We start from the raw sequence: 288358 nt of genomic DNA, 5'->3' as shown, positions 1-288358 counted from the left end.
TGAAATCACTATCGTGGAGTCCTTCTTTTGCTATTTGAGCAAATGGGAATGCAAAAATCTCTATATATTTCCATTCACGGATCTTCAAGTTTGTTTGTCAAGATTGTTAATGTATGATTTTCTGCTCTTGTGTACTTGTTTGGTTGATTATTTAGTCAACTTGGTATTCGTTAACGTGACATTTTTCATTTAAGAAAAAAAATAATAAAAAATAAAAATAAAATAAAGGGCGTTTCATGCCACATGTGATCGAATATTAAGGCTATAAATCCAATGTCTACCCTGAACCTAAAAAAGAAAAATATCAAAACTGTTTTACGTTTAAACACGAAACAACAAAATTCACTAGTGCGCCACGCACTGCATCCGGGTGCTACACACATCTTTCCCTACCAACAGTCAAATCATGCAGTGAGTGTGAGCAGCGAATCAAAATGCGCCTGCAACCAACTCAAGACCGGTTACAACCGGATTGTTACCAGGCAGTGACTCAGATCTCCCTTCAGTTGCACTACGAATGGTAACTTCGCAGTTTAAGGTAAGTATAAACTTTTACCATCTGAGATATTGGATCTGTGTTAGCTTCTTTAGCATACAAGATAAATATTGATTGATAATAAAAATATCATCTAGGTTAATAATAAAAATATGAGGCAGGCCAAAGTTAAACTATTTTATTTTCATACAAAGAACAACAAATTGGCATTATGTTAGAAGAAAAGGGATTAAATCTTGAGAATGAATACATTTTGGTTGTTTAGGATTGATTCTGGTAAAACAGTGAGTCAGTGTAAGCTGTAATATTTTTATGATCGTTTTGACAAATATTTTGTCTTCCCTAAGGATCTCTGAGTAACTTTATGTATTTATTTATTTAAAAAGGATTTAGAAACCGTATACAATATAGAATATCAGTTTGATAAGTTATGAAAATGCTCACAGGAATATCATAACCAGGAAAACCTGATAAACAGTGCAATTATTTTTGTATATCTTAACACAAACTGCTCAAAGACAGAAGTCGGTTGGTGTGAGCAATTCCGCAATAAAGGCATTTCCGTCTTCTACAAGAGTCTGGCATCAGATATATACAGGCTGTGGTTTTGCTTTAACTCGCACGTACTGCGCATGCGCCGGAAATACTATAAATACTATAATTTAGTGAGATAAATAACATACAGTCATACGACCATACAATAACTTTACACTCAAAAAAATTTTTGTTTCTATGGATGTTTTTAAAGGTTTTTTTTTATTGTAGGAGATACTGTGAAGTGGTGAGTGAAGGAAAGGTAAATCAGAAGTGAATATTTTACAATAAGGTTTAAAGTTAAGGCATAATGCTTTGTGTATATGTGTTGTTTTCCCATCATGCAAATAAAGATCAGGGCATCCTCTAAGCTATTGCCAGAAACTACTGAATGAGAGAAAACCTTAACTACAGAAATGTTACATAGACGAAAGAATACAATCAAGATACTGAAATTTGAATCCAGAATTATTTAGTATAAGGACAGAAATAGAATAAAAATTTGAGAGAGATTCTTCCTCTTCTTGGCAAAAAGAGCAGAATGGAGAAAGATTTTGGATTAATTTACTTAAATTCTTGTTGCGTGGACAATAATGATGAATTATTTAAAAAATGAATTTGATCACATTTTTATTATTTTTATCTGACAAGAATTTGTTTGCACTGTCCATACCTTCTGAAAATTAACATTTGGGTAAAGTGCAACCACTTTCCAGAAGCTTTATGGAAAGACAGTGTTGCCAGGTCCTCCGTTTTGTCCAGATTTAGGCTACTTTATACACTGTTGGAGCGGGTTATTTTTCATGTCCGCCGGTTGAAACGATCCCAATAACGAGATATTTCGTCCCTGGAAAACGCATTTTACCGGGGAAACCCCGCGTATTTTACCCATAGGCTGTATTAAAACAGATTTTACCCCAGGAACCCGGTTAGTTTAGTTTGGAGAAGAATTGTGTGTTTTGTTGGCGAAACCTGGCGACCCTCCTAAAGGGGGTGTGGCTTGATACCAGAACTTACTTGCATATCTCCAGGTCAGTCAGACTTAACAGTTACCTCGGCTGCTCGGTTTTCTGCTTCTGAGTTAATATTGTTACAGTAGTAAAGTTATATATTGTAGGTTTTCTATATAGTTATACAGTGTAGCAGAACGCGAATAAGATGAGGTTCTTAAGCCTCCTCTTAGTGTCAGCGGTGTCAGGTAAGTGAGTGTTTTCTCGGGAAGTGGCGCATCCCGAACGGCAAACTGTGCTCGTTTTTCACGACAAGCAATGATCATAATTAATGCTAGAGATTTCTTCTAACCGGCGCTGTTTTTACGTGCTGCCAGTGCTTACATTATCTTTTTAAACACGCAGATACCTTACACGATAGCCAACATTTCAGCACGGCGAGCAATGCAGCAGTCACTGAACGTGTGTTGATTTGTGAGAAATGGCGTTAATGATAACTGTGATGATTCCACAGCGTGACACGAGGATCATTGATGCTCGTACAGTCGTATAGAACAATGTCGAGTGTATTTGAATTCTTTTACATGCTGTGCTGTCATTCTTTTGAGTATTTCCATATGTCAAACAAACAGTAATCCTTACACCTTCAATTTGAAGGCTATGTATGTAATATGTAATAACCATAGTAACTAGATTAATAGCTAAAAAGTGCTCTAAAATATATATTTCTCCTAGTATTTTTAATTAAATAGTAATATCACAAATGTAAACCTCAAACTTGTAAATGTAAAAAACACACAATGGTTTATATAAATTAGTTTGCGAGATACTCATTTTTATAAAAAGTGCATTGTGAAAAGTCAAACAGATAACATTACTTTTGAGAACAATGTTGATTGAACAACTAAAATACACCATGTAAGATATTTAATTTCACTACACTAAAATCTGTACCTTACTATAACTAAAATGCAGAAAGGTAATTCCGGACCACAGTTGCACACACATCCTGTATTTCCTGTTTTCTCTTCAAGCTATCTGTACCAGAATGCAGAAGTGGAAAGAGTACTAAGACATGTTCTTAAGGAAAAGTATTGCTATTTAAGGAATCATTTACTTGAGTACAAGTAAAAGTACTGAAAAATAAAATGACTCAAGTAAATTTGAAAAACTAAGTTACAAAGCTACTAAGCTACAAAGTAGCGCTGCAAAGAAGTTTGTATTATTTTTCTATTTTTACCCAAAATGCGATGATGTGACCTTTATGGAGCAGGATCTAACCCTAACACTCGTGTACTGTAATGTTTGTTTCACAAGTGAGACGCAGGAAGTCCCTTATATCTACAAATGCATCAGATTTCACTACAGCTGAATAACATGCAGACAGAGACGCTTTGACTGATGAAACTCGGAAGACAATAAAAACACAGTTACAATACAACACTAACTGACATAGCATCACTATAAAGATTATTAAAAATAATATTTTCTGTCTCACTGTGATTAGAAGCAACACAAAACCACAGAAGCGAACGGTTTCAGACACGACTGATGTTAATGTAGTGATATTGATATTAGTCATCATGTTTGGGGTGGTGTTAGCGCAGTGGATAAGACACATGCCTTTGGTGTGAGAGACCCGGGTTCGAATCCACTGTGAGACACCAATGTGTCCCTGAGCAAGACACTTAACCCCTAGTTGCTCCAGAGGTGTGCGACCTCTGACATATATAATAGTAAAAATAATGTGGGGTATGTGTAAGGTTCGGCATCATTTAAACTTTTATGATTCCGATTCTTGTTGATTCCTAATTTTGATTCCAGTAAGGTTAAAAAAGAATAATAATACATAATACAAAAATCTTAGATATCATCTTAACAAGTCAAAATATATTTTGAAAGCTCAATGGGTGTTGGGTTGTCCACAGAGATGGCTGCACACCTGGCTTTCTTTTGGGCAGGATAGAATGGGTGGATTGTGGTTACTCTTGTCCTCGTTCAATTTCAAATACTCCCACAGAGATTGTCTTCACTACCAGAACTGAATCATGACTTTCACTCATGGGTGATTCATATTCAAGCGCAACTGTGAACTGTATGGCCAAGTGTTCAAAAAATAATAATATTGAGAATCGAAAGCCAATCCACCGAACGAATATTCAAATAATCTACAATTCTGGTCCTGCCCTACATTAAATATTACAGAATAAGGATATGTTTTAATTATGAATCAATCATTATACATGATCTGCGCTGAGGAAGCTAAGAACTGATGCTGGAAAACTATCTTCAAGCTAATAAAATGTGTGCAAACTCCTTTTTTTTTTCTTCCTTATAGCTGAATTGATAAAGTGATAATTGTTATGTGCTTTACTGGGCATTTGATACTGTTGTGATATTTGTTGTATTTTAGGAGACAAAACCATAATAAATTATTTTTTTTCTGTACCAAACAGTCGTTTTTTGTGTTGCTGAGCTGAAGTTGGAGGCAACTGCTGGAGATAATGTCACTATATCCTTCAGAACTGCTGAACTGGAAGGAGCCGATAAAGTGAGGATAATTTTTACAAGAGACGATCAGAAAAAGTTGATTGCGCACTACTTCTGTTTCCATCACGGAGACTGTCATGTCGAGGAAAGAGCAGGAGTCTCACTGAGAATTGAAGAAGGGGTCTTTACTCTTCTTAATGTCAGCTCTGAAAGCTCAGGTCTCTATGAAGCACAAGTGTTCAACGGAAAAGATGTTCCTAAGAAGACTGTTACTCTTGTCGTCAGTAAGTGTCTTACTGTAATGTGTCTGTTTGTCGGTCAAGATCCAGAATCAGGATTGAGAAACAATGATAAAAAATGAAGTTGATGTTCTTCCTACTTGAGCCGTAATGACTTGTTCAGACCTGCTCTGCTTTTACGATCTGTCACTCTAAACTACTCAAATCCAGACGCCTCTGTCCACGCGCAGTATTCAGAACAAGCAACAGAAAAAGATGAACAGTTCAACCAATCTTAGCGTTTTTGTTGCTGTTTGTTTGTTTTACTTTGAAATAATTTCTGTCTTTTATTTCTCCTAGTAGCCTATAGTTTATCGTTTCAGACTGAACTCAATCAGATTTCTTTTTTTTTTTCATTTTTAGTTTAGTAACTTTAACTTCTGCTTTAAAAATATATTTTCTGCTTTTAGATTGCAATGATACAATGTAATATGATTTGAACCCTTTTTTGCACATAATATATGTCTACATACATTCACTTTATTTGTTTAATCCAAATACATAATAACAAGATATATAGGCTGCTAAATACCACAAATCAGCCCAAAAATACAGAGATATGAGTTTTTGCTCCAATTGCCCAGGCCTATACAGAAGTGTCCTGGAGTTATAATGATAGTGTTCTGGGTTTTTTTTTTTTTTTTTTAATAGCATAAAAAAAACTAAATGGCAAAAATGAACTAAACCGTATAAAACAGTAAAAAGTAAAACTGTAAACGGTTTACCCCCACTTCACGCTGATGGCACTGAACAGTATTTCCAAGGTTGGCAGGTCTGCTTGCGGCATTGCAAAGCTTTTTATCTGCGGTCTACAAAATGAATATTAATATAAAATACAGTGTTGTGAATGTTGTGAAGACAAATGGTTTGTGCAAAATCCTCAGTTGAAAAGAATTGAGTGATAACATGTCTGTGATCTTCATGTAAAGACTGTTTGATCCAGTAATGTTTTAAGCTGCTTAGTGAAGGTCTGCTGATTTATGGTTTATAATCCTCTAAATATTTATCTTGTTGTATCTCACAGAACCACAAATATCCTCCAGTAGATCACCTCCACAAACCTCCACCTCACAACCTCCACAAACCTCCACCTCACAACCTCCACAAACCTCCATCTCTGAACGCAGAAGGATATATGCATTGATCGCTCTAGTTCTGTTCTTGGGGGTCTTGGGAGTTTTAGGAGTTTGTTTCTTCTATAAAAACATGAGGGTAATTATTAATTACATTCCTTCTTACATTGATGAATGAGTTGTCTAATGTTTTAATGATCGGGGGCATATAAGCCCAAAATCACAAGGCTAAGAGTTGCTCCTGATGCAGAAAAATGAGGGGCTTTTAACTGAGAGTAAAGTCAAAGATCTTCATTTCTATAGACAGGGTTAGTTTTGTTAGATGTGTTCAGTTCTGAAGTATTTCTCTATAACTGAACATGACTCTGATCAGATCAGCTGAAACAAATCTGAACAGTTTGGGTCAAAGAGCAAATCCCTGTTCAGCTCAACATTTAGATTTTCATTTGATCAGAACTGAAACGTTTAGCTTTAATTCACCTTTTGTGAAAAGTTGAAAATCAAGAAATATATTCAGTGTTTGGAGAAAGTGGATGAAAGTTAATCCAAGTTTATCATAAAAAGCTTCTCACTGATCTGTGAATTTCCTCAGGTCTTTTCATAAAGGATATTTGTCATGTTAGGCTTCACTAAAGTCAGTTTTCTGTTCTTTTCTTTACAGACTGCGCATCTGCAAAAAACGAACGGGAAAGAAATTGTAGTGACCGTGTAGCAGAAGAGACTGAAGCTCGTGACTTGATTTTGAGTGTCTTTAACACAAGCGATGTTTCACTTCCTCCTGAACTGAACCAGAAAACTAGAAAACCACATTTAGTTTTTTGATCTTGGAGAATAGACAAGTCAAAAAATTAGACTTTGTTTCATATCAGAAGTAAGAAAGAACCTGGCAACCCTTGCTTGAACTTTATAAATTACTGTCTGTTTTGTTTATTATTAGTGTTTTATTTCCTTAAATTAGATGCATGTCTGTTCTGAAAGCTCCTGACACCGAGATGAATTCCTTGTGTGTGTAAACACTTACCAATGAAGCTCTTTCTGATTCTGAGAGTGAGAATGAAGCCTTCGAGGACAAACTATCAGATGCACTTATTTATTCTGCATCAGAAGATCCCATAATATTATCAGGGTATGATTTAGTTTCTGGTCAGATTGCTGAAACTGATGCAGACTGTAGCTTTAGATTCACAAGTGCTTTCTAGTTTTGTGTGCAATATAAATCAAATGGCATATAAAAATTATACTATTTATTCACTCAAAAGTAAAAAGATTTATCTGTATTCCCTTGTGCACATATTTATTTTTATAAATGTATTGTCATTTTTCAGTATCTTGTCAATGTGGATTTGTCAAAGTCTATCTCTGCATTATAATGTTGTCTTTGTGTGCCACATCTTTCTTACAACTTTAACTGGTGTTTTTTCATCTGTTTTGTTAAATAATAATAAACTAATTTAACTCTGCCATATTATCATAAATATTTCATGAAAATAACTTTCATAGATTCATCTCACGTTATAATCATTAATAGATAGTTATAATTTATAATAATTTAAATGTACTTAAATATTTTTAGAATTAAAAAAATAGTCATAAATACCTCTAATTTAGTGCAGCTTTAAAGAATTAAAAAACAACTTGTGACACTGAACCTGAACTGAGTGTGAAGAACAGTGCTCAAACATTACATTAAACAGTATTTTGAATGTGTTAGACCTGTTTCCTGTTTGATAATGAGAATATCACTATAATGTTGAAATACTTCACGATCATGAACCTGTTACTCATTCTAAGATCACTCTCAACAAAACTGAGTAATTGTGAATTCATATATTAGTGATAAGCATCTTAAAGAGATAACGTACAAAATGTGTCATATCTTTGTGTTAACATATTTTAGTAGCCTTTTTGTTTTGTATCTTTCATGCATCGATCATCATCATATTATGCAAACAGAAACTAACAATGTGACACTGCACATATTTAACGGAGACCCTTTATTTTTCCATATAAAACACGAGTCAGTAACATTTTTAGAGCTTTATAAATGAAAACCATCTTTAAGGTCACTATTGTGGGATTAAACTGGTTAAGGCTGTTCGTCTACTGTATACCCCGAACCTTAAAAACAGAAAACCAAACGCTAGATCAAATGTTTTAACGCGGAACAACAAAACCGCTGAAACGCATAAGAACTGCTCGACTTGAAGGAAATAATTTTACCATATGAGAGTGTTGAATCTGTGGCTACTTTAGTATACGCAATACATATTTACATCTATAATAGCAGTTAGATTAGCACAAATATGACGTAGATAAAGACTGTACATTGCCAATCGCATGCTTAAGAAATAGTATACAATATGGAATAAAGCTAACATCGGCAGTCTAAACGAAGTAGGCTAAATATTATTTTCTTCTTCTGAGTATCAGTTTGGTTAGTTATGAAACAGTCCCCATAACACATACAGGACTGTCTGATAATAGAAAAGGTCTCATATTCCTAACTAACAGCAGATTCAGCAGCGCGAATTGTCATAGGAGGTGGCATAGGAGCTCAAGGAAGGCACAAAAAACCAACTGCGCGTGCGCGTGTGTGCCTTATATTGGGATATCCCTCACGAGCGCCGATTATCTCCGCCGTCACTTCGCGAGTCAAGTGTCCGGATTAGTTAGCGGAAAGTATAACACGGGCTTTATAGTTATCTGATGTTTCTTAATAATTTTAGAGACATTATTTTAAGGTCGAAAAACTAAATAGAGTTGTTTTATCGAGGGGGAGGATAAGAATCTTCACTTTTTCTGCGTCTTTTTGATCGTCTGTTCCTGAGACTCGGATGTTGATAAAGGCGTTAGATGTTAAGTGTTTTAAACTTATCTTGGAGATTTCGCAGTGCTGTACTGAAGATGGGAGTCGTTTTCCTCTTCGTCTTGATAATCTCAGGTGGGTAGAGTTGAGGTTAATAGAAGGATGGGTTTGTTTTTGGACCTGGATTTGCGTATTTGGGTTTATAGTTGGGACCGGTAATGTATCGCTATTTAGCGTGTGTGTGTGTGTGTTCTTGTTTTTGTATCATATCAGGACTCAACTCTGTATAATGACATGGGTATGACACCGGTATTACAAGGAGAGGGTGACTTATGAGGACATAACCCATGTCCCCATTTTTCAAAACACTTATAAATCATACAGAATGAGTTTTTTTGAGAAAGTAAAAATGCACAAAGTTTCCTGTGAGGGTTAGGTTTAGGGGTAGGGTTGGTGAAGGGCGATAAAATATACAGTTTCTACAGTATAAAAACCATTACGCCTATGGATGTCCCCACTTTTCACAAAAACAAACGTGTGTGTGTGTGTGTGTGTGTTCAGGCTGCGCTGCTGAGTCCACATAACAGTTATTACACACAAGCTGCTCTGCTCGAGTTCATGTTCAGTTTTGTCTTCAAAGTTAAGAGATATTGGGAACGCAGTCGTTCAACAGTTCTGGGGGACAGAAATACTTTGATAGAATTTGGAATGAAAAAAAAGTCAAAAAAGTTTGATGGAAAAAAACACCTCAAGCTAGTGTAAAAACTTTTTTTTTGTGAATTTAAGGGCGTTTTTATTCTAAATCCAGCGTCTTCATCTCTCGAGTCTGATGCGATGTTTCAAAATGTGAATAAAATCAGGGTGATCGAAACCTGTCTAGAGTTACCCTCCTTCCCTATTTTCGTCCTCCGTGTTCAGTTCTCTCTCTCTAATTCTCTTTTCTCTTAGCTACCTCTCTCTATCCCGGGGGGGGGGGGGGGGATGGGGGGGTAGAATAGATGATTTGCTGAGATCCTTTCACCCGTTCTCAAAGGGAAGTTTTGTGACTGCAATATATAGTCCATAAGACATTGAGCCATGAGATGTTCAGTTTGAAGTTTAATTCAGTTTTCTTTTTATTTCATTTATCTTGAGATGTTTTAAGATTAATTTTCAGCTCAGTGAAACACTTTAACGCCTTTTCAGTAAGTAACCTTTTCTGTAGAATTGTGCTTCAAATAAAGAACTTTGTTGACCAGATTGTTAGTTAATCAGTTAGGCTACAAGTCAATATTGCCTGTATGGACAGTGATTTAAAAAAATAAAATAAATGAAATTGTAAAAATGGAGTGTTAAATGCGATGTGGTCCAAAGTTAGGCACACACTATAGTGCAACCAGTGCAGGAAGTTGATAGAGCCCTGCTGTGTAGAAGCAGAAGCAGTCGCTATTGAAGGGGAATTTACAGTTACAACCCAAGGACCAGATATGTCACAATGAACCAGGAGTCAGAGATGAGTTTAATTAATAATAATAATTTTACTTGAAGAAAATAGTTTGCAATTTCATCAGCAGAAGTCAGCTTCAATACTCTCGATGGAGTTCCAAAACCTAGATAAACTCTCCAAAGACGTATATCTGATACGCTGGACACTGGCAGTTGATGGTTTGTCCTGGGACTGTCCGAGCTTCTCCCTGTACAGACAGATACTAACACACATACACAGAGAACTTATCTAAAATTCAAGGCTTTCTAGCACTGGCGAGTGTCTTATTACGGTTGGATACACAAACATCATATGTGGACATTAATCTTGAGGAAAAGAAATACAGGGTAGAACAGGATTCTTTAATATCTCATAAGCGCACATAAGGTTAAACATTTCACTCTTGCAATAACTTGATTAATAGTCAAATAAGAAATCATGTAATAATATAATTAATATCAGTATGAAGGATATGGCAAATCGGCATCCACTCCTTCAGTCTTCACTATCACAGACTCAAACGGCAAATATATTACCTCTGTGTTACTGATGGGGCTGTTGAAATACATTAGATAAAAACTTGAGAAACACTGTTCAAATCTAAACCATAATGTTTTCTTTCTGTCCCAAACAGTCTCTGTGTGTGATGCTGAGCTGAAGTTGGAGGCAACTGATGGAGAAAGTGTCACTATATCCTTCAAAACTGCTGAACTGGAGAGAGCCGATCAAGTGAGGATAACTTTTAAAGGAGAAAATGGTAAAAAGTTGGTTGCACGCTACTGTCGCTGTGCTGATTGTGGAGACTGTATTCCTGTGGGAACACCTGGAGTCTTACTGAGAATTGAAGAAGGAACCGCGTCCTTGATTCTTCTGGACGTCAGCTCCAGTAACTCAGGTCTCTATGAAGCACAAGTCTTCAACGGAAACAATGTGTCTGAGATACAAGCTACACTTGTTGTCAAAGGTATGTGATCAAGATCTACAGTATCTGTTTACCTGTATCAGGAGTATGAGAAGAATAATGTAAGGAATCAGATGTGACGTAATGTTTGATTCACAGAATGAACTCCTCAAGAGAAGAAACGGTTTCTTTCACAACTCTTTAGATGATTGGTGTAAAAACCTGAGTAAACCTGCAGATCCTTCACTGACATTGATTCAAAAAGAGTAAAAGCTTGTGATTAGTTTTGATTTGTCAGATGATAGCAGTGGATTGGTCAGTTAGGTCTGTCAGGATCGCTGTTTCTGGTTAGTTTGTCTACATGATGATGATAATAATGTAAGTGTGCACCATTTGTTGTGTGTGACAGAACCAGTATTGTCCTCCACCAAAGAGTCACCACAGACCTCCTCCCCAAAACCTCCTGACTCCTCTGGACACCTGTGGCTGTGGCTGTGTGCTTTACTGATTCTTCCAGTGTTGACTGTGATCGGTTTCCTCTTGTTTAAGAAACTCAGGAAGGCAAGTATTGCTTATGTTTATTCTCTTACGGATGGAAATGATCTGGGACTGCATTCATCAAAAATGACGAGGCTAAAAGTTGCTCCTAATGTGGAAATGTTGTTCTTAATTCTAGGACTCATATATTTTATTTTTAAGAGTGATTCCCCCAGTATAAAAAAAAAAAAAAAGTCTAAGACAAAGTACATTTTTCAAATTCTAAAGAATTTCTGTGGCTAGTAGAAATTAATTTGCCGTTTATTCATAAATCAGTGTTTGATTATGATGTTCATGTTTGGAGAAAGATGATGAAAGTTAATCCAAGTTTATTGTAAAACTCAAACCAGGAGCAGAATGATCGTCTGTTTATAAACCAGTTTAAGAATAATGTGGTACATCTAATGATAATTAATAAATTATTTGCTTGTTTTGTTGTTTCAAATAATGTTAAAATAGTCTGGTTTAAATGTTTAAGCATGAAATGTATACTTTTATATTCTTCTTTAGTACCTTTTTATATTTGATTTCATTTGCATCTTGTAATTGATTTGTGTGTTGACTGTCAGGAACATGAAGCATTACCTGATGCTGAAGAAGCCAGAGAAACCTCCTGATGTCTCCAGGTATGAAGCTCCTCACTGATCTGTGGATTTCCTCGGGTCTTTTTATGTTTCACTTGACTTTTTCATAAAGGATATTTGTCAGGTTGGGTGTCACTGAAGTCAGTTTACTGTTTATTTCTTTACAGCACAGCATCTACAAAAAATAGGTGTAAAACAAATGGCAGTGACTGTGTAGCAGTGTCCTTCAAGACTTGAAGAGAAGAGACTGAAGATCATCAATCATGACTGGAGAGCCAGAGTCGACCGATCTTCAGCGGTTTCTAAACTAAGATAAATGCTTTTATTTACCAAAGCCTGTTACTGTCCGTTACTTACTAAACATCATCCAGACCCTTCAGCATTAATCAGACTCTCGGTCTAAATCTGATTCTTGTGCGTTTGTCTTATTGGAGTCCAGTCGTATTTAGTAAAACACACACACACACACATCTAGAATCAGTTTACTCTCGACAACTCATCATCACTGACACAGAAACCAACGCAGATATTGCAGAAAATAAGATATGACACGCAGCACTCTCTGTCTTTGACCTGTTGACCCCCCAAAACAAGAACGGCTTTTCCCCGCTCCATATCCCACCTGAACAACACCGAACACAGCTCAGTCTATCAGATGCACTTATTTATTCTTCATCAGAAGATCCCATAATATTATCAGGGTATGATTTAGTTTCTGGTCAGATTGCTGAAACTGATGCAGACTGTAGCTTTAGATTCACAAGTGCTTTCAGGTTTAGTGTGCAATATAAATCAGATCTCATATAAAAATTATAAAATATATCAGATGTTTTCAGTTAGAAGCCCTTGCTACTTGTACTATGTTTAAGCTAACTGAGACTTATTTTAGCACATCTTTATCATTGCTCTTTTGTTTTTGATTGCTTCTATTGTCCTCATTTTTAAGTTGCTTTGGGATAAAAACATCTGCTAAAAGTAAAAGTGAAAAGTAAGATTTCTCTGTACTCCTTTGTGCACATTTTTATTTTTATAAATGTATTGTCATTTTTTAGTATCTTGTCAATGTTGATTTCTTGTCAAAGTCTATCTCTAAATGATAAAGTTGTATTTGTGTGCCACATATCTTATAACTTTGGTCAACTGGTGTTTTCTGATTGGTTAAATAATGTAAAAGTAATAATAAAATAAACTGATTTCACTCTGCCATAGTATCATAAATGTTAAATAATCAACATTACTTTAAAAGTTTGTTTTGTTGTACAGTTGAAAGAGAGAGATAGATAGATATATATATTATTGTCATACCCGCAGCTTTCGAAGAATTCAAAAATAAAATAAGTGACACTCAGCTTAATGCATTTTTATGTTGGCATTTCTTTTGCACATAAAATATTATTCCTCACAGAAAATGACGTTTATTAAAAATTATAATTTAAACATAGAAAATGAATTAACCTGCCATCACCTTAGCAGTAACATCTCATTACCTTCAAATCACTGAATACTGAAGAACATTATTATTATCTATCGTCAGGTTACAGAAGACAAATATAAAAACACATGGTTTTATAATAGTTTAGAGACAGACAACAGCACAACCATTACACAAATTAATAATCGATAATTAATGTGAGGGGGAAAATCATTATATAATCATAATGCAACAACATGTTCAGTATTAGGATTTTACTATGAAGTTGTAATCAGGTAATGTTTATTGTAATAATCATGTTCTTATTAAGTGGTTTCTATTCATTAAACATGAGAAGAGAGCCCTCTGACATCACCAGAACACACGCAGACCGGATGTTACAACTACTTCTTACCAACAACTGTATATTGTACAACTGTAAATATTATTCAACTTTAACACATGAACTATTAACGAGAAAATTACCTGGGGAAAAAAAAAAACAATAGGCCATTGTCAAGAGTGGTAATATTGAAATGTATTGCACAGATGAGCCACTCACAGGAGGATCTGAAGAGATCACTCTGTGAAAATCTTCTAATAAAACATTCTAAGTAATCAAAAGCTTATTTGTAAATATATATATATATATATATATATATATATATATATATATATATATATATATATATATATATATATATATAATAAATGCAAGCATTCTTATTTAACTTTTGATTAGCATTATGCATTTTAAATTTTCCACTAGCATGGCAAATTTTACATGAATAAAAAAAAGTTTGAGTCTTTAAGTGATTTTACATGTTCCCATTTTATACACACTAAAAAACACACGTTTATGTATGTATGTATGTATATATATGTATGGACTTTGCATCCCTCCAAGCACAAGCTATCAAGCTTTTGGCTTCTTGAAAAACTTATTAACAACATATTCTTTAACCCACTAGACAATATATCTAATACACTGATCCATGTTTCTTCTGTTCACTTAAAGCTGCGGTAGGGAACTTTTGATGCTCTAGCGGTTAATACACATAACTGCTTGCGTCTTGCGGAAGAACATCGTAGCCGGAACTACTTCTCTCTGTTTATGTCTATGAAGAATCACAAAGGTACTGGGTTACTCCGCCGCGGTATCCCCGAAGCAATCTAAAATAGTCCGAATATAAACACTTATTATAGGTGCACCCTAGTGATTCAGGACAAGCCAAAAACAAAATGGATTCATGGTGTACTCACTTATTATATACATTTTTCTACATTTTGAACACAAACAAAGTTACGGACCGCAGCTCTGATTGGTTGTTTCTTACCGGGAGCGTGTCAATAATGAAGCAGTCCTGTGAAACGGTATTGTTGTTCTGTCCTCCTCAGGAGGATGACTCACTGACAACAGTAAAGGTCACTTCCTGAGAATGCTGATACAAATGCTGTTAAACCCATAGACAGTAAAAAAAACCACTTACTTCACATCCCTGTGAAAAACTGTTAGAGTGAAAATGTAGGACCCAGTGCCAGTTCTCCTAAATCCGCAAGTTAAGAGCTACTTTTAGCCTTACGAGGTTTCATGAATACAGCCCCTGTGGACGTATGAATAAAGCCTCTCAGAGTAAAATAAGTGTGTCAAAATTCTAATGATTACATCATTTTACTTTTATTCCTAAACTTAGGTCTCAGCTCCTATATTATTTAAGAGAGATTTTTTTTTTTTTTTTTTTTACTCACAAGGTAAGAAATTTAATAACCTCTTCCACTCAACAAATCGATGCTATCATTGCAGAAATATAGTAATTTATTTTTTATTTTTGGCTGGAATATTGGAAAAATGAATAAAATGCACCGGTGATTACACATGTGCTGACACAGTAAGCAGGGTGTTATATATTGTGGCACTAACCCCAGTAAAAACACAACAGTGGCCAAAAGCACTTGTAAGGCAGTTTCAGAAGAATGGTCTTCATACTGGAAGCAACATTCAACTCCTCCATATAGGTGAGCTGTTCCATTGCATTGCAACAACCTCTCATGAATAATGAAAAAGCTTGCAATGCTTTCACATCCTCTGGCTTGATCGCTGGCCAGGCAAATGCTTTGTCCATGTATGCTGTGGCAATCTTATGTTCATTACCAAAATGTTCTTTAAGCAGATCTTTTGCTCTTTTATAGCCCTCAGCTGAAGGCAAATGTTGACAGCTGTGGACTAAATCTTTTGGATACCCTCTGGTGTATTGCTCTAGAATATGCAGACAGTCACTCTAGTCATCTGTCTTTCTTTCCACTCCTTTCTCAAATGCCCTGATGAAAACTCCATATTGCAATGGATCACCATCATAAACAGGAATGTCTCTTGGTGGTAAAGTAGAAGAGAGATTTTGTTGAGTGAGAAGAGCTGTGATGTCACTTTGCCTTTGAATTATGTGATATATATCACCTTGATTATCATCAGCATATACAGGTTGTCGTGTTAGAGGAGTCATATCCTGAGCTCTAGCAGATGGTCCATCGGCTCTTTCCTTTGGTCGAACAACCGGTTGCTAGGAAGAAGATTCAGTTCCCATCCACACATTCGGTCTTTGTTGCTCTTGATTAGGTAAATAGGTCTTTGCATGTGGATTTAATTTGACTGACGTTTTCTTTTGAGCAGTTCCTTTTCTCAAATAAGAGTCCATCCCATCAGATACTCTTGAGCTGTTTCTTGATTCCATTGATTCAAGTACATACATTTTTGCATTGGTTGCTGCCAGTTCAGTCTCTAATTCCAATTGTTCTTTCTTCCTTTTCAGTTGTTCTTCCTGTGCCTCAAGGTCATGCCTTGTCTGCAGAGCAGCAACCCGTTCCATGAGAGCAGCCTTTTCTGCCTGAGCTTTAATGCGAGCAGAGGATGTCGAAGATGCACGTGTTGAAGAACTTGATTTGTGGTTTGATTTAGGTTTTGACACATTAGAAACACTGTCATCTGGTCCAATGTCATCTGTGTTTACGGTTTCAGCAATGGTGTGTTTTTTATGCCACCCAACCTCTGAAAACCACACATTTACATCTTGTATAAAACCATCAAAAGTTTCCTTTTTTTGGTTGAAACCAGTGATTTTGCTTTTCAAGTTCATTTTCAGGCAGTGGTAACTTCACCAATGACTCATGGTTTCTTTTGGCTTCATCACAGATGTCGATTAATTTAACCAAGTTAGATTGCACTTCATTTGCATTCTCCTTTGATTTCATGAGCTCTTTCATCAATTCCATTAACTTCCTAGCTTGTTTACATTTCAAGTTTCTTATTTTCTGACAGTTTTCAATGAACATTTCCAAACCTTTAGCAGCATGTTTAATAACCCTTTTTTTCTTTTTCAGAATCCAGTGCAACATCGCCATCTAGTGGCTGAACATCAGACATGACAATGGACATATTTGTTTCACTTTTAACGTGATCCAGTAAACCACATGGGAATTACAGAATGTTGCAGACAGCTGATATTGTGAGGACAGTATGTGCTTCAGTCAACGAAATCCATTAATGTAACTGTTTCTGGCTTATCCAATAAAGCTTAATGTTGCACATACCTCTCTGTACCTTGTCTTTCGGAGTTTCCAATCTCCGTCAATCAGCTTCGCACAGGTGGCGTCAATGTTCGGTTAATTGGGAATGACTATAGCTATAGCTTTGCCATCATGCACACAGGTAGGGGTGAAGTTTGATACGCAGACACACAAAGAATTTCCAGAGATTATTGCAGTTGAGGTTTGTGGTTTATTGTAATACGTTGTACAAACAGATGAACATACCTTTTGGTTTCTTATCTTGTTTTCAGTTGTTTGCGTGTAGGCCTATGCTGTTTGATCTGTAATCCGTGCTCTGTAGCTTTGTTTGTGGCTCTGTTGTCTGTGGTCTGGTGAGAACTGTTTGTGCTCCCCCTACCTGTGGCTATCACTTCCTGTCACCTATGCACCCTTATATACAACCATGTGCATCTAATCACTGTTACCTGGTGTCCAAAATACTGCTATAAATATATCCAAACAAAATAAAATATTATGCAAACATAAATGGCTCCAACATCATCACTATAGCTCTTTCTTGACTGAAGAAATTAGCAATGATGCAACCATCGTCTGTTTTTACTGTTTTTGTAAGTCTCTTATGTGAGTCTCTTATGCTCACTTGTTATTTTCCTTTTAAAATAGGCTAAGTGGTTTTGGTTTTAAAGAATAAAATTTATTGTTTTTATTTCTTGTTTAAAATGCTTCCCAAATGCATTCCTCAAGTCCAACTCCGTTGCTGCCGGTAAGTTGGTTATCACAGCATCTGCAAAAAGGAAAGCTTTTTTTTTTTTTTTTTTTTTTTGCTTGGATGCCTACTTAAAGACAAGTTAATTTCACGTTTGTACTTTATTCCCCGCATCAATCTACCATAGCCCACCATACAGATCATGCAAAAACACACAAGAGTCTATGGGATTGCAGCCAAAAATGCCCAACTTTACAGCAGAAAAATAATTTACAGCCTGGTTCAAAAAATTATTTTGGTCTATACAGCTGATTTTGCCCTTCATGAGAACTGTGAGGGAGTGATTAAAAAACAAATAACTCATTCATTTAAATTATATTAAGTCTTAAAGTGCTGCAAAATTAAGGGCGTGGCCACTAAAGTGACAAGGTGATTGCCACTGTTGTCACCGCAGTCGAGCTAGGTGGGCGTGGCTTCAGCAACCAGCTCCCGCCTTTTTGCCCATTTTCGATTCGGTGTTTGTAAACACGTACAAATGCTCAAACTTTTACTCTATTACATTTTACAGTTATTCCTCTGAACACATGCGTGCTGAACCGTGGCCTTGACACTGATCACTGTCAACAAAACCTACCTTAACTAAAGTGTCACGGTTTCTAAACATGATAACAAATAATATAGATAAATAATGAACACATATCAAAAAGGCAACACAGATACTTACAAGACCAAGTAGAAATGTCCTTTATTGTTTGCCTGCTGCTATCAACAAAACTCAAAACATAACTCTCTAACTGTCATGTCTCAGTAAGACTACTATTGCCATCTAGCGGTTGGGAATTGTAATGGGATTCTACTTGGTCTAAAAAAAGAATCTGCAAATAAAAACATTATAGAAGACTCTAGCCAAATAAATGAGGAAGTTTAACTCTTTTACTCTGACTTGTATAGCTCAAATTTCCACAAAGAGGACTGTGAATCCTTTTTTTACTCTGATTAAGAGCAATATTTAAAGGATTGGAGAGAATGACAAAAAAGGCAAAATACATTAGCAAAAAATTAAAAATGCCCTGAAAAAAAATTAAAAAATGGGAAGTCACCTGGAATTGATGGGTTGAACTCTGAATCTTTTTTTTTTTTTTTTTTTGAGAAGATATCAAATAATTGTTATTGAATGTATTTATCGAATGTATACAAGAAGGATGTCTTACTCCAACAATGAAAACTGGTATAATAACTCTACTCCCCAAAACGAAAAAGATATAACAAATTTAGACAATTGGAGGCCTATTACGTTACTCTGCGATTATAAATTATTAGCGTTAATTAATATATGCAGAGAGATTGAACACAGTAATGGATCTGAATGTCAGTACTAGGACTAATATTGCCATCTAGCGGTTGGGAATTGTAATGGCATTCTTTTGTTATTTTATATAATATCAATAACATAGTATAATGTGTATGAATTTAACATTTCAACAGCTTGTGTGATGCATGACATCATATTATCAAATGCACGTAAACTTTTAATTGAAACATTTAAATTAACATCATTTTTGGCATAATAAATAATGCTAATTTAAATGATGTTGTAAAATAATTTAATAAAATTTCAGATAATGCTAATTTAAATGTTTCAAAGGATTTTTTTTTTTAATTTATTTACTTGCATTTGATAAGAAGCTGCATGGGTGTTAGGGCTATAGCCAAGCTGAAAAGCCATTAAAGCTGCATTAAAACTGTGCGTGCAAGTATATGTTATACGAGTTACATTTAAGAACATGTCTCTGAAATGCATTGGTTTTCCAAACTGTCCCGCAGCAGCAGAACTTCCCTCATCTAACACACCAGAATCAGCTCCTCACTTCATCATAGGGACCAGATCTGAAGAGGGTCAGAAAAGGTGAAGAGTAAATTAATAACCAGCTCCACCCATCGTTAGTTATCTTACTTAGATCTTGCATCCCACCTTCATTTTTGGGATTTTCTCGTTTGTTGTAAATCCCCTGCTAAACACCTCCATGAAGATTATATGTGACATTTATGTGATGAAAAACATTCTCCTGTAGTGTATTGTTTATGCTGGGCTCTGGACGTTATATACCCCTAAATCCAGAGAAGGGAATTAACTTCTCAATTCAAATCGAGCATGCAGAACTCCAATGCAACATGTGGTATCAGTTTATTGGCACAACTTTGTTTCAGAATGAATATAATACACTGTGTTTAAACTGTATCCTAATTTTCATCTTTTCCTAAAAAGTATTTGTTTTTCATTTAATCATTAAATCGATTTAAAAATCATCAAAACGTCAGAAAACGCTGAACATGTTGTTAAATTATTGAAATATAAACGTGAAATCGCAAGGGGGGAAAATAGATCAAACAGTCTCTGACTAACAACAACAACAAAAAAGTTTCACTTTGTACTATAATGGTTTATTTTAAACCAAATAACGACTAAGAGCAAGTCAATGCAAAAAAATAATGTATGGGTGCTTTATGTATTTTATGAGTTATGCATTTCCATACGGTGTGCGCTCTGATATCAGTCATTACGGTGTGTTTAATATTCATAAGCCTTTGCTTATGAATATTAATTACAATTGTTGATGATTCTAAAGTGATTGATATTTAAACGCCTCAGTAGTTAATATTCATGAGCGTAGCATGGTTATATATGGAACCTCAAATCTCAGATGCTGTAAGCGAGTAGCTTCCTAACACAGGGGGCGGGGCCTTTAGCTGAACCGTATTAATATTCATGAAGCTCTACTAGTAGTAGTACGTTCGTGTTGTCACAAAGCGCGTGCGCGCTGACTCCGGTCGTTACGGTATCGCAGATGTGTCCGGAAGAGAGCAGCTCGACGGGTCGGTTTTGGATGCTTTGGTCGGTTTGAGGGGCGATGGGTCTGATCGCTCGCGCCCGTAAAGAATGGTTTATCATCGGTATAGTGCTCGTCATCACGTGCGCCAAGCTCGCGCCGTCCGTGGGAGTGAAAGGAGGTGAGAATCAGCGGATACATTTCTGGACAGCTAAAGTCTATAAAAACTTTAAAATCAGTCAATGCACAGGCAGTAAACATTATGGTCTGATTAACATTCGGAAATGTTCAGGATGTGCACGAATATGACAGAACAATGGAGTGATCAATGATTATTACATGTGCACTGATATAAAGTGTTAGTAGTTGTTATGCGAGATGGTGTGAGATGTCTCAATCTAAATGCATGTGTTCATGATAAGAGTTTAAACGTAGTCGGTGTTTAATCGCTGTGATTGGTGTGACAGGAGGTTGATGGGTGTTTTAACTGTAGCTGTCATTTTTGTGACACGTTGCAACACCCGGATCTGAATAATCCTGTTCGGAGAGACTCTAAAACCTTTTTTTTTTTTTAGAGTCAGTTTTTCCTTTTTATATATACGGGAAAACATTAAGTATTGTCTCATTGAAAAATAGTTTGATAGTTTAAAACGCCTTGAAGTTTGAAGGTTATTTAGTCATAACTAGATAGATTTATAAAACATTATTTTGAGGGTACCATGATGTAAATGTGTATAATATGATACTGAATAACTACTGTGTTTATATACTATCGTATTTATATTATATACCTATGAGAAATTGAAGAAAATCACACTTAACTGGCCAAATTGCAATGCTATTGCGCTAGTGCCATTATCTTAGTGTCCCACATTTTATGTTTGTAATACCTCATGCTATTATTTGGCCATGATTAATAAAGTATGTTTTCTTTAAGGTCCTCTTCGGCCGGAGATCACCATCACCTATATTGCAGTATCTGTTATTTTCTTTAACAGTGGCTTGTCTTTGAAAACAGAGGTATGATGGCGCCTGTTTGGTTTTTGATTTTATAGATTTTTAAAAGATAAATAAAAAAGGATGTCTGTTTTGCTCTGTTTTCAGGAACTTGCAAGTGCATTAATGCATGTAAAGTTGCATTTCTTCGTCCAGACATTCACGCTAGTATTTTTTCCCATCGCTGTTTGGCTCCTTCTCAAAGTTCTGGTCCTAACGGCGATCAACGAATGGCTTCTCAGAGGGTGAGTGCATGTATTTCAGTCATTTTCTTGTACACAGTCACCCTCTCTACGTGTTCGCCGCTCTGCTGAATGGAGTCTCTGTCGGTAGGTTTGCGCTGAGTGTAACTGGATCTCAGAGGTCTTCGGTGTTGGCGCTTTTGGTTATTTTCCTGCAAGAGAGTCATTGTGTTCACCTGCAACCTCCACACGTCCTTTCACAAGCAGAAAAAACTTTCATGTTTTTATAACATTTCAGATTTTGAGTCACTACAGCCACGACCATTAGCTGAAATATCCTGAAATAACTCAGGTTAATTATAGTAGAGCGTTGATTGCTCTTCACTGGAAATACAGTGGGAAACAGTGAAACAAATGCAATTTAAATGCAAAGTTATATATTATTATTTATAACTTTTCTCTCTCTCTCTTTCTCAGGTTGCAGACGGTTGCTTGTATGCCTCCTCCTGTTTCCTCTGCTGTCATCCTAACTAAAGCTGTAGGAGGAAATGAGGTAAATAATGATACATCATAAAACCTTTACAAGCAGACCTCATTATAAAATCATGATAATTTGTATAAACTATCGGAAAAAGAATAACTTTCCAGCAGAACAATAACACAATTTAGTGTATTGTATAATAAATAAAACATCCAGCACAACAACATTACAAACACATTAGTCTCAGTTTTACAATTACATTCCATCACAACAAACATGACTTTACAAACAATCACATTCTAATGCAGCAATCACATCTTTACAAACAATCACTTTCCAGTACAGCAATCAAAACTTTACAAACAATCACATTCCATTACAGAAACCACAACTTTACAGTCACATTCCATTACAGTCACATTCCAATACAGCAATCACAACTTTACAATCACATTCCATTACAGCAATCATATCTTTACAATCCCATTCCAATACAACAATCACAACTTTACAATCACACTTCATTACAGCAACCACAACTTTACAAACAATCACATTCCATTACAGCAATCACATCTTTACAATCACATTTCATTAAATCAATCACAACTTTACAAACACATTAATCTCAAAATTCCAATCAAATTCCATCACAACAATAACTTTACAAATAATCATTCCACCACAACTTTACAATCACATTCATCACAACAATCACAACTTTACAAACACATTCATCTCAATTTTACCATCATTATTCCATCACAGCTTTACAAACAATCACATTCCATCACAAGAGTCACAATTTTACAAACACATTCATAAAAAAAATCACAAAACACATTTCATGAAAACAATCACAACTTTACAAATATATTCCCCTTTATGGGTAACTACTTTACAAAAGCACTCAATCACAATTACCACAACTTTGCAAATGCATTTCATCACAATGATCATATGTTTACAAGTTTGCACCTACTGTAACATTACAAAACACTCAATCAGAACAATCAAAACTTTAAAAACACATCACAATTTTACAAACACAATTCACCACAACAGTTAAAACTTTACAAATACATTCCTCCATATGGTTAACGAAAACACTCGATCACAACTTTACAAATGCATTTCATCACAATGATCATACTTGCATGTTTCCACCTACTGCAACTTATAAAAAACACACTCCATCACAATAATCACAGCTTTACAAATACATTCCTCCATGTAAGTAACAACAAAAATTGATGTCATCAAAACTTTACAAACAGATCTCACTACAAAATCATGATAACTATTATTATCACACTTTGTTATAGAAATAATTACTTTACAACAGCACAATCACAACACTTGGTGTATAATAAGAAGTGAAACCCTAGAATTTACACAATCAACCCAGCTTTCTTCCATCACAACTTAAAAAAATTCTTAATCATAACAATCATAACTTTACAAATACATTCCACCGTAAGGATAACATGTTTCAAAAACACTCAATCACAACGATCACATCATTACATATGTATTTCAATCACACTTTGTTACACAAATCATAACTTTACAACCATTATAATATACAGTATATTTTTATGTATTCAATGTATATATGTATATAATTTTTTTTCAGGCTGCAGCCATTTTCAATTCTGCATTTGGGAGCTTTCTGGTAAGTCTGATAATACCGAGAGATAAAAAAGTGGGGGAAACAAAAAATCTAAGAAATTAAATCATAATGTGAGACCCATTTCTTCTGTCCGGTCTACAGGGGATTGTGTTCACTCCTCTTCTGCTGCTGGTGTTTGTGAGTATAATTCCTCTTTTATTTGTTATATGTCTCTTCATTGTGAATGTGCTGAACAATACGAACAGTTGTATGGGTGTGTATTTTTGTTCTGCAGTTGACTGTATAATTTTTCTCACTGTATTGTTTGTGTGTTTATAGCTGGGCTCCTCTTCTTCTGTCCCGTTTACATCCATTTTCTCGCAGCTGTTCATGACGGTGGTCGTCCCGCTCATAGTTGGACAGGTGAGTGTGTTAGTTGTTGGAGTAAATTAAAGCAATAAGCCCCAATAATCGTGCCTAAAACTCCCTTAGCTGTTATCAATTCACTGTAAACCACGGCTTCACAGGGGTTATTGCTTTTATAAAACGGTTAATCCATATACGTATATATAAAACAGAGCAAATAAAGTGTAACGATATTAATAAAAACAGTATTCTTCCACCAAACAATGAAATTCCTCATTATCAGGTGTGGTTCCAACAAAGTGGTTGCCGAGCAACACATAAATGTAAACAAAGGTGTGTGTTTGTAGAGTAATTTACAACAGCTTCGAACGTGGCTCAACCAATCAGAATCAAGGAGCGGAACTCTCCGTTTTATAATATGCTCTAAATGTGTTTTGATGTTCAAATTATTTCACACAACCTACCAAATGTCAACAGACAGTAGTAAAATCACTTCTAATCCTCAATTAAGATAAGATGATTTTGACTAATCTATGACACAGATTGACGGCTTCCCAGAAACAATAAATAAAGTGCAATAGGAAATCTAGAATTTGAGAAAAATCTATTCATGGATGAATAAAAATCTAAAAAAGGCATATAGTGCCTGTAAGGGGAAGGATTAGGAGTTTCTGTCTTGAAATGATTCAACAGCAGGAGTTAATATGAAGATGTTTTGTGCATGTAGGTGTGCAGGAGGTTCCTGAGGGAGTTTCTGGACCGCCGAAAGCCTCCGTTCGGGACGGTGAGCAGCGTCGTTCTGCTCATGATCATCTACACCACCTTCTGCGACACCTTCTCTAACACCAACATAGAGCTGGACCATCTGAGTCTGCTCATCGTCGTCTTCATCAGTGAGTGTGTTGTGTTCGGTGCAAGAGACATTTGACTGCATTTGCTGTAAGACTGTGAAGATATCTGTGACCCTGGAGCACAAAACCAGTCTTGAGTCTCTGGGGTATATTTGTAGCAATAGCTAAAAATACTTTGCATGGGTCAAAATGATCGATTTATGCCAGAAATCATTAGGATATTAAGTAAAGATCATGTTCTATGAAGATATTTTGTAAATTTCCTGTTGTAAATAAATCAAAACTTGATTTTTGATTAGTAATATGCATTGCTAAGAATTCATTTGCTGATTTTCTCCGTATTTAGATTTTTTTGCACCCTCAGAAATAGTTGCATTTCGGCCAAATATTTTCCGATCCTAACAAACCAGACATCAATGGAAAGATTATTTATTCAGCTAGTTTAAGACCCTCAATCTTTTATAACTGGTTTTATGCTTCTGGGTCATGTATCGCTAACATTAATTTTTTCCATTTTCAGTATTTTCCATTCAGTTGAGCTTCATGGCCCTGATATTTTTCTTGTCTACAAGGTGAGAAACATATGTTCGCAAAAACACGTTTGTTTTCTGTCATAGCGGGTCTTTCCTTGACATCTGCTAATTTAGACATTATTAGTTAGTTTTTAAGGTTTTCCTTTAATTTTGTCCATGTTTGATCCTCACAATGTTGACGAAGCCTGATCCAGTAACTCTTTGATGTGTGACACCACATAACGTGTTCATCTGTCTCAATGCATGTGTGATGTTTGCAGGAAATCCTCTGGTTTCACTGCGGCCGATTCGGTAGCCATCATGTTTTGTGCTACTCATAAATCCCTCACTTTAGGTAAAACACACGCATCTGTCTGGATAAAGCAAATATGAAGCATTGCTCAAAAACTCATGTTTGCTGTGTGTTTGTGTAGGTATTCCCATGCTGAAGATCGTGTTTGAAGGTTACGAGCATCTGTCTCTGATATCAGTGCCTCTGTTGATCTATCATCCCGCTCAGATCCTGCTGGGAAGCATCTTACTGCCCTCCATTAAAACATGGATGAGCGGCAGACAGAAGGTAGTGCACGCAGCGATTTGACCAAAACCAATGAAAGTGTATAGTAAAAGCATGTACGTGCTATGAAATATAAAGTTTGAAGTAGGATATAAAGATGCAAAGTTGTTTTTGTGAATGAAGTAAATTTTTTTTACTATATCTGAACTCAAGGCCTAAAGAAAATATGATGCATTGATATACATATAGGGAATTTTTATTAAATAGGTCTCTTACAGGAAATATTTTTCAGATTTAAATTCTATGCACAATTTTTTGCACTTTATTCTTTCACTGAGCTCAGTTTGGGTCAATGCATTTCATACAGTTTTCCTTTTCTCTAATTTAAATCACTAAAATGTTTTCGTCTGCTTGCCCCTAACATAATTACTAGAAGTTCACCTGAGATTTATAAATTAATATTTAACAACACATTTGCCTGTTTTTAGTTCTCTAATGTTTATTAATAGTCACATAACATACAGGTAAACTATTAAAACTGTTGAAAATGCATGTGTACATATTTTTATATTTATATATGATGCATATTATATATAAAAAATAATATAAATTATATATATGATTTACAAGTGTGTAAAATGTGTGTGTGTGTGTGTGTGTCTGTGTTCATATATACATAAATACACAGTACACACACAAACTTATTTTGGATGCAATTTCGATTTGATAGCATATATATATATATATATATATATATATATATATATATATATATATGTATATATGTGTGTTTGTATGTGTGTGTATATGTATATATGTGCATGTATATGTATGTAACATTTTAGTTTTACAGATTTAATCAATTAATTACAGTTTTTAATAAATGTATTCCTATTCTCTATTTTTATTATTTAAGAGAAATCCTCTTTTATCCTCTTTTTTTGTTGTTGTTGTTGGATCCTGATCATATTTTCAGCCTAAATGATGATAATTTTGTGAATTTACTAAAAAAATACATTAAGACAGTGTGAATGAGGTTGAAAGCGTCATATCTAGAATCAAAGAAATTGGTCAAATGGGCAAAAAAAGGGGCTCAAAGTTAATCTGGTTCTGTTTTAACTCTATATTTACTCCCTTCAGACTCTAACACCTGTATGAACTACACTGTCGACTGGAAGCTGTGAAACACTTGGCTGAGCCAGAATCAACGAGACCAAACCAGACGAGACAAACGCCGATCAGGTGGAGATCAAGTGCCTTAACACGACCCCGGGACCTCAGACGATTCCATGAGCTTTTTTAAACCCAGACATGAATGTATATTTTTATTTTTATATGAAGTGTAAAATCTTTTCTTACTTCAATGGCACTCAGACTTTGTCAGATGGATTTATTTTTGTTTTTTTTAGATGAACTCCACAGGCTTTGTTCATGTTGCTTCTGGGATTTTTACAGCGGTGAAAACTGATATGTGTGATTGCACTGCTAATATCAACGATGAGAGAGTTTTTGACTCGATGTTTGTTCATTTTGATGCAGTAAAAGGTCACCATTTGACGTGTTATGTTACTGAAGACAATAAAGATTGTCAGAAATTCTGTCTAAATGAGGTTTCGTGTGCAAACTCTTTCTTATCACGTGTTTAGTCATGCTGAAAAATGACAAAACAATTGTGACTTTGACCACAAACACAACACTTTTGAATAAAATATTTTTCATTAAATAGTTTTTTTAATTAAATACAGATTGAATATTTAGTTAAACCCTGATTTATCATGTTCAACATTTTCTGTTGTATCTTATTTGTGGTTTAATCTGAGCTTTCAAACTAGTATTCAGACTGAAACGTATCATCTGTAGTTATTAAACACAATCTAAGGCAAAAGCTTTCTGCTTTTTGTCGTCAAATCTAAGCAGGTTTAATACAGTGCTGTGTTTAGATTTACTTCCATTCGGTTGTTTTATTGCATGTGAAGAATACACATAACGGTTGAACAGTATTATGGTAAAGCTTAAAATGCGGTTTTACAGATTGTAGTATGAGCTTCATGATATCTTTTTCGGTTAGATTTCATGATTTAAAAAAAATATATATATTAAATGGCAGAAACGGGCTTCCATTTCCATTTGCTAGGATGTTCTGGGTGGTTACTAGGATGTTTTATGTTGTTAGCTTGTCCTAACCAGAAAGTTTGCAAGTGCGTGACTGTTTCGTCACCTAACGTCCAAATAATTTCAAAAATAATATATGCATTCGTGTATTCAAATTTGACATTTATTGCAATACTCTTACTATTTTTAAAGTTATATATAATATAACTATTACTAATTTATATATAATATAAATTCTATTCTAAAATCAGACAGTTACTTGCAGAAAGAAATATTATGTCCTTAAAACCAATAAAACAAGAAAATATTTTTTTTATATAAAAATGATTTTACTCAGTGTATAAACATAAGCAATTTATAAACAATGTTACATTACCAATCTAATTTTAGTTTCTAGAATTGTTGCAGTTATTGTTGTATTAGCTAAAATTTGTAAAAAATAAAAATAAAAAAAACACTGCCAAAAGTGTATATGTTTTGAATTTATATTATTGAATAACTATTAAATTGTATGAATAGATATGAATTATATTCATACGATGTCTTCAGGTGAACACTGACCACTCTCTGGTCCAGGATGTGCAGAAGCTGCTGATCCAGGAGCCACCACATCCTCCTCCAAACACACACACACACACACACACACACACACACACACACTTGTTTTTCTCCCATAATGTGGTCCACTGTTTTTTGCCAAATTGTGGGGTCCACCCTTTCTAGTGGATCTATGCACTTATAAAAAAAAAAATCAAGTAAGATAATGAATACTTCTTAATAACAAATGTCACTTCAAATGCTGCAGAATCCAAACAAAACTTGTGGGGTTCTGGTTTAAACATTTAGCACTTTGTGAGGTCCGCTTTCACAGATACACATACATTTCTAGTTTTTACTTTTATCTTAGCAGGGACAAAATTACTTTTAATATAATATGAAACATTTAGGGATGCACCGATATCGGTATCGGGCCGATACTGAGCTCCTGTACTCGCTAAATGCTCCGATACCAAACACTGAGATCACACAGCATGTGATAAGAGCCATATTCAGACAAAGAAACACTGAAAACAGAACAACAGACAGCAGAATGGAGTTATTAGAGATTAAAGTTGTCTACGTGGGATATTTAAACAATTAATAGAACAAAAAAATTCAGTATTAATGCCTGTATAACATTGTCAAGTCTCTCAAGTTCTGGTCAGATTTTATTACACTCTTCTAAACTGCAGAGAATAAACTGTTATTCGCTTGTTAAGTCTGACGTCACGTAGCAGTGCTTCCGTGTCCAAACGCTCTATCAGTTACCACGAGAAAACAACAAAAGGTGCGAATATAAACTCACAGTGTGATAGAATTGAAGGTATTCGAATGAATTTTGGTTTGACTGTACATATTTAATCAAGTTAACCAGCCAAATTTATATATACTCTTTTGGTTTCTGTACATAATATTTAAAAATTGTATTAATGCAATTAAAAAAATATATATCATTATCGGTAACTGGTATCGGCAAGTACCAGAAATAAAAGTATCGGTATCGGGAGAGTACTGGAAAAAGTGGTATCAGTGCATCCCTAAAAATAATAAAAATATAAACCTGTATATTTCATAATTCATATCCTCTAAATGAATCGGTTCACAAACCTATTAGGTTAGCTAGAATTAAAATAAAAAATAATGATCTGAACAAAATATCATGAAGTAGAAGACATGGCAATGACATCTAAAAATACCTCTAGCTCAACAGTTCTTGAACCCCAGAGTCTTTTCTAAATCAATGGCCCCCCCAAAATACGGTCTCACCTGAACTACTTCAGCCTACACGACACTTACTGAACTTTGCCTGCACTGTACTGATAATGGAGTGGACTCCACTAATGTTCCTGCAGGGATCTGGCGTGTCCCTGGTTAGTTTTCTCCATTTCTACTCCAGTGTTGTGTTCTTAGCCAAACAGATATTACTTGTTTAAGAGGGCCTAAAATATCATTAATTCCTTCAAAATAGCACTGCAGAAATAATTACTTTGTTTCAACATTTTTCTTTCTGGTGGATGATGTGAGTAATATTTTACACACACACACTAAAAACAACAACAACAAATAATTTCCTCAATGAGCATGTATTTGGTAATACACAATGAGCAGTTCCATACAAAAAGACATTTGCATGGGTCTACAATGTTTTCTCTTTTAAATTGTAAGGTAGCAGAGAGAATTTTAAAAGGTTAGTTCACCTAAAAATGAACATTGTCAGTTACTCACACTCAACACATTCTAAAACCATAAGAAATGTCTTTATCTTCAGAATACAAATGATGATATTTAAATGAAACCTGACAGTGTTCAGTCTTTCCGTTGAAAAACTGTTCATTCTAATCTTTAAAGCTTCAAAACATGCATAAAGTAGAAGATATCCACATGACTCCAGAGGTTTAATCCCAATGTTATGGAATATTGTGAATTCTCTTGTTGTGGTCCTGCAATAAAAGCTTATTTAAATGAAGTAAAGATATTTTGTCATATACCTTTTTAGCACATACAAAGCATTCACATCACTTTATAATATTGGGATTAAACCACAGTAATTACTTCAATGTTGAATAATTGTGAAAGTTTAGGATGGACTGATTTTGAGCAGAGGGACAGAAATCTCTAAGGTTTCACTTAAAATATCTTCATTTGTGTTTTGACGATGTACAAATTTCTTATGGGTTTGAATGACTAAAGAAAGTTTATTAAAAATAAAAAATAAAACATTTTTGGGTGAACTAAACCTTGAAGAGGAGTTATTCAACTTAAATTTGGAAACTAGTGTATTAAAAAAAATTAAATGCGCACAGACTGAAGTAGTTTAAGTCTTTGGTTCTTTTATGATGATTTTGGCTCACATTTAACAATATGGTGACATGCCTATCAGCAAATCAACTCAAATCACCAGGAAAGGTTTCCTGAGCCTACAAAATGGTCTCTCAGTTTGGTTCACTAGGCTACACAATCATGGGGAAGACTGCTGATCTGACAGATGTCCAGAAGACAATCATTGACACCCTTCACAAGGAGGGTAAACCACAAACATTCATTGCCAAAGAAGCTGGCTGTTCACAGAGTGCTGTATCTAAGCATGTTAACAGAAAGTTGAGTGGAAGGAAACAGTGTAGAAGAAAAAGATGCTCAACCAACTGAGAAAACCACAGCCTTATGAGGATTGTCAAGCAAAATCGATTCAAGAATTTGAATGAAGGAATGGACTGAGGCTGGGGTCAAGGCATACAGAGGTGTCAAGGAATTTGGCTACAGTTGTCGTTTTCCTCTTGTTAATCCACTTCTGAACCACAGACAACATCAGAGGTGTCTTACCTGGGTTAAGGAGAAGAACTGGACTGTTGCCCAGTGGTCCAAAGCCCTTTTTTCAGATGAGAGCAAGTTTGTGTTTCATTTGGAAACCAAGGTCCTAGAGTCTGGAGGAATGGTGGAGAAGCTCATAGCCCAAGTTGCTTGAAGTCCAGTGTTAAGTTTCCACAGTCTGTGATGATTTGGGGTTCAATGTCATCTGCTGGTGTTGGTCCATTGTGTTTTTTGGAAACCAAAGTCACTGCAACCGTTTACATTTTTGGTTGAATTGGTGGGTTTTTGTTAAATATGAACCAAAATCACCACAATTAAAAGAACCAAAGACTTAAACTACTTCCACAACATTCTAATTTATTGAGAACCTGTAAGTCTTGATAAGAGTCTAATGTGAAATACATTAAGAATTTCAAAGACAATTAAGAATCATTAAGAACCTGTATTTGAACTACTGACTTTTGTATGGTACTTTAAATCTTCCACAAACATGTAAAGTACTGTATCTGAGTGACACCCAATTGTTTCCACTCCTCGTCTTCTTCCGAACAGCACTGCAGTGTGGAGTGGGAGGGTTGTCTTTAACACAGTCCTCTTCTGCCTCTTCACTGTCAGAATAATACACTAAGGAAAACTATTTTTCAGCAAATACCTACATTTAATTTAACAAAAGGAACAGATGAGGAGCTTATCATAGTAGGGCTGGAACTACACAAAGAGCTCAGTATGAACAGACTGTGATGAAGGGTCTACATTCAATCCTTACTTGTGTGATGGCAGCGTTGCCCTCCGCTCTGCCCTCATTGGACGAGTGAGGTACCCCTGGCGCTGTTCATTGGACGAGTGAGGTACCCCTGGCGCTGTTCATTGGACGAGTGAGGTACTCCTGGCTGTTCATTGGACGAGTGAGGTACTCCTGGCTGTTCATTGGACGAGTGAGGTACTCCTGGCTGTTCATTGGACGAGTGAGGTACTCCTGGCGCTGTTCATTGGACGAGTGAGGTACTCCTTTGGCTCCTGGAAATCAGAGCAGAAAGTTTTAAGCCATAGATCATAAATAAAATCAATCAGACAGAGAACCATACAAAAAAGCACAATTGTGGTTTGTTGTTTACTATTATTTTTTTCATTGTACAATTTGGAGACTTGTTGCTGTCGTTACACAGTCCAAGCATCCCATCTTTGGATGCATCAATACTAAACGGTATAAGAAAACTGCTCTTAAAACTTTACACTACAAATATATATATATATATATATATATATAAAAAAAAAAAAAAGTCAGCACCATTGTTGAGTTTTTCTCCTTAAAACTGTAGAGTATCACAGCACAATCACAAAAACATGATTTAAAACCTTCGATAAATTAATTGGCAACAGGAAGACATGTCACATAATAAATAAATAAATTTGTCTACACTGTAAATGCAGACAAACAGATAACGTGCATAGCAATAATCTTAGAATTCAAATGATGATATTTAAATCAAACCTGACAGAGTTCAGTCTTTCCATTGAAAAACTGTTCATTCTAATCTTTAAAGCTTCAAAACATGCATAAAGTAGAAGATATCCACATGACTCCAGAGGTTTAATCCCAATGTTAAGGAATATTGTGAATTCTCTTGTTATGGTCCTGGAATAAAAGCTTATTTAAATGAAGTAAAGATATTTTGTCATAGACCTTTTTAGCACATACAAAGCATTCACATCACTTTATAATATTGGGATTAAACCACATTAATTACTTCAATGTTGAATAATTGTGAAAGTTTAGGATGGACTGATTTTGAGCAGAGGGACAGAAATTTCTAAGGTTTCACTTAAAATATCTTCATTTGTGTTTTGACGATGTACAAATTTCCTATGGGTTTGAATGACTAAAGAAAGTTTATTAAAAATAAAAAATAAAACATTTTTGGGTGAACTAAACCTTGAAGAGGAGTTATTCAACTTAAATTGGGAAACTAGTGTATTAAAAAAAATTAAATGCGCACAGACTGAAGTAGTTTAAGTCTTTGGTTCTTTTATGATGATTTTGGCTCACATTTAACAATATGGTGACATGCCTATCAGCAAATCAACTCAAATCACCAGCAAAGGTTTCCTGAGCCTACAAAATGGTCTCTCAGTTTGGTTCACTAGGCTACACAATCATGGGGAAGACTGCTGATCTGACAGATGTCCAGAAGACAATCATTGACACCCTTCACAAGGAGGGTAAACCACAAACATTCATTGCCAAAGAAGCTGGCTGTTCACAGAGTGCTGTATCTAAGCATGTTAACAGAAAGTTGAGTGGAAGGAAACAGTGTAGAAGAAAAAGATGCTCAACCAACTGAGAAAACCACAGCCTTATGAGGATTGTCAAGCAAAATCGATTCAAGAATTTGAATGAAGGAATGGACTGAGGCTGGGGTCAAGGCATACAGAGGTGTCAAGGAATTTGGCTACAGTTGTCGTTTTCCTCTTGTTAATCCACTTCTGAACCACAGACAACATCAGAGGTATCTTACCTGGGTTAAGGAGAAGAACTGGACTGTTGCCCAGTGGTCCAAAGTCCTTTTTTCAGATGAGAGCAAGTTTGTGTTTCATTTGGAAACCAAGGTCCTAGAGTCTGGAGGAAGGGTGGAGAAGCTCACAGCCCAAGTTGCTTGAAGTCCAGTGTTAAGTTTCCACAGTCTGTGATGATTTGGGGTTCAATGTCATCTGCTGATGTTGGTCCATTGTGTTTTTTGGAAACCAAAGTCACTGCAACCGTTTACATTTTTGGTTGAATTGGTGGGTTTTTGTTAAATATGAACCAAAATCACCACAATTAAAAGAACCAAAGACTTAAACTACTTCCACAACATTCTAATTTATTGAGAACCTGTAAGTCTTGATAAGAGTCTAATGTGAAATACATTAAGAATTTCAAAGACAATTAAGAATCATTAAGAACCTGTATTTGAACTACTGACTTTTGTATGGTACTTTAAATCTTCCACAAACATGTAAAGTACTGTATCTGAGTGACACCCAATTGTTTCCACTCCTCGTCTTCTTCCGAACAGCACTGCAGTGTGGAGTGGGAGGGTTGTCTTTAACACGGTCCTCTTCTGCCTCTTCACTGTCAGAATAATACACCAAGAAAAACTCTTTTTAAGCAAATACCTACATTTAATTTAACAAAAGGAACAGATGAGGAGCTTATCATAGTAGGGCTGGAACTACACAAAGAGCTCAGTATGAACAGACTGTGATGAAGGGTCTAAATTCAATTCTTACTTGTGTGATGGCAGCGTTGCCCTCCGCTCTGCCCTCATTGGACGAGTGAGGTACTCCTGGCGCTGTTCATTGGACGAGTGAGGTACCCCTGGCGCTGTTCATTGGACGAGTGAGGTACCCCTGGCGCTGTTCATTGGACGAGTGAGGTACCCCTGGCGCTGTTCATTGGACGAGTGAGGTACCCCTGGCGCTGTTCATTGGACGAGTGAGGTACCCCTGGCGCTGTTCATTGGACGAGTGAGGTACCATTGGCGCGGTTCATTGGACGAGTGAGGTACCCCTGGCGCGGTTCATTGGACGAGTGAGGTACTCCTGGCGCTGTTCGTTGGACGAGTGAGGTACCCCTGGCGCTGTTCATTGGATGAGTGAGGTACCCCTGGCGCTGTTCGTTGGACGAGTGAGGTACCCCTGGCGCTGTTCATTGGACGAGTGAGGTACCCCTGGCGCTGTTCATTGGACGAGTGAGGTACCCCTGGCGCTGTTCGTTGGACGAGTGAGGTACTCCTGGCTGTTCATTGGACGAGTGAGGTACCCCTGACGCTGTTCGTTGGACGAGTGAGGTACCCCTGACGCTGTTCGTTGGACGAGTGAGGTACCCCTGGCGCTGTTCATTGGACGAGTGAGGTACTCCTGACGCTGTTCGTTGGACGAGTGAGGTACCCCTGGCGCTGTTCATTGGACGAGTGAGGTACTCCTGGCTGTTCATTGGATGAGTGAGGTACTATCTTGGCTTCTGGAAATCAGAGCAGAAAGTTTTAAGCCATAGATCATAAAATCAATCAGACAGAGAACCATAGAAAAAGGCACAATTGTGGTTTGTTGTTTAATATTATTTTTTTCATTGTACAATTTGGAGACTTGTTGCTGTCGTTACACAGTCCAAGCATCCCATCTTTGGATGCATCAATACTAAACGGTATAAGAAAACTGCTCTTAAAACTTTATACTACAATATATATATATTAAAAAAAAAAGTCAGCACCATTGTTGAGTTTTTCTCCTTAAAACTGTAGAGTATCACAGCACAATCACAAAAACATGATTTAAAACCTTCGATAAATTAATTGGCAACAGGAAGACATGTCACATAATAAATAAATTTGTCTACACTCTAAATGCAGACAAACAGATAACGTGCATAGCAATAATCTTAGAATTTAAAAAAAAAAATGAACTCAAAGGAAACCGTATAAGTTAAACAATCGTTGATAAATCATTACATCATTAGCGAAAGTCGGTAAAAGTCTACACAAGCACTAAACAATTATCATTCCTTGCGATAAAAAAACGCTTCTTATGCGATCAGGCACATTATCAATCAGCAATCAACAGCCGACGTCATCAGTATCAGCTGAAGTTAATGTTCTGTGACTAACATTAGCAAGTTAGCGATCAGGAAATATGTCATATAGTAACCATCATGTTGCTGCGCTACAAAACATTAAGAACTTAAACGAAGCTACATCATGTAAAAAGTTTGAACAAAATTAAATAAACAAATCCATAAACGCACACTTACCTGTTGCTCACGTGACATTCCGTTTGTTCTTCCGGTCAAACACATGGAACTTCCGGTTTGAAACGCCGCACCACGGTCCTTGATAAAAAATAAATGCCCTAAAGGTTCCGGATGTTAGCAACTAATGCAATCTGATTTAAAATATGCTTCATTAAGCACCATTATGTTGATATGGGTAGGTACTGGCACGAAAATATAGCAAATGTACAGGCAAATAATAGAAACATAACTTTTGCTCAAATTAAGAGTTTATTTTCTTGATTCAGACCTTCAAACAAGTGAAATGATGGTCCCGTCAGCATCCAGAGACTGTTAAAGAATCGGGGATTAATATCAATATTAATGATATAATATGAAAATACATAATATATTAAATTAAAAATGTTATTTCAACATATTTAATTGATCAATTATTTAATAAACGAATATTTTATAAATATATGCATGACTTCATGACCTTTTGATTGTTTGACTACTTGAAAGAGAATATAGCAAAATATAACAATTTGTGTTTCATGCTAATTAAATTTCACATGCAAAAACACAAATACTCCACTTTTAATGTATGAAACCATGGTTAATTTTCTTAACGCATCTATAATTTATTTTTCTTTTCATTTGTTTGTTCATTTGACTGTACTGCCTTAATGGTTTGATGTTTTCTAGTGTTAATAAAAAAAAATTAGAAAAAAAATTAGCAAATCTGCTCCATAGCTCCGATCCAAGTTAAGTGATTCGCGGATCAGCTCCGAAGTCTCGATCCAAATGAGTCGCGAATCCGCTCCGAAGTCCCGATCCAAATGAGTCGCGAATCCGCTCCGAAGTCCCGATCCAAATGAGTCGCGAATCCGCTCCGAAGTCCCGATCCAAATGAGTCGCGAATCCGCTCCGAAGTCCCGATCCAAATGAGTCGCGAATCCGCTCCGAAGTCCCGAAACGAATCAAATGATTCTTTTAACTAGTGAATCATTTTGCGTCGCAATAGTTTAACCGAATCAGAGTTTCATGTTTTTTTTTTTTTATTAATTACAAATGAAATTTGAAAACGCATGGCTCTTTTGATCTGGTTTTTGCCAGTGAATCAAGTTCGAGTTTGAATCAATCGGTTCCAGGGTAAATGACTCACTAAGTTAAATCGGTTCTTTCTCGTCTTCAGTCATGTTTACACGACACTCTCAGCTCAACCACTGGCTCACCTTATTAAATAATAAGATTATGTAATCTTTTAATTTCTCTATTTTGTTTAGTTTAATTTGAAGTAGCTACTAAAATAACTAAATATAAAACATAATATAGACATTAATAAAATAAAATGAATAAAAACAACTAAATGAATTGAAATTAATATATTAAAGTGAAAATATACAAATAAAACTAATTTAAAATATTACTAAACACATACACACTATAAATATATATATTTTTATATGACCCTTAAAAATTATTATTATGGCTTATAGATGATCATAAATGATTATACACCAAAGATTTACCAAGGTGCATGTTTGAGCTACAAAACACTTATTAAGGTATATGGTGTTGGCAAAGTAATTATATTATATAAATAATACACACACACACACACACACACATATATATATAAACAGAGACTAAGAAAGGGACTTTATCCATTTGAGAAACTACAAATGAAGTGAAGTGAAGTGAAGTTGAAGTGAAGTGACATTCAGCCAAGTATGGTGACCCATACTCAGAATTTGTGCTCTGCTATGCTTGGATGCAGCTACACGTCTACAGTTGATGACACACTTACAATGACGTCCAAAACACAAACACATCATCCTAAACCCTCTCCCTCTACATGGACGTGATTTTAGAGTAATAAATGTAAAATATCCCCGGAGTCGTGATGCCCTTCATGTCAGCATCCAGAGATGTTAAAGAATCAGGGATTAATATCAACATTAATAATATAATATGAAAATACATGATATATTAAATAACAAATGTTATGTCAACATATATATTTAATTGATTCATTATTTAATAAACTAATATTTTATAAATATATGCATGACTTCAGAATTTGAAAATAAATATTTTATAAAAAAATAATGCTAACAACATATTTTGATTGTCTACTTGAAAGAGAATATAGCAAAATATAACAATTTGTGTTTCATGCTAATTTAATTTCACATGCAGAATCACAAATACTACACTTTTAATACATGAAACCATGGTTTATTTTCTTAAGGCATCTATAATTTATTTTTCTTTTCATTTCTTTGTTTAATTAACTGTACTGCCTTAATGGTTTGATGTTTTCTAGTGTTTATTAAAAAAAATCAGAAAAGAAATTCGCAAATCTGCTCCAAAGCTCCTATTAAAGTCAAATGATTCGCGGATCAGCTCCGAAGTCCCGATCCGAATCAAATGATTCGTGAATCTACTCCGAAGTCCCAATCCGAATGAGTCGCGAATCCGCTCCGAAGTCCCGATCCGAATGAGTCGCGAATCCGCTCCGAAGTCCCGATCCAAATAAGTCGCGAATCCGCTCCGAAGTGCCGATCCAAATGAGTCGCGAATCCGCTCCGAAGTCCCGAATCAAATGAGTCGCGGATCCGATCTGAGCGCTTCAAACTTGTGAATCATTTTGCGACGCAATAGTTTAACTAAATCAGAGTTTCGTGTTTGTTTTTTTAATTCATTAAAACTAAAATTTGAAAACGAATGGCTCTTTTGATCTGTTTTCTGCCAGTGAATCGAGTTCGAGTTTGAATCAATCGGTTCCAGGGTAAATGACTCACTAAGTTAAATCGGTTCTTTCTCGTCTTCAGTCATGTTTACACGACACTCTCAGCTCAACCGCTGGCTCACCTTATTACATAATAAAATTATGTAATCTTTTCATTTCTCTATTTTGTTTAGTTTAATTTGAAGTACTAAAATAACTAAATATAAAACATAATATAGACATTAAAAAAATAAAATGAATAAAAACAACTAAATGAATTGAAATTAATATATTAAAGTGAAAATATAAAATATATAAATAAAACTAATTTAAAATATTACTAAACACATACACACTATAAATATATATATTTTTATATGACCCTTAAAAACTATAATATGGCTTATAGATGATCATAAATGATTATACACCAAAGATTTACCAAGGTGCATGTTTGAGCTACAAAACACTTATTAAGGTATATGGTGTTGGCAAAGTAAATATTATATAAATAATACACACGCACACACATATATATATAAATGAGAGATACAAACAGAGACTCAGAGAAAGGGACTTTATCCATTTGAGAAACTACAAATGAAGTGAAGTGAAGTGACATTCAGCCAAGTATGGTGACCCATACTCAGAATTTGTGCTCTGCATTTAACCCATCCAAAATGCACACACACAGAGCAGTGAACACACACACACACACTGTGAGCACATACCCGGAGCAGTGGGCAGCCATTTATGCTGCGGCGCCCAGGGAGCAGTTGGGGGTTCGATGCCTTGCTCAAGGGCACCTAAGTCGTGGTATTGAAGGTCATTGAAATCATTGGAAACTTACAAGAAACATCATAACCAATGGATGCTTGGATGCAGCTACACATTTACAGTTGAAGACATACTTACAATGACGTCCAAAACACAAACACATCATCCTAAACCCTCTCCCTCTACATGGACGTGATTTTAGAGTAATAAATGTAAAATATCCCCGGAGTCGTGATGCCCTTCCCGTCAGCATCCAGAGATGTTAAAGAATCAGGGATTAATATCAACATTAATAATATAATATGAAAATACATGATATATTAAATAACAAATGTTATGTCAACATATATATTTAATTGATTCATTATTTAATAAACTAATATTTTATAAATATATGCATGACTTCAGAATTTGAAAATAAATATTTTATAAAAAAAATAATGCTAACAACATATTTTGATTGTCTACTTGAAAGAGAATATAGCAAAATATAACAATTTGTGTTTCATGCTAATTAAATTTCACATGCAGAATCACAAATAATACACTTTTAATACATGAAACCATGATTTATTTTCTTAAGGCATCTATAATTTATTTTTCTTTTCATTTGTTTGTTTAATTAACTGTACTGCCATAATGGTTTGATGTTTTCTAGTGTTTATTAAAAAAAAATCAGAAAAGAAATTCGCAAATCTGCTCCAAAGCTCCTATTAAAGTCAAATGATTCGCGGATCAGCTCCGAAGTCCCGATCCGAATCAAATGATTCGTGAATCTACTCCGAAGTCCCGATCCGAATGAGTCGCGAATCCGCTCCGAAGTCCCGATCCAAATAAGTCGCGAATCCGCTCCGAAGTCCCGATCCAAATGAGTCGTGAATCCGCTCCGAAGTCCCGATTGAAATGATTCGCGAATCCGCTCCGAAGTCCCGAAACGAATCAAATGAGTCGCGGATCCGATCTGAGCGCTTCAAACTTGTGAATCATTTTGCGACGCAATAGTTTAACTAAATCAGAGTTTCGTGTTTGTTTTTTTAATTCATTAAAAATAAAATTTGAAAACGAATGGCTCTTTTGATCTGTTTTCTGCCAGTGAATCGAGTTCGAGTTTGAATCAATCGGTTCCAGGGTAAATGACTCACTAAGTTAAATCGGTTCGTTCTAGTCTTCAGTCATGTTTACACGACACTCTCAGCTCAACCGCTGGCTCACCTTATTACATAATAAAATTATGTAATCTTTTCATTTCTCTATTTTGTTTAGTTTAATTTGAAGTACTAAAATAACTAAATAGAAAACATAATATAGACATTAAAAAACTAAAATGAATAAAAACAACTAAATTAATTGAAATTAATATATTAAAGTGAAAACATAAAATATACAAATAAAACTAATTTAAAATGTTACTAAACACATAAACACTATACATATATTTTTGCATATGATCCTTAAAAATTATTATTATGGCTTATAGATGATCATAGAAGATTATACACCAAAGATTTACCAAGGTGCATGTTTGAGCTACAAAACACTTATTAAGGTATATGGTGTTGGCAAAGTAAATATTATATAAATAATACTCACACACCTAGTGACAGTACAACATCAGTACAAACACACAGACACGCGCGTGCACACACACACCACCACCTAGTGATATCATTACTTACCTATAAGGCCCTAAATGGTTTAGCTCCTGCGTACCTAACTAGCCTTCTACCATCCATTACAACCCATCACGCACCCTAAGGTCACAAAACGCTGGACTTTTGGTAGTTCCTGGGATAGCAAAGTCCACTAAAGGAGGTAGAGCTTTCTCACATTTGTCTCCCAAACTCTGGAATAGCCTTCCTGATAATGTTCTGGGTTCAGACACACTCTCTCTGTTTAAATCTAGATTAAAAACGCATCTCTTTCGCCAAGCATTCGAATAATGTATCTCTTAAATTGTGAGTGTAGTTGCATCTGATCAAATGTGCATTCTTATTCATTAGCTTGGGTTAAACTGATTTTACTTTGTTGGATCAGCAGCTATGCTAATGATGTCTGTATTTTGTTTCTATGTTTTTCCACGGGATACTAGGATTTACACAAGCTCCAGTCTGGATCCAGAACACCTGAGAAGAGATGATGCTGACCATCAGAGGACCTCAGATGATGCTAACCCTGAATCAACAACAGAACTAACAAATATTGCTACAAGTGTGACTGCATCATATAATAATAATTAATGAATAATATTAATAATGTTCATCGTCTGGCTGACTACGTCTTGTATTAATTTTTCTAAAAATCCTTTCAAACGTGCACAAACTGACAGTCACCACTTATAAGCTACTACTAAATATAGTAGAAACATAATTTTCTGTAAAGTTGCTTTGTAAGGATTTGTATTGTAAAAAGCGCTATACAAATACACTTGAATTGAATAGAATAGTGACAGTACAACATCAGTACACAAACACACACACACACAGACCGACACGCATAAAGACAGAGACACACACAAAGACATCTAGTGACAATACAACATCAGTACAAACACACACACATGTACACAAAGACACAAACACACAGATACAGACACAGACAGACACACACACACACAGAGACAGACGGACACCCCCCCCCCCCCCACACACACACACAGACTCTCTCTCTCTCTCTCTCTCTCTCTCTCTCTCTCTCACACACACACACACACGCACATATAAATGGGAGATACAAACAGAGACTCCGAGAAAAGGGCTTTATCCATTTGAGAAACTACAAATCATTGGAAACTTACAAGAAACATCATAACCAATGGATGCGTGGATGCAGCTACACATTTACAGTTGAAGTCATACTTACAATGACGTCCAAAACACAAACACATCATCCTAAACCCTCTCCCTCTACATGGACGTGATTTTAGAGTAATAAATGTAAAATATCCCCGGAGTCGTGATGCCCTTCCCGTCAGCATCCAGAGATGTTAAAGAATCAGGGATTAATATCAACATTAATAATATAATATGAAAATACATGATATATCAAATTAAAAATGTTATTTCAACATATATATTTAATTGATTCATTATTTAATAAACTAATATTTTATAAGCATGACTTCAGAATTTTAAAATAAATATTTTATTAAAAAAATAATACTTACAACACATTTTGATTGTTTGTCTACTTGAAAGAGAATATAGCAAAATATAACAATTTGTGTTTCATGCTAATTAAATTTCACATGCAGAAACACAAATACTACACTTTTAATACATAAAAACATGGTTAATTTTCTTAAGGCATCTATAATTTATTTTTCTTTTCATTTGTTTGTTTATTTAACTGTACTGCCTTAATGGTTTGATGTTTTCTAGTGTTTATAAAAAGAAAAATCAGAAAAGAAATTTGCAAATCTGCTCCAAAGCTCCTGTTAAAGTCAAATGATTCGCGGATCAGCTCCGAAGTGCCGATCCAAATGAGTCGCGAATCCGCTCCGAAGCCCAGATCCAAATGAGTCGCGAATCCGCTCCAAAGTCCCGATCCGAATGAGTCGCGAATCCGCTCCGAAGTCCCGATCCAAATGAGTCGCGAATCCGCTCCGAAGTCCCGATCCAAATGAGTCGCGAATCCGCTCCGAAGTCCCGATCCGAATGAGTCGCGAATCCGCTCCGAAGTCCCGATCCAAATGAGTCGCGAATCCGCTCCAAAGTCCCGATCCGAATGATTCGCGAATCCGCTCCGAAGTCCCGAAACGAATCAAATGAGTCGCGGATCCGATCGGAGCGCTTCAAACTAGTGAATCATTTTGCGATGCAATAGTTTAAATGAATCAGAGTTTCGTGTTTTTTTTTTCATTCATTACAAATGAAATTTGAAAACGAATGGCTCTTTTGATCTGGTTTTCGAGTTTGAGTTTGAATCAATCGGTTCCAGGGTAAATGACTCACTGTTCGTTCTCGTCTTCAGTCATGTTTACACGACACTCTCAGCACAACCACTGGCTCACCTTATTACATAATAAGATTATGTAATCTTTTCATTTCTCTATTTAGTTTAGTTTAATTTGAAGTACTAAAATAACTAAATATAAAACATAATATAGACATTAAAAAACTAAAATGAATAAAAACAACTAAATGAATTGAAATTAATATATTAAAGTGAAAACATAAAATATACAAATAAAACTAATTTAAAATATTACTAAACACATACACACTATACATATATTTTTTCATATGACCCTTAGAATTATTATTATGGCTTATAGATGATCATAAATACACTAACCAAGGTGCATGTTTGTGCTACAAAACACTTATTAAGGTATATGGTGTTGGCAAAGTAAATATTTGAGAATATTTTTTAAAAACCTGTAGTTAGTAATGAAATTTCTGCATTTTTTTTAAATTGCCGTTTAATTCAGGTTTTCCATGAGCTTTCAAAGCCGCTATGGATCAAATCTTATTCAGTCTCACCACCTAGTGACAGTATAACATCAATACAAGCACACACACACACACACAGACACAGACACACACTCACACACACACACACACACACACACACACAAAGCCACCTAGTGACAGTACAACATCAGTACAAACACACACACACAGCCACCTAGTGACAGTACAACATCAGTACAAACAAAGACACACACGCACACACGCACACACACACACACACAGACGCAGACACACACACCAAGCTAAACAGTGAAAATGTATTCTCAGATTTTCATTACAGACAGTTAATCTCTTATCATAGAGACAGTTCATGTGAACACAAGGCCTGTCAATCAAATTCAGAAGGCTACTTATTAATAAAAACAATAATTCTGAATTGTATAGTTAAGTTCAAACAGCATTACAGAGCAACCAAATAAACAGATTGAGTCATATGACCAAAATTAAAATAATAATAATAATAATCAATAATTAATTAAATTTAATTTAGTAGTTAATACAAAAAATATAAAGTTATATTTAAAAAAAATACAATAATTATTAAAATTGTAAATTAAAAAGTATTTTATGGCATATATATAATCATATTTTATATCTATCTATCTATCTATCTATCTATCTATCTATCTATATAAAAAACATTTTATGATATATATACAATGAAATATATGATGTAGGTTAAGATTATCTATTTTTGTCAGTGTGATAATGAAGATAATAAACTATAAAATGGAAGGCAAGATATATTCTCAAAAGGACCTTTTTTATTGTTCCTCATCTTTTATGTTATTGTGTGTTAATCAAGTCAAGTCACCTTTATTTGTATAGCTTATACAACACTGATACAGTCAAAGCAGCATTACAGTGTCAAGATAAATAAATGCAAGTATTTATTGACTTGTTTCCTTGCTTGTATATCACTTTCTCTTTAAGTTCTACTCCTGTACGTATACACAAATACATACATAAATAATTAAATAAATGCAAGTATTTATTGACTTGTTTCCTTGCTTGTATATCACTTTCTCTTTAAGTTCTACTCCTGTACGTATACACAAATACATACATAAATAATTAAATAAATGCTAGTATTTATTGATTTGTTTCCTTGCATACATACCACTTTCTCTTTCGGTTCTGCTCCAGTACTTATAGATGCAGCATGGGGTGTGTAGTTTCACTTTCCTTCTCGCCTACATCTCCCAGCGACTTCCAGCTTTCACCCAGCTCCTTTATTTTATAAATTGCATCCTAATGCCTTCCTAAATCTACACATTTACCTGCTTCGCTCTCCGGTGATCTCTTGGAAGAAAGTATTGCAGCATTGGATGCGCATGTGAAGCGCCTGACTGTGCAACTTTCCTTTGTACTAAATAAAAAGCGAGTAAATCCAGTCCCCCAGGATCCTTTATGAGAGACCGAATTGCAGGGATGGTAAGCAAACCCTGTCTTCAGATATAGTGTGATTTGTGTGGGGCTTGTGTCGTTGGGAGCGGATCATGGAGCTCCGGGAGTCACCGGCGGACGCGCAGCAGCAGCTGACCGCTGACGGGACGCATGAGAGCCGCATGGACGAGTACCTGCGCTCGCAGGGCTTCTACCGCAAAAAGATCGCCAAGGATGGGTCATGTCTGTTCAGGGCCGTGGCAGAACAGGTCAGACTGATCCTGGTCTTCATAATCACAAACAAATGTCATGATTGTAATGTTTTTAAAAACACAGACACCGGCAACAAACCATGAATATTTTAATTAATCTAAAACTTCCTTAACCGCTTTCCGCGTCACATAGTGAGATTAACTAAATTATCTAAAATCTCACACAATATCACCGCACTAAAATTAGCCCCTTTTTTACCCCTTGTGATCTAAATGTTAACGTTTGTAACATTATACGCTAGGTTAAAATCACTTTTTAGTTTCTCTGAAGCTGATTACGTTAGCTTTAGCAAATTAGCAGCTAATGCTAACTCGCACTAATCAACAGTTCTCGCTTTATTTCTCTAGATAGAAAACACTATTTAATCTGTATTTATCTCTCTTAAAACTGTATGTATATATATATATATATATATATATATATATATATATATATATATATATATATATATATATATATATATATATATAACCATTATAATTAAGTTTCCTGATCTATTGTCCTCTTTGATTTTACTTATTTCATATAACGCCTTATGAAGTTTATTATTAAAGTTTAAATTTTTATGAAGTTATTATGCAGGTTCGTAAATTATTTAATGATCGTTAATATGATGCCTCCCAATAATTACTAATTTCTTTGTTTTTAAAAAAAATATATTTTTATGTCGTTCATATCATAATATGATATGAGATGAATGTAATAAACATTAATCATATATTCATTAATATATTGGGTTACGTCTGCATTTAAATAGTCTGCATTTAAACCGTAAATGACTTGAGTTGTTTATGTTTTGATAAACCTGTTTTCCCAGACTCAGGCCGACGTCTCATGTTTTATGTTTATAAATCGTTTCATAACATATCAAGTGCACAGATTGACAGGTGTGTGATTGATTGACAGGTGTTGCACTGTCAGGGTTCACACACACAAGTGCGAGCGGCCTGTGTGAATTATCTCAGACAGAACCGATCGACCTACGAGCTGGTGAGACATCATAGAAATGCATTTTGCATTCATGTTTTCATATTTATACAGTTATGTTGTTTGCATATGTTAAAGAATGTTTCTCTGTTTCTGGTAGTTCATTGAAGGCAATTTTGAGAAATACCTGGAGAACTTACAGGACCCTCAGGTAACAAATGAAATAAACAAAACATTGTACATTCATACAGACGCGGTCATCCACGGACGAACTTCAGTTTTTCATAAAAGCAGCATTTACAGTTATGACGTTGTTGATTGCACGCACTATTAGTATTAAGATGTGAACATTTTCTTAACACTGTCCTCTGTCCGTTTAGAGCTGGGTTGGACAGGTGGAGATCACAGCTTTGGCTGAGCTCTACAAGTAAGAATATTACATTTATTTACGTATTTTAACTGCGTATTTTGAGGCATGAACTGTGATGACGTTTGCTGTCTTGTCTACCATTATACTTCAATCTCCCGGACAGGGATTTTTATGGCTGGCATTCATGAAGTAGCTTTATTGTCGGACCTCTGCTAAATGTTATTGATATTTGAAAAGCTGTGACCAGTTGTGCATTATTCTCACTTGAGTTAATTAGATCACAAATGGGATGTTAGTTAGTTTTTTCTTGCTCCTATAAATGAGGATCTTGAGGGGAAAGAGATGACAGTGCAAATTGCAAAATACATCATATCATCAACAAGATTATCAAATCATGAGTTATTTAGAATGCAAGTGTTTTCTGCAAAGTGTCATGATAATAGCATGACATGCATTAGTTTTAATAATAATAAAAAAACAATAATCCTATAAAGCCATCAAAACTTTGGTGAAAAACACATTGCACACAGTCTACTACATGCGTTCTGTCTTCTGATTCTGGATTGCATTGCATTATATGTTTGGATCATTTTAATCTCATTTTATTAAAGTTTTTCCTCCATATTCTCATCATATCAGAATATATGAGCCATAAAGGCCTGATTGATCAAATATGACACTCAACAAAAAAATGTTTTGTCTACAAGTTTCATTAAAATATCCTTTTGGCTTCACATTGTTAGAGTGTATTGTTTTATTATTGACAGATCTGATGTTTGTTATGTCTGATGGTATAATAATAATGTTTTATTTTTTTCCCCAGGCATGATTTTGTTATTTTCCAGGAGCCTGGTCAACCCCCAGTTAACATCACAGAGAATGGCTTCACTAAAAAGGTGCAGACATGCTTTCATGCAAGATTATTAGTCTTTATGTTTAAGAAAATGCAAATCGTTAATTTCCGTAACACTGTTTCTCTGTCAGGTGCGATTGTGCTTCCTCAACGGAAACCATTATGACAGCGTTTACCCACAATCTTTTGAGAAAAGTGCTGCTGTGTGTCAATGTGAGTGCTGAATCATTATTTAACCATATAAAGCTGCTTTATGATTTCAGCATTACATTAAACTGTGTCTCCATCTCTAGCGATCCTGTATGAGCTGCTGTATGATCGAGTGTGTGGCGTCGAACGCAGTGCTTTAGGTCCGTGTATGAGAGGAGGGAAAGGACGAGAGAAGGATTCAGAGGAATGCAAGAGCAGTGAGGAGTCTGACCTGGAGGAAGATGAATTCTGGTACGGGTTTGCATGCTTGCTTATTAATTCTTGCAATGTTATATCATGTTTTATGATCCAGTCAAACCAATGGATAAAAATAGGGAAAAAAAGGAATAGTTTACCCAAGTATAAAGAATTTGGTGAAAATGTCCTCACCCTCAGGTCACCCCAGATGTAGAGGAGTTTGTTTCTTCGTCAGATTTGGAGAAATGTAGCATTGCATCACTTGCTCAGCAATGGATGTGAATGGGTGCCGTCAGAATGAGAGCTGATTAAAAGCATCAGAATAATCCACACCTCTCCAGTCCACCAGTTAACATCTTGTGAAGCGAAAGCTGCATGTTTGTAAGACAAAAGTCCATAATTAAGACTTTTTAAACATAAAACTGTTACTTTTTGGCCAAAATACGAGGCCTCTATCCATAATAATGTTTCCTCCAGTGAAAAAGTCCATTTATTTTTGTCCTCTCACATCAAAATCCACCCACATATTTGTCTAGTGCTGTTTTGGACCGTTTTGAATTCTCTCCTGATTCGGACGATTTCACTGGAAATTGTACTATAATGGATATTTTCGCAAAAACCAACATTTAAAAATCATCTTGATGGATTTGTTTCTAACAAACATGCAGCTTTTGGCTTCACAAGATACAAAGATGTTAACTGATGGACTGGAGTGCTGTGGATTATTGTGATGTTTTTATCAGCTGTTTGGACTCTCATTCTGACGGCACCCATTCACTGCAGAGCATCCATTGATGAGCAAGTGATGCAATGCTACATTTCTCCAAATCTGTTGAACAAACAAACTCATCTACACCTCGGGGCAGTACATTTTCAGCAAATGTTAAATTTTTCGTTCAATCAGAAATGTGCACCACAATGTAATATGTTGGTGTATTTGGTCTTACTAGGTCCAGTGAACCCAGAGAAAAGCCAGCCAATGGGATGAACCCCAGACCGCCGCAGAGGGTGGTTTTCCATCTCTTTTTCCATCTTTACATTTCTCCTAAAGACTGAAATCCCTATATTTCAATATTTTTGATGGTCCTCTATATCTGCGCTTTAGGGTCGTGGGAGGGGCCACACTCGAGGAAGGGGGCGTGACCTTCTCTCCGCTAAGGCTCAAAAGTCCCTAAACCCCGCCCTCTACAGGAACGTGGAGTATGACGTGTGGCTCCGTTCTAAACGAAGTACTTCATCTACTTTCTTGCAACTGTTTTGAAATCTAGTTAGTATTTTCTTTGAAAAAAATATAACTGTGTGTATTTAGTTCAGCAGCAGCGGGATTTCTGCATGGCCGCAGGAATGCAGTACTCTGTCGGAGATAAGTGCAAGGTTAGATATTTTTAATAAGCATTCAAATAATTTGTTTAATACAGGTACACTACATTCAAAAACTTTATCTTTTTCAACCACAAACTTTTAAAATGTAGTGTATGTTGTATATTATTCATTATATACTGCCACTTTCCATTTAATTTTGTCAATAATTTTCCACTTTTTTTGTTCACTTTGAGCTACTGAAAAGTGCTATCCAAATTAAATGTATTATTATCTAAAAAGGAAGTGTCTTGATTTTGTTCTCTTCTCTTTCTTTCTCAGGTGCAGCTGAATAATCGCTTCTATAATGCTTACGTACAGGAAGTCAGTCCTGACAATGGCCCAGTCACTGTGTTTATTGGGGAACTCAACAAACAGTATGTGTTTTTATGTTTGTACATACGTGTAGGTGTTTTCATAGACTCCAACTACTATTTTTGAAAAAATAGTATATGTACTAAGCATAGTATGTGTATTTTCTGTATGCAAAGAATGGCAGTACGACTTAATTCATTCTCTCTTGCTTGTGTGTTTAGAGAAACTGTGCCATTGTTGAGTTTGCGTCTTCCATCTGAAGAGACTCAGTTATGGGAGACGGCAGAAAAGGGCAAAAGACATGGTGCACCAAACAACAGCACACAGGCATCCTCCGGTACGTTCTTGCCAAATTAAATACGCTCTTGAATAACATCAAATCGCACGCCATCAGTGTTCGCATCGGGCTCTTTATGCAGATTGGGAGAGCAGAGGAAGTCGGAGATCAAACAAAATGCAATCTCAGTCGGCTCCCAGCGGTCGTGTGCATAAGCAACACTCCTGGCCTCCGCAGGCCACCTCAGATGACGCAAAAACCAAATTCAGACGGTCCGATCAGCGCAGCAGTCCTGTGTGTGCGCTTCCAGAAGAGGATAGCGCCATTTTGGAGCTTCTGCATAAAGACGAGCACAACTTCCCCTCACTGGGAACAAGTCCTCAAACGGTGAAGCCAATGCAAAACGCGTTTATATATGGAAGTGCACGAGTACTTCACTTTTGTTTACAAACCTACAAATGCATTTTCACTTTTGAATTCAGGCCACTGCTAGTGAAGTCATAAAGAAAGGAGGGGACAAGAGAGGCTCCCGGAAGAAGGACCAAAAAGAGCATATCTCAGAGACGGGTGAGTTGTGAAGTTCTGCCTTCTTTATTTCCAGATGCACCAACATGATAGACCAAAGCTCTGGGAGGTATTCCAAAAAGCAGGATATGTGACACATGTTTGAGGATACACGAGCGGATAACCTCAGCTATTTGGTTACTTTCAGGGTTTGTAAGCAATTATAGTGACTGGTTATGTTCCAGGGTTAGTTAGCTAGTTAACCCCAATTCTAAATCAAAATACGCATCTGATATGACTTAATATATAATTGGCATAAAACTAACAATATTATTCAAATTCTCAAGGACCAAAGATTAAATGGAAGAAAAAAATTAAATGACTTCACAACAATCAATTAGGTGGCGTTATTTTATTGCGTCTGTGTTCATTTTGAATGTCTCGAGTCTTAACCAGACATACACGGAGTTAAATTAACTTACTTTAGGACAGATTTTTGGAACCACATACCTCGAGAAAACATGTTTTGGGGTTAATCGCCTGAAATTCAGGGTATAGCTTAACCGTGCTTTCGGCTTTCAAGTAAAACTGACTGACGTCAACTACCTTGACATCTGTTTGCGTTTTTATAATGTGTACTTAAATCTACAGTAGCATTGACATTTTCAACCAAGATTAAAAGGAAAAAATCTCAGTAAAATGTAATCCACTGCCTTTACATTGATAATTTAGCTAATGATATTTAAACATTATCCTGAGGTTTTGGTTTTTTTGGCTTTCAGAAGCACCCCAGAGGCTTGTACAGCGACAGAAGAGCACCACTGAAGAAAAACAAGGGGTGAGTTACATGGAGTCATTTACACGGAGAACAGCTGACTAAACCGATTCAGGCTTGACTTTATTTAAACCAGGGATCCTCAAATCTGGCCCACGAAAACCACTTCCCTGCAGAGTTTAGCTCTAACCCTAATCAAACACACCTGAACCAACTTAATCAAGTTCTTCAGGATTACAAGAAAAAAAATACCGGAAGATGAGTTTGATCTGGGTTGGAACTAAACTCTGCAGGAAAGTTTGTGGGAGTTGAGAACCACTGCAATGTGTCTTGCACCCTTCCATGTTAATCGAAGTTGTTTTGTACTAACCAGGCACTGGTTTATACTCTATTCTAGATAAAGGTTTCTGAGGAACCAGAGCAGAAAGCTTCGTCAACAATTAAAGAGAAAGTACAAGAGAAACCCATCCCTGCTTTTCCTTCTCCACCTCCTGTTGTTATTGTCTCGTCTGACCCCAAAAAAGCTCCATCTTCATCTCCGTCTGAATCTGCTAAAGTTTGTTCTAATCAGTCTGCTCCTGAGGCAATTAAAAAGACCCCTATCCCACCGAAGGCTGGCTCTGCTCGAAGCCCAGACAGCAGTCGGTTTGCTCCGGTGTCCACCTCGGACCCATCACAGTCCATCTCTGTGGCCACTCCTGCAACTATTCAATCTGTGCCTGCACTGAAACCCTCATCACAAAATGTCCCAGTGCATACCGTAGTGCTGCCCATTCCTGATCTTAATTCCCCGACCACTCAAACACCATCTCAAATCACTCCTGTCCAAGTACCTGCTGCAATCCCAACTCAAACTACTCTGGCGCCTTCTGGCTTAATCCCACGTGCCTCTGTTGAACCAACCCCGTCCATTCCACCATGTGTCCCAGCCTCTGCAATACCCGTTTCTGCCCCAGCTCGGGTTCCTGCCCCTATGTTGGACGCCTTGGATCCATCTTCTACCACCCTTCCCATTAATGGAAGCAGTGGTCCACCAATTGATGAAAAACCTGTAGACCCTCATACTACTGTGCCACAAATCCCTCTTTCCCATGATCCTCCCACCTCCATCTCTACCTCTTCTGGTCCTGCCCTTGCTCCACCTCCAGACTTGCCTCAGTCCTCATTCAACTCCTCAGATCCACCGCCCTGTGATACAGCCATGCCAGCTTCTGGTAAGTTTTGTTACATATTGGACGTGGCCTTGTCAAATCATTGTAAATGTTGACTTTCTAGTAGAGTTCTCACAGAACATTTCTTTTCCTTCAGGTGTAGCACCTGCTCCTGAGCTCCCATCTCAACCCCAACAACTCCCCAATCCTCATGTCCAATGGTCTCAGCTCCTTCAGGACCCAGTTTATCCAGGATTCCCCAAAAACGAGAAGGGAGAGGTGGAACCGCTGCCCCCCTATTCCTTCTCCCAAAAAGGAGAAGACTTGCCTAAAGGTAATAAAGACCCTAGTGATAAATTGTGTACAACCAATTGATTCTTGAAGCCAAATGTAAGATAATCAGGCAAATGGGGGAAATCATGGCCTAGTGGTTTTAGAGTTGGACTCGTAACCCCAAGGGTTGTAATTTTGGGAAAATCGCGATTAATCCTAAATCTTGTGTAAATTATCCTGTCTAGTGGTATTCCTCTGCTGGGAATATTTGGAGTTTCTGCACTTCAGCATTCAATCATACTTTACTGAAAAGTGGTGCATAACAAATCATAGCCAACCACTAAATTGTGCGTTTTATTTTCAATTTATCGTGCAGCTCTGATGCCACCCTTTCTAGTCTGTCAGTTTCAGCACGAGTTGACATTTAAGATACCCTCTCAAACATAACCCATTATTCAAGTCTATTCAGTCTGTCTTCCACATAATGATTTTAATCTTTGAAATGGTTTCTGTATTATTTCAGATATAAATATCCTCCGGTTCTTCTTCAACCTCGGTGTCAAGGTACATTATTTTGCATTTGTTGCTTTATTAAAGACTATTACAGTTTATGGAATTACGTAGGTGTAATGTACTCCCAATTTCCTCAGGCATACTCTCAGCCGATGTTTCCTCCCATCGTTTATCTTGGTGCACTAAACCAAGCCTATAAGATGCAACTTAGAGGGCCTCCTCCTTCCTCGGACTCTCTTGCTAACACCACCATGAATTCATGGCAACACGAAAACCCTTCTTCTCCTCAGAATTTAAGCTCCATCCCTGACACCTCATTGGACAGCCATGCTCCCGTTGCACCTGTAGCATCTTGTAGCGGCGGCCATGTTGGACCCATAGATTTGGGAGCTTACAGTGATCATCCTGTATCTATTCCAATGCCGCTGCCACCAAGGCCAACAATGTCCTGGCCAGCTTCCTCTGGTCCAAGTTCCTATGTGGGGTCGTACCCTCCAGTGCAGTTTTCAGCATCATCCTATCCACCCCCTGGGAATCCGATGTATCCGCCATCATCTGTTGGGTACCACCATATGCCATTTCCAATGCATCTTGAAGCATTAAACCATGGCCCTCATGGTCGGATGGATTTCTTGCCATTCGTTCCTCAATCAGTGGACAGAGGTCAAGGGAATGGCCAGAGGTCTGTGAACCCCCAGTTTGGGACCTTGCAGAAGACCGCTGGCTTTCCAGGAGCCCAACCTCATTTGAGTGGTGGTGATTACAAGCCTTTAGACATCCCCGTTTCAGTTGCCACGAGGGAACCTCCACCCTTCAGTGGACATTATCCTGTCATGCAACCTTTTCAGATTGGCCCACTGCAAGGAGACATGGCAGGATTTAACCCTTTAACCAATGGGAGCTTAGGAAAACAAGGAGGAGTCTTCCCAAAGAGCCTTCATGCTGGTCAAATCCCAGAAGACCCTTCTCGCTCCATTAACCCTTATTCTTCTGAAGATAAGTGGTTGGTGGAAGAGATGGAGTTTCACAATGTGGATCTCCACAACACTCCTTCCTTCTACAGCCAGTCCTACAGAGGTGGAGGAAGACGTGGCCAAGATGATAGAGGAGGATATCGAGGCAGGAGCCATCGTGGCTGGAAAGATTATTCTGGCCGAGGCAGACCAGATGAACAGTCATTCTACAGAAATTATGTGAGACGAGGTGCAGGACCAAGAGTAGATGCGCAGTTGCCATATATATGATGCTGAAATGCTGGATATACACCCTTTTTGTTTTCGTTTACGATATCAGATACACACTTTTTTCTTTTTGGAGTTTCTGGTAAATTATGTCGATACAATGCTTTTAACCGTTTTCTGCCATTTTTGCTCCCCACATTCTTGATTAAAATTAAAGTAACTGTTTCACCTGTTCATGTTTCACTAAACCCCAAATGTAACTGTGTTTGTACAGGTAATAAAACATAATCATTGGTTTTTGTTGTACTCCCCTTACATGCACAGCCAAAGTTAAAAAAATTTATATTGGTTTTATATTGATTTTAATGTGTGCATCCTTTCAAATCTTTATTTGGCTATTTTTTTAGACTGGTTCTCAGAGGACTGTTTTCCTGAAAAATTTGTAAACGATTCAGATGAATTAATATTTTAATCTCAGCAGACACAGGAAAGTGCCTGTGTGTCAGATTTAGCTTTTACTATTTTTTGAAAATTTGGTTTTGATCAAGTTTCTCACTGCACCTTTATTGCGCTCATCAACCACTTAATGAAAGTTGGTGCCAAATCCCTGTATAAATGAAATTTCTGGTCCGAAAATATGGTTTTAACACCAAACAAATTAAAGATTAAGAATATATTTTCTCAGTTATTGTTATTCTATTTTGACAAAAAGCTTAAGAATCTATTGTCTTTCCATTTTACAGTTGAAGTTCCCTTTAATTAATACACAGACATGCTGCATTACTGGACTATATATATTCCTCAGAGCCTTGTTTTCATCTCAAATACACGCTCTTATCAGAGGAAATAAAATGCATACAGAAAGATGTAGTTTTGACAGCAAATACAAGCCAATTAATATCTTCCTCAGTTGCAGTCTTTCCATTTAGAGTCAGTTTATTCCAAAACGATCTCACTACACCGACGCATCACCCGATATAATTGATGCGACAGGTTTTGAGTAGCTAGTAGTGCGTTTAATATCAGTTTCAGTTGCATTCTTACAAGACTGCCAAAGGCAAATGCCTACTCTTGAGAAATCCGGTTATTTAATATGTAACATCATGCAACATGATTAAAATATTTCATTCAAAATATACAGTTGCATGTTTGGCGTGTGTAAATCGTTTCGCACCACTCTGACCAGAAAGAACTTAAATTGTTAATTACGATAATTCACCCAAAAAACATACATCTTTCAAGGTTTTATTTTTAAATAACGTCCTCTCCTCATCTCAGAGGATTCATGTTGTTGTTTTTTTGTTAAACCACACCAATGGCCAAGAGGAGAGGAGCAGCTGTATGTTTGAAGTGGTGATGGCGGCGATAATTCAGTAAACATATAGGTCCACAGTGCCAGCGTTCACTGGTCTGATGTCATATGGAGCGGATACATTCCTGGAATTCTGTGAAATGGGATCTTCAGTCATCCAGGAAGAAGTAGTTTCCACTCTTCTTTTGTTCCACATCCTTAAAGACGGAAGCAGAAAACGGTGTTTAATTAACAGTTACAAAGCTAATGGCCACTTACCGACACTATATCAAGACCATCAAAGCTCAAGTGGTAGAGCATTGCATTAACAAGCGCAAGGTTGTGGGTTTGATTCCCAGGGAACACATGTAAGGAAATTATTTTTAGCATGAATGCACTGTAAATCGCTTTGGATAAAACCATCTGCTAAATGCATTAATTTTAATTTATTTAGACAATTTATGGAGGATCAGAAGTATGAAACCCCTATTAGGAGGCCCTAAAATCCATATATGTACACATACACACAATTTGACTACTTGACTTTAACTTCATTATCAAGATTTGATGTCAACTCAGTCTAAAGCCTAAATAATTTTGGGTTAAATGCAGGATTATTATAGCATAAAAAATATTTACTATTTAAAAATACTATTTCACATAGTTTTTTTTTAAGTTGAATACTTATTTTTGACACTAAAATAAGTAAAACCTTATATATAAACTACTCTGACATATCTAAAAATGCATACAAATGTCAAAACAAAACCACTCGACTAAAATAAAAAAAATATTAAAATAAATCCCAATTCGAATTTAATGTGTACGGAGTTGTTTCCACGTGCATGTTTACCTTAATGGAATGGAGTTTGTTAATTCTTGGTCTGAAGTTGTTTGGGTCTCTTCTGAACGTGATCTCCAGCTGCGATAAAAACTTGTTCATGCCAGCCAGCAGAGTCTGTGGACTGATGACAAACACATTTCAGCATTAACATCGAGTTTTTAGACTTATAATACAGTAAATATGTCTTTATTGAACATGTAAGAGAACTACCGATTACACAAACGCTATCCGAGCACATAAAGGACGTACGTATTGGCCGTGGTGCTTCTGGATGGGATTCCGTCGAAGACGATGACTCGGTCTGCCAGGTAAGTGGCCATGATGAAGTCGTGCTCCACCACAAACGCGGTCTTCTTCGCGTGAAGGATGAATCTTCACAGCAATTCAAGAAAAGAATCGGTGAAATAGTGACTCAAACACACAGGAACTGCTATGAAAGTGGTGCAGAGGTTACCGTTTGATGACTCTGGCAGCCATCAGACGCTGCTCAGAGTCCAGATACGCAGACGGCTCGTCGATCAGATACACATCCGCAGGTTTCCCTAAACACAGAGCCAAAGCCACACGCTGCAGCTCACCACCAGACAGATTCTGGACCTACAGACACGAAGAGCAGGCACTGGTCTATTAAACTGGGGGGTGTACTTAAGTGTTGTTATTGTTAACAAAAATTGTTAAAATTAGGTTAAATTTTAAATAGAAAAAATACAAAAATAAATAAATATATAAATTAGAATGAAAATATAAAAAGCTAATACTAAATATTGATGAATGTAATAACATTGATTGTTTTTAAGTTTTAAAATTACTAAAAAAAATATTTAAATGCTAAAAAAATATATTTTTAAAAAATGACAAAAAAATGTAATTAAAATAAAAACTGAAAATATAAAAATAATGAAAATAAAAAGAAAAGCCAATTCAAAATATTGATGTACACTATAATAACATTAAGGGTTTTGAAGGTTTAAAATTACTAAAAAATATATCTAACGCTTAATATAAAAATTTTTTAAAGTAAAACAAAAATTACACATTTTAATTCAAATAAAAACAAAAAATATAAGAAAAGCTCATTTAAAATATTGATAAACTAGAATAGTACGAAGGGTGTTTAGCTCCTAAACTTAGAAAAACTTAAAAATAATTAAAACTAAACAGAAATATTAAAAAGATTACTAAAACTTCACATTAAATTTAAAACTACAATTGTTTTAAAGGTGAAACTGTATTAAATAATAAAATAATAATAGAAATACATTTCAAATAAAGCAGAAAAATTAAGACTATAATTTATTTAGAAATGTTACCTTAGCAAATTTTGAGTAATTGTAAGTTTAAGTTCGAATAATACAATTAAAAAACCTTAAAAAAAAAATGGATAACTAAAAGCTACATTTTCAGAACAATTCAATCCATGAGATTCGATTCAATTCCTTATTATAATGTAAAGACCAAGACAAACTCCTGAAGAGGTTTACCACAGCAAGGAACAAGAACATTAACTGCATGCACACACTGTGTACATACAGCACAATGTGGAGAAAACCAGTGACTCATTCCACTCTTAAACAACACTAGAATAACTCTGCTGTACTCACGTCCTGATCGATGATGCTTTCGATCTGCATGGGCTTCATGACGTCAGTGACGAACTGAGGGTGTGTGTACGCGTCTCTGATCTTATCGTGCAGCAGGGCTCGAACGCTGCCCTGAAAACACACCGAACGTCACGACTCCTGCACACTGATGTACATCCTTCACATCAACACAAAACAAACTCAAACTCACTTTAAACTTGGGGCTGATCTTCTGTGGTTTGTAGCTCACGTTCAGGATAGGCACCTCACCTGAGAAACACAACACAAACTCAGTTAGCACAAAAAAACACAAATGAAATGAATGCATGTGTTTGCTTTGCTTGAATATTCATTCACAGATCTGTGCAGATTTGATATCGTTGTGAGATGAAATAAAAATAAAAAGTCCCCCAAAAATCTTTTTTACTTGCCAAAAGAAAATGTATTCATAAACTAAATGTTTATTATTAGTAGCAATTACTCTTAGCAGTAAGAATTTGAAACATAATATGCAGCAGAATTTTATATTTTATTTTAAAACTCTTTAAAACTATTTTTGTTATTTGCTTCCATCATCTTTAATTTTCTTAACATTTTATAGAGAATAATTTTTATGTAATATATACGCTATTTTGTGTAATGTAAATAAATGGGGGAAAATGGAAGCCTAAAAAAAAAAAAAAAAATTTTTTTTTTTTTTTTAAATACAAATTTTTCTTAAATTCTAAAACATTCGCTGATTTTGTTTTTATTTTACATACACATATACATAATTTTTCCAGCTATCTTTGGATTAACTTGGTCAAAAACCTTTAAGCGTACATACATAATATATTTTCTATCTTTGAACAGAATATTACAATTGTATTAGATGTAGATGAATAATTAGTAATTTCCTGAATTGTAATGTTAAATGTGTGCTGATTTTCACCTCCTTCGTCTGGTTTGAGGCCTCCTGCAAGCATCCTGATGAAAGTGGTTTTCCCAGTTCCTGAAAGAGGAAACCCGGTTAATAAACAATAACTCACAGCACAATCAGGCTTCCTTCCCCCTGATCTCACCGTTCTCTCCCAGCATGACCATGATCTCCGAGTCGGTGAACTCTCCTTCTGTGATGGCGAGAGAGAACTCGCCCATGCACTTCTTCATGTTGGGGTACTGATAGCGGCACATCTTCTTCACTTCCTCCTCGGTGGCCGTCTCTGCCACTTTAAACACCAGAGACGTCTCCCTGAAGCGCAGGTTCTCTGTCGGCACGAAGCCATCCAAGAAGATATTGATTCCTGAAGACAGAAAGGCACAAGGTATAGTCAAAACGAAAGGTTTCTGAGCATCACACGCAGGTTTTGGAGAGGGTCGCACCTTCTCGGACGCTGAAGGGCATGGTCACCACACCGTACGCGCTGGGAACGCCGTACAGACAGCAGATGAAGTCCGACAGGTAATCCAACACACTCAAGTCGTGCTCCACCACAATGATGTACCTGCACAGAGGAACACGAGCTGTGAGCACCAGAGATGAGGAGTAACTACAGACACCAGGAGAGCTTCAGACCTGTCTGGAGAGATGAGGGAGCGGATGGTGATGGCAGCTCGCAGCCTCTGTTTCACATCGAGATAACTGGACGGCTCGTCGAACATGAAACTAGAGAAAGAGAAACGGCACTGCTATCAGTGCTGCGGTTCACAAACGGTCATCATTTACTGAATTAAAGATTAAATAAGCGCAGAAATATTTGATTAAAACTAACAATAAAAATTAGAAATGCAGCCTGACATAAGTTTAAAAGTAAAGCGAAGTAAAAAAAAAAAAAAAAAAAAAAAAAAAAAAATTATATATATATATATATAAAAACGCTAACAAAAACGATAAAAGCATATAAAATTATTTTAAAACGGAAGAAAATAGAATAAAAATCAAAGATCTACATATAATAATAGTACTTAGTAAAATAATGCTGAATACTACACCAAACTGAATATATATTAAAAGCCAAATATATATTAAAAACTAAATAACAAAAATTACAGAAGCACAAAATTAGCAAAAAAAAAAAAAAATTATATATATATATATATATATATATATATATATAAAATAAAAAAATATAAAAAATGTTAAGCTGACAAAGCTCTACACACAAAAAATTATTAAATTACTAAAACTAAATCAGAAAATACGAAAACAGAACCTAAAAAAATAATATTGTAAATGTAATTATTAAAATAATGATACAACACCATCATTACAATGAAATAAAACAAGTTTAAATATTAAAATAAAAAACTGAAATATAAATTAGATCTTAAAAAAAAAAAAAAAAAATCTAATAACAGCTCGCAACAAAATTACTGAACCCAAGCTGATAACTGAAAAATAAAGATATAAGCCCAACAAATAAATAATACTAAAATAACACTAATGAAATCTAATAAGTTGTTGCTGAAGTACTAACACGGAAATGACAAAATTAAAACTAAATAGGAACTGATAAATAAAAGTGACATCACAAACGATAATTACAATAAAATTAAGATACGTTTGAGATATACAATTAAGATTAATAAATACTAATATCTAAATAAAATTGAAATGCTACAGGGACTCACATATCAGCTCTCTGAATGCAGACGACCGCGCAGGCGAATCTCTGCAGCTCTCCTCCTGACAGATCCTCAACATTACGCTCACGCAAGTGCAACAGATCTGACCAATCAGAGCAGAGAACCGTCAGAAAGACACTTTTAACACATACACATGATCCTGCATGGAAAGAAAAGCCCGTGTTCGTACCCAGCTGTCCACACACCAGCTCTTCTGTCTTGGTGTCGTCCTTCCTGCTGAGGATGGAGCCTACTGACCCCTGCAGGACAAAAGGAGAATTACAACACGATCAAGCACAAGCAGATTTGACTCCTGATTTCCCTTAGCTGCCGTTCATACCAACCTTAACAGTTTTAGGGATCTGATCAACATACTGCGGCTTTACGATGGCCTTCAGATCGTCTTCCAGGATCTTGGTGAAGTAGTTCTGCAGCTCGGAGCCACGGAAATATGCCAGGATCTCCTGCCAGTCCGGAGGAGCCTGGAAAACCATGCATGAGTTAAGTTAAGATCTGGATTGGGTGTCCGCGTGGCGGATAAGAGAAACTCACATCGAATCTCCCCAGGTTTGGCTTCTGTTTTCCCGCCAGGATTTTCAGAGCGGTGGATTTTCCGATACCGTTAGTTCCCACGAGCCCCAGCACCTCACCTGGACGAGGGATGGGCAACCTGAACAACACGAACACTCGGATTAAAACACGCTAAACACTGAAGCATGACTAATGTGCTGACGACTCGGTTTGCACCTGTGGAGCTTGAAGGAGTTGGCACAGTATCGGTGTGTGGTTTCCTTCTCCAGGTTGCTCGGCAGGTTCACGATCGACAGAGCACCAAACGGACATTTCTACGAGATAAAAAAATAAATCAATATGTATAATTACACTAAAAGAGCTGACTTGATAACGAAAACTCAACTCAACTTTTAATCAGATGATAAAGGATGGAGTAGATATTGTGCAAAGGTGTGGAAATGTTGATCATTTAGAGGCCTTAAAAATGAATGCTAAAACAGTAGGCTTTATAGGGTTAAAATCACTGTCTTTTCAAGTGCCACTGATCGAAGACAGAGAGAAATACAATATTTATCATTGCATTCTTTATTAAACTACTGTTGTACTTCAGTTTGTGCAAAAGCTTTCGTGTGAACAGACACATGAACGCATATAAACACGAAAGGGAGCGGAGGCTCGTTCAATTACCTTGATACAGATTCCACATCCGATGCAGAGAGACTCGGAGATCCAGACGATTTTACTCTGAGGTGTGACCTCGATACACAGCTTTCCTGAGAACACACGTGAACACACATGAGTGACGCGCCGAAGCCGAAATCTGGCGTCTTCAGCGTGCGAATCTTACCCATGCGCACTACCGGACAGCTCTTCTTGCACTCTTGACGGCATTTCTTTGGCTTACACTTGTCATGGTTCACGATAGCGATTCTGGTGTTCCTGTCCGCCATTTCTCTGGTTTGATGTCGCACACCGGCGACGCTGATCTAAAGGAACAGAGGAGGTCTAGACCTCACGAGAAAGAAAGAGAGAGATAAAGATTAATGCCAACAAAACACAAACTGATAATTAAGGTTGCATGATATACTGAAATATTGCAGATTTACAAATCACAATGTGCACATCACAAATGCTTGCAATAGCTGAATAGTTTTGTAATTGTTGTAAAAGACAAAATAGATTTTAATTGTTACGAAAAGAGTTTTAGGTCATGCCATCCATGATTGGGTACCAAAAAATTTGAAATATTGATGTTTGTTATACTAGAAATTGAATTTAAACTAATGTAAAGCATCATCAACCTGCATTAACAAAGTTATTGCATATTTCTTCAATATCATGCAGCCCTATTAATAATGAGAAGTAAATATTCACGACAAAATAAAACTTCCACAAGCTAATAATCAGGCTTGCATAATAAAATAAAACAATCTAAATATAACAGACATACAAATTGCTATGATTTAGTGAAAAAAAGAGAACATGCTAGTTATCTTAAGCTTTTTAAATATAATTTTACACACAAAGCATTATGGTTTTATATTTTGCATTATTTAACAAGTCACTACATGTAGCATTTTTCTTCAGTATAATTAGCTCCTAGCAATCACTCAGAGCAACCTTGCAACCACCCAAACTGTGCATTAAATCGGTTTATCTCTACTGAACAATAGGGGTGGGACAAATATCGTTAGGGCAATATATCGCTGTCCTTCAATGCACTGGTGCCAAATATCGATATTTATGTATCACGTCTGATATCACAAATACTTTCAATGACACACAAGGTTTACATATGAACACACTTGGTTAAAGTAAAAATAAACAGATGCGCTGTATATCAGATGCATGCAGGTCTTAAAGTGACAGCAGCCTAATAGCACTAAACATGCTGACGCTTGACAATCAAGGTACAGTACACCCAAAAATTTTAATTCTGTTATTATTATTTATAATAACAATTGAGATAACCAGCACTTAACCATTTCACAGGCATTTAGACAGTCAGATATCGTGACGTATCAATACAGGATTGTCTTGCAATATATCGATTGGTCACAGAATTGCCGTATGTTGATATTATCAGCATCATAAGCCATGTATCGTATCATTCCCAGCCCTAGTTAACAGACACGGTCTCATTCAAACGACCACATATAATGGAAACCAATCTGATCAAGTTGGAGAGCAAAAACAGCTTAAAACCAGGTCTGGATAGATGTTTCCCCAAGTCAGAGTCAGTCAGACAGCTCACCATCTGGATGAATGAGGTTGCTGAGTCGCTACATCTGACAGAGCACCACGTGACCGCTGTTTAAACACCACACCGTCATCCCACTGAACCCTTTATTAGTCATTTAATTACTAATTAGTTATTTAGCAGATGCTTACACGTAGCGTGGCTCACTGTGGATCCATCGCAGTCTTGTTGGAGTAACAAGAGGCTTACAATCTTGATCAATAACCGTTAAATAAGACTCGAACCTGCAACCTTTCAGACCAGGCCACTAACCAATAAACCAATGGAATCAGACCACTCCTTAATAGACAGCACTTGATTTTAAATTCTCGACGAAAATTACATTCAGAGCTCTGTTACAAAGTGATAAATCATGTTGAATTGAAAGAGTGGACCGTGTTGAACACGTGGAGCCATGTGCGCGCGACGCAGGGGTTTACCTCAGAGAGTTTCCCGCTTTATTTTACCCCCAAACCAAAACGTCATTACACTCGATCTTTCTAAATCATCTTCTCGGGTATAACACACTTCGTTTGGAATAAAGTTCGTTTGATATTAGCGGGAAACGACGGTGTTTTGTGTTTGTGGGGACAGACAAGGCCTCAAACGTTGGGCGACGCACGTCTGTCAAAATACCTATCGGCGTCTGTTTGATTATTATAAGATATCAATAGAACACTGCTCACCTCCCGCTGATGCGAACAGCGCGGTATAACGTGTTAATAAGCGTAGAAAGTCTTCTTTCCGTGCGAACCGACGAACAGCGCGTGGAGCTCCGGCGCGCACCGGTAGCAAAGATGGCGTCAGAGAGAGTGACGCTAAAGGGAGGCGACGCTTGGACGCCACCGGTGACGTGCTCAGAGCGCGCCGATGTGAACAGCTCTCGTGTTTACAATTATATTTGTATTATATTTTTAAGAAAATGTCTCTAAATTAACGTTAACTGTGGAAACAGGAGTAGGAAGACACTTTGTTCGAGTGTTTTTCAGGGACGGTGAGTAACTGTGGGGTTTTTTCTTGTTGTAAAGAATAAAGGTAACGTAACGTTAGTTGTTTTTGAGTAAACTACTGCTTGATGTTCTAAGATTAAAACTAAATTTAAGTCCTTGTTATATTTAAAAAAAAATGCATTTATTAAGTGGTAAGGTGTATTTGTCAGGGTATTGTGATTATTGTAAATACCACACAGTAGAATTTTCTTAACCATATTCATTACATGACTTTTTGTAAATTGAACAATGATAAAACGCCACACTTCTGAAAAACGTATACACTTTTAACGAGGTCTCTTCTGTTCATCATGGCTACATTTATTTGATCAGAAATACAGAAAAAAACTGTAATATTGTGAAATATTATTGTCATTTTAAATACTGGTTTTCTATGTTAATATACTTTAAAATTTAATTTATGTATGTGATGCAAAGTTGATTTTTCAGCATCATTACTCCAGTCTTTAGTGTCACATGATCCTAATATGCTGATTTTTAGTTTTAATTTAGCTTCTTAATATTTTTTTGGAACCTGTGATACTTTTTGTGAATAAAGTGAAAAATAACACCAATTATTTAAAATTATAAATATTTTCTAACAAATAGTTTATCACTTTTTATTAATTAAACACATCCTTGCTGAATAAGAGCATTCATTTCTAAATATATATATATATATATATATATATATATATATATATATATATATATATATATATATATATATATATTCCCTATACAATAGAATGTGTCCTGTTTTTTTCTGAGTAAAAATAATGTCTATCATACATTTTTAACATGATTTACAGAAGATACCCACTAAAATGTAATTCAGTTTAACAAAAGCTTATAAACCCAAAAAATTCATCCATATTTAAGAATCACTAGATGACAGTAAATGACTCTGTTTAAGGATCAGATTGCAGCCCCAAAAACTAATTAATTGCAATTTTAAATCTTCACTAATCTTTGCCACCATCCTTCAAACCACTAGTTTTTCCCCACTTTTTAATAATTTTCAAATTTAATAAAACTTTAAGTGTTTTTTTTTCCAGTTTAACATGCATATATCTGTTACGCTGAATGATGAAGAAAGTAGACACTTTACTTGCATTTAATATGCTTTTCATTTGCAAATTTAAGTGTGTTTGTAAAATAATGTTTTTTTTTTTAAATAATAATGAAAAGATTATACCATAGTTGTAGTGTTTTAGGCATGTAATACTATATTTCTCTGCGATTCTTTCTAAGTCAGAACTCCAGATTTATGTCAAATGTATGTGTAAGCCAATATCACACTGTATCATTTCAGCATCTTTTATTCTTCCTGTGGGAGTTTAATTCCATCCATGTGGTCTGTCCTCTTTTATACTCCTCAGTAACAATGGCGACCACCACTAAAACCCCCCCAGGTGCAGACCCCAAGCAGCTGGAGCGCACGGGGACCGTCCGAGAGATCGGATCACAGGCCGTGTGGTCGCTGTCCTCGTGCAAGCCAGGTTTGTGTGTGTCTCTGTGTTTGATGATTGCACACCTGATAAATGCATCTCTTGTTTTGCTCTGTTTAGTTGTTTCTTCATTCAGTGTGTTTCTGTGTGAAGGGTTTGGAGTCGACCAGTTGAGAGATGATAATCTGGAGACGTACTGGCAGTCTGACGGCTCTCAGCCACATCTGGTGAACATTCAGTTCAGGTAGAGCTATGTGTGCATATATATATATATATATATATATATATATTAATATTTAAATTCCTAGAAAAGTGGAAAATTATTATAAGGTCAGGGAAAAATCATGTAGGTTTATTTATTGAGTACATTTGTAATATTCATACAACTCGAAAATATTTAACTAATTAAATTAAGTTTGTGTTTACATTTTAAAATATAAGTTTTTTAATCCTTATAGTGTAATAAATTAAGTCTTAAGACCAAAAATCAATAGGGACAGTGAATTTCAAGTATTTTAAAACAATATTTAATTTAATTTAGTGTTTTAAATATTTAATTTAACTTATTTTATGTACCTCTCATTGATCATTAAATTTTATTATATCATATAAAAGCATTATGTCTTGTAACAATCCTGCTCTCTAGATACTAAAAAGGCATTAATATATATATCTCACAGACAGTCTTTAAAGTTTTTGTAACTTAAGTTGTCTGCTCAAATTCGGTCTCTTGTATTGAATTGTCAGTGCTGATTACATATAATCTCCACACTTTTATAGATTTTCTATTAAAAATTGTTCTGTGCTTATAAAATTAGGCTTTAGACTTATTTAAACAAAACTCTGACCTGAGATCAGTACATACAGCATGTTTAGTAACAGTAAAACATAATTATGATGCATATTATAATGATCATATTCACAGCGTGGGCTCCTCCCGAGGTCTGTTCATGCCTCTGCTAACTGTATGTGTTTCAGTAGATTCAGAGAATGTTTCCTCTCTGTTGTGTCCTGTCAGGAGGAAAACCACTGTGAAAATGCTGTGTATTTATGCCGACTATAAATCGGATGAGAGCTACACTCCCAGCAAGATCTCGGTCAGAGTGGGAAACAACTTCCACAACTTGCAGGAGATCCGGGTAAGAAACACACATCACGTCACAGTCATAATCTATGTGTGTGGTGCTGTTAGCATTGAATTGCTGTGTGTGCCCCCTTTTGGACTGATGACTGACTGACCCTAATATATACTGCTGATTAAAAGTTTGGGATCAGTAAGACTTTAAATAATAATTATTTTTTTTTTTTAAAGAAGTGTCTTCTGCTCATCAAGGCTGCATTTATTTGATCAAAAATACAGAAAAAAACAGTAATATTGCAAAATGTTATTACAATATGAAAAAATAGTCTCTATATTAATATCTTTTAAAATATAATTTATTTCTGCAATGCAAAGCTGAATTTCCATCAGCCATTACTCCAAAATAAAGTGTCACATGACCTTCAGAAATCATTCTAATCTGCTGATTTATTATTAGAATTTTTGTCAAAATAATTTTTGGGGGAACTTTACTTTTTTCATGATTCTTTGTTGAATAAAAAGTTAAAAAGAACCGCATTTAAAAAAAAAAAAAAAAATATATATATATATATATATATATATATATATATATATATATATATATATATATATATATAAATCAACAATATCTACTAAAAAACAATATCTACTAAATCTACTAAATACACAACTTTACGACATCCTTGCTGAATAAAAGTTTTAATTTCTTTCAAAAAGAGAAAGAACTAAAAATGTACTGACTGTAGAGTGTATTGTTAGAAAATATTTATATTTTACAAAAATGCTCTTCCTTTTTAACGTTTAATTCATCACAGAATCCTGAATAATTCCAAAGGTCCAAATATATATATATATATATATAAGCAGCACAACAGTTTCAACATTGATAATAAATCAGCATATTAATATGATCTCTGAAGATCTTGTGACACTGAAGACTGGAGTAATGATGCTGAAAATACAGCGGAGCATCACATAAATAAATTAGATTTGAATGTATATTAAAATAGAAATTTTTTTATTTTACATCATAATATTTCACAATATTAAATTTTCACCCGGTATTTTTAATCCAATAAATGTAGCCTTGATGAAAAATCATAAAAAATCATTATGATCCCAAACTTTTGAACAGTAGTGTATATTTATAAATGTATATGAATAAAAACGATTTAAATATAAACTATATCATAGAATAAAATATTAATAATATATATTAATAAAAAGTATAATAGTATCTCAATGATGCACTATGGTCTCTATCTTCTTGTATAGTAAATCAATGCATAGCTCAAATCAACATTCCCTGAGTTATTGATTCATTTAGTATTTAATCTTATAATAAGCAGAATAATGTGCATCTTTACCAGATTAATCCTTTCTTTGTGACTAGAGCGCTGTTTGTGTGTGTGTGTGTGTGTGTGGTGTGTGTGTGAGAGCAGCAGCTGGAGATGGTGGAGCCGAGCGGTTGGATTCACATCCCTCTGTTGGATCTGGTGAACAATCCCATCAGGACCTTCATGATCCAGATCGCCGTGTTGGCCAACCACCAGAACGGACGGGACACGCACATGCGGCAGATCAAAGTCTACACGCCCGTGGAGGAGAGCTCCATCGGCAAATTCCCACGATGCACCACTGTGGACTTCATGATGTACCGCAGCATCAGATGACCGGAGCTTCTGCTCGAATGGACGGATTTAGATGCATGCTCTGCCTTCCCATAAGACTCTGTTCTAGAATTAAATGGTTTCAGATGGTTTAAAATGTGTTTTGTAAAGAAAACAGTTCAAAGTTAATTTTATGTAAATGCAAATCTACAGGAAATACATGTTGTTGTTTTTTAAATAAAGAAAACCTGTCCTGTATCCCTTGATGCTGTGTTACAGAAGAATGGATCAGTTTAGCTTGCTTTATCCATTTGGCAGAGGATTGATCACTCAATTGCTTGCTTTTATATGCAGCTCTGCGTTTGTATCAGTCCCAGGTTGCTACAAAGAGCCCCTTTAAGGAATAACTACAAAGTTTTTGAGCTTAATGCCATACAGAGATAAATATTCTTATTTAAACATCCAAACATATCTTCAGAAGTTCAGTTTGAGACAATCAGTAGTGAATATCAACAAACACTTTTAATTCTGCTTGTATTACCATTAATGATTAAATAACATTTTTGGGTTAAAAGTGTAGAATTTATAAAGTGTGATATGTCAGGCCTTTCATTTAGTGCTTGTAGTTAAACATTCTAACACCTCTATTAGAAAAGTAAGAGGTTGTTTTATTCTAATATTTTTAGGTTAAAAGTGTAGGATGTATAGCAAAAATGTAGTTCTGTACATTTAAAAGTTAAAATTTAGGATTTGTTAAGCTGTAGTACTTGTAGTTCACATTTAAGCATTCAAACAAATCTATTAGAAAAGTAAGAAGTTGTTTTATTATCATTATTAATACAATAATATTTTTAGGTTAAACGTGTAGGATTTATAACCCAAAATGTAGTTCTGTACAAGTTATGATTTAGGATTTGTTTAGTCGTAGTACTTGTAGTTCACATTTTATCATTCAAACAAATATATCAGGTGAGGAATAGAGATCTAGTTTTATGACCATTATTAATGAATTTGTGTGTGTGTGTGTGTGTGTTAAAATTGTAGGATTTATAATACAAGATGTAGTACTTGTATAGTTAAAATTTTATTGTTAAAATTTAGGATTTTTAATGTAAGATGCAGTACTTGTAATGCACATTTAAACATTCAAACAAATCAATCAAGGAACAGATATCTAGTTTTATTTTCATTATAAATGAAATAATATTTTTGATTTAAAAGGGAAATATTTATACTGTACGATATTTCACTTCTTGTATTTAGTACTTGTAGTTCACATTTAAATGTTCAGACGTGCATTAAAAAGTTTTGTTTGAGACACTTAGTCGCGTACATATCGACAAGAATATTTCGATTTTTGGGTTAAAAGTGTAGGAATTACAATGTACAGTATGGCACTTCTTGCATCCAGTACTTGTAGTTAACATTTAAACATTCAGTCATGTTTAGTTTGATACCCTTTTTGTGTGTAAATATTGACAAGCATATTAAGGTTGAATGTGTAAGAAATATAGATCCCATTTTATGAGGATTATTAATTGAATAACATTTTTGGGTTATAAAATAAGATGTACTTGTACTTCACATGTAAACATTTTTAAAAAAAATCTATCAGGTAAGAAATAGATATCTAATCCTACTATCGTTATTAATGGGATAACACTTTTGGGTAAAGAATGTAGTATTTATAATGTCAGATGTAGTACTTGTAGCTCACATTTAAACATTCAAACATGCATTAAAAAGTTTAGTTTGAGATACTTATTAGCATGTAAATATTGACACGCACATTTATTTAGACAAGTATTCAGATAGGAAACAGTGATCTGCTTTTTTATTAGCATGATGAATAATGATAACTTTTGATCAAAAGTGTAAGATTTATAAAGCACTTTTTGCATGCAGTACTTGTAGTTCACATTTAAACATTTCAGATATGCATTTCGAAAGTTTAGTTATACAAGCACAGCAAAATTCAGCTTTGTTTGAGAGTTATGGCTGTAATGTGGCTGGTTTACACCTGCCGTGCCATTTTTTGAAAACATTTACAACTTTGCTGCATAATTTTATTTATTTACATTTTTTGGCTTTGTTTTATTGCCCTTATACCTCACCCAGTATATTACCTTATACCTTTCCCTTTTTTTTGTATAGCTAATTGCTTTACTTATGAGTTAATTATTCTATTGTGTAAGTGCAAACATTATGCTCAGCCTTGGACAAAAAGGTCAGATCAGTAAACACTTGTCCACCAGGGGGGCTCTTTAGCAAAACAATCAGATGAATGTTCACTACAGGCTAAAACGGAACTAGCAGCATACTAAACTTAGAATGCATTTCATTGATTTGAACTTTTGCAAAACAATAGGTGTAAACAAAGCAGATCAAATGTTGCTAAATGTCTTATTTCTTTGCATTAGTTATTTAATTCTAAATCTGATCATGATTATGCAACTATATTTGCACCCCAAAAAATGTAAATATTGAAACAACATGTAGCCTGTTTGTTGCAGCCAAACATTTCAATATGCATTGAAAAGTTTACTTTAAGAGACTTAGTAACATGTAAATATCAACAAGCATGATTAGAAAATTCATTAGGTAAGGAAATTAAATAATTAATTTTGGAATAACATGTTTGGCTCAGATGTATATGATGTAATGTCTTGCATTTCATGCTTGAACTTCCTCTGAGCAGTTAGAAAAGGTGCATGTTTGCATGTGTGTCTCTGTGCTGCTGACATCCTGTTCAGGCCCTTCTGTGGTTTGCATGATTCGGAGGCGATGATGACAAACTGTCAGAGAAAAAAAATTCAGTTTAGGTGGAGCAGGACCTTTACAATTAACCAAAGTAAACCGGACTGAAAGATGCGCACTTACTGTGTACTTCTACACATTTTTGGTGAGTTAATTTAGTTTTTAGTTTTTAGTTTTTTTGGGGGAGTAGTGTATGAGCAAAGCTAACTAATTTGATCAAATGTAACAATATTTATCTTCTTTGTTTATATAAATAGAAAACGCAAATATGTGTCTGTTAAAACATTAAATTAGTTTCTAGAAAAATACAATTATTTATTAGTTTTAAACGTATATATATATATATACAAAATAAATATTTAATATAATATCTCTTCAGTACCAGTTGTTTTCCCTTTGTTAGTGATGAGATTAAAATAAAAAGCAAATGCTTCTCAAACAACATTTCTCCTGAGAGAATTATTTCTCCTAATGAATGATTGATGCAAAATGTTATAGATGCTGAATTTAATAAACCTTATATATAGTCACACTTTATTTTAAGAACCAATTCTCACTATTAAATGATTATTAACTATGAACCTTTTGCTCTATAAGCTTCTAGTTTGTTGCTTATTAATAGTCAACATGCATTCTTTCATTCTACTTTCAGCTGCTCTCCTCTTGTGTGATTATGGGATGTTCTCCAAGCCGTCACCGTCTCCATCAGAGATGTCCACCACCTCAATATCAGCCACATCTGACTCTCACACTACTGGGATGACAACAGAATCAGTAACTACTGGGAATGACACGAGCTCGTATACCTCTGATGAAGAAGTGTCAGCTGATTTTAAAGATACAACTGAGAGCAGTGGAGAGGATCCTGAAAATGATTTTAAAAGTCGGAATGAAAGCGTCAGTGTAGTGATCTCTTCAACCACACATCCATCGAGCACCACACATCCATCGAGCACCACACATCCATCGAGCACCACACATCCATCGAGCACCACACATCCATCGAGCACCACACATCCATCGAGCACCACACATCCATCGAGCACCATACTTGTGAAGCACCATAAAGAAGAAAGCATAGGTTGGTGGATTTCTTATGAATTATTAGGTGGTTATGTTTAATGGAAGCTGTTACTGTAGTATTATTAAACTGTGTCTCTGAATGCCGTTATTACTTATAGACATTGTCTTGTGTATTTGTGTTGGGACAGCCATTGAGCTTTCAGCAGAGTTCAAGCGCAGTCTAGATAGTGGTTTGAAGGGCTTGTATTTGTAATATATAAATACAGTAAAATAGTTAAATATTTTTACAATTTTAACGAACTGTTTTCTGTGTGAATATCTGTTAAACTATAATTTATTTCTGTGATGTTCCGCTGTATTTTCAGCATCATTCCTCCAGTCTTCAGTGTCACATGATCTTCAGAAATCATGAAAATATGATGATTTGCTGCTCAAGAAACATTTCTGATTATTATTAATGTTGAACACAGTTGTGCTGCACAATATTTTTGTGGAGACAATGATACATTTGATTTTTCATGATTCTTTGAAGATAAAGTTCAGCATTTCTTTAAAAAAACGAATCTTTTGTAACTTTATAAATGACTTTATTTTCCCTTTTGATCAATGTAATGCACCTTTGCTAAATAAAATTATTAATTTCTAGATGCTGATTTATATAAAATTCAGCTTTGATCACAGTAATAAATAGCATTTTAACATAATAAATTCACATAGAAAACTGTTATATTATAATATTTCTCAGTAATAATATTTCAGAGTTTTTAAAGGATCTTTGATCAAATAAATGCAGCTTTATACATTATTTCATACTTTTGACTCGTATCATGATGACTATTCTGTGTTTTGAAATTTGTGGAAAAGTCTGTAAAATACTTTTTAAATAATAAAACAAAACACATTATAAATAGTGCATTTATAAGACAGAAGTGGAGCCAGAAAAGAAAAGAAAAAGTGGACTTTAAGATTTATTTTTTATAATTTTACATGCATAGCAGCTAAAACATACAAGACGTTTGTGACAAGTTGAGAAAATAGCAGAAAGCAGGGCGGCTTTGAGATGTGAGTGTGAGTGAGTGGGTGAGAGATTGAGCTCGTTCCTTGCTTTTGAATGTAGACTCACCACATCAGCAACATCTCTCTCTCTCTCTCTCCCTCTCTCTCTCTCTCTCTCTCTCTCTCTCTCTCTCTGTTCTGCATAGTTTTAACAGCATGCTTGTAGACTCGCACCAAAGCTTTTTATTCATCACAAATGGTTATATGATAACTGCATGCTCTCAAAAGCAGATAGTGATTTCTCAGTGTATCTGAGCTCATTCTGCTGGGTCTTGGTTGGTTTGTTGTAACGCGATCGTTGTTCTGTTTCAGGAAAGTTAACAGGAGGTGAGCTCGACTCTCTGCACATCACAGCGTCTGCTTCGATGAAGATAGGAAACACATCCTTTCTTCCTGTCTTAATGTTTCTGCACACTCCACTCTTTTATTTACTCTGACACATTAAAATCACGTTCATGTGCTGACGTTATACCTGTTCCCTTTATAAACTAATAATCACAACATCACATCTCTGTTTGTTGTTGACAGGCATCATCATTTTGGTAATCATCCTGATCCTGATTTTTTGTCTGCTTGGCATTTTGTTTTTTCTGAGAAAGAAAGCAAGGGTAAGATTTAATAGTTTTGGATCTTTATTAGTAAAAATAAAAATGAGTAAAAATCAGCTATGTTTACTAGCTTTTCATAAGTAGATTCAATGATATGTGTCAGGAGAGTTTATTTATTTATTATTCAAAAAGCATGCAGCGTTCTGATTGTTAGCTAAGAATATGTTTTGAATTTAATTGATTGATTTTATGTTTGTTTACTTACCTATTTCCAGATGCTTTAAATGCTCTTTAGGTATTATTATTATTATATTGCTTAAATCACTTACACCAAAGAGAGTCACACTGTCATTTCTTGCAAAGATTTTATTATTATTTATTAAAAGTTTGTGTCTCCTATATCTAACTAAATTAGAATTTTTTTTTTTTACAGAATCCTAGAATGCATTTCATAAAATACAAATTTTAAATGAATAAAATTAAAATTTAACATGCATTACTTAATAATTTTAAACCCTTTTTTTATTTTTAAGCTGTAAAATGCTCATTAGGTCGAGAGCTCACTAAGGTTTGGAACAGTCACTGACATTGAGAGGAATTTTGCATTTATTCACACACACACACACACACACACACACACGCACACACACACACACACACACACACACACCTAGTATAAAGTGATCTACAGTATTCTAATTGTATTTCTCTTGCACTGTGATTGTAGAGTTACTCATTTGATCTTACTCGTGTCGAAGGACCTGGCAATGATTATGACACCCCGCTCAAGAGCGACCAACAAGGCGTGAGCTATGAACAAACCAACAAAGGCAAGTGTGAGTGTAAAACACACACCTTCATGTGTGCAATCTGCTCAGAAACTCACAATCAACGCGTGTTCACGTCTCTCTGCTCAGATCTGCCTGTGTCTTTGAATTTCATACAAGAAGACAAGTCTGAGGAAAAGACCAATTCGATAGCAAACGGCTCTGCAGGAGAGAAACCCGAACAAACACCTACCAGTGAAAACGGTGAGGTGCATCAGCGCTCGCTTGTGACAAAACCTGATGCAAACAGCAGCATTTTACATTGCTTTGGCAGAATTGCATGCATTTTTTGCATGCATGATGGCCACTGTTTTCCTTAATTGGGAGGAAAATGAACGGGTTGTTTGTATTCACTTTATTGTTTTCCATATAATCTTAAAGATGCCCCAGAAGAGAACAGTTTGTCTTCAGACTCGAGCTCGTCTACGCCAGTGAAGAAAGTGGAGTTTAACCTGGATCTGGATCTGCTTGGGAGTGAATCTGAATTCAGTGGTCCGACCGAAGCCGAAGCAACAGATGCGGCGCAGAATGAAAACAACAATAACGTCACTAATGCTGGTCAGTACAACCAAGAAAATTCATTGGCCAACATGCCTGAGGAATGATTTAGGCCTCTTATTTAAAAAAAAAAAAAACAATGTTATACATTTTAGGACTATGCATGTGCAATACTGTAAGTTTACACTCTCATTGGGTTTTATGCATTACAGGACGAGGAACAGCAGAAGATATCTTCACTGAAATCAGTCTAGACGAGCCAAAGGAACATGCATAGCGTGTGTTTCCCATCCAACAATCAAGATCTCTGGTCTAAATATATGATGCCTGGATCCAGACTATATGAGTGCTACCGAGTCGGTAACACTTTATAATAACTGCACACTATTAATCATTAATTAAGCATTAGTAAACAGATAATTCATAATTTATAAAGCATTAATAGACAGTAATAAGCAGTTTATAAATAAAGATATAAATGCTTTATTCTTTATTTAAAAGCATATCTATAATGTGTTTAATAATTGTATTTTCATACTTTATTCATGATCAATGTATCATTTCTCAATGAAGTATAGCATTATTTACAAACCAGTTATTTGGGAGTTGCCAGGGATTCATAAGATCACAAGAAATGTAGTAAATTCAGGTAGTTATAAAGCATTTAGTAGTGGTCAGTTAACTATTTATGTGAGCTCATCTAAAGTGAGGACTAGTTATGCCTTGTAAAGCATTTATAAAGGATATTTAAAGGCTCAGTTATCTTCTTAACAAAAAAACGGAAACAAACACAACACAGTGATACAGAACATAGAAATATTAACTTTAAGCTTTAGCTTTACAAGGCATAAATAGTCCTCACTTTAGATTAGCTCACAAAAATAGTTAACTAACAACTACATTTGTTTTATAACTACCTGCATTAACCCTGAATTACAGTAGAAATACATGTTAATAAACCATTTATTAACACTATAAGTAACTATTACTATATGTCTGAATAAAAAGATGTATGAATGCACATTTAAATAGTTTATTAATAATTTACTTACAATTTCTAAGTGATCTTATGAACCACTGACAACTCCTTAATAACTGGTGTGTAAATAATGCTATACTTAATTTAGAAATGATAAATTAATCATTAATAAAGTATGAAAAACAATTATTAAATACATTATAGATATGCTTTAGTACAGGTATCTGTATTTATAAACTGCTTATAAATGTCTATTAATGCTTTATAAATGATGAATTAACTGTTTCCTAATGCTTAACTAATGATTAATAGCATGCAGTTATTATAAAGTGTTACCAAAGAGTCCTTTTGACATCCTCACTTCAAGTTTCATCTAGCGTTAAAAAAGATTGTATACTGTACATAAAAAAACAACATTGAATCATTAAAGTTTATGTAAAAAATGTTAGCATACGAATGCTGTATAAAATAATTTGTGGCTGTAATAAACGTTCTCTGTGTAATGCAAGTGTGTTTTTGACTGATGCTTTCCGTTAAAGGGACAGTCGCCCTCAAATCAAAATTAAGTCATCATTTACTCTCCCTTGTATGCCCATCTTTTTTTGTTTCTGAACACAAAATTAGATTATTATATCCCGTGCCTTTTGTTCATATAATGGCAGACAGTTCTGGGTAGATTACAAATTGCATGATAAAAACTGTAGTCAGTAATGTAATCTAGATTACTCGTTTAAGGCAATGTATTCTGACTAGATTATTTATGACGGCAGTGTTTTGTAACTTGCATAATTATTCATCTCATACGTCTCATCTCATGTGAGGTGTAGGTGCTGGAGGTGATTGGAGATGTTTTTCTTTAAGTGGTCACTTCTGTGGTCGACATCTTTAAGGACGGCGCACCGAATGCTTAGAAAATACAATGAATGCCTACCTTATCAGTCTTCCCTTCTGAGACTTCAAATTAATTTACATGACACTTATACGTCCGTTATGTATCCTGAAAGCCCTCTCAATTCAATATGACACATGGTAGACTTTTTTTTAGAAAATATATTATTGAGAAATCTAGTAGAAAAAAGCAGAAATGCCAATGTGCATAATCTGTAATCACGTAGTCCATAAAAAAGATAACTGTAATGATATTATGAGCATATGTCTAATTACAAGTATGACATGTAATGCAGATGTTGCATGGGATCATTCTGCATACTTTTGCATCTTTTTCTAAAAAGCCATTATGCAGGACATTTGTTTTCATCAAAATGAATTAAAACAGTGAAATGTAAACTCAGAATAGGATGCAAACCTGCAATAATTATATGCTAAACAACACAAATGTATCTAATCCCATTTTATTAACTAATGTCTTTGCTGCTGACCTTTGATGATCCAGTTCAACCGTACTAATAAGCAAAAATGACTTCAGATAAACTAACAATTGTGCTTCATTGTTTTTTTTTATTGCTGAAGACTGCTCCTCTGTTTACAGACGTGCATTTTGTATGTGGGTTTGTTCATTACACTTTTTGGTGTGAAATTGCTTTTACATTTGCTATAAATAAAACTTCTTACATGAAAAACAATCAAGCCCTGCTCATATTTAAAAAGTAATGCAAAAGTAACGTAATGCATTACTTTCCATAAAAAGTAACTAAGTAACATAATTAGTTACTTTTTAGGGAGTAACGCAATATTGTAATGCATTACTTTTAAAGTAACTTTCCCCGATACTTGGGGGTGATGCATTACAGTAACACAAGTCATGTCATCTCATTGCTTTTCCAAGTAACTGCTAAGTAACACATTACTTTTAATTCACAAGAAAAGAGATACTTTATCAAATACAGTTACTTTGTTTCCCGTTTATTGATTGACAGCTCTCCTGTGTGCTGTTTATAACATGGTCTTACTGTAGTGCTAGTGACCAAGATATTTAATATTTTTTTTGTGAAGTAGTACATTTAGTAATAAATATATGAATAAACAATCAATTATTTCATTTGCACATTAAGAGCACACATGGGATGTATATAAATATACAGTTTTGTCTGCTTTAGGATTCATTTTGGAATTGAATACAGTAAAGAGGTTTAGAGACAGATTTTTGTTCATGTATGTGAAATTTAGTTATATTTTCATGTATTCTCCTTTGAGTAGTCAAACAGACCAAAGAAAACTTACATATTAGTGTATTTTATTTTATTTTAAAGATGTTTTCTTCAAAAATAAGAGATTGGATGAGCATTAAACTAATCTGACATCAGTTTCTCTTCCTACGAAGAGACAAAAACTTGGATTTAACTCATTTTTACATGATCAAATACAATATAAACTTGACGAAAACCACTGAAAATAGAAAAAAAAATTAAATGCACACTTAGACAGACTTAAAACTGAACTATAAGGAGCCACGTATCCCATGTTTCCATTGAGAAAAGTGGATTTCTGGCAATGCTTTTACTGAGAAACTATGTTTGTTGTTTAGTTATTTAAGGTTGCATATGTCAGAAATGTCCTGTATGTATTTGTGTTTCACAGAAACTGCTGCTGGTGAGGAGTACACACCCAAATCAGTGTGAAAGTGTGTCTCATGTCAAGCTTTTCGATGCACTCTGTAACAGCCATCAACCCAATGTGTTAAAATGATGACCTCGATGTGGGCTTGTGTCCTAATTGGTGATTTATTTCGACTGGTTACCAGTGTGTGTCTTTCCTACATGTGCACCCGAACTGAGAATTGTTCTTCCTGTGTGTAAGTGTCAGTGCAGTCTGTTGTGCATACAGGACCGAAACGAGAGTGACATTAGTCAGGGTGTCTAAAGATAGCTGAGGAAACTCCCCTGTCTGACGGGAACTGTGGAACATGTTTGAGAGAGCACTAGAGCAGGACAGCTTTTCTTCTGATCGAGCTACCTAAAGGTCATTGATGCTGAATGTTCATGTTAAAGACACAGGAAGCAGAATGGAAATAGTGGGAGACAGCGCCCTCTTCTGGAGAAAATTAACAAATGAACTGCAGATAGATGGTAAAGTGATAGATGCACTCCTCTGTGAAAAATGGACAACGGGATCTTTGTTTCTCACATTGCTCCTTTTCCGTATTAAATTATTTGGACATATAGGCTACTTTTTAAGCGTTTTGCTCTTTTCCTGTCGTAACATCTTAAATGTGTCATCTTTACTGTGAATAAAAAAGTGCATCCATCCATCATAAAAAGTGCCTCGCATGGGTCCAGAGGGCGAATAAAGGCCTCCTGTGGCGAATCAATGCATTTTTGTAAGAAAATAAATCCATATACGAAATTTTATAAACTGTAATCATGCCTTTCCGGTGGATGATGTGGGACGTAGACATTACGTAAGGTTTGGTGAGAATACGCTAGTCTCACGAAAAAAAAAAAAATGTTTGTTTACAGGAGCAAAGGGAGCAAAGTTTCCTTACTTTAGCAAACGAAAACCAGTCTCATCTTGGCTCTTACAAATCCTCATTTTATAATTCCTGGCCAGTGTTTTGTTTTTCACTTTCTCCGCTGCACTTCCACATTCATCACTTCTCAACAGACCTTACGCTACGTAAGATTATATAGTTTCAAATATGGATGCTTTTCTTACACAAATGCATCAATTAACTTCAGGGGTCTTTATTAACCCACTTGAGCTATCAGGGACACTTTTTATGATAGATGGATGTGCTTTATTTGATGTCTTATGGAGTATTGAAAAATAACACCCATTCACTGCCATTATACAGCTTGGAAGAGCCAGGGCATTTTATATAACTCCTATTGGATTTGTCTTGAGGGTGAGTAAATCATGGGGTAATTTATATTTTTTGGGTGGACTGTCTCTTTAAGGGCGTCGCGCATGCGCAGATCCTCGCTCCGCCGCTAGTGGTCGCTGTTACGCGCTCCGTTTTTGTCACAACAGCTGAAGGCACCATGGCTCCATTGCGCCGCTTCTGCTCACGTTTTTACCCAACCAACGCGCCTCTCGCACAAGCAACAGGCTCTAGAGGTGATTAATTACCAAACTCCGTCTTCCAAGTTGAGTGTTTTGACCACAAGTGTCTGCGATCGCGCCGCGTAACGCGGTCGATACGCACAAAGGCGGAGATTATGGAGTAAACGCGCGTCGCGCGGCCGCTAGACTCTCCACAATAATCAGAAATACACCGCTATGGCACTCTCGGTGATCCAGACGTGTCGTAGTCTGGCCCTGTCCACCTGGCTGCTGTCCTTCTGCTTCGTCCATCTGCTGTGTTTGGACTTCACGGTGGCGGAGAAGGAGGAGTGGTACACGGCGTTCGTCAACATCACGTACGTGGATCCGGACACGGCCGAGGTCCGCACCGAGAAGACGGAGTGCGGGCGTTACGGGGAGCACTCGCTCAAGCGCGAGGCCAGAGGCGTGCTGGCGATGCCCGTCGCGCCGCAGGACAAGAACGCGTGCGATCCCAACAGCAGATTCACGCCGCGCGGACACGGCGCGTGGATCGCGCTCATCAGCCGCGGAAACTGCACGTACAAAGAAAAAATCCGAAACGCCGTGGGAAAAAACGCGTCAGCTGTGGTCATATTCAACGTGGGATCCTCGAACCCCAATGAGACCGTCACCATGCCAGATACAGGTGATGCATGTCTGCATATGAGCGATTATGACACGCTGTGTGATTGCAAATCCATATTTGGTTATGAATGAATGAATGAATTATGCATTTATATGAATTATGCGTTATATATTTATATGGATATGGAGTGATGGCAAATGCATGGCTGGCTGAATGTGATGCCCAATGCATGTGTGTTGTGATGCATGCATGCATTCATCATCTGTCACCTAGATATGCATCTTTGGTTATGTGTTATTGTAAGTCCATATACGGTTATGAGTGGTGGCTGGTGGTAAATGCATGTGTGGTTATGTGTGATGAGAAATGCATTATTGCATATGTCTGGCTGCATGCGAATGCATGTGTGGTTTATGTGTTTATTTATAGATTGTTATAATGCATGCATTATATGCATATTAGGTTATGATTAATGGTGAATGGATATTGTGCACGTTTGATTGTGATTTGCTAAATCTGTGATGGTTTAAAAAAATAGTTCACCCAAAGTTAACTCACCTTTAGGACCATTCACGATTAGGATGAGTTTGATTGTTCATCAGATTTGGAGAATTTCGAGCAATGCATCAGTGTCTCAGTAATGGATGCTCTGCAGTGAATGGGTGCCGTCAGAACGAGAGTCTAAACAGCTGATGACAACATCACAATAATCCACACTGTGCAGATTTCTCTCCTGATTCAGACCAGGTCACTTTTTCACTGGAGGAAGCGTTATTAAGGATTATGAGCTCGTGTTTTAGCTGGAAGCAACAGTCTGAAGTTAAAAACTTTAACAGTTTTTATCAGCTGTTTGCACTCTCGTTCTGACGGCACCCATTCACTGCAGTTCGTCCAGCTGTGTTTGTATGTTCTCTCACATCTGGAGTCGTGATGATAGTGTTGTGGTCAGCGCTCTGGTCACTCTGAGTGTCAGAAGTTTCATCTGACGCCTCTTATCTCTTTCTATCTCGCCGTGAAGTGTTGCAGAAATGCTGTTTGTTTAGTTCCTCTCTTTGTTCTGCTTCACTATCTGCATTTCCCTCTTGTGTTGCTTTTCTTGTTAGCGTTAACTCTATCTTTGAACTCTGTGTTTCGTTTGGGCTGAGGAATTCTATACCCTAATTTTTTTTTCATTTAATATTTTCTGGATTCTGTTTTAAGGTTCACATACAATTTGAGTAATCGAAAAGCATGTTTCATTAAAAAATCATGATACTTATATAATTAAAAAACAAAGTTGAACAAAAATTGCATATATGGCCCAATGAAATAATTTCTAGATATTTTTTCTGATTTAAATTTTCTTGATTACGTTTGAACGGTTAGTCTAAATCATAATAATCATAGAGAATGTATCATTTAATCATGAAAACTTATTCTGTTTAACAACAATGTATAAAAAAAAAAAAACCTATGAAATCCTTTACATTTTTTTCCATTCTGTAAACCCCCCCCCCCCCCATTTTATGTTTTTTGTCCCCAATTTAATAAAAACATTTCTAAATTTTTTCTCCTCTATTAACATTTTCTGGATTATATTTAAATGGTTGCATTAAATCCTAACAATCAGAAAGAATGCCTAATTAATTAAAATCATGAAACGTATTCAGTTTTACAAAAAAATAAATTAAAATTTTAACAAAGTTTACTTTTTTAAGCCCTATTTAAGCCTCCATTTTGATTTTTTCCCATTTTTATAATTTTTTTTTAATTCAGTTTTTTCTTCTCAAATAATTTTTCCCCAATTTATTTTATTTCAGTTTTTCCCAATTTTTTGTCTCCTGATAAAATTTTTTCCTTTTTTCCCCCAAATTGACCCCCCCCCCTCTTTTTATTATTTTGACTGAATATTTTTTTTCCAATTTCCAATTTTAGTTAATTTTTTTTCCAATTTCATTTAAAATTTTCTATTTTTTTTTAAATGTATATACATTTTCAGTATAATGTTTAAATAGTTAGATTAAATCATAAAAACCGGAAAATTTTCCTAATTAATTAAAATCATGAAACCATCATGAAAAATATTAAACGTTTAACAAAGTTTACATTTTTTAAGCCCTATGAAATCCATTTTATTTATTTATTTCCGTTTTTTTTAATTTTTTTTAATTCTGTAATTTTTTCTCAAAAACGTTTTTTTCCCCAATAATTTTTTTTAGTTTTTTCCCAATATGGTTTTTTTTTTCTATATTTTTTTTCTATTTCCTTATTAAAATGTTCTGGATTATGTTTAAAGAGTTAGATTAAATTATACAAATCTGAAAATTTGCCTAATTAATTAAAATCATGAAACTAATTCAGTTTACCAAAAAAATTATTACAAGTTTCCCAAAGTTTACAGTTGACCAAAAAAACATTTTTCCCCCATGTAATTTTTTCCTGATTTAATCTAACTGTGTGTAGTTTAGCCACAGAGGAAGCTGAGTCTGTGGTTAACGGTGTCTCTGTGTTTCAGGCTCCGGTGACGTGGTGTCCATCATGATCCCCGAACCCAAGGGTCGTGAGCTGGTTCTTCTGATGGAGAGGAACATCACTGTTCTCATGCACATCACCATCGGGACACGCAACCTCCAGAAATACGTCAGCCGCACCTCCGTGGTCTTCGTCTCCATCTCCTTCATCATCCTCATGATCATCTCGCTGGCCTGGCTCGTCTTCTACTACATCCAGCGCTTCAGATACGCCAACGCCAGAGACCGCAACCAGGTACAAACCTGACAAACATCGTCTCGTGACACATTAACTGTGTTTCCAGCCACTGTGTGTGTTAGACACATCATTTTGTTCACAATGTGTGTTTATGTGAAAATCTAACTGGGCTGATTGATTAATCTAAATAAAAAGTAAATCATGTAATGGGATTCAGACAACAGTAAATATTAATAATTTAATAAAAAGTAAAAAAAATTCAATACTTTTTTTTTATTGCTGTGAAATATTACATTATTAATATTTCTAATTTAGTTTTTATATAATACTATTTATATATTGAATTATTTGGTATTATTGTTTATAATAATAATAATAAAACAATACTTTAAATAGATTAATAATATTATATTTTTGTATTGTACAGTGAAATATTAGATACGTTAAAAATTTTTAAGAATTGTTATTATTATTATTATTATCATTGTTTATACAAAAACAATACAAATAAAATGATTATTAATTGTTTTATGATCTTTTACATATATAGAATTACATGTATAATAATAATAATTATTATTATCAATAATATACTTTTTCTTAATACTCAGTGGTTTATTGAACAGTGAAATATTACATTAATAATAATTTAACGTTTAATAGTATTTATAGTTGTATTATAATTATTCATACAAAATAATACAATTACATTTAATAGCAACATTGATTATAAAATTGCAACATCAACAAAAATAAAAGTCAAATTGTGTAGTGCTACAAACAAGCACAAACACACACAAAAAGAGTTAAGCTTCAGCTGAGCTCTAACCACTTTCTTGGTGGTTTGCATGTTTGTGTGTGTTAGAACGCAACCCTAAAACATGATAACAGACCACAGGAAGTGACTTTTATCACAGAGAAACAACTGCAGAACCTTTCATTACAGCTCTGTCGTTAATTATTCTAACGAGAGACTGATGTCAAAGGAGAAATACGTTCATTAATCAGGTTCTGTTCTCTGATTGGTCACATTCTGTTCTCTGATCGGTCACGTTCTATTCTGTTCTCTGATTGGTCACGTCCTGTTCTGTTCTCTGATTGGTCACGTCCTGTTCTGTTCTCTGATTGGTCAAGTTCTGTTCTGTTCTCTGATTGGTCACGTCCTGTTCTGTTCTCTGATTGGTCACGTTCTGTTCTATTCTGTTCTCTGATTGGTCAAGTTCTGTTCTGTTCTCTGATTGGTCACGTCCTGTTCTGTTCTCTGATTGGTCACGTCCTGTTCTGTTCTCTGATTGGTCACGTCCTGTTCTGTTCTCTGATTGGTCACATTCTGTTCTCTGATTGGTCACATTCTGTTCTCTGATTGATCAAGTTCAGTTCTGTTCTCTGATTGGTCACGTTCTGTTCTTTGATTGGTCACATTCTGTTCTCTGATTGGTTACATTCTAGGGATGCACCGAAATTTCGGCCACCGAAAATTTTCGGCCGAAAATGCCCTTTTCGGTTTTCGGCCGATAGACTTTTATCACCGAAACAACACGGCCGAAATGTTGTGATGACGCAAACAGAAACCGCAACCTGCACGTGCACCTGCATAGCGCAGACAACGAGCTCCACGCGACATTCACTTCACACCAGTGAGAACATTCTCTCTCTTCGTATTCCTTTATTCGCAGCACTAAAGCGTCTCTAACAAAGAGATTAAGACGGACCACGAAGTAAAAACAAATAAAAGTACAGTCTTATAGTCTGTTAGCACACGTCTCACTGAGATCTTGTCGGATCCTCTGCACTTTATCGCGAATGTGCTTGATCCGCGTTATAAAGACCATTACTTGGATGCGGAAATAAGGCAGCGCGCACGAGAAATGATCCAGGCCGCGCTGGATGCGGAGAAGCGCCATGCGCAGGAGAAAAAAAAAGACTCATTTTTTTCTCATCTAGAAAAAAAAAGACTGGTCTCTGCACCAGATGAGGCATGCACCATCGTTGTCTGATATGTTCAGTGGAATTCTGCAAGAAAGTGCCTCAAATAATAATAATACGTTGGCTATTTTGTTCTTAGGCTACTATATACACACACACACACACACACACAAACATATATACATACATAATATCAGATTGTAGCCATATTTATGCTAGATTTTCTGATAGATTTCTGCTTTAATTTGATAAAAAAATTTATTTATGCCCTGGCCCTATTTAAATACACTCTCTCAAATATGTCTCAAATGTCAGGCAGATGACAAGCTCAACTGCTCAACAGCTAGATGGTTATCTGTCTGAAGTCCCCATCCCCAGAAGTGATAACAGTCTTGCCAACTGGAGAAGTAATGCACTTTCTAGTCCTACATAGAAAATTTCAAATGCACTTCACCTAAATGCACTTTGTTTTTATGAGAGAACTGTTCATTTTAAAACCTTTCTGCAGGCCAGTAGGCCTGTACATTGTTATTAAATATACACATGAGTGGGATAAATTTTTAGTTTGAATTTTATTTTATACTGTGCATTGTTGCAATGTGCTTAATAAATATTTGCATCATTTGTAATTATGTATTTTTATGTTTTTTTTTTTTAAATAAGTTATGTAATTGTAATTATCTTTGAAACTTTAATATTAATTTATGCAATTGCAATGTCTTAATTTTAGTAAAGTTAGTACACGGTCATAGCAATAAATACAATGTTACTAATAATAGGCATAATTTCTTTCGGTGTTTCGGTTTCGGTTTTCGGCCTTGGTTTTCTCTTTTTCGGTTTTCGGTTTCGGCCAAGAATTTTCATTTCGGTGCATCCCTATTACATTCTGTTCTCTGATTGGTCACATTCTGTTCTCTGGTCACATTCTGTTCTCTGATTGGTCACGTTCTGTTCTGTTCTCTGATTGGTCACATTCTGTTCTCTGATTGGTCACGATCTGTTCTGTTCTGTTCTCTGATGTTCAGAGGAGGCTGGGAGACGCCGCCAAAAAAGCCATCAGTCAGTTACAAGTGCGGAGCATCAGGAAAGGCGATCAGGTGAGCTAATAAACACTCAGTACTGCAGTCTTTACAGCAGTGAGACTCTTTGTTTTGTCTAATGATGTGTGTGTGTTTCTTTAGGAAACGGAGAGTGATTTCGATAACTGTGCCGTGTGTATCGAGGGCTATAAACCAAATGATGTGGTGAGGATCTTACCTTGCAGGTAAACACACACCTGACGGCACTTTTGATAAACTACTAACAAAATGTCGCCAACTACATTAATACAATGTTATTCCAATACTAGTACAGTAATATACATAAATAAATAAATAAATATAAATATATATATATATATATATATATATATATATATATATATATATATATATATATATATATACACACATACATATATACATACATACACATTAATGCATGCACATACAATTAATTGCATACAAAATAAGTTTTCATTTGCATAATGTGTGTGTGTGTGTCTTCTGTGTATATTTATGTATACATAAATACACACACATACAGTATATATTTTGATAATATTTACGTCTATATTTATATAATTTATATTTTAAAGATATTAAATTAAAATGTTAATTAAATTTATATATAATATATATTTAAAATATAAACATAACCTGTTTTTTTTAAATATATATAAAATCTGTAAAATTGTGAAATATTTTTACAATTTAAAATATAATTTTTCAATGTGAATGTGGATTAAACTGTAATTTATTTCTGTGATGCTCCGCTGCATTTTCAGCATCATTCCTCCAGTCTTCAGAGTCACATGATCTTCAGAAATCATGAAAATATGATGATGAAAGAAACATTTCTGATTATTATCATCAATGCTGATTAATATTTTTGTGGAAAGTTTGATGCATTTTATTTTTCAGGAATCACAGATGAATAGAAAGTTCAAAGGAGCAGCATTTATTTGGATGGAAATCTGTTGTAACATTATGAATGTCTTCACTGTCACTTTTGATCAGCTGAATGTATCCTTGTGGATCAAATGCATTAGTTCTGAACTGATTGTTGTGCAGGTGATTTAATATCAGTTCACTGAGAACAGCTCCACACTCTTCTCTCTCTGCTGCTCGCAGGCATCTGTTTCATAAGAGCTGCGTCGACCCGTGGCTGGTGGACCATCGCACCTGTCCCATGTGTAAAATGAACATCCTCAAAGCTCTCGGCCTCACGGTTGGTGATTCTCTGTTTGTGCACGTTCAGTCCTCCTCGAGCTGGAGCTTCAGACAGAATCAGTGTCAGGAAAATCGGATTAAATTCACTTTATTATTAATAATAATAATAAGAATAAAAATATAATGTAGTAATTATTAATAACAGTAATAAATTAATGCATGACATTATTTCTAGAAGATGCTTTTTTTATTTCATTTTGTTCTTTTAACATCAATATTTAGATTTGTTAAAAAAAATCTGTTTTCATTTGAATTTTTAAAAACGTTTTAGTCATTTTGTAGCCTTTTTGACATTTTTATTTGTATTTTTTTTAATGTATATTTTTTTATTAATTTATTTATTTTTTTAGTTTTTTCCTTTTTTAATTATTTCCATTTGATTATTTATTTAATATATTTTCTATATATTTTCTTTTATTATTTTATTTAGTTCTTAAAACATCATTTTGTGCCTTAATGAGTGTATCTCATGTCAATTTTAATATACCAATATAATATTTTTTTTAATTACATTTATATAATTTAATATACATTTTAGTTACTATAAATTTTAAAAAATATTTTTAATTATTTTTATATTTATACTGTTTCTATTTTGGAGAATTTTGTTATGATTTAAATTGTATATATATATATATATATATATAGCTGTCATTTTAATACATTATTCCAGTTTTAGTTATGCTAATACATGGTCTTAGACTAAAAATGTATGCCTTGTTTTCATTTTAATTCAAGTTAAAGTTTTAGTACTTTTGTTGTGTTTTTATAATATATATGTGTGTGTGTTTAGTTTTTATTGATATATAATTAACTAAATGAAAATAAAGTGTTGCCTTGCTAACTAGCTAATATACAATATGTTTGAACATTTAATATTTTATTTTCTAAATTTATTTTCAAGCTCTGAAAGTTAGTTTTATGTAGTTTAGTTTACTTTAAGCATGCTGAAGTCCCTGAAATGCATGTCTCCTATCTTCACTATGGCTGGAGGGTAACTCTATGTCAATTCTATGTAATTCTGTCCGGCGCAGTCGAGTGCCGAGTGTCTGAATGAACTTCCTCTGGACTACGAGCTCGCCGTGGGGGGCGTGGCTCTCAACGCCATGGTGATGAGCGATGATGTCATGGCCGGTGATGTCGTCGGGGGGCGTGACCCCGGCGTGAGGATGGTGGGTCTCCCTCAGGTCCTCCTGGACTCTGAGCCGCTGTCCCAGGACACCTTGCCAACCGAACAGAGTGAGTCCTCTTCTGTCGTGCAAGGCATTGTGGGTAATCATTTACATTTAAGCATTTAGTAGATGCTTTTATCAAAAGTGACTTACAGATAATTCATTATTAATAGCCCAAAAGGTGTGAAGCATTGAGGCAGCCTTGAGATTGAAATTTTTTGAAATAGTATGCATTACAGAAAAAAAATTTTATTAATGTTTTTCACACTTCGTTGCATGTTAATTGCTATTAACTGAAAATGTATTATAGTTTAAATGTACGTTAAATTAACTTAGTGATCTTTCTATGTAATTTCAATAGTTTTTGAAATATGGATAATGTGTACTGATGAATATACTGACAAACATTTCTGGAAAACAAGATATATTTTAATGTCATTTCTCTTGAAACTTGCATATTTAAATGTAACAATTATTATAGTTAACTAAAACTAAAACAATCAAAAAACTTTTTTTGTAATTTTAAATACAGTAAATGTTAAATGAAATAAAATAAAATATTAAGAAAAAAATAAAATTAATTCTGCTAGTTCCCAAGGGAAAAAAATACATTCATTGTAACTTCACTACAAAAATAAATTATATATAAATATATATATAAATATAAATGTGTGTGTATAAACAAAAAAATTACTAAAACTTGAACAAATTATAATAAAAATAGAGAAAATAAAAATTATTTAATTAACTTAATAACACTCTCTAATTGATACTAAAATAACACTGATTTGTAAAAACAATTAAGTTGCAATTTAGTACATTGAAAAAATTATTAACTTTAAATATAATATTGAATAAAGCACATGTAATGCACAACAGAATATTTTTAGAACAATATTTTAAAATGTACTCTTTCAGTTCAACATTATGAAAAGTTTACTCATGAAAGTGGCCTTTTATTTCATTAATTTGACATAATCTGCAAGTACAACTTATTTTCACTGTGCTTGCTGTTTAGTAAGGACATTATGACTGTGTTTCCTCCACAGGTGAGTTACAGCTGATCGCCAGCAGCAGTTCAGAGGTGTCGCTTGTGATGGGGGCGGGGCATTCGGACATTGACACGCCCACTGATGACCCAAAGTGCTGATCTGGCCACGCCCACTCGTGCTCAAACGACGGGTTTAGAGTGTAACAAACACTGCCTGCCAAGTACATACTACAATCCACATCCAATGTTACATTCATTTCATCTTCCTTCCTTTCTCTCTGAAAAGCAGGGTAAAGTCTGTTCTCTCGCCCGCAGTGCACACTACAGTATGCACTTGAGCTAAAGCACTTGTTCGGTATCAGCAGACGATGGGTTCTGCTCGGCTCGACAATCTTCTCTTTCTTACCGTTTCACCATGTGTCTGTGATCCCAGCGGGAAGAACGTGTCAAAGACTATTTTGAATCTGATCAGAAGTGGTTTATTTTTCTATAGAGAAGCATTTGATGTGCTCAAGTTCTGCAGTATTTAAAAAAAAAAACGAGAGAGAGAGAGAGAGAGAGAGAATCTCAGTATTAGGAGTTTTGGGATTTGCCCGTCGCCGAAGATGCGTGTGATGGACGTCGTGCGGGACAAAACTGTGGGATTTCTGGGAAGTGCTCTTTGGGTTCTGTGGAGCAGGACGTGTGATGTCATGCCACATGCCCTGTCCATGACATTTAAAGGGATAGTTTCCCAAAAATGAAAGGTTACTGACTTCACCCTCAGTACATCCCGAGATTTGAGAAGAAGAACACATTTGGAGAAATGTAGCATTGCTTCATTGTCTCAGCAATGGATGTGAATGAGTGCCGTCAGAATGAGAGTCCAAACAGCTGATAAAAACATCACAATAATCCACAGCACTCCAGTCTATTGGTTAACATCTGGAGCTGAAACAAATCCATCAAGATATTTTGTGAGACACAACCTGAGATGGATTTTTTTCAGTGTTATTATGGATTATGAACTTTTTTTTTTTTAGTGGCAAGCAGAGGTCTGAAGTTAAAAACATCTTTAATGATGGATTTGTTTCTTACAAACATGCAGCTTTGATCTTTTGGTCAGCTTTTGGAGTGGTGTGGATTATTGTGATGTTTTTATCTGCTGTTTGGACTCTCATTCTGACGGCACCCATTCACTGCAGAGCATCCATTAATTAGACACTGATGCAATGCTACATTAATTTATCCAAATCTGATGAAGAAACAAACTCATTCTAATCTCGGATGATCTGAGGGTGAGTGAGATCTCAGCAAATGTTGGTTTTTGGGTGAACTGTTTCTTTAAAGGCATAGTTCACCTCATAAGTGTTCGTTCCGTTACTGTTTATTCACCCTCGGGTCGTTCCACATCTCTACTATTATTTATTCTTTTCTGTACAACTCCAGAATCACTTGTGAAGTTTATTCAAACGGTTTCAGATGTTCCTTGTCAAATCAGACTCCTGGAATGACGTGAGAGTGAGTAAATGATTATTTTCAGGTGCACTGTTCCTTTAAATCTGTAACTCGCTCTTCCTGGTTTGACTGTATATTGTAAATAGAGAATAATTTTGTCCAGTTTTCTCCTGAATTGCTAAGTTTTTCCATCATGCACTTTATGTATTTAGAGGTTGGATTTCGTTGTGAGATTCGAAGTTCGGTCACAAGTTTGTGTATGCGCACACACACACACACACACACACACACACACACACATACACAGAGTCTAAGTAGAGGTTTGTTTCATTTCATGCTCAGTATTTTGCACGTGTTTCAGTCAGACTGTGCTTTGAATATTAATAAATTTTAATGTATTTTTTGGGAGGGCTAAACGTCGTCCTTCTCATTTACACTGTGTTTTCTTCTCTTGACTATGATGATGTCACATGATTCCATCTCATTTAAATATTTAAATGCTTCCGGAAATTCCAAAAACAGTTGAATAAAGAACATTCAGATCTTTATTCTGAACTCAGGACAGTGACAGTTGAAACAATTCCTGGATTTAAGTCCGATGTTTTTCTGGATGTGGAGGATGTTGGATCCGGTCGAGGTGTCTTCTGCTTCATCTAAGGGACAAAACAATAGCTTCAAACTTCAGCAGAACATGTTTCTTACTTATTTGAATGCACAATTTATTGCATATATATATATATATATATATATATATATATATATATATATATATAAAATACATACACACACATACATTTTAAAATGGTTTTAGATCGAGAGTTCAGTCATTAGTAAATCACCTTTTAGCTTCACTGCGAGCTTCTGCAAATTTGTGCCTGATCATAAAACTTGCCAAAGCATCTGCCACCTAAAAATAATATGATGATTTACTGCTCGAGAAACATTTCTGATTATTATTCATGTTGAAAACGGTTGTGGTATTGAATATTTTTGTGGAAAACTAATACATTTTATTTTTCATGACTCACGTATGAATAGAAAGTTAAAAAGAGCAGCATTTATTTGAAACAGAAATCCTTACGGTCACTTTTGATCAACTGAATGCATCCTTGCAATTTCTTAGAAAATCAGTGATCATCACAAGCGTTTGAATAGAAATGTGTGTATACTCTTACTTCATGCACTGCATGTCCACAAGGAGGCAGCACCTGCATCATGAATTTACCCACAGAAGACAGGAAAAATTACATTTCCATTATTGGGCACATAACGTGTTATTTTTTAATTTGAGTACTGGGCAAGTCACAGGTCACAGTCAATTGTGATTAAAGGATAAGTCATCTTTAAAATCATTTCTATAGATAGTTTCTGTCAGATTTAAGTGAGTTTTAAATGATTTTCTCATAGGATACAGTTATTGATCAGCCTCACCCTGCATCTGTCCAGTGGTCAGCTCTCTGTCCAGTCGATCAATGCCTGAACACAGGACACCTTTCACATTAAACGGACAGAACTGAGCAGTTTTCATGTGTTTCGGGTGAGTGTCTGATGGTCCGTGTCTCTTGTCTGCCAGCAGAAGGAGTTTTGGGACATTGCAGGACAGAAAGAGGTTCGATGTCCCTCTGAACCAGTCGTCCCAGTATTTCTCTGCTTTAGACAGGTCGATGCACATTGATTACGCTCCGTTGTTTGTCGTGCACTGTTTGCTCAGTTGCACACGGAGGGGTCAGAGGTTAGCAAGTGTTAAATACGGGTGTGTGTGACCAGTAGCTGTATTTCAGTTGTTATGGAAGCCCATTCCGCCACATAAGAAACAATTCATGCTTTAATAAAACTTAATTATGAGATCAGTCATTGGAGTCAGAAATATGAGATAAAAAGTCATATGACATAAAAAATTTACATTTATTTACCAAATCATAATAATGAGATAAGTTGCAACCACTGATCTATAATAAAGAACTTGTGACGTATTTCTGCCTTGGACAGAGTAATGCTGGAAATCCAGCTGTACATCACATAAATAAATTACACTTTAACAGAGATTCACACAGAAAACAGCCGTTTTACATTAGAATAATATTTACTATTAAACTGTATTTTTTTAATAAATAAATGCATTCTCAGAAACCTGAACATTCACTCCATCATCTTTTAATTTGATTAATATATTAGTAAATGTTGATATTACAATGCACTAAGATTAATAAAAAGTGTTTTAGAATTATTTATTTATATATCGCAAGTTCAAGCTGATTAAATATGTACAAATATGATTTTTTATAAATTTGGAAATTAACATTTTATGTGATTATTATTTTTTTGTTAGCTAATGTAATTAACTAATGGATCCTTAATGTAAAGTGTCACTCAAATATCTTTTTTACATTGATATTTTGTCATCTAGTTCTTCCTTCCTAGTTCTGCAGATTCTAATTAAACGCTCTTAAAGTGACTAATTAAGGGTTTATTTGTAACTTACAGACAGGTGTGTTGGATCTAAAATCTGTAAGTGTGATTAATTGTCCAAACTCTGTTCAGAGCTGTTGTGTGTTAAAGAAAAGCAGGTGAAGTCTTACTTCTCGGTGTCGAAGCTTTCCTTCGGAAAACAATCTCAAAGTGTGCTCAGGTCTGCATCAGAAGTCAGAGATCTCTAGATTTCTCATCAATGATTCCAGGTGCTTTACATTCAACTTTATACTCGTACTGTATGACTACAGTGATTTACAGTGTGTTTGAACTTTTGACTCATCTGTGTCTATTTGAAGGATTCGTTTTAGGATAAAATATTCATATATATCTATATATATTTGTCTGAGATACAACTATTTGAAAATCTAGACTCTGAGGGAGCAAAAAAATCTAAATATTGAGAAAATCATCTTTAAAATTGTTCAAATTAATTCTTAGCAATGCATATTACTAATCAAAAATTATGTTTTGATATATTTAAGGTAGGAAATTTACAAAATATCTTCATGGAACACGATCTTTGCATAACATCCTAATGATTTTTGGCATAAAAGAAAAATCTATAATTTTGACCAATACAATGTATTTTTGGCTATTGCTACAAATATATTCCAGAGACTTAAGACTCTTTTGTGCTCCAGAGTCACATACACACACACACACACACATATATATATATAAGTATGATCATATTAATATAACGCACAGAGAGCACTATGTGAAGTCAATGCATGAAATATATTCATTATTCTTCATGAGTAACACAGAAATATATTTGCTGTCGGCTCCAGTGTTTTGAGAGTGATCCGTCTCACTTTACTAACCATCAGCTCAGGTGCTGCTGACACTCATTACTGCTTACTACACAACCAAAGCCCCTCACTGTACCATAAACAACTTTAATATGACAGATGAAGTCGATTTAATCAGATCCAAACACATTCTGAAGCTGCACACAAGCTAAATGACAACATGTTTATGGATTCATAAGCTGATATTTAATCACTAAATTCAACATTTACTTTAAGCCAGACTTAAGAACATGAAATAATAATAATAATAATGCAATAACAATTACTGATCTTAAGTTATAAATGTGAACAGAAAATGCACTGACAGGTGAAGTAAAAACGCTGACTAGCTCTTCATCTGTTAGTGGCTGGGATATATTAGGCAGCAAGTCAACATTTTGTCCTCAAAATTGATGTGTTAGAAGCAGAAAATGTATTTGAGCTGTGTTTGATATGTCCAAACTGTGAAGGCTCTAATCTACAAAAACTGAAGCAGCAAACTTTGCAAAATTTGTCACTGCTAAAACTTTTGGCCATGATAGTAGTGGAGTGCATGCGCTATAACTAATAAAATGCAGTTGCATTGACGTTTAACTACTGAGATATAATTACTTTAGAGCTGACAGAGCAAAGAAACCTGGCAATGAACGATTGCATCTCTAAAATGCCAGGTGATGTTTTGGAAAAATGAGATGCACATCAAAATAAATCAATAGCCTACGTGACCTGTATTCCGCGCGCGCGTCATCCTCTGCTCGCGCGTCTGATGCAGAGCCGAGCGTCGTCATTTATTCAAGCATGAGAGGGAAAAAACAGCTCAGTTTCACATCGTCCTGCCAATTTCTGGGTCGATTTGGAAGGCTTTAAAACTACAGCTGTGAGTATGATTTAGCGTAATATTTAGGAAATGTGTCGCGTTTGTGTGGTTCTTTAATAACGGGTCGTGTTTACTGATGTCACGGTGTTTATGGGCGTCGCTGGTGCATGTGAAATAAAAACACTGAAATAAATAATAGCTTAGGAGAAGAATAAGATATCTTTATCAACAGCTGCTGGTCTGTTTTGGGGTTCTGGACGCTTCTTAAAATAATTGTTCTTTTCTTTTCTTTTTCCAGCGTGGAAATTTCAGCTTTTAAGTATATTATTATTAGTAGTAGTATTATATTTTATTTATTTAATTGCTTTGGTTCTATTTTCATAAGTGGCACGTTTTTGAAAACACAAAACTGATTGCACGTGTAAAACAGCCATCTTTCAAAACTTGCTTTGTATTGATTACATTTGTATAGCCATTATTTTACTACAAATACCATGCTAAGTGTAGCAAAACCAAGGTTTAGATATAGCTTGTTATCCCACTCCACTATAGTAACCATGTTTTTATTTATTTTATTTTTTTTAGTGAAAGTGTTGGTTTAAACACAGTCTTTAAACCAGTAATGCATGTACAGTAACTGAACTGACATACATTTACATTTAGTCATTTAGCAGATGCTTTTATCTAAAGTGACTTATAAATTAAAACAATGGAAATCCATAAAATCCATAGTTCCCCTAATCCTGTCCGTCCAATGCCAATTAAAATGTTTGATCAATGAACACGTGACAATGAAAATTCAACACTAGCAGAAAAGCAGAAACACTTTTTTAAAAAGGTTTAACTAAATCTGCTGTTTTTCTCTTCACAGGGCTCCCATTGTCATCTCCATCAACTATAATCAGTTTTATGGAATCCCGACCTGCTTTCCTTCATCCTCCTGGAAATAATGAGCCCAAGGCATGCAGGGAGTCCAAGCCCTCAAGCCAACACAGAAAGAGAAACCTCTCTCCTGGAACAAGGACAAGTCTTGGAGACTCTCATGGCATTGATGTAAAAGCTAAAGAACTGGAGAGATCCACCTCAAGGGAATCCACCGGCCATATAAAAACACTAAAACACACTGCATTAGCCACCGTAGCCATTCCAGCCGCACATGCATCGAAAATACCCACCATGCACTCAACGACAACCAATCAGGTCACTGAGGGAATAGCTAACACACTTGCTACGACTAAAACAGGATTAAAACCACCAACCAAAATAGTTTCACCTGAAGTGGAGGTCTTAAGTTTATCCAGCCAAACTGGACCCACTGGGCCAAAACTGAGCCATGAGAAAAAGCTGCAAGCGAGTGCGAAAACATTTCTTAAAAGCATGCAAAAAACTGCCTCAGCATCTCATATCATGGGCTCCACAGACTCCCCACAAAAGATGCTTAAACCGCCCCAGCATGCATCTCTCAAAGTGGACATAACCGAGCGGAATAGAAGAGTTACAGGCAAAGAAGGACTGCTGTTGCGTTCTCCGAAAGATAAAATGATTGACACATTAGTGGAGAGCAAACTGCAACTGGGGACGGAAATGGCAATGGGGGAGCGTCCTCGGGGACGAGAGATAAAGAAAGGGAATGAGAGAGGAGGAGAGGAAAGAGAGGATGCTGTCCTTCAGGGACACGGTCTTAGAGGAAGTGATGTCATCAGGATTAACTCCAAAGGGTGGGAAGAGACGTTGTCTCCGTCGTCACACCGAGCAACAAACCCCTCTATCAAACAGCTAAGAGAGCAAGAAGATAAGACTGACGCATATGTCACGACCCAAGAGAGACACGCAGGAAAGAGTCAGAGTCTGTGGGAGAAGAAGGGAAGGGAGGAAGCAGAGAGAGAGGAGAGGAAGAGCGAAGCTGATACAATGGCGACTGAGGTCGGGAAGGATGCTATAATGAATGAAAAGGACTTGAAGGATGCGGGGACAATGACAGCTGAAGGTTTCCCAGGCGTCGAAACGAAGGATGTGGCACTGCAGGCGGATCTGCAAGCGGTGTACGTTGACGTCGAGGTCCAGGCGGATGTGGAGGTCTACAGCAGATCCACAGACACGAGTCCAGTCCACGGTTCTCAACCCCACCAGTTTAACCCTGAGACTGACCTCAATCCTAAAGTTGGCCTGCACAATGAGCTCAACCCCGACAGGAGCTCAGACTCTGATTGGCTGCCACTGGACCCCAAATCAACAGGAGCCAAGTCTAGATTTCTAGGTCCACCTTTTTCTAAGTCCTCCAATAGCCAGAAATCTCTTCAACACATCTGTCAAATAGAGATTGAGCTTCGTAGCCAGTCTCCTCTAACTCTTGGTTCGGTTCCTCCTCAAGTAACCATCAGTGAATTTGACACAACCTGTCAAGTCTCGCCTGGGATGTCGGAGGACTCTGGGAGAACAGCAGAGGTGGAAGGAGAAAAGGAGGAGAGCGGTGCACCTCAGGAGATCATTTGGGATGAGCAGGGAATGACGTGGGAAGTCTATGGAGCGTCATTGGACATGGAGTCCCTGGGATTTGCCATCCAGAACCACCTGCAGAGCAAGATCCGAGAACACGAGCGGCGTATCGGCACGCTCCGGAAGTCCATATGCCTCTCCGAACAATCGTTCGGAAAGGACAGGACGGGAAAGAGAAAGAGGAGCATCTTCAGATCGCTGTTTGGCGGATCAAAGTGCTGCTCGAAACCCAAACAGGAAGTGGAAAAGTGACTCATTGTTATGTTAATGTGTTTTGTAGATAGTGCGACACTGGTGAAGGTATAGCAGACCTAAAAATGTCAAAAAATATGTAGGCTTCTATTACTCGACTTAAGATCTAGACCATGTTCAGAAGCTTAAGGTCTTGGAATTATTTCTTGCCTATGGCCTTGTCTCATATCGCAAGCTTGTTGTGAACTTAAGGTCTCATTGCCTACGCTTGTTCTTGACTATGAAGTGCATGAGACTGTAGAGTCTTCACTGTAGAGATGACACTTGTGGTCAAACTGGTGCAGGTTTTGGAAGTCTGGAATGTTCTTAAATGTCTCTTAAAGGGATAGTACATTCAAAAATGAACATTCTATCATCATTTACTCACCTCATGTCGTTTCAATCCTCGTAGTTTCTTCTATGGAGCCCAAAAGAAGAATGTGTACCAAAAAAAAAAAAAAAAAAAAAATACAAAAGTCTATCGCATGCCCAAAATGACCCAAAAACATTTCTTAAAATAAACTAATAGAGTTTTGGATGAATATGATTCATTTTAAGGGTGAACTATCCCTTTAAGACTCATTTCCTGCCCCATCAAACACCAACTCGTAGATGCTGTTTTGATTAAGTGTGTTCACACTGTTGGAGCGGAGGGGAAGTTGTATCATTTAAATATTAAAATCGACGTGAATTGTTCATTATCATGTAATATTATTGAAAGATTCATGACACATTATTTTTGTACAGGCAAAGTTGTCTAGTGTCTTCGCTCATGCACATACACACTTGACTCAGTGTTAATATATTTATGGTAACATTTCAAAATTGTACTTTTTTAAAATAAAAAAAAAATTAACTTTTGACTGAGAACTGCTATGAGAGCAGTTTCTGTATAACTCTGTTTTTAGGATCCTTGTAGGTTTTCTCAGAACAGTTAATGCCAGTCCAGCGGAGAGCATCCATCATGTTTGGTCTCTGTGGTCACTCACTTGCACACCTGAACAGCTTCAGGTTGTTGTTAATGCTAGTAGACGTTAATCCCATTGAAATAAATAACTTTTAGTAGGTTTATCACTGCAGAAATGCTGTCAGTGTGTGAGCGTCCTTTACAGATACATGATCTTCGGCTGATAATCACTTAAAGGAATAAAATAATGTTTGTGATATTCTACATGATGTGATTTTGACATTTCTTTCAAGTTGAATTGTTAAAAATACCTTATTTTAGTTTTTTCTGATGTGAGAGCTCTTTTGAGTCCGTGTACGGTGTATGATTTTATGTTATTTTTACCATAGCATCAGGACCTGACTGAATGAGGTCTTTGTGTTTTTGTGAGAGCTCTTAACTCTGCTTAAGTGATGTCTGCTGAATATTTGATCTCTTCCGTGCGAGAGAGCAAGACGTTGATATTGACTTGAGAAGCGAGTGGGGACTAAATTTAGGTATCTTTGTTCTAAATGGTGTCTGAATTTGAGTCTAGCTTTAAATATTTCACTTGTTTTTACTCTATGTTCAGTCTGAATCATGGACCCTAGAGCATCTTCCCTTCATAATTCAGTGAAATGAACTGTGCAACATATGATAGTGTGGTGTCTCTCTTTTATACACCTCTGTTTTGTTCTCTTTAGTGTTTGTCTGGCAGCACTCGGGCTACGTTTCTTCATCAGAACAGATTTAGAAATGTAGCATCGCTTGCTCATCAATGGATGCTCTGCAGTGAATGGGTGCCGTCAGAATGTGTCCAAACAGCTGATAAATACAACACAATAATCCACAGCACTCCAGTTCATCAGTTAACATCATGTGAACGTAAAATCTGTGTTTGAAAATGTTTCGATGGATTTGTTTCATACAAACACGCAGCTTTGCTCAGTATGGGAGGGATTATTGTGATGTTTTGATCTGCTGTTTGGACTCTCATTCTGACGGCACCCATTCACTGTTAACAAGTGTTGCCACAAGTCTGTGCTACCATGCAAGTGCTGCTGTTTCCTTAGAAAAAACGTAAATCTAATTGCAATTCATGTTATGTCTCCTCGGGAATGAGTTATTTATAGTGCATTAAAACGTCTGTGTTTTGAGTACTTGCTGATCTTTAATTCAGGACTTCTGCTGTGTTTACAGCAGAAACATGCTGTGATCCATCTGTGTGTGTATGAGGGAGAACGAGAGGTCAAACACACACTGGGAATGTCCCTAATACATGTTTAAATCAACCATATTTGGGAATCATTTTAGTTTAGTTAATATTGGTCTTTAATTCTTTTTGATGTTCTACAGAGGCAATCATCATCATAAACCTGTTGGGGACTCGTGTTATCAAATCAGTTTCATTTTTTGTTGGAATCCTATGAGAAGAAACACCATGAAGATCCTTTGGTTTGAGGAATTTATTTATTTATTTGGTGTGTTTCATCATGCAACCAAACCAAATATGGTTAAGTTAGTTATATCATCAGAAATTATAGATCAATATGAAATATGAGATATTATAAAAATGTTGCCAAGTAATCACTCACATTATAATATTTCTTGTTTCATTATGGTTTGCCCCAAGAACACATAAATATGCAAATAAGATACAGTGTACATTGAATCAAATATAGTGTTACAATTGAATAAAGGTGTTACAATTAATTAAATATTTTTACTGTTTTCATATAATGTACATTATATATATACATATCAAAAACCTTTTTTTTTTATTTAAAAACAACACTTGTCACTCATTACAAACAATACATGAATGTGTGTTCATGTTTTTAAAAACTAATAAAAATTCGAGACAATTAGTTTTTTTATTCAAAATGTGAATATTATAAATACATTTAAAATATTAAATTAAAAACAGTATATAGCTATTTAACATTAATTGACATTCTTCTCAGACATTAAAAAACAACAGAAAATGTTTTATAAACTTGCATTTAACAAATATTTTTTACAAATGTCAAAATGTGAATGCCATAAACAATTTTTTTAATATCTTTGAAAACATATATAAGTTAAAATGGCCACAAAATTACATTAAAAACCTTGTAACAATAGTAAACCCTTTAACATCAATACTTCTCACACATTACAGTGAATATATAAACTAACATGAGTACATGTTTGTACATGAAAATGTGAATATTATAAAGCATAGTTTAAATATATATATTTTAAAAAAGAAAACAAAATTAAATTAACAATCTGATAAAAACAGTAAAGGTAACATTATGTATATTAATTAACAAACAATAGAATGTGTTTAAAAAAGAAACGTATTTAGCAACTATTCAAAAAAACTAAATGTGAATATTCTAAACAGTACTTTAAATATTTGGCAACAATTAAAATTTAATTATAAAACAGCAACCTCTTAACATTGATAATTCTCACACATTACAAAAAAAAGTAAAACGTTTTTTTTTAAACTGTGAATAAAACAGAATTATATTATAAACTGTTTTTTAAGTGTCATTTTTTTAATTTATTTACATAATTTTTTTGTGCTCATTAGAGCATTAGTGCTAGCAAGATCATAAGTTTAATTGAATGCATGAACTGATAAAACCACATGTTCATGACCCTAAATGAGAAAAAACATCCATGTTGGAAATGTTAATCTTTCATACTGTTACTGTACATCAGCAGCTCCACAGCCAAAACTGTCATAACGTTCACCTAGGGAACTTCGGATTGTGAATCATTTCAGTCAGTTCGGGAGTTCAGAGCGGGTTCGCGAATCATTTGAGTCAGTTTGGGGTTCGCGAATCATTTGAGTCAGTTTAGGGATCGCGAATCATTTGAGTCATTTCGGGAGTTGGGAGCGTGAATCATTTAAATCAGTTCGGGAGTCGGGAGCGGGTTCGAGAATCATTTGAGTCAGTTTGGGGATCGCGAATCATTTGAGTCAGTTTGGGAGTTCGGAGCGTGTTCGCGAATCATTTGAATCAGTTCGAGAGTTCGGAGCGGGTTCGTGAATCATTTGAGTCAGTTTAGGGATCGCGAATCATTTGAGTCATTTCGGGAGTTGGGAGCGTGAATCATTTAAATCAGTTCGGGAGTTCGAAGCGGGTTCGCGAATAATTTGAGTCAGTTTGGGGATCGCGAACCATTTGAGTTAGTTTGGGAGTTCGGAGCGGGATCGAATCATTTGAATCAGTTCGGGAGTTCGTAGCGGGTTCGCGAATCATTTGAGTCTGTTCGGGAGTTGGGAGCGTGAATCATTTTAATCAGTTCTGGAGTTCGGAGCGGGTTCGCGAATCATTTGAAACAGTTTGGGGTTCGCGAATCATTTGAAACAGTTTGGGGTTCGCGAATCATTTGAATCAGTTTGGGGTTCGCGAATCATAGCTGTATATGGATAGGCATTTTTAAATAATTTATTAGCTAGTTCTAATTACGTCTTCACCGCGTTTAGGTGTGATATGTGAACTTGCATTTTTTGTTTTAATGATGTGCCTTTTAACAGTATCAAGTATATTCAAAAACTAAACAAATCGTGCCTAAAAAGTGCATGTATCTAATGTAAAGTTACATGATGAAGTCATACTAGTGCGCGTGTGCATTTTGAGTGCGTTCTTTCACTGCATTATTCGGTGTGTTCAAATGCATTTGTGATGAATATATTTATATCATTTTATGTAGTTAATCAATATCACATGAAGAGTGCAATTTCAGTTTTTCTCCAAAAATCAGCATGATTAAAATGTATTATTAAGTTACTACAAACAATATTTAATTACAAATACAAAATGTTGCGGAATAATTTAATATATGAATGAATAATAGCCTAAAGAACCTTTGTGTCAAAAGGGTTCTTTCTTGTCATTATAGAACCTTTTTAGCATAAAAGGTTCTTTGGAGTTGAGTAAAGAACACACAATCCTCATTTCATGTACGATTATGTTTTTGAACCTTATATTATATTATTTTAACAAACTTAAGTGCAATTTTTAATGCACTTAATAATAATTTCTAATTAGGCTTAATATTATTTAAACATATTTTACATGATTATGATTTTAGAATGTTTTAATTAAGTACACTTATTTTGATATATATAAATACACTAAAGCACATGTAAAATAATTTATTTTAATTCCAACTTAAGTGTCTTCTCCAAAATTACTGTGTTTTAAATGCATTTTAGTCTATAATATACTATGTGCATTAGTGCACATTTAAAAAATGAACAATAAGAGACTAAACCACTATTCTTCCTTGTAATCGTACAAATGTTTAATTAAAAGTGTGTACAAATTGATAAAACTGTTCTGACATCAGATATACGTCTATAGGACGTTTCCTATATCAGATGTCGAATAGATGTTTAGAAGATGTATTTAAGATGTTTATGCACAAAGATGTTAATGTTATAGATCTCTACTTCTAGAAAGCATCTGCTGTGTGCATTTACATTTACATTTAATCATTTAGCAGACGCTTTTATCCAAAGCGACTTACAAATGAGAACAATAGAAGCAGTCAGGTCAACAAGAGAACAACAACAGAATACAAGTGTAGTATAGAATGCAAAGCCAGGTATATATATATATATTTTTTTTCATTAAATGAAAAAGACAAGAAAAGGAAAAGTACTGGTGTTAGTACGCGAAAAAGATGAGTCTTTAAATGTTTCTTGAAAATGAGTAAAGACTCAGCTGTATGAATTGAGATTGGGAGGTCATTCACCAGCTGGGCACAGTCCAGGAAAAGGTCCGTGAGAGTGATTTTGAATTTCTTTGGGATGGCACCACAAGGCGTTGTTCATTTGCAGAGCGCAAACTTCTAGGATTTAACCAGTGAGTTTAGGTAAGTAAAACTTTTTTTTACTCACCTTTATTGTAGCTTGCCAAACACTAAAATATGGAATATATAAGAACGTTATGTATAACACCAGAAAAAAATGCTGCTTGTATGTAGCCTACATTGAATTGAGTTTCTGTTTTGTCACTCTTTATCACACACACACATGTATTAACTGGCTCTAAATCTCTTCTTAATACAAAGTTGGTTCTTAATTAGAATAATGAAAGTATCTAAAGTTCTGTTAATCCTAAAGCAGTGAAAACTCAGTCATCTGAATCAAATTATTCTCGATCCCCGCTCGAAGTTCCGATCTGAATCAAATGATTCGCTATCAGCGCTCCGAAGTTCCGATCTGACTCAAATGATTCGCGATCCGCGCTCCGAAGTTCCGATCTTACTCAAATGATTCGCGATCCGCGCTCCGAAATTCCGATCTGACTCAAATGATTCGCGCTCCGAAGTTCCGATCTGACTCAAATGATTCGCGATCCGCGCTCCGAAGTTCCTATTTTACTCAAATGATTCTCGATCCCCGCTCGAAGTTCCGATCTGACTCAAATGATTCGCTATCAGCGCTCCGAAGTTCCGATCTGACTCAAATGATTCGCGATCCGCGCTCCGAAGTTGCGATCTGAATCAAATGATTCGCTATCAGCGCTCTGAAGTTGCGATCTGAATCAAATGCGATCCGCGCTCCGAAGTTCCGATCTGACTCAAATGATTCGCGGTCCGCGATCCGAAGTTCCGATGTGACTCAAATGATTCTCGATCCCCGCTCGAAGTTGCGATCTGAATCAAATGCGATCCGCTCCGAAGTTCCGATCTGACTCAAATGATTCGCGATCCGACACAGATTTCAGACAGTGTGAACGGGAAACTGAAGTCACTTCTCTTCTGTAATTTCAGGACGCTCCCACCGCTTGTCTCTCGTCAAATAAATCTCGATCATAAATCAGATGAGGAATATAAACAGCAATCCTCTCGTCATGCTGAGCGATCCAGCTACAGTCTCAGTCTGTGTGTTTATGTTCTCAGATGATTTTTTAATACCAGTCGGATGTTCTGCTGCTTCGGGTTTATATTACAGCGTCAGAAAGAAACAAAGTGGGGTGATGTGAATGTGTTTGTGTGTTTTAGAGGCTCATGTTCAGTCAGGCGATCCATCTGTGAGGGAGATCTGTCAGATGATCTGTTCTTCTAATAATCAAGCGAGTGTATCACTGGTGATGAGGAAACAGATTTAGATGTTTCATTTATATACGCTCAAAACTAACAGTCAGCACTACTCTGTCTCATATGAAATATCTCAAATAATCAGCTCATTATTGTAATAAAATACATCATTCATCATTATACTAATATGATGTAAAAATATGTATAAAATTGATTTAAACTCGGGTGTAAAAGTGTCAAATATACTGAGAATGTCATTCAAATCACTCACATAATAACTCAAATCTGTCAAAATTCGTAACGACAAAATGAGTAGTCTATATATAATATTTTTGGATGAAATTAAATTGAATCCTAAGAATCTTGCAAAGATAAACTCCACAGTTTGATATAGATTTGGTCTAAAGTGTTTTTGTATATTTAGTTCCTATAGATTAGTGTGATTTAAACTCAGCACACAGCGGAGCTTCAGGAGGTTATTTTACTGCCGCTGAGATACTGTTAACATGATTGATATTATTTGGAATTATTTTAGTTTGATATTTTCTGTTTTCATTTTGGTGTATGTGTGATTTTGTGCATCTTTAATATGTCAGTTTTACCGATCATAAACATCTTAAAGACCTCTTCTAAACGTCTATTTGACATCTGATAGGAAACGATCTATAGATGTATTGCAGGTGAGCAAATACTCTATCACATACGTCTTGAAGATGTAATGCATGCATCAAAGAGAGTCTCGTGATGTCCGTGTGCTAGTATCAGGGTTAGATGATGGAGTAAGAGGCTGAAGCAGTGTTTCTACACACTCCGGTGTAGTAGGTGGCGGTATGTGCGTCTCACGAGTGTTTGTAAGCCGCCATTACTCTAACAGAAGGAGATTTCCAGTCTTCCGATCCATTAAGCTCGCGCTGAGTTGCGTCGCTGCGCTTGTTTACGCGTCCGTGCGCGCGCGCGCGCTTTCAGCGATTATGTAAAGTGACTCGCGAGCGCAGATTCACTCGCGATGACTGGACGATTGTGGACCCCCGAAGCGGAGGAGACGCTGATCGAGCTCTGGCAGGAGTCTGCGTGTCTGTACGACATCTCCTCCGCAGATTACCACAACCGAGAGGAGAAGGACAAGCGCTGGAAGGAGGTGGCCGATGCGCTGCAGATGCCCCGTGAGTTCAGCCTCGAGCCAGCGCGCGCATCCCTCGGAGAATCAATGTGTGTGCACGAAATACATGTTGACTTCTGGATGGATCTTGCTTATTTAAACCTAGTGGCAGAAGTGAATTAGGCTAATAAAATATCAAGGATTTATCCAAGATGTGATGTATAGTAGCCTAATCTCTACCATGTCAAATTGTCTCAAAATCGAATTAATTCGCTAAATTATGCAATAACCTGTATACAATTATGCATGTGCAGGAATGCATTGATGATTTGCATGGGCTGCCAACTGGAGTGAGATTTGAAAGCATGGGATTTAATACACTTCGTTTTTACATGGTTTCTTCTTCCCTTTCCAAACTTAAACCAATGCCTGCAAATATCTTAAACTTGAGCAGAAATTCATTAACCCTGAAAAAATAAAAATAAAAATGCATGTCTTCCTCAGTGTTGATTCCCAAACCTGCTTCTCGAGATATGCTTTCTTCAGATGCCACTTTAGACGTGAATACAATTGAGTTTTAAAACAAGAACAAACGTTTTTTCTTTTGCGTGGATTTAAGTTGATTTTTGAAATGTTTTGTTTTAACCAGACTCACTTCATCTTGATCATCTTCACGAAAAAAATAAGTGTTTTATCTTGCTTCACGTAATTGTGTTTTGATTTAAGAGTCTTTGGATGTTTGCACTTTTTAAAATATATTTTTAATTAGGTTATACTGTAATAGTTTTTGACAGTAAAATGAGTTAAAGTGAAATAGGATCTATTGGAAATAGTTTTCAAACACTGAAGCATTGCTAATACAAGACCTTTACATTCATCTCGACGCTCTTGTTACAAACAGTCACTACTAACTTTACCTGCATCTACTAGCTTATATTAAAATCTTAGAAGTGCATTACAGTTACTGTTATTACAATCTAGTTTCGTGCATGCATTTTATGATGCATTAAAACATTACGCTCTTGCTGTTTGCACACACATGCATTTTGAAGTCGTAGCTGTTCAATTTGGTTATGAAATGGAAATATGTGCATAACTGTAATTTAAGGTATGCGCTGCAGAAAACATCTGTTTGTTGCATTAAACAGTGCACACTTTCTGTCTGTAAATGCTCAGCTGAGGCGGTGGCGACCAGGGTGGCGTCTCTGAGGACTCAGTACGCCAGACTGAGGAAGTCCAAATCCAGCCGGAGCGAGAAGAAGCCCCTCACGATGAGGCAGCGCTGGCTCCTGAGGGCCCTCGACTTCCTGAAGCCACACATCGTTCATCGGCGAAGCGAGAACTCGGTACGTCCACAAACACAACCAAACCTGATGTGCATGGAGCTCACTGTTGTTTTCCCACATTTGAACTTGTCTTGGTTAAATGGGTGAATTTATTTTAATTATAAATGTCTATAATTAATCACAAAACTTGTAGAGTTTAACCCCAAAGTAACACTTTACACTAAGGTTCCATTTGTAAACTTTATTCAAAGCAATAACTAACAATCATTTTGTTACAGTATTTATTAATCTGTTAGTGTGCAGTAATCTGTTTTCATTTTAATTAATAAAAGCTTTAGAAGTATTGTTTTAATTTTTGGTTTAACTAATGTTGTGAAGTAAAATTAACAAACTGTAAAATGTTACCAACATTTATAAGCCTATAAATGATATGTTCTATAGTAATTATTATAAGATGTATTATTAATTTATTAAACGTTTAACAAATTTTATTTTGAGGGAATTTTTTCTTGCCTGGTTTTCATTTTTTCCAATTTTAATTTTAAATTTAAATTTTAATATTTGTAATCAAAGCATACATAATCAGTTGATTTTCAAAACGTATAAAGCTCAATGAAATTCTATTATTATTATTATGGATATATAGTATTATTATTAAATGTATTACTTATTTATTGCATTTGGAACAATATGATATCCAGATATATTTTTCCAAATTCAGTTTTCAGTTGAAATCTTTTTTTTATTTTTTATTTATATATTTTTGTAATAATCAAAGCATGCATAATCAGTTGATTTTCAAAACGTATAAAGTTTAATAAAACTATGTTATTATTTTTATTGATAAATATTATTCTTTATTATTAAGTTTAATATTAATTTGGCGGGATTTTTTCCCCCATGGATTTCATATTTTTCCAAATTCAGTTTTCAGTTTAAATCTTAAATCTATATATATATATATATACATTCAAAAATTTTTTTTTTTTTTTGTAATAATCAAAGCATGCATAATCAGTTTATAAAGTTCATTAAATCTTTAACAACTGTATTTTTTTTCCGGAAACTTAATTCAATTATTTCTCTATTTATGATTTCATGCAAATGCATTGCCAATGAAATGAAGGCATGAATCATAAACAGGTGAATCTTTTAAACGTTCAACAAATGAAAACTGTGAACTACTGAACTGTGAGAGTCTGGCGTGAGTCTTTAAGACTGATCGTGTCTGTTCTTGCTCTTCTTGTAGCTGGGCTTGCCGTCCTCTGATAAAGCGGAGGACGCTCTGGACGAGTCGGATGAAATGTCTCAGGAGACGGATAAAGAAGTGGATAGCTTCGACTCCATCAGTGTGTGTCTCTCCCCGATGCCTGACACTCCAGACACCGGGATCCCTGAGGAAACAGCCTCGTGCTCTCCGTCTCCCCGCAGCACATCCGGCAAACGCACACGCTCCTCCGAACCCGACATCGAGCTGCAGAAGCTGGAGGTACTGAAGCAGATGTCCGCTAAGGTCCTGGAGAACCCGTCTCTGGACGCCGCGGCGGTCTTCTCCAGCCAGGTGGCCCTCGAGTACCGTCTGCTCCGAGACCCCAGCGTCCAGATGCGCGTCCGCAGACAGATCATGGCTCTTCTCTACGAAGCACAGGATTCAGAGAGACTTCCCCGAGCGTCCACGAGACACGGACAGAGAGCGCTCAAAACAGAGGACGACGTCACTTGGATTAACACTAACATATAAATTAGAAAAATTATGTTTTTTTACATTGTACTGAACTGTTTTTCCTATAGTGGAGGCTTTGAGATAATCTACATGTGAAGTAATAAAACTCTCCAACTCTTCATGTGTGTGTTTTTTGTAGCTGTGAGATTATGAATAATCAAACCACTATTTGAGTGTAAGGATAGCATCTGTCCAGCAGGTGGCAGCACCGGGTAAGTGCGCAGCTCGATAGACGCTGAAATGCCCCCGAAAAACATTAAATTCATAATATAAAGTTAACTTTAAAAGCAAGATAAAGCCTTAGAAATATATGCTTTGATTTACTTATTATATATGCATTTTATTTTATAATTTGGATTCACATTTTTATGTTTTTTTGTACCTATAACAAAATATTTATTCTTAATGTACAAATAATTTTAAGCAAAATAAAACCCTAAAAATATATACTATAATTTACTTACTATATATGCATTTTTATTTGAGAATTTGTATTCATATTTTGTATTTATATTTTTATGTACCTACAACAAAAAATGTATTCGTGATACAAAAATTATTTTAAGCGAAATAAAACCCTTGAAAGGAATTTTACAACAGGATGTAAAATTATAGTATCTTTAAAAATAATGAAAAAAAAAAAAAAAAAAAATATATATATATATATAATTTTACTTAATATAAATTTGAACATAGTATAAATTTAAAAACTAGAAATTTAAACAAATGCATATATTTTTAATTAAAAATACATTTAAATAAATGATGTATGCATTACGTCTACTGCAGTTGAACTGTGTTACTGTCTTACTATATATCATTTTATCTTATATTTATTTCTTTTATTTCAGGTGATATTTGTGTGACCAGTTGACTTTCATTCACAGTTAATTATATTTCAGTCCATTTGTGTGGGGCATGTTGTCACACGGGAAAATGAAAAAGGTAATAAAACTTATTGTAGCATTTCTAAATATATATTTTCTGTGTAACAACCGATGTTTTCATTAAATAACACATATAGCCATTCTGTAAATCATTAATAAAATTAATAGTAGATAATGAAATTATTAATTAGACGTATAATTAGCCTCTACAACTAACAATAAATGACATTTAAGTGCTAAAATTATTAAAACATAACAGAACTATAAATATATATTTATATATATAAAAAATATATATATTTTCTACATTGTACCATACAAACATTTTCTAATTTTCGTGCTAAAATAAGAACTTAAATAAAAATAAACCTAAAAAAAAAATGCATATTCAAAAGTACAGCGCGAAATTACTAAAATAAGTATGAAAACCGAAAATATAAAACTGAAAGCTAGTATTAATAAACATAAAACTATATATGCTATAATACTAAAATAACAGTTTGTGACAACTAGCCCCGGTGAGATTCAGCATTGATTTCTGGAAGAACACAGCAGTCTTCTTTGAGAGGCCGGTTTTACATCACAGTGATTCGTGCGTCAGTGACAGGAAGTGGACGTTCTGACAGGAAGTGCTCTCTCATGGTGATGGAGGGATGATGGGAAGGCGGGATGCTTTGACCTAAATTCACACTCGTGTCGCAGGGAAAGATGCCACTTCCGGTTTTCTCTCACATCTGCTCATTACAGAGCATTCAACAACACCATCATTTACTTACATTCACTTCTTCTCTTTCATCTCAGAGCTCTTCTGTCTCTCATCCTCTGTCTTTATCTCTCTCTCCCCGTCTTCTTCATGTTTTCTAGTTAGTGTTTCTTCTGCTCTTCTTTCACAGTCGCAAATAGTAGATGAACAACAACAAATTAGCACTAGATTTTCTTTGAGAAGTACAAGTAATCCTATATTTGGTCACTTTATGATTGACAGCTGTCTTATCAGTGTAAGTCAATGGGAGATTTTAAAATGTTACATATTTACAATTGTCTTTCTTTTTATTTATAAGTATAATTTCATTTGTAGGTGTGCTTTTTAATACATTTATTTGTATTTATTTATTTAAAGTTGATCATAAGTATATTTATCACAGTAAATAAATAGCACACAGCTGAGATTGTTTATAAATACAATTTAAATAAATCAGATAAACAAGCAGAAAAAAAAAACTAAACAAATAACACAGCTGCAGCAGATTTTGTTTATAAATAAAATTAATACAAGTATATTATATGACAATAAATAAATAGCACAAAGCTGCATTTTTTAATAAATAAAATGAAAATAAATCAGATAAACAAACAAACTAAATAAATAAATAGCACACCTACAGCTGAGATTGTTTATAAATAAAACTAATATAATTCAAATAAATGAACAAAAAAACCCTAAAATTAAATAAATAACACAGCTGCAGCTGATATTGTTTATAAATAAAGTGAATAAAAATAAATTACATAAATAAATAGCACACCTACAAAGGTTTTTATACATAAAATGAATACAAATTAATTAAATAACAACAAATCAATTAATAAATAACACACCTATAGCTGAGATACTTTTTAAATATAAATATAGCTTAGACTGTAGGCATACTATCTATTTTATTTAATTTATTTTTATTTATTAATATAATTTCAGCTGTAGGATGTGCTATTTGAGGACAGTAGGTTTATATAAAATATAAATATATATTATAAACGTGAATTCATGCATTTATTTCCACATACAATAACCCCTGGATATATCCAGACATAAATGCTGTTTTGTGAAGGTTTTGTCGCTAGTAAGTGAACAGCTAATTCCCAGCCAGTCCTCCTGCGAGAGGAACAGAAGGTTGGGGAAGTGACTCAGCGGCTGGCGGGTCATTTAGAGCCATTAAACCCCCCCTCCAGCAGATCCAGGCCTGCAGGCGTGACCCGCGGCACATAGAGAGTCTCCTGGGAGCAGAAACACCCCCCGCTTCAGACCGAGCCGTCAATGAAAACTAATCCTGCATCAGCCTCGGGAAGCCAAACCTCAGCCGTGTCATCATCTTCATCAGCCTGCTTCACTTGCACTTGTGATACGGCTGCTTTAAGCTACCGTAGTAAAACTGTGCCACTGTCAACAAAACCAGAAAGGTTAAAATACAACACCAAAAAGCTGCTTCTTATCAGAATTCAGTATTGGTTACCAATGTGCAGTGAAAGGGATTTCAGCTGAAAACAGTGAACTCGACTTGAAAAGCAATGCTTTCTAATGTCTACAACCACAAAAATTTCCATTAATATCTCAATGTGTGACATGCATCATGGCGATACCATGTTTTTGCATGTTACTGTAGTAATACTGGATGTTGCTCAATGCATGTGCAAACAATCCATACTATTATCATAGTAACATGTTCAAAAGCATGCTACTGATATGATGCATGTATGTACATTAAAAAGTTGTATAGTCATAGCACATGCCCTAAAACATATCACTATGATGCATGTGCAAAAAACATGGAATTACCATGGTGACATGTAGTACTATGATGCATATATATAAACCATGGTTTATTATCTTGTTTTTAAACATGGTTTGATATGCTGTTTTAGGTGGGCATCATATAATACCATGTTTTTGGACGTTAACATATATCATATTTTTGCATAATACCATGTTTTGGGACATGCACTATGACTATGGCCATGTTGTAATCCCATGTTTTTGGACATGTTTATGTACATGCATGCACTACCAACGCTATGATAATAATATATATATATATTTAAACATGCATCATAGTAATACCACATTTTTATGTGTTTTAAAACGTTACCATGATAATAATGTGTTTTGCACATGCATCATGCTGATACAGTGTTTTTCATTCTGGTCATGCTATGAAAATACCATGTTTTATTTTTCTTTGCATATGCATCATGCCTTAACACCATGTTTTCATATGCACCATGGTAACACCATGTTTTGTGTACATTCTTCAGTGTAATACCACGTTTTTGTACATGCATTATGATCTGTTTTGGACAGATACCTTGAATCAGGGTAATACCATGGTATATTCAAAAATGCCATGCTTTTATCGTCACTGTACCACAGCACACCTACAGTTACTGTAGTAAGGGAAATGCAATGAATAATAATGTATTATTTATTATACATTAGGATGATGCGGTTTGGATGCTATTGGCGGAGAGAGAGAGAGAGAGAGAGAGAGAGAGAGAGAGAGAGAGAGACTGTGTGTGTGTGTGTGTGTGTGTGTGTGTGTGTGTGTGTGTGTGTGTGTGTGAGAGAGAGAGAGAGAGAGAGAGGATCAGCGTCTGTACGGCCACAGACAAGCGTCACACCGACACACATCCGTCGCGCTTTACGGTGAAACGCTGAATCGCGCGACACAGGCCTGCGTCCGCCACCGTAAACCGACACACATAGCGGATTGTTCGCGTCTCATATGAGACACACGAGCAGACAAACCCTCCCTTAGGAATCCGACGAGTGCTTAATGACAGCGACCGAGCGACTGGCCAGCAAGAAAACCGAGGAAAATCCAGGAATAACGCCGGATTCCGGGACGACTTTGTGTTCATTCCCAGGTAACGCGTGCTCGCCTTTCATTAACGTGCGCGTGATTGTCAGTGATGGGTTTTAGAGATCGTTTCATGAATTGGCACAGGACTACATTGCTTTATTCCCTGTATAACGTTATATAGTGCTATAATAGTACAGTATATAATGTGTATCCAATAACAGGGTGTCGTAGGATACAGAAACAGACATCACACCCCACAGTAAACCCGTCGGGCGGCTGCACAGGTGCAGCTCTCGTGGATTTAAAGGGATTCGCAAACCACAGATCGTATTGAACCTCTTAAGGACATTATATACTCTTATACTTAAACAATTAGACCGCGTAGTAGGAAAAAAAATGACGTGGATAAAGATTTACGCGTCTCTGATTGATGCGTTGTTGAAATAACAGAAATGATGTTGGTCTTAAAGGGACAGATCACCTAAAAATGCTAATTTAGTCCGTGTTTACTCACCCTTACGATGTTAAAACATCGTGAATTTACTGTATTTAATGACGCAAAAACAAATTTAGCCCAATATCATTGGCAATCTGTTTCATACAATGCAAGTGGATGGGGACTAAACCCGATGAGGGTAAAAAAAAAAAATTATAACTTTATAAATTATAATAATATCCTTCTGCCCTTTTGGAATAGTTTTGTGTGAGGAACTGCCATAATTCTCAATTATTCTGTAAATTAGATTTGTAATTTTTGGTGTACTGTTCCTTTAACGTGTGCGCCTTGGGAATTGTGGGGTCAGATATGTTTCCAAATAGCTTATGGGTAACACAAGAGCTCCCTAGTGGGGGATATTTGAATAATTAGTTGTGGTGATGGTAGGAACTCTTAATCTGACATTTTTTAAATCGTTCTGACATTTTGTGCAGCAGCTTTGAGGAGAGAGGCTACAGAAATGCTTTTGACTTTAAACACTGTATAGACGCATTGGGCATGATTGCAGAGAATTAAATCTCATTGTTTTTTTTCTCAATATGAGAGCATCTTACAAACACGTTTATTAGTTCTAATATAAGTGCAATGTACATCAAATCAACAACAGCACAGTGAAGCTTCCTGAAAAGCGTAAAAATGCTGAAACACCGATGCAAAGACATGATTATGATGTTCCAGACTCTGGTAATGCTGCACATGGGATTGTAACTGCATTCTTGATGAGGCTGTGACATCATAATGGAGCTGGATGGTGTCCGTGGCAACTGTAGAATTGTTTATGTCCTTGGTAACCATTCCGTCAATTGAGTTAATCAATGCTTCCTCACGGACTCACGTGCACTTCTGAAAGCATTAGGTCACGTTTGCAGGATTGAAAGCTTTGGGGGTCAAACTGAGGCTGGGTTTTCTTGACCTTTGCACACACACGTTCAGGACAACCAACCATCGTCAGTTCATTAAATTGGCCTGAAGGGCAATCGTAAGCGCATTAGTATTCACACATTAGCACCAGTCAACACCCACTTCCCTATAGTCAACCATTTAGCATGCAATAATATAAGAAAAGTGTACATTAGAAAGACGATATATGCATGTTATGGGGCTCTTTTATTATTGCCTTTTCCCCCTCACATATTTTAGTAATCATCCTAAATTAGTTATCATTCGAAAGTTGAAACTTCAAAAATTCATCTTGTGAAAACTGAAATCGGACATTGGACCCTGTTGCATTTTGTAACTTATAAAACCTTTTTTTTATGTCTGCAAAAATTTTATAAAAGAAACATGCGAGCGGAATCGGACATTGTTTTACCATACTTTAAATCCTTTCAGCAGGCTCCTCCCCTTAGTGGGGATTTTTTTACTACAATTTTTTACTAGTGGATAAATCAATACAATATTTTATCATTGAAATCTTTTCTAATCTTGACAAATCACATATTATTGGAAAGGTCTAAGTCTCAAGGTTCCGTATACGGTGACTATTTTAGTAATATTCTGACATATCTATGCATTTGTGACGAATTGCATTAAAAAAAAATCTAGTTTGGCTATCAACTAGTGGCTATTTTTGGTATAGCACCTAAACAACATCTTATAGGTACCTCCACTTTTTTGTAATATCAACTTCAAATTTGGAACATATCTTTAAACATGGCTTTGATTTGATGACTATTTAAGCAGTTTTTTTTAGTATTGTATGTTTCCTTTAAAGTAAACGTAAACTTCTGTAACTTTTTTTTACACTTTCATAGTTTGCTATTTTTTTCAGCAATAACTTGCTGATTATTTTCTTTAAACATACTGCAATTAAGTTAATAAGATCTTCTGAGAGGTTGGTTGCCAGGATTTTCGGGTGTGTGCAATAATATTATAAATTGTACATCATAAAGACATTATTTGTTAATACTATTTTTTTATAATTTTCAAAATACTAAGAAAATGTTTTTCAACATTTATATATGCATACAGAATATTCACAATATATTCACAACCATTTTACCGGCTACATACAATTAAGTTAAATTTAGTAATGTTTGTATTGTCAAAAGGTCAGTTTTTTTAAGCTGTACTTTCTTTTTATGTGTGTTTTTTTGTAAAACCATAGTGGACACTAGAGAATGGATTCTAGGTTTAGAAAATCTGTGTGATTTCCGAGTAGCTGCCTAATCTTATTTTAGGCCTTAAGCCACAGGACAGTTAACTCAGGAATGTCCTGCATTGACGGCGTCAGACTTACTGTCCTCTCGTCTTTTGGGTTGTGCTTTTAAAATGCAGAAGGAGATAGATCACGTGTGTGTGTGTGTGTGTGTGTGTGAAAGAATGTTGTTGCATTTTGGGGGGGTGAACAACCACAGATGATGCACAGAGTCACGACGCAAATGTTCAGACAAACAATCATCTATTTAAACATTGCATTTCATGCAAAAACTGCCAATTTAACAGCCTCTTCATAATCTAATTTTCTTGTTAGATTGTGCTTCGGATTGAATTGCAGTGTTAATGCCGAGCTGGCTAGTTTATGGTATTGTATTTAGGTGTTGATCACTCTTACCGGTTTTGTTCAAATGTGCCAATCCTTTCAGGAGTACCTGTCATGTGCTGCTGGTGTTCAGAGTGTTTTAAGCATGTTACTGCAAAGTAACTAATATCCGAGAAGTTGCTAGGTCATTATTGTGCAGTTGCTGAGGTCTTCTGGATGGTTTCTGAGGTCTTGCTATAGCTGGTGTTTTTTTTATACACTAATTGTATGCATCTGTCCAACATAGATCTCTCTAGTATGTAGTTGACTTTACTCTGAGATCCAGAACATAACTTCCCAGGACAGTTTTCATCTGCTGTCACCCAACACCTCGTTCCAGCAGGTGATGCAGTACAGAAGTGTTTGATTGCACTGTACTCATTAGATTAGAATCTCCTGTCATGTCCGTTTCATGTTTTCGGTCGAGTAGGTGCTCATGAGATTGTCTCATTGTTTCCTGTATAGACTCTGACCCTGTTGTCATAACAGTAAGCTGAAGTTACCACGCATGAGAGCCATTTAGCTGTTAATGATAACGAATGGATAGGATGAGCTGCTGTCTGCCCTACACAGATCATGTTACCTCATATTTAATTAAAACGCCCCACCAATGGAGCCTATTTATAGCATCTGCCACCACAGTCCACTGGTGGGGCGTCCCAGAGCTGTAAACCACTGATCTCAGACCAGTTTGGGGTTTTATGTGTTTTATGTGTGCTGAAGTAAGATCAGTAATTTGTAAAATGTAATTATACCTTTAAATGCTTAATAAAATGTGTTTATTACATCGAAGAAGGGGCGAGTCATATCTTGTGAGTGAAAACAAAGAACACCCTAGCAACTACCCAGAAGACCTTAGCAACACATTTGCAGCAACCCAGAAAACGCTAGCAACCAGCTACGATGGCACCTTTTTAGTATCCACATAGAAAACAACCCAGATAACGTTACACACCATTTAGCAACCAGATAGCAATGCCCTTAGCAACCACTATACAACAGCCTAGCAATCACATAGCAACATGCTGAGAACCACTCGGTACACCCTAGCAACACTTTTAACACTAAACAAAGTTGCAGCCTCCCAGAAAACCCTAGCAACCCACCAAAACATATTTGTAGTCGCATAGCAACATTTTAAAAACGTCTGAGTATCTACATAGGAAAGTCTTAGAAGACCCTAGCAACCACTCAGCAGCACCCTAAAATTATCCAAACACTTTAACAACTGCATTAACTAGTCTGCAGTCTCCCAGGAAACCCTAGCAACGCACCTGGCAACCACCCCATAACATCTCTGCAGCCACAAAGACTGGTTTACAGCGGTAACCAAGGAAACACTTTAAGCTCCACCTGCTGAGGTGTTCACAAGCGCTTTGTTTACAGCGGTAACCAAGGAAACGTCTTAAGCTCCACCTTCTGAGGTGTTCACAAGCGCTTTGTTTACAGCGGTAACCAAGGAAACGTCTTAAGCTCCACCTTCTGAGGTGTTCACAAGCGCTTTCTTTACAGCGGTAACCAAGGAAACGTCTTAAGCTCCACCTGCTGAGGTGTTCACAAGCGCTTTGTTTACAGCGGTAACCAAGGAAACGTCTTAAGCTCCACCTTCTGAGGTGTTCACAAGCGCTTTGTTTACAGCGGTAACCAAGGAAACGCCTTAAGCTCCACCTGCTGCGGTGTTCACAAGCGCTTTGTTTACAGCGGTAACCAAGGAAACGCCTTAAGCTCCACCTGCTGCGGTGTTCGCAAGCGCTTTGTTTACAGCGGTAACCAAGGAAACGTCTTAAGCGTCACCTGCTGCGGTGTTCACAAGCGCTTTGTTTACAGCGGTAACCAAGGAAACGCCTTAAGCGTCACCTGCTGCGGTGTTCACAAGCGCTTTGTTTACAGCGGTAACCAAGGAAACGCCTTAAGCTCCACCTGCTGCGGTGTTCACAAGCGCTTTGTTTACAGCGGTAACCAAGGAAACGCCTTAAGCTGAAAGACAGTGAATCTTTACACCCCTACTAATAGTTGTAGTGTTTTTAGTGGTGATTCTGGAGTTTGTTGGTCTTCAGTAATACTGAACCTGAAGTCTTTATGCTGTTGCTATAATCTCTTGTCTGTATGTGTGATGTTTGAAGCATCATCTGTACGACTGTTGGCCTGTGTGCATGTTTGTACCCCCCACACAGGCTGTGCCGGGCCGTCCCATGCAGATGCACAAATGCACCATTCATGGCCTGATAAGATTCACAGGACAGCTGTGCTCTGGGCCCAGCGATGACCTTGAAGTGGGCAGAACCAGCAGGTGTTATGGGTCCAGTTATCACCCGAGAACCAATACAGTGCTGAGCTGGAGACAGACTGAATGTTTGCAGTCAACGCCCTGCAGTGTCTGCTTCTAGATTCAATAAAAGACACTGTTTGGGTCCTGTTTGTTCTTAAAACTAAAGAGCTGCACTGCTGCCTATAGGTTACTGTTAAGCTCATTCTGATTCTAAGCTAACAGATAGCCTATAAACAAAGCAAGGCACCTTTTTAGAATGGGCACAAAGTTGTTTAAAAATGAAAGGTGGTCAAGAATCACAAATGGTTAATCTTTAATTACATTGAACTTATGAGTTCAGCTACATATTTGAAATAAAATATTCATTTGTTTCAATATGTATATATTTTAATTATATTCAAAATAAGTATTTTTCATTGACATTTATATATTTATGTAAATTTGGGTTTTTAATTCCATTTACAAACTGATAAATGTTAAATGTGAGATACCGTAATTAATATAAAATTATATCTAAGTGTTTATAAATAACTATACACACACAATTATATTTCTTTATATATATATTTGTTATATATGTCATATATATATTTTTTCCACTAGGGCCATTTAAAAAAAAAAAAAGAAATGTCTGATGCGTGGCTTATTGGTATAAAGTTGTAAAACAATGAATGTGTTTCATTTGTACATAATGTCAGTACAGGGAGGAAGCTTTGTTGCTGTAATGCATGCTCAGAATAGCTGACCTGGGGTCAGGTCCTTGTGTAAACACCATTTAATTAAATTCAGTGTTTGTGTGTCCTTTAAAGCATTACATTTTCCATGTTGCCTAGCTATTTTCTGTCTCCCACTGTGCCAAAGATCTGTTTTGTACCCTGTTTGCACCTTGAACTGGTGCAGATTTAAAAAAGCATTTAATTTAGGCCCATCCATGACTCTGAATCCTAAATACAGCTCTCAGGAGATTTTTACACCACTTCTAATGGCTTTAAATAAGAGTAGTTTTGTCAGAGATGTCTGTCAGTGTGCATTAACAGAGCACACTACACACACACACTGCTCTTTTAAACTCTCTTCTGTCTAAAAGGTAAACAGCTATATAAAGACTGTTCAGTTTCTTGCACAGACTGATCGTTTTGTGTCTTTACACATCAATGTATTGCCATAAGCCACAGGGTTTAATTTGGTTTTGTTTGTGTATATATATTTATTTTTTACTTTTATTGTATGTTTTAGCTGTGATCCCCATCCACTTCCAATATAAGACAGATGGACTGCAATGGTTTAAGTTAAAAATCCTTTTATGTGTTCTAATGAAGAAACCAAGTCATCTACATCTTGGATGCCCTGGGGGTAAGCAGATAAACATCTAATACATTTATTAGGTGAACTATCAGTTAACCGGGTGCTAATCATTCTTTTATGATTCAATTTAGACCAATCAACATTTTTTATGCAACTGACTTCAAAAAGTTATGACTGATCTTGCAGAAAAAATTAATGACTGAATTTTAAGACTGGTCCAAGTTCAATTAGAACACTTCAGGAACCAATAAAAATGCAAATCAGTTGATGAGCAAAACTATTTGATCAATCATATCTAATCTTTTTGGTGGGAAAACCAAACTGAAGTCAAACAAACTCTAGTCTACAACAAAAATCCATCATGACAGACTCATTTTGTGATTTTGCCAAGAGACTTGTTAAGCTAGTGGAAACCTAACCGTGCTAACATCATTACCAGATCGACTACACTGAGAAAAGACAACTGGGTTGTACGTGAGATCAGGGTGGAGGTGGATTGGAGAATTGTTTCTAGGCTCCATCTCAATGGTGCGGCAGCTTCAGCACGCTACACAGGAGATGGATTTATTAGCCCTGCGGTTGGCATGACAACAGCGCCTGTGGATGGAATAGAAGATTGTTGCTAAATTGTTCCATCTGTTCCAATTTCCAGCTGTAGAATGGATAGAATGGAGTTTGCCCTGCATGGGATTTGTGCTCTATTATCTGATAAAAGAACGTAGATGAAGACAAATCCTGGATAGATTCTTCTAGATGAAGCCATGTTATCGTATCAAGCCAGTAAGTGTATCAGATGGAGGGACAAATGGCTTTCTTATGTGCAATCAAACATAAAATCTACAGTTTATCACTAAAGTTGTTTATCACACCAATTATTTGCATTTGTCTAACGCCGTGTCCCATTTAAATCAATGGTGGCATCTTTTATTGAATATTTAAATATTATAAATCAATTATTTCAGGCTATCATTTAAATGTTTTATTTAATTTTAATGTTATCAGTATGAAACACTTTCAGTAAACACTATCATTGCAATAGCAGTTTTCACTTCTGTTTCTGTCCTTTTTGCTATGTGCCAGCCATGTGCTTTTGTAGTGACAGATAAAGTTAGTCATACTCTAGAATATTCTTCTTAGGTGTGAGCAAATTATATATAGACTTAATAAAATTGTAAAGGTAAAGTTTGACCCAGACATTTCTTGATGGTTTTCACCTTTTAAAGCATCACAACATCATAATTTAGCTCTAATTACTGGGCAAACTGAATCATATGAGATCACTTTTTTCTGTTTTGTTGATGCATATATTTGCGATGCGGCAACAGCAGATGGTGATGTTTATCTGTGATGTTTTTAGCTCTGATTTAGTGTCGAGATCTAACCGATCTCACCTGCTGCTGTGAACGCACACGCTCGTGCTTCTGTAATGCTGTTTGCATTAACTGTCTCACGCTGCAGAAATCTTTCAGCCCACAGAAAGCCCATCTGGGGTGAAGTATCTCAGAAACAAATCATACAGAGGGTTTGGCGACCCACCTTGTTGGCTTTCCAATGCTAGAGTGTAATTTATCGACTTTTATCCCAGCTTAGGATTTATTTCAAAGTTTTTGGCTGTTCCTCTCAGGTTGTATTTGTGTAGCATTTGAAGCATGTGTTTGTCTTCCAAAGACTTCAACAAACGCACCATTTCGAGCCAAGTTACGTCGCTCGGCGACTTTGGCATAGAGAATGTGGAGGCTAAGACTAATTTTAAATTAAAGTCATGTTTGTGCAAAGACTAATGGGGAAAATGCACCTCAGACGTGTGATGTTACTTGATGCAGGGTTGCAGCAAGGACACTAAAGGTGATAAAGTTAAGTTTGAATGTAAATGTTCAGAGGTTCATCTAGACACTGGATTAACAGACAGTTTATTTAACCTATGGTTATGTTAGGTTAGGTTGTGCTTCACAACATAATTCGAGACATAAAAGTCCTGCAAGACAGTATAGAAAACACGTGTGACTATTTGGAGTGGTCTGATCTGGGATCGTTTTTAAACCCCAGCACCCGTCGGTTGAGGGTTGATTTAGAATCGGTGAGAAACCCCGTCACTGAGTAATCACAGAGGAGCAGATGTGTCGAGGTCATCTTGCTTCCTTATCTGACTTTTTCCACTGTCCTTCCATCAGTTTGGCAATGGAAATTCAGTGCTTTAGAAGTGGTTCTGAAATTCACCCTGGGACACAATGGTCCTAAATCAGTTGGCAGCTTTCTTTTGTTTTGCAGCTTGCCTGAAAAAACGCAGATAAGGCAGTTCTCGCACTGCTAGCATGAGCCTGCCACCCAACCTTCATCAGCACTGCATTTATTTTTTTGTATGATTTACTGACGGAGGAAACGAGTACATTTTTTAAATGTTTCAGATAAAATCATTGATGAAATGTTTGTGGTAGTGAAAAGAGACATGCAAAAGTTGGTTTTAGTGTCATTTGTGGTTGTTGCACGTGCTCCGGTCATCCTATTAGCATGCCAAAAAATGTTGCAATGTTTAATGGGTGCTTAACGCAGACCAAAAAATTGCCGCTTTGAAAGATTCCTCCATTTTTGCATGCCCTGATCTTTTTTTCCCCCCCTCACTTTGTTTTGCTTTTTCGTTCCTCCCTCCCTCTTTCTATTTCTCTCTTCTTCAAGGTACTCCCTCTTTCATCCTTTCTGTCTCTTTGGCATTCATTCACTCTCTGTGTGTTTGCCAGAGGGAGGTTCACTTCATAGTCTTGGCAGCAATTTGTGTAATAAACTCCACACTAACGCTAGCTCATAAACAAATAAACCCAGGCACTCTGCGACGTAATTTCATCAAATCCACCCCATTCTCTCTTTGCTCCCCTCCCAAGCCAGCAAAGCAGTCCCTCTGTGTGAAAGGCTCCCAGTCTCTCTAAACTCTCTTCTGGTGTCTCCCATAATTCTGTGTTTGTGTCTGTGATTCCACTCTCGTGTCATGACATCATTCTGAAAGCTTACTGCTCTCGGAGGACAAAAACAGATGGTTGAACTTTTAGCGGTAAAGGAAACAAATGCCTCCTTGGAGCCTTGTTAGCTTTGGGTATTAAGTTATAGAGGACAGGTAAGGATATAACCCATTATAAATGGTTACTAACCATTACTATGCTGACTATTGTGGTTTACATCGACACATTTCTTGCCAGCTACTAATCAACTTCTCCCATTTGATCCTAGGGTTTGTGCTTGCATCCATTCTGAAGAAAACCATGAAATCCTCTACTTACAGCACCTGAAACAGATGTCAAGACAGTGATCAACACACAATGGAAGAGCCATACAAAGATTCTGTAGCCGTAGACATGGCAAACTCTCAGGAAGAGGCCTGCAATGGTGGAGCCACTGCCACTGATGCAGTTGGGAAACTCGAAGGGGACGCCACTTCAATTATTCCAACTGAGACGTGGAATGTCAGCTCCCCAACTATCACAAAGCGATCCCTGTCACCCCTGCTAGCGATACAAGCCACCCCGGTGGTGACCCCAGCTGCTGAGTCTCCCAATGGTGTTGCCCTGAAGGTTGCTACAACTGTCCTTCAGCCAATTTGCTTGGGGGAGAGTCCAGTGGTGTTGCCAATCCTTGCTGGCCCAGCTGCCCCGCAAGTTGGACAATCAGGGACTACTTCATATCTGATGACTAGTCAGGGTCCTGTGTCCCTACCTCTGGTCTTGGAACAACAAGTCCTCCAACACTTGAATCCTCAGTTGCTTCAACAATCGGCAACTTGTCCTGCCTTGCCACTACAGAACAGCATCCAGTGCCAGAACCCTTCTCTTGCTCTCGGAGCACCTCCAATCCTGGACCAGAAAGGCACAAGTCCAGTGTTTGATACTAGTCTACTGACTCTTCTTCAGAACCCTAACCTTGCAGCAATCTTGCAGGACCTCTTCCCTGGCCAAGGAAACTCTTCTCCAACTTGTCACCTAGCATCTTCTCCGCAGGTCGACCTTGCCTCTGCATTTCTTCCTCCTCCGCCTCTCTCGCAGCCCTTCAGCTCTCCACTAGCCTCTCTTGTGCCACCAGCCACCTTGCTAGTCCCTTATCCTGTTGTAATCCCACTTCCAATGCCTCTTCCAATCCCAGTGCCAATCCCTGTACCGGTCTCCATGTGCAAGAACTCCAAGATAGATGTAGACTGTCCTAAACCCACTTGTACTTCTAGCAAAAGCACCCAGACTTCACTTAGTGACGTCTCCCCTCAATTGACATTTACCAGCAAGGAAATGGTAGTAGTCCAACAGTCTCCTCGCTATTGCTCATCCCCAGTAGTGACAGACGGAGAAGTGCTGGATTTATCCATAAGGACACCTCAACCTTCAATGCATGTTGATGTGCCACAAGGGATCCAGCCATTTCAGCAGGACAGTGTCCTGGATTTGTCTATACCTAGTACAAGAAAGAAATGCATCAAGACTTGTAGCATGTATGGGCCATTGGCTCCGGAGCGGGAGAGAGTGTGCCACATGGGGGACAATGTTAGCAGTGGGCCTTTGGCTCTTGGGGTTCTACGGCCAGTAGACTGCACACCAAAACTAGACACCAAGCTGCTAAGTGGTTTAGCATCTCTAGAGTTCAGCAGACAGCACAAGTGGGTGGTAGACAGCGGTCATGGCAGCGTAGTGTCTGGGGCGGTACATGACTCTGCACTCACCGGAAGCGGCAACATTGAGATCGTCAGCACATCGCAGACAGCCAAAGTCATTGTGTCCGTCAAAGATGCCATGCCTGCCATTTTCTGCAGCAAGCTAAAAGGATTGTCAGGCGTTTCTACAAAGAACTTTTCCATTAAACGTGATGCCAGTCAGGGGGGCTTCACAACACTACCCAGGGTCCCGGGGGATCAGCGAGGAGAATCCAGCGACCCGCTCAAAAAGATCTCTAAAAACAGAGGCATCAAACTGAAGAAAGTAAGCTCCCAGGAGATTCATATACTACCAATAAAGAAGCAGCGACTGACGGCTTTTCTACCCAGAAAATAACTCATGCTCTTGCTTTCAGAAGGAGAAGGGAAAGCCAAGGTCTTAAGCAAAGAAACAGCTTCTGAGATGGTTTGAGAAATTTAACCAGGGTATGATGATGATGATGCTAAATGCATAAAAAGCCCTAAAGCTTTTTTTTCCAAGCTGTCCAAATGATTTAGCCCGATGCTGGCTTCCTCTGGTCTGACGGTTGGCATTTGATCCATTCATTATAAAGCAATCAGACGAAGTCAACAGGAAAACGCTCCAAATAAAAGAACCAATCTGAACTGGCTCAAATGCACTACTACTGATATTCTTTAGCATGTTCAGCATTAATGCCAGAATTGGCTCCCTATGCATTTTGATTCTTGGTCACACATCCTCATGAATGATTCATCAAGCCTAATCTGCATCGTCATTAATATGCATGAGATCTGTTTTGAAACCTGGCCAGCTGTCAGTGAGAAACACAACGTGCAGCACTGACAGATTCTCCTCTCGCTAATATGCTTTTGCCAAATTCTTGTTCTCCTCGCGCTGTTTACACTTGGAGTGCAAGACGTTTCCCATTCTTGGTCCTAATGAACTGTAGAAGGGAACAGTGACCTTTTGCTTCCCTAATCACTGTATTAATCAGTGGGGCACTGGAGCGGAGCGTCCTCTTTGAAGAACACGAGGGGTAAGCAGTTAGCATGGCAGCCTGATAATCACTTGGCAAAGCCCAGACCTCGGTTTCATTAAGTCTGATGATTGGAGGAAATGGTTGTCAGTAGCAACAAAGCATATTTTTCATCATCCTCCCTTTGGGGGGCAAAAAGCCTCTCTCCACCCACATACCCCAAACTAAATTAAAACTAAATAATCATCAGGGGTTTGTCCCCAACGACAAAAAATCTGAGTGAAATGGTTTATTAATGCTGTTTTTATGGCCGTGGGTTCAACTCAAGTGTCATTTCTTAGATTATTGCCATTCAGCTGTGTGAACACACAAGAGAGATTTTTATAATGATGATCCTAATACACCTTCAGTGTTTTAGATGAGCAATTGCCGACAATGGACGTAAAGATGAAAATGAAAATGAAACCTCTATCCCTCAGCAAGCATTAAGAACTTTTTCCCTTCACAGTTGAACCTGTTTTTTATCTATACATGTTACTCGTATTGTGCGACGTGCGTCAGTGTATGTTATTCCCTGGATTTTGTAACCTCTAATGAAAATAAAAAGCCTTGTAGGTGATTTCAGCAAGATTGCACAAGCAGTTGGCTAATATCAAGGCTACTTTTGTGGTTAATGCACTCTTTATAAAATCTTGCAATAGGTAATGCAACAATTTAATGCTAAGTAACATTACAGGAAGAGAAGGTACGGCAATAATAACAAATAATGATAGGATTGAAAGTGTTACTATTTGAATATGTAGAGACGCTCTTGATGGTGTACTTGACCTTTAGTCCCAATCAAAACGCATCTTCATAAGTGTGTGCTGGTGACATTTACAATCCACAGCAAACTCCCCTTTAGTTTTGGATTAATTCCACCGCTTTTCATGATCAAATACATTTCTGATCGATAAAATCAATCCTGTTACATTTCATACTTTATATGCAAGTTCATCCCAAACCTCAAGATCATCTCGAGGTCAAACTAGCAGCTTTGAACGTTTGAGCTTGAGGCAAGGCCAAACTGAAATCAGTCTCATTTGCTTTTGTGTAACATTTAATATTTTGTTTTTATGAAGATGGATCGGCTGAGATGAGAATATAATCGAAATGAGATTCTAGACACACCATCAGAAGTGTGAAAGTCAAGAAAAAATGAAAGTCAGGCAGGATTTATTTGACATGTCCGTTGAAGAAACGTGCCGTCTCGTGTTTACGTGTGTGTTTATTGGAAGTCCTGCAGAAGGAATCTCCTACAGTTCACATACAGAAAAGGTTTTCATGTAGAACTCTCTCTTCAAATATTATCTTGACGGTTTCCTGTTTCCACAGGACGCTCAAGTATCAGATTTGATGAACTGCTGTGCAACTCGACTTGTTTTTTCATGTCAGAACTGAAGTGTTTTTAACTTAAAAAATCTTTCCTCTGTTTTTTTTTTCTTGTTTACCTCCGATCTACACAAAAAAACAAAGCATGAAACCCAGATGAATAAACCATGACTGTTTCTATGATGTGAATTAATGTCAGACGACCCTCGAACTCTTTTATAGATATTGAAATTTTAAGTATTGATTTTTTGTTTTTTAAACAACGAAGAGCTTTTGTAAACAACTGAATGTGTAACAGAATGAAATGAAGAGTCTGGTGATCTTTTAAATTATTTATTTATTATTTGTATCGTTGAAAACGTGTATGTGACGAATGCATTACCTTTAAAATTTTCACGATTAAAAATGTCTCCGGTTATCCAGATTCGAAGTGTGTGTGTGTGTGTGTGTGTGTCTGTGTGTGTTTTCATAACAAGGATTGATGAATCTATATGGCACAACTTTACGAATACATCTTTTTATTACAAAAAGGTCGACAAAAGAACTGAAGAGTCTAAACGATCACATTCACGGCTAACTTGAAATGCTACCTTATAAAAGATGGACAAAATCCTGAGAGGTCTCAAAGTAAAGCAAGGCAGTTTAACACAGCGGTTCAGAAGTGAATAAAGAGCGCTGGAAGGCAGTACAAGGTATATTAAACCACACATCCCAAATAAACAGCCCCCCGTAACGTCCCACCTCCATATACAACATGTTTAGCTTAAAATATTTCTTCTCTACAAAATTGTACATTCCTGTTGCTGAGTTTTATATTTATAACTTCGAGCTGGAAGGTGACGGAAAACACTATTTTAGTGATTCTTCTACTGAGACGCTTTATTGAAATGAACCAGTTTTGACGGCTTTTCGAGTTCTTGAGTGACAAACGTGTTCATTTCTCCACGGCACGCTGTGTTTCTGTCTCTTGAATACTGTTCTGAAGCTGCTGGTGATCTCTAACGTCTAACCCTGACTTCCCAACATTCCCGAGATAAGAGTTTCTGTAACAAAGACCAAGCCAACTCAAACAGCGTTATCTCGAAAGCATTGGGTCATTGCGAACGCTCGATACTCCTGACACTCGAGACTAAACTATGAGTTGAAGGAGAAAATACATAGAAGAAGAGCGGATAAAAAGCACACGGGAAACTATATTAGACAGTGATTTTAGTTTTTTTGAAAGCAGTGATCAAACCTACAGGTATTCATTACCATTTAGGCTTAAATTTAAGATTAATGTATTTAAATTGCATTTCAATTTTATATTTCACAGTGAACGTGATTCATATTTTTCTTGTCATACATAAACGAAACCGGCCAGTTTCTGAAATAGTACTAATAATATACAAAATGTGTTTTAAAACCAAGTTTATGTATTTTACATTTATAAGTATCTCGTACATTACCTAAATGAATTTAGCTAGTCGTATTTAACCATGTTTATTCTAACTGATTTTAATAAATGCATTTGGAAAATAGTCAGATATAACCATGCAACGACTTTGAGAGCAAAAATCAGGCCTGTTTTTAATTTATGCATGATCGACAAATATAACGTTTATTATTATTGAAGATAAACGCTCAAATTTAATCTCCAACCATAAAAAAAGCAGTTTAAAGGGTTCAAAAATAATGAGGCATAATCGCGTGAAAACGAGCAGCGTGAACATTCTTCAAAACGTCTCTTTTTGCGTTTGACGGAAGAAACAAAGTCGTACGGCTTTGGACTGTATATGATAATGATTGGCCGAACGTTTCCCCTTAGGATTGTGTAGCATGTGTTTTGTTTGACGCCAGTGAAATACACAAACGAGATTTTCGGTGGCTGGAAGTGATGTCAGAAACATCTGTGGACTAGTATGACGTCACAAAGAGGTAGAGCAATACATAACCAACATCAGACGCAGAAACGATTTCTAGGAGCGAGATAATCGTCCTGTGAAGCTGATTGATCGCAGGAGGTAAGAACCGACCGAATGCTCCTGTTTACCGACGGCTGATCCCAGAGAGCGGCACTAATGTTCCTCAAAGTGCGCTCTGGCTGCAGATGAACGTCAGGGGGAGACGGCGTGTGTGTGTGTGTGTGTGTGTTTCACTGCTTCCCCTGCTTGAGTCTCTCGATGTGGTGGCACAGTTTGAGCGCCGGTCCCAGTTTCAGCCCCATGTACTTCATCACCATGTCGCTCCTCAGTAACATCAGAGCTTTCCCGTCGATCTCCTGCAGACAGCAAGAACACGAGGTTTACAACAATTAAACTCTAAATGTGCGATGATGTCAACACCAGTGGCGGCCAATCAGAGGCTCCGATTCACGACCTACACCTGACCCTTCAAGTGTTTATTCTTTACTTTCTTTGGAAGAATGTTAAGGACTAAATGTGATTGGACCCCCCACAAAAATACTGAGATATGCAGTCAAGTTAAACTTTGAAAAAAAACAGTCTGCTGTGAATATATATTTATATAAATATAAAAAAAAATAATTATTGTATTTACTGTTTTTTTATGGTAAATAAAATTATCATGTAATATTAAATATATATTTTAAATAAAAAAAAACGAAATAATATTATGCCAATTAAATTGTATAATTTTTATATTATACAGTTTATTTAAATACCTTCAAAATGCAGTAAATGCTAAGAAAATATGCAAATGTATTTATTTTAAACACTTTTTAATGAATATGCAAAAGCAATATTATCAATATTAATTTAATTAGTAAATAATATTTCTAACGATTTCTGAGAAAAGCATTTTAGCATAATTAAAAAAAAGGTTGCTTCAATTAGTCGGTGTGTTTATGCTTATGCATTTAGCAAACGTGACTTGCATTGCATTTAAGGTATTTTTTTATTTATTAATTCATGCATTTGCTTGGAATTGAACCCCTGACCTAGGTGTTGCTTGCACAATGCTGAACTGTTTGAGCTAGAGGAATGTTTCTGCATGATAATAGCAGCATTACTTTCACACTATTTTAATACTAGCACTAAAGAACAAAGTTAATTTAGTAACTCGAGTTACTCATGTGAGACTGTCCAGATGGGGTGTGTGTGTGTGTGTGTGTGTGTGTGTGCAGATGAACGTAAGCCTCGCCAGTCAAGTGTAAACACAGATGATGCATGTTCCCGCTCTCCCTTGCGCTGAGCTTGATTTACAGACAGATCTAAAAGCACAGAGAGCGCGTGAAGGTCACTGACGTGTTTTCTGAAGAGCTCTGCGTGTGGAGCCAGTGCTGTTGGGTCCGCGTCCCGCACAAACCGCATCACTTCCTCTATAGACCAGGAGGACGGACTCCTGCCGGGGATTCTGGGAAGCTCTCGGTCCGTCGCTGTCTCGGGGCCTGTGGTAGAGCTGGCTGCTGGAGAGCGAGAGAGAGAGAGAGATGTGCTGGATCTGTAGCTAATGTGATTATGCTGATGCGGTTCTCTCGCTCTCAGTCTTTGATGTTTTCTGTCTCCTGTCAGTTTTCGGAGACTTCTGTGTGAGCGTTACTGAGATGTGAAGGTCTCGTCGTACCATGAAACACAGGATTTGTTCTTCTGAAATTGAGTTCGATGCACTATAGACTGAAATCTAATGTTATTGTAACATTATATATTTTAATATTGTTCTTTTTGTTAAAATGTTGAGACTTAAATTGTTAAAATATTATATGACCATGTGTTAATATCTAATTTATATGATCCAGTGATTTAAATGTTTTTAAAAAAATAAACATTTCGATACATTTACATTTAAAATGTCATGCAAATAAATATCAAATGGCTTAAGACGTTTGTTTTTGAAAATATACAAATGATTTTATAGTGAATAAAGTTATTAATATTAAATGTACTCAATACCTTTCAGATTATATTAACTAAAAAAATCTGAGCAGTATTTACCTGGTATTTAAGGCAAAAACAAAACATTAGCATGCACTGAAAGATATACTAAACACTCCTAATACTTAAATATTTTAATATTAATTAATCGTTGTATGGTATGACGGTTAAACAAATCACATTTTTAATTATTTAATTGTTTTTTATTTAAATTATTTTATAAATAACTAAAATATAAATTATTAAATTATTTTATTTTATTTACAATAAAAAAGTGAAAGATTCACAACGTTTAAACTAACGGGACTGCAGATGGAAATTAGCATTTGCTAACTCTCGTACAAAACATCTCTTCGTAAGATTAATGTATTTTGTACATTTTCCCTGACAAATAAACTGATTAAATAAATAAAATAAAAAAATAAAAAATAATAATAATGATAATAATAAAATGAATACTAATGAATGCTGATTTATAATTATAAGGATCTACCATGGGGTTATTAGTTAACTAAATGAAAATATAAATTAATAAAAATACACAGACATTCAAAAAATTACAAAAACTTTAGATTTTGAGATTAAAATGGAAACAGAAAATATAAAAATAAAACATTCCTGTCCTGAATAAACTCAGTGATGTCTGCAGAGACTCACCCTCCACTCGTCTGTGTGTCTGTGGGGAGGGGTTTGACGCCCGTCTCCGGAGGGGCGGCCCGTTTCCATGGTAATACGGGTTGTTGGGCATTGATTGGTACTCTGAGGTGCTTCTCAAGGTCTGTGGGCGGGGCGTCATGGAATTGGAGGCGGAGTTCATGAAGCGCTGCTCCTTCAGTAATCCGCTCTCCTCTGGAGGAAGAGTCTCCGCTACACACACACACACACACAGATATATATATATATTCCTCTCCATAATTCAGTAGGAATAATTTCCATATTCTTTTAGAAATCACACTGAACAAAACCGTTTTATAATCTCATTAGTGAAATGAGTTGAATAAATATAGCATGTAATTCATCTTGAAAGGTAGTGCTGTGAAAGCCTCTCTGACATTCTGACGGGTGTGTGTCTGTGTGTGCTGTACCTTCTGACGGGTGTGTGTCTGTGTGTGCTGTACCTTCTGACGGGTGTGTGTCTGTGTGCAGGATCTTCGGGGAGAGAGGAGCGCAGTACGATGGGGGCGAGTCTCTGGAGATCCGCTTCACACCTCTGTTCAGAGACGGACCGTCTGACACCATCTCCTCTTTAACTACACAAACACACACATAAATATCATCAAAATTCATCTACTTCAAATCTGACTGCTGTGGAACAGAGATTCATCTAGAAGATTGTTACCATTGGTATTTTAGTAATATTTACACGCAGTTTTATAATAGTATAGTATTAATATTTTATAATAAGGTTTATATATATATATATATATATATATATATATATATATATATATATATATATATATATATATATATATATACATAATTTTTTTTTTTTTTTTTTTTTTAGATTTTATTAGGTTTTATCTACAGTATTTACTCTTATAGCATTGCTTAATATTTTGAATTGGCTTTTATTTTTTTATCTTATCTGATTTAATTTTAAATTTAGTTTACATTTTGGTTATTTTTTTATGTGTTTTTGTCATTAGTATTCCTCTCATACTACTATAATATTATTATACTTTAAGTTAGTATTTATTTTATTTTCAGCTTTATCTTACATTTTCATAATTTTGTTGTTTTTGTCAATTTAATTCGTTTTTAGTACTATTTATATACTATTACAGTATATATGAATATTTTGAATTAGCTTTTATTTTCATTTTGTCAGTTTTATTGTAGTTATGTTTTAGTCGTTTTGTTATTTGCTTTTTCATTAGTTTTTTTTATTTATATATTGTTATAGTACTTATAGAATGTTTTGAGTGAGCTTTTATAGTTCCATTTTCGGTTTTCATTTTAATTCTAGTTCATTTTAATTTATTTAGTTTTGTTTTATCTATTAATATTTATAAATTTGATTTTATAAATATTTCAAAATGGACTTTATTTTTATATATTTTCAGTTTTCATTTTAGTTTGAGTTTTAGTAGTTTGATGCTCTTTCATTTTCTTATATTTAATTTCTAATATATCTTATATTTATATTTATATTTTGTTTATTTTTTATTTCAATGAACAAGAATGAGTTTTAACAGCTTTAGTCAACAATACATTAGTTAACATTTGATCGAACAACAGGTTTTTTTTCAAATGTTTTGAAGCAACCTAAGAGTGAGTAAATTAAGAAATACTTTTTATGCAGGGTAAATTATTCCTTCAACATAAACAAAAACATTTGTAATTGAATTTCAAGTGGCGCATCACACCATTGTGGCCAGTCTGAGCCTGTAAATGTACCTGATTTAGCGCGGTCGTAGGTGTTTTGTGGACTGAACGGTTGACTGCTGAACAGATTATCACACTGCAGGTGTCGACACACTCGCTCCAGGAAGTGCAACACGAACCCGGCGCTCGACGCTGACGGCAGCTTCACCAACCGCTTCCCACCATCTGTCCGGACTAGAGAGACAAACCACGATACTTCATCATTGTGAGTGTTTTAAAATCACACTGAATCAGGTTTGTGGTTAAGCACTCATCAGTACCTCTGACCACCTCTCCTCCGCCTCCTTGGCTCTGCAGGCATCCCAGAAGCACTTTGGGCTGGTACGCACAGTCCAGACAGGCTTGAACCGTCTGCTTCAGAACCAGATTCACCGCCTCTGGCCCGAAGTGATCCGGCAGTCTCTGAACCTGTTTACGGTCCAGATGTGGGCCACAGTTCCCGTGTTTATTCACGTATACACACACTGATGGAAACGGACAGGACAGGCATGTATAAACACTACTGTACAGAAACACCATGGCCTACTGCATTAAAACAGATCTGAATGGATTATTGAGGTTATCTAATCTTATAGTGGTTAGGTCTGATTATTATGGTCATGTGGTCTGATAGTTGTGGTTATATAGTCTGACTACGGTAGTTATAATGTCTGAGTATTGTGGTTATGTAGTCTGATCAAAGTATAGTCATTTTAATGGTTATGCGGTCTGATTACATCTGGTTACATCTGGTTACATCTGATTACTGTAGTTACAGTATGTACTCTTCTTATGGTTATACAGTCTGACAATTGTGGTTATGTAGTCTAATCAAAGTAGTCATATAGTCATTATAAGGTCTGATAACTGTGGTTATATAGTCTGATTACAGTAGTTATGTCTGATTATTGTGGTTATGTAGTCTGATCAAAGTAGTCATATAGTCATTATAATGGCTATACAGTCTGATAATTGTGGTTATAAAGTCTGATTAAAGTAGTTATGTCTGATTATTGTGGCTATGTAGTCTGATAAAAGTAGTCATATAGTCATTATAATGTCTATACAGTCTGATAATTGTGGTTATAAAGTATGATTACAGTAGTTCTGTCTGATTATTGTGGTTATGTAGTCTGATCAAAGTAGTCATATAGTCATTATAATGTCTATAAGGTCTGATAATTGTGGTTATATAGTCTGATTACAGTAGTTATGTCTGATTATTGTGGCTATGTAGTCTGATCAAAGTAGTCATATAGTCATTATAATGGCTATACAGTCTGATAATTGTGGTTATAAAGTCTGATTACAGTAGTTCTGTCTGATTATTGTGGTTATGTAGTCTGATCAAAGTAGTCATATAGTCATTATAATGTCTATAAGGTCTGATAATTGTGGTTATATAGTATGATTAAAGCAGTTATGTCTGATTATTGAGGTTATGTAGTCTGATCAAAGTAGTCATATAGTCATTATAGTGGCTATACAGTCTGATAATAGTGCTTATATAGTCTGAGTACAGTAGTTATGTCTGATAATTCTGGTTATGTAGTCTGATCAAAGTAGTTATATATTCATTTACATGGGTCAGATAACTGGTTACATAGTCTGGTTACAGCACTTATTATAAATAGTCAACTTATGGTTAAACAGTCTGATAATTGTGGTTATATAGTCTGATAACTGTAGTTATAATGTCTTATTATTGTGCTTAAGTAGGCTATTCTGTTAATATGTTCTGATAATTGTGATTACTGCAGCTACTGTATAAAGCTTACCTATTTTAGTTATATAGTCTGATTATTGATGTCACCATTGTCAAAGACAAATTTAAAGTATAAAGTAGTTACTATGTGTTCTGATTATTGTGGTTATTTAGTCTAATTATTGTGGTTATGTAGTCATACTGTGATCAAGAAGTCAGCTTTTTCTCCCTTTTGTGGCACACTAGCAGCTATATTTGTAAACAAGCTCATTTTATTACCAGTAGACACCACAGATGAGGGGGATCCCAGAGGAGGGAGTCCATCGCTGGGCATCTGAGTCATGGGGACCCTGGAGTCTGAGCTGGCTTCTATAGACATGGCACTCTGGAGGAGTCTGGGCTTCCTCTGAGAAACAAAAACACAATCTGCTGAAGTATTTCACCAAATGACAACCTCCATATCCTTTTCAAATGTGACAGTCGTCCATAAATACACACATAAGTCCTTTAATGCTACCTTGCTGCCTGGTTTAGGTCCTCTCTTCTTGTATTGACGCAGGGGATGCTGGGAAATGGGTGTGGTTTGGGGTGTGGCTTCTCCTTGATCTTCAGTGTCTTGAGCCACGGTGGAAACGGCCAGGGCTTTCAGCAATGCGATGGTCTCGCTTTTCGGCCGCCGTCCCCTGATGCCCTTCCGCACGGGGAGTTGAGGAAGAGGAGTCGGCAGGCGGTGAGGAATCGGCATGGAGCGCCGGGGCGGTTTAGGGTTAGAGGAAGAGGAAGAGGAGGAAGGTGTAGAACCCGGTTTTGGAACGGAGACTGCAAAATGGAACAAATAAAGGAACATTTTTTTAATAATAATAAATAAATGCTAATGCAGTCTGTTCATAACTGTTATCTAGTTTGATTATTGTGTTTACATAATTTGATTACTTATTATGATTATATAGTCTGATTATTTGTGGTTATATAGTTTGATTATTTGTGGTTATATAGTTTGATTATTTGTGGTTATATAGTCTGATTATTGTGGTCATATAGTCTGGTTATTTGTGGTTATATAGTCTGATTATTGTGGTCATATAGTCTGATTATTGTGGTCATATAGTCTGGTTATTTGTGGTTATATAGTCTGGTTATTTGTGGTTATATAGTCTGATTATTGTGGTTATATAGTCTGGTTATTTGTGGTCATATAGTCTGATTATTGTGGTCATATAGTCTGGTTATTTGTGGTTGTATAGTCTAATTATTTGTGGTCATATAGTCTGATTATTGTGGTCATATAGTCTGGTTATTTGTGGTTATATAGTCTGATTATTTGTGGTCATATAGTCTGATTATTGTGGTCATAGTCTGATTATTGTGGTCATATAGTCTGGTTATTTGTGGTTATATAGTCTGATTATTTGTGGTCATATAGTTTGATTATTTGTGGTTATATAGTTTGATTATTTGTGGTTATATAGTCTGATTATTGTGGTCATAGTCTGATTATTGTGGTCATATAGTCTGATTATTGTGGTCATATAGTCTGGTTATTTGTGGTCATATAGTCTGATTATTTGTGGTCATATAGTCTGATTATTGTGGTCATATAGTCTGGTTATTTGTGGTTATATAGTCTGATTATTTGTGGTCATATAGTCTGATTATTGTGGTCATATAGTCTGGTTATTTGTGGTTATATAGTCTGATTATTGTGGTTATGTAGTCTGGTTATTTGTGGTTATATAGTCTGATTATTTGTGGTCATATAGTTTGATTATTTGTGGTTATATAGTTTGATTATTTGTGGTTATATAGTCTGATTATTTGTGGTTATATAGTTTGATTATTTGTGGTTATATAGTCTGATTATTTGTGGTCATATACTCTGATTATTGTGGTCATATAGTCCGGTTATTTGTGGTTATATAGTCTGATTATTGTGGTCATATAGTCTGGTTATTTGTGGTTATATAGTCTGATTATTTGTGGTCATATAGTTTGATTATTTGTGGTTATATAGTTTGATTATTTGTGGTTATATAGTCTGATTATTTGTGGTCATATACTCTGATTATTGTGGTCATAGTCTGATTATTGTGGTCATATAGTCTGGTTATTTGTGGTTATATAGTCTGATTATTTGTGGTCATATAGTTTGATTATTTGTGGTTATATAGTTTGATTATTTGTGGTTATATAGTCTGATTATTTGTGGTCATATACTCTGATTATTGTGGTCATATAGTCTGGTTATTTGTGGTCATATAGTCTGATTATTTGTGGTCATATAGTCTGATTATTGTGGTCATATAGTCTGGTTATTTGTGGTTATATAGTCTGATTATTTGTGGTCATATAGTCTGATTATTGTGGTCATATAGTCTGGTTATTTGTGGTTATATAGTCTGATTATTGTGGTTATGTAGTCTGGTTATTTGTGGTTATATAGTCTGATTATTGTGGTCATATAGTCTGATTATTGTGGTCATATAGTCTGGTTATTTGTGGTTGTATAGTCTAATTATTGTGGTTATATAGTCTGATTATTTGTGGTTATATAGTCTGATTATTGTGGTCATATAGTCTGATTATTGTGGTCATATAGTCTGGTTATTTGTGGTTATATAGTCTGATTATTTGTGGTCATATAGTCTGATTATTGTGGTCATATAGTCTGGTTATTTGTGGTTGTATAGTCTGATTATTTGTGGTCATATAGTCTGATTATTGTGGTCATATAGTCTGGTTATTTGTGGTTATATAGTCTGATTATTTGTGGTCATATAGTCTGATTATTGTGGTCATATAGTCTGGTTATTTGTGGTTATATAGTCTGATTATTGTGGTTATATAGTCTGATTATTGTGGTTATATAGTCTGATTATTTTGGTTATATAGTCTGGTTATTTGTGGTTGTATAGTCTAATTATTGTGGTTATATAGTCTGATTATTTGTGGTTATATAGTTTGATTATTTGTGGTTATATAGTCTGATTATTTGTGGTTATGTAGTCTGATCATAACTGTTATACAGTTTGATCATTGTGTTTACATAATCTGATTACTGCAGTTACTATATATATTCTACTTATTATGATATATAGTCTGAATATTGTTTTATATAGTCTAATTATTCAAGCAACTTCATAGTGTTTATTTATAGTTATATAGTCTGATTATTGTGGTTATGTAGACTGATTATTGTGGCAGATAACTGTGGCAGTGTAATCTCATTATCATGCCTCTGATTATTTCATGAACCTGTCACAATGTGATGCATACAATGAGGCTGTTATTGGATATTTATTTGATATTAATTGCTAGAAAACAGGGCTGATGTCACAAATTTTGGTAACAAGTATTGCAGAAACTACAGATAAACTGCCTGCATTTAGAATGAATATACCATATTCAGAACAGCTCATATAATATTTAATATGGCCTCTGTTCATTAAATAAACAGGAGGCCTATTTATGTAGCGTATCTGTTGAAAGTGCTTGACTAAACACACACTTTCATCTGAACACATCCTGTCCTTTAACACACAGTGAGTGTGTGAGTGTGTGGCTGTGCATACGAGTGTATGTTTACCCTAAATAACTCCAGTAAAACTAAATTAGAGGGTTGTGGGAGGAAAAAGAGTTTGCCAGAGATGTGACACACTTGTACTCAAGCATATGGCAACGATCATGCAGATATTGAGTTTTAACATGACCCACTACCCTATAACTGTACAGTAAAAAACACATTTATTCCTGCTGTATTTCCATCATCATTGCTGCAGTCTTCAGTGTCACATGATCTTCAGAAATCAGAATAATATACTCAAGAAACATTTCTGATTATCATCGATGTTTAAAACAGTTTTGCCGTGCAATATTTTTGTGGAAACTGTGATACATTTTATTTTCACGCTCTTTGATGAATAGAAAGCTTAAAAGAACAATTTATTTGAAACAGAAGTCTTTTGTAACAATCTCAATCTCTTTACTCTGTCACTCTGGATCAGTTTAATGCAACCTTGATTTTTAGCAGTATTTTCGATATGTCCCACCTGAACATCAGAGACACAAAGAGTTTTAATGCATACTTCTAATCGCTAATTAGACTTCTAATTTAAGACATTTCTAATTCAATGGAAAATCTAGTTTAAGTGTATTTGTGATTTTTCAGTTAAAAGCTTTTCTCTAGTTGGCCTTTACTGTAAACACTCTCACCACTTTCCTCTCCGTCTGTTTAGTTTCTCTGGTTATTCTTCGTCTTTTTGCACAGATGTGTGTCTAAGTGTGTGATTTGTTTATTTTCAGACAAACTCTCGAATCCCTCGTGACCCGCGCGGCTCGCTCACTAATTATCTCATTCACACATAATTACTTGGAAGGGCTACAAAAAAACAAACAGCGCAGGTCATTCCATGTCATCCAGCTCCAAAACAAATCCTTTAAACAAATGTCTGTAATTCACAACACAACATGTGGCGCAGAATTACAAACACTGCAACGTGAGATCCGGAGGTTTGTATAATTTGGGGAATATTTTCTGCAAACACAAAATGAATTCCAGCTGCGGCCGAATGAACATGAATGGAAAGGCGTATATCATCATCTATAGCTCAGACTGACTCCACTCAAAACACCAGATCTGGATTAAATCCCAGCTAATTCATGACTTCAGTGTGTGTTTACTAATCATAAAACCGTTCTGTATTCTGAGAGTATGAGAGCCAAACGTTCACCTTCAATAGCAATAATGACATTATATGTTGCACACAATATACTGTACTTACTATCTAGATATACACATAGTGTATTAAAAAAAGACTAAAATGTAAACTAAAAGTAAAAACTGAAAATATAAAAAGTCAATTTAAAATCCTAAAAAATACTAGAATATTAAATAAGTGATACTTAAATAACAGTGAAGCTGACTGAAAGATCAGGAATAAAATGTTTAAGTTGAAGTAATAAATTACTAAAAATGAAATATAAATACAAAAAAATAATCAAAGCATTATATATATATATATATATATATATATATATATATATATATATATATATATATATATATATATATATATATAAAACTAATTCAAAGTCATTATAACTATAAATCCATAATACTAAAATAGCACTAAAGCTAACACATTAACTGAATCTTCTTTTATTTTCAATAAAAAAAAATCATTCTTTTGTTTCAAATGATGTATATATTATTTCAACCCAGATGAGGTTTGAGTTTAGGAAAGATTGAAGCAGACATTAGAGTAGACCCAATTATGATCACATTAAGTTTTAAATGCTGAAACTGCAAAAGAAACACCTTAAAAACAGCTGAAAGAATGAGACAGCCTTGATTGGGACTGTCTTCCTCCTGCAGTGGTCACGTGGTCCCCGAGTGTTTCCGAGCGCTGTAGCGCCCCCTGCAGCTCACACAAGCTCGTTACACCTCTTTATTTTACAGGATAGAGAAGAGCAGGGGAACCAGTTATTTTAGTTTATTAAATCAGATCATAGTACTTATAATATTTTGAGTTAGCTTTGTTTATAAATATATATTAAGTTTTCATTTACATTTTTGTAAGTTTTAGTACTTTTATGTGCTTTTGTCTTTAATATACTTACACTAACCTTTCTTTTTCTAATTTTAGTACTTCAGCTTAAACTTATTTTATTACAGTTAGCTGTCAAGTAATTTCATCTTAGATGCACTTTAAGTCATCTAGTGATTCATAAATAAAAAAGCATTTGTCTTGGTCTTTTTACAACTAGTGATTTGTCATTTTTCCCATATCATAGTTTTTATTTTGATATTTTCTGTTGAAATATTGAATTTTAGTTAACATTCTAGTAATTTTGTCTTTTTTTTATCTACATAGTTTTACCATTTTTATTACAGTTTTAGTTGTAGTTGTTTTGGTACATTAAGTTAAACTAAATGAAAATAAGAAATCTTGTCTTGACAACTAACATTAATAAAATAAGTTTACTTATCCAAAATAAAACTCCATTACGTTTGACACAAATTTGCTTCACTTTTGAACAGGTTCAGTGCAAAGCTATTTTACTATAATTCTGATACTAATACAGTTTTTATTAATACTTTGAATGTTTATACACACACACACACACACATATATATATATATATATATATATATATATATATATATATATATGTTTTTTTTTATTTAGTCAGATTTATTATTTTTCATTTATTACATAGCTTTAATTCTATTTCAGTTTTAGCTTTAGCTATTTTAGTACATCAAGTTTAGGTTTTTCTATTTAATTTAATGTTTGTTATTTAATAATATATTTCACATTTTTAAATGTACTTAATATTTTATGTTTATTTTCTTTTTCAAATAATTTCATTGTGTGGGATTGGAACCTATAACCTTCCCAGGCCACTAAACTGCGGTACAGCATCGGTCACTCACTGCTGTTTCCGGGCGGCTGCAGGCTGTGTTTGGTGACCGAGCACCAGCCCACGGGGAAGATGTCCCTGGAGTCATAGCGGCACCAGTAATCGAACGCCCCCCTCCAGCCGTCGAACATCACGAACACCTCTTCCCCCTTCACCTCGCCGATGGTGGCCGGACAGATCAGGTACGGGTTCTTCTTGTCCACGGCCTCCAGCTTCAGGCCGGGCTTGAAGTCGTTCTGAGGCGGCCGCAGCGGCTCCTGACGGAAACACAGAGCGTCAGTGTCACAAAACCTTTCTCCTCTGTGTACATCAGTTCTCTTTCTGTGGAGGTCCGGCACCTTTTTAAACGCCGTGGCTGGTGCTATCTCGGCTCCATTGAGCGTCCTCAGGAGAAACATGGGCCACGACGAGGCGTTCATCCTGAATCCTGAGAAAATGAGGGAGAGAGACACAATTATCATCCGTAATTCTGCTCAGTGTTCAGATTCATCTCATCAACAGCCAAAGCAGAAGACGATGTCATTTCCTGCAGCAGACCAATGTTTTATATTGCTAACTGTAAAAAAAACATGTTCATTAAAATAAAATGTGTAAAAATTGAATGGAATATCAAAAATATATATGTATTTTTTTTATATTCCATTTGATTTTTACACATTTTATTTTAAATACATAAATAAATATAGATTTTTTTGTCACAAAGCCAAAATTTTCATTTAGTTTAAGTTGAAGTACTAATATTACAACAAATAAAAACAACAAAAAAACAGGCATATAAAAAAAAATATGCTAAATATATATTTTTAAATATTCATAAACTCCAAAATAAAAATAATTTTTTAATTTTAAAAATAAATAAAAATTTAAATATTAATAATCTATAATAAGAATATATATATATATAATAAAAATGACAGTATTAATTAAAACAGGAAGTAAAGTGACATTAGGATGAACTTTTCTTAGCAGACAAGCGCTGTTACCGTTAACTAAAACTAAATACTGAAAAACTATATTTGTGTTACTTGAAATAAACTAAATATAACAAAAAATTATTTCAAGTTAGTTGTGAAGTAAAACTTTTCTAATTTTTGTCTGGTTTAAGATGAAGTGCTAAAATCTTAAATAAATAACTTAAAATTTAATGAAAACCAAAAAGACTATTTCTTTTTTAAATAACTAAATATGTAAACTAAAATAAAAATGGAAAATGGTAAAATATAAAGGTAAATTCTCTCATTTTTTGTTTAGTTTAAGATGAAGTACCAAAATCACTAGAACTAAAATTTAACTTAATAAAAGCCAAATAAATATGACAGAATGGACTAAAATGCAACAAAATTGAAAAATTGAACTAAAATCTAAATGATCATAAATAAATAAAAATGAACAGAAATATTAATAATACTAAATAAGTAATAAAATATTAATAAATATTAATAGAATCAGGAAGCTGAAGACAGGCAACATTAGAGAAGATGATATAATTTACATGTGTTGAAATTAAATACATAATTATTTCAGAATCAATTTCTCTTTATCATTTAACTTCAGTTTAACCTGAAGAACTAAACCAAAACTCAAATAAATGTTAATTAAAACTAAATAAATATACTTAAAAAAGGATAAGACTAAAACACACAACAAAATTACCAAAACCTGATCTAAAATTAAATTCTTAAGATGCACAGTCAGTGGGAGGAAGTGACATCACTCGTACCCAGCGGCGGCTGCAGCATGTCTCCCTTCTTCTCGCACGAGCCGATTGGCTGGATGTCGGCAGAGTCGACCAATCGCCAGAAGTCGTTGGTGCTGTCGCTGCCGTCCAGACGGAGGCGGAGCCTCGCGCCCATCAAGCCCATCACCGTGGCGATGCAGGTGGAGGTGGAGTTACGAGGGTCCCGGGCCTCCAGCTTCATCCCCACCTTGAACTCGTTGGAGGGAGGAATCAGAGACTGGAGAACAAACACTCAGTTAACATCTGGAAACAATGAGGATCATATCTGAGTCTCTAAAACATGACTGATGGAGAATCAAGTGAAGCTGAGCTGCTTCAGTCCAGAACTTGATCACAATCACTCAAGATTTGACTAGAGCTTCACTACAAGAAGTGAACATCTCTAAACTCTCAATCAGAGACAGAAGGCATGAAAGGGTTAATGTCTGACCTGTCTGAAGCAGCTGGGAGGAGCGGGAACGGACGAGGTCTCTCTTAAATACCCCTCCCATGAGAAGGAGTCGCTCACTGCAGCAGAGAAACACACATGAGGCGCTCCACAGACTCTGAGCTTCACATTCAACACTCCCAGATCAACACCTGTACCTCTGAGCGGTCCAGGACCTGAGAGAGACATGCTCCGGCCCGCTCCGTCCTTCTTACTGTCCTTGAGATCTGAAACCAGAGCTCAGTTCACATCACACACACACACAGAGTGTTTCTGATCAATGTTTGGGGGTCTCTTTACCTCTCAGTGGTGTTCGGACCATGCTGAGCATCGGCTGCTGTGAGAGGACAGAGGTCATCTACATTAGTTCAGGATTACAGCTTCTTTACAAATTAACTCTGTTTATTTCTTTTCCTAGTGTTGATTAATTAATTACTTGTACATTTCTGCAGGGTTGGTGCTCCGCACACGGGGAATTAATTTCTGTTGCATTTGTTTTCAAATAATTAATATTACCAAATTATCACACACACACTACAGCAAAAAATTAATTCAACATTAATAATGACTATAACTATTATAATAATTGACCATCAATAATAAATGATAATTGAGCATCAAATCAGCAAATTATTTCTATTAAAACACAAAAAAGCTCTTTTAAATTGTAATATCATTTGACAATATATTTTTTTTACTGTATTTTGATATAAATTTTGATACCTATATATTATATGTGGTAAATAAATAAATATATTTCTTTATTTATTCAAGTTATTTTTAAATGGAAACTGATATTTTTGTTTTTCTAAAGACGAAATAATAATTACATTAACACAGTTTTTCAAAAAAAAAACCACACTTTTGAAAATGAAGTTAGTGATCTGTTCTCCTCCCAGATTCAGTGAGGGCTCGTGTGAACTCATGAGAAGAACTATTCATGTTAAACTGAGACGGACATGAAACAGAAAACACACTCTCTGCTGAAGGATGGAAACTTCCCAAAACACACTTCATTTCAGCCGCCTACGCAAACACACACTTCCTTCACACGCCGAACAACCAAAGCATCTGATGAGAGAGAGTCCTGTTCGATCAGAACTCAATCACTTTCCCCGGACAGTGAATAATCCCAGTGTTTCTGTGCTAAAGCTCCCGATGTCTCGCCAAAACTCTCTCTCAAAAAAACTAAAACTACAAATATAATAATCATAACAATTATTAACATGAAAGGAAATCAAATATAATCTTCAACTTTTATATTGTTGGCAAGGCAGCATTTTCACTTGATTTACTAATTAAAGTAACTAAAACTAAAACCATAGAAGTTGTATTACAACTTTAACTGAAATTAAATTAAATATGAATTTTAAATAACTAAAACATAGAAATAAAAGTCATTACTCAAAATAAACATTCATTTAAATAAAATTTAATATCCAAAAATTACATTTATTTCAGCTAGTTTCAGCACAATACTAAAATAACTAAAACTAAAAATAACCTGAAATAAAATCGAATTTGAAAAAAGAAATTCAGCTCTAGTTGACAAGTCAGCATTTCATCTTTCTAGTTTAGTTTAACGTGAGGTAGGGAAATAACAAAGTCTACATAAACCAATTAAAACATTTTTACAAAAATAACAACAAAAAAACAATATTAAATTTAAATCGAAATATTAATAAAAGCTATAATATAATATAATAAATAACTCTAATATTAATTAATTAATGAATTCAAAGTGTATTAATGAAATTAAAACAACAGTGTCTTGGACAGGTGAAAAGAACGAATGAATACAATATTTTCTGTCATTTATTTGCTTTAAAGTAGCATAATGAGATATTTATATTGTCATTTTTGACCGGGAACCACATAAGTGTAATAATAATGTGGAGAACAACCCCCACCCCCCAAATACAAAAATTATCAAAAGAAAAAAAAGGAAATAATAATTTTTATAATATAATGTGTGAGTGTATTTGTTCTTTGTGAAGTTGTTATACCCTGAAAGTTTTAGTTCAGTTAGATAACATTAACCTGCTTTTTTTTTAATGTCAAAATGAGTGCAACATGAGAGTTAATGTAACAATTTAATGTAAAATGGTTATGTAAATACAGTTTATTAAATTAAATTAAGATTTTCACAATTACTGTATAAAAACTCTGCGTGTCTCCTCATGAATGACATCCATTGTGTGCAAAACATTTATATATATATATATATATATATATATATATACATTTTTTGGATAAATCTTATAATAAAATAGCAAAAATAAACATTCTCACTTAGAAATTTCACAAATAATTACAAAGAAAATGTCAAGTTAGATTGAATTAAACACTAAAGTTTGAAGTAGAAATGACAGATTATTTCCCTGTAAATCTTTGTTTTCCTTTCATCTTCTGTTGTGGTCAGTTTCTGTGTGGAGATCTCGTCTCTGATCTCTAATGATGTGTGCGGGGTCAGAGGTCATCACTAATCACTTCCCACAGACTCTGAAACACTTCGTTTGCTGGTATTTCAGCTTTAATTACTCACGTGTGTGATGAAAGCTGCAACATCAGTGAAACTGAGAATAAATACTATCACAACTTCCTTAAGATTCATAAAAGAATTATTACGCTGAACCGAAATCAGAACCAAAATCATAATCTAAATATGCACGAATCTATTTAAATTTCATTCTGACCTCGAATTCAAAATAAATTCTAAATGATTTTAAAATTCCAAGTAAACATCATGGTTTCATTTATGTTGTATTGCAGCATTTTTACACACACTTAACTGTCGTTAAAATAGTGTTTCATGGTGCACCGATTAATTAATAAAAATCAGATAAAACGCTCCTAAAACTAACATAAAGACCCATAAAACTGATCATATTCCTGAAATGGTTTTGATATTGAGTTATTCTGTTTATTATCAACTGGATAAGAGTCATATTTAATAAAATAAATACAACAACAATCTAAAACTAACAAAAAGTAGGTAAAGAGAATCAGAGGCTACGCACAAATATAAGCAGAATAAATATATACAGCTTTATAAATATTAATATGAGCAAAATTTAATCAAAAAATTATTCTACTGAAAAAAAAATATATATATATATATTTTTCAAAGTTGTAAATCCAAGATTACTGGAGCATGTTTTACAAGAAAATACTATTTCAGTCTTTGTTACTTTACTTTTTTATTTCACATTTAATTCAATGTACTGCTTGTCATTTCTTTGTAATTATTTATTAAATTTACTATCAATTTCTGTTTAAAAAAATTTTTTTTGCAACAGTTTATGTAAAATGTAACAATTACAGCATGTAAAAATATTGTTATGAGCGAATTACACAAAAAACTTGTATGCAAATAAGTTTTTACTTATTAATTTGCCAGCAAATAATTTAAAGCATTGAATCAAACGTTTAAATAACTATATTAAAAAATTATATATGTGGTTATTAAATATTGAATATAAAATAAATAATGACATATCATTATATTGAATTTGATTAAATATAAAGTAGTTAAGCTAATAAAAACTACTATTAATATTATCATTAAATGAACGTTTCAGACATCAGCACATCTCATGACATCTCTGACTCACCTTTAATCATAACATATCCCATAATTCCCCTGAGATTCCCACAGCGAAGGATCCCAACATTCCCGGAGGCACATCACATTCCTGACACAATCACTCGTTCACAGAAATGTTCATTTTGAATTCAAAGCTTCATTTAATAAAGTTTGATTCACCGGTTCACTTGACTGAGAGATGATTGACAGGTGGGCGGGGCTTAGTGCCTGGGTGTGGTGGGCGGAGTTAACCGTGATTCTCTTGCTTTTCGTCATTCATAACAACAAGCGCGTGCTCAGGTCTGTTTGATTTCATGTGGTCTGCATCATCATCCAGCCTCCGTCAGACACAACAGTCTTCTCTCTCAGACTCACAAACACAACCTCCACCTCACCATCATTTGCACATTGTGCACGAGCCATACATTCATTCATCATGCAGCCAGTCTCCACCGCACAACTCACCGCTGACACATTCATTTACAAGAATGATCAGAAAGAAAGAAAGAAAACGAAGACTCTGAAAGTTTTTTACACTGTTTGAAGGAGATCCCATATTTATAATTCTTAATTAATCCTTATTTTCCAACAAAGTAATAACAGTTACCAGAGTTATACAACATGTAAATGAATATGTGATCTATTATGCTTGTTTTTTTTTATACAAAGTGTAAAAAAAAATATTTTTGCTATACATATATATATATATATATATATATATATATATATATATATATATATATATATATTTATATATATATTAGTGCTGTCAAATGATAAATAATGGCATCCAAAATATTTTTTTTCCATAATATCTGTGTGTACTGTGTACATTTATTATTTATATAGAAATGCACACACATGCATGTATATATTTAAGAAAAAAGTTTTTTTTAAATATATATTTACAATATTTAAATGTATACATACTATATATATATATATATATATATATATATATATATATATATATATATATACACACACACACACACACACACACACACACACACACATATATATTTTTTCATATATAGATGTATGTTTGTGTTTTTATATATATAATAAATGTACATAGCACACACACATATATTATGTAAACAAAAAAACTTATTTTAAATAAAATGAAAATTTAAGATGAAAGCATTTAAACTTATGAAAAATTAAAACATAATAAACGTATATAACTTGTACAGCTTTTGTATACCATTAGCATTATTAAATTATATTATATGATCAATAATTGTATTATTATTATTATTATTATTACTATTATAAATAACAATTATAATTATAATATTATAATACATTAATATAATAATTATAACTATATTAAATATAATTAATTATTATCTAAACTTTTACATACATAATTAAACATGAAATGTATCATACTTACAAATTAATAAATAGGTATATAATTTTAATTCATTATTACATATTGTACTATAGTGCGATATATTTTAATAAAAAAGTGTTAAAATATATATAATAACATTTTATGTAATGCATTGAAAACACACGGAGAAGGGAAATCTATTATATAAATATAAACATTTGAACATCTATAATAAACAATTAATGTTAAAACCTATTACTTTCTTAATTTTGCACTTTAGTTGGTAACAGAGATGGTTATGATATTATTTAATAATTAATTACAAAAGCATTTACATGGGATTTATGAATATTTAAAATAATACTAAAGTGCACGTCTTTTAAAAAACACGGCGTTACCACAATAACAACAAAATAACGGCTGTTCTTATTTTTGCGTAAACTTTGTAAACAACATCAGTGTTTTAGACGTTACTGATGTAATAACACAGTAATACTGATCCTGAGATGATGAAAATATGAAAATATGAGTGTGTTTATGACTACAAAGCCCCGGTTAATACACATCAACAGCGATATGATCAATAACGACGAAACACAAACATCTGCGCGTTATTAGATCAGAATTATAACATCAATAAAGAGAGCGCTGAACACCAGGCGACATAAACGGCTGAATTATCCTACACAGCATGTGAAAAAGTTCATCGTTGCCATCCGATAATAACGACTAATATCCTAACTCATGGGAGAAGATAACATAAGTAGGGAAATGTCGACCAACCTTCGCTTTTTTGTCGAAATGTAGACAGATTTCAGCACTTTTCGCAGCTCTCCGTCGCCATGTTTGGGTCAGAACTGCGCATGCGCAGACGCACAGCAGCTCATACGCACACGGTATTAAAAAAACACAAAAAAACTTTTAGTCTGTTTATTAAAGAGAATGGAATCGAAAGCACTGTTAAAAAATAAACTCATTATGGTTATTATTTAATTAATATTTAATTAGTTTCTTGATTTAAATTAGCTCTTCGATTTAATAGCACAGCTTATTAATAAATTAATAATGAAGACTGTTTAATTGTTTTAATGCATACGACTGGTAATGCACTACCAGTCAAACGCTTTTGAACTGTTAGATTTTTTTATCTATATTTTTTTAAAAGAATGATCTTCTGCTAATTAAGCTTGAATTTATTTAATGCAAAATACAGCTTATATTTTTATTATATTAAAAAAACTGCTTTCTATTGGAATATATATCAGCTTTCATTTTCAGAGTCACATGATCTTCAGAAATCATTCTGATTTGCTGCTCAAGAAACTTTTCTGATTATTATTATTAATATTTAAAACAGTTGAGTTCACTATTTTTTTGGGATTCTTTGATGAATACAAATATCCAAAGATCAGCATTTATCTGAAATAAAAAGTTTTTTTTAGCGGAAAGAAATGATAGAAATTAACGGTTTTATTTAGCAAGGATGCTTTAAATCGATCAGAAATGACGATAAAGACATTCATAAAATATAATTAATAAAAAATTAAATAAAACCTAAAGTTTTCTATTTCAGATAAATGCTGAAAAAACATTATACTCAACTGGTTTCAACATAATAATAATAATAATAATAATAATAATAATAATAGGCAGTAAATTATCATATTAGAATGATTTCTGAAGATCACGTGACACTGAAGACTGGAGGAATGATGGTGAAAATGCAAAGAATAAATTACATTTTACAATATGTAACAAAAGAAAGAATAGGGAAATGTTGCTTTGGCAACTATGTACCACAAAGGGTTAAGCAGGCCTAAAGAAAAAACGAACTTTATGCAAATGTTAAAGGAACATTCCATTTTAGAATTTAGTAAACATCATAGGAAACATAACTTTCCAGTGTTCTTTGAAACACATAAGAATGTGAACCTCCAATCAAACGTTCCACAAATTATGGATAAACAGCGTTTTTGTGCTGACGTTTTGAGACCGTTATTAATAAATGCTAGAACAAAATGTTACGGTTTGTTTATAACTTTGAATGCACCTTGACAGAACGCTTGAAGTCCTGCAAACGTTGTTAGCTGGGCATTTCAAATACATAATAACACTGGAATTTTAATTTTTATGGAACAGAAATCACAAAAATAATCTATTCTACTGGTACAATAACATAATTTTTAAACTTAGTGTTTTTTTAAAAAAGAAAATGACTGGGAGAAACATATTTGTGTCTTTTATGTGTCTAAGATTTTACATTATTGATGCTATTATTTATTATTATTATCATATAATGTGTTCTGTTTCTTTTTCTCCCTCAGTGTTGTCTGCGTCCGGGTCTTTTGTTGTGCGCTTGTTCCTGTTGTGTAGGTGGCTGACATCGCTGTCTGGCGATGAGTTTTTATAGTTGTGCTGTGGGTGTATGTCTTTGACATTAGAAGATGAGGTAGACTAACACATGAACTCCATCTCAGGGCTTCATCGGGTGGATGTGATGTAACACCGTGTGTTAACTCTGAAACAACTGATCTACTTGGTGATTTAAGAGACATTTGGGCTGTGAAGGTCAAGATGCTGATTTCCATCATTCAGAAGGAAATAAACATCTTGAATACACATTGATTAGATTTATCTAATCCAATCTGAACCTTTACAACATGCCCCTTTTTTCGTTGAATTTACAATAGCATCATATTCAAAGGCCGGAAATAAAACTCTTAAAATCGAACATTACTAAAATTAGTATTAATATTTTAATTCTCTGTGTAAACATCTGTCACTAGCAAAAAAGGTTTATTTTTTGCAAAAGTATATTTTTTTATGAAGTATTTTATCTGTCCATCAATATTTCTACCGCTGTTCTTCATTTGTCCACTAGGTGGTGTGAGGGATTTTAATCGGTTTTATGGCAAAAATACATGAACAGGTGAATATTTCTTAATTTAAGATATTCAACATTTTTGTCAGTGCCATGCAATTTAAATTTTAAACGTATATAATAAATTAATTTAACACTGATAATAATCAGAAATGTTTCTTGATCAGTAAATCATCATATTAGAATGATTTCTGAAGATCATGTGACTATGAAGACTGGAGGAATGATGCTGAAAATACAGCTGTGCATCACAGAAATAAATGACACTTTAACACATATTCACACAGAAAACAGTTACTTTAAATTGTAATAATATTTCACAATATTAAGATGTTTCCTGTATTTTTTATAAAATAAATGCAGCCTTTTTCAAAAACAAAAATATTTAAAAAGTACTTTAGATCACACAAATTAATTACATTTTAAAATATATTTACATAGAATTCTTGATCAAATAAATGCAGCGTTGGTGAGACTTTATTTAAAAAACATTACTTAAAAAAATAACTTTTAAAATAGCTTTGCCATCACATAAATGAATTATATTTGAAAATATATTATATATTATATTATATTATAATGATAACAACATTTCATGATATTACACTTTTTACTGTATTTTTTATCAAATAAATGCATTAAAGAATTTGTAATAATATTTCACGATTTTACTTTTTTACTGTATTAAACAAAACTGTTTTTGATAAATTCCATGAAATGCAAAAAGTTAAATAAATAATTTTAGTAAATAATAATTACTGATATATGATAATCATTATTTCGCCATATATTATTATATTATACTATTTACAACTTCACTGAAATGTGAAAAGTAAATAATGAATAATAATTATCATTAATAATAATAGCCATAATAAATAATAATAATCATTAATTCGCCCTACATATATTATTATATTATTTTATGGTATTATTGAACAATTATTTACTAGTTGTTATATTTTAATAAACATTTATCATATTACAGAGAACACGCCCACATTGAGCTACTGGTCTTGTGATTGGTTTATATCCCAGAAGGGGCGTGTCTGCGAACAGCGTCCATCATCGGAGTCGGCTCCAATGTGACGCCAGTCTGGAAACTGTTGCTGTTGACGCGCAGCGGTGCGTTGCGTTTCCCGGCGCGTTTGGGGATGTGAGTGATTGACGCTTCCAGATCAGCGGAGCGCGTGAGTACATGTGCGGTTATACTGCTGCAGTGTTGTGTGTTTGTGTGCTTTATAATTACAGTCTGTCAGTGTGCGTGCTGCGCGCGCTTCAGCTCCGTGTTTCTGTGTGCGCGTGTGACTCCCACGCAGCGCGGATCTGCTTCACTGCGACGCAGACACCGAGCCGTGCATCGAGATGCGCTCCTGAGCGTGATCTTATAGAAGCATCACACCAGACTGCTGTTCTATTCCGAGTAGGCTGTCGTATCACTTCTTCTCACACAGATCAGGGACTGTTTGCAGGGTGTTGCTTCAATTAATGGAGCTTAAATACTCAAGCATCCTTCGGATAGCAGCCCTTAATTGGTGCTTCGTGGACGAATCTGGGTAGGAAAGTCTCATAATGTAAAATATGCTTGTTTTATGTTATATTTAATATCTTTTATTTCAGTTCAGATAGCCAGAATCTAAAGATTTGGTGACTTTGATGACATCATGCATCCCAGTAGCCTCTATTTGGCTGCATGTAGGCTGAGATCTATGAACAACTGCTGTAACAAACTTAACCTCTTAAGTCAACATTTTAAAAAAACATTTGTGTTGGGTGAGATGCTAAAATATGCTTAGCAATCTGACCACGATATATGGAAAAGACAAAGTAGTAGACAGGGTACTAATTTGTTTCTAGTAAAAACCAACACATTTCAATAACTCAAAGTAAATTGGTACTAAACAGGTAAGAAAAAGCAAGAAATCTAGCAAGTAGCATGTTTCAGACATGTTTGGTTTGGAATCATCAACAAATCTTGCAGTAAATCTGACTTTTTGTGATCGTGTGTTTGAGTGTGTGTGTGTGTATATGAGAGAGTGTGCATGAGTGTGTGAGCGACTGTGAGTGTAAATGAGTGTGCATGAGTGAGTGTGCATGAGCGGCTGTGTGTGTGTGCATGAGAGATGTCTGAATGTGTATGAGTGTCAGTGTGTGTAAGCAACTGTGTGTGAGTGTGTGTGTGTGTGTGTGTGTGCATGCAAATGAGTGTGTGTGAGTGCATGAGTGAGTGTGTGTGAATGTGCATGAGTGAGTGTGTGTGAGCGACTGTGTGTGTGCATGAGTGTACATGAGTGAGTGTCAGTGTGTGTGTGCACATGAGTGTGTGTGAGTGTGCATGAGTGAGTGTGTGTGAGCGACTGTGTGTGTGCATGAGTGTACATGAGTGAGTGTCAGTGTGTGTGTGCACATGAGTGTGTGTGAGTGTGCATGAGTGAGTGTGTGTGAATGTGCATGAGTGTCAGTGTGTGTAAGCAACTGTGTGTGAGTGTGTGTGCATGAGTGAGTGTGTGTGAATGTGCATGAGTGTCAGTGTGTGTGTGAGCAACTGTGTGTGTGAGTGTTCATGAGTGACTGTGTGTGAGTGTGTGTGTGTGTGTGTGTGTGCATGAGTGTGTGCGCATGCATGAGTATGAGTGAGTGTCACAATGATAATGTTGTAAAGGCTCACCCCTACATTTACGTGTATGTATCTGCATTGTGTTGGATTAATTTTATTTTTTTATACGAATAAAAAATGAATTATAGTATTCCCTTTCATTTTCTGCTACGGGTGCAAACTTTTGTCCATGAATGACAAATTAAAGAGTTTTTAAAAAATTTTCAACCCCTTAAATTTGTTAAACTGAGTCCATTTTGTGTATGTGTGTTGTGTTCAGGTAGCAAACTTCTTGCACAGCTCAGATTTTTTAAAAACAAAAACAAAATGATTCTGCCCACATCTGTCCTGAAGGATGCTTGAGGGTTAAACACTCTCACAGGTTAAGTGTATTTGTTTACTAACAATGTCCAGTGAACAAACATGAATCCCATAACAATTGTCAGCCACAGCTTCCTTTTTTACTGTAAATTCAAGTTAAATTTGTAAAAGAATTGTCAGGCACAGCTGATTTTTTTTGTTTACTTTAAATTTAAGTACATTTTTTAAAAAGAATTAGCAGCCAAAACTTCCTTTTTTACTGTAAATTTAAGTTAAATTTGTAAAAGAATTGGCAGCCACAACTGCCTTTTTTACTGTAAATTTAAGCAAAATTTGTAAAAGAATTGGCAGCCACAGTAAAAAAAAAAGAATTTAAGTTAATAAATCAGCCACAACTGATTTTTTTTTTTACTGTAAATTCAAGTTACATTTGTAAAAGAATTGGCAGGCACAGCTGATTTTTTTGTTTAAAGTAAATTTAAGTAAATTTTTTAAAAAGAATTGGCAGCCACAAATGATTTTTTTTTACTGTAAATTTAATTTAAATTTGTAAAAGAATTGGCAGCCACAACTTCCATTTTTACTGTAAATTCAAGTTAAATGTGTAAAAGAATTGGCAGGCACAGCTGATTTTTTTGTTTACTGTAAATTTAAGTAAATTTTTTAAAAAGAATTGGCAGCCACAGTTGATTTTTTTAACTGTAAATTTAAGTTAAATTTGTAAAAGAATTGGCAGGCACAGCTGATTTTTTTGTTTACTGTAAATTTAAGTAAATTTTTTAAAAAGAATTGGCAGCCAAAGTTGATTTTTTTACTTTTAATTTAAGTTAAATTGGTAAAACAATTGGCAGCCACAACTTCCATTTTTACTGTAAATTTAATTTAAATTTGTAAAAGAATTGGCCGCCACAACTGATTTTTTTTTTTAACTGTAAATTCAAGTTAAATTATAAAAGAATTGGCATCCACAGCTGATCTTTTTTACTGTAAATTTGTTAATTTTGTAAAAGAATAGGCATTTTTTTACTGTAAATTTCATTATTACTATTTTTTTAACAACGTTATGTTAGGTGGCAAGATTGCAGTTCAGTTTTGTACATTGAAAAGCATTTCTCAAACAGTAAAGCTTGACGCTTGGGTTTTATTATATAAACCTGAGGAAATTAACGTTTTACAGCATCTACTACTTCTCATACCGACACCCTACTATAGCATTGCTCTTAAATGACTCCCGTTCCTCTGATTTTGACGAGTTAATGGGTGTTTTGTGTCTGATGAAGTTGTCTGAGGTCAGCTTTGTCCTGCATCCCTCGTGTTTTACAGCTTTCGAGGTCATGTTGACCTTGTATGCACTCAGTCTGTGCTTCTGTGGAAGTGGACAGAAGTCACTGATTCTCTCCAGCTCTTAGAGAACAGTCCTCTGTTATCCTCTCTTACAGGTGCACTAGTGAATGAAGTTAAAGGTGAAGTGTGTTCTTTTATTTTGGCTGTTAACATACAATCCTGTATCCCGGTTTAAAGCAACCAAAAATGGTCTGGCTGTAGAAACCAGATCATTCTTTGTGGTTTAAACTACTCTTCATGGAGACAACATGACAAACACAACACGTTTTTTAATTCTTTACACTTTTCCAGTCATGTTTCTCTTGCAGAAATAAGTCATCAATATTTTAGTGTAGCTGGCAAGTAAAATAAGCTGTTCTCAAGTCTGATCTGAAAAGACAAACACTCTTCCACACAAATAAAGCAATGCTGTGTTAGCTGGACAAAGCATAGCCTTTTCAGGAATTACAAAAATCTGTGAAAACCTTCAGAAATGCAAATGATTTCAGAAGGCTGCTCATTGTTTTCTGTTTCTGAAGGCGTTTATAGTCATCTCTCTGTCATTTTTCCCCTCGTCCTCCTTACGTGCTCTCATTCTTGTGCTCCTCACTCTGGGGACTGAACCCAGAAAGATGTTCAGTCCAGTCAGATGTGCTTCAAAACCAGAAGATTCGTTCGTTTCTAGCTTTGGGTTGCAGAAGCGGCCTTGTTTTCTTCAGCCATTTCTGACATTTATATGCGGACGGCTGTATTTTTAGCTCTTTTCATAGAGGCTTGATTGAATCAGTCCGAGTTCAGAGCTCATACACTGTAAAAATCAGGCTGCTTTGGCACTTTTACTGTTCATTTGTCTGTCGGGATGATGTGCGTCCAGCTCTGAGCCTCTCTGAGAGCTTCATCAAGGGTCACGAAGACGGAAATATATTTCTTGAACTCACTCAGTCTGTAAAAACAACAATTAGTCCTTGAGAACTGATTGAATATACTTCCTCAAATGGATAATATTCATAAATATTAGATGGAAAACTTAAACTAAGCTAGAAAGGTTAAATAAGCTGAAGGAATAATATATATGAAACCGAAGACTAATAAAATATATTAAACCTAAAATTTAGGCAGAATTCACACATGCAATCATATTCTGAATAAGAAAATTATCATAATGGAGCTTAATATAAATTATAAGAAACAAAATGATTATTTCATCACCTGATATGATTTAATAAATCTGTAATACTGTACAGACAGTTTTTATTTTTATTTTGGGTGATTATAATTTTTTAATCTTCAGATATTTTGGGTAATATTTATTATATTTATTTATTTGTTTATTCTAGTCAGTAATTGGCAGATATTTAATGTTTTGTCCAATATTTATTTATTTGTTTATTTATTTATAATCTGTTTGGGAAGATATTTCACATTTTGTGTGATATTAATTTATGTATTCATTTGTCAGATAAATGTTTATTTATTCTTTAATCTGTATATGCACATATATTTTATATTTGGGCAATATTAATATATTTTTTTAAATCTGTATGAACAGATATTTTACATTTTGCGGTTATTTATTAATTTATTGAATTGGTATTTACTGATATTTTATATTTTGGGGGATATTTATTTTATTATAATCAATATTTGTTCAATAATTGATATTTCAGGCTTATTAGAAAATTCGAAAATCTAAATGTAAATAAAAATGAGTATTTAACTTGTCTCAGGACAGAGCCATGTGTGTGATCTCAGTGAACGTGTGTTAGTCTGAGTCCCAGACCTCAGTTCATCGCTGATTTGTTGGCGTTTTGGTCTAAAGTGATGAAACACGCTCGCATGCAGACCAAACATAAAGACCTCCATCTGTTTGTGAGTAGTGCAGTCCCAGAAACACCACGTGGACATCTGAGTGAAACCAGATGCTGCAGGAATATCACATCTTCTTACATTGTTCAGTTATTCATCACAAAATATATTGGCAGAAATAATGATTGTGCCCAAACAGGTTTCTAGCCTTCCTTGGCCTGACCAACACGTCGTCCAACCCTAATGTAAAACAGACTAACATTTACCATGCAAAGCCTTTCTGAAGCAAATATACATGTTTTCTGGTGCCACTGTAAACAGATGATGTCATAATCAACTCTCTTAAAGACGCAGTAAATTGACTTTATATCGGTTTCTAATGTGTTTTTTATTATTATTATTATTATTATTATTAATTTATTGGTATTGGCAGACACTGTATCTGACGTTTCCAGCAATATTTATTCATTTAATTAATATTTTTTTAAACTTGTAGTTGCAAATATTTGATATTTCTGGTAGCATTAATTAATAATTTTTTATTATTTTTCTAATCAGTATTGGCAAATATTTGATATTTCAGGTAATTTTCATTAATTCACTAATTTTTATTGATTTATTTAGTGTGATATTTCTGGCAAAAGTATATTTATTGATTGATTGATTTGATCTGCATTGGCGGATATTTGATGTTTCCAGCAATATGTATTTATTAATTTGTTTTTAATTGATATTGCAAAATATTAGATATTTAGAACAGATATTTTTCTAATTGTTATTGGCATATATTTGTTATTTACAGCAATATTTATTTATTTATCGTATTGGCAGATATTTGATATTTTAGGCTATATTTATTAATCAATATTGGCAAAAATTGGCTATATATATATATTTAAATTGGTATTGGCAGATATTTCATTTTTGGCCAGTATTAGATTTTTTTATTGATATTGGCAGATATGTCATATTTCCGGGATTATTTATTTATTTGTTTGTTTATTAGTATCGTCAGATATTTGATATTTCATGCAATATTTATTTATTCATCATTCATTCATTCATTCATTTATTCATCAATGTTTTGGTAGATATTTGATATTTCCAGCTTTATTTATTTTACTTGGTATTTGCAGATTGGTTGATTAGACATTTCCGGCATTATTTATTTATTTTATTTATCAGTATTGACAGATATTTTGTATTTCTGGCAATATTTAATTGATTTATTTAATAGGTATCGTCAAATATTTGATAAGTTCTGCAATCCTTTTTTCTTTATTTAACTACTTTCTAATAGGTTTTGGTAATCTAGCAACCAATCGTAGAGCAATGGCCTGTTATTGACACATCTGGATGTGTCTTGTGTGTTTCTGCAGGTGCACGTGTGTGTGTGTCCTTCCCATGATTCCTCCCATGCCAGCGTGTGACCCCGATGACCCCTCGCCCCTCGAGCTCCTCCTCTGTTTGTCTGGATGAGGACCCCGGCCTCCAGTGATGTGATGCACAGGTTTGAGGTTCTTGGGATTGTGGGGGAAGGTGAGTCCCAGCAGAAAAAATCAGGTGAAACTGACGAATGACGAGGAAAATACAGGAGAAAGGAACAATTCATACATTAAAGCCGTTTTTCCTCCTGTATTCTTCCATCATTTGTCACAAATGCTTTTTATTTCATTGTTTCTTGAAACACTTCATGGGCTCACATCATGAAAAATCTCATTTTCCTTGATCTTTTGAAATTAGAGTTTGATGTGGAATTTATTTAGCAATATCATTTAAAAACAAATTAATAAATACATATTTTTAAAACCATCTGCAAATGATTACAAAACAAATTAATAAATAAATATTGCTGGAAACATCAAATATCCGCCAATGCAGATCAAATCAATCAATCAATAAATATAATTTTGCCAGAAATATCACACTAAATAAATAAACAAAAATGAGCGAATTAATGAAAATTACCAGAAATATAAAATATTTGCCAATATTAATTACAAAAATAATAAAAAGTATTAATTAATTCTACCAGAAATATAAAATATTTGCCAATATTAATAAAAAAAAGTATTAATTAATTCTACTATATATATATATAATATTTGCCAATATTAATAAAAAATGTTTATTAATTCTACCAGAAATATAAAATATTTGCCAATATTAATTACAAAAAATATATATAATTAATCCTATAATCCAATACTGATTACAAAAATAAAAGATAAATAAATGAATACTACCAGAAATATAAAATATTTGCACATACAAGTTTAAGAAAATATTAATTAAATGAATAAATGCCACATCAATGTGCATGAGAATGTGCCAAACTCAGGTCAAGAAGAGATTTTATTGAGTTTAAACTTTAAAAACGATTGATTTTGTGTCTCATTTTTTATGTCAGACATTGCAGAAGCATTGACTCGTGACTTGTTTTTATGCAGTGTTTATGGGCACTTTATCTGAAATAGAGCTGTGAAAATGGAATTGAATTCACACTTATGTTCTGTAAATCTGAGTGTAGTCGAGTCAAAGTTGTCCGGTCACAGTCTGAGGAACTTGGCTTTGGTCGTAGTTTCATTCCGGCGAAGTGTGCAGTGACTGCGTTTGGTTTTTGGCAGAATAATATCCTGTCATGGAAGAAAACTATCAATTGCACAGTGGTGCCAGTATGTTTTTAAGTGGAAATATGTGTACAAAGAAGAATATACAGTTCTGCTTGTTGATATTTGTTTTACATTTTACAAGTAGTTAGAACTGAAAAACTCTTGAATGACCTTTTTAATACATTTAATAGGGCGTTTTATTTTATTGTACTCGTACTGTACTGTTCAAAAGTTTGGGTTAATCAGTTTCGTCAGCAAGTTTAGATTAAATTGATCAAAAGTGACATTTCTAATGTTACAAAAAAAATTGTTTTCAAATAAATGCTGTTCTTTTTAACTTTTTATTCATCTGTGAATCCTGAATGTTTTTTATGTACTGTATGACATTTTCCACAAAAATATTGTGCAGCACTACTGTTTTCAACATTGATAATAACCAGAAATGTTTCTTGAGCAGCAAATCATCATATTATACTGATTTTTGAAGATCATGTGACACTGAAGACTGGAGTATCACAGAAATAAATTACATTTTAACATGTATTCACCATTTTACTGAAATAAATGAAGTCCTGGTGAACAGAGGAGTCCAAAAAAATCTTACTGACCCCAAACCTTTGACGAGTAGTGTGTCACTTTGTCTCTATTCTGCAATATTCAGTCAGAGTCTTTATATTTAACATGAACGTTGCATTTTTAAAGCTTTTGTTCATGACTTATGAATGTGCTGGAATGTAGGTCTTCCGGCGATTCTATGTGTTTTAGGGACGTGAGTGTTGAGGTGTGTGACGTCGACCCTCTCTCTCTCTCTCTCTCTCTGTACATTTTGTATTAAGGTGTGTTAAAAGTCTCGGGGGATCAGGTTATTTTTACTCCTTCATCTATCTCTCACACTCTGATGCCCCACTAACACAGCAGCGTGTGTGTGTGTGTGTGTGTTGAGGAGGGCTGGTGGTGTGATCGTTGGGTAAGATGTGCGCTTTCTCACAATGAGTCTTAAGGGTGAATATAATGAAAACTGTAAAGTTGGTGTCATTTTGGTGTCAACTCCAAAATAAGAAATGACGTTTTGCATTGTGACATTGTTTTCATGACAGTGATGCACATGAAAAACCAGTCACAAAGAAAGCATTTTTGCATTTTAAAAAAGTGAAACACTAACAGGGTTAATGACACTAAAATGAAAAATATAATTCACTTCTAGGATGGACTATTTTTAGTATTTTTGACTATTTTCGAGAACCATTTGTAAATTATCTGTACTCTGGAGTTGCAAAAATTGTTTTTCTGATTACACTTTATAATACCAGTTGTATTTTGATATGTGGTCTTGTAAATCTTGTAACCCCCCCCCATTAATTTGTAATACATTTTTTTTATTATTTGTATTGTTTTTCTTTTAAGTGTTAAGTGTCATTTTTATTTTGTGAAACCATCAATAAATATATTTTAAGATGTGAGTAGCAGTCCAACCTGAAAACTATTTTTTAAAAAAATACATTGAAACATGGGACGCATTTAACGACAAGGTCTAGAGACAGGTTTTTATAAAATGTTCCTTCTTTTAAGATGCATTTTTTGAAAACCATGTCATGCGCAGGATGCTGCAAAAAATGCAAGATGTGGGTTCAGCATTCAAAGACCTCCATCTAACATGTATTTACATAGAAAAATGATGGAAAAGCAGTAAATTGAATGCAAAAATGAGTTGTGTGTAGATTACCCCTAATTCTACCAATTCTGATTACTGTAATGGAAAAACTATTGATATATTGGTCTATTAAATAAAGTGTAAAGTGAAATTGTAAGCGCATAGTTGTTATTCAATACTTTTTTGAAATTTATCATCTTGTTTATGAGACATTTTGCTAATTCTGTTTATGGTGCTGCTTTATTATCTCAGGTTAATTGCAATATTAAGTTTATCTTACTGTATCTTACAGATATTTGTTGCATTGCAATAATGCAATTTTGGGGTGCAAAAATAATGTCACAGTGCCAAAAATCTGTCATCATAAAATACGCAAAAACATGCATTGTTAACTTTTAAGATTTTGCACTATTTGGGCTGATAAAGTGTTGTGCTACTTATACTTAAAATACACTTTTAAGTGTTTATTTTATTACACTTTATCTATTTGCATCTGTAGATTTCAATTACAATCCATATTAGAATATTTTTTTTCAGCAGACTCAGTTTTATTCCTATCTGTATTCTGAAGGTTTTTACTGGGGCGTTTGTTCATATATTATTTGGGCAGGTTTATATTTTATTCCTAAACACATGGTAATTTTTCTGTTACTTTCATACTTTCTATTTTCATAGGCATTTTAGTGAAAACAGAATATTCTTTCAGACTAGTGGAAAGAAACTTCCAAAATTTACTTTTAAGTGTTTATTTTATTGTAGTTTATCTATTTGCGTCTGTAGATTTCAATTACAGTCCATTTTTTAAAAAGTTTTTTCTCCACTTCAGCAGCACTTACATTCACCAAACTTAGCAGTTTTACTCCTCTCTATATTCTGAAGGTTTTTACCGTTCAGTTTGTTCATATTTCATTCGGACTGATTTCTATAACATTTTATTCATAACAGCATGATGGAAATGTATTTTCTTCCGCCTGTTGACAGTATTTTCTGATTTGTGGAGTGATGAAAAGAGAAATCCAAAATCCCTTCAGTAAAAACATTTAACTCTAATATGTCAACAAAATTAAACAAAAATTTGAACCTGGCTTTATCCAGTGTTGAGATTTATTTTCTGGAAGTGCGTGCAAATTAGCGCATATTTACTTATAACATTTTAGAATCATCACAATACAAAAGAAAATAAAAAAATGTTTGCAGTTCTTAATGTAATCAATAAACTGGGGAAATATTGTGATAACTGTATGTTGTAATTTTATATTTTACCTTGAGATTCACTCACAAAGTCTTAAGGTGATTGATCAATAATGATCGTTATTAGGGGATTTTTGTTGATCTGTGACTCCAGCTAATCTGTTTCAGATGGAAAGTGGCCAATGGCTCAGGAGAAGGTGATAATTATAAATATCATTGTTTAATATAATCCAGATGAATATCAAATAATGTATAAACAGTGGTTGTGTATTAACTGATGCTCTCAGATGTGTGTGTGTGCATGTGTGCTCAGCTGTTTGTAGATCAGTTTCTCTCTGTAGGCCATAGTTTAATCTCCTCTCAGCTGTGCTTCTCTCTCATATTCGTCTGTTCCCATCCTGACTTCTTTGTTTATCCTCTCGCAGCTCAGTTCTAATTGAAGGCCAATTGTTATTGAGACACTGTTTTCCAAATGAATGTTGTTCAGTGCTTTGACGCAATGTATTTTGTTTAAAGCACTATATAAATAAAGGTGATTGATTGATTGATTGATTGATTTGTTTGAGACTTCAGGTGATCTTCGAATGATCGTGTTTCTAAGATGAGTGCACATGAATGTCCTAGGAGGGAAAGTCTGGGTTTTCAGAGGAGCATGATGGAAGTTAATTGGTTTTGATTATAATCAGGCCCACATGGAACTGAAACACGTCATTCACAAACTTCTACACATCTGCTGCCCAATGCATTATTTTAAAGGGATATTTAACCCCAAAATTTCACATTTACATTTACATCATCATGTTTTTCCAGATAGTGTTATTGATATACTATTATAGTTTTTGTTAATATTTTAAATTAGATTTTACTATTAAATTTTCCATGTAATCTTTATATTTTAATTAAATCTTTAATCATTTTGTTGTTTTTCTCATTTTAATTTGTTTTCTTTTACGTCTATAGTTTTTAATTTTAAGTTTTTAGTTTTTGTTCATTTTGTTTGAAGTTATTTTAGTACTTCCAACTTAAATGATAAAGAGAAATGTTGCTTTAGAGACGAGCTGAAATTTTAAGCTGAATTAGCTTTTATGTTTATTTTATTTCAAGTAATGTTTATTTAAAAAAAGGTTTCTAGTTAGCGATAATAAACCAAATCATATAATTTTTTTCTTTGCTGTATTATTTTATTATTATTTATTACTATCATAGTTTTGTTGATATTTCGATTTATATGTTTTTAGTTTTCAATAAAAAAAAATTTGTGTTATGTGCATTTATAATTTCACATTAAAATTCTAAATACGGTTTTAATTTTGATTGTTTTATAGTTTTATTTCAGATTTGGTTTAAAAGCAACATTTAAAATTTAGTGAAAGTTTTTTCATCTAACATTTATATTTTACTTTAATTTCAGCTTTATTTCGTGTAACTGGTATGTTTCTGGTAGTTTTGGTTTTACAGTATTTAACAATAACAACACTGCTTCTGTGAAATATATTTTAAGAATATATTTTGAACTTTGGAACCCAAATATTTGAGTTTCATTGTAAGACATCACAAAAACAAACACTTAGACATTCTTCAAAATATGTGCCTCTGTGTTTCACAGAAGATTGAAATTCATACAAGTTTAAAATGACATTTTTGGATGAACTATCATCGAGTATTTGGGCTAATTTGAATGCAGTTTCAGTAACAAAAACTGTAGAAACTGAAACTGTTAAACATATTTGCCACATTTACATTGCCAAGTTTAATTGTCCAAAATATTTGATCATAAATATGACTTTCAAAAATCCATAAACCTCACAGGAAGATGTCAAGAAAGCTTTTGCCCTGTTAGTGACCCTAACAGTAAAACCCGTCCAAAAAGAAAGAGATATGCATAATTTAATTCTTTGAATATTATTTTTATTCAGGAAATATTTGAAACAAACATTGATGGAAAGTCTCTGTGACTGTTGCTCCTGTAAAAACAGGTCACATAGTTCCACTTTTATGGCCTCGTTTTTCTTCTTTCTTCTATTCCAGCTCTGGAAAAAGCAGGTTAAGCTACATACATCTTGAAGATTAGCCTGTTTCACATGAGTCTGGAGAATCACTGCTTTGGCACATGTGTGTGTCTGACTCCCCTCCTGATTGGCTGAGGCAGAGGAGTGGGCGGGGCTTTGCGCTCATGAGGGGGACTCCTGTGGCTGTTTCAGCGTAGTTGACCAGCATCACGTCTTCATCACACATTGAGTTCAGGAGATGCTGGCCGATCATGTGCATCACGCAGACTGTCTCACCACAGGACGCTCACAGCGCTCGTGTGTGTCTATGTGTGTGTGTGTGTGTGTGTGTGTGTGTTATTTTGGTTCCTCTCCTTTTGCATCAGTGCAGCTGATGTCATTGCATTTGTGAAGCGGAGGATAAATAATGTGACTCAGAGAAACAAACGATTGAAATAATCCCAGAGGAACAGTTTATTGCTCTTTTTAAGCTCGGCAGCTCAGTTATGTTTTAAGTATCAGTTTTGTTTGCAGAGTTAGAGAAATAAAAATAGTCAAGTTAATTATTAAATCATCTTGAGATCTCAGATTTTTATTTGGGTATGGTGAGCAGATCTGAGACCTTGTTGAGAGGAGAAAAAATTGTTTTGTTAATCGAAATGAAGCTAAAATAAGAACACTAATAATTAATATTAGATGAAAAACTTGCAACTAAATGAAATGAGGTAAAATAAGTTTGTTGTAATACTAAAATTGGTAAAATACACAAAATAAAAATATAAGTTAAACAAAAAAAAAATTTTTTTTTAAATATTTTAAATACTGTAATAGTAAAAATACTATAATAGAATATAAATATTACTAAAATAATGTGTTTTATTTTAGTATTATTCATATGCTTTTATATTTTTAGCTTTTAATTTATATCATTTCAGTTTTCATTGTTAGTTTTAGTTTACATTTTAGTAATTTTATTTGCTTTTGTCTTTTTTTTTTTTTTTTTACAGAGATTTGTTTATTTTTTGTTTCAGATTTAGTTTTTATTTATTTCTGGTTAGCAATTTTAGTGCTTTTTAGTTAGTTTTCAAAGAAATGTCACATTTTCATGTAGTTTAAGTTTTTCATCCAATATTTATTTTTCATTTTATTTCAGCTATATTTCAATCAAGTAAAAATGATTTCATCAAGCTTTAGTAGTAGATGATAATAATAACCGGGTACTTGAGAGGGGTCTAAATGAGTTATTAAATCGAGTTAATGTCTAATTTTCTCTCTCTCATGGTCTCCTGCGGTAAAAATCATCCCGATCCATCTTAAACGTCTTTCTCTTTTCATTATTCATGACAGTGAAATAATCAAATCTTAACGTCTTATTATCTCAGAATATGATTCAGTGCGTCCATCATCGTTAATCATATGAATTATCCAACCTTTTGAGCTCTTCACCACAGTTAAACCAGATTTCTCCTCTCCATTAAAATGTTCTTCTGTTTCGCAAAATAATGATGAGTATGGCTCTGTCTATCATAAAGCGTCTGTACTGTACAGTACTAATGTAAGCCGCTGTGTATCTCTTCACATGGAGCTGGTTGTGGTAAACGTGACTCTGAGGATCTTCTCGGATGTGGGCCCGGATCTGTTGGCCGGGATCTTAGGATGAGCTCAGCTCCGTGTCTCCTGCGGGAGATATTTGTGCCACAGATATGATCCACGGTGCCAAAACCAGAGCGAATACACAACGCACAGACTCCTCCATCAAAAACACTGCCGTTTACAGACACCTGAGCTCAGATGAGATTTCTACACAAACACGATCGAGTCCCACAGGTCTTCAGTGAAAGCAGGATGTTCTTACAGTGTTTCTCTGTCTCTGTCACGTCTGTGTGCTGAGGTGAAGGCAGGTGAAGCAATGCTCTTCTCCCTTCAATCGCTTCATTCATCAGCCACAAAACACTGTGGTTTTTAGACGGCTGAGAGTCGTGTTCACAAAGAAACGGTAAAGACAGGTAGAACTGGGTGAAAGTGAAGAGTAAAACCTGTTTGTTTCTCTGTGTTTCTCTGGCAGGGGCTTACGGTGTCGTCCTGAAGTGCAGACACAAGGTAAGATCTCAGTCACATACTTGTTCAGATCAAACACTATTCATCTCATCTGCAAAAAAAAAGGTGTGCGTTCATAAAAAGTGGGACCTGGAAAGCATATAAGTCCATACTAATTATTAATATTGAAAGAAAGTAGCATGCAGTATGCATGTTTATTATATTATATATTACAACACAAAACACACTCTGCAATGATTTTCCGTATGTATGCATTGTAAAAATGTGCGTATGTGCTAAATATGCAACGTATCGCATAATGCAATGCACTCATAAAATAAAAAGCTCATGTAACATATTGTATAATGTTGCTTTTTACAGTTTGAAATGTTCCCTAATCCATATTGTTTAGCATATTCATTTATTTTATAATTAGCACACTTTAGTGTTTTCTGTGTATGTTGTGTATCAAAATTGCATTAGATGCATTTGCGAAATTTATTGTTTTCAGACAGTAAATCAGGATAGATTATTTTCTTTCTCATGAATGTACATTTTTTTTTTTTAAATGTTTTAAGTTTAAATATATATATACACACACACACACACACCTGTACAGTATTTAGTGTATACTATATATATGTTTCTGTGTGCGTGTAGTAAATTTGTCTAAAAATACAGATTTTGGTCAATAAGATATATTGTATTTTAAAGGAATTAATGTTTTTTTTTTTCAAGGACACATTAAATTGATCAAAAGTCACATTAAAGACATTTGACAAATTATTTTATATTTATATTTCAAATAAATAAAAATTAACACATTCACATAGAAATTAGTTTTTTTAAATTCTAAAAATATTTCAACATTTTTACTGTATTTTTGATCGAATAAATGCAGCCTCGGTGAGCAGAAGAGACTTCTTTCGTCAGTTTGTTTCTTCTGTACAGTACGTACAGTCTGCTGTGTTGAAGTGGTATGAATAGTAACAGGTTTGTGTTCAGTGTGAACAGAATGTGTGGTGATGTGACATATGTTATGTTTATCTATTAATATCTCCTCCGGTCATGAGCCGTCAGACAGATGGTGTGTGTCTGACCCAAACACGCCGGTCACGCCATCTGCTGGACAGTTGTGCACGCTCATGTTCACTGATCTCATGCTCTTCTCTCACTTTGAGCGTGTTTCTGATGTTTATGAATCTTAAACACTGCAATTCGACTCATATTTGTTTACATGTGCATTACTGTACATGTAATAATAATAATTAATAATTCATTACATTTATATAGCACTTTTCTAGGCACTCAAAGCGCTTTATATTTCCTCATCCACCACTAGATGTATTCTGAACAAAACTTCACAGTCACCATATTCAGATAAATGTGTAGTTATTTTAATTGATATATTAGTCAAATTTATTAATTTATTAACTATTTTAGTCAAATTTAATATATTTTTAGTTTTATATATATATATATATATATATATATATATATATATATAAAACTTTTTACATTATATTAAAAATGTATAAAATTATTATTATAATTGTTATTAAATTATTTATTAATACAGTAATGCATTGAATGGTTATTGCTGTTATATTTTATTTAATATTATTTTATTTACTTTTGTTTAATTTTTTATTTTAGTTATTTATTTTTTATTACAATTATTACAGTTGATATGTAATCACAAAATATTTGGCCAAATTATGCAGCCCTACAATCAAGACTTTAAAAAAGTCTTTTTTTTTTTTTTTTTTTTAATCAAAATTAAGATTTTTTTTTTCAGAAAAATTGTAATAATTTTTTCTCTCCCAAAATGTGTAGTCCTAATTCAGACATTGATTTGTTGGTATTAATTAGTATCTATTAGTATTCTGAAGTGCTCTGGCGTCAATCTCTCATTGTTGGGATTGTTTTCTTTGATCTGAGCAAGGTTCCATTTGGCTCGGCCAATCAGGAGCCAGCATGTGTGTGAGCTATGAATATGCATGACATGATAATTCCCGTTGTGTGGCCTGTAGTTGTGGCTCAGATTTAATAAAAGCCTTCTGGAGCTCCAGAGGCTTGGGGCTGATCTGGAGTCTGTCTGATAATCAGTCCATCATCTTATCACACTCAAACACAAGCAGCACAGCACAGTTCATTCAGTTTGATCGTTCTTACTTTAAGGGCCTTATTTCTATATATGATAATCAGAAATGTTTCTTATATATCATCATATTATTCTGATTTCTGAAGATCATGTGACACTGAAGACTGGAGGAATGGTGCTGAAAATACAGCGGAGCATCACAGAAATAAATTACACTTTAACACAGATTCACACAGAAAAAGCTGATTCTTCTTTGACATGCAATTTTACTTAATTATTTGAAATTCTAAATATTGAGAAAATCATCTTAAAAGTGTCCAAATGAATTCTTAGCAATGCATATTACTAACCAAAACATTTTGATAAAATTTAATTATATTTGCGCTTGGAAATTTACACAATGTCTTCAAGGAAAATGAACGATTTTTTGGCATTAAATAAAAATCTATAATTTTGACTCATACAACGTATTTTTGGCTGTTGCTATAAAAAATATACCCCAGAGACTGAAAAATAAACACTAATTCTGAATAAAAACTTCAATAGTTTCTAGTTCACTCTGGAAGAAGGACGAGATGAGCACATTGCATTGTGGGATACAGTGCAATGTCTCTTATGTGCGACACATTTGATCAAATATAGCAGTGTATTTGCATAGTATTCCCAGTTTATTACTGCAAGAATACAGTAATTGTATGCTAGTCTGAACATGTGTGTGTGTGTTTGAGGTCGTTGCGTGAGTGTGTGAGGTTAATAAATCAGTTTGTGTTCAACATAAACAACACACATCCTGAGGGAGCAAACACACACACACACACACAGATGTATGAACATGAGCTGTGTTTCAGTGCGTGATCCTGAAGAGAGGATCTGGAAGAGTCTGAATCTCATGAATCTGGAGCACTGAAGGATGCTGGGAGGATACAGAGAGGGGAAAATAGGCCAGAGAGAGAGAGAGTGTGTGTGTAAGTGCTTTAGTTCCCCTCACACACACACACACACACACACACACACATGGTCCAAAACACTCGCCAAGAATAAAGTGAGTAAAAATGGGCTTTGAGCACTGAGTCTCCATATGTTCACTAACCATCTGCTCATCATTTATTAGGAACAAAGCTTCAACTGAACTAAAAGAGCAATTATGAGTGAGTGACGATTCACTGGTGTTAAAAACTTCTCTTCTGCTCACAGAGGCTGCGTTTATTTCATAAGAAATACAGAAAAATGCTGTAAAATTGTAAAATATATTACAATTTAAATCAGCTGTTTTCTGTGTGAATGTGTGTTAAAGTGTAATTTATTTCTGTGATAAATACATTTTCGTCTCTTTCTGTCTTGCAGGAGACGAATGAAATCGTGGCCATTAAGAAGTTTAAGGACAGTGAAGGTGACCTGATTTACCCCAACCTCCAGAAATAGAGCCGACCGACCGTCTGTGATGTCATGATGCAGCTCATGAATATTAATGAAGCTGCAGTAATGAGAGATACAGAAGAGCATTTGTTCTATACCATAATAATATAGCAACTGTTGTGATTACAAATTAATTTAACTTTTTTAATTTACAACTTTACAGAAGAGCATTTGTTTTATAAATGTTCTATATCAGAAAAAAATATGTAAAATAAACAATTTAGCATCCAGTTACATAAAATGTTTTTAATTAAGGTTTTAGTTTGCATACATTTTCATAAACATGGCTTTGTACTCTGTGCTAAAACATAAACTATTAAAATCATTTTGTTAACTGAAGTAAAGCTGAAATAAAATAAATTATAATATAAATATCAACTGAAAACTAAGCTTAAGCTCAGAAATTACTAAATGCTTTTGAATACTTTATATATTTTATAATTTAATAAATTTCATTAGATATGACAATTAAAAAATAAGAAAATAATTTGAAAATAAAATGATTAAAATAATGAAAAAATAAAAAAATGAAAGTCGATATTAAAAATATATAAACAACTATAATACTAAATGAACTGAATAAAATAAATGATAATATAAATATACTTTAAATAAGTTTGTTGAAGCACTAAATAAATGAAAAAATAAAAATTAAAATATTTTTTTATTTAAAAATTAAATAATTAAAATAATGAAAAAATAAAAAAAATGAAAGTCGACATAAAAAAAATATAAAAACTATAATACTAAATTAACTGAATAAAAAAATTATAATATAAATATTATTCTTTAAATAAGTTTGTTGAAGCACTAAATAACTGTAAACTAAAAAAAAAACTTAAATACTTAAAAATGTATGTATTTTTTAATTAAACAATTAAATAAATAGTATGACTATTAAAAATAATATACAAATTTAATAAATAAAATGCAACCTGAAAATGTAAAATAAAATGTTAATAAAATTATAATTATTATATAAATAATGAAAAAAATAACACTGGCTACTTTTAAAAGTAATGTTTTACCTTGTGTTACAAATGCTAAAATGTAACATCATAATGACAAATCAGTTTCTAGTTTCTACTTAAAAATATATATAAATCTAAACTATAACGCATGTTTATCATTTATTTATCGTGGCTCCTGGTTCAGAAAATGAGGAGGTGAAGGAGACGACGCTGCGCGAGCTGAAGATGCTGCGCTCGCTGAAGCAGGAGAACATCGTGGAGCTGAAGGAGGCGTTTCGGCAGCGAGGGAAGCTGTTCCTGGTGTTCGAGTACGTGGAGAAGGTGAGATCTCCCGTCTGTGTAACTTCTCCTGATGTGTGCTGTGTTCAGATGATGCTGTGTGTTGTAGAACATGCTGGAGCTGCTGGAGGACATGCCCAACGGAGCTCCACCCGAGCAGGTCCGGATCTACATCTATCAGCTGATCAAAGCCATCCACTGGTGCCACAAGAACAACATCGTCCACCGAGGTGCCAACAAACCAAATAAAGACATTAAGAATGTGTTATTTATTTTATTTCATCTTAATCAATGTCTACTGAGGTACAAGACCACCTGTAATAAAGTATATTTTTACATAAAAAAATAATTTTAATGATATTATTTCATTTTAATCATCAATCAAATAAAACATTATATTTTAATAAAAGTTCTTACTTTTAATTATTGTCCACAGAGGTGCAAGTCCACCTGTACTAAAATATTTTTTCATATTTTTATCAAATTTAAATTTAAATAAATTATATTTTAATTATATTATTTAATTTTAATCATCAAAAAAAATATATATTTTTTTTATTTAAATTTCTTACTTTTAATTATTGTCCCCAGAAGTGCAAGTCCACTTGTAATAAAATATATTTTTAATTTTTAATAAAATAAAAAAATGTATAAATTATTTTTAATGCTATTATTTAATTGTAATCATCAAAAATAATAAAAAAACATATTCTAATTAAATTTCTTACTTATAATTATTGTCCACAGAGCTGCCAGTCCACCTGTGCTAAAATATATTTTTACATTTTTAATAAAATTAAAAAAATAATAGTTATATTTTAATTATATTATTTCATTGTAATCATCAATAAAATAAAACAATATATTCTAATTAAATTTCTTACTTTTAATTTTTGTTCACAGAGATGCAAGTCCATCTGTTATAAAATATATATTTAAAATTTTTAATAAATTATATTTTAATGATATTATTTCATTGTAATCATCAATAAAATAAAACAATATATTCTAATTAAATTTCTTACTTTTAATTTTTGTTCACAGAGATGCAAGTCCATCTGTTATAAAATATATATTTAAAATGTTTAATAAATTATATTTTAATGATATTATTTCATTGTAATCATCAATAAAATAAGATATTATATTTTAATTCAATTTCAGTTCAGTTCAGTTTATTTATATAGCACATTTAAAAACAACCATGGTTGACCAAAGTGCTTAACAATGTCTAGAAAAGAAAACTAGAGAGTCACATACAAATAAAACAAATACAGTAAAAACATACCAATGTCACAGCTCAGCTTGATATAAAAGCCAAGGAATACAAGTGTGTCTTAAGAAATGACTTAAAAATTCCAACAGTCTGAGCAGTTCTTATGTGTACAGGTAAACTATTCCACAAATTAGGTGCCACCACTGAAAAAGCCCGGTCACCTTTATTTTTTAACTTAGTTCTTGGAACACTGAGGAGCACCTGACTGGATGACCTCAATGCTTTAACGGGGGCATGGACATGTAAAAGCTCTGATAAATACGCAGGCGCCAACCCATTTAAGATCTTAAAAACAAACAATAAAATCTTGAAATCAATCCTGAAGCGGACAGGAAGCCAGTGTAGTGAAGCTAGGACAGGGCTAATGTGCTCATACTTTTTAGTCCCAGTCAAAAGCCGAGCTGCTGCATTTTGGACTAACTGTAAGCGTTGAAGAGATGACTTATCCAGACCAACATATAAAGAGTTACAGTAGTCTAGTCTAGATGTTATAAAAGCATGAATTACACTTTCAAACTCCTTACGTGGCAGGTAGGGCTTGACTTTAGCTAACAGTCTTAGTTGAAAGAAACTGGCTTTTACAACAGAACTAATCTGTTTTTCAAATTTAAAAGCACTGTCAAAAATCACACCGAGATTCTTGGTAAATGGACGAACAAATAACCCTAAATTACCAAGTGCATCTACACAAGCACTTAAATCCCCAGGACGACCAAACACAACAATCTCAGTCTTATTTTCATTAAGACAAAGAAAGTTCTGATCCAACCATATTTTTAAATCTTTCAGGCAATTCAGTAATGAAAGAAACGAAGCTTTGTTATTAGTATTGACAGGCAAATAAATCTGTACATCATCTGCATAACAGTGAAAATTGATATTGTGCTTTCTAAAAATATACCCCAAGGGCAGCATATACAAAGAAAACAACATAGGGCCCAATACTGACCCTTGAGGGACGCCACAAAAAAGAGGGTGGGCAGATGATGAAAATTCACCAAGGTGAACAGAAAAACTTCTGTCTGTCAAATATGACTGAAACCATTTAAGGGCTATGCCCTTAATACCGACACAGTGTTCAAGTCTAGATAAAAGAATAGAATGATTGACCGTATCAAAGGCCGCAGTAAAATCCAAAAGGACTAAAACAGCATAGTTACTAGAGTCCACAGTTAAAAGAAGATCATTAGAAACTCTTAAAAGAGCAGTTTCTGTACTGTGACGGGGCTTAAAACCAGACTGAAAATTTTCATATATACTAAATTCATCAATAAATGACTGAAGTTGATTAAAAACAACTCTCTCCAAGACTTTCGATAAAAAGGGGAGTTTAGATATAGGTCTAAAATTTGACAAATTGGAAGGATCCAAGTTATTCTTTTTCAGTAGTGGTTGTACAATGGCATGTTTAAAAACAGATGGTACACACCCTGAGCTGAGAGATGTATTGACCAAAGATACAATGCTTTGCCCAACAGTGTCAAAGACATCTTTAACTAAACGTGCAGGAATACTGTCAAGGGGGCAGGTCGTAGGACGTAGCTGTTTAACTATGTCAAAAAGATAGGAGAATGTAACCGGCTCAAACTGCTGAAAGACAGCTGGGCAAAAAGAAAAACCGGGGGAGTTACTGATAACTGTAAAGGGTGGAAAACTGAGACCAGCAATTTTGTCCATAAAGTGTTTCAGAAAGTTTTCACATAACATTAAAGATGGCACAGTACAATCTGAATCACGTGGGTTAACGAGAGAATTAAATACATTAAAAAGAACCTGAGGCCGCTGGCTGTTACTGGCTACGAGGTCAGAAAGATATTCTTACTTTTAATTATTGTCCACAGAGCTGCAAGTCCACCTGTAACCAAATTAATTATATTCTAATAAAATATTTACAAATTATATATTTTAATTAAATTATTGAATTTTAATCATTGTCCACAGTGGTGCAAGGCCATCTGTAATGAAAACAACATACTGTATCATTAATTATAATATTAATAATTATATTTGATAAAATAAAAAGAATACATTATATTGTAATTATATATCATTCTCAAATGAAGTGCAAGACCACCTGTAATAAAATACATTTAATAAATTTAATTAAAATATAGATTTTTATTTGATCCTAATATATTTTAATGATATTGTTTAATATAGTTATTGTCCACTAGATGCATGATGGATAGATCTGTCTCTCTGTCTCTCTTTCTAGATATCAAGCCGGAGAATCTGCTCATCAGCTCCGACGACGTGCTCAAACTCTGCGACTTCGGTGAGGTTCTGTGATCATGTGATCATGAAGCACCAATCTCTGAGCTTCTGTCTGGATTGACCAATGCGCATCACAGGCCACGCCCACACTATATGCAAATGATGTGGGCAGAGCAAATCCTAAATCTCATAACTGTCCTGTATTAGACTCAAGTGTGTGTGTGTGTGTGTGTGTGTGTGTATAATGTCATGGGTATGACACAGGTATTACAAGGAGAGGGTGACTTATGAGGACATAACCCATGTCCCCATTTTTCAAAACACTTATAAATCATACAGAATGAGTTTTTTTGAGAAAGTAAAAATGCACAAAGTTTCCTGTGAGGGTTAGGGTTAGGTGTAGGGTTGGTGAAGGGCCATAGAATATACAGTTTCTACAGAATAAAAACCATTACACCTATGGGATGTCCCCACTTTTCACAAAAACAAACGTGTGTGTGTGTTTGACTCAGGGAGGCGACAGCAGGTGGTCTCTCTCTCTCTCTCTCTCTCTCTCTCTCTCTAGTCTCACTGTAAGATGCTCTGTCTGTCTATTCTTCATTCTCCTGGAGACTCTGATATTGTTTTTATTGGGAAATGCAAGCAAACTCACACATGCACATCTTCTGGCCTCCTAGAATCATCACATATGACAGGAAATCAACTATAAGATGCTGTTTATGTCTCAGTTATTTCTTTGACATGCTAAATCAGCTCACTCTGGCCCTGTTCATGTGGGGTTGATGCTGATCCAGTGTGTTTCTCTGGCAGGTTTTGCGCGAGATCTCTCTGAAAGCACCGATGTGAACTACAGCGAGTATGTGGCGACCAGATGGTATCGATCCCCGGAGCTGCTGCTGGGGTGAGAGTGTATCCATATCACCGTTACATGTTTTTTTTTTATTTTTTATTTTTTATTTTTTGGCAACTATTTTTATTAATTTACTTATTTTGAAAAAAAAAAAGAATTATATTTCAATTATATTATATAATTATATTTCATTTTATTTTAATTCCTACTTGATAATTATATATCTGTCTATGTTAGAATGTAAACGAAATTACAAACTGTCTTAATAAATATAATAAAATAACATGATATAATAAAACAAAAGTATTATGAGAATATAAAACAACATAACAAATTAAGAAATATAAACAATATAGTCAATAAATTAATTAAAATAAAATGATATAATAAAACAAAAGTATTATGAGAATATAAACAACATAACAAATTAAGAAATATAAACAATATAGTTAATAAATTTATTAAAATAAATATAAAATAAGTACATTATAAATTATAATATATACAGTATATGTTTACATATAAACATTAATATTATTAATATAATTAGAGAATATACAAGATAAAAAATTATATAGATATTGACAATATAGTTAAAAATACAAACACAATTTAAATAAATGATATATATTAGATGTCATTTATTGAATTACATAATGTAAATTTTTAATTATTTAATATAATTAATAAACATAACATCACATAATATTTACATGTTTATATTTACATTTACTGTATAAAATATTCATGTTGCTAAAAAAAAGTATATTCTATTATTAAGGTATATATATATATATATATATATATATATATATATATATATATATATATATATATATATATATATATATATATATATATACCTGTATTTAATAATTGTTTTGGGGGGATTTTGGGCCAAAATATGACCTGATCATGTTCCTGTTAGGTTTCACTGATTCCCTGAATGAGAGTTGATTCTCTTTGTGTTCGTTCTTGAGTCTCGACTGATCTTCAGTGTCTCTGTCAGGGCTCCGTACGGGAAGGCAGTGGACATGTGGTCAGTGGGGTGTATTCTGGGCGAGCTGAGCGACGGTCAGCCTTTATTTCCAGGCGAGAGTGAGATTGACCAGCTCTTTACCATCCAGAAGGTCCTGGGACCATTGCCGCCCGAACAGATGAAGCTCTTTTATAACAACCCTCGCTTTCACGGGCTACGGGTCAGTCAGTCAGTCTGTCTGTGTGTCTTTCTCTCTGTCCTCCGTCTGTCTGTGTCTCTCTGTCTGTCTCTCTGTCTGTCTGTCTGTCTGTGTGTCTCTCAGTCTGTCCTCCGTCTGTCTGTGTCTCTCTGTCTGTCTGTCTGTGTGTCGGTCTGTCTGTCTTTCAGTCTGTCTCTCTGTCTGTGTGTCTCTCTGTCTGTCTGTCGGTCTGTCTGTGTGTCTGTCTGTATGTCTGTCTGTGTGTCTCTCAGTCTGTCTGTCTGTGTGTCTGTCTGTCTGTCTGTCTGTGTGTCTCTCAGTCTGTCCTCCGTCTGTCTGTGTGTCTCTCTGTCTGCCTGTCTGTGTGTCTCTCTGTCTGTCCTCCTTCTGTCTGTTTGTCTGTCTGTGTGTCGGTCTGTCTGTCTGTCTGTGTGTCCCTCTGTCTGTCCTCCGTCTGTCTGTGTGTCTCTCTGTCTGTCTGTCAGTCTGTCTCTCTGTCTGTGTGTCTGTCTGTCTGTCTGTCTGTGTGTCCCTCTGTCTGTCCTCCGTCTGTCTGTGTGTCTCTCTGTCTGTCTGTCTCTCTGTCTGTGTGTCTCTCTGTCTGTCTGTGTGTCTCTCTGTCTGTCTGTCTGTGTGTCTCTCTGTCTGTCTGTCTGTGTGTCTCTCTGTCTGTCCTCCGTCTGTCTGTGTGTCTCTCTGTCTGTCGGTCTGTCTGTCTGTCTGTGTGTGTGTCTCTCTGTCTGTCTGTCTGTCTTTCTGTGTGTCCCTCTGTCTGTCCTCTGTGTGTCTCTGTCTGTCTGTCTGTGTGTCTCTCTCTCTGTCCGTATGTCTGTCTGTGTGTCTGTCTGTCTGTGTGTCTCTCTGTCTGTCCTCCGTCTGTCTGTGTGTCTCTCTGTCTGTCGGTCTGTCTGTCTGTCTGTGTGTGTGTCTCTCTGTCTGTCTGTCTGTCTTTCTGTGTGTCCCTCTGTCTGTCCTCTGTGTGTCTCTGTCTGTCTGTCTGTGTGTCTCTCTCTCTGTCCGTATGTCTGTCTGTGTGTCTGTCTGTCTGTGTGTCTCTCTGTCTGTCCTCCGTCTGTCTGTGTGTCTCTCTGTCTGTCGGTCTGTCTGTCTGTCTGTGTGTGTGTCTCTCTGTCTGTCTGTCTGTCTGTCTTTCTGTGTGTCCCTCTGTCTGTCCTCTGTGTGTCTCTGTCTGTCTGTCTGTGTGTCTCTCTGTCTGTCTGTCTGTGTGTCTCTCTTTCTGTCTGTCTGTCTGTGTGAGTGTGTGTCTCTGACTGTCCGTATGTCTGTCTGTGTGTCTGTCTGTCTGTCTGTGTGTCTCTCTGTCTGTCCTCTGTCTGTCTCTGTCTGCCTGTGTGTCTGTCTAAATGTCTGCCAGTGTGTGTCTCTCTCTCTTTGTCTGTCTCTCTGTCGGTCTGCCTGTGTGTCTCTCTCTCTCTGTGTCTCTCTGTCTATCTGTCTGTGTGTCTCTCTGTCTTTTTGTCTGTCTGTGTGTCTCTCTGTCTGTCCGTCTGTCTGTCTGTCCCTCTGTCTTTGTGTGTGTCTCTCTTTCTGTCTGTATGTCTCTGTCTGTCTGTCTGTGTGTCTCTCTGTCTGTCTGTCTGTGTCTCTCTCTGTCTGTCCTCCGTCTTTCTGTGTTTCTCTGTCTGTCTGTTGATCTGTCTGTCTATGTGTGTGTCTCTCTGTCTGTCTTTCTGCCTGTGTGTGTCTCTCTCTCTCTTTGTCTGTCTGTCTATCTGTCTCTCTGTCTGTCCGTCTTTATGTGTGTGTCTCTGTCTGTCTGTCTCTCTGTCTGTCTGTATGTCTGTGTCTCTCTGTCTGTGTGTATGTCTCTGTCTGTCTGTCTGTGTGTTTCTCAGTCTGTGTGTCTGTCTGCCTGTCTGTCTCTTTGTATGTCTCTCTGTCTGTCTGTCTGTGTGTGTTTGTCTCTGTGTCTGTCTGCTGTCTGTCTCTCTGTCCATCTGAAATCATAGCGCAGTATTAACAGTTAACCGTACATCATATGTTCTTAGTGTGATTGATTCATCAGCGCGTGTTATCTGTGTGTAGTTTCCCTCGGTCAGCCATCCACAGACTCTGGAGAGACGATATCTGGGAATCATTAGTCCAGTCCTGCTTGACCTCATGAAGGTAAGAGGTGTGTGTGTGTTTCAGGACAAAATTGTCCCCAGGAGTGAGATAAATCTGACACCGTTTCCATTTGAGGACATCCTGAATTGGAAAAACATTATTAAACATTAAGTAAAAGATTATAAAAATAGAATATAAAAGATAAAAATTGTAAAAAATAACTACAAATAATAAAAGGATAAATATAATGTGTCTGTATGTAATTAAATTAAATTATAATTAATAAAATAAATATAACAACATAGTATAAAATCAAACTAAATAGTATAAAATATATATTTAAAAACCTAATAACTAATTTAAATAAATTCGAAAATAAAAGCAAAATATATTTGTTACTTTTTATATTTTCTATAATAGTTGATCTAAGAACATATGATACACAAAAATAAAAAAATACAAATTAAATTGAAAAATATGAAGTATAATTAAAAAGTACTAAAATAATGTTTTATTAATAAAAGATATAATACAATAAAATATGTAAAATAAATATTATAAGATATTAAATAAATTAATTTGCTACTTTTTATATATTAGGAACAAAATAAATATAAGAACATTTGATAAATAAAAATAATTAAAAAAATATATACCATATACTAGAAGTAAAACAATTTTTTTTATTAATAAACAATGAAATATTTATATGAATATATAAATATTTATAGAAATGTATATAAATAATTATAATTATTATAATTAATACATTAAAAATAATCTAAAATCACAAATAAAACTTAAAAATGTCTAAATCAAAAACAATATAAATACAGTAAAATATATATGAAACATGAAAATAATCTAAAATGTAGTTAAACGTGTAAATTATAAATGTTTATTTTATATAGATTTATATAGTTACAATTAAATGTAATTACAATGAACATAAATGATATAATATAATATAATATAATATAATATAATATAATATAATATAATATAATATAATATAATATAATATAATATAATATAATATAATATAATAAAGTAGAAGGTTCTATTTAGAGTTTTTGATTAGTTTAGTGATCCATACTTGCTTGAGATAAAACCATAGCAGTGTGTAATATGTCCTCATGTGCATAGCTGTGCAGTGTGTACTATTGTAATAATTCTGAGTAGAGTGTGTGTGCTCATCACATGGGATGGTACTAATGCTATGAATAGAGAGAGAAGGAGAGACATTAGTCAGTTTTTCTGTAACCTTCACGTTTCAAAACTGCATGTAATATTAAATAATCAAACTAATTAGTGTTTTTGTGTTTGTCATCCGTCCCACACACAGATCTAAATGAGTCTGACCTTCCCTTCTCTTGTCTTTAGTTCACCTGTGACGCAGGTTTGTTATTATGGTGTGTGTGTGTGTGTGTGACTAATGCAGCAGCAGATGGAGCTTCGTTCTTCTCATGCACTCGTTCACTGGGGTTTCCATTTGCTTTCACTTCATGAGTCTTTATCTGAGGACTGAATCAGTTCATGTAGCCTACATACTACACCTGTTTGTGTGTCTTTTTACTCTTTGTGAGTTTAATAGTCAGCGTGACGCTTTGTTTGTTAGTGATTAGCGGAGCTGCTCCGCAGTTTCATTAGGTGAAGGCATCGTATCATCACCGCCATAATTGTACACTAATTATATTTGCAGTAAGGTGATTTCTTTATTTCTCTAGCGGCGACTCTCCTGCTGCTAATAATCCTGATGCTGTTGTCATGAAAGTGTCCTTTGGAAAACTCCAACACAGCCGTCCGTTCAGTCGTTTCGTTTTATTAAAGCATGAATCATGGCTGAAATAAATCCTCAGTAAATGAAGTGTAGGCCATTGTGGTAATTAATGTGAACGGTGTGATGGGCTTGTGAAAGCTTGTTTCCTCCGCCAGTGTGATATTAATAGATGTTTGTTGGGTGAATCTCAGGAAATCTGTCAAAAATGATTTTCAAGTCGTGTTTCACCACAAAAATAAATAAAAAATGAAATATAGAATATATGTGTTTTACATAAAAAAAACAAAGCTTAGTTTTATGACCATTTTTTTTTCAGACTGGATGATCTCTGATCTCAGATCTCCAGATCTCTGTGTGCAGCACAGTATACTAATATAATTATAATATAAGCAATATAAATATAATTATATATTTTAATAATAATGATCATAATTGTGTATATAATCATGAATTATGTTCTACAATGTAATTCATAGAAAATAGTGTCACAGTGTAAAAATAGGCTTAATATCCTCTTGTAAAAAAATGTTTCCCCACTGTGAAATGTTTTAATGAGGTGGAACAATTACCGTATTTTCCGGACTATAAGTCGCACTTTTTTTTCATAGTTCGGCTGGTCCTGCGACTTAAAGTCAGGTGCGACTTATTTATCAAAATTAATTTGACATGAACCTAGAGAAATGAACAAAGAGAAAACATTACCGTCTACAGCCACCAGAGGGCGCTCTATGCTGCTCAGTGCTCCTGTAGTCTACACTGAAGACATATAGCGCCCTCTCGTGGCTGTAGACGGTAATGTTTTCTCTTGGTTCTTGGTTGTAAATAAATGCGACTTATAGTCCAGTGCGACTTATATATGTTTTTTTCCTCATCATGACGTATATTTGGACTGATGCAAATTATACTCAGGTGCGACTTATAATCCGAAAAATACGATAAGAATGTCAACCAGGATTATCTATGTCATTGTGGTTTGTATTTTCAGAACCTGTTGCTGTTGAACCCGAATGAGCGCTATCTGACTGAACAGAGTCTGAACCACCACGCCTTCCAGACTCAGCGCCTGACGGAGCGACCCGGCCCCCTCACACCCACACCCGCCCGCTCCTCCAAGAGGAAACCGCTCATGGACAACAGCGCCCCCAGCAGGTCAGGAGGAGTAATGAAATCAGATTGAGGAGAGTCATTGTTACAGTGATGGCCAGTGCTTGGAATGGACAACTAGGGTACTTACTGTATACTGGCTAAATATGTGGTTAAGTCTCAATTAGTATACTATATTGTGGTTATGTGATCTGATTAAATTTACATTTCGAGAATAGTTGATTTCCCGTTTTTTATCCAGTTTTGTGAAAAAAATTTTTAGCTTTTGGCAACAAATAATGAGTGTTCATTTAGATTAATTATTCTGCAGATCAAAGTCAAGTGAAATTCAATATAAAGTCAATTTGAGTTTGGGATTATTGGATACAGAATATAACATAATGTGCTATACTGCAAATATTGCTAAATTTAGTCGGTTATCAATTATTACATACAAAAAATAATGTGCGCCAGATGCAGTGTGATAGATATATAGACAGATGGATGGATGGATGGATGGACGGACAGATAGATGGATGGATGGATAGATAGATAAAGGGATAGATGGACGGACAGATAAATAGATTGATAAAGTTATAGACAGACAGACAGACATGGTGTATACTTAAAACAAATTTGTGTCTTTAGGGGTCATGTGGTCAAGAGTTCAAGTCACCATCGCTCAAACAGTCGTGACTGCTCCAGTCTGCCCCGTCATGGGCATGAAGACCTCCACCCGTCCAGCAGCGAGGTGTTCCTGAATGGGTCGGTACCATCTGCCAACAGCCTGAGCCCTGTGATGCACCCTAAATCCTTTCAGCCGCTCAACCGCTCTGCATCGTGCGGTAAAGACCTGGCCAGCCTGCAGCATGCTAAAGAGGCCAAATCTAAAGCGGGTGATTTTGACTTCGGTAAACCGACAGACGGACCGGGAGCCAAATACCTAAAATCCAATACGCCTCGCTCCCAGAACCGCCATTCCTTTGTGGAGGGGAAGACCAGCACGTTGGCGGGGGACCGGGAGAAACAGAGCCGCCACGGTTATGGCGATTCCACCGCGTCATCATCTTCATGTGGGAAGGGGACGTCCCCGTATCTGAGTTTGTCCAAGAGTCACGGAGTGCTTAGTGACGCCAAATCCGTGAGCAACCTCAGCGACATGCGACTGCACCCAGATGACCCCGCCGGCTCGCCACGTTACTTCCCTAGCAGCTGCTTGGACCTCAACATGAATCTGAACTTGCCGGCGCCAGGCAGCCCGTCCCTGCAACACGGGGAGCGTTCTGGACACAGTCCCGCAGTGGGGCGTTGCAGCAAACTGGAACGCGATGGAAGCACGATGGAGCCGTCCACCCGCCGCTCCTCATCCAGGCAAAAGAGCCAGCAGCAGAGTGATGGAAACCCTGTCGATCCACTCGACCCCATAGGGGGTCTGTCTCTTTCGGCGCCCCATGAATTCCCCTATGGCGTGGGCTACACCAGCCCATTTTCCTCCCAGCAGAGGCCACACAGGCACTCCATGTATGTGCGGAGGGAACGGGGGCGACCCCACGGAGGTGAAGCCGGCGGATTGGCAGTGGGACAAGGGATGCCCACTCGGGCCAGCAGTCTACAGCTCCTGACCCCTCAGCTACAGCATCGGACCCTGCCGAGACACATGGGCAGCGCTGTGCCACGGGACGCAGGATTAGACGATATTAGGGTTAGTCCAAACCTCTTTCACTTCTTTTAGTGATTTACCAGCACAGAGCATTGCGGCGTGCTTTCTGATGCCTGTGAGCATTTGTGAAGTGTGTAGATTTGGTCCAATGTTGGGTCTGGATCAGGAATGGTCAACTCTGGTCCTGAAGGACTTGTCCTGCAAAGTTTAGCTCCATCCCTAATCACACAACCTTGAAAAATACAACAGAAGATCTGTCTATCTGTCTATCTGTCTCTCTGTCTGTTTGTCTGTCTCTCTGTCTTTCTGCCTGTCTGTCGCTCTCTCTCTCTGTCTGTCTCTCTGTCTGTCTGTCTGTCTGTCTGTCTCTCTGTCTGTCTCTCTGTCTGTCTGTCTGTCTGTCTGTATATCTGTCTGTTGTTCTATCTGTCTTGTCTGTCAATATGTCTTTTGTTTTATCTATCTGTCTGTCTGTCTGTTTATCTTTCTATCTATCTTTCTGCCTGTCTGTATTTCGGTTTATCTATCTGTCTGTCTGTCGGTTTATCTTTCTATCTATCTCTCTCTCTGTCTGTCTGTCATCATGTCTTTCGTTTTATCTGTCTGTCATTCTATCTATATATCTGTCTGTATGTCGTTTTATCTATCTGTCTGTCTCTCTGTCTGTCTGCCTGTCTGTCTATATATCTGTCTGTTGTTCTATCTGTCTTGTCTGTCAATCTGTCTGTTATTTTATCTATCTGTCTGTCGGTTTATCTTTCTATCTCTCTCTCTCAGTCTGTCTGTCAGTAATTATGTCTTTCGTTTTATCTGTCTGTCTGTCATTCTATCTATATATCTGTCTGTCTTTATGTTGTTTTATCTGTCTGTCTGTCTATCTGTCTGTCTGTCTATCTGTCCGTCTGTATAACTGTCTGTCTGTCTATCTATCTATCTGTCTATCTCTCTGTCTGTCTGTCTGTCGTTTTATCTGTCTGTCTGTCTGTCTGTCTCTCTGTCTGTCTGTCATTTTATCTGTCCGTCTGTCTATCTATCTATCTGTCTGTCTGTCTGTCTATCTGTCCGTCTGTATGTCTGTCTCTCCGTCCGTCCGTCTGTCTGTCTATCTATCAATCTGTCCGCCTGTTGTTTTATCTGTCCGTCTGTCATTTTATCTGTCTATCTGTCTGTCTGTCTATCTGTTTTATCTGTCTGTCTATCTGTCGTTTTATCTGTCTGTCTGTCTGTCGTTTTATCTGTCTGTCTGTCTTACTATCCGTCCATCTATATTTCTGTCTCTCTGTCCGTCCTTCCATCTATCTGTCTGTCTGTCTGTCTGTCTGTTTTATCTGTCTGTCGTTTTATCTGTCTGTCTTTCGTTTTATCTGTCTATCTATCTATCTATCTATCTATCTATCTATCTATCTATCTATCTATCTATCTATCTATCTATCTATCTGTCTGTCTGTCTGTCTGTCTGTCTGTCTGTCTGTCTGTCTGTCTGTCTGTGTATTCTTCTGTCGTTCTGTCACTCTATCTGTGTATTATGTCTAGGTAGGCGTCTCACTAGGGTTTATAACAGATGTTGTATTTGTAGGGTGTTTATATAAATGTGTGCCGGGCGCTTTGTGCTTCACCTGCTCTCATCTCTCCATAAACAGAGTGACCCCGCTGCTGCAGAGGTCAGTCACACACGACCTTTAATCCGGGAGTCCACACGGGACAACACTGCTGCCTTTCACGGGCCACGGCAAAAAAGCGAGGTCCGCACCATCCTGCTTTCCCTCTCTTTCACTGTACCTACACCTCCTTCTCTTCATACTCCTGTTCCTGCTGCCCATTTTTCTGTTTGCTTTGCTCTCTCATTCAGAACGAGGCATTTGAGTTGTGTTTCCTTTTGTTTGGAGTTTACGCACAGGGGAAATTATCGATGTTCATGATTAATAATGTCCTCAGTGTTTCTTTCAGCACTTTTCAGGATAACATGTTTGTGACAAATGTTGATGCTGCAGGGAGGCGTTTATCATGAGCAGCTCGCAGACGACAGCGGATCGGCTAAAGAGAACCGCATGATGTACAGCGACTCGGTTCCACGACGGGTCGGGAGCTTCTACAGGGGTCAGTCATCTCACACTTGCTTCTGATTTTAACAAATGTTATAGACAGTGTTGGACGTGACAAGCTACAGTACAAGAAATGTTTCAAGTTACAAGCTACTAAAGCATTGTTATTTGTAAATAAAAATAAAATAACATGTCACAGTAATACAGGAATTATTTTCTTAATTTACTTTTTTGATTTATAATTTATTTGATTTTTATTTCCTCAACCCTGATTGATCTCATTAATATGTTGATGTTTTTCTGTTTGGACCAGTGCCATCTCCCAGACCCGATAACTCATTCCACGAGAGTTCAGGGGTCACGATGGACAGTAGTCATAACATACACCAACCCACATACGACCCGTGGTGAGCATGATGCACAACACACTCCTACTGTAAATACTGTAATATGTGCAACTATTATTTGGCTCCACTCAAGTGTAATTTAAACCAAACCTTGTGATAACATGAAACAGGTCAATCACGAATCATTTATTTTATTAGCCACGTTGCAATAAAAGCTTTTCAAATTCATTTCTGTCAAATGCTTTGACAGCCAAACAGGAAGTGAGAAACAGGAAATGGGTCTGAATACTAAATAAAAGGGTTTAAAATTCAAATGTTAATTATTCCTTGAAAATCATCGAAAAATTAAATCATAAAATATTTATCATTATTTTTATAATTAATTATAAACCTTAATTAATATTTAATTGTTTTTTATTGAATTACAATTTCTCAAGGAGGTTGACCAGTAATTTTTTTTAATTAAAGCTAAAACCATTTTAAAAAAAATCTGTCCTTGAAATAAAACGTTAATTGAAAAAAATAAATAAAAATAAATAAATAAATATATAAATATATATAAATATATATATATATAATTTTGAGTATTTTATCACGAAGAACTAAATAACTAAAATTGAAATAAAAAATTAACTAAACTATGTAGAAATACTTTAAAAAATGAGAAAACTAAAATTAACAGAAAATTAAAAAAATATATATTAAAAATAAAACTATTGATAAAAAACGAAACATATTAATAATATAACAGAATATGAATGCTAACCCTGTCAGAATATAAGCATGAGTTTTATGAAGTGTGTCTTGTTTGATGAGGACGGGGTCAGAGACGCAGGAGCCCTCCAAAGAGAAGGAGAAACAGGGCTTCTTCAGAACCATCAAGAAGAAGAAGAAGTCACAAACCGTGAGTGTGTGTGTGTGTGTGTGGCTAGTGTAGTCTAAACGCAGCCCAGTCACCCGACTCTAGCCGTACTGTCACAGTTTAATGAACACTTGTCATTATGAAATTATATATTACACTTTTGCACACATCTGCAGATATTTTTCTGTGAAACACAGCAAGTATTTAGAAAACTTTTCATAACTCACTCTATTGTGTCCAGAAATCACCAAAAACAACCATAAAAGGCCTAAATTATTATATTCTATTGAAGTTAGATGATAGCTTATATATATATATATATATATATATATATATATATATATATATATATATATATGTATGTTGTTGTTTCTTGAAAATACATTAACTGAAATCAAATAAAATTACTTCTGTTAATTTTTGTTTAGATTCATTTGAAGTACTAAAATAAATAAATAAATAAAAAATACTAAATAGAAAAACACTCACACACACACACACACACACATATATATATATATATATATAGTTATTTTTCTCTGGTAGGTTGATGAGTTTATTATTGTTGACTAACAAGCTAAAACCATAAGATCGTAAGATCTGTGATGTCATCATGTCATTAGAATGGCTCCACCCATATTTGCATCCTGTGGTTTGCCTGTGCAGAATTTGAATCTTATGATATGTGGAGGTGATTGACAGCTCTGTGCTGCGTGTGATTGGTCAGGCTCAGAGTGAGGGGCCGGATCAGACGCGGATGCAGAAATCGTCTCGCTCCTACACACACCAGAGCAGCAGACATCGCACCCGCAGCCGAGACCGAGAGCGCAGCCGCGACCGAGACCAGGATCAGGAGCGAGAGCCAGAGCGAGAGCCAGAGCGAGAGCGAGACTGGCCCGAAGAGAGAGAGCGAGGGCATCATACACACTCACAGGTACACACACGTCTTCAGTCTCTGGGGTGTATTTGTAGCAATAGACAAAAATTCAATGCATGGGTCAAAATGATCGATTTTTCTTTTATGCCAAAAATCATTAGGATATTAAGTAAAGATCATGTTCCATGAAGATATTTTGTAAATTTCCTACCGTAAATATATCAAAACGTAATTTTTGATTAGTAATATGCATTGCTAAGAACTTCATTTGGACAATTCATTTATGATTTTCTCAGTATTTAGATTTTTTTCAAATAGTTGCATCTCAGACAAATATCGTCCGATCTTAACAAACCATATAATTTGCATAATTTAATTGTTACTTTATTATAACACATTATATATAATATTAAAGTGTATTTAAGGTTTGAAATAAAACCTGGAATTGTTGAAATCATTTCAAATGCAGGAATAAAAAACCTACACATAAATAATGCATTATAGGGTTTATTAATAGTGCACTTGTGTGGTTACAGTTCATATGTTATATAATCAAGAGTCAGTTTGGGATTTTTAGAAATAATGCATTAAAATGCATATAAATAAATGATATATATGAAATATTAATAAATGTTATATATTAAAATATTCTGTTACATTTTTTTATGTATAATGCACTAAATTATATATAATGTTAATTATATAAATATATAACTTATATAAAAACATCTTTTTTATTTTTTAAATCCTGTATTAAATTTCATATAAATAAATTGTATAAAATATAAATAATATTTTAATTATATAAAAAGATTCAGTTTTTGATTTGTATAAATGATGCTTTAAATTACATAAATATAAAAAGCATAAGATATTTAAAAATAATAATTATAAAAAGAATTCTGTTTCAGATTTTCATAAATTATGCTTTAAATTACATACAAATAATTGTCAAATATACAGTATATAAAACATTTTTATAAAAAGATAGTTATTGATTTTTATAAATTATGCTTTGAATTTCATATAAATAAATTGTATAAAATATAAATAATAGTTTAATTATATAAAAAGATTCCGTTTTTGGTTTGTATAAATGATGCTTTAAATTGTGAAAATATGAAAAATATTTAAATTCTATTAAAAAAAAATCCGTTTTTGATTTTTATAAATTATGCATTATATTCCATTATTATAAATAGTATAAAATTTAAAGAATATTTATTTCTTTAAAAAGAGTTGGTTTTTATAAACTATGCTTTAAATCAATATCTAAAAGTAAGTGGTGCTGTGGAGTGTCTGATGTGTTGTGCTCCTCAGTAAAGTGCAGTGTTTCTCTCTCAGCCTCTGAAGTCTCTGCGAAAGCTTCTTCATCTCTCCTCCTCCTCGTCCTCCAACCAAACCTCGGCAGATCTCCACTACCCCCTGCCCTCCTCTACAGGCGGAGGGAGTTTGGTGGAGCCCCGTGGCCTTGGCTCCATGCAGCACAAGGGCCGTTCGGCTGGAGTCCGGCTGGAGTCCGGCTGGCACTCCAGCGCTCTGGGACGTCCCGAGGGAAACCCGTATCCTGACCAGCTGACCTCCAAAACAGGCCCCAACGGCTTCGCTCGCCATTTTCGTTCACGTTTGCCAAACCTGAATGACCTTAAAGAGACAGCGCTGTGAGTCAGACTCACCGGGGCCCTCAAGGGCCTGCTTTTCTTGCGTATTAAGGGTAGGCCTATACGTCTTAATTTTTGCCATTTTACTTTTTTAGTTTTTAATACTTGATAGCACTTCTTTTATGTACTGTACTCTATTGGATAATACAGTTTAAAAGCAGATGACATAGCTCTATGTGAATGGGAATATAATAAATGTATGGCTTTAGTTTCTACTCTGGGTGTAGTATAAAAATATTATCTGATTCTGCATAGTTCCTCTTATATTTGGCTAAAGGTTCTAATAATTCATGTGTAGATGACAGTATTGGCATTTATTTTATAGTAATAGAATAAGACTATGGTATATACAGTATAGACATTGCAACTTTGTCTTTGACTATTTCCTGGTTATAATTCGGTGAATATCAGTAGATCTTAAGAGTAACACTAACATTAACGGTAAGAATGTGTGGTTTTATGTGCATGTGCTTCCCAGATAGCGCACGTATGTTGCTTTAAATGTGATATTTATGCATAAATTAATTTTAAATTAAAAGGATGTCATTTTAGCAAATAATTCCGATTTAGATAGAAGTCTTCTGCTTAGGGAAGCTGCATTTATTTAATTAAAAATGCAGTAAAAACAGTGAAATTTCTAAATATTTTTACAATTTAAAAGAACTGTTTTCTGTGTGAATCTGTGTTAAAGTGTAAATTATTTCTGTTATTCACATCTGTATTTTCAGCAGCATTCCTCCAGTCTTCAGTGTCACATGATCTTCAGAAATCATTAAAATATATATATAGTTTTATTCAGCAAGGAGATTGTAAAAACATTCATAATGTTACAAATGTCATCAAAGAATCCTGAAACAAAAAAAATTATTGAGTACCATTAAATAAATAATAATGACTGATGATTAGAATGATTTCTGCAGTAATGCTGATAAAAATTAAGCTTTGATAATAGGAATAAATTACATTTTACAATATATTCACCTATATAACAGTTACTTTAAATTGTAAAATTATTTACAAATTTTTACTGCTTTTACTGTATTTTTAATCAAAGAAATGCAGGCTTGGTGAGCAGAAGAGACATTAAAATCATAATTATTCCCAACATCTGACCCGTAGTGTACTACAGATGATAAAAGTCTAAACAGGACAGAAAAAAGCATATGTGCGCTATCTGGGTTTCGTGTGGCTCTTTTGTTAGTCTTTACAAATCACAAACAGTGTAATTTCTTAAGCCTTTTAAATGACAAGTGAAGCAAAAACATCAAGCAAATCTGACCAAATCACATGAAATGGAGTGGCGCCACCTGCTGGCCATTCAGATCCTCTGCAAAAAAGTCAAGAGTATGTGATGCCTTTTTATTTTTAAAGCAAGATTACTTTGTACTATATCTTATCAGTCTTTGATTCCCTCAGGTATAGAGTTGTTTGAACACTGCTAATACAGTTTTACATGCAATATCTGGATATCAGATGTCGAAGCTCTTTAGATGGTTTCCGTTTAGGGAGATAGAGCCAGTGTGTGTATACACGAGGAGGAGAAATAATAAGAATAATAATTTATGAATTGTATGCAATATGTATTTTGGCATTCGCCAGATAACCATCTTAATAAAGCTGAAGGTTCCTGGAGGCGTTTTGTTTCCTCTTAGCGTTTTCATGTTTTAATGATTCATATGTCAGTCGTGTACACAGGATGTCAGACGCCAGGATTTCCTGGAAAACTGAGCTCGGTTACACATCAGAGATATGCGTCTCATTTTAGTTTCAGGGAATTATCCTCGAATCATCGCGATTATTGAGAATATTGTTCACAGACTGGTCAGTTGTGTCTGAAGTTTATTCATCAGTCTCTGTGTGTTTCATTTAGCAGGAATATTATGACGGATGGTGTTTTACTCTGTAATCATGCGCTCTTCGGCTACAGTGATGGAGCTGAGATACTTATGAGCTCATTTTAATAATCATGAGACTTGTCTGTTTTTTTGTTTGTTTTTGTTTTTAAATCCATGAATAAATAAAATTCATACCAAATCAAACGTGAACTGTCCTTTAGCGGTGCACTTGAAAATGTCTTAAAGACCTGTTTTTACCATGTAAAACCATGTACTCTCTAGCACTGCATAGAACTGTTTATGTTTTGCTAGTAAACAGTAGGGATGTAATGATTAACCACGAGAAGGATGAAAATCAATTAAAATAACGTTTTAAATCTTTGTTTATTTGAATGTATGTGTGAGGGGATATTACTGTCTTTAGAAAAGTTTATATGGTATTTTTTTCTTCACATCTTGATTCTGTATGATGCATATTAAAGTTCATAAGTGAAGGGCTGCTTTATTTACAGCGGTCACCAAGGAAATGCTTTAAGCTCCACCTGCTGCGGTATTCATAAGTGCATTGTTTACAGCGGTAACCAAGGAAACGCTTTAAGCTCCACCTGCAGCAGTGTTCATAACCGCTTTGTTTACAGCGGTAACCAAGGAAACGCTTTAAGCTCCACCTGCAGCAGTGTTCATAACCGCTTTGTTTACAGCGGTATCCAAGGAAACGCTTTAAGCTCCACCTGCAGCAGTGTTCATAACCGCTTTGTTTACAGCGGTATCCAAGGAAACGCTTTAAGCTCCACCTGCAGCGGTGTTCATAACCGCTTTGTTTACAGCGGTAACCAAGGAAACGCTTTAAGCTCCACCTGCAGCGGTGTTCATAACCGCTTTGTTTACAGCGGTAACCAAGGAAACGCTTTAAGCTCCACCTGCAGCGGTGTTCATAACCGCTTTGTTTACAGCGGTAACCAAGGAAACGCTTTAAGCTCCACCTGCAGCGGTGTTCATAACTGCTTTGTTTACAGCGGTAACCAAGGAAACGCTTTAAGCTCCACCTGCCTCGGTGTTCATAACCGCTTTGTTTACAGCTCCACCTGCTGGCAGAGAGTGAATCTGCGTCTTGTTCAGCTCGTCTGTTGTTTCTGTTTCATGCAGATATTTCTTATGTACAGTTTTACAAAACTGAAGTCAAATCATTCTGTTTTTGCTTCGAATTTCGATATTCTACTAACTTAATTTAGATTAAAAATTGCTGACTCAAACTGAGAAACTGTCAACAGGAATTGATATCATTATGTACTGATATAAGTTAGCGTGAAACAGGATTCTTCGATGAAAAGACAGTTGGATTGTTTCATTGGCTTTAGGATTGTTGCAGAAAATCAGCTCTATGACCAATACAAGTTTATGATTCTTACACATTTTGTCCATCATGATAATCTTCATAACTGAAGCCTACTGTACAACCAGGAGATATAAAAAGCTTTAACTAACTGCACCAGTCCCATGACTTCAACATCACCATTATAAAGCTTCTGAAAACTAGACACTTGTTAGCAAACACCTATTTCAAGACGAATAAAAGCTTTTTAAGGGGTATTACAAATATATTTCATACTGTAGAATAAAGCATGAAAATATCTTTAGCTTATTTCAGAGGCATTTAACCAAAAATCCATTTTAAAATCCACTAACTTCAAGATAGCAGTAGTGCAAAGATGCAATTTTGTCTACAAATTAAATGAATACAACAAAATGAACACATGCATGCTTTGAATGCCGTTAAATTTCTATTATATTAGAAGAGTCTTTTCCAGACTTCCCATTGTCTCCTAAAGACAGTCCTCTAGTTATCTTATTCTGTGTCTTTTAATAATTTGATCATAATGCTGCTCTGTCAAACTGAGGTCAGAGAACGGTGTTATAACCGATGCATAATGGATGATCGTAACTCCTGTAATGGCTCTAAAGCCTCTTGCTTCGTGCCCTCAGTAATCATGCTCTTCTGAAGGGACAGAGAGATGCTCTCGTCTCTAATCTTCCCAATGACAATTAACACTCTGCCATTCAACACCCACACGGACCAGACAAAACTGTTTCTGCATGTAAACACATACAAATATTTGAAAGAATCGATTGTATAAATGACTTGCCGACTTATGAAGACAGTGGCTTGTCGCCACCAAATGGTAATTTTAGTTTTCAGTAACACAGTAAGTATTGGAACAGCCATGTCAGGGAGATGTGTCGAATGCGTCTAATATAGTCATTCATACCAACAAAATTTATTTCAATGCATTAAATCAGTTGAAAAATTAGTAATTTTAAGTTAAATGTGTGTGTGTGTTTGAAAATGTATGTGCCTAATTTGAGAACTTTTTTGTAATTGAAAATATTTAATAATTTTAAATATTATATAAAAATATAATATAAAAAATATTAAATAAAAAAACAGAAAGAAGCTAGAAAGCTATATATATGTGTGTCAACCGAGTCGCGAAAAGGCTCCGAAGTGCCGATCTGAATCAACCGAGTCGCGAACAGGCTCCGAAGTGCCGATCTGAATCAACCGAGTCGCGAACAGGCTCCGAAGTGTCGATCTGAATCAACCGAGTCGCGAACAGACTCCGAAGTGCCGTTCTGAATCAACCGAGTCGCGAACAGGCTCCGAAGCGCCGATCTGAATCAACGGAGTCGCGAACAGGCTCCGAAGTGCCGATCTGAATCAACGGAGTCGCGTACAGGCTCCGAAGTGCCGATCTGAATCAACCGAGTCGCCAACATGCTCCGAAGTGCCGATCTGAATCAACCGAGTCGCGAACAGGCTCCGAAGTGCCGATCTGAATCAAAACAATCAATAATACATCCTAAAAGAGTTCTATTTTTTTTTGAAAGAAAGAATACATTTTACTGACCACAAACTTTTGAACTCTAGTGTTTATTGTTAGAAAAGACTTCTATTTTAAATAAATTCTCTTCTTTTTAACTTTTCATTCATCAAAGAATCAGCAGTTTCAGCAGCACATCTCTGATAATAAATCATCATATTAGAATGATTTCTGAAGATCATGTGACACTGAAGACTGGAGTAATGATGCTGAAAATCACAGAAATAAAATAGATTTTAATGTATATTTAAATATAATTTTTTTGTTTTACTTCATAATAATATTTCACTTTTTCCCTGTACTTTTGATCAAATAAATGCAGTTTCGATGAGTAAACTCCTGTTAAAAAAATTATAATAATAATTTTTTTCATCAAAATAAATCATTCTGATCCCAAACTCTGACCGGTGTGTGTGTGTGTGTTTGTGTGTAGTACTTACACACTAATCACCACAATAATAAAGATGTTAAATACTCACCTGAAGAGGAAACAATGTTGCATCATAATGAAAGGATGTGTGACGTACACTTTTCTGTAAACTGAGCCAAACATTTTTTCACTGAGTAAGAATATTTACTGTATTGCCCAAGTTAGTTCATACTTAGATATAATTTTATATGCAATATTACCTTTTCTTTTCATCATCATCTTTAAGAGTTCATGATATTATCTGTTCAACTTTATTTCTCAGTTGATAAATCCATCCACAATTAATAAAACACAACACATGCAACTGAGGTAAAAGAAGGCTTTACTTTCAAAAGTCATTGAAATCATTGAAAAATCAAATCGACAAAAAAAAAAAAAAAAAGGTTCAGGTCCAAATATTCATTTATCACCAATGAACTGTTTGACAAAAACTTCCTGCTCCGATGTCCAGATCTGAATTTTAAAAAATCACAAACAGGCTCCGAAGTCCCGATCTGAATCAACCGAGTCGCGAACAGGCTCCGAAGTCCCGATCTGAATCAACCGAGTCGCGAAAAAGCTCCGAAGTGCCGATCTGAATCAACCGAGTCGCGAAAAAGCTCCGAAGTGCCGATCTGAATCAACCGAGTCGCGAACAAGCTCCGAAGTGCCGATCTGAATCAACGGAGTCGCTTACAGGCTCCGAAGTGCCGATCTGAATCAACGGAGTCGCTTACAGGCTCCGAAGTGCCGATCTGAATCAACGGAGTCGCTTACAGGCTCCGAAGTGCCGATCTGAATCAACGGAGTCGCGTACAGGCTCCGAAGTGCCGATCTGAATCAACGGAGTCGCGAACAGGCTCCGACGTGCCGATCTGAATCAACCGAGTCGCGAACAGGCCTCCGAAGTGCCGATCTGAATCAACCGAGTCGCCAACATGCTCCGAAGTGCTGATCTGTATCAACCGAGTCGCGAACAGGCTCCGAAGTGCCGATCTGAATCAACCGAGTCGCGAACATGCTCCGAAGTGCCGATCTGAATGAAAAAAAAAAATATATATATCAACAATACATCCTAAAAGAGTTTTATATTTTTTTAGAAAGAAAGAATAAATTTTACTGACCACAAACTTTTGAACTCTAGTGTTTATTGTTAGAAAAGACTTCTATTTTAAATAAATTCTCTTCTTTTTAACTTTTCATTCATCAAAGAATCCTGAAATAATATCACAGTTTCAGCAGCACAACTCTGATAATAATTTGAACTTTTTTACCTGTACTTTTGATCAAATAAATGCAGTTTCGATGAGAAAACTCCTGTAAAAAAAATAAAAATAATAATAATCAGTTTTTTCATCAAAATAAATCATTCTGATCCCAAACTCTGGCCGGTGTGTGTGTGTGTGTGTGTGTGTATAGCACTTACACACTAATCCCCACAATAATAAAGATGTTAAATACTCACCTGAAGAGGAAACAATGTTGCATCATAATGAAATTTTGTGTGACGTACAGTTTTCTGTAAACTGCACTGAGTAAGAATATTTACTGTATTGCCCAAGTTCGTTCATACTTAGATATAATTTTATATGCAATATTACCATTTCTTTTCATCATCATCTTTAAGAGTTCATGATAATTTCTGTTCAACTTTATTTCTCAGTTGATAAATCCATCCACAATTAATAAAACACAACACATGCTACTGAGGTACAAGAAGGCTTTACTTTCAAATGTCATTGAAATCATTTAAAAATCAAATCGACATGTAAAAAAAAAAATGCTCAGGTCCAAATATTCATTTATCACCAATGAACTTTTTGACAAAAACTTCCTGCTCCGATGTCCAGATCTGAATTTAAAAAAATCACAAACAGGCTCCGAAGTCCCGATCTGAATGTGTGTAAAAATTAATAATGCATGTGCCTAATTTGAGGACTAATTTGGTGAACAAATAAACGCAAGACTGCCTTAAAAGCTATTCGTTTATTATGAAAACTATGATTTATCATCACATTGTCACTTGGTTTGTGTGATCGTCTTAATTAGAGAAATAAGGTTTAATTAAGACTGAAATGTTTCACCTGTGCTCAGATGAGCTAAGGCTATAAATATTGTTCAGACGTTCGTCCTGGAGCAGGAAGTGAACAGCAGTGACCATGAAAACCTCATCTGACAGGAACCGGAAGTCCCTAAAGAAGTCCAGGAGTACCTGCAGGACGCACAAACAGAGCACTAATGCATATTCTGCGTACATTTACAAGATTAAGAAGGTGTGTTCATGTACAATTATACCTGGTGTATGTATTTATCCTTCACGCAACAGATATTCGCATTGATTTGCGTGTTTTTTTATTTTTATTTTAGGAGCTGTCTGTTCTCGTGAGTGACGCCTCTTTGATTCGGCACCTGTCCGGTGCGCAGGCGCAGGTGTGTGCCGAGGCCGCGCGACTCTCCAAGTTCAACCGGCGGCACGTCATCACGCAGCGAGAGTTGTCCGCCGCCGCGCGCGCGCTCCGGCACCGAAGCTCGTGACGGCTGGAGATTTAAATGCTGCGGTTTTAGATGTTAATTAAATTTAATAAAGCTTAGCTTTTATAAACCCTGTCTTTATGAACGACGTTTTGTTTGACGTATTGCAGCGCATATTTAAAATGCGTTGAGGCTCGTATGCATGTGTGTATTGTCAAGTTTGTTTTTTGTTTTTGTTTTTATTCCGTGGCTGTGCTTTAAAAATTAGCTAAGTCACCCAGACTTGTCAGTAGCTAATGAGTTTTGCAACCATAAGGTTAACCCGACATGCTTTAAATATTGCAAAGTTATTAACCGTTATATTTGTTAGAAACTTAAAAGTAATCCGTTACATTTCACTTTTCCAAAGTAGCCTTCTCAACACTGATCATGAATTTGTTTTGGCCAACTGTAGCTTTCCTACTTCCTATAAGAGAAGGTTTTTTTTTTTTTTTGTAGTTCAATAGCAGTGCAATATAATGTTATACATGTAAATTATTTATAATGTTAATTGTGAGAAGGGTCAGTGGGTGGTGCTGTAACATCATTAGGCTAAACTTAATATAAACATCCCGTTTGTAGTCTTACCAGGGTGGTCATTAACAGGGATTGTAACGAAACTTCTAGTTTATGCACAATTCATTTTGCCAACGGATATTGCTAAATTATTAATAAATTGCAAGCGTTTCTAACATCTGAAACGCATTTGACAACTTGCCCCGACCTTACATTTCAGAAAGAGCTTTATTTCCAAGTGTAGAGTTGAAGCAATAATGATGCAATCAAATAGATTTTTATATAAAATCAGCATATTTGTGTTAAAGTAGTCCATTTTTAGCCTATAGCTATATAGTTAGGCCTATTTCTTAATTATCCAAACTATTTAGTCTCGAAAGCATCAGTGTGATAAACCATTGCTAGAGAAAACAATTTAGTACCTACACTGTGTGTTAATAAGAAACATAATTATATGATTGAGTTGTTGTTTATCGCAAAAGTAATCAGGCCGACTGTTTTTACCAGATACAGAAAGAACAAACGCTTTTAAATGTGACACTGAATCTAATTAAATCTGATCACAAAAAAAAATAATTAAATCTGATCACTCTTCCAGCAACACCGATGAGAGAAGCGCGACTCTAACGGTGACTGGCGCAAGTGTCATCCAATCAACTGCCTGCGCTCCTGAGTGGGCGGGAACAACGTCCTTGTGTCCACCAATGAAAACTCTCCGAGCGTCCACTGAGTAAGGAGCCGTCAGCTAACTGTGTTTATCATCTATTATACACGAGACTCGAGCGGAGACAGACGCGTATCACTGTGAATCCAGAACACATGTCAGTGTATCCCTCATTCACAAACTGACCTCTTCAGAAAGGTATGTATTGCGCGGTTTCATCATTTCTTATCCGGAAATGTTTCAAACGCCGCGCGTGACTCAGAAGTGTAAATAGCCGCGTGCATTAGAGATCACATGCTTATTAGTTTAGACAAATGCGTTAATTAGCTTTGCGATTAAATAGATAAAACGCAAAATCTGCTCTGAAGTTTTGTGCATCATGATGGTAATCTCTCAATCAGTAAAGCCCAACCCTGAGCACATGACACTAAAAACTGACGTTTAAGTTTTAATCATTATATTATCCGTACGACAAATGCATTCTTACCGTATAATAATAATGATGATGATGATAATAAGTATATAACAGTAAACTATGTAATAAAAAAAACCATGTAACGAGTATATATCATTATAGTATGCGTTTTACAGTATATAAATATTATTATTAATACAACAACAATAATGATGTTGATAATAATTGTAATATATATGTTTTTAACGCAGAACAGAGTTTATTATCATGATTTGTATTTTTTCCATTTTTATTTAGTTTATATTTTATTTATTTATTTTAGTATTAGTAAGGCTGTTGTGGTAGTTAAACTAAAAAAAAAAAAAAAAAATAGATATATATATATATATATATATATATATATATATATATATATATATATATATATATATATATATATATATATATATATATATATATATATAAATTATTTCAGTTATTTAACCCCCCCCCCCCCAAGTAATTATTTGCCTTTTTTATACTTTATTTTTTACAAATTATGTTGATGTGCTAGATGCATTGATTGATATATAATCTCTTTTTTTTTTTTTTGATACCATTTATTTTTATGGTTTTATTTCATGTATGCCATTTTATAAATTGTGAAAAAGAAATAATTATGTGCCTTTTTTTTTTATTATTCAGAATAGATATGCCCGAAGCATTGTGTTTATTGTCATGATGTGATGCAATATTAATTTGCATGATTCTGTGGCACTAAACACAGTCGATCCTGAGTGTCTTTGTCACATTTACCAGGCTTGTATTTATCATAGTTCATCATGCATGGAGAGATTGCGTCTGATCTTCATTCCTGATCTCGGCTCCATCTCTCTTCCCGTTGTCCTCAGATGCAGTTCATGCTGTTGTTCAGCAGACAGGGCAAGCTCCGTCTGCAGAAATGGTACGTTCCTCTGTCTGATAAGGAGAAGAAGAAGATCACGCGGGAGCTGGTGCAGACCGTTCTGGCCCGTAAGCCAAAGATGTGCAGCTTCCTGGAGTGGAGGGACCTGAAAATCGTGTATAAAAGGTCAGTGGAGTGCTTTGAGGTTTGACTTTACCAGCTAACTGATGAAATACATGCGACGTTTACCTGTTTTTGAGCGATTGAGAGGCCGTCTTCTGTCCCACAAAGCAATGCATTCAACAGGCTTTTCTTTTCCAATGAGAAAAATGCTGAAGCAGTTACTGTACCTCCACCATCTCTTTCTCTCTTGACCATCATATCGATCAGTCTGCAAAAATATCAGATTTTGCCCAACGAAACTCACAAAACAATGGAAACCACACCAAAAGTTTAGCGGTATATGAATGCTATTCGTTTTTATCAATATGTAGTTTTTATTTTATATTTTCCATTCGTTTTTAAGGTTTTAGTTATTTTGTTGTTTTTTTGTCATTTTTATTAGTTTTTGTTTAAATATGTCTATGTAGTTGTTATACATTTTTACTTCAGTTTTAGTTATTTTAGAATTTCAACTTGAAGTGAATGAGATGTTGCCTTATTTAAATGGTTAAAAAAATGGTTGAAATAAAAAAATTAAAAGTTTATTATATATAAAAATAATATTATTATAAAATATAATTATATATATATATATATATATATATATATATATATATATATATATATATATATATATATATATATATATATATATATATATATATATATATATCTATCACACATTATATTTATTCTCATTTATTTTAGGATTTGTTTTTTTTAAGGTGTAATTTTTAGTTTTTGTTAACAGTAATAAAATCCTATTTTCTCTTATTTAGGAATGTTTTTTTTATTGTGTGTAACTGCTTAGAAAGAGGTAAATGAATTAAAATCTTGGCTACTGATTTATCCAAACTCCTTCCTGAATGTCTTTTAATTATTAGTTAAAGTTTCTCTTCAGTCGAAGTTGAGCTCCTTGTCTCTTGATTCCTGTTTGAATAATTTCAGTATGGCAAATCATTTACTTCTGTAATTTGACTTATTTCAGAGTTAAACTTGATATGTAGTGACAAAAACATGTAGGACTTGACAATTGTATGCATGTATGTATGTGTGTATATACATATATATATTTATAACTAATTTAACTAGTTTAAATTGAAGCACTAAAGCACCTAAAACTTAAAATAAAAGCTAGAATGCAATTAAAAGAAAAGTTGAAAATAATAATAAAAATTACAGAAATAATGCAAAGGGAATGTTGGTTTTTGCAATCTGAACCTTCACTCTGTTGATCCCCATTAAAGTCCATTATATGAAGAAAAATCCTGGAATGTTTTCTCTTTAAAAAACTGAATTTACCGTAAGACATGAACATCTTGGATGACATGAGGTGAGAAACTATCAGGACAGTTTTATTCTGGAAGTGAACTTAATCCTTTAAGTAATTACTCAGTGGAGAAACAACAGCAGCATGTTCACCGTAAAGCTGAGAGGATGCAAACATTATCAGCATCTCAGGAGACAGAAACACACACAAGCAGACCCAAATATTAGATTTTTACTATCTGTTTGCATTAGTTTATCAGTATTCAGGATGCTTTCTAAGGTGTTGCAGATCAATGCATGCGCTGCACTTTAATAGCTTAGTGTTTTGTGACATTATTGTGTGTGTTTGTGCAGGAGAGTGTGTGTGTCAGCTTCTGAGAATGAGCGGAATACAAATCTAACATCGGAATAATTGATTTAGCAGTGTGTGATCTTGTTATTGTTTCATAGCGCAGCTGAAATGAGCAGCGGATTGTTAGCGTGCCGTTATTATTTGCGTGATGTATTTGTTCGAGTATGATGAGTGACTAAAGTATGAAGGGATGGTTCTCTTCTTTATTTCATGAGGAGTCGAGGCACGATTCTCCTGAACACTGAATACACAATCACACATTATGAAGAATACAGGTCAACACAAACCCAAAGGCTTCTTCTTAAAAGAAAACGTGTAGCTTTTTGAGAATTGAAAAAGAATAATGTTTGCATTATGAATCAGTTTAACGGTAGAGAATGTGCTTCTATTTACAGAAACGCATATTAATCAGTCAATCTGAATTTATTCAAAATCATGTAAACAAACTGTTGCAATTTTTTTTTTTTCTGTTGCAATTGCATATTTTTATATTTAATTTTAATATTTTTGTTATTTTTGTTTTTGTTATTTTTGTTTTTGTTACTTGTTCACTCAATTCATATATTTGTATTGTATTTTCTTACATCTGCTCCATTTGCATTTTCTTTTTTAATAATTCATTCAGTTTGCACATTTTATATTTTCATTTATTTGCATACTTTTATTTTTTTTTACTAATCCACTCCATTTGCATGTTATTTTATTTTGTTACTCTTTCAGTTGATTAGCAAAAATTTTTTTATTGGTAATTCACTCCATTTTTATATTTAATTTAATTATATTTTACTACTTGTGCACGTTATTTGTATTTTTTTGTATTTTCTAATAAATGACCCATTTAGCAGTATTTAATTGAGGCTGCAGGAACTTCAGCAGTACAGATGTAGTGCCAGTAAAACACACACAGCAGAAAGAGTCTAGACGGCTGTAATAATGAATGTGACCTTGTGTCTGCAGCAGTTCCTCTGGTTCTTCAGGCCTTGGTTCTGTTCCAGACTGATTCCCTCACAGCTCGCCTCGTCTGACCTCTGACCCCGGCTGCCTGCTCTTAACAGCTTACAGTCTGTCTCTGGCAGCTTTGTTCCAACTGAACATTAGCATTGCTAATCAGCAGTGAGGAGGACATTTGTGTTTTTGATGAAACATCTTATTCTGATGCATACTGTACTATATTACCAAAGCTAATTTTCCATCTGGTTTGTGCAATTTCTGACCGTCAGTGTGTACAGGTTTATATATTAGTTTATGTGGAAACAAAGTTGTTTACATGTTACCAGTGATGACCAGCAAGGAAGAACTAGATGTACACTAGTTTTGATAAACATTTATGAGGATTGCGACTGTGTCTCTTTGAAATAATTAAATCTTTTGACACACTTGGTAGCAAGAAACTTGCTTAACTATTACTTGTTAAATCCATTAGCATATTTTGTTTTCATTCACCCAATTTCATTTCATTACATTCACTCTGTTTGTTTTTTCATATTTTTTAATTGTATTTTATTGCATGCACTCCATTTGAATTTTTTGTTTAATTTTTTTGTAATTTTTAACTTTGCATATTGTTTGTTATATTTTATTACTTTATTTCCATTGGCTTCATTTAAATTTTCACCCCATTTTTTTATTTTATTACATTAATTTAATTTGCTTTTTTTATTGTATTTTTCTACTTGTTCACTCAATTTGAATATCTTTTATCTTATCATCTTCTCTTTATCTTCTGGCAAAATATCGGTGCTGGTATTACTAGATCTCAGTGCTGCATTTGACACTGTCAATCATAACATACTACTAGAGAGACTGGAAAACTGGGTCGGGCTTTCTGGGGTGGTATTTAAATGGTTCAGGTCATACTTAGAAGGGAGAAGCTATTATGTGAGTCTAGGAGAGCATAAGTCTAAGTGGACGTCCATGACATGCGGAGTCCCACAAGGCTCTATTCTAGCACCGCTCTTGTTTAGCCTGTATATGATGAGAAATAATGATTAAGAACCAAATTGCCTATCACAGCTATGCTGATGATACCCAGATTTACCTAGCCTTATCTCCAAATGACTACAGCCCCATTGACTCCCTCTGCCAATGCATTGATGAAATTAATAGTTGGATGTGCCAGAACTTTCTTCAGTTAAACAAGGAAAAAACTGAAGTCATTGCATTTGGAAACAAAGATGAAGTTCTCAAGGTGAATGCATACCTTGACTCTAGGGGTCATACAACTAAAAATCAAGTCAGGAATCTTGGTGTGATTCTAGAGACAGACCTTAGTTTCAGTAGTCATGTCAAAGCAGTAACTAAATCAGCATACTATCATTTAAAAAACACTGCAAGAATTAGATGTTTTGTTTCCAGTCAAGACTTGGAGAAACTTGTTCATGCCTTTATCACCAGCAGGGTGGACTATTGTAATGGGCTCCTCACCGGCCTTCCCAAAAAGACCATTAGACAGCTACAGCTCATCCAGAACGCTGCTGCCAGGATTCTGACTAGAACCAGAAAATCTGAGCATATCACATCAGTCCTCAGGTCCTTACACTGGCTTCCAGTTACATTTAGGATTGATTTTAAAGTACTTTTACTTATATATATATATATATATATATATATATATATATATATATAAGTCACTAAATGACCTAGGACCGAAATATATTGCAGATATCTTCACTGAATATAAACCTAACAGAGCACTCAGATCATTAGGATCAAGTCAGTTAGAAATACCAAGGGTTCACACAAAACAAGGGGAATCTGCTTTTAGTTACTATGCTGCCCGCAGTTGGAATCAGCTTCCAGAAGAGATCAGATGTGCTAAAACATTAGCCATTTTTAAATCTAGGGCCCTATCATACACCCGCAAGTGTTTTACTAGTTTCAGTCTGGCACCGTTCACATTTTCCCGTACAGGAATGGTTAAATGGTCTTTCATTCTTTTTAAGTCAATTTTTAAATCATTTTCAAAGTTTTTAAATATCTGGTTTTATTTTTATGATAATTTTTCTTAATGATTTAAAAAAAAAATTTACTTATGTAAAGCGCTTTGAATTACCATTGTGTAAGAAATGTGCTATATATTAAAAAAAACGTGCCTTGCCTTATCACGTTTACACCCTTTGCATATTGTATTTTATTTTATCGCTTGTTTATTTGCAACATTCACTCGATTTGCATTTTCATATTTTTTTTGTGTTTCATTGCTTGTGCACTCCGTTTGCATATTTTATTTTGTTACAATCACTTCATATGCATAATTTTTATTTTATTGTTATTCCTTGTTTGCATATTTTTATTTTATTACTTGTTCACTCGATTGACATTTTTGAATTATTTTCAATCACTCCATTTTCATATATATTTAAACAGTTTATGATGTACATAAGATAACTATAGAAGACTAAATGAACGATCATGCCGTCTGCTGATCACAGCAGTACATTATCACAGAGAAAAACGCTTGCTCCGCAGCTCTCGCCGTTCAGAGATCCATCTGAGAGAATGAAGATTAATGAAGTGTCAGCTGGAAAGAGTATACAATGTTATTATTAAACCACACACACAGCTGATCAGACATAACCAGAAGATTCATTGGACAATAATCCACAAATCAAGGCTTTTGTCCACTTGTCCTGCCTGTATAGATGTTCATATGATATGATATCCCACAATCCTCCAGTGGAAAGAATATTAATGCTGTTTGTTGGAGAGGTTGGAAAGTGTAGACTAACCCAAAAATGTCAAATCACAGTTTTTAACATTTGACTTCATGACTTTCACTTCCTGAAAGTGTAGTCCTTAAATATGTGCTTGGTTTAATCTAAAGCTCGCTTGAGTTTGTTCTTGATCATTAGATGTGATGTTCCTGTTCCTTAGAAGTCAATCTGAGAGCAGTTTCCTCAGGTAGTGCAGAAAAACATGTTGCGCTCAGTCAAAAATAATATCACTGCTGTTATAATCAATAAAGTAGTCTGTTTCTTTTTTTTTTTCACATTCTCCACAGCAGTTTCTTTTGTTTTCCTGGACTGTTTGAAATAGAAATGATCTCTCATAATGTATACAGTGCATTTTGCATTAGATATTGTTTATATATATACTTAATCATCTATATTTCAAAGTCAAACTGAGTTTCTAAGATGTATATATGCAGTTATAGCAATACTAAAACCATTTTTATATTTGTAAATATATAAAATTATTTGCCAGTTTAAGTCAACACCTTGACAACCACAAAGCAACACTTTGGCAACTATCTGGAATATTATAACAAACACATACTGTAGCAACACCCTAAAAAAACACTCCGAACACCTTGACAACCACATAGCAACACCCTAAAAACCACTCAGAACACCTTGACAACCACATAGCAACACCCTAAAAAACACTCCGAACACCTTGACAACCATCTGGAATACTATAGCAACACCCTAAAAACCACTCGGAACAGTTTGAAAACCACATAGCAACAACCTAAAAACCACTCAGAACACCTTGACAACCACATAGCAACACCCTAAAAAACACTCCGAACACCTTGACAACCATCTGGAATACTATAGCAACACCCTAAAAACCACTCGGAACAGTTTGACAACCACATAGCAACACCCTAAAAACCACTCAGAACACCTTGACAACCACATAGCAACACCCTAAAAAACACTCCGAACACCTTGACAACCATCTGGAATACTATAGCAACACCCTAAAAACCACTCCGAACACCTTGACAACCACATAGCAACACCCTAAAAACCACTCCGAACACCTTGACAACCATCTGGAATACTATAGCAACACCCTAAAAACCACTCGGAACAGTTTGACAACCACATAGCAACAACCTAAAAACCACTCAGAACACCTTGACAACCACATAGCAACAACCTAAAAAACACTCCGAACACCTTGACAACCATCTGGAATACTATAGCAACACCCTAAAAACCACTCGGAACAGTTTGACAACAACATAGCAACAACCTAAAAACCACTCAGAACACCTTGACAACCACATAGCAACACCCTAAAAAACACTCCGAACACCTTGACAACCATCTGGAATACTATAGCAACACCCTAAAAACCACTCCGAACACCTTGACAACCACATAGCAACACCCTAAAAACCACTCCGAACACCTTGACAACCACATAGCAACACCCTAAAAACCATTCCGAACACCTTGACAACCACATAGCAACACCCTAAAAACCACTCCGAACACCTTGACAACCATCTGGAATATTATAACAAACACATACTGTAGCAACACCCTAAAAAAACACTTCGAACACCTTGACAACCATCTGGAATACTATAGCAACACCCTAAAAACCACTCCGAACACCTTGACAACAACATAGCAACACCCTAAAAACCACTCCGAACACCTTGACAACCACATAGCAACACCCTAAAAACCATTCCGAACACCTTGACAACCACATAGCAACACCCTAAAAACCACTCCAAACACCTTGACAACCATCTGGAATATTATAACAAACACATACTGTAGCAACACCCTAAAAAAACACTTCGAACACCTTGACAACCACATAGCAACACCCTAAAAACCACTCAGAACACCTTGACAACCACATAGCAACACCCTAAAAACCACTCAGAACACCTTGACAACCACATAGCAACACCCTAAAAACCACTCAGAACACCTTGACAACCACATAGCAACACCCTAAAAATAACAAACACATACTTTAGAAACACGCTAAAAACCACATTGAACACCTTCGCTTATAGCATAGCAACACCTTGGCAACCAAATTTATGTTTTTATGTTGCAGATACGCCAGTCTGTATTTCTGCTGTGCAATTGAGGACCAGGACAACGAACTGATCACACTGGAGATCATCCACCGCTACGTCGAGCTGCTCGACAAATACTTCGGCAGTGTAAGTCAAGTGACAGAAAATAAACTGACCTTATCTGTTGCTTCCAAAAACAAAAGCAATTGCAGATTACAGTGACGGATCTTCAAACTCAGGTTTGTGAGCTGGATATCATCTTTAACTTCGAGAAGGCCTATTTTATCCTGGACGAGTTCCTGCTGGGAGGCGAGGCTCAGGAGACGTCCAAGAAGAATGTCCTGAAAGCCATCGAGCAGGCGGATCTGCTGCAGGAGGTGAGGCCTTAAAGCATTTTGGGGACAAAACACTTTGCTGAGCAAGCTAGTTGAAGTTAATTAGTCAGTTGACATGTAAATATCTAGCTTCTATATAATAACACATCAGGTTTAATGGGTCTCTAGAATACTGAGCTTTATTACTACCACAGCAAAGCAAAAGGCTGCTAGCGTATATCATGTTTTTGGCCTCTATCTTTGAATCGAATTGTAGAAATCCCTTAGGATTTTTTTTATTTTTTTTTATGTCACAGGTTTTTTTTTTATATTATAGTGTTTTCTCATATTCCATTTGAGTGTGCAGAGCATACTGCAGCAACACTCAGAAAAGTCTCAGGGCACCTTTATAGCCAGATAGCAATGTAACAGTAACCACTCAGAGAACTTTAACTGTCTCCTCATTACACCCTAGCAACCATTCAGAGCATTAAAGCAATAAAATATAGTAGCAACAAGCTAAAAAACACTCAAACACCTTAGCAATCAAAGAGCAACAACCTAGAAACCATCTACAATACTGTATCAACACACTAAAAAAAACATGCTTGGCAACTATTTAGCAACCGTCCAGTGCATTATATCAACCACATACTCTGGCAGCACACTAACAACCACTCAATTCGCCATGGTAACCACATAGCAATGCCACAGTAACCACTAAGAGAGCTTTAAACAGTCACCTCAGAACTACATAGCATCACCATAGCAACCATTCAGAGCATTGTAGCAATAAAATACTGTAGCAACAATCTAAAACACCTTGGCAATCACTTATAATAGTGTAGCAACCGTATAGCAACACTAAAGGAACCATCCAGAACCTTCTTACAGTCACCTCAGAACCGCAAGGCAACACCCTAGCAACCATCCAGAGCATCATAGCAACAACATACTGTAGAAACCATCTAAAACACTCAAAATACCTTGAATCACTCATAATAGTGTAGCAACCGCATAGCAACACTATAGGAACCACTCAGAGTCTTCTAACAGCCACCTCAGAACCACATAACAACACCTTAGCAACCATTCAGAGCATTGTAGCAATAAAATACTGTAGCAACAATCTAAAACACCTTGGCAATCACTCATAATACTGTATCAACCGTATAGCAATACTATGGGAACCACCCAGAACCTTCTAACAGTCACATCAGAACCGCATAGCAACACCCTAGCAACCGTTCAGAGCATTATAGCAACAACATACTGTAGCAACAATCTAAAACACTCAAAATACCTTGAATCACTCATAATACTGTAGCAACCTCATAGCAACACTATAGGAACCACTCAGAGCCTTCTAACAGTCACGTCAGAACCACATAGCAACACCCTAGCAACCATCCAGAGCATTATAGCAAGCACATACTGTAGCAACAATCTAAAACACCTTGGCAATCACTCATAATACTGTAGCAACCGTATAGCAATACTATGGGAACCACCCAGAACCTTCTAACAGTCACATCAGAACCGCATAGCAACACCCTAGCAACCGTTCAGAGCATTATAGCAACAACATACTGTAGCAACAATCTAAAACACTCAAAATACCTTGAATCACTCATAATACTGTAGCAACCTCATAGCAACACTATAGGAACCACTCAGAGCCTTCTAACAGTCACATCAGAACCACATAGCAACACCCTAGCAACCATCCAGAGCATTATAGCAAGCACATACTGTAGCAACTTTCTAAAAATGCTCAAAAACCTTGGCATTCGCATAGCAACTCCTAGGTAGCCATCAAGAATATAACACATACATACTGTACCAGCCATCTCAAAACCTTTCATAGCACCTTGGTAACTGCATAGCAACAACTTGGAAACCATCCAGAACATTATGACAACCACATTCTCTAACAAGGCACTCAAAATCACTTGACAACTGCACAGAAGCATCACATTTACCGCTCGGAGAGCTCCAACAGTTCCCTTTGAACTGCATAGCAACACCCTAGCAACCATTTAGAACTCCGTAGCAACACACAGAAATGGCATATGACAACCAGAACATCCTGGCAACTGCATAGACCACGATAGTTAGCAGATTGTCCTAGCAGCCTCATAATAACAGCCTAGCAGCTAGCCAAAATGCCTCACAACTGCAGAACATGCTAAAAACTACTCAAGACCTTAGTAACCTCATAGCAACACCGTGGCAACATAAATTGTGCTTGAAGTTCCACTTGATGCCACTAGAGGCTCAAAAATGGCAAACTTCAGCATTATTCAGGTGTGCTGATTTAATGACCCTTCCACACTGCATTTGATGTCTTTTTCTCTCTCTCTCTCTTGCTTTCTGTATCTTTCCTTCATGGTCCTCCTCAACTATGTTGACTTACAGAATCTAGATTTTCAGATCCGTCTGCTTCCAGGTATGATTTCTGGATTATTGACGGTAGAGTCTGTAGCCGTCAGTGTCCCTGTAGCACTAGTCATTAATCTGATCCCATCGGAGCGTGGTTTTATTCTCCATGTCGTCAGCTTCTGGAGTCTTGATCAAACCAAAACTAAATTAATCTATTCTGGGCAGGAAGTTGATGACATGTTGAATTTCTCAAATAAAAAGTCTAGTAGTAACTACAGAATAATTGAGTGAATCTCATGAAAACGGATCACAAAATAATATTTTACATAAAGAAATGAGGAAATTAATAACAATCTAAAATCTTAATAACCCTAAAATAGACTTTTATTTTTCTTAATCTTTTATTTTTCTCTGTAATCTTCCCCCAAAACCAAAAAAAAAAAAGTCATATTTTATATAACATTTATATTTTGAGTAAAACGGTGAAAGTTTAAAATAAGGAATCATTTGTTAACATTAGTTATTGCGTTAAATAACATTGAGAAATCTTAATTTTACATCTTTTTAATGTTCATGTTTATTCACAGTGCATTAACTAATGCTAACAGAAAGCACTTTAAATTTAAAGTATTAGTAACTTCATATTAACTAATTTTAATAACTGGTATATAATTATTGATCATGTTAACTAATAGTTAATTTTAATAAATTTGTAAAGTTTTACTACTAAAACAAACTGATTAATAGTGGTTAACAAATGTTGAGTTGTTTTTCATTTACACTTAAGCAAGATATTTTTCAAATTCAGATATTTAGTTTGAGTAAAAATTAACCCTTTCTGACTATTAGTTTATTAGACAGTTTTTTATGTAAAATATGAATTCTTATTTATTTTTATTTTGATTTGAATGTTTGGTGAGATTCACTAATTTAGTACCTGTACATTATCAGAAAAGTCTCCCTTTGAATGCATAATGTGATTGGCTGTTGTTTTTAATTAAGGTTGTTTAGGCATGAGTTACAGACTAGAGGAAATAGAAACATTGACCATCGTTTGTTCAAAGAATAAACAATTTTTGTCCCTTTATCTGCTGATCGGAGGTCAGATTTGTGTTTGTTTAGTGGATCTGGTTTGGTTTTAATGAGCTGCTGCTCTATTTCAGCAGTTTGTGACTGTATTGTTTGTATATTTATTACATTAAAAGTCTTTAGAAAAAGAGACCTTTATGCAATAAACTAGTGAAATCACTTAATTATTGTGATTTTTAACTAGTATTATTGTATTTTAATATCAGTGTTTATACTGTACGTCATTTTGACCAATGCATTTGTTCATTTTTTTCCCTCTAAAATGTAATGTGGGAATTTAGATGTTTGAATTATGGCATCAAAAAATTGAACTAACTGAACTAACTTTGAAATGTCCAAACCACATGGACATTTCAAAACAAAAACTAAAAAGTTTTAACAACAGAAACAAAAACTGTTGTTACAAAAACAAAGTTACTATATAGTAAATCTTAAAAGTAAAATTAAATTGAGAACCATCTATCTTACTGTACTATAGAATAATTGTGTGTAAACACAAAATCTAAAGAATGAACCACCAAATAATAATTTAAACAATGCAAAAACTTTGACTTAAAAACTTAACATTTGTATTTAATAGATTGAAAAGAATATATATCGAAGTATTATTAACCATTTATCAGTATCATATTATATAACACCTGTTTAGCAGAAAAGGCTTAAAAGTACATATATTATTGGCCTGGAAATCACAATTTTCCTTGACCATGTGCGTGTTTTTATGCTATAAATTTGCAATGTCATGTTTTATTTTTTCACTGTGTTGATGTGATTTATTTCCTTCGACCAGTTGCATAATCTCCGCCTTCATGTTTGTCTGAACTACTCCATCAACTCACAGTTGGGATAGAAGTCTTATGTTGTTTTGACCAAGAACCAAATGAGATTACTGACTTCTAATTCTTCGTCTAAGTGGTTTATTTCTAAGGAGTTTGTTTCTGAAGCACTTTTTAGTTTTTGTTCAGTCACTGTAACCACATTCTCATTCAGTCGATCACAATCTTTAATTCGATTCCTAAAGTTCCTGGCCTCCTGTGAAACTGATTCGGAGTCATTTTGTGGAATGGGGCTGTTTGATTGGCTGGTGTTTCTGTCCGTAGAGCCAGACTGAAGACTGGGGCGGTTTGGCCAATGAGGAGATCTTGTAAGGGACCGGAGTCCCGCCCACTCTGTCAGCTTATTGGTAAATGGTGTGAATTGCCTGAGCTGAATTCTGATTGGGCATGATGAGGCTCTCGCTCGCTTTGATTGGAGGAGACGTGTTGACATGAGTGAGGGGTGTTTGATGGCTAAACTCTTGACCTTTGACCTGGTCACAAGATTCAGGTTGCATCCCAGTTCACAGGCTAATAGTTTGTGAAAGCAGAATTATACAATAAAACAAATTTATACAAAATTGTTTCACCAGATTGAGCAGCTCGGTGTCTACATGTAAAAGTTAGATTATCAAAGCTATAAATAAATAAAAAATTAAAAAGAAAAAAAATTATTTTTGTATATGTTACATCCTTTAATCGTTGTATATTGTATTATATAAAATAGTTTTAAAGAGTTTGCCATGACTAGTAAACCTGTAATCCATTCACTACTAATCCATGCACTTAAAAACTGCAGTATTGCTTCAAAATAAAAGCTTTGAAAGTGAATCCTAATCTGGCGTACTGTATATGAATAAGATGAATAATAGTCAAACTGGGATGCAGCGTCAGTCTTAAAGGGCCAGTAACAGTCATTTCTGTCTATTATTGGTTTGCATCATAATGACACATTCAGCAATTGTTGAACTCGCTCTGTGAATACATGCATGTAATGCAGATGTGTGTCCCCGTCTCCACAGTGGACGCTCTTGGTGTGTGTGTGTGTGTGTGTGTGTGTGACATGATGCTCGATGGGAACTCACCAGCACTGGATGACTAGTGATGTTTGAACTGCACTTTCATGCCTGCTTTTCTCCGTGTGTCGCTCTGTTAGTGCAGGAGCCGGAGGGATGTGATTGTGTGTGTGTGTGTGTGTGTGTGTGTGTGTAGATCCATCCGTAGACTATCAGCTGCTAGAAAGCCAACACTGGTGTCACGACGCCTCTGTTTTGTGTTTGTTAATGTCCAGCAGGTGTTTTGAGTCCGAACATATCGTCCGAGTCCACAGGACTCTTCCAGAGTTAAAGCGCTTCAGGTCTGGGTTTCCTTCTCTAAGTAGAATCGTGTCACTGTTGTTAGAGCAGAAATAACACTAGATGATCAGTTCAGTGTAGATGTGACGGGTTTGTAATTCTGCCCTGTCTTGTGTTTGTGTGTCATTGAGTTTGTGGTTTATTTTGTGGTTCCCACATCGTGTCTGTCGCTCCAGGGCCAACACAGCACTAAAACCACCATGAAAAGTCACTTAGAAATGTCACAACTGCATTTATTTGGTTAGAAACACTGTAGAAATTGTGAAATATTATTAAGGTTTAAAACAGCAGTTTTCTGTGTTAAAGTGTAATGTATTTCTGTGATGCTCCGCTGTATTTTCAGCATCATTCCTCCAGTCTTCAGCGTCACATGATCTTCAGAAATCATGAAAATATGATGATTTACTGCTCGAGAAACATTTCTGATTATTATCAATGTTGAACACAGTTGTGCTGCACAATATTTTTGTGAAAACTGATTCATTTTATTTTTCAGGATACACCGATGAATAGAAAGTTCAAAAGAACAGCATTTATCTGAAATAAAATAGAAATCTACTGTAACATTATAAATGTTTTTACTGATCTATTTAATGTACAGTATTCATTCTTTAAAATAAAAAAAAAACAAATCATACTGACCCCTTTTGAACTTGACTGTTATTAGTGATCATATTTAGTTAAAATTTAATATATTTGTCATATTGTATAATGTATTTTGCATAATTAATATTTTAAATATTGCATTGAAAATCAATTTAATGCATCTTTGCTGAATACATATATTACTTCCTGTCACATTAGGCTTTTGATTTTATTTATATTGTTTATATTGCGTTCAGAATTAGATTTTGAACGAATGTAAAAGCGTTCAGAGTTTGTGATCTGTCGATGGTTCGTCGTGTTGTTTTCCCGTTGCATGTCATCTGTTGTCCTGCATGTCTCCGTCTGCATGTTTTCAGTGTATGTGTGTGTTTTTGTGTGTGTTTCTCCTTTAGCCCCGACATGAGTTCTTTAACGTTCCCGTGTACTGATTGGCTGCATGCTGAGCCCCTCCCCCTGCACGCCTGCTGGCTCCGCCTCTGTCTCAGCACCATCCAATCACAGAGCTGCATCTTGGACCCAGTATCACCTGCACACTCTTCATGTCTCGTTTATGTTTGACCATGTGTGTGGGTGTGTGTGTGTGTGTGTGTGGGTGTGTGTGTGTGTGTGTGTGTGTGCGTGTGTGTGTTTTAACTGTGTCTGAAAACAGGACGTTTTATTTTATGCAGATTTGATTCTCAAGTAACTTAAAGTAGTAGTTCACTTCCAGAATGAATATCTCCAGATAATTTACTGCAATCCCAGTAGAGGAATAAGAGTCTGATCTAGTGAAACGATACGTCATTTTCCTTAAAAAAAACTAAAAAAAAAACTGTGTAAATGCAGCAAAACCTCAGGCCAAAACGTGCATAAAAACAGATTTTACAAACCCAATGCAAATGCTTTCTTGAAAGTATATATTTAAAATAACTGAGTACTATTAAATATGAGGTGTCTGTATAATGTGAACTCAGTGAACTCGCATGAAATCATGTTTACTCGTGTTCAGCGGATGATAAATCTAGTCATTTTAGAAATGCACATCATGACAACTTCAGATTTAGTTTCTTTCTTGATTTATTTAGTAAAAAAGATACAGCAAATAAGCAATTGTTTTTAATTTGTATTTTTTTAACCCCGTAATGACTGAAATGTTAAATGGTAGTCAAACATATGTCCTATTTAGAAATGGAACAGTTTATTGAAACTTTAGACTAAATATTTAAATAAATCTAAATAATAAAGTTTGCATATGCATCATATTTGCTCCATCAGGCTTTTATGGTTCATATAATCTGATATAATGAGAATATGGAGGAAAAACCGCTTGGATTTTATTCAGAGACTATAAAAAATGAGAATGTAAGTCATGATTTAGTCGATCTGTCGATGAATGAATGTAAAGTCACATGTGTTTTGTAAAGCTGCAGAAATAAACAAATGAAATGTGAGAAGTTGTAAAGAAGTGTGCTTGTGTTTATAGCTTTAGTTTTGATTGACCAGCTCATGAAACCTGGCCGGGTAATATCTTACACAACATAATTATATCTCTACTTTTTATAGCACTTTTAGCAGCCATCTGATCTGAATATGATATTTTACGGGGCTCATAAATACAACTTTATCAGTCAGTTTAAGCAGGTGAGATAAAATGAAGATGCCATGAAGTGTTCAGCACTCATTTATTAAATTAAATCATATCCTTTTGAAGTTTCTTTTAGCCAAATCAGGATTTTTGCATGAATTTTGGACCGTTTTTTGCAAATCTATTTGTGGTGGTCAACTGTTTATATTGTGGCTGCCACCATATATACATCAATGTATGGGAAACACTATATATTCATACCACAATACTATATATATATATATATGTTTGTGTCTTTCTCTGATGTTTAAGACCAGAGCACTGAGCCAAACTCACATTCAGTCAAACAATGAAGAAAACTAAAGACCCCTTACTCTCTGATTTAACCCATAAAAATGAGTTTTGTTGCTGTAATTTCTTTAATAACATTTTTGATTTGAAAAAAAAAAACCCATTTAAATGAGAAACGTTTTTGTGTAGTTCAATGTGCACTTTTAAAATCATCATTATCTGTAATACTTTATTAAATTACACGATGATAAATATACTTTTGTTTTATGAAAAAGCTAACATTTAAAATATTTAGTGTCCGTTGGTAAATATTTAGATTTCGTCACAAAAACAAAACCTAACATTTGAATAATTATTGTTTTTTGGTAAATATTTAGTTTAAAAAAAAAAAAACAAAGATAACATTGAAATATTTTTTTATTTTATTTATTTTTTTATAACAGAAAAACCCAACTTATGAAATATTTAGGTTTTGTTGGTAAATACTTAGTTTTTATAATAAAAATCTCATTTTAATTATGTAGTGAAAACCCTTTTATTTCCATAAAACCAAAACCCATATTTTATTTTTGGTAAATGTCATTTTTATGACAAAAACAAATCCCACATTTACTTTTTTGGGGTAAATATTAAGCTTTTATAACAGCAACAAAGCTCACATTTGAATTACTTAACATTTTATGATAAATATTTAGTTTTTTTAATAATAAAAACAAAGCCATATTTTAAAATGTTTTTTGGGGGGGGTAAATATTTATTTTTATAACAAAAACAAATCTCATATTTTAATTATTTACTGTTTTTTTTTTTTTTTTAAGAAAAAATATATAACAATAACAAAACCCTTATTTAAATGTAGTTTGTTTTAATGACAAAAACAAAGCCCACATTTACATAATTTGCCAGTTTTGGGTAAATATTTAGTTTTTTATAAAAGCAACAAAGCTCACATTTGAATTAATTAAAATTTTATAATACATATTTAGTTTTTATAATAAAAACAAAGCCGATTAAAAAAAAATCATTATAAGTTTTATTTTTGGTAAATATTTAGTTATTATAACAAAATCAAATCTCATATTTTAATTATTTTGTGGTTTTTGTAAACATTTTTTCTATAACTTTTTTTTTTTTTTTTGCTATATATAATTAAACCAAAGCCCACATTTACAGAATTTGGTGTTTTAAAAAAAAAACTCATTTATTTATTTTGTAAATATTTAGGTTTTATAACAAAATCTAAGCCAAATATTAAATTTAGTATTTTTGGTAAATATTTTTTACAACAAAAACAAAGCTCAAATTTGAATTATTAAGTGTTTGTTAGTAAATATTTAGTTTGTAGTGATCTTTCTTCGAATTGTTCCACCTCTGAAGCATCTGTGTCGTTTAGATTGATTAATGTTAACTAGTCTTTGTATTCATCTAATCTTTGATGTTTTAACAATTCCTGATGGTATACTTAAAAAGTTTTAATGTGGCTAAAAATTGTAAAACATTTTTGGAAACTTCTTTAAGAATGCAAATAGACTGAACTCATTTATTTCTATCTCTCCCTCTCGCACACCATGTATTGGCCGATGATGTTCAGGATGCCAAAGTAAGTTCAGCTTGTTCCTTGTGCTCTGGTTCTTGTGTGTTGTAATGTTTTTGTGTCATCAGTGACACATCTCCATGTGCTTCATATCAAATAAACCTGCTGAGCTCCGAGAGGTGACACTGCATGACACACCAGCCCAAAATCTATACAATAATTGCGAATGTATATTTAGCACACTGTTTTTATTTGATAAAGACTGATATTTGATCTAAGACCTCTAACTCATGATGTCTGAGGAGGGTAAAGTTGTTCTCAGATGTCATCTCTTGGCCAGTGTAGACAAAACCTTTAAAACAGGATTAGAAATTCATCACCACCTTGTCTGTCCACTGTTTGTGATCTGATCTGATCTGTTGACTGTTAATGAAATTTTTTTGAGTAAAACATTAATAGTTTTGCATACATTCAGAAAAAACAATTATAAGAGATATTTCTATTTACATGACGAATGCAAAGTTAACGCAGATTCACTGCAAAAAGTTATGCATTCTTCATAATAAAACACAAAGCTAGCATTTCATTATTTAGTATTTGTTTGATCAATATCGTTTTTTTTATAGTAAACACAAAGTCAAAAGATTTTTTTTCTCATTTTTGTTGGTAAAAATGTAATATCAGGTTTTTCTAACAAAAAGCCAACTTTTTAATTTAGTGATTGTTGATATATATATATATATATATATATATATATATATTTATTATAAATAAAGGTACCATTTGAATGATTAGCTGTTTAGGTTTTTTTTTATAACAAAGCCAAGATTTAAAATATTTAGTATTTGTTGGTATTTATTTATATGTATAAAATGTTTTATTTTATTTTATATATATATATATATATATATATATATATATATATATATATATATAAAAATAACAAAAAAACACACCCAGAATTATTTTGGTGTTTGTTAAATATATATATATATTTTTGAAAATGATAAAACTAAGCTAACATTTGAAATATTACGTTTTTGTTAGGTAAATGTTTTTATAATTAATAATTTTTATTATTTGGTTTTCATTAGGTAAATATTTGTTTTTTTTTTTTTTTTTATAAAAAAAGTGAATTTTTATTGTTTGTTTGGTAAATATTAGTTTTTTTAATACAAAGTCCAAATTTGAATTATTTTACTGATTGTTTAGTAAAAATAGATTTTTATAACAAAACAAAGCCAACATTAATATTTTTTAAATGCACCCAACATTTGAAATATCAATGAGTATTTGTTTTACATAATGAAAACAAAGTCCATAATTGAATGAATTAGTTATTGTTACATTTTTTTTTTTTTTAGCAAAAACAAAGCCCACATTTCTTATTCCGTGTGTGTTGGTGTGTAGCAGAGTTTGAGGGTTTGCATGTGTTGTGTTCTGGAGTGATTTCGATGCTTGAGCGTGTGATCAGAGAAAGTGTTGATCTTCCTCCCACAGGAAGCAGAGACTCCCCGCAGCGTCCTCGAGGAGATCGGACTCACCTAAACCCCCACGAGACGTCCGTCCCGAACACACACACACACACACACACACTCAGCCTGACCAGATGTAGCACACACTCTTCACCATGTTTCCGTGTTGGTCACCTTTCCTCCTCTTGACATTGGTTTGTGAGCAGAAGTTGTGTTCAGCACCAGACTTTACATCTGCTGTGAAGATCAGCGTCCCACACGCGTCGCGCTGCTTGTGATTCTCTCATCGTTTGGAGTCGGTATTATCAAATATTCCTGCTGTAGACTCTCAGTCGACTAGCTTTACAGTGTTTGAAAGGGTATTACGTGACTTAGGAAATTTATATAATTTAGAAAATACAGAAAAAGACACAAAAGGGATTTATTTACAAAACCAAAGAGTGCTTTCTTGTTGTTGTTTTTTTTTTTTACTCTAGTGTATTTGAAGGCAAACGCTTAATATGCTGAAAATATTTAGACCTAATTTAAGATTTATGTATTTGAGTTGCATATATAATTTCTAATAAACTTAATGTGATTCATTTTTGTCAGTCATGCATAAATGGAAAAAGGTCAGATTTCTGCATTCAAAAAAAAAGCATCTATTGGTTTTAAAAAATTAAATTTGAATTATTGCATTTATTAAAATAGTTTAGAATAAGCATAAATCTGTATGTGAGAAATTATAAACTTTCTTCAGTTAAAAAGAAACTAGCAATATTCAGTTAGTTCAAATGAAATTAAGACAAATAGGATTTATTGTTAATAAATATATAAACCTGATTATTGTGCTTAAAACGCGTTCAGTTTCTTAGTATTTATTCTTTAGTTGTGTATGACTAACAAATTCTTATCGCTTTTTTCGTTTCTTTATGATAAAGCTTTATAATCCAAATGCATTGATATTTTGCATGCACTTCAAATACATGAATCTTAAATGTTGGCCTAAAAATGAGTGTTGTTTTCGGCGGTTTTATTATTATTATTATTTGCATTTGTACTCTAGTAAAGTATGTTTCTGTCGTCAGTCTGGATTCATTTCTCCAACCTGAACAACCTCACTGATTTTCCACTGTGTTCACCAGGCATCTAACACTCGACCGCTGATAACTTCACTGTATATGACGGATTTAATGAAATTAGGAGTTATAGCTGAGTAAAATGATTACTGAACACATTTTCAGTTGGATTTATACTGAAGTTTCACCAAGCGCGCCACTTGAAAGCAATAGTTCACCTAAAAAAGAATTTGACCGTTCACTCACCTTTAAGACCATCCAAGATCAGGAGGAGTTTGTTTCTTCATCAGGTTTGGAGAAATGTAGCATTGCATCAGTGTCTCATCAATGGATGCGCTGCAGTGAATGGGTGCCGTCAGAATGAGAGTCTGATCAAAACATCACAATAATCCACAGCACTCATCAGTGAACATCTGGAGAAGACACAAGATGAAACACGTCCAGCTTTAAGATGTTTTTAACTCAAATAATCCATAATAACACTTCCTCCAGTGAAGAAGTGCATCATCTGCTGTTGTCTCTCATATTAGTTTAGATCTGTTTAAACGCTGCTTGATCTGTGCAGATTTCTCTCCTGATTCAGACCAGATGCACTTTTTTTTGTGATGTTTTTATCAGACTCTCATTCTGACGGCAGAGCATCCGTTGATTTCAATTCTCTGAATCTGATGAAAAAAGAAACTCATCTTTATCTTCCATGGCCTGAGAGTGAGTGAATAATGAGCAAATATGATTTTTTTGTTTAACTATTTCTTTAGCATGCATGTAATGACTCACAGGTTGTTACATGCGTGCTTTTTTAACATGTTCATGTTCAGTATTTTGTACAGATGTTGGTTTTCACTGGCGAACACAAGTCAGTCGGTGTACAGACGTCACTCAAATACACGTCAAGCTCTTCATGTTCACTAGTCTCGTCTCGCTCTGGTGAGACGCTGTGTTTTGTTGTCAGAGAGAAATCAAATGAGTTTATTGTTGAAAATAGAAATAAATTGATCTACAGACGTTTAGAAGTGCATCACCGGTCTCTTTCTTCTGATGCTGATAGTGTATGAATATTTTTTTGCTTCTTGCAGTAAACATTTTACACTTAAATGTTTCAATTATGTCCACTCAGAACAAAACTCTACTCTTTCTACTCGTCATTTTCTAGTCTTTCTGCTGCTGGAATATAAACTTAAAATATTAAAACGCATATAAAACGTGTCCGGGATGCATAATATATATATTACAGGGTGATTATGTCTATCAATATATCAGGAGTGGCAGATATTTGATATCTCAGGCAATATTTGTTTTTTAGTTGATTTTCTTATTTATTAACCAGTCAGTTTTGGAAGCTATTTCATCTAACAAGCACTGAATATTAAAAAGATAATGATAAATCTGAATTAACAGATATTAGATTTTTCTTGGAACTTTGTACATTTTAAGAATCAGAATGAGCTTTATTGCCAGGTATGTTCACACATACGGGGAATTTGTTTTCGTGACAGAAGCTCCGCAGTACAACAGAATGACAGCGACAGAACATAAAACACATAATAAAAGAATAAAAAATACAAATAAGTTGGTAAGAAATGACAATATACAAATTGACAATTGTAGGCAGGTATAAAACAAAATGCAGTTATTCAGATTCAGATTCAGATTCAAATTCAACTTTATTGTCATTGCACATGTGGGCACAAGGCAACGAAATACGGTGGACAGGGGAAGAGATAACAGCAAAACATTAGGAAAGAGAGGAGAAAAAAACCAGCACCCAGACTGTGCTCCTATGGGAGCACCGTTTGAGAACAGTAAAAACACCACAGCACAAATGCACATAATCAATACACCATAAACACACGACTAGCAACTGGGGATGGAAAATTTGGGGGGTCGAGGTGATCCAGTCCAGGCAATCAGCATCCGGTCCAACAGCCATTACAGCGCTGGTCACAGGCCCGCTTGCCAGACTGGCGGAACAAAGCGGCGAAGGCGAGGGATGGGGGTGTGGGGTGAGTGCATATCTGTATATGTGTAAGAGTTTGTGTGTTTGTAGGCCTGGAGAATTGCGATTCTCTCTAGATGCCTCAGTCCGCAGATTGTACAGCGTCACAGCAAATTGCCATGGAGACAGTCTTGGTCAGGTCCTAGACAGAGTCAACAATCAACAGGTGTGGGGGGAAACGGGTGAGGAACGCAGAGTCTCTCGCTGCCGTGCTTTCCAAGGAGAAATTTGTTTTCCAGCCAAGGCCAAGCTGGTAGTGGAGCCGAAAGAAGATAAGATACCAGTTGTTTTGGTCTAGTAGCCGCATTTCTTTCACGGTCACTATGATTTTTCATTGTCCATTGGTCTCCAAATTCTCCAATTTCTTTTCCAAATCCGTGAGCTTCTTCACGATGTTATCCATATTGCGGTTAATAGTCTCAGTCTCAATGCTGACCGCTCTGCCCACTACTTCAATCATGACGGGCAGCCTTGTGAGGCTTTGGACGGCTGTTCCCGTCTTCTTAATTTCCCGATAACCCAGGGCAAAGCCTAATCCAATCAGCAGAAGACCTGTTATCATGGTTCCGAATAGGTAGATGTCTTCAATGTCCTCCACGGAAAGAGTCGCCAGACACACGACCCACCAATTCGCCCACGCGTCCATCGTGTAGCCAGCTGCAAACGTTCCGGCAGGGCAGTCAGGTTCCCCCGAACCCAGGCTTCTCGTCGAGAAGATGGTGTCAATTGCGTTGAGAGACCAGTTTATCAAATCCATATTCCAGTTTAGGAGAGCAGTGCAGAGAGAGTCTCTCAAGTAGACAAGACAAGAGAAAACAAGCGAAGCAAGGAAAGGCAGGGAGGAGAGGAAAGAAATGCGACCGCCTCCGTTGAGAGCAAGATGAAGAGAGTATGTACAGGTATATTATGTGCAAAAATTTAAGTGTACACTAAGTATGTGTGTTATACGATAAATGTGTATGTGTACACAGCAGCTGTTCATAAGATGGATTGCCTGAGGGAGAAACTGGTCCTGTGTCTGGTCGTTCTAGTGCTCAGTGCTCTGTAGCGTCGACCAGATGGCAACAGTTCAAAGAGGGAGTGTGCTGGATGTGAGGGGTCCAGAGTGATTTTGACAGCCCTTTTTCTCACTCTGGATAAGTACAGTTCTTGAATAGAAGGGAGGGTTGTACCGATGATTCGCTCAGCAGTCCGGACTACCCTCTGTAGTCTTCTGAGGTCAGATTTAGAAGCTGAGCTGAACCAGACAGTTACTGAAGTGCAGAGGATGGATTCAATGATGGTGGAGTAGAACTGTTTCAGCAGCTCCTGTGGCAGGTTAAACTTCCTCAGCTGGCGAAGGAAGTACAACCTCTGCTGGGCCTTTTTCACGATGGAGTCAATGTGAATGTCCTACTTCAGGTCCTGAGAGATAGTGGTGCCCAGGAACCTGAATGACTCCACTGCAGTCACAGTGCTGTTCATGATGGTGAGTGGGGGGAGTGCAGGGGGGTCTCTCCTGAAGTCCACGATCATCTCCACTGTTTAGAGGGTGTTAAGCTCCAGGTTGTTGAGACTGCACCAGACAGCCAGCTGCTCAACCTCTTGTCTGTAAGCAGACTCGTCACCGTCCTGAATGAGGCCGATGAGTGTGGTGTCGTCTGCAAACTTCAGGAGCTTGACAGAGGGGTCCTTAGACGTGCAATCATTAGTGTACAGGGAGAAGAGGAGCGGGGAGAGAACGCAGCCCTGGGGAGCTCCGGTGCTGATTGTACGGGTGCTGGATGTGTATTTTCCCAGCCTCACTAGCTGCTGCCTGTCTGTCAGGAAGCTGTTGATCCACTGACAGATGGAGGTGGGCACGGAGAGCTGATTTAGTTTGGGCAGGAGGAGGTTTGGGATGATCGTGTTGAAGGCCGAGCTGAAGTCCACAAACAGGATCCTCACATAAGTCCCCGGTCTGTCTAGGTGTTGCAGAACATAATGCAGTCCAATGTTTACTGCATCGTCCACAGACCTGTTTGCTCTGTAGGCAAACTGAAGAGGATCCAGCAAGGGTCCAGTGATGTCCTTCAGGTGGGCCAGCACCAGTTTCTCTAATGACTTCATGACTACAGACGTTAGAGCCACAGGCCTGTAGTCATTTAGTCCTGTAATTTTGGATTTCTTTGGGATGGAGATGATGGTGGAGCGTTTGAAGCATGAAGGGACTTCGCACAGCTCCAGCGATCTGTTGAAGATCTGTGTGAAGATGGGGGCCAGCTGGTCAGCACAGGATTTCAGACAGGCTGGTGTAACACAATCTGGGCCTGGTGCTTTTTTCCTTTTCTGCTTCCGGAAGACCTGGCGCACCGCATCCTCGCTGATCTGAATTGTAGGTGGGGGGGAGAGGGGGGATGCAGGAGGTGAGAATGGTGAGAGTGCTTGATTGGAGAGGTGTTCAGGATGGGTTGCAGGAGTTGTTAATGGTGTGAACGGTAGTTTGGAGAGGCATTTGGGTCTGGTTGCAGGAGTTGTGAATGGTGTGAATGGTTTTGTGGGGAGGCGTTCAGGGCAGGTGATGGGTGTTCTTTCAAACCTGCAGTAAAACTCGTTCAGATCGTCTGCCAGTCGCTGATTCTCTACAGTGCTGGGGGGTGCTGTCTTGTAATTGGTGATCTTCTTTAGACTTTTCCACACTGATGCGGAGTCGTTGGAAGTGAACTGAGTCCTTATTTTTTCAGAATAATTCCTCTTTGCCACTTTGATCTCCTTTTCCAATGTGTATTAAGCCTGTTTATACAAGACATTGTCCCCCTTCACGTAAGCATCTTCTTTGGCCTGACGGAGCTGTCTGAGTTTTGCAGTGAACGACGGTTTGTCATTATTGTAAATTATTTGAGTCTTGTAGGAATACACATATCCTCACAGAAACTGATATATGATGTCACAGTCTCTGTGAGTTCATCCAGATCGGTGGCAGCAGCTTCAAAAACACTCCAATCAGTGAGGTCAAAACAAGATTGTAAATCCTGCTCAGCTTCATTAGTCCATCTTTTTACAGTCCTTGATACAGGTTTAGCTGATTTTAGTTTCTGCCTGTAGGACGGTATAAGATGAACCAGAAGGTGATCAGAACGTCCCAAAGTTGCTCGTGGAACAGAGTGAAATGCATCCTTTATTGTGGTGTAACAGTGATCCAATATATTACTGTCTCTTGTGGGACAAGTAACATGCTGTCTGTATTTTGGCAGTTCACGGGACAGATTGGCTTTATTAAAGTCCCCGAGAATGATTAAAACAGAGTCCGGGTGTTGTTGTTCTGTCTCTGTGATCTGATCAGCGAGTTTCTGTAAAGCTGAGCTCACATGCGCTTGCGGATGGATGTAAACACTGACCAGAATGAACGAGGGAAACTCCCGCGGCGAATAGAACGGCTTGCAGTTAATGAAGAGTGTTTCGAGATTTGAGCAGCACGTCTTCTTTAACACAGTTACATCTGTACACCACCGTTCATTGATGTAAAAGCATGTCCCGCCGCCACGCGATTTCCCCGTTGATTCTGCATCCCAATCCGCTCTAAACAGCTGAAAGTCCGGCAGATGGAGCGCGCTGTCCGGTATGGTGTCATTCAGCCAGGTTTCCGTGAAACACAGAGCAGCAGAGTGTGTGAAATCCTTATTTGTCCGAGAAAGCAGAAGGAGTTCGCCGTTTTGTTGGGTAGAGAGCGGAGATTTGCCAGATGGATGCTAGGCAACGGCGTTCGAAATCCGCGCTTCCTGAGTCTGACGAGCGCTCCCGCTCGCTTCCCCCGTCTGCGCATCCTGAGGCGCTTGATCAGCGCCGCCGCTCCTCCGATAACAACGTTCACTAAAACATCTGAATAATTGAAATCCGGAAAAACATCTTGTGGTGCGTTCTGCCGAATGTTCAGCAGTTCTTCCCTGGTGAAACTGATGGCAGGAATATAACTAAAGACAGGACAAACTAACAAAAACACAAAAACATATGCAGAGCTCGTCACGGAGGCAGCCATCCTGTATCGGCGCCAGCGTAATTGATTCAGATCAGCACTTCGGAGCGTGTTAGAGACTCTGTTGATTCAGATCAGCACTTCGGAGCATGTTCGCAAGTCAGTTGATTCAGATCAGCAATTCGGAGCATGTTCGCGACTCGGTTGATACAGATCGGCATTTCGGAGCATGTTCGCGACTCCGTTGATTCAGATCGGCACTTCGGAGCATGTTCGCGACTCGGTTGATTCAGATCGGCACTTCGGAGCCTGTTCGCGACTCGGTTGATTCAGATCGACACTTCGGAGCCTGTTCGCGACTCCGTTGATTCAGATCGGCACTTCTGAGCTTTTTTGCGCCTCGGTTGATTCAGATCAGGACTTCGGAGCCTGTTCGCGACTCGGTTGATTCAGATCGGGGCTTCGGAGCCTGTTTGTGATTTTTTTAAATTCAGATCTGGACATCGGAGCAGGAAGTTTTTGTCAAACAGTTCATTGGTGATAAATGAATATTTGGACCTGAACCTTTTTTTTTATAATTCGATTTGATTTTTAAATGATTTCAATGACTTTTGAAAGTAAAGCCTTCTTGTACCTCAGTTGCATTTGTTGTGTTTTATTAATTGTGGATGGATTCATCAACTGAGAAATAAAGTTGAACAGAATTTATCATGAACTCTTAAAGATGATTATGAAAACAAAAGGTTATATTGCATATAAAATTATATCTAAGTATGAACTAATTTACGCAATACAGTAAATATTCTTACTCAGTGAACATTTTTTTGGCTCAGTTTACAGAAAAGTGTACTTCACACATCCTTTCATTATGATGCAACATTGTTTCCTCTTCAGGTGAGTATTTTACATCTTTATTATTGTGGGGATTAGTGTGTAAGTGCTATACACACACACACACACACACACACCGGTCAGAGTTTGGGATCAGAATGATTTATTTTGATGAAAAAAATTATCATTATTTATTTTTTTACAGGAGTTTACTCATCGTAACTGCATTTATTTGATCAAAAGTACAGGGAAAAAAGTTTAATATTATTATGAAGTAAAACAAAAACTTTTCTATTTTAATATACATTAAAATCTATTTTATTTCTGTGATTTTCAGCATCATTACTCCAGTCTTCAGTGTCACATGATCTTCAGAAATCATTATAATATTATGATTTATTATCAGAGTTGTGCTGCTGAAACTGTGATATTCTTTCAGGATTCTTTGATGAATGAAAAATTTAAAAGAAGAGAATTTATTTAAAATAGAAGTCTTTTCTAACAATAAACACTAGAGTTCAAAAGTTTGTGGTCATTAAAATTTATTCTTTCTTTCTTAAAATTAGTTTTAACTCTTTTAGGGTGTATTATTGATTGTTTTGATTCAGATCGGCACTTCGGAGCCTGTTAGCGACTCCGTTGATTCAGATCAGGACCTCGGAGCCTGTTCGCGACTCGGTTGATTCAGATCGGCACTTCGGAGCATGTTCGCGACTCGGATGATTCAGATCGGCACTTCGGAGCCTGTTCGCGACTCGGTTGATTCAGATTGACACTTCGGAGCTTTTTCGCGACTCGTTGATTCAGATCGGCACTTTGGAGCTTTTTCAAGACTCGGTTTATTCAGATTAGGACTTCGGAGCCTGTTCGCGACTCCGTTGATTCAGATCGGGAGCAGGAAGTTTTTGTCAAAACAGTTCATTGGTGATTAATGAATATTTTGACCTGAGCCCTTTTTTTTTACTTGTCGATTTGATTTTTAAATGATTTCAATGAGTTTTGAAAGTAAAGCCTTCTTGTACCTCAGTTGCATGTGTTGTGTTTTATTAATTGTGGATGGATTTATCAACTGAGAAATAAAGTTGAACGGAAATTATCATGAACTCTTAAAGATGATTATGAAAAGAAAACGTAATATTGCATATAAAATTATATCTAAGTATGAACTAATTTGCGCAATACAGTATATATTCTTACTCAGTGAAATTTTTTTTTGGCTCAGTTTACAGAAAAGTGTACTTCACACATCCTTTCATTATGATGCAACATTGTTTCCTCTTCAGGTGAGTATTTAACATCTTTATTATTGTGGGGATTAGTGTGTAAGTGCTATACACACACACACACACACACCGGTCAGAGTTTGGGATCAGAATGATTTATTTTGATTAAAAAAATTATCATTATTTATTTTTTTACAGGAGTTTACTCATCGTAACTGCATTTATTTGATCAAAAGTACAGGGAAAAAAGTTAAATATTATTATGAAGTAAAACAAAAACTTTTCTATTTTAATATACATTAAAATCTATTTTATTTCTGTGATTTTCAGCATCATTACTCCAGTCTTCAGTGTCACATGATCTTCAGAAATCATTATAATATTATGATTTATTATCAGAGTTGTGCTGCTGAAACTGTGATATTCTTTTAGGATTCTTTGATGAATGAAAAATTTAAAAGAAGAGAATTTATTTAAAATAGAAGTCTTTTCTAACAATAAACACTAGAGTTCAAAAGTTTGTGGTCATTAAAATGTATTCTTTCTTTCTAAAAAAAAAAATAGAACTCTTTTAGGATGTATTATTGATTGTTTTGATTCAGATCGGCACTTCGGAGCGTGTTAGCGACTCTGTTGATTCAGATCGGCACTTCGGAGCATGTTCGCGACTCGGTTGATTCAGATCGGCACTTCGGAGCCTGTTCGCGACTTCGTTGATCCAGATCGGCACTTCGGAGCATGTTCGCGACTCGGTTGATTCAGATCGGCACTTCGGAGCCTGTTCGCGACTCGGTTGATTCAGATCGGCAGTTCGGAGCATGTTCGCGACTTGGTTGATTCAGATCGGCACTTTGGAGCCTGTTCGCGGCTTCGTTGATCCAGATCGGCACTTCGGAGCATGTTCGCGACTCAGTTGATTCAGATCAGGACTTCGGAGCCTGTTCACGACTCCGTTGATTCAGATCGACACTTCGGAGCTTTTTTGCGTCTCGGTTGATTCAGATCGGGGCTTCGGAGCCTGTTTGTGATTCGGTTGATTCAGATCGGGACTTCGGAGCCTGTTTGTGATTTTTTTTTAAATTCATATCTGGACATCGGAGCAGGAAGTTTTTGTCAAAAACGTTTCATTGGTGATAAATGAATATTTGGACCTGAGCCTTTTTTTTAACTTGTCGATTTGATTTTTAAATGATTTCAATGACATTTGAAAGTAAAGCCTTCTTGTACCTCAGTCGCATGTGTTGTGTTTTATTAATTGTGGATGGATTTATCAGCGGAGAAATAAAGTTGCACGGAAATTATCATGAACTCTTAAAGATGATTATGAAAAGACAATGTAGTATTGCATATAAAATTATATCTAAGTATGAACTAATTTGCGCAATACAGTATATATTTTTACTCAGTGAAATTTTTTTTGGCTCAGTTTACAGAAAAGTGTACGGTACACATCCTTTCATTATGATGCAACATTGTTTCCTCTTCAGGTGAGTATTTAACATCTTTATTATTGTGGGGATTAGTGTGTAAGTGCTACACACACACACACACACCGGCCAGAGTTTGGGATCAGAATGATTTATTTTTATGAAAAAAATGATCATTATTTATTTTTTTACAGGAGTTTACTCATCGAAACTGCATTTATTTGATCAAAAGTACAGGGAAAAAAGTTTAATATTTTTATGAAGTAAAGCAACATTTTTTCTATTTTAATATACACTAAAATCTATTTTATTTCTGTGATTTTCAGCATTATTACTCCAGTCTTCAGTGTCACATGATCTTCAGAAATCATTATAATATTATGATTTATTATCAGAGTTGTGCTGCTGAAACTGTGATATTCTTTCAGGATTCTTTGATGAATGAAAAATGAAAAAGAAGAGAATTTATTTAAAATAGAAGTCTTTTCTAACAATAAACACTAGAGTTCAAAAGTTTGTGGTCATTAAAATTTATTCTTTCTTTCTAAAAAAAAATAGAACTCTTTTAGGATGTATTATTGATTGTTTTGATTCAGATCGGCACTTCGGAGCGTGTTAGCGACTCTGTTGATTCAGATCAGCACTTCGGAGCATGTTCGCGACTCTGTTGATTCAGATCGGTACTTCGGAGCCTGTTCGCGATTTCGTTGATCCAGATCGGCACTTCGGAGCATGTTCGTGACTCATTTGATTCAGATCAGGACTTCGGAGCATGTTCGCGACTCCGTTGATTCAGATCGGCACTTCGGAGCCTGTTCGCGACTCGGTTGATTCAGATCGGCAGTTCGGAGCATGTTCGCGACTCGGTTGATTCAGATCGGCACTTCGGAGCCTGTTCGCGACTCGGTTGATTCAGATCGGCAGTTCGGAGCATGTTCGCGACTCGGTTGATTCAGATCGACACTTCGGAGCCTATTCGCGACTCCGTTGATTCAGATCGACACTTCGGAGCTTTTTTGCGGCTCGGTTGATTCAGATCAGGACTTCGGAGTCTGTTCGCGACTCGGTTGATTCAGATCAGGACTTCGGAGCCTGTTTGTGATTTTTTTTAAATTCAGATCTAGACATCGGAGTAGGAAGTTTTTGTCAAACAGTTCATTGGTGATAAATGAATATTTGGACCTGAGCCTTTTTTTATTTTATTTGTCGATTTGATTTTTAAATGATTTAAATGACTTTTGAAAGTAAAGCCTTCTTGTACCTCAGTTGCATTTGTTGTGTTTTATTAATTGTGGATGGATTCATCATCTGAGAAATAAAGTTGAACAGAGTTTATCATGAATTCTTAAAGATGATTATGAAAATAAAACGTAATATTGCATATAAAATTATATCTAAGTATGAACTAATTCGCGCAATACAGTGTAACCAGGTCTTAAAACAAAGTCTTGGCATAATAATCCCTTTCTTAAAGTTAATTGAGTCTTGAGATAAATGTTTTAAGCTAATTAATCAAAGTACATTTTCTATGTATTAGAGAAAAAAAAAAGAAAAAAACGTAATCTTCAATAAGTGATCAAATGCATAAGAAGATAGAAAAAGAGCGATTTTCCCCCTGGAAAAACTGTTCGCACTACAATTCCCATGCTCCTTTTTGTGAGGAGCCGACCAATCACTGAGCTCCAAAGCTTCAGGCAATCTCCGCCTTGACTTCCTGTTAGCTACTTTCTGACTGAAAGATTGCATGGCTGTTTCGTTGCCTAGCTGAATTCCGAATTAATTGCCATCCATAGGGTAAGAAACAAAAATATCCCATCCAACGGGATTTCATTAATTAATGAGGATGTTAAACATATGATGACGGCTATGTTGTCATGTTTACACTTTATAGAGAGCGCGATCGGCAGACGACTGCCGCTGATCAGACAGCCAATTTAGAGAGACCCACTAATTGACTCAAGGGTGAGTGAGAAAAAAAGTCTGAGACCTGTTAGGTTACCTGTAAAGGAAATAATTATGCTGGAAATGGTAACAGTTGATAAGCTGCCGTTTAGAAAGGCTGTTAACGGCTGTAATAGCTAATCAATGCTGTATCACGATGTTAATGCTGCTAATGTGAGCCTAGCTATCCTGCTAGCTTAGGTGTTCAGTGCCATATATGCACTCTTATCCTTGCAAAAATGGATTTATTTCCAGTTGGGTTTGCAAAAGATGCTGTTTTCTATATAAATGTTTAAATATGTTTTATATGTGTGTAAAAGTAAAAAAAAGTGTTAAAGTATATGTATGTGAATTTCTTGCCAGTGATTTAAGAGGTCAGATTTTTAGTGCATTCCCTCAATGTTACCGGTGCAGGAAGGGATGATTAAGCACGCTTAGCCTTACTAGTACCTCCTAGATCTCTATGAATGTTCTTGCATTATTTGTTTTGCATAAATTGTAGCTTTTATTTTTATAGTATTTGTATTGTGAGTTGTTACTAACTTAAATAGCAATAACCATTAATACCTGAAATTGGGTTTTGTTTAAAATGAATGAATATGAATGTAAAAGCGCTTTAGGATATATTTATAGTTTACTACTATAAACATTTGGATTTGATACATGATATATTATTGTCATGCGACTGAACCTTCTTGAGGACATGATTTGAACCAGTTGATATAAAGTGAAATGTTATAGATTGGTGATAATTCATGTGATAGACAGAATATGAATGTAATGAGCTTTTGGATTTCCTCTGGCCAACCCATAGGTCAGGTTTTTTTTTTTGCCAGATTCATTCCAGTGACGCACATGGATATGAAGTCACACTCGACCTGGAGTTGAAGCCTTCCGGTTGAACTGGGATTGGATGTTCGTACCCTGAAACCCTGAAAGCTTCCCAGCTTACGTTGGGTGGCGAGCCACGACCCACGAGCATAAGTCTATGCGCAGTCTCACTACTCATCGAAACTGCATTTATTTGATCAAAAGTACAGGGAAAAAAGTGAAATGTTATTATGAAGTAAAACAACATTTTTCTATTTAAATATACATTAAAATCTATTTTATTCCTGTGATTTTCAGCATCATTACTCCAGTCTTCAGTGTCACATGATCTTCAGAAATCATTATAATATGATGATTTATTATCAGAGTTGTGCTGCTGAAACTGTGATATTCTTTCAGGATTCTTTGATGAATGAAAAGTTAAAAAGAAGAGCATTTATTTAAAATAGAAGTATTTTCTAACAATAAACACTAGAGTTCAAAAGTTTGTGGTCATTAAAATTTATTCTTTCTTTCTAAAAGAAAAATAGAACTCTAGGATGTATTATTGATTGGTTTGATTCAGACCGGCACTTCGGAGACTGTCCGCGACTCGGTTGATTCAGAACGGCACTTCGGAGCATGTTCGCGACTCGGTTGATTTAGAATCGGCACTTCGGATCCTGTTCGCGACTCGGTTGATTCAGATCGGCACTTCGGAGCCTGTAAAGCGACTCCGTTGATTCAGATCGGCACTTCGGAGCTTTTTCGCGACTCGGTTGATTCAGATCGGCACTTCGGAGCTTTTTCGCGACTCGGTTGATTCAGATCAGGACTTCGGAGCCTGTTCGCGACTCGGTTGATTCAGATCGGGACTTCGGAACCTGTTTGTGATTTTTTTTTTTAAAATTCATGTCTGGACATCGGAGCAGGAAGTTTTTGTCAAACATTTCATTGGTGATAAATGAATATTTGGACCTGAGCCTTTTTTTTTTTACTTGTCGATTTGATTTTTAAATGATTTCAATGACTTTTGAAAGTAAAGCCTTCTTGTACCTCAGTTGCATGTGTTGTGTTTTATTAATTGTGGATGGATTTATCAACTGAGAAATAAAGTTGAACAGAAATTATCATGAACTCTTAAAGATGATGATGAAAAGAAAACGTAATATTGCATATAAAATTATATCTAAGTATGAACTAATTTGCACAATACAGTATATATTCTTACTCATTGAAATTTTTTTTTGGCTCAGTTTACAGAAAAGTGTACGTTACACATCCTTTCATTATGATGCAACATTGTTTCCTCTTCAGGTGAGTATTTAACATCTTTATTAATGTGGGGATTAGTGTGTGCTATAATAAAACACACACACCGGTCAGAGTTTGGGATCAGAATGATTTATTTTGATGAAAAAACTGATTATTATTATTTATTTTTTTTTACACGAGTTTACTAATCGAAACTGCATTTATTTGATCAAAAGTACAGGGAAAAAAGTGAAATGTTATTATGAAGTAAAACAACATTTTTCTATTTAAATATACATTAAAATCTGTTTTATTCCTGTGATTTTCAGCATCATTATTCCAGTCTTCAGTGTCACATGATCTTCAGAAATCATTATAATATGATGATTTATTATCAGAGATGTGCTGCTGAAACTGTGATATTCTTTCAGGATTCTTTGATGAATGAACAGTTAAGAAGAAGAGAATTTATTTAAAATAGAAGTCTTTTTCTAACAATAAACACGAGTTCAAAAGTTTGTGGTCATTAAAATGTTTTTATTTCTTTCTAAAAGAAAAATAGAACTCTTTTAGGATGTATTTTTGGGTGATTCTCACAAAATCATAGTTTCAAAGATTTCATTTATGACATTTAAAAAAAATTTTTGTATCAACAAATTTTCTTTTTAAGCATTAAGAGCCGGGTCTGAAGTGTCAGTGACCATAAATTTAAAAAAGTTTTACTGACAATTTAACAACTTTTTGAACATATTTTCCAAAACGTGTCCTTAAAAATCTCATTACCGTAACACTCTGAAAAGTCCAGTGATGTGGGGAAAAATAATAAATTTTAACTTTTTTTAAAAATGGTTTATTAACAGTCATGCACAGTTACTTGAAACTCTGGAATAAAATATATTTTTATAATAACATTTTTATGTGATTTTCAATTATTTCTCTCATTACCGCAACACCTTCTGCATTTTGCAGCCAATTTTTTTATTTTTTTTTTCAGTAAAAACTGAAATATTTTCAAAATGATGTTGCAAACCTGAAAGAACATAATGTATAGATTCTGCACATACATTTAAAAGCAGACTACTATTTTTCAATTTCTTAAATCTTAAAAGAACACGTTGCGGTAATGATACATAGGTTACGAAAATGAGGTTCATGATTTCGCTAATGATAATAGGCATATTAAGTATGTGGTATAGTCAAACAAATAATATTTAATGTAGAAAATAAATTTGATAATATTGGCATAAATTATTCTGCAGTGCTTCATAACTAGATAACAGGGTATAAACACCAGGGGCCATTTTCACAAAATATTTTAAGTGAAACTAAATGTTGCTCCTAACTCCACATCTTTAGGACTCTTCGACTCTTCTTCGAGTACTTCATAAAGTGTTTTCATGTAAAAATCAGCTCTTAAATCTGTGAAAAGTTAGTTGTAGTCAAGAGGACACCTAAATCACAAAGACCAAATCCTAAACAATCCTAAAATGGCTGTTTCCACAGCAATCCAGTTTGGATTTCTTTTACCTTTGTACCAAATCTTACTGTCATATCAGCCATAATAATTCTAGTCTGTTAATTAAAAGGCTGCTTATACATATAACAATTATTTATAAGATGCAGACATGTAGAAGCTGACAATTAGCTGAACATATGCTTGTTTAATTAGTGACGCTCTAGTTCAAACTTTATTTGAATATTGCAACATTTTTATTTTGAAATCTTTATTTGAGTATGGCAACATGATATCTCATTCTACAATATTTCAATTATAAAAATAACTGACAGAGACCCATCCCTTATCAGCCAATCACTGTGGGTGTAGTTAGTAATCATGCTGACATCATCCATACCAAAAAGGTCATCCTCACTCTTTTTCTTAGCTTAAGATTTCTCAATTCAATTCAATTCAAGTTTATTTGTATAGCGCTTTTTACAAAACAAATCGTTACAAAGCAACTTTACAGAAAATTATGTTTCTACAATATTTAGTAGTAGCTAGTAGTTTGTGCACATTTGACAGGATTTTAGAAAAAATAATAATAATAATACAAGACGTAGTCAGCTAGACGATGAACTATCAATATTATTGATTAAATTATTATATGATCCAGTCACACATTTAGCAATAACTGTTTGTTGATTCAGGGTTAGCATCATCTGGGGTCCTCTGAGGGGTCAGCATCATCTCTTCTCAGGTTTTCTGGATCCAGACTGGAGCTTGTGTAAATCCTAGTATCCCATGGCGAAACATAGAAACAAAATACAGACATCATTAGCATAGCTGCTGATCCAACGAAGTAAAATTAGTTTAACCCAAGCTAATGAATAAAAATGCACCTTTGATCAGATGCAACTACACTCACAATTAAAAAGATACATTATTTGAATGCTTGGCGAAAGAGATGTGTTTTTAATCTAGATTTAAACAGAGAGAGTGTGTCTGAACCCCGAACATTATCAGGAAGGCTATTCCAGAGTTTGGGAGCCAAATGTGGGAAAGCTCTACCTCCTTTAGTGGACTTTGCTATCCTAGGAACTACCAAAAGTCCAGCGTTTTGTGACCTTAGGGTGCGTGATGGGTTGTAACGTGGTAGAAGGCTAGTTAGGTACGCAGGAGCTAAACCATTTAGGGCCTTATAGGTAAGTAATGATAATTTGTAACTGATACGGAACTTAATAGGTAGCCAGTGCAGAGACTGTAAAATTGGGGTAATATGATCATATTTTCTTGACCTGGTAAGGACTCTAGCTGCTGCATTTTGGACTACCTGTAGCTTGTTTATTGACGAAGCAGGACAACCACCTAGAAGTGCATTACAATAGTCCAGTCTAGAGGTCATGAATGCATGAACTAGCTTTTCTGCATCAGAAACAGATAACATGTTTCGTAGCTTGGCAATGTTTCTAAGATGGAAGAATGCAGTTTTTGTAACATTGGAAATATGATTTTCAAAAGACAAATTGCTGTCTAATGTAACCCCCAGATTTCTGACTGTAGAGGAAGTAACAGTACATCCGTCTAGTTGCAGATTGTAATCTACAAGATTCTGTGTAGTGTTTTTTGGTCCAATAATTAGTATCTCTGTCTTATCTGAATTTAACTGGAGAAAATTATTTGTCATCCAATCTTTTACATTTTTAACACACTCTGTTAGTTTAGATAATTGGGAAGTTTCATCTGATCTCGTTGAGATATATAGCTGAGTATCATCAGCATAACAGTGGAAGCTAATTCCGTATTTTCTAATAATATTACCAAGGGGCAACATGTATATGGAAAATAGAAGGGGACCTAGGACGGATCCTTGTGGCCCTCCATATTTTACGGATGATAAATGAGATGACTCCCCATTTAAGTAAACAAAATGGTAGCGATCGAACAGATAGGATCTAAACCATCTTAGAGCCTGCCCTTGAATACCTGTATAGTTTTGTAATCGATCTATGAGTATGTCATGATCTATGGTGTCGAACGCAGCACTAAGATCAAGTAAGACTAGAAATGAGATGCAGCCTTGATCTGACGCAAGGAGCAGGTCATTTGTAATTTTAACAAGTGCAGTTTCTGTGCTATGGTGGGGCCTAAAACCTGACTGAAATTCTTCATACAGATCATTTTTATGCAGGAAGGTGCTCAATTGAGCAGACACAACTTCTTCTAAAATTTTAGACATAAATGGAAGATTTGAAACAGGCCTATAATTTGCCAGTACACTAGGATCTAGTTTTGGTTTCTTAATAAGAGGCTTGATAACCGCCAGCTTGAATGGTTTTGGGACGTGTCCTAAAGATAACGACGAGTTTATGATATTGAGAAGCGTTTCTTCTGCTACAGGTAACAGCTCTTTCAGTAATTTAGTGGGTACAGGATCTAATAAACATGTTGTTGGTTTAGATACAGTGATAAGTTTATTTAGCTCTTCCTGTCCTATGGTTGTAAAGCGCTGCAGTTTATCTTTGGGTGCGATGGATGAAACTGAAGTGTTAGACGCTGTAGAATCTACATTCGCTATTGTATTTCTAATGTTATCTATTTTATCAGTGAAGAAATTCATAGTCATTACTATTTAACGTTGGTGGAATATTTGAATCAGGTGGCGTCTGGTAATTTGTTAACTTAGCCACTGTGCTAAATAAAAACCTTGGATTGTTTTGGGTATTTTCAATGAGTTTGTGTATATGCTCTGCCCTAGCAGTTTTTAGAGCCTGTCTATAGCTGGACATACTGTTTTTCCATGCAATTCTAAAAACTTCTAAGTTAGTTTTTCTCCATTTGCGTTCAAGACTACGAGTTTGTTTCTTGAGAGAGTGAGTATTACTGTTATACCATGGCACAGTACGTTTTTCTCTAACCTTTTTCAATTTGATGGGGGCAACAGCTTCTAATGTATTAGAGAATATAGTGCCCATGTTGTCAGTAATTTCGTCTAATTCATGTGTATTTTTGGGTACACATAGCAGTTGAGATGGATCAGGCAGGTTATTTGCGAATCTTTCTTTGGTGGCTGGAACAATAGTTCTGCCCAGACGGTAACGCTGAGACATATAGTTAATATCAGTTATACGCAGCATGCACGATACAAGGAAATGGTCTGTAATATCATCACTTTGAGGTACGATATCTATAGCAGTAAGATCGATTCCATGCGATATAATTAAATCTAGTGTATGATTAAAATGATGAGTGGGCCCGGTGACATTTTGCTTGACTCCAAAGGAGTTTATTAGGTCAGTAAACGCAAGTCCTAATGTATCATTTGCATTTTCAACGTGAATATTAAAATCTCCCATGATTAGCGCCTTATCAACTGTAACTAGAAGGTCTGAGAGGAAATCTGCAAATTCTTTTAGGAATTCTGTATACGGCCCTGGTGGTCTATACACAGTAGCCAGAGCAAGAGATACATTAGATTTCTTTTGCATGTCTGACAGAGTAACATTTAGCATTAGTATTTCAAAAGAGTTAAACCTGTATCCTGTTTTCTGGGTAACATTGAGAATATCACTATATATTGTTGCAACACCCCCGCCACGACCAGTCTGACGGGGCTCATGCTTATAACAGTAGTTTGGTGGAGTCGACTCATTTAGACCAAAATAATCATTTGGTTTTAGCCAGGTTTCAGTCAAGCAGAGTACATCAAAACTATTATCTGTGATCATTTCATTTACAATAACTGCTTTTGGTGTGAGTGATCTAATATTTATGAGCCCAAACTTTAAAAATTGTTTTTGTTCATTTACTTTACATCTTTCTGGTTTAATTACGCTAAGATTTTTTCTAGATCCTACATTATATTTATATGTCTTGATAGTTTTTACAGCGCAAGTACTTTTAGCATTTAAGCGGTTAGAACAAAACTCATCATAATGGTTATTTGAGAATTGTCTTACTAGTCACATGGAGTGAAGTGTCCTGGAGATGTTGTCAGAGAGAAGCTCCGCTCCAATTCTAATGGGGTGTAATCCATCAGCGCGAAACAGTCTAGGACGCTCCCAGAAAAGATTCCAGTTATTAACAAATAGCAGTTTCTGTTCTTTACACTATGACAACAACCATTCATTTAAAGCAAAAAGTCTACTGAACCTTTCGTGTCCTCGTCGATACGTGGACAGTGGTCCTGACACGACGATCGTCGCCACGGGCGTCGTGCTGCGAACCGTCTCGATCAGGCTCCTGAAGTCCCTCTTCAGCGTCTCCGTCTGCCGCAGCGTGGTGTCGTTAATCTCCGACGTGAAGCACGACTGCTCTGGGGCTCTCGTCGGCCTTCAGGATCGCGGGTATCTGTGCAGAAACATTGATTGCATTATGATGCAACATTGTTTCCTCTTCAGGTGAGTATTTTACATCTTTATTATTGTGGGGATTAGTGTGTAAGTACTATACACACACACACACACCGGTCATAGTTTGGGATCAGAATGATTTATTTTGATGAAAAAAAATTATTATTATTATTTTATTTTTTTTACAGGTCTTTACTCATTGAAACTGCATTTATTTGATCAAAAGTACAGGGAAAAAAGTGAAATATTATTATTAAGTAAAACATAATTTTTCTATTTTAATATACATTAAAATCTATTTTATTTTTGTGATTTTCAGCATCATTACTCCAGTCTTCAGTGTCACATGATCTTCAGAAATCATTATAATATGATGATTTATTATCAGAGTTGTGCTGCAGAAACTGTGATATTCTTTCAGGATTCTTTGATGAATGAAAAGTTAAAAAGAAGAGAATTTATTTAAAATAGAAGTCTTTTCTAACAATAAACACTAGAGTTCAAAAGTTTGTGGTCAGTAAAATTTATTCTTTCTTTCTAAAAAAAAAAAAAACTCTTTTAGGATGTATTGTTGATTTTTTTTTATTCAGATCGGCACTTCGGAGCGTGTTAGCGACTCTGTTGATTCAGATCGGCACTTTGGAGCATGTTAGCGACTCTGTTGATTCAGATCGGCACTTCGGAGCATGTCCGCGAGTCCGTTGATTCAGATCGGCACTTCGGAGCATGTTCGCGAGTCCGTTGATTCAGATCGGCACTTCGGAGCATGTTCGCGACTGGGTTGATTCAGATCCTTTTTTCCGGAGCCTTTTTTTTTTTACTTGTCGATTTGATTTTTAAATGATTTTAATGACTTTTGAAAGTAAAGCCTTCTTGTACCTCAGTAGCATGTGTTGTGTTTTATTAATTGTGGATGGATTTATCAACTGAGAAATAAAGTTGAACAGAAATTATCATGAACTCTTAAAGATGATTATGAAAAAAAGGTAATATTTTTTATATAAAATTATATCTAAGTATGAACTAATTTGCGCAATACAGTAAAGTGAAAGAAAGTGAAATGACATTCAGCCAAGTATGGTGACCCATACTCAGAATTTGTGCTCTGCATTTAACCCATCCGAAATGCACACACACAGAGCAGTGAACACACACACACTGTGAGCACACACCCGGAGCAGTGAGCAGCCATTTATGCTGCGGCGCCCGGGGAGCAGTTGGGGGTTCGATGCCTTGCTCAAGGGCACCTAAGTCGTGGTATTGAAGGTGGAGAGAGAACTGTACAAGCACTCACCCCACCCACAATTCCGTCCGGCCCGAGACTAGAACCCACAACCCTTCGATTGGGAGTCCAACCCTCTAACCATTAGGCCACGACTTCCCCCAGTAAATATTCTTACTCAGTGAAAAAATTTTTGGCTCAGTTTACAGAAAAGTGTACTTCACACATCCTTTCATTATGATGCAACATTGTTTCCTCTTCAGGTGAGTATTTTACATCTTTATTATTGTGGGGATTAGTGTGTAAGTACTATACACACACACACACACCGGTCAGAGTTTGGGATCAGAATGATTTATTTTGATGAAAAAAAATGATGATTATTATTTTATTTTTTTACAGGTCTTTACTCATCGAAACTGCATTTATTTGATCAAAAGTACAGGGAAAAAAGTGAAATATTATTATTAAGTAAAACATAATTTTTCTATTTTAATATACATTAAAATCTATTTTATTTTTGTGATTTTCAGCATCATTACTCCAGTCTTCAGTGTCACATGATCTTCAGAAATCATTATAATATGATGATTTATTATCAGAGTTGTGCTGCTGAAAATGTGATATTCTTTCAGGATTCTTTGATGAATGAAAAGTTAAAAAGAAGAGAATTTATTTAAAATAGAAGTCTTTTCTAACAATAAACACTAGAGTTCAAAAGTTTGTGGTCAGTAAAATTTATTCTTTCTTTCTAAAAAAAAAAAAAAAACTCTTTTAGGATGTATTGTTGATTTTTTTTATTCACATCGGCACTTTGGAGCGTGTTAGCGACTCCGTTGATTCAGATCCGCACTTCAGAGCATGTCCGCGACTCCGTTAATTCAGATCGGCATGTCGGAGCATGTTCGCGATTCGGTTGATTCAGATCGGCACTTCGGAGCCTGTTTGCGACTCGGTTGATTCAGATCGGCACTTCGGAGCCTGTTCGCGACTCGGTTGATTCAGATCGACACTTCGGAGCCAGATCGCGACTCGGTTGATTCAGATCGACACTTCGGAGCCTGTAAAGCGACTCCGTTGGTTCAGATCGGCACTTCGGAGCTTTTTCGCGACTCGTTGATTCAGATCGGCACTTCGGAGCCTGTTTGCGACTCGGTTGATTCAGATCGGCACTTCGGAGCCTGTTCGCGACTCGGTTGATTCAGATCGACACTTCGGAGCCAGATCGCGACTCCGTTGGTTCAGATCGGCACTTCGGAGCTTTTTCGCGACTCGTTGATTCAGATCGTCACTTCGGAGCTTTTTCGCGACTCGGTTGATTCAGATCAGGACTTCGCAGCCTGTTTGCGACTCGGTTGATTCAGATCGGGACTTCGGAGCCTGTTTGTGATTTTTTTAAATTCAGATCTAGACATCGGAGCAGGAAGTTTTTGTCAAACAGTTCATTGGTGATAAATGAATATTTGGACCTGAGCCTTTTTTTTTTACTTGTCGATTTGATTTTTAAATGATTTCAATGTCTTTTGAAAGTAAAGCCTTCTTGTACCTCAGTAGCATGTGTTGTGTTTTATTAATTGTGGATGGATTTATCAACTGAGAAATAAAGTTGAACAGAAATTATCATGAACTCTTAAAGATGATTATGAAAAAAAAGGTAATATTTTTTATATAAAATTATATCTAAGTATGAACTAATTTGCGCAATACAGTAAATATTCTTACTCAGTGAAATTTTTTTTGGCTCAGTTTACAGAAAAGTGTACGTCACACATCCTTTCATTATGATGCAACATTGTTTTCTCTTCAGGTGAGTATTTTACATCTTTATTATTGTGGGGATTAGTGTGTAAGTACTATACACACACACACACACACCGGTCAGAGTTTGGGATCAGAATGATTTATTTTGATGAAAAAAAATGATGATTATTATTTTATTTTTTTTACAGGTCTTTACTCATCGAAACTGCATTTATTTGATCAAAAGTACAGGGAAAAAAGTGAAATATTATTATTAAGTAAAACATAATTTTTCTATTTTAATATACATTAAAATCTATTTTATTTTTATGATTTTCAGCATCATTACTCCAGTCTTCAGTGTCACATGATCTTCAGAAATCATTATAATATGATGATTTATTATCAGAGTTGTGCTGCTGAAACTGTGATATTCTTTCAGGATTCTTTGATGAATGAAAAGTTAAAAAGAAGAGAATTTATTTAAAATAGAAGTCTTTTCTAACAATAAACACTAGAGTTCAAAAGTTTGTGGTCAGTAAAATTTATTCTTTCTTTCTTTCTAAAAAAAAAAACTCTTTTAGGATGTATTGTTGATTTTTTTTTTATTCAGATCGGCACTTCGGAGCGTGTTAGTGACTCTGTTGATTCAGATCGGCACTTCGGAGCGCGTTAGCGACTCTGTTGATTCAGATCGGTACTTCGGAGCATGTTCGCGAGTCCGTTGATTCAGATCGGCACTTCGGAGCATGTTCGCGACTGGGTTGATTCAGATCGGCACTTCGGAGCCTGTTCGTGACTCGGTTGATTCAGATCGGCACTTCGGAGCCTGTTCGCGACTCGGTTGATTCAGATCGGCACTTCGGAGCCTGTAAAGCGACTCCGTTGGTTCAGATCGGCACTTCGGAGCTTTTTCGCGACTCGTTGATTCAGATCGTCACTTCGGAGCTTTTTCGCGATTCGGTTGATTCAGATCAGGACTTCGCAACCTGTTCGCGACTCGGTTGATTCAGATCGGGACTTCGGAGCCTGTTCTGTTTTTTTTTTTAATTCAGATCTAGACATCGGAGCAGGAAGTTTTTGTCAAACAGTTCATTGGTGATAAATTAATATTTGGACCTGAGCCTTTTTTTTTTACTCGTCGATTTGATTTTTAAATGATTTCAATGACTTTTGAAAGTAAAGCCTTCTTGTACCTCAGTAGCATGTGTTGTGTTTTATTAATTGTGGATGGATTTATCAACTGAGAAATAAAGTTGAACAGAAATTATCATGAACTCTTAAAGATGATTATGAAAAAAAAGGTAACATTGTTTATATAAAATTATATCTAAGTATGAACTAATTTGAGCAATACAGTAAATATTCTTACTCAGTGAAAATTTTTTTGGCTCAGTTTACAGAAAAGTGTACTTCACACATCCTTTCATTATGATGCAACATTGTTTTAAAACATAATTTTTCTATTTTAATATACATTAAAATCTATTTTATTTTTGTGATTTTCAGCATCATTACTCCAGTCTTCAGTGTCACATGATCTTCAGAAATCATTATAATATGATGATTTATTATCAGAGTTGTGCTGCTGAAACTGTGATATTCTTTCAGGATTCTTTGATGAATGAAAAGTTAAAAAGAAGAGAATTTATTTAAAATAGAAGTCTTTTCTAACAATAAACACTAGAGTTCAAAAGTTTGTGGTCAGTAAAATGTATTCTTTCTTTCTAAAAAAAAAAAAAAAACTCTTTTAGGATGTATTGTTGATTTTTTTGTATTCAGATCGGCACTTCGGAGCGTCTTAGCGACTCTGTTGATTCAGATCGGCACTTCGGAGCGTGTTAGCGACTCTGTTGATTCAGATCGGCACTTCGGAGCGTGTTAGCGACTCTGTTGATTCAGATCGGCACTTCGGAGCGTGTTAGCGACTCTGTTGATTCAGATCGGCACTTCGGAGCATGTTCGCTAGTCCGTTGATTCAGATCGGCACTTCGGAGCATGTTCGCGACTCGGTTGATTCAAATCGGCACTTCGGAGCCTGTTCGCGACTCGGTTGATTCAGATCGGCACTTCGGAGCCTGTTCGCGACTCGGTTGATTCAGATCGGCACTTCGGAGCCTGTAAAGCGACTCCGTTGGTTCAGATCGGCACTTCGGAGCTTTTTCGCGACTCGTTGATTCAGATCGTCACTTCGGAGCTTTTTCGCGACTCGGTAGATTCAGATCAGGACTTTGCAGCCTGTTCGTGACTCGGTTGATTCAGATCGGGACTTCGGAGCCTGTTTGTGATTTTTTTAAATTCAGATCTAGACATCGGAGCAGGAAGTTTTTGTCAAACAGTTCATTGGTGATAAATGAATATTTGGACCTGAGCCTTTTTTTTTAACTTGTCGATTTGATTTTTAAATGATTTCAATGACTTTTGAAAGTAAAGCCTTCTTGTACCTCAGTAGCATGTGTTGTGTTTTATTAATTGTGGATGGATTTATCAACTGAGAAATAAAGTTGAACAGAAATTATCATGAACTCTTAAAGATGATTATGAAAAAAAAGGTAATATTTTTTATATAAAATTATATCTAAGTATGAACTAATTTGAGCAATACAGTAAATATTCTTACTCAGTGAAAAAATTTTCGGCTCAGTTTACAGAAAAGTGTACTTCACACATCCTTTCATTATGATGCAACATTGTTTCCTCTTCAGGTGAGTATTTTACATCTTTTTTATTGTGGGGATTAGTGTGTAAGTACTATACACACACACACACACCGGTCATAGTTTGGGATCAGAATGATTTATTTTGATGAAAAAAAAATATTATTATTATTTTATTTTTTTTACAGGTCTTTACTCATTGAAACTGCATTTATTTGATCAAAAGTACAGGGAAAAAAGTGAAATATTATTATTAAGTAAAACATAATTTTTCTATTTTAATATACATTAAAATCTATTTTATTTTTGTGATTTTCAGCATCATTACTCCAGTCTTCAGTGTCACATGATCTTCAGAAATCATTATAATATGATGATTTATTATCAGAGTTGTGCTGCTGAAACTGTGATATTCTTTCAGGATTCTTTGATGAATGAAAAGTTAAAAAGAAGAGAATTTATTTAAAATAGAAGTCTTTTCTAACAATAAACACTAGAGTTCAAAAGTTTGTGGTCAGTAAAATGTATTCTTTATTTCTAAAAAAAAAAAAAAAAAAAAAAACTCTTTTAGGATGTATTGTTGATTTTTTTTTATTCAGATCGGCACTTCGGAGCGTGTTAGTGACTCTGTTGATTCAGGTCGGCACTTCGGAGCGTGTTAGCGACTCTGTTGATTCAGATCGGCACTTCGGAGCGTGTAAGCGACTCTGTTGATTCAGATCGGCACTTTGGAGCATGTTAGCGACTCGGTTGATTCAGATCGGCACTTCGGAGCATGTTAGCGACTCTGTTGATTCAGATCGGCACTTCGGAGCATGTTCGCGACTCTGTTGATTCAGATCGGCACTTCGGAGCATGTTCGCGACTCTGTTGATTCAGATCGGCACTTCGGAGCATGTTCGCGACTCGGTTGATTCAGATCGGCACTTCGGAGCCTGTAAAGCAACTCCGTTGGTTCAGATCGGCACTTCGGAGCTTTTTCTCGACTCGTTGATTCAGATCGTCCCTTTGGAGCTTTTTCGCGACTCGGTTGATTCAGATCAGGACTTCGCAGCCTGTTCGCGACTCGGTTGATTCAGATCGGGACTTCGGAGCCTGTTTGTGATTTTTTTTAAAATTCAGATCTAGACATCGGAGCAGGAAGTTTTTGTCAAACAGTTCATTGGTGATAAATGAATATTTGGACCTGAGCCTTTTTTTTTACTTGTCGATTTGATTTTTAAATGATTTCAATGACTTTTGAAAGTAAAGCCTTCTTGTACTTCAGTAGCATGTGTTGTGTTTTATTAATTGTGGATGGATTTATCAACTGAGAAATAAAGTTGAACAGAAATTATCATGAACTCTTAAAGATGATTATGAAAAAAAAGGTAATATTGTTTATATAAAATTATATCTAAGTATGAACTAATTTGAGCAATACAGTAAATATTCTTACTCAGTGAAATTTTTTTTGGCTCAGTTTACAGAAAAGTGTACTTCACACATCCTTTCATTATGATGCAACATTGTTTTAAAACATAATTTTTCTATTTTAATATACATTAAAATCTATTTTATTTTTGTGATTTTCAGCATCATTACTCCAGTCTTCAGTGTCACATGATCTTCAGAAATCATTATAATATGATGATTTATTATCAGAGTTGTGCTGCTGAAACTGTGATATTCTTTCAGGATTCTTTGATGAATGAAAAGTTAAAAAGAAGAGAATTTATTTAAAATAGAAGTCTTTTCTAACAATAAACATTAGAGTTCAAAAGTTTGTGGTCAGTAAAATTTATTCTTTCTTTCTAAAAAAAAAAAAAACTCTTTTAGGATGTACAGTATTGTTCAAAATAATAGCAGTACAATGTGACTAACCAGAATAATCAAGGTTTTTAGTATATTTTTTATTGCTACGTGGCAAACAAGTTACCAGTAGGTTCAGTAGATTGTCAGAAAACAAACAAGACCCAGCATTCATGATATGCACGCTCTTAAGGCTGTGCAATTGGGCAATTAGTTGAAAGGGGTGTGTTCAAAAAAATAGCAGTGTCTACCTTTGACTGTACAAACTCAAAACTATTTTGTACAAACATTTTTTTTTCTCTGGGATTTAGCAATCCTGTGAATCACTAAACTAATATTTAGTTGTATGACCACAGTTTTTTAAAACTGCTTGACATCTGTGTGGCATGGAGTCAACCAACTTGTGGCACCTCTCAGCTGTTATTCCACTCCATGATTCTTTAACAACATTCCACAATTCATTCACATTTCTTGGTTTTGCTTCAGAAACAGCATTTTTTATATCACCCCACAAGTTCTCAATTGGATTAAGGTCTGGAGATTGGGCTGGCCACTCCATAACATTAATTTTGTTGGTTTGGAACCAAGACTTTGCCCGTTTACTAGTGTGTTTTGGGTCATTGTCTTGTTGAAACAACCATTTCAAGGGCATGTCCTCTTCAGCATAGGGCAACATGACCTCTTCAAGTATTTTAACATATGCAAACTGATCCATGATCCCTGGTATGCGATAAATAGGCCCAACACCATAGTAGGAGAAACATGCCCATATCATGATGCTTGCACCTCCATGCTTCACTGTCTTCACTGTGTACTGTGGCTTGAATTCAGAGTTTGGGGGTCGTCTCACAAACTGCCTGTGGCCCTTGGACCCAAAAAGAACAATTTTACTCTCATCAGTCCACAAAATGTTCCTCCATTTCTCTTTAGGCCAGTTGATGTGTTCTTTGGCAAATTGTAACCTCTTCTGCACATGCCTTTTTTTTAACAGAGGGACTTTGCGGGGGATTCTTGAAAATAGATTAGCTTCACACAGACGTCTTCTAACTGTCACAGTACTTACAGGTAACTCCAGACTGTCTTTGATCATCCTGGAGGTGATCATTGGCTGAGCCTTTGCCATTCTGGTTATTCTTCTATCCATTTTGATGGTTGTCTTCCGTTTTCTTCCACGTCTCTCTGGTTTTGCTCTCCATTTTAAGGCATTGGAGATCATATTAGCTGAACAGCCTATCATTTTTTGCACCTCTTTATAGGTTTTCCCCTCTCTAATCAACTTTTTAATCAAAGTACGCTGTTCTTCTGATCAATGTCTTGAACGACCCATTTTCCTCAGCTTTCAAATGCATGTTCAACAAGTGTTGGCTTCATCCTTAAATAGGGGCCACCTGATTCACACCTGTTTCTTCACAAAATTGATGACCTCAGTGATTGAATGCCACACTGCTATTTTTTTGAACACACCCCTTTCAACTAATTGCCCAATTGCACAGCCTTAAGAGCGTGCATATCATGAATGCTGGGTCTCATTTGTTTTCTGAGAATCTACTGAACCTACTGGTAACTTGTTTGCCACGTAGCAATAAAAAAATATATGAAAAACCTTGATTATTCTGGTTAGTCACATTGTACTGCTATTATTTTGAACAATACTGTATTGTTGATTTTTTTTATTCAGATCGGCACTTCGGAGCGTGTTAGTGACTCTGTTGATTCAGATCGGCACTTCGGAGCATGTTCGCGAGTCCGTTGATTCAGATCGGCACTTCGGAGCATGTTCGCGACTCGGTTGATTCAGATCGGCACTTCGGAGCCTGTTCGCGACTCGGTTGATTCAGATCGGCACTTCTGAGCTTTTTCGCGACTCGTTGATTCAGATCGTCACTTCGGAGCTTTTTCGCAATTCGGTTGATTCAGATCAGGACTTCGCAACCTGTTTGCGACTTGGTTGATTCAGATCGGGACTTCGGAGCCTGTTTGTGATTTTTTTAAATTCAGATCTAGACATCGGAGCAGGAAGTTTTTGTCAAACAGTTCATTGGTGATAAATGAATATTTGGACCTGAGCCTTTTTTTTTTACTTGTCGATTTGATTTTTAAATGATTTCAATGACTTTTGAAAGTAAAGCCTTCTTGTACCTCAGTAGCATGTGTTGTGTTTTATTAATTGTGGATGGATTTATCAACTGAGAAATAAAGTTGAACAGAAATTATCATGAACTCTTAAAGATGATTATGAAAAAAAGGTAATATTTTTTATATAAAATGTTTTGGCTCAGTTTACAGAAAAGTGTACTTCACACATCCTTTCATTATGATGCAACATTGTTTCCTCTTCAGATGAGTATTTTACATCTTTTTTTATTGTGGGTATTAGTGTGTAAGTACTATACACACACACACACACACCGGTCATAGTTTGGGATCAGAATGATTTATTTTGATGAAAAAAAATTATTATTATTATTATTTTTTTTTTTACAGGTCTTTACTCATTGAAACTGCATTTATTTGATCAAAAGTACAGGGAAAAAAGTGAAATATTATTATTAAGTAAAACATCATTTTTCTATTTTAATATACATTAAAATCTATTTTATTTTTGTGATTTTCAGCATCATTACTCCAGTCTTCAGTGTCACATGATCTTCTGAAATCATTATAATATGATGATTTATTATCAGAGTTGTGCTGCTGAAACTGTGATATTCTTTCAGGATTCTTTGATGAATGAAAAGTTAAAAAGAAGAGAATTTATTTAAAATAGAAGTCTTTTCTAACAATAAACACTAGAGTTCAAAAGTTTGTGGTCAGTAAAATGTATTCTTTCTTTCTAAAAAAAAAAAAAAAAACTCTTTTAGGATGTATTGTTGATTTTTTTTTATTCAGATCAGCACTTCGGAGCGTGTTAGTGACTCTGTTGATTCAGGTCGGCACTTTGGAGCATGTTAGCGACTCTGTTGATTCAGATCGGCACTTCGGAGCATGTTCGCGACTCGGTTGATTCAGATCGGCACTTCGGAGCCTGTTCGCGACTTGGTTGATTCAGATCGGCACTTCGGAGCCTGTTCGCGAGTCGGTTGATTCAGATCGGCATTTCGGAGACTGTAAAGCGACTCCGTTGGTTCAGATCGGCACTTCTGAGCTTTTTCGGGACTCGTTGATTCAGTTCGTCACTTCGGAGCTTTTTCGCAATTCGGTTGATTCAGATCAGGACTTCGCAACCTGTTTGCGACTCGGTTGATTCAGATCGGGACTTCGGAGCCTGTTTGTGATTTTTTTAAATTCAGATCTAGACATCGGAGCAGGAAGTTTTTGTCAAACAGTTCATTGGTGATAAATGAATATTTGGACCTGAGCCTTTTTTTTTAACTTGTCGATTTGATTTTTAAATGATTTCAATGACTTTTGAAAGTAAAGCCTTCTTGTACCTCAGTAGCATGTGTTGTGTTTTATTAATTTTGGATGGATTTATCAACTGAGAAATAAAGTTGAACAGAAATTATCATGAACTCTTAAAGATGATTATGAAGAAAAAGGTAATATTTTTTATATAAAATTATATCTAAGTATGAACTAATTTGCGCAATACAGTAAATATTCTTACTCAGTGAAATTTTTTTTGGCTCAGTTTACAGAAAAGTGTACGTCACACATCCTTTCATTATGATGCAACATTGTTTTCTCTTCAGGTGAGTATTTTACATCTTTATTATTGTGGGGATTAGTGTGTAAGTACTATACACACACACACACACACCGGTCAGAGTTTGGGATCAGAATGATTTATTTTGATGAAAAAAAATGATGATTATTATTTTATTTTTTTTACAGGTCTTTACTCATCGAAACTGCATTTATTTGATCAAAAGTACAGGGAAAAAAGTGAAATATTATTATTAAGTAAAACATAATTTTTCTATTTTAATATACATTAAAATCTATTTTATTTTTGTGATTTTCAGCATCATTACTCCAGTCTTCAGTGTCACATGATCTTCAGAAATCATTATAATATGATGATTTATTATCAGAGTTGTGCTGCTGAAACTGTGATATTCTTTCAGGATTCTTTGATGAATGAAAAGTTAAAAAGAAGAGAATTTATTTAAAATAGAAGTCTTTTCTAACAATAAACACTAGAGTTCAAAAGTTTGTGGTCAGTAAAATTTATTCTTTCTTTCTTTCTAAAAAAAAAACTCTTTTAGGATGTATTGTTGATTTTTTTTTATTCAGATCGGCACTTCGGAGCGTGTTAGTGACTCTGTTGATTCAGGTCGGCACTTTGGAGCATGTTAGCGACTCTGTTGATTCAGATCGGCACTTCGGAGCATGTTCGCGAGTCCGTTGATTCAGATCGGCACTTCGGAGCATGTTCGCGACTCGGTTGATTCAGATCGGCACTTCGGAGCCTGTTCGCGACTTGGTTGATTCAGATCGGCACTTCGGAGCCTGTTCGCGAGTCGGTTGATTCAGATCGGCATTTCGGAGACTGTAAAGCGACTCCGTTGGTTCAGATCGGCACTTCTGAGCTTTTTCGGGACTCGTTGATTCAGTTCGTCACTTCGGAGCTTTTTCGCAATTCGGTTGATTCAGATCAGGACTTCGCAACCTGTTTGCGACTCGGTTGATTCAGATCGGGACTTCGGAGCCTGTTTGTGATTTTTTTAAATTCAGATCTAGACATCGGAGCAGGAAGTTTTTGTCAAACAGTTCATTGGTGATAAATGAATATTTGGACCTGAGCCTTTTTTTTTAACTTGTCGATTTGATTTTTAAATGATTTCAATGACTTTTGAAAGTAAAGCCTTCTTGTACCTCAGTTGCATGTGTTGTGTTTTATTAATTTTGGATGGATTTATCAACTGAGAAATAAAGTTGAACAGAAATTATCATGAACTCTTAAAGATGATTATGAAGAAAAAGGTAATATTTTTTATATAAAATTATATCTAAGTATGAACTAATTTGCGCAATACAGTAAATATTCTTACTCAGTGAAATTTTTTTTGGCTCAGTTTACAGAAAAGTGTACGTCACACATCCTTTCATTATGATGCAACATTGTTTTCTCTTCAGGTGAGTATTTTACATCTTTATTATTGTGGGGATTAGTGTGTAAGTACTATACACACACACACACACACACCGGTCAGAGTTTGGGATCAGAATGATTTATTTTGATGAAAAAAAATGATGATTATTATTTTATTTTTTTTACAGGTCTTTACTCATCGAAACTGCATTTATTTGATCAAAAGTACAGGGAAAAAAGTGAAATATTATTATTAAGTAAAACATAATTTTTCTATTTTAATATACATTAAAATCTATTTTATTTTTATGATTTTCAGCATCATTACTCCAGTCTTCAGTGTCACATGATCTTCAGAAATCATTATAATATGATGATTTATTATCAGAGTTGTGCTGCTGAAACTGTGATATTCTTTCAGGATTCTTTGATGAATGAAAAGTTAAAAAGAAGAGAATTTATTTAAAATAGAAGTCTTTTCTAACAATAAACACTAGAGTTCAAAAGTTTGTGGTCAGTAAAATTTATTCTTTCTTTCTTTCTAAAAAAAAAACTCTTTTAGGATGTATTGTTGATTTTTTTTTATTCAGATCGGCACTTCGGAGCGTGTTAGTGACTCTGTTGATTCAGATCGGCACTTCGGAGCGCGTTAGCGACTCTGTTGATTCAGATCGGCACTTCGGAGCATGTTCGCGAGTCCGTTGATTCAGATCGGCACTTCGGAGCATGTTCGCGACTGGGTTGATTCAGATCGGCACTTCGGAGCCTGTTCGTGACTCGGTTGATTCAGATCGGCACTTCGGAGCCTGTTCGCGACTCGGTTGATTCAGATCGGCACTTCGGAGCCTGTAAAGCGACTCCGTTGGTTCAGATCGGCACTTCGGAGCTTTTTCGCGACTCGTTGATTCAGATCGTCACTTCGGAGCTTTTTCGCGATTCGGTTGATTCAGATCAGGACTTCGCAACCTGTTCGCGACTCGGTTGATTCAGATCGGGACTTCGGAGCCTGTTCTGTTTTTTTTTAATTCAGATCTAGACATCGGAGCAGGAAGTTTTTGTCAAACAGTTCATTGGTGATAAATGAATATTTGGACCTGAGCCTTTTTTTTTTACTTGTCGATTTGATTTTTAAATGATTTCAATGACTTTTGAAAGTAAAGCCTTCTTGTACCTCAGTAGCATGTGTTGTGTTTTATTAATTGTGGATGGATTTATCAACTGAGAAATAAAGTTGAACAGAAATTATCATGAACTCTTAAAGATGATTATGAAAAAAAAGGTAACATTGTTTATATAAAATTATATCTAAGTATGAACTAATTTGAGCAATACAGTAAATATTCTTACTCAGTGAAAATTTTTTTGGCTCAGTTTACAGAAAAGTGTACTTCACACATCCTTTCATTATGATGCAACATTGTTTTAAAACATAATTTTTCTATTTTAATATACATTAAAATCTATTTTATTTTTGTGATTTTCAGCATCATTACTCCAGTCTTCAGTGTCACATGATCTTCAGAAATCATTATAATATGATGATTTATTATCAGAGTTGTGCTGCTGAAACTGTGATATTCTTTCAGGATTCTTTGATGAATGAAAAGTTAAAAAGAAGAGAATTTATTTAAAATAGAAGTCTTTTCTAACAATAAACACTAGAGTTCAAAAGTTTGTGGTCAGTAAAATGTATTCTTTCTTTCTAAAAAAAAAAAAAAAACTCTTTTAGGATGTATTGTTGATTTTTTTGTATTCAGATCGGCACTTCGGAGCGTCTTAGCGACTCTGTTGATTCAGATCGGCACTTCGGAGCGTGTTAGCGACTCTGTTGATTCAGATCGGCACTTCGGAGCGTGTTAGCGACTCTGTTGATTCAGATCGGCACTTCGGAGCGTGTTAGCGACTCTGTTGATTCAGATCGGCACTTCGGAGCATGTTCGCTAGTCCGTTGATTCAGATCGGCACTTCGGAGCATGTTCGCGACTCGGTTGATTCAAATCGGCACTTCGGAGCCTGTTCGCGACTCGGTTGATTCAGATCGGCACTTCGGAGCCTGTTCGCGACTCGGTTGATTCAGATCGGCACTTCGGAGCCTGTAAAGCGACTCCGTTGGTTCAGATCGGCACTTCGGAGCTTTTTCGCGACTCGTTGATTCAGATCGTCACTTCGGAGCTTTTTCGCGACTCGGTAGATTCAGATCAGGACTTTGCAGCCTGTTCGTGACTCGGTTGATTCAGATCGGGACTTCGGAGCCTGTTTGTGATTTTTTTAAATTCAGATCTAGACATCGGAGCAGGAAGTTTTTGTCAAACAGTTCATTGGTGATAAATGAATATTTGGACCTGAGCCTTTTTTTTTAACTTGTCGATTTGATTTTTAAATGATTTCAATGACTTTTGAAAGTAAAGCCTTCTTGTACCTCAGTAGCATGTGTTGTGTTTTATTAATTGTGGATGGATTTATCAACTGAGAAATAAAGTTGAACAGAAATTATCATGAACTCTTAAAGATGATTATGAAAAAAAAGGTAATATTTTTTATATAAAATTATATCTAAGTATGAACTAATTTGAGCAATACAGTAAATATTCTTACTCAGTGAAAAAATTTTCGGCTCAGTTTACAGAAAAGTGTACTTCACACATCCTTTCATTATGATGCAACATTGTTTCCTCTTCAGGTGAGTATTTTACATCTTTTTTATTGTGGGGATTAGTGTGTAAGTACTATACACACACACACACACCGGTCATAGTTTGGGATCAGAATGATTTATTTTGATGAAAAAAAAATATTATTATTATTTTATTTTTTTTACAGGTCTTTACTCATTGAAACTGCATTTATTTTATCAAAAGTACAGGGAAAAAAGTGAAATATTATTATTAAGTAAAACATAATTTTTCTATTTTAATATACATTAAAATCTATTTTATTTTTGTGATTTTCAGCATCATTACTCCAGTCTTCAGTGTCACATGATCTTCAGAAATCATTATAATATGATGATTTATTATCAGAGTTGTGCTGCTGAAACTGTGATATTCTTTCAGGATTCTTTGATGAATGAAAAGTTAAAAAGAAGAGAATTTATTTAAAATAGAAGTCTTTTCTAACAATAAACACTAGAGTTCAAAAGTTTGTGGTCAGTAAAATGTATTCTTTCTTTCTAAAAAAAAAAAAAAAAAAAAAACTCTTTTAGGATGTATTGTTGATTTTTTTTTATTCAGATCGGCACTTCGGAGCGTGTTAGTGACTCTGTTGATTCAGGTCGGCACTTCGGAGCGTGTTAGCGACTCTGTTGATTCAGATCGGCACTTCGGAGCGTGTAAGCGACTCTGTTGATTCAGATCGGCACTTTGGAGCATGTTAGCGACTCAGTTGATTCAGATCGGCACTTCGGAGCATGTTAGCGACTCTGTTGATTCAGATCGGCACTTCGGAGCATGTTCGCGACTCTGTTGATTCAGATCGGCACTTCGGAGCATGTTCGCGACTCTGTTGATTCAGATCGGCACTTCGGAGCATGTTCGCGACTCGGTTGATTCAGATCGGCACTTCGGAGCCTGTAAAGCAACTCCGTTGGTTCAGATCGGCACTTCGGAGCTTTTTCTCGACTCGTTGATTCAGATCGTCCCTTTGGAGCTTTTTCTCGACTCGTTGATTCAGATCGTCCCTTTGGAGCTTTTTCGCGACTCGGTTGATTCAGATCAGGACTTCGCAGCCTGTTCGCGACTCGGTTGATTCAGATCGGGACTTCGGAGCCTGTTTGTGATTTTTTTTAAAATTCAGATCTAGACATCGGAGCAGGAAGTTTTTGTCAAACAGTTCATTGGTGATAAATGAATATTTGGACCTGAGCCTTTTTTTTTACTTGTCGATTTGATTTTTAAATGATTTTAATGACTTTTGAAAGTAAAGCCTTCTTGTACTTCAGTAGCATGTGTTGTGTTTTATTAATTGTGGATGGATTTATCAACTGAGAAATAAAGTTGAACAGAAATTATCATGAACTCTTAAAGATGATTATGAAAAAAAAGGTAATATTGTTTATATAAAATTATATCTAAGTATGAACTAATTTGAGCAATACAGTAAATATTCTTACTCAGTGAAATTTTTTTTGGCTCAGTTTACAGAAAAGTGTACTTCACACATCCTTTCATTATGATGCAACATTGTTTTAAAACATAATTTTTCTATTTTAATATACATTAAAATCTATTTTATTTTTGTGATTTTCAGCATCATTACTCCAGTCTTCAGTGTCACATGATCTTCAGAAATCATTATAATATGATGATTTATTATCAGAGTTGTGCTGCTGAAACTGTGATATTCTTTCAGGATTCTTTGATGAATGAAAAGTTAAAAAGAAGAGAATTTATTTAAAATAGAAGTCTTTTCTAACAATAAACATTAGAGTTCAAAAGTTTGTGGTCAGTAAAATTTATTCTTTCTTTCTAAAAAAAAAAAAAACTCTTTTAGGATGTATTGTTGATTTTTTTTATTCAGATCGGCACTTCGGAGCGTGTTAGTGACTCTGTTGATTCAGATTGGCACTTCGGAGCGTGTTAGTGACTCTGTTGATTCAGATCGGCACTTCGGAGCATGTTCGCGAGTCCGTTGATTCAGATCGGCACTTCGGAGCATGTTCGCGACTCGGTTGATTCAGATCGGCACTTCGGAGCCTGTTCGCGACTCGGTTGATTCAGATCGGCACTTCGGAGCCTGTTCGCGACTCGGGTGATTCAGATCGGCACTTCGGAGCATGTACAAGGGTATCTGACAGGCTACATGCGCGGGCCGGGACTACTTTTGCCACCTAAGCTAAAAATTCTTATTATTCTGTTAAACTAGTTCAACTTGTTGGTTAACTTGTGTCTTTCCCCTTCAAAAAAAGGCAAAAGTAGCTAAAATTAATTTTATGATCATGTCCATGTTTTATCTTATGCAAAAACCTAAATGTAACAAAATAAGGTCATTTTTAGTTTGGAGTGGAAATAATAAAGTAAGCCTTCTAATTAAAGTTAAACTAGTTCCCAGTGTTTAAACCAAAATCAAAGAACTTAATATTAATTTCTGTCCTGTTGGAGACAAAAACAAAACACTGAAAATAGTATCCTCTAAATACATCTGCCTTTACATCAAACAGATCATAAAATAATGTTATTTCTGTATACAACACACAACTCATCCAGAAAAGGTAACAGTAGTACCTAACTCTTCTTTTTTCATTCTTTCTTTCTTTCTTTTTTGCTAACTGTAGCAGTCATGGCCATTCTTTAATTTAATGTAGTCTGCTGTAATTATAATTATTTACTTGTTTTTGCATTTGTCTGCAGTTCATGTATTTTATGTTTTTATTTGTGTGACATGACAGCAGATATAAAACTTGACTTAATATTCAGATACCATTTCAAAAATAAAAACTACTGAACAAGCATTTACATTTGCATCACTTACCTGTGAGTATTAGATGTGATGATTAATGTCAGTGTCTGAATAAAGAGGTTCTTGTTTGACGAAGCTTCCAGCTCATCTGTTAATAGTTTCACCTTCACTGAATTCATTAACTCACCTGCAGTGATGTCATACAATAGCTCAACCCATAATCATGAATATGGAGCAGTTTGGTGACCAGATATCCCATTTTCCCCCTCTTTTTTATTTTTAAAAATGTCTAAAGTATTCCATCTAGGTGTTGAAGGAAGCCAAGCTCGTCTTAGAACAAAATTACTATCCAATCTCAATTAGTTATCGATTAACTTGCAGTTAGTACAAAAGGCAGAATTGTGCTGAATAATACACATCAAAGTTCAAAATGTCCATCGCGTGGAGTTTCTCAAGTAAATACCATTGGTTATGGCTTACAATGAACATAAACAGGTGGATAAAAACAGGATATGTGTCCGTATTTTACATCCATGCATTCGGTCTTAAAGGGACTAAATAAAGTCTCACATTAAATGGTAATCAAACAACAAAATTTGTTTAACACATGTATATGTGTTAAATGAAAATACTGTATCAAAAAAAAATTTTTTTTCTTTATATAGGCTTTAATATATGAAATTATATTCCAGACTATTTTCAAAAGGAATTGCAAATTAGGCTATATCTATATTTTTTTCAATTCCATTTTCCATTGATACATGCATAAATTGTGACATATTCGCTACTGCAAATCTTGCACGATTTGGCAGTCACTGTCCAATTTGTACAGTGACTGCCAAATTTCAAATTGAAATACAAAGTTTATTTGCAAATGTATTTCCCATGTCTTGCGAGTTATGGCCCTGACACATTCTATTTAAAAATGTTTATTAATTTAAAGGTGCTGTAGGGAACTTTTGTAAAAAAAATATTTTTTACATATTTATTAAACCTGTCATTATGTCCTGACAGTAGAACATGAGACAGATAATCTGTGAAAAAAATCAAGCTCCTCTGGCTCCTCCCAGTGTCCTATTGCTATTTGCAGAAACTCCATCGTTCCCGGTAAAAAATAACCAATCAGAGCTGCGGTCCGTAACTTTGTTTGTGTTCAAAATGTAGAAAAATGTATATAATAAGCGAGTACACCATGAATCCATTTTCCAAACCGTGTTTTTGGCTTGTCCTGAATCACTAGGGTGCACCTATAATAAGTGTTTATATTCGGACTATTTTAGATTGCTTCGGGGATACCGCGGCGGAGTAACCCAGTACCTTTGTGATTCTTCATAGACATAAACAGAGAGAAGTAGTTCCGGCTACGATGTTCTTCCGCAAGACGCAAGCATTTCTGTTTATTAACCGCTAGAGCGTCAAAAGTTCCCTACCGCAGCTTTAAACTAGTAAGTCTAATTGGTTTAAAAAGAAAATAAAAAAAAAATAAAAAAGTATAAATGAAGATGCTCAGGGCCACAAAAAAAGAGAGACAGTGTCTCCTCAAAATATTGGATGAGAAAAAAAAAACACAGTACAAATGCTTCAGTATTGTTTCTAAAGAAACAATGTCCGATAGCGACACCAGCAGGTAAAGTTACAGCTCCCTCCCCTGAGCCCATTGAGTTTTAAGTCACGTGAGTGTCACAAGTCGGTCTCACCAACCAGCCAATCACAGTGCACTCCCTCACCTGAGTATTAATCACCTGCACCTGTTCACTATTATCCAATCAGCTCACCACCTCATTTAAGCACACACCTCAGTCTCTCACATTGTTCGATCTAGTAGTCAGTGCATGGAACTTCTCCGGTATTCTGTTATTAGCTTTGACTCTCCAAACCAAGCTTTCTCCTAACCTCCTTGATTACCTGATCCTCCAAGACTCCTGTGTTTCCCCAGCAATTCTCCAACGACTCCTCTTCCAAGTCCTCCTCTCCTTCATCTCTCCCAAGGTGTGTGCAATGTAAACCCCATTCTGGTCACCCCACTTGTTTATTTATATAGCACATTTTGTACACGATGGTAATTCAAAGTGCTTTACATAAAAGAAAGAAAAATAATCATAAAGAAAAGAGAAATAAAACAAGCAATTTTAAAATGATTTAAACATTTAAAACAGTTAAATGATTTTACATATAAAAAAAAAATAAAACCGTGAAAATATAGTGCAATCAGTTCGGACATTGCACAGTGCTCATTCAATGAATGCACAGCTAAAAAGATGCGTTTTGAGTCTAGATTTAAATGTGACTAGTGTTTTAGCACATCTGATCTCTTCTTGAAGCTGATTCCAACTGCGGGCAGCATAGTAACTAAAGGAGGACTCCCCTTGTTTTGTGTGAACCCTTGGTATTTCTAACTGACTCTATCCTAATGATCTGAGTGCTCTGTTAGGTTTATATTCAGTGAAGATATCTGCAATCTATTTCGGTCCTAGGTCATTTAGTGACTTATATACGAGTAAAAGTACTTTAAAACCAATCCTAAATGTAACTGGAAGCCAGTGTAAGGACCTGAGGCCTGGGGTGATATGCTCAGATTTTCTGGTTCTAGTCAGAATCCTGGCAGCAGCGTTCTGGATGAGCTGCAGCTGTCTAATGGTCTTTTTGGGAAGGCCAGTGAGGAGCCCATTACAATAGTCCACCCTGCTGGTGATAAAGGCATTAAATGATAGTATGCTGATTTAGTTCCTGCTTTGATATGACTACTGAAACTAAGGTCTGTCTCCAGAATCACACCAAGATTCCTGACTTGATTTTTAGTTATTTGACCCCTAGAGTCAAGGTATGCATTCACCTTGAACACTTCAACTTTGTTTCCAAATGCAATGACTTCAGTTTTTTCCTTGTTTAACTGAAGAAAGTTCTGGCACATCCAATTATTAATTTCATCAATGCATTGGCAGAGTGAGTCAATGGGGCTGTAGTCATTTGGAGATAAGGCTAGGTAAATCTGGGTATCATCAGCATAGCTGTAATAGGCAATTTGGTTCTTATAATTTGACTTAGTGGAAGCATATACAGGCTAAACAAGAGCGGTGCAAGCATTGAGCCTTGTGGGACTCCACATGTCATGGACGTCCACTTAGACTTATGCTCTCCTAGACTCACATAATAGCTTCTCCCTTTTAAGTATGACCTGAACCATTTGAGTACCACCCCAGAAAGCCTGACCCAGTTTTCCAGTCTCTCTAGTAGTATGTTATGATCGACAGTGTCAAACACAGCACTGAGATCTAGTAATACCAGCACCGATATTTTGCCAGAGTCACAATTTAAGCGAATATCATTTATTATCTTAATGAGTGCTGTCTCTGTGCTGTGATGCGGTCGGAAACCAGATTGAAAATTGTCCAGGTATCCATTTGAGTTTAAGCAGATGTTCAGCTGATTTAAAAACTACCTTTTCTATAATTTTGCCTATAAAAGGAAGATTAGTATACCCCGATCACAATACCTAGCTCAACGGATTCTCCGAATTCTCTCATCTGCTCCTTTCATTCAGTCATTTACATACCTGCTTTTAATAAATCAACTTGTTAACATCTTCCCTTCTGTCCCTGAGTCCGTGTGTTACTGTGAGTTTAAGCCACGTCATGGTGCTGAAGCGCGAATCTCAGCCTTCCAAATTTTAACGGTTATTTTGATGGTCAGTCAATCTGTTGGTTTATCGAGCTACAATATGTGAGTATTGCTTGTTTAATTTTATGTGAGAATGGAAATAATTATGCAGAATCTTTACATTGAGAATTTTATTCAGGTTAAAGATTCATTTTTCTTTATCGTCAACCTAGATGGTGTCCTGTTGATAAAACCACAAAAAAAACGCATGGATAAAACGAGTGTGTAGAGCTCTTCACTTCGAAGGAAAACATGTTAGTCAGGGATTCATAATCATAAAAAGTGAGATTCATCCTGAAAAAATGTGTTGATGTTCTCATGTAGGAGGCGCTGCAGATCCTCACACCGTTGATTAAACTGATAAAGACTTTTAAAATCTGATTTCTACTCTCAGTAAAATGAAACTAAAGCGTGTATAGTAGTTGTGTAAGCTTTTGATCAATGTTGATGTGTTTATTCATGATGTGTTGATCATGAGCGCTCCGGTGGATGTGATGTGCTGTAAATCAGTAGGAACTGATCTGTCTTTGCTGGATATTGATGGTTTCATCACAGAAATCTGTCAGTTGAAGAAAGAATTGGTGACCCTGGAGATTTTGCTGTTGGTTGGCATTTTTGTTGATTTGTCAATTGATTGTGTTTTTATCAGGAGCTGGAAAAGGTTTGGTTGTGTGACACTGATCTGAGATCAACTCTCTGAACAGAGATCCAGTGACACACAGGACTCCGAGCTCAGCCTCGCTTTCTCCTGAGCGTCAGTGGAGCAGAGCAGAGTGTGTGACAGTCACCAAACCTCCACCGAGTCTCTGGGTTCAGACTGTAACGCTGGAGAACAGCAGACGCCACTGAAGATGTGCTCAGACACACTGCTGGACTACAGGAAGACGAAGAGAGAAACCACAGCTGAGGAACAACAGAGCCATGATGAGGATTTCAATCCTTCAGGTATGTTTCTTCCTTTAATTACCTTTTCTTAATATTTTACATTTGGCATTCTAGAACCTGAAACAAAAAAGATGGATTCACTCAAGTCAAAAGAAAAATTTAAATGCTAAAAAATAGCAAGAGTAAAAGCATCTGAGAGGGAAATTTGGTCAAATTAACGGTGAAATTTGAGCTCGACGTTTCAATCTGCTGTATAATTTATTTAATTTATTTACATATTTAATGCATGCTTATCTGTAATCTGATTGTTGAAATAAAAATGTTTGCTTGGAATATAAATCATTGTCAGGTGTCTGGACCAACACTGTATGAGTGAACACATTACCGAAACACAAATTTATTTTAAATATCAATGGTCATTTTTAGGAATCTGTAAAAGATATGCGTTTTTTTTTTTATGTTAACACAATATAAATGACCGTGCAAAACCTACACGTCAGGACTTTTAAAAGCATGTAATATTAATGAGTCTTCGTAACTATATAGTGTCGATTCACAGTGCAGCACTAATTAAGAGGCTTAGAAAAATCATATAATATACAATAATGCCAACTTATCTGGAAAGAGGATTGATTAATTTACAGAGGCTGGGTGTTTCTGGACACCCTCAGCACGGCAACTATTCAACCCCGGAAGTGCTCCTATTCAAGTTCACCCGAGTAAAAAACACTTACAAACAGTGAAATGTCCCCTGAATCGCTGGGCTTGCGTGATGATTCCTCTTCACCACAAGGGAGCAGCACCTCCAAACATGAGATTAGGTTTGGGTTCAGGGCTTGCATATTACATAAAAAGCATATTATACTAGTGTTTGCATGCACAGTAAACCCAGACAATCTACATTTGTCAAATGTGCAAAATACAACCTGAGGACACTGTGTGAGGTCACCTTGACCCATCGTGTCTGGTTCATCAAATTACATTTTCTCACAAAATTTAATTAGACCCAATATCTGCTTTATTTCTAAGATGAACTAACTAGATAGAGAAGGATAAGCATTTCCAGCACAGTGTGTTCATCTGCATACTTCACATTTTGGCAAAATCCATACTAAGACCTCCAAGTGCTAACTTAAATGAGATTCAATTACAGCGAGCCTCCCAGAGTCCACCTTGAAACAAAGTCATGTTTACGTTCTTCTGGACTGAGACAGTGAGAGCTGTTGAGGATGAAGCTCAGGTTATTCTCAAGTTTTGTTTCAGACACCGAGTAAGTAAACATTTTGAAGCAAGTGAACAAATGTCCAAGAACACATTTCAGAAAAGTTCCCTGAATGTTGTATAAATGGTTTTGTTTTTCTAGTATTAAAGATGAGAGAACGTACAAGGGATAGTTCACAGAAAAATGAAACCCGTGTCATCATTACTCTGCTCACAAAAGAAGAGATTTTGAATAATGTTGGTAACCAAACACTTGTTGTTGCCACCCATTGACTTCCATAGTATTTTTGAAAGGGCCTGCTGTAGAAGTCAATGGCTACCGTTAACCGATTGGTCACCAACATTCTTCAAAATGTCTTTTTTCAAATAAATTATGACAGAATTTTCCTTTTTGGGTGAACTGTTCTTTTGATGTTAAGAATGGATGATTCATAATGCTTTGATCGTAACGTTGAGAGAACCTTGCCGGAACGTTCTGAGAATGTTCCCTGTTAGCTGAGAGAGTGTTTGGTTGGCTCCAGATATTGCAGACTGTCTCTGAGTGACTCCTGCACTCAAAGAAAGATTTCCTAGCATGAGCGTCAGTCACATGATCTCTCAGCCTCGTCCAGGAGCTTCTATAGGAGGTGTGAGATTCCCTACAGCAGCGTGAGGCCGGACCCCTGGACTCTTCCGCTTACTGTCACCGTCTCCTGATGGATTCTCCACAGTCTGGAGCTGATTATGTTGGGAATGATTCAATTTAATGCAGTCAAGTCGTCCATTAACAAGCCTTTTATTATAACAGTTATCTAGAAAACTAGACCGTGATTAATCCTGAGATTCATTTTGTAATGTTTCCACATCTGTGACATAGTCTCATGTCAATTAAATAATTTAAATTAAATTCTATATTTATTTTATTTTACAGTATACAATGAAAGCCAAGTACCATCTGATCTTACATTATACACGCTTTCATGGTTTTGTTCCATATTGTGCTTTATAACATAATATTAATTATTGCATCTTTTATTAATACTTTGCTATATCAGGACACTGATCACACAGTTGGGTTTGTTATATTTGTATTTATTTATATATTTATTGCACAAATTAAATCATGTCCACAAATCATGGCACTTGGCATTCATTGTATAATGACGTTAAACATAGTTTTATGTATTTTGCTCTTGGACATAATAAAATAATTTTAATTTAAATCAAATTTTCATGTTTTTTTATATTCATATATTAAGGACCATGGTAAATGACTACTTTATTCATATAGCAATGAATTTTCATGGTACTCCAAAGTACTTCAAAGATTGCAATGGTTTTACAGTAGTTCAGGTCCAAAAAACATGGTACTACCATGCTTCTGTATTTTCATATACCATTATATTTGCAAGTTTTACCACTAGTGCTATCAGTAACTCCTTTGATGTCATGGACCAAGCTCAGCTTGTCAAATGCATGCAGCAGTTTTAATGGAGGAACGGTGATGTTAGTGTTTGTCTCGATCTGTCATTGTCTTCCTCTTGTTTGTCAGATCACTGAGCAGATTGAAGTTACATGTTCTGTCATGGAGGAAAACCTTTCTACGTCTGTCTGAGGTCACACAGTTCATCCTGAGATTCATGTTGAAGTTTGATTCACGCTCTGAATAGATAAACGTCCTCTCCGCCGCACACGAACACACACATAAGCAGGATCACACATAAATTTAGCTCATGAATATTAATGCAATCATGTTGCTGATGATGCAGAATCATGCTGCTCAAGCAAAATGCTACTTCTGATAAAAATATGATTTCCCATAAAGAATTTGTATTGGTTGCTGTGCCTCTGCATGAAGATGCAAACACGTCTCTGACTATTGTTGCCCCGGGGCAGGTTCAGCAGGCAGTTGCCCTCTGACCTGACCATCAACCTGACCTGTTAAACCCCCAAACAACAGCTGCACCTCAGTAGCACTGATTCCTCTCATGCATGAAAAAAGAATTAACTGCTCCCACTTATACAGTTATATATTAGCATTATTAGTACGTTTATGTTTGTTCATGCAAGTCAGACTTCACAGGATCATTAAAATGCAAACACAAACGTGTCAAACATTTACTGATTTGTATTTGCATTCGTTTGCATGATGAGGCGTCACTGCTGCTCAGAAATATTACACTTCCTCTCTACATTATGCATTGTTCAGAAATGTAGTTTGTGCGTGTATGCACTGCAGAAGAAAGAAATGCATAGCTTTAGAATGACATAAAGTGGAGTCAAGGGTGTAGACTTTAGTAGGGATGCTAAGAACATGTCCCTACAAATATTAAATTATCTCTAGCAATAATTTAGATCAAACTATTGAATATATGTATATGTAACCAATGTTGATATAATTTCGGCAGCATCCCCCCATTGATATTACCTGAGTTCAAGTAAATGCACTAAAAAGATCACGTATTTGTTTAATACATGAGTGGAGGAAGAACATACGAGGTAGCTGAAGTGTTTAAAACATACGAGCACAGTTCAGCTGAATTATAAAGTTTACACTCTTGAACTTTGTTGTTAAACTTAATGTTCAAAGAAAACAAAACTAAAAAACTGAAATTTGTCATCAATCAAGAGGTGTGAAGACGTGTTAGCTACTGTAGCAACAGTTTTCTGTCAAAATCATCATTAATCCAATTCACTTTTAATAATAAAATAAAATGTGCTCCGATGCTGCTGTAATTTTGTTGGTTTTACATGATCAAAATTGTGTAATTATTGTGTGATTAATATACAAACAAGTAAAAGCTCACATAAAAAAAAGTGTATGTTAGCTACCAAAGCAATACACTTTAGATGATATGAACCTAGTCAAAAATCATAAATGTGAAATCATAAATGTTGGATTGTTGTCACTCTATACAGATTAATGCAATCAGATACAACAATCATTTATCAAATATTACAATACAGTATATACTGATATATGTATAACATTCACTTCAGTGGTATGAGAGACTGGATGTTTTGAGCTCATCAGTTTTCAGCTGATATTTTCCTGGTCAAACAACCCAAAGAAAACTGTAAAACAGAAAGAAAAGTCATTTACTAAATGAAATTGGACATTTACATTTTTTTTAACAAAATTCCTCTTTGTGGCTACATTGGCAAAACAAAAGATCTTCTTCGGAAGAGCGACAAAAACAGCAACTTACTTCAATGTTTGACTTGTATTGTAATTACAACCATAACATTTTTTAAAAATGTTTATTATTTTGAAAAATGAGAGATTTTTAATTTTTGGTTGGACAACATGGTTGAAAATTTAATTAGTTTTTTTTACTAAATAATCATAATTAGAAAATGTATAATTAGAAAATTTAATACAAATTTAATTTAATTAACTAAATTAGTTTTTTTTAGTTTTTTAACTTGAGTCCATAATATCTTCAGAATGACTTTCCATCATTTATTTTAATCATTTTAGCTAACAAAAGCCCATTCCTTCATGGCCTCATCCTTCAGGAAATGACATCATTTTGGAGGGAAAACAGCACAGGTATTAGTATTATATAAGTATTATCAGTGGATGTTTGTGTTTATTTGTGGTTTAAGCATAAATCTTTAACATTCATCTTCAGAAAATGGTATAATAATAAATATGCAAGAGATGTAAAATAACAAATGTGAAAAGAACAAAATAAAACTGAGGTTGATGTTTTCTTGTAAGCCGTCAATCCCTTTCTGAGTCATGACTAACTTTTTCTATGTATGAGCAACTTTTCTTGTCACATTCATCACCTTATTAAGTTGTCTGATCTTGAGCAGAGCATATTTCTGAACATCTCCTGTACCTTTTAATAGAAGTGCATCCTTAAATCACAGCTCATTCATTTTATTTCAGAAACATGCTAAAAGCTGTTTTTGCACATTCATCTGAGAGCCTTTGAGTCTATTTCTGTCTGACAACCACATGAACCAAAACCTTGGTTGAGACGGATTATGTTGTCTGTAATATGAAGACAGACTTTTGACTATTTGGAGAGTCAAAACAGAGGGAAATCAAGCTAGCTAGACAAGGAAGGAAAAGCGAGACAGAAACAAAAGACAAATTGGTCAAATGCCACCTTATTTTTAACTTTAGGGTGGCAAGGCCATTTGAATGTGAGGCTTCCAGTGTTCTTTTCTGATTTGAATCTGTAATTTAAACGTGAGTGTGGCAAGTAGCTTTTGAGATTTAACTTCCTCATTGAAGAAGAGAGGACTTCCCTGCTTTAAAAACAAAAAACAACAACTACAACAAAAAGAAAACCGCTAAAACCAGCCTAAGCTGGTTAGCTGGTTTTAGCTGGTCAGTGGGCTGGCTTTAGATGGGTTTTCTTTAGCCTCTAACTTGTTTAGCTGGTCAGACTTGGAGACCAGCTGGAACAACCAGCTAAAACCAGCTTTACCAGTCTAGCCAGACTGGGAGACCAGCTAAGACCATCCAACCATCTTTCGTAGGTTTTAGCTTATTTTTTTCAGCAGGGTTGGGGTATTTTTCCAACCAAAATCACGTCACGGCTGCTGAACTCATCAGTAGGAGCATCTCACGAGCAGCTGAAGGCAGCATATGACTCCAGCGATGGCTGAAGAGGTCATGTGTGTCCTTTTAATGAGCGCTGAAGCTAAAGGACCCCATGTTAGAGACACGTCTGCTGACCTGACCGTGGTTGAGCAGCGCAACGCACTTTAGCAGTTTAAGGTCAGGGAGCTAATCTCTAAAACAAAGATGCTAGCTGAGAGCCTAATCCTCGTGTTCTGTCTCGGACAGAGATGTCACACTTCCCCCAGCTGCTATCAGTCTCCAATTAGCATGTCGTTAAAGAACTGTGAACACACGTCAGTCACATTCCACAAGGCTTTCTGATCTTACTAATCACAGCAGAAACCAGTTATTAGAGAGCGCTGATTGTTACGCTACCAGATGAACTTGAACTAACTGCGCAGTTATTACTGTGACGCGCTTAAACTCTGATCTGATCGCATGTACAGGACAAGTCTACTGAATTACAAAAGTGGACTAGAATAGGAGAAAGTCTTATGAAACGTAAAGTTCTGGCTCTTAATTCTGATTGGATGAGCCATTTTGTTTCTTTTTTATTATTATAATAGCAATAAGCCACAATAAGTTGTGCATTATAGTAGTTTCTCTTCAGATAAAGGGTGTCAATTAAACAATTAAAGGTGTTTAGCAAATAGTTAAATGTAATACAAATTGGTACACCAATATTCCAAAAGTTTGTTAATCTAACAGTGGGTTATTTACATTTGCCAAGAATTGATTATTTGAATTTGTTGTATTAATTGCATATGAATATTTCTATATATTTAACTTGGATATAACTATAAATATGACTTTGTATAAAGAAACTTATAATAAGTGTGTGTGTGTGTGTGTGTGTGTGTGTTTGAGAATATGTTTTAATCACGTCATATAATATCATCTTGCCAATTAAATCAATTTCTATATAAATATTATAGTCTGGTTTCAGAAGTGGAAATTCAACTCAGACTGCCTTGCTCTCAGTTGTTGGCAAGAATGGATTCCAGATCTTGCTGGATCTATCCCCTGTTTTTGAAACCGTTAACCATGAGATCTTCTTGTCAACCCTACTGACAAAGGACATCTCAGGAACCGCACTCCAGTGGTTTGAGTCTTATCTCTCGGATAGGTTTCATTAAAGTATCTTGGAGAGTTGAGGTGTCCATGTCACAATAGCTAATTACTGGGGTGCCTCAGGGCTCAGTTCTTGGACCACTTCTCTTCTCTGTCTACATGGCATCATTAGGTTCTGTCATTCAGGACCTAATGGATTCGCGACTCATTTAATTCGGGACGTCGGAGCGGATTCGCGACTCATTTCATTCGGATCGGGACTTCGGAGCGGATCCACGAATCATTTGATTTGGATCGCGACTTCGGAACTGATCCGCGAATCATTTGACTCGGATCGGAGCTGTGGAGCAGATTTGCGAATCTTTTTTCAGAATTTTTTTATAAACAGTAGAAAACATCAAACCATTAAGGCAGTACAATTAAATAAACAAACAAATGAAAAGAAAAAGAAATTACACACACTAAAAAATGTTGGGTTAAAAATAACCCAACCATGGGTTGGTATAGCACCTTCCCATGTTATTTCAACCCAACCCATTGGGTTAAAATCCTGTTGGGTTAAAAGTTATCCAACAGTTGAGTTAACACTAGAACTACCAAGGCAGTCATTTTGACTGTTTTAAAGATTTGCAATGTAATAACTTTGTTGAAATAAAACCCATATAACTACAGTTCCATGACTTTTCTTAAATTAATGTAAATTTTATTTTAACATTGTTATTTTATTAAAATTACAAAACACAAAAGAGTTCTGAGTATTTCTACCTTGAATGGCCATAGCGGTCAATTTGACCGCACATATTACAGGCATTGTAATAAAACCAAACCTAATAAATTTTCACATTCATTTAAATTTCAATTTTGTGTTATGATGTTTATTATCTGTCCTAATATAACAGAACTATTTATTCATTCTAGATTTCATTAGAGGCTGCATAAAATTGTTTCCGATTCGTGTGGTCCAAACATTTCCGATAATGCTAAAGCATTGTAAACTCCAAAAGTCAAAATGTATTGAATAAAGACAGATGTAATCATTTCCAAAATTCACAATATGTCAAGGCACTGAACCCCCAGTTGCTCCCCAGGTGCTGGCTCTATAGCTGCCCACTGATTGCTCTGGGTGTGTGTTCACGGTGTGTTCACTTCTCACTGCTGTGTGTGTGCACTTGGATGGGTTAAATGCAGAGCACCAATTCTGAGTATGGGTTGCCATACCATACATATATTACGACTTTCAAATAAAATTAACATAACATATAATAATAATTAAACAAAAAATAATCATAAAATCAAGTAATAATAATAAAATATATACTGCTGGACCTACTGATTATCAATAAAATAAAAAAGTTTTTTACTGATTACTAAATACAAAGTTTTTAAGGAGGAGACAGTGTGCAGAAGAAACTATTAAAGACTGTGTGTTCCAAAAACTCAGAGGGGTTTAAGTAGTAGATGCCGTATACAAAGAAAAGTTTGAAACACAGATCGACTGCTTGTAGTATCGTCTTCTGTTTCATCGCCTCCCCATTTAAAATAATACAAACTTGGGAAGAGTTTTCCTTGTCACCAAGCACCAGGACATGTGGATTCTGGCTTGTCTCTGATTCAAGTACAGCACTAATTAGTGCCAACCTTAAAAGAATTGTAAAAAAAAGTTCAGTTAACATGCAATGGGATGATATTTGAGTGAATTTAAATTAGTTAAAAGCTATAGCGAATTTAAATTGGTTAAAGTGATGATTCAACCAAAAATGTAAATTCTGTCATTTTTTTTTTTTTTTCAAAATAGCTTCTTAGAATGATTTGTATAGTACAACGTGTGTCTTACACAAAATAAATAAAGGTGACTTGACTACACAGGGCACTGTAATTTTAAGTGTTGCTTTTACCTACAGGGCGAATGTCAATGAAGGACCGCTTTATTTCCATGTATGATGTGCACACCATTTTTCCATTTGTGTGGTATGGTGCAGATGACAGGATGGGTTTTAAAGACAATTTCTGCACAAAGGCCTTTAAATGACAAAAGTACAGAGAAAGCACACGTAAAAAACAAACAAAATAAACTAAGCTTACAGTTCACATTTTGACAGTCTTTGCTGGGGATCTACTATCATTTGCACTTAGAGACAGACTAAACCAGTTTTCACTCCCTCCAGAAAATTTGTGGCAATATTTGCGGCTAATGTGTGTAAATTTTACCACACTTTACCCTTGATTTGGACTTGTAGGGAGGAACAAAAGTACACTGTAAATGAAAGGAAACTTGGTTGGACAGAATGTTGGGCAGCAATACACTTATCATTTCACCTCATTTGTCTTTTTCCATAATTTTTGGAAGTCATAGGTCTAAGTAAAATTGAAAACTTATGTATCATTAATTTAAATAGGTTAGCCTACTTACCTTGAAATGTTTCAATTAACAGGCAGAAATTCTATTGTTGCAATTTTGCTCTGACCGGTGTGTGTGTGTTTGTGTGTGTATAGCACTTACACACTAATCCCCACAATAATAAAGATGTTAAATACCTAAAGAGAAAACAATGTTGCATGATAATGAAAGGATGTGTGAAGTACACTTTTCTGTAAACTGAGCCAAACATTTTGCACTGAGTAAGAATATTTACTGTATTGCCCAAGTTAGTTCATACTTAGATATCATTTTATATGCAATATTACCATTTCTTTTCATCATCATCTTTAAGAGTTCATTATAATTTCTCTTCAACTTTATTTCTCAGTTGATAAATCCATCCACAATTAATAAAACACAACACAAGCAACTGAGGTACAAGAAGGCTTTACTTTCAAAAGTCATTGATATCATTGAAAAATCAAATCGACAAGTAAAAAAAAAAAAAAGGCTCAGGTCCAAATATTCATTTATCACCAATGAACTGTTTGACAAAAACTTCCTGCTCCGATGTCCAGATCTGAATTTTAAAAAATCAGATCCCGATCTGAATCAACCGAGTCGCGACCAGGCTCCGAAATCCCGATCTGAATCAACCGAGTCGCGAAAAAGCTCCGAAGTGCCGATCTGAATCAACGGAGTCGCGAACATGCTCCGAATTGCCGATCTGAATCAACGGAGTCGCGAACAAGCTCCGAAGTGCCGATCTGAATCAACCGAGTCGCGAACATGCTCCGAAGTGCCGATCTGAATCAACGGAGTCGCTTACAGGCTCCGAAGTGCCGATCTGAATCAACGGAGTCGCGAACAAGCTCCGAAGTGCCGATCTGAATCAACCGAGTCGCGAACATGCTCCGAAGTGCCGATCTGAATCAACGGAGTCGCTTACAGGCTCCGAAGTGCCGATCTGAATCAACGGAGTCGCTTACAGGCTCCGAAGTGCCGATCTGAATCAACAGAGTCGCTAACACGCTCCAAAGTGCCGATCTGAATCAAAACAATCAATAATACATCCTAAAAGAGTTTTATTTATTTTTTTAAGAAAGAAAGAATATATTTTACTGACCACAAACTTTTGAACTCCAGTGTTTATTGTTAGAAAAGACTTATATTTTAAATAAATTCTCTTCTTTTTAACTTTTCATTCATCAAAGAATTCTGAAAGAATATCACAGTTTCAGCAGCACATCTCTGATAATAAATCATAATATTATAATGATTTCTGAAGATCATGTGACACTGAAGACTGGAGTAATCATGCTGAAAATCACAGAAATAAAATAGATTTTAATGCATATTAAAATAGAAAAAATTTTGTTTTACTTCATAATAATATTTAACTTTTTTCCCTGTACTTTTGATCAAATAAATGCAGTTTCGATGAGTAAACCTCTGTAAAAAAAAATTATAATATTAATCAGTTTTTTTTCATCAAAATAAATAATTCTGATCCCAAACTCTGATCAGTGTGTGTGTGTGTGTGTGTATAGCACTTACACACTAATCCCCACAATAATTAAGATGTTAAATACTCACCTGAAGGGGAAACAATGTTGCATCATAATGAAAGGATGTGTGACGTACACTTTTCTGTAAACTGAGCCAAAAATTTTTTCACTAAGAATATTTACTGTATTGCCCAAGTTAGTTCATACTTGGATATAATTTTATATGCAATATTACCTTTTCTTTTCATCCTCATTTTTAAGAGTTCATGATAATTTCTGTTCAACTTTATTTCTCAGTTGATAAATCCATCCACAATTAATAAAACACAACACATGCAACTGAGGTACAAGAAGGCTTTACTTTCAAAAGTCATTGAAATCATTTAAAAATCAAATCGACAAGTAAAAAAAAAGCCTCAGGTCAAATATTCATTTATCACCAATGAACTGTTTGACAAAAACTTCCTGCTCCGATGTCCAGATCTGAATTTTAAAAAATCACAAACAGGCTCCGAAGTCCCGATCTGAATGAACCGATTCGCGAACATGCTCAGAAGTGCCGATCTGAATCAACAGAGTCGCTAACACGCTCCAAAGTGCCGATCTGAATCAAAACAATCAACAATACATCCTAAAAGAGTTCTATTTTTTTTTTTAGAAAGAAAGAATACATTTTACTGACCACAAACTTTTTAACTCCAGTCTTTATTGTTAGAAAAGTCTTCTTTTTTAAATAAATTCTCTTCTTTTTAACTTTTCATTCATCAAAGAATCCTGAAAGAATATCACAGTTTCAGCAGCACATCTCTGATAATAAATCATCATATTAGAATCATTTCTGAAGATCATGTTACACTGAAGACTGGAGTAATGATGCTGAAAATCACAGAAATAAAATAGATTTTTATGTACATTTAAATATAATTTTTTTGTTTTACTTCATAATAATATTTCACTTTTTTCCCTGTACTTTTGATCAAATAAATGCAGTTTCGATTAGTAAACTCCTGTAAAAAAATAAAATAAATAATAATAATCTGTTTTTTCATCAAAATAAATCATTCTGATCCCACACTCTGACCGGTGTGTGTGTGTGTGTGTGTGTGTGTGTATAGCACTTACACACTAATCCCCACAGTAATAAATATGTTAAATACTCACCTGAAGAGAAAACAATGTTGCATCATAATGAAAGGATGTGTACCGTACATTTTTCTGTAAACTGAGCCAAACATTTTTTCACTGAGTAAGACTATTTACTGTATTGCCCAAGTTAGTTCATACTTAGATATCATTTTATATGCAATATTACCATTTCTTTTCATCTTCATCTTTAAGAGTTCATTATAATTTCTGTTCAACTTTATTTCTCAGTTGATAAATCCATCCACAATTAATAAAACACAACACAAGCAACTGAGGTACAAGAAGGCTTTACTTTCAAAAGTCATTGAAATCATTGAAAAATCAAATCGACAAGTAAAAAAAGAAAAAAGGCACAGGTCCAAATATTCATTTATCACCAATGAATTGTTTGACAAAATCTTCCTGTTCCGATGTCCAGATCTGAATCAACCGAGTCGCGATCAGGCTCCGAAGTGCCGATCTGAATGAACCGAGTCGCGAAAAAGCTCCGAAGTGCCGATCTGAATCAACGGAGTCACGAACAGGCTCCGAAGTGCCGATCTGAATCAACCGAGTTGCGAACAGGCTCCGAAGTGCCGATCTGAATCAACCGAGTCGCGAACATGCTCCGAATTGCCGATCTGAATCAACGGAGTCGCGAACAGGCTCCGAAGTGCCGATCTGAATCAACCGAGTCGCGAACATGCTCCGAAGTGCCGATCTGAATCAACCGAGTCGCGAACATGCTCCGAAGTGCTGATCTGAATCAACAGAGTCGCTAACACGCTCCGAAGTGCCGATCTGAATCAAAACAATCAATATACATCCTGAGGTACAAGAAGGCTTTACTTTCAAAAGTCATTAAAATCATTAAAAAATCAAATCGACAAGTAAAAAAAAAAAAAAAAAGGCTCAGGTCCAAATATTCATTTATCACCAATGAACTGTTTGATAAAAAATTCCTGTTCTGATGTCCAGATCTGAATTTTTAAAAATCGCAAACAGGCTCCGAAGTCCCGATCTGAATGAACCGAGTCACGAAAAAGCTCCGAAGTGCCGATCCGAATGAACCGAGTCGCGAAAAAGCTCCGAAGTGCCGATCTGAATCAACGGAGTCGCGAACAGGCTCCGAAGTGCCGATCTGAATGAACCGAGTCACGAAAAAGCTCCGAAGTGCCGATCCGAATGAACCGAGTCGCGAAAAAGCTCCGAAGTGCCGATCTGAATCAACGGAGTCGCGAACAGGCTCCGAAGTGCCGACCTGAATCAACGGAGTCGCGAACAGGCTCTGAAGTGCCAATCTGAAAGGGAATAAAAACTTTTTTTAACGTATAAAAAAATAATAATTAACGTATCATACACATTACTTAATGCTATAACAGTTATATACATCATAACAGTTATATACACCAGCCTATTGAAAGGGGGGGGGGGGGGGGGGTCTTTTTTTTTTTCAAAAAGTGGACCTTTTTGCAGTTTTTCTCCATCGTTTGTATTTAATTATAAGGTTCAAATACTGAAATATATTGCGTTTTATTATTATAACCACGGCCTTAGCCAGGCTTTGAAAATTAGTGAGGTCCAGGGAGTTTCTATAATAACCCCCTTATTATAGAACTGTGATATAATAACCCCTATAAATTAAACTAATTATATTTTTCTAACACTTGAAAAGAGACAGACATGTAGATGTTTTTGGAGGGATTCTCATTTTAAATCATGCCCTGTTTATTGCATCAAAGTTTGTTAACATACATATTACCCACCAAACGTGTTTTTTGCATAGTCAAGATTACAAAAGACAATTCTTAAATAAGTTCCAGTGGCACAGAAGATAAACTGTGTGTCTTTGATGTGATCAACACGGGTTCGAATCAGCCTTTTGGCGTTATTTTTTTCTTCCTTTTAAAATTTCAAATCACATCAGAGAAGTATTTATTTTCAATGTAAATGAAGTAAATACTCAAAAAGTTAAGGGTAGGGAGGGTTTTATTGTCCCAATAAGGTGACATCCATTAAATTACACTCAATAAGTTATTATTGCATTCTGTTTTATAATGTACTACAATACTGAGGTGCAGATAATTGCCACTATTTGAAGTAAGTAGCCTAGTATAAACAGCAGAAAATTCTGCTATTTGAATAGAGTATACATAGAATCTATTGATATTTGCACTTAGTGTAAATAGCATATCACAAAAAAATTATCCTATTTGCACTTAGTGTAAAATAGCCGCTCACTTTTTTGATAACTGCCAGACTAATGCAGGGCGAAGGAATGTTGCCAGATTTTCTATTAAAATAAACAAAAACCTATAAATAAATAAAACGGACTGAAATTATTTAAGATATTTTGGAAATTATAAAGTTATCGCTGACCATAAAACCTCAACTTCCTACTTTATTAACTTTCTAAAGTGTTAAATTAAGTGGAAAAACAAGTAAAAAAACCCTTATAATAGCTGGATCTGACAACATAGATGCTGCGTCTCGCGCTCAACTCTCTGAAGACTCGTTCACTTCGGAAGCGTCTCGCAGCGATTATTTTCATACCACGGACGCTAAACATTCTGAATTATACATGCAGACATTCATATGAAGAGTTTAGCAGAAAATTTGTCAATCAGAGAACAATTTTTTTTTCCGAACATGAATAATTTACCGAGGTCCGGACCTCTGTGACCTCATAGCTGGCTACGGCCATGATTATAACAACAACTGTAATTAATAATATAATTAAAAATATAATAAATATGTAATATAGAAGGCATACAGATAATTAGCTAATTGGCTAGATAAATGGCTTTCTAGCCAACTAACGTGCTACATATATGGTAATAAATGGCTTTGGGCATGCATACGATTACATTAACAGTTACTTACCTTTTGTAATCGTGCAGGCTGCTGTTGATGTCCGCACTGAGTCTCTGACTGGACCTTTAAAATTTGAACGGAGTGAAGCGGGAAACATATTTAACCCAACAATTTGGTTATAACTAAAAATAACCCAATGACGGAAAAAAATACCAAACAAATTTTAAGACATTGACCCAATATGTGTAACCCAACGTTTTTTACTGTGTAGATGCCTCAAGAAAATTAACCATGGTTTCATATATTAAAAGTGTAGTAATTGTGTTTCTGCATGTGAAATTTAGTTAGAGGGAAACACAAATTGTTATATTTTGCTTATATTCTCTTTCAAGAAGTCAAACAATCAAAAATGTGTTGTAAGCACTATTTTTTAAAATAATATATTTATTTTAACATTCTATGCTCATACATATATTTATAAAATATTTGTTTATTAAATAATTTATCAATTAAATATGCTGAAATAAAAAATAATATTTTTTTTATTTTTAGTGCAAAAATCGAACAAAAAACTTCTAAAAAAAATTTTTTTTTCTAAAAATCTTTAAGCTAAAAAAAATTAACTTTGGTACAAGAATTCAATACAATATAGCAAAGCAATAATAAAAATACAAATAGTTAATATTATATTATATTATATTATAAAACACAATATGTATCCGCAAATCATTTGATTCGGATCAGAACTTCGGAGCGGATCCGCGAATCATTTGATTCAAAGCAAAACTAAAAATAAAAATAGTTAATATTATATTATATTATAAAACACAATATCACACCTGTGTTTATTAATTTGGCTACCAATAGTTGCTTATATAACATTCAAGGCATTGATGTTTGCTTACATAACCACCACAGGCTCTGCACCCATTTCCCTAAATTCATCACTTCAGAATTATGTAGCCTATAGTCTCTTCCTTTCTGCAATTGAATGTCACTTTATTGTTCATCCCAAATAGATACAAAATCACTTTTACAGACTTTTAAATTAAATATTCCCTCCTGGTGGAATGAACTGCCATCTTCAAGAATCAGATAAAAAAAAATACATCTCCTCCATCTTTATTTTACCCCCTGGCACTCTCTATTCTAATTCTTTTTTTTTATGCACCTGTTAGACATGCACTTTATTTATTTACTAACAGCTAACACTAGCTTCTCTAAACTTTTTGTATTCTGTCTGTTTTATTGTTTATTTATTATACAATTAACAAAAGCAAAAAAAAAAAAAAGGACTCTAACACTAGCTTGCTCTATTCTTTTCCTATTCTATTCTTTTTATTTTTATTTTTATTTATTTTCTTATTCCGTACTTGTGTATCATTGCCGCTTTGGACTGCTAAATAACTAAATGTAAATTCTTAATAATTCTAATTCATATTATTATATCATTATATCAATTGCTAAAGAAATTATATATATATATATATATATATATATATATATATATATATACACACACACACACACACAAATGTATATATAATATTTTATATTCAATGTATTTTATATGCAATTATCGTCTTTAATTTTTACAATTTTCAGTTATGTGTAAGATACGACATTGTTTTTCAACTGTAACATTATTTTTGTTTATTGTATTTATAAGTATTTGTTTGTTTTATCATAATGATGCTGATTTATAAAAGCATTATGAGCTACGAGACTCACTTCTGAACTAGGTTGCTTTACCATGGTAAAATGACTGTAACACACATCCTCCAGTGCTTTATTGCTTTGTGATGTTTGAAGCATGAGAAGTTGGTGTAATTGTCTGAAATCAGACACAATGGCAGGAGTGCTTGGCTGTTCCTGACTGAGTTTTACCATCTAATAAAGCCGTGTGGTGTGAAGGTTACGGGAAGCGTGTTGAGACGCCGTCAGTGTGTGATGTGAGTCTCTCGATGACGTGCCAGAAGCTTTGAAGATGCTGTATTCGATTCCTCACTTTATATACCATTCACCTCAGACTAACCAGACATGAAGACATGTGAGTGCTGTGTACCCTTGCAAATGACTCCGTTCGTTTGAAGAGGTATTGTGGGTTTCTGAGGTGCTTTGCTTTTTCATTTTATACCTTAGAAATGTAATAGCACACCAGCTCTTAATTCTACGGCGTATAATGTTCATGCAAAAGATGAATTTGTCTTGGAAACATAGGTGAGTGCATATTTCTGAACCAGTGTTCTATTGACAAAAAATATTATCGTTATTTATAAGTTTATTAGTGCAACTAGTGTAATCTGATTTATTTTTACAGAACCATGTTTCTTCTGTTAGTGTATCAGCTAATGCTAAATGAAGCCACAGTTTTTTATAGTGTTAGTGATCAACACATATTAACTCGGTCAAATCATGGAGCTCTCTGTCAGTCGACAGGATTATGTTGTCATCTAAATACTTCCCTCATGCCATCTTTTCTTCCGTCCGGCCTTCACCTCCGTGTTCTCGAGCCGCTCAGCTGTTCCTGGTGTAAAAATAGCCGTCGACACAGACGGTTGACAGCACATGTCAGGAGATTCTCCCTGCACGACTTCACGTCAGGAACCCAAACTCGTTCAGATGAACTGTCATGAACTACACAGACTCTGTTTTCCAGATGTCTCTAATTATAATTCACCTCACAGAAACCATGTTTATTCTCAATCCAAATGGACCTGTGTTTAATGTTAGAGTTTGTTTTATGCTCTGTAAGATGAAGGCATCACAAAACCTGTCCATTTTGACGTTGGTCTTCGATGAGCTTCTACTAAATGACTAAATTTGAAGGAAAACACTGATTGGACACAAAACTTTGACATCAACAGTAAAAGATATGGTAAGCACTTCATGCATTTTTTCCTCCCTCAGAACAGACCTGTGATTAATTTTGGAAGTTAATTATTAATTATTTAATAATTAATGATATGTTAATTAATAACTTAAAAGTCTCTTCTGCTCACCTGCATTTATTTAATCAAAAATACAGTTTTAAGATATTAAAATGAAAACAATATTAAAATAAAATTGCAATTTTAAATACCTATTTTACATTTAAATATATTTCAATATTTTAAATCATTCCAATATGCTGATTTGCTTCTCAAAATACTTTTTAAATGATTATTTTCAATGTTAAAGACAGTCATTCTGCTTATGTGTTTTTTTTTTTCTTTGATAAACGGTTAAAAAAGAACAGCATTTATTTGAAATAGAAATATTTTGTAACATTATAATTGTTTTTGCTGTCACATTTGATTAATTTAATGCATCCTTGCGGATTAATTTCTTTCAAAACCGAAAGATCTTACTGACCCACATATAACTCCATTAAAATCCTCATTTCGGTCATTGATCTGAAAGTCTGTTCAGGTTTTTATGGTCTGACAGTCAATCCAACATCTGAACATCTCAAAACACTTTAGATTACAGAGCAGCTATTTTTATAACCGTGCGGCTGATGTTCTTTAGGCTATTGAGTGTGGCTAAAAAGCAATGGGGAGAAATCTTTAATAGATCCCACATGGGAACAATAAGGATTCTCAGAAGACACACACACTTTCTGTGGAAAAAGAGCTTTCTCCTGTTCTAATGCTAAACCTGTGAATGATTTGAAGCGTGTTGTGTCGCCTCCAGCTGTCTGCTGAAGCCCAGAACATGTTTGTGTCGTCTTTAGACTTCACATGAGAAACACAGAGCCTGTCGCGCAGCTTTCAGCAGCTCGCGCTGAGATCAGCAGTTAAACTAGGCCAAACATGAGCCGCGTCTCTAAAAGGAACAATCTGTCAGTTCGCTAAGCCAGAAAGTGATCTGTACTGTATTGACAAGAAACATCGGAGTGGAAAATCCTTCTAACGTCGCTTTTGTTGGGCGTCTGCGATTGCACTATTGAAATATGTCATCATAGTAAACACAATAAACAGAGTTTAAAGCCTCGGAGATGACGAATCTGCTATATTTGTGTCGACTCAGTGACTGTTGAGTAATGGATGACATGAGAAGGATCAAGCCAGCAGAAAACTGAGAAAATTGGCCACTTTTGGTATTGGGAAAACTTCAGCATGATAACATTTAGATGTTTCAGTGTCATGGAGATTGGGAATTTGGCACATTGCATGAAGGGTTTTATGAGTAAATCAATCACAAAGTGTTTTGTTAATGCCATTTTAACCATGGGACAATGATGGATGTGAGTAAAAACAATGCTTTTATGTTTGATCGTAGGATCATATTAGTCACCAACATTCATGAACTTCTCGTTTAAATGGTAAAAAAAAATTTAAATTATTACATACCGTATACCCATTTATGTTTTATTAGTGGTGCTTGCTAAGCTATTTTTTATTTTTCATACTAAAGCATAAATGTTTCTCATAAATGTTGACTACAGAAGAATTGCAGGAAAACGAATAGGGTTCAGTTTGACCACGATCACAGTGATGTAACCAACATTTGTTCTGCCTTTCTAAAACATATTTCGGCTTTGCATGCACGTTCATGATCCTAAATGAGAAAAAGTGCAAAATGCAGTTCGATCAATTTAAAATTTCATAGGTCAAGCAAATAAAAAAATCCAATATGGGTCAAATTGACCTCAGAACGAGTAAAACCCCCAACCAACCAACCAACCAAAAGTTTAAGCAGCAACCTTTACAAATGTTGCAAGTGCATCCTGACTAATTATTCTGTTTAACACCAAGTTAAAATCTTTAAACAACATTAAAAGTGCAATTATTTTAGTTTGATTTCCCACTGCCTGTAACACTCTCTTGAACACATTTGACTCTGTTGAAATCCGTGTACAGATTACTCAAGAAAGTAGCAGAGAAAATGTGTAGATTGAGGAAATGTCTGCAGATTCCATCCAGACCTGAATCTCACTGCTCTTCCACTTCTGGAAGTGTTCTGTTCCCAGCAGGAGCGATGCATGGTGGATATAAACACACACTTCCTCCCCTCCGGGACTGTTTTAGTCCAGTTGCGTCTAATTTCTCCCAGAGCCTGATGTTTTGCACATACAGCGAGTGTTTGCTGTCAGCGAGAGCATGTGCTCGTTCCATACAGACCACAGGTGAGAAGATAAAAACCTCCTGACTTTATACCACACACAGGTCGAGCTGCTGTCGATTCCTTCTCTGCTTTGTTTTTAAAACATGTTCTGCATTTTTCATAATTGAAGGCCAAACTACTTCTTCCTCTTCTTTCAGACTAGTGGAAACAAAACATCCAAGTTTAAGTGTTTATTTTATTGTGTTTATCTATTTGCATCTGTAGATTTCTTTAAAAGATTCATCTCCACTTCGGAAGCACTTAGAAACACCAACATTTACAGTTTTATTCAGTTCATATAATATATATAATATATATATTTTTTTTTTTTTCAAACGCTCTTGATGTCTGCTGGTCATGATGTTGAAAACTTTTGTTTTCAGAAAAATGCCTTAAGATTATTTTTTCCACATGTTGTACAAATGAATTATATGTTTGGAACAAGATGAAGGTGAATACACTAAAATGTATTTTATTTTTTCCGAAGACAAATGATTGAAGAACATTTACAAGAAAATACTTTTTTAGTTTTTCTACATCAAAATTTCATGGTTAATTCAACGTGTTACTTGCCATTTCTTTTAAATTGTTTGTGAAATTTACTAGCAGTTAAAACTTTTCTTGCACCAATCTTTCAGTGTAAATAACGACTACAAACAAAACGAGCAGAATTGATTCCTGTAAGAAGTGTTCAGACCTCCTATATGGATTTGGGAGGTTAGTGTTCAGTGTTTTTAAAAGGAGAGGTTGTTTTTTGGATTGATTCTAGTCTAGTTTAGATGGGTAAAGTGGAAGTGGGTTGGTTTTCACGTATCAGTAGACGTGTGAAATGTCTCTGAGCCATTTTAAGTGCGGTGTGAGCGCCGACAGAGGAGTGTGAACTCTCTCCCGGGGCGGATCTCCTTCTTCATGAAAGACGGGAAACCTCCCTGAACTTGACCGTCACTTCATTGTTTCCCGCTGGGTTGCCAGTCAGACTCGCATCAATCGAATCCCATCAATACAAGTAGTTGTCACAGCTACAAAGTTAAGAGCAGAGTTTCAGATGTTGTTGAGATCTCTTCTGAAACTCTAGAGGAGACGTGTGAGGTTATTGGACACTTTTTCCTAGGAGGGACATCTAAAGCCCCTTTCACACTGCACGTCGGACCCGCAATATTCCCGTAACATTGCCTGGTCGCCTTCTGTGTGAAAGCAACCACGTCCCGGAATTGATTACCGAATTGAACCTGGGTCGGGGACCTAGTAACATTGCGGTAATCGATCCGGAACGAGCGCTGTGTGAACAAAAGCCTGATCTAATTCCGTATCGAAGTGATGACGCGCGACTCTTTTACCGGCTGTTTTGAAGGAAGATCAACATTCGCGACAAAAACATATGTGCAAACTGTAATGAAGCAGAGATCAGTTAGTTCCTCACTTTCCGCGCTGACGCCGAGATCGTTTGCTTGCTTCAGTTAAAGTATAACGTGCCTAATGTTTTCGACTCGTACATTACACGTCACGCGCTGATGTCATGTGTCGTTACGGGATCTTCAAGCATTGTGTGTGAAAGCACGCACATATCCCGGGTCATCACTGGCAGTGTGAAAGTGCCAAATCTAGCGACCAGGGGACAATTGCAGGAACACTTTACCCCTGTATTTGCCGGAATGGCAGTGTGAAAGGGGCTTTAGAAGCAAAATGAATGTTTTCCATTTCATCTTACTGATGTATGTGTGATACAAGAGAGATATTTATTTCCTGTACTCTTAAAAACAAAGCGTCTTTATTGGCATTGATACTTCCACGAAGAACATTCATGGATTCTTTCCATTACACGAGGTTCTTATACTGTCGTAATTTTGAATGCTTTGGAGCACAGAGTTAAGTTAAGGAATTTTTTGCTGTAGTGGAAAAAGTAAATGATATAAAAAAGTGAAAGAAAAAAATAATTTTAGAAAATGCTTTATTGTTGCACAAAAACACTATTTTAAATGTTTATATATGAAAGATTTTCTAAAACGTACTCTAAAACTGTGAAAATCAAAGCCATAAATCGAAACAAGTTGTGTTTCAAATTTGAAGGTGATATTGCAAAAGTCTAACTTTCTGTATGATTTTATTTGGGCACAGTACCAGATGTAATTACAATTTTTCAGGAACATTTCACCTTTTTGAACCTTTTGTGTGTGTATGTTCACATGATAAATGCCAAAACTTTTACCAATTTTAATACCATTCCGATGAAGTACAATTTTTCCATCAAAAATGACTGAAAAGCACCAAAGCATTGAAATGTTCTTCACAATAAGACAACAATTACTGAAAGGTTTGAGGAACCCTATGGAATCACTGCAATAATCCCATTTTGAAAGCTTTATTTTTAAGACTGTAAGTGTGGAAGTGACACTATAGATCCAGTTGCCAAAAACTATGAAACATTGGAGAAGCCTCTCTTGTTCTTTTCCATGTAAAGCCTCCATCTCAACGTCATGAGAGCAGCTAAGAGCTTTTCCAGTAAAGTCTCTCTTCTGATTCAGTTGTTTTAGATGTTGTGATGATTCAGCAGATCGAGACTGTATCCGGTTCAGTTTCCCAGCCATGACGGATCCAGTCCTGCTGTTCGGGAGTCATCTATGAATCACGAGTTAACAAGCTTCTTTTATGAGCGTGATAAAGATCTTAATGTAACCGTGCAGCTGACTCAAGGTATTTTACTACTAGTCTAAACTCTCAAACCTTGCTCAAATTCGCCTCCAATCTTTATTGTATCTCCTAGACAGACGTGAGTTGAAACGGGAATCCTTTGAAGATGTTTCTCCTTATATTTCAGAAGGGTAGTCAGAGATCTCAATATGAACTTATTGTTATTTTACTATGTTTGTGTCTGTTTTCATTCCTTCTTTCCTCCAAGACGGATCTGGGAAAGTTGACGTTTGAGTGAAACATCACGGGAAACATTTCTGCATCTCTCCAGCCATGAAAGGGAAAGCTATGTTTACATTGATTCCTTTGGCAGATGCTTTTATTAAAGGTGACTTGCAGTGCATTTATTACCGTGTGTTCTCTGGGAATTGAACCCTTGACCTCGGCGTTGCAGGCGTCATGCTCTACCACTTGACCTACAGGAACCTCTGAGCAACAAACGTTTCCCTCAGAGTCTCCAGTTGCAGTTCCTGTGCTGTTCTCCGTCTCTGTCATGATATAAAGTTCAGTAGAGTTTCTGCAGATCATATGAGACATGGCTTTGTGAGTCAATAATCTAGAAGACAAGCTCTTCGCTCTTCGCTCTTCGCTTTCATGTTGTTGTTGTTTTGCCAAAGCTCTTCTTTCTTCTGGATTTTGTCCGTCTTTCTGGAAACCAATCGGTCGAATACACACATGAAATGAATATATGTTTTTGCTTTTTTAGTATCTTTTCATCACTAATTATCTATTTTTTTGTAATTGTCATCAGATCTGTTCTGCATGCTCCTCTTCTATCCTTGGCAAAGGTTAACAACTATCCTAAGACAACATGCTAAATAATGTAAACATATCAAATCATGCTAGCGAAATGCTATTTCATGTAAGCAATGTGCTAAATAATGTTAACAAGTTAAAACATGCTTGCAATGTTCAATCATCCTTACATGTTAAAATATGCTAAAACACGATAGCATGTTAAATCATTCTAGCAACATGCTAATTAATGTAAGCATTGTGATAAATCATTCTAGTAACATGTTAAGTCATGCCAGCATCATGTTAAAACCTTAACAATGTGCTAAATCAGGCTAACAACACATTAAATCATGCTACCAGTGTGATAAAACATCATAGCAGCATGTTAAATCATGTTTTCAACTGGCTTTAACATTTTAGTAATGTGGATATTGACTTTGAGTAAAATTGTCACACTTTATCAAAGTTATTTCAGACTTATAAGTTATCAAGCCAACATCAAAGTTTGTTTACAAACTTTACTCATCTTGTTGTTATTGTGATTCTTATTACAACTGATGACGTGTCAGAGAGCTGGATCTGAATGATGAGAAGAAATGCAGTTGCGTATCCGAATCTTTTCTGCATTTCATCTAGTTTTCTACCTCTGTTTCCCTCATGTGGATCCTCCAGAGTTGCAGAAGTCCGAAAGCACCACTGATGTACTCTGCTCGGGGTCAGACAGACTCGTCGTCTCAATCTCACATCATTAACGCTTCAGGACCCTGATGAGTATTGACTTACATGGCTCTATGAGAGCGCTTTGGACTTCAGATCGGTGTCACAGTACTCTGTAAACCAGGGCTCGTTCTCATGTGCTGACAGGCCTTTCTCAGCCGATGGTAATTAACTAAAGTAGAGCGAGTTACATGCACTGGGTTGTAATGGTTTGCAGATGAGATAATGTCATGATAACAGACCTCTTTTACAGAGAGACACTCACTTAATTGTGCAGTATGTCATGTTTTGGGTGTTTTTTTATTAGGTTAATGTTCAAGTCCTGAAGGGTTAAACTTTCTGAGACATTTTCAAAATATTGATCTGTTTTATTTGAGTGGATGACAACTTCTGATTCTATTGAATGTATTTATGTGTGTGTGTGTGTGTGTATTAAATTAAAATGTTTAGATTAAAATAGCAAAAAATATTGCATTGTTCACACTAAATATTATAAATGTGTAAAACATTAAATATAAAAGAATTAGATCAAACACATTTTGGTAAAGAACTTATTATGAAAAGGGAAGTTTAAGTTGGATATATTAAAAATACAATGTTTTTATAATGTAATGTTTTTTTATTGAAGTATTTTAAATACACATTTATATTTTTTCATTTAGTAGATGCTTTTTATCAAAAATGCAAATGAGGAAAACAACAAAACATTTATTTTTTATTTTTTGTATTTGTAGATTTTTTATAGGAGGTTTGAGTTGAATATATTAATGCATTTTTAAGCATTTTTAATTTATGGATTTTTAGATAAATATTTTTAGATAAAAAAAAATTTGGTTTGGACATATTAAATATTTTAAATACTGTGTATGTTTAATATTAAAATAGTATTTAATATGTATATATATATATATATATATATATATATATATATATATATATATATATATATATATATATATAAAGAAAATGTATATTTAAAACAAAACAAAATTCAAAGAGCATTTTTGGAAAAAGGAGATTTCAGTTAAATATATTATATTCAAATTAAAAAAAAATTAAACTGTTTTTTTTTCTTTTTTTTTTTTTGAAAAATAAGGAGAATTAATTTTATTGCTTTAACCTTTACTTTTGCAAGTTTACAAGCATATAGATGAGCTAAAAGCTAACGAACATGAACCAAAAGCTGCAAAACACCACTTTATGAGTTGATTTCCTCTTTAAAGATCAGATGAGCAACAAACATTTGAGCTTCTTGATCGTCCCCATCATGCTGAGCTCAAAATATGTTTTGTCATATAAGTTGAGTTTAATGAGCAACTCGAAAGCTTTTAACTTTATTTCTCTGGACTTTTACAGATCAGCAGCTGATTGGACGGCTGCGGTGTGTCCTCAGAGTCTGTTGGAGAAGGGATCTGTACGGAAAGCTGAATGTTCTCTGACTGGATGTTCTGGGAAAGAGACGGATCCCTCTTTACTGGAAAACAGTCCATGATCTGCTTCCCAGAGTCTCCAGGGTGAATGTTCCTCGAGTGTTTAACGTGTTTCTCTCATCTGTCTGCGAGCAGATGTCCTGCTTCTGGAAGAACAGAAAGATGAATTGATTCGCCTTCATCCGGGCAGGTAAAACAATCAAAAATCTCCTCTCAGAGACCCCACGATATCCAGAGACCTTCAGCCGTCGCTGCAGACTGTAACAGAGAAACACATTCATTACTGAGAGAAGCAGCTCATCTGTCCTTCTTCCTCTGGTCATCTTCTTTTATAATGCACCAGTTTTCCTTGAGGTCTGGTAAATAAGTGTTTCACAAATGTACTTCGTTGTTTTTAATCAGTTATGTATGTTTTATCACACAACTTCAGTAAAAATCACAGAGCAAATACTGGTTTTCATTTAATTCAGGAAAGTTTGAAAAAAAAACAAAAAAACATAACCTAATCTAGTCTGTGGTTATGTACTGTAAGTGTGCATTCATTTATTCATTTATATACCATTTTTTATTTCAGAATAAAATGTTTTAAACAGCTCTTTTTGAAAATGTCGATTTTTTTTATATGCAATTCATTTTAATCAATTATTTACTAATCTAATTTATTTAGTCAGACATTAATTAATTATATTAATTGTAATTCATTTAGTGACATATTTAGTTAGCCATTTGTCTATTAATCTATGTTATGTATATATTTTGTCAGTCATTTATTTATTCAGTAACTAGTTTATTAATTTCAGTAATTTATTCCGTAATTCATTTTATTTTTTCATTAAGTCATGTATTTATTCAGTCAGTCATTTGTTTATTAATCTATTTGCTCTACCACTTGAGCTACAGGAACACTATTTGTAAATTAAATGTATTTAATTAATTAATAATTAGACATTTATTTTGTTATATTTATTCCTTTCCTAAAATATTGTAATTAATGCTGATCCACCTAAAGTCCATGAATCATTATAAATCAAAGTTGTAAGTGTAT

General features: G+C 35.3%; 13 protein-coding genes and 4 long non-coding RNA genes across 38 annotated transcripts; 12 read left to right on the top strand and 5 right to left on the bottom strand.

Annotated features, from left to right (window-relative positions):
* Positions 1 to 20587: 20587 nt before the first annotated feature.
* Positions 20588 to 27725, top strand: slc10a7 (solute carrier family 10 member 7). Its single transcript, XM_052541486.1, has 12 exons — positions 20588 to 20783; positions 21540 to 21622; positions 21707 to 21843; positions 22258 to 22333; positions 23898 to 23936; positions 24036 to 24071; positions 24213 to 24296; positions 24967 to 25132; positions 25611 to 25662; positions 25884 to 25957; positions 26037 to 26182; positions 27260 to 27725. The coding sequence occupies exons 1-12, from the start codon at positions 20684 to 20686 to the stop codon at positions 27275 to 27277; spliced, it is 1011 nt and encodes a 336-aa protein (XP_052397446.1). The 5' UTR covers positions 20588 to 20683; the 3' UTR covers positions 27278 to 27725.
* Positions 27726 to 45478: 17753 nt separating this feature from the next.
* On the top strand, positions 45479 to 55152 carry LOC127944435 (OTU domain-containing protein 4-like). The gene is made up of 19 exons (XM_052540349.1): positions 45479 to 45967; positions 46878 to 46961; positions 47059 to 47109; positions 47279 to 47325; positions 48092 to 48164; positions 48253 to 48334; positions 48415 to 48562; positions 49459 to 49516; positions 49614 to 49737; positions 49818 to 49882; positions 50150 to 50244; positions 50404 to 50519; positions 50602 to 50846; positions 50942 to 51026; positions 51746 to 51801; positions 52136 to 52952; positions 53047 to 53223; positions 53686 to 53726; positions 53813 to 55152. The coding sequence occupies exons 1-19, from the start codon at positions 45812 to 45814 to the stop codon at positions 54917 to 54919; spliced, it is 3627 nt and encodes a 1208-aa protein (XP_052396309.1). The 5' UTR covers positions 45479 to 45811; the 3' UTR covers positions 54920 to 55152.
* A 698-nt stretch (positions 55153 to 55850) lies between these two features.
* Positions 55851 to 64762, bottom strand: LOC127944436 (ATP-binding cassette sub-family E member 1). Of its 2 annotated transcripts, none has more exons than XM_052540350.1 (18): positions 64614 to 64762; positions 62536 to 62699; positions 62376 to 62461; positions 61923 to 62020; positions 61728 to 61845; positions 61520 to 61657; positions 61366 to 61435; positions 61182 to 61278; positions 60127 to 60216; positions 59934 to 60055; positions 59633 to 59854; positions 59503 to 59562; positions 58783 to 58841; positions 58593 to 58703; positions 57446 to 57588; positions 57241 to 57363; positions 57001 to 57112; positions 55851 to 56365 (listed from the first exon to the last, which is right to left on the bottom strand). In XM_052540350.1, exons 2-18 carry the CDS (start codon positions 62636 to 62638, stop codon positions 56318 to 56320), a joined length of 1800 nt encoding a protein of 599 aa, XP_052396310.1. In that variant the 5' UTR covers positions 62639 to 62699; positions 64614 to 64762; the 3' UTR covers positions 55851 to 56317. The 2 variants fall into 2 exon arrangements, with proteins under 2 accessions (XP_052396310.1, XP_052396311.1); XM_052540351.1 differs by having other exon boundaries at positions 62536 to 62693.
* Positions 64763 to 64772: 10 nt separating this feature from the next.
* Positions 64773 to 69316, top strand: LOC127944437 (anaphase-promoting complex subunit 10). The gene is made up of 5 exons (XM_052540353.1): positions 64773 to 64921; positions 66299 to 66418; positions 66521 to 66611; positions 67386 to 67506; positions 68891 to 69316. The coding sequence occupies exons 2-5, from the start codon at positions 66304 to 66306 to the stop codon at positions 69119 to 69121; spliced, it is 558 nt and encodes a 185-aa protein (XP_052396313.1). The 5' UTR covers positions 64773 to 64921; positions 66299 to 66303; the 3' UTR covers positions 69122 to 69316.
* A 2475-nt stretch (positions 69317 to 71791) lies between these two features.
* Positions 71792 to 77254, top strand: LOC127944652 (uncharacterized). Of its 7 annotated transcripts, none has more exons than XM_052540753.1 (9): positions 71792 to 71960; positions 72468 to 72794; positions 72867 to 72896; positions 74207 to 74221; positions 74423 to 74502; positions 75170 to 75278; positions 75360 to 75473; positions 75651 to 75827; positions 75980 to 77254. In XM_052540753.1, the coding sequence occupies exons 1-9, from the start codon at positions 71927 to 71929 to the stop codon at positions 76042 to 76044; spliced, it is 951 nt and encodes a 316-aa protein (XP_052396713.1). In that variant the 5' UTR covers positions 71792 to 71926; the 3' UTR covers positions 76045 to 77254. The 7 variants fall into 7 exon arrangements, with proteins under 7 accessions (XP_052396713.1, XP_052396712.1, XP_052396711.1 ...); XM_052540752.1 differs by having other exon boundaries at positions 72867 to 72899; positions 74204 to 74221; XM_052540751.1 differs by having other exon boundaries at positions 72468 to 72812.
* A 3353-nt stretch (positions 77255 to 80607) lies between these two features.
* Positions 80608 to 92231, top strand: LOC127944651 (RING finger protein 150). Its single transcript, XM_052540745.1, has 7 exons — positions 80608 to 81373; positions 83808 to 84058; positions 86953 to 87024; positions 87109 to 87191; positions 88099 to 88195; positions 89232 to 89436; positions 90419 to 92231. Exons 1-7 carry the CDS (start codon positions 80923 to 80925, stop codon positions 90517 to 90519), a joined length of 1260 nt encoding a protein of 419 aa, XP_052396705.1. The 5' UTR covers positions 80608 to 80922; the 3' UTR covers positions 90520 to 92231.
* A 93-nt stretch (positions 92232 to 92324) lies between these two features.
* Positions 92325 to 94577, bottom strand: LOC127944653 (uncharacterized). The gene is made up of 4 exons (XR_008150400.1): positions 93229 to 94577; positions 92973 to 93005; positions 92637 to 92704; positions 92325 to 92450 (listed from the first exon to the last, which is right to left on the bottom strand). It is a non-coding gene; the product is annotated as an uncharacterized LOC127944653 (long non-coding RNA).
* Positions 94578 to 95809: 1232 nt separating this feature from the next.
* On the top strand, positions 95810 to 99775 carry LOC127944650 (G protein-regulated inducer of neurite outgrowth 1-like). The gene is made up of 2 exons (XM_052540744.1): positions 95810 to 95937; positions 96749 to 99775. The coding sequence occupies exon 2, from the start codon at positions 96787 to 96789 to the stop codon at positions 98623 to 98625; it is 1839 nt and encodes a 612-aa protein (XP_052396704.1). The 5' UTR covers positions 95810 to 95937; positions 96749 to 96786; the 3' UTR covers positions 98626 to 99775.
* Positions 99776 to 106422: 6647 nt separating this feature from the next.
* Positions 106423 to 109804, top strand: LOC127944837 (uncharacterized). Of its 2 annotated transcripts, none has more exons than XM_052541142.1 (3): positions 106423 to 106740; positions 107853 to 108022; positions 109212 to 109804. In XM_052541142.1, exons 1-3 carry the CDS (start codon positions 106584 to 106586, stop codon positions 109701 to 109703), a joined length of 819 nt encoding a protein of 272 aa, XP_052397102.1. In that variant the 5' UTR covers positions 106423 to 106583; the 3' UTR covers positions 109704 to 109804. The 2 variants fall into 2 exon arrangements, with proteins under 2 accessions (XP_052397102.1, XP_052397104.1); XM_052541144.1 differs by having other exon boundaries at positions 106578 to 106786.
* A 4099-nt stretch (positions 109805 to 113903) lies between these two features.
* On the top strand, positions 113904 to 132886 carry LOC127944462 (retinoic acid-induced protein 2). Of its 2 annotated transcripts, XR_008150362.1 has the most exons (3): positions 113904 to 114211; positions 123958 to 126420; positions 132750 to 132886. XR_008150362.1 is itself a non-coding variant. In XM_052540394.1 (2 exons), the coding sequence occupies exon 2, from the start codon at positions 124047 to 124049 to the stop codon at positions 125757 to 125759; it is 1713 nt and encodes a 570-aa protein (XP_052396354.1). In that variant the 5' UTR covers positions 113904 to 114211; positions 123958 to 124046; the 3' UTR covers positions 125760 to 128155. The 2 variants fall into 2 exon arrangements, 1 of the variants encoding a protein (XP_052396354.1); XM_052540394.1 differs by lacking the exon at positions 132750 to 132886 and having other exon boundaries at positions 123958 to 128155.
* On the bottom strand, positions 114206 to 119922 carry LOC127944463 (uncharacterized). The gene is made up of 3 exons (XR_008150363.1): positions 119022 to 119922; positions 118770 to 118895; positions 114206 to 118706 (listed from the first exon to the last, which is right to left on the bottom strand). It is a non-coding gene; the product is annotated as an uncharacterized LOC127944463 (long non-coding RNA).
* LOC127944460 (polycomb protein SCMH1) lies at positions 128051 to 150047 on the bottom strand. 2 transcript variants are annotated; one of them, XM_052540392.1, is made up of 15 exons: positions 149969 to 150047; positions 144561 to 144597; positions 144419 to 144487; positions 144264 to 144340; positions 143816 to 144050; positions 142434 to 142522; positions 142109 to 142352; positions 136193 to 136494; positions 135955 to 136081; positions 134252 to 134455; positions 134004 to 134165; positions 132722 to 132853; positions 132261 to 132470; positions 130977 to 131137; positions 128051 to 129991 (listed from the first exon to the last, which is right to left on the bottom strand). In XM_052540392.1, exons 2-15 carry the CDS (start codon positions 144589 to 144591, stop codon positions 129866 to 129868), a joined length of 2169 nt encoding a protein of 722 aa, XP_052396352.1. In that variant the 5' UTR covers positions 144592 to 144597; positions 149969 to 150047; the 3' UTR covers positions 128051 to 129865. The 2 variants fall into 2 exon arrangements, with proteins under 2 accessions (XP_052396352.1, XP_052396353.1); XM_052540393.1 differs by having other exon boundaries at positions 130977 to 131134; positions 149969 to 150021.
* Positions 150048 to 153099: 3052 nt separating this feature from the next.
* On the top strand, positions 153100 to 192297 carry LOC127944459 (cyclin-dependent kinase-like 5). 4 transcript variants are annotated; one of them, XM_052540388.1, is made up of 18 exons: positions 153100 to 153256; positions 159492 to 159651; positions 167620 to 167654; positions 171040 to 171085; positions 172267 to 172403; positions 172471 to 172591; positions 175853 to 175912; positions 176662 to 176752; positions 177711 to 177900; positions 179926 to 180006; positions 182712 to 182875; positions 183458 to 184511; positions 186110 to 186211; positions 186461 to 186566; positions 186825 to 186918; positions 187675 to 187762; positions 188448 to 188654; positions 189942 to 192297. In XM_052540388.1, the coding sequence occupies exons 2-18, from the start codon at positions 159588 to 159590 to the stop codon at positions 190260 to 190262; spliced, it is 2961 nt and encodes a 986-aa protein (XP_052396348.1). In that variant the 5' UTR covers positions 153100 to 153256; positions 159492 to 159587; the 3' UTR covers positions 190263 to 192297. The 4 variants fall into 4 exon arrangements, with proteins under 4 accessions (XP_052396348.1, XP_052396350.1, XP_052396349.1 ...); XM_052540389.1 differs by lacking the exon at positions 153100 to 153256 and adding an exon at positions 153393 to 153622; XM_052540390.1 differs by lacking the exon at positions 186110 to 186211.
* Positions 192298 to 195697: 3400 nt separating this feature from the next.
* LOC127944989 (uncharacterized) lies at positions 195698 to 197596 on the bottom strand. The gene is made up of 3 exons (XR_008150492.1): positions 197466 to 197596; positions 196656 to 196698; positions 195698 to 196417 (listed from the first exon to the last, which is right to left on the bottom strand). It is a non-coding gene; the product is annotated as an uncharacterized LOC127944989 (long non-coding RNA).
* On the top strand, positions 197496 to 197983 carry LOC127944988 (histone H2B.1, sperm). The gene is made up of 2 exons (XM_052541457.1): positions 197496 to 197654; positions 197749 to 197983. The coding sequence occupies exons 1-2, from the start codon at positions 197541 to 197543 to the stop codon at positions 197914 to 197916; spliced, it is 282 nt and encodes a 93-aa protein (XP_052397417.1). The 5' UTR covers positions 197496 to 197540; the 3' UTR covers positions 197917 to 197983.
* Positions 197984 to 199027: 1044 nt separating this feature from the next.
* LOC127944987 (AP-1 complex subunit sigma-2) lies at positions 199028 to 229870 on the top strand. 8 transcript variants are annotated; one of them, XM_052541450.1, is made up of 7 exons: positions 199028 to 199270; positions 200378 to 200556; positions 207965 to 208073; positions 208166 to 208303; positions 210659 to 210689; positions 213821 to 213883; positions 214880 to 215920. In XM_052541450.1, exons 2-6 carry the CDS (start codon positions 200378 to 200380, stop codon positions 213871 to 213873), a joined length of 510 nt encoding a protein of 169 aa, XP_052397410.1. In that variant the 5' UTR covers positions 199028 to 199270; the 3' UTR covers positions 213874 to 213883; positions 214880 to 215920. The 8 variants fall into 8 exon arrangements, with proteins under 8 accessions (XP_052397410.1, XP_052397408.1, XP_052397412.1 ...); XM_052541448.1 differs by having other exon boundaries at positions 213818 to 213883; XM_052541452.1 differs by lacking the exons at positions 210659 to 210689; positions 213821 to 213883; positions 214880 to 215920 and adding an exon at positions 219377 to 219932 and having other exon boundaries at positions 199031 to 199270.
* Positions 229871 to 259239: 29369 nt separating this feature from the next.
* On the top strand, positions 259240 to 287907 carry LOC127944363 (uncharacterized). Of its 2 annotated transcripts, XR_008150332.1 has the most exons (4): positions 259240 to 259440; positions 261758 to 262053; positions 285839 to 286047; positions 287240 to 287907. It is a non-coding gene; the product is annotated as an uncharacterized LOC127944363 (long non-coding RNA). The 2 variants fall into 2 exon arrangements; XR_008150331.1 differs by lacking the exon at positions 285839 to 286047 and having other exon boundaries at positions 259246 to 259440.
* Positions 287908 to 288358: the final 451 nt, after the last annotated feature.

Source organism: Carassius gibelio, chromosome A23 (assembly GCF_023724105.1).
Source record: "Carassius gibelio isolate Cgi1373 ecotype wild population from Czech Republic chromosome A23, carGib1.2-hapl.c, whole genome shotgun sequence".
Taxonomy (NCBI): domain Eukaryota; kingdom Metazoa; phylum Chordata; class Actinopteri; order Cypriniformes; family Cyprinidae; genus Carassius; species Carassius gibelio.
This window is presented reverse-complemented; position numbering and strand designations above follow the sequence as displayed.

Bases quoted from the DNA above. Each gene is read 5' to 3' on its own strand.
- LOC127944651 (XM_052540745.1), top strand. From the start codon at position 80,923: ATGGCACTCTCGGTGATCCAGACGTGTCGTAGTCTGGCCCTGTCCACC. The intron at 84,059-86,952 runs GTACAAACCTGA...TCTGATGTTCAG, and splicing joins ACGCCAGAGACCGCAACCAG to AGGAGGCTGGGAGACGCCGC. The intron at 87,025-87,108 runs GTGAGCTAATAA...GTGTTTCTTTAG, and splicing joins GCATCAGGAAAGGCGATCAG to GAAACGGAGAGTGATTTCGA.
- LOC127944650 (XM_052540744.1), top strand. From the start codon at position 96,787: ATGGAATCCCGACCTGCTTTCCTTCATCCTCCTGGAAATAATGAGCCC.
- LOC127944988 (XM_052541457.1), top strand. From the start codon at position 197,541: ATGAAAACCTCATCTGACAGGAACCGGAAGTCCCTAAAGAAGTCCAGG. The intron at 197,655-197,748 runs GTGTGTTCATGT...TTTTTATTTTAG, and splicing joins ACATTTACAAGATTAAGAAG to GAGCTGTCTGTTCTCGTGAG.
- LOC127944436 (XM_052540350.1), bottom strand. From the start codon at position 62,638: ATGGCGGACAGGAACACCAGAATCGCTATCGTGAACCATGACAAGTGT. The intron at 62,462-62,535 runs GTAAGATTCGCA...GTGTGTTCTCAG, and splicing joins CTGTCCGGTAGTGCGCATGG to GAAAGCTGTGTATCGAGGTC. The intron at 61,279-61,365 runs GTACGAACACGG...CTGATTGGTCAG, and splicing joins GCTGGTGTGTGGACAGCTGG to ATCTGTTGCACTTGCGTGAG.
- LOC127944435 (XM_052540349.1), top strand. From the start codon at position 45,812: ATGGAGCTCCGGGAGTCACCGGCGGACGCGCAGCAGCAGCTGACCGCT. The intron at 47,110-47,278 runs GTAACAAATGAA...CTGTCCGTTTAG, and splicing joins AGAACTTACAGGACCCTCAG to AGCTGGGTTGGACAGGTGGA. The intron at 48,165-48,252 runs GTGCAGACATGC...TTTCTCTGTCAG, and splicing joins AGAATGGCTTCACTAAAAAG to GTGCGATTGTGCTTCCTCAA.
- LOC127944459 (XM_052540388.1), top strand. From the start codon at position 159,588: ATGAGGACCCCGGCCTCCAGTGATGTGATGCACAGGTTTGAGGTTCTT. The intron at 172,592-175,852 runs GTGCCAACAAAC...CTCTCTTTCTAG, and splicing joins GAACAACATCGTCCACCGAG to ATATCAAGCCGGAGAATCTG. The intron at 182,876-183,457 runs GTCAGGAGGAGT...TTGTGTCTTTAG, and splicing joins GACAACAGCGCCCCCAGCAG to GGGTCATGTGGTCAAGAGTT.
- LOC127944460 (XM_052540392.1), bottom strand. From the start codon at position 144,591: ATGCTCAGCATGGTCCGAACACCACTGAGAG. The intron at 142,523-143,815 runs GTACGAGTGATG...TCATTTTCTCAG, and splicing joins CATGCTGCAGCCGCCGCTGG to GATTCAGGATGAACGCCTCG. The intron at 142,353-142,433 runs GTGCCGGACCTC...TGTTTCCGTCAG, and splicing joins CAGCCACGGCGTTTAAAAAG to GAGCCGCTGCGGCCGCCTCA.
- LOC127944652 (XM_052540747.1), top strand. From the start codon at position 71,927: ATGCGCACTTACTGTGTACTTCTACACATTTTTG. The intron at 74,503-75,169 runs GTAAGATTTAAT...CTGTGATTGTAG, and splicing joins TTCTGAGAAAGAAAGCAAGG to AGTTACTCATTTGATCTTAC. The intron at 75,828-75,979 runs GTCAGTACAACC...TATGCATTACAG, and splicing joins CAATAACGTCACTAATGCTG to GACGAGGAACAGCAGAAGAT.
- LOC127944837 (XM_052541142.1), top strand. From the start codon at position 106,584: ATGACTGGACGATTGTGGACCCCCGAAGCGGAGGAGACGCTGATCGAG. The intron at 106,741-107,852 runs GTGAGTTCAGCC...GTAAATGCTCAG, and splicing joins CGATGCGCTGCAGATGCCCC to CTGAGGCGGTGGCGACCAGG. The intron at 108,023-109,211 runs GTACGTCCACAA...CTCTTCTTGTAG, and splicing joins ATCGGCGAAGCGAGAACTCG to CTGGGCTTGCCGTCCTCTGA.
- LOC127944462 (XM_052540394.1), top strand. From the start codon at position 124,047: ATGGAAGAGCCATACAAAGATTCTGTAGCCGTAGACATGGCAAACTCT.
- LOC127944987 (XM_052541448.1), top strand. From the start codon at position 200,378: ATGCAGTTCATGCTGTTGTTCAGCAGACAGGGCAAGCTCCGTCTGCAG. The intron at 200,557-207,964 runs GTCAGTGGAGTG...TTTATGTTGCAG, and splicing joins CTGAAAATCGTGTATAAAAG to ATACGCCAGTCTGTATTTCT. The intron at 210,690-213,817 runs GTATGATTTCTG...GTTAATGTCCAG, and splicing joins TCAGATCCGTCTGCTTCCAG to CAGGTGTTTTGAGTCCGAAC.
- LOC127944437 (XM_052540353.1), top strand. From the start codon at position 66,304: ATGGCGACCACCACTAAAACCCCCCCAGGTGCAGACCCCAAGCAGCTG. The intron at 66,419-66,520 runs GTTTGTGTGTGT...TTCTGTGTGAAG, and splicing joins GCTGTCCTCGTGCAAGCCAG to GGTTTGGAGTCGACCAGTTG. The intron at 67,507-68,890 runs GTAAGAAACACA...GTGTGAGAGCAG, and splicing joins ACAACTTGCAGGAGATCCGG to CAGCTGGAGATGGTGGAGCC.
- slc10a7 (XM_052541486.1), top strand. From the start codon at position 20,684: ATGGGTCTGATCGCTCGCGCCCGTAAAGAATGGTTTATCATCGGTATA. The intron at 24,072-24,212 runs GTGAGTATAATT...GTGTGTTTATAG, and splicing joins CTCTTCTGCTGCTGGTGTTT to CTGGGCTCCTCTTCTTCTGT. The intron at 25,133-25,610 runs GTGAGTGTGTTG...TTCCATTTTCAG, and splicing joins GCTCATCGTCGTCTTCATCA to TATTTTCCATTCAGTTGAGC.